The sequence below is a fragment of the Melozone crissalis genome, unplaced genomic scaffold, assembly GCF_028551555.1.
Source record: "Melozone crissalis strain CALT ecotype California unplaced genomic scaffold, PUWL_Pcris_2 ptg000016l_1, whole genome shotgun sequence".
NCBI lineage: Eukaryota > Metazoa > Chordata > Aves > Passeriformes > Passerellidae > Melozone > Melozone crissalis.
Window position 1 is genome coordinate 40,178,795 of NW_026535794.1, and position 288,358 is coordinate 40,467,152.

At 39.1% G+C, this 288,358-nt stretch overlaps 3 protein-coding genes across 3 annotated transcripts; all 3 read right to left on the minus strand.

Moving 5' to 3' along the window:
- Window positions 1-18,973: 18,973 nt before the first annotated feature.
- NEK10 (NIMA related kinase 10) lies at window positions 18,974-96,479 on the minus strand. The gene is given in 39 exon segments (XM_054274059.1): window positions 18,974-19,039; window positions 19,124-19,176; window positions 20,656-20,754; window positions 22,694-22,701; window positions 22,984-23,096; window positions 26,080-26,180; window positions 28,818-29,022; window positions 37,859-37,939; window positions 47,782-48,013; window positions 50,961-51,031; window positions 51,442-51,571; window positions 58,002-58,021; window positions 68,717-68,772; window positions 78,634-78,736; window positions 78,923-78,945; window positions 78,948-79,043; window positions 79,654-79,699; window positions 80,299-80,333; window positions 80,336-80,435; window positions 80,988-81,040; window positions 81,043-81,112; window positions 82,846-82,938; window positions 83,340-83,417; window positions 85,453-85,514; window positions 86,017-86,121; window positions 86,536-86,790; window positions 88,019-88,113; window positions 89,112-89,191; window positions 90,310-90,377; window positions 90,729-90,807; window positions 91,359-91,400; window positions 91,881-91,925; window positions 91,928-91,974; window positions 94,230-94,267; window positions 94,773-94,870; window positions 94,872-94,904; window positions 96,026-96,096; window positions 96,403-96,433; window positions 96,435-96,479. Coding segments are annotated over 39 exon segments (3,126 nt in total).
- A 5,777-nt stretch (window positions 96,480-102,256) lies between these two features.
- SLC4A7 (solute carrier family 4 member 7) lies at window positions 102,257-195,959 on the minus strand. The gene is made up of 26 exons (XM_054273362.1): window positions 195,812-195,959; window positions 160,155-160,236; window positions 148,885-149,022; window positions 146,538-146,673; window positions 145,298-145,458; window positions 142,905-143,093; window positions 139,845-140,207; window positions 134,399-134,514; window positions 132,832-132,989; window positions 130,793-130,880; window positions 129,100-129,246; window positions 127,622-127,725; window positions 125,954-126,128; window positions 123,394-123,527; window positions 122,593-122,838; window positions 120,177-120,282; window positions 118,184-118,345; window positions 117,137-117,250; window positions 116,528-116,689; window positions 116,038-116,289; window positions 113,783-113,851; window positions 113,165-113,338; window positions 112,676-112,807; window positions 111,778-111,869; window positions 109,918-110,025; window positions 102,257-106,709 (listed from the first exon to the last, which is right to left on the minus strand). Exons 1-26 carry the CDS (start codon window positions 195,857-195,859, stop codon window positions 106,628-106,630), a joined length of 3,738 nt encoding a protein of 1,245 aa, XP_054129337.1. The 5' UTR covers window positions 195,860-195,959; the 3' UTR covers window positions 102,257-106,627.
- Window positions 195,960-264,204: 68,245 nt separating this feature from the next.
- On the minus strand, window positions 264,205-267,911 carry EOMES (eomesodermin). Its single transcript, XM_054274186.1, has 6 exons — window positions 267,163-267,911; window positions 266,626-266,780; window positions 266,230-266,351; window positions 265,639-265,797; window positions 265,487-265,548; window positions 264,205-264,940 (listed from the first exon to the last, which is right to left on the minus strand). Exons 1-6 carry the CDS (start codon window positions 267,909-267,911, stop codon window positions 264,205-264,207), a joined length of 1,983 nt encoding a protein of 660 aa, XP_054130161.1.
- Window positions 267,912-288,358: the final 20,447 nt, after the last annotated feature.

The following is a 288,358-nucleotide window of genomic DNA, read 5'->3' on the forward strand; positions in this document are numbered from 1 at the left end:
TTCTCTTCACAGGCTCACAAAAACAAGCAGGAGTGCATGAAGAAATTGAAACAGAAGGTGATAAAAACTTAGGTTAAAAATATGAGCATAGCTTTGATTATGTGGGGATTATCGTTTTCCTGCTACTCATTCTAAGAAAACTCAGTTTGATTACATGCTATACATACTTTTCAGGCTTCCTGCAATTAGGGCACAGTCAACTTCCCAAAAGCCTCTACAGTGGCAACTTCATCAAAGTCTTCCCTGAGCACTCATCAGGATAGTATCAGTGTGGTGGGTGTTTGTTTGCTGTTATAGCTCTATATTTCAGCAATATTACCTGTTTTTCTATGTTATATTGGTAAGAAAAATCTGCAAGAATATCTCCCTTATAATACCTCCTGGGGATTCGCTGATCCCCAGGTTCTCTAGCAATATATCCTGATTCTCTGTGTGACCTCAGTGCTAGGTGCACCAATGCAAAGGTCACGTGGTTCAGAAAATGCATGGAGGAGGAGACTCATTCTGAGGAATACTAATAATACTTATTTTGTCAGTATGGAAAGTCTCATGTCTCAATAATGGAAGTTGCAGAGAAGCAGCCTGATCAGATATTCAAATACTCCACAATGTATAGTGATTTCAGCAGAATAGTGCTCAATTATTACCTTTTTTTGAATTTACTCAACCTTTTAAACAGTTGTTCCAAACTTTTGCTCTATCAAGTACACTCAGTTTCACCTAGTGAAATCTGAACACAAAGTGAGTTTCCTATTGGTAAAAAAAGGGATTTACCGCTGATTTTCACCAGAATGTCTCGCAGCAGTGACTTCTTACTGAGAACAGGAGTAGAAGTTAGTTCACTGTTGATTAACTGGAACACGATATTTTTCCTTGTCCATTACTCCTTCATGTCAGGAACATCTATTTCCATCCATTCTATAATTATTTTTCAATAAAATATCACTGTATTGCATCATCATTTAATCTTTCTGAAAGTCAGTGGGCAGGTCACTCAAGGCAAAGCTCTAATTGACTGCCAGGCTTTCTTATTCAGAGAGGGTACTCAAACTGTATGCAAAGGAGGACGGTAAATGTCTGTCTCGAAGAAGTGAAGATGACAAATAGGTCAACCTTAATTTAGGCCCCATTGAAGACATCTTTAAAAATAGCTGTCTGTAGTTACAGAGTGCTACACCTCACTCATTTATTTAATGCCTACTCTCTGCAATATAAAACTAATTGCAGAAATGATCCATACAGCACAACATAATTTAGGACTAACAGATTGCATTGTAGAGGTTTACAGAAGTCTCTGGGGTTTACTGTGCTCTCACTGGTTCCTACAGGTCTCCAGGAGATCATTCCTACCAACACTGCCAACAGGTGAAACATTGGTCTGTGTCTATTTTCACAGTCTATTTTCATTGCCTGCAACTGGATTACAAAGGATCACAACTGACAGTAGATCCACATCCCTTCAGGTATATGCTGTGTCATCAGCAGTGGGCCAGTGTCAGATCCACTACACCATACTGACATGTTCTGCTAACATAAACCATCCTGTATAATTCCACTGTATCATGACCCGCCTAACAAGAAGAATTAATCATCATGATCATGCTAAAGAAAGGCAAAACTTTGATTCCAAATACTGCTAATTAAAACAATTTTTTAAATCTTTCTAAATAATGTCAGTAAATATTGTTTCAATGGCTACTGTTTCAATTCTTTTATGCATGTATTTGTAGAATCTATACGTATTACACTGTGGCAGAAACTCAAGAAACTATTTTGTGGAACAATTCCATTCCTGTGCTGTCTGAGGACCAGGTAGAAGAAATAAGAAAGCTCTAAGCAAGCTCAGAGAGCAAATTGTCTGACATTCCACTCTCCAATAGCATACCCTCATAGTCATAATCTTTCCAGTGGCTACAATCAGTAATAATCAAACTATTCCTCATGGAGCCCTGCCATCAAGGATCCAAGATCCCCACAGACTGCTGGAACACCACAGAGCATGTTCTGCTCAATTTACAAAGTCACTGGTCTCTTCCCATCCACCAGCACTGCAGCGTAGGCTGCACCAGATGCACAGGCAGTGAGTCCTCTGCATTCAAACCACGCCTTTGGCAAAGAGACTCATTTTCTGTCTGGTGAGGTGCATCTCCTGTTTTCATCCATTCCTTTTTACCCTGCAGCAGCACTGCTTGCTGGTCCAAAGGGTGGCTCCAATGTTTGGCCACTCTTAGCCACACAGTCACACACTTGGCAACTGCAATTCACCATTTCGGCAAGCATGGGAACATTACTCCTCTTTAAATGATATTGCTGATCACACAACAGACAGATCACAGACACCAGACTTCAGTAACAAGGTCTTCCTTCTTTTCTGACACATGGGAATATTGCCATGGTGTTAATGACTTGTACCTTTTGAAGGCATTAAGAACAGTACATGGGGTACAGGAACAAGAGTCAGTGCATTTTTAAAAGCTTTTGAAGCTGCAGCCTTAGAGCTCTGCAACAAAGCAGTACCACTACCACCAACAGGCCATAAATGCTTAATTTGCAAGGCTTCACAAGTCCTGAGGCTTGTCAGCTGTGCTTTGTCTGAATATATCTTTGTTTCAATTGGAACAGCTGTGTTTGTGATTCCTCCAACTGACCAGTTCAATACCTCTAATTGTTTTACTTTTTTATTTCTCTTTGAACAAGGACAGTTTCATGCAGAGAGCTTTAAAAAGTGGTTACTCAATGTATACTGAGATACTTGCAAGACTAACATAAGATGTAGTATGAAGAGACATGGGCCAGGTCAGAGAGCAGGGTCCTTAAGAGGGCTGTGCCTTAAAACACAGGATGTGGTATAGAGGAATTCAGGTATGGGATGGTAAGGATGAGGCACAGGGTGGGCACTGGTAACTATAAACAACTTCAGCCATGATCAGCAACAAAATGCAGGCCTGGACAAAACTGGGGTTAGAGGTATCTAAGAGAACAGAGAAACAGTACCCAGTATGTGTAAAATGCACCATACATTATAAATCCAGATGTCTCATGGAGCTGCAAACCAACAAAGAAATGGTAAAGGAGTAAAAATGTGTTAGCAAATGTAGAAAAATTATCCTGAATGGGGGATCCTAGGGTGAGGAAGATGGAGCCATGAGTATGAACATCCTGTCCTTCTAGGACAGGACTACAACTGCTGACAACCCCACCAGAGCCAAACCACTGACCTTGGGACACTAAGGAGCACTGCAAGGGTGAGCATAACTACCCCAAATGGGGAGAAGCTAAAAAGTGTTTGTAAAACAATTCAACTGCATTATAATTCTTTCTTTCTTCTGCAAGAGATCTAGACTAATAATGATTCTTTAATTAGATTGCTAAGATTTCAACTATATTAACTTTAAAAAATTACATCTATATTTCTATAATTTATATATACACATATATATATATAAAGATGTGTGTGTCTTCATTGTCTATAAAGATTTGGACTGTAACTGACTACAGATTCTATTGCTAAGCAAACTCTCCACTAAAAATAATCTGTATTTGCTTACATTGCACCAATGGATATGGAGGCAGACAAAAGACAGTAATGAAGCTACACCAAGCCTAAATTTGGAGCAAAACTGAGTAAACCCAATTACAATTGAAGTCAGGGAACATGTCCTTACTGGTGGAAATTAGAAATAGGTCAAAATACAGCCAATGTATTTCACCAGTAGATAATGGGTTCAATTATGGACATAAAACTTTCGTAGAAATAAGTTTTAGTTTGGTCGGAAATCAAATGTTAAATATTTTTTTTTCTCATCACAGTTCTCACTGTCTCCTGTTGAGAACAGCTGAATACAGAGTATTCATACAATTCGGCTTCCTTCAAGTCACGAAACAAAATTAATTAGAAGACTTTTGTTTCCAGTTGCTGTTATCTGTCTAGACAAATTGAATGATGAAACCTTCAGCTGAGAAGTTTTTTAATTCAAGTGCATGGTGAATTCATACAGTCAAACCCAAATATTCTCAAGTGGCTTCCTCTTTTCACATCTCCTGAAATGCAGTCATTCAGAATTGCTTGGTTCTTCCCAAAAGTAGGGCAGAATTCATACATGCTAAAATTGTGTCTATTATTCAGTTTGGAGAAGTCACTGCTAGAAGCTTTCCTGTTTACAGCATGGAAATTTGTTGGCCTTTCTTCTTTAATGAATATAAATCAAAAAATTCCTTAATTAGTCAAATTTCTTGATGTGAAATACCAATAACCAGGCACTAATCCCACAAAGTTACAATGACAGTAAGAAAGAGTATTTAAACACATTATTTTGTGCCTGTAAACAGGAATATAACTCATGATTTGGTCCAATGTCAACATCTGATTATTCAGATGGATATGAAAGGAGACTGGGAAATGATTCAGACAGAGCACGACATATGTAAATCAGGCCACAGAATACAGACATGGTACATTCTCCTGAGAAAGTATTTGTAACCAGATAACTGTAGTAAGCGAGAGCATGAATAATAGAAGACAGAACACTACATAATCTCAGGTACTCCACTGCAGCCAAGCAAACTGAAAGGCTTGCATATGTCACAGTTTAGATTAACTCACAAATTATCTAAAGTTACCTCTAGTTCAATACAGTTCTTCAACATGATTACTACCACACTTTGCAGGATCTTTTTCAATTAGCTAAATAGTAAGTACAGCTATGACTGTTTCTCAGATTTTTGCACAGGTTACATTAAAGATGTCAAACATGAGGAAAAAAAGAGCTATGCACCATGAAGGATACAGTTATGAACTGGACTGGAACCCAGGAGATGTCAGTTCCATTCCCAACTTTGCTGATTATTTGCTGAATGATATTGAGCAACTTAGTTTTGGTTTCTGTGTTTCCCTAAATATGCTTTACCTGTGTTATCTATACAGAATTTAGCCATACAGAAATCATTCATGGCAGAACTGGCTCTTGTTCCCTTTCATACAATGGGAAACGCAGTGGAAGCTGGTATCAGTGGAGCCCATCTATGTACTCATGCCATAAACTATTTAACAGCTTAGATAATGGATCTTCTGTAGCCACTGGCTGCCCTACATGCAAAATGCATCAATCAGCTCCTTCCTACAACAGTCAGTTTGTCTGTTCTGTTGCAACCAGGGAGGGAAAAGCAATCCTATGGAACACTGGGAAAGAAACAGAAAAGACCATTGATTTCCTGCTTTAAATCAAAGCCTTGGTGGTTGCACATGCCACCAATCCACTTGGAGCTTTCCTGGAGTTACTGGAGAGAAGTCTGATGCTCTGCTGGCCACTACTTAGCATTCCACTTCTCACTGCCACAAAAACAAGCACAAAATTTGCTTCAAAGTTAAAAGCACAAAAAGTACATTAAAAAAAAAAAAATAAAACAGTAACATTAATTATGTTCTATTTCTCAATAAAAACAACACTATAAATTATAAATTAACATCATACAAACCCAGACAAAATATAAACAGTGATACTTCAAAACACACTTGAAATAAAGTCAAAAGTATTTCTAGGGTATTCAGTGCACACTGGCAGTTTAGAATTATAAAAATTTCTGAAAAAAATTATCTTTGAATAGGTTACTTTAAGTGTAGATTGTTACATGCTATTTCAGTGGAAAATTATTATTAGAATTCATATACAATTTGAGTAGAACATATCAAGGTTGAATTTAAATGAAGAATTTTGGATAAAATAACCATGTAATCCATTCCACTGGCAGTCATATACAATATGGATTTGCTTTATAATCCATCAGACTTAACCATACTGCATTCCCTTTCTTCATTCTAGCAAAGCAAAACTAACACTCTGAACTAGAGTAGAAATTGATTTTGAGTGGCACCATTGCAGGAAATGCATCATCTGTGGTGATTCATGGTGCAAACTGTAGCTACCTGTGAAATCCACAGTTCTCTGCTGGGGATACCTTAGCAATGATATGCCTTGACCCTTAGCAGACCTTTACCATCAATATTGCACCATTGTACAGATGCAAAGGCACTGCCTGATGACTTTCAACATAATATGTATGTGAAAAGTTGATCAGTTTAATTACTATTGTTTTGGAGTTTTTTGCATTGTCCACTGGGCCCCTTTTCACTGCTTCAAAATTCAGGGCATTGAAGTTACAAAGATAAAATTATACATTTAAATCGTTACAAAATGAATGCCAATTAGCTTTTTAAAGTTACAAACGAACCACTGGGGGAAAAATAAAGAAAAATGTACACAACATACATGCGTATCAAATTACTTACAAGTAATCGTGTGATTGCTATAAAGCTAACAATTTTCAACAACAATAATTACCAAGTGCATCCTGGTTATTTGAAACAGTTATGGTTGCCACAGTAGCAATTGCAGGGAAAAGCCTTTGCACTTAGTAAGAATTCCTCACTAAATTGTAGACAAAAACATAGCTTCTCTGCTACTGGAGTGAGACATTTTAATCTACATTTAACACAATGAATAAAAATTGAAATTCTAGAAGTGTCCTTAAGTACTTTTCATTAGCAGCAAAAAATGTATTTAATTTACTTAAACCTGTTACAGAGTAAAATGACTGTGTATATAAAATGTATAGAGATGTACACGATTCATTTTATGTACATAGATCTATATAATGTGTGGCTCCAGACATATAAAATGAAGACAGAAATAGCAGTAAAACCAGCTGGTTTTAAAATAACACTGTTTTCAGAAGCTGTGCCAGTTGCAAATAGTGACTATTAATGCGTCAAATCAGCATTAGAATTTGCTACTATCCAAACGTAAGAAGTGAAGTTTCTTCCAAATATTAAAACCATGCTGATGGTATTTAATCTGTTTCTAATTCTGGCACAGTGAATCGACATGTATTTTCTGTCTGGTCATATTACAAAGCTTTTTTTCTTTACACAGAAGGCATACATGAATATAAATAAGGCTACCAAACCATCATTCCAGAAAACCTGATGATGCAACAGCTTCAAAAAAAATTTCTAAAAATAGAAAATATGTACTATTAAGAATTGTGCTTTTTTTCTAATGTCTAAACCTAGAAGCATTTTTCACAATGCTTCTTGTAAAGTGCTTATGCTGTAAACAAATCTAAAGAGTAACATCTGGAAATGATACTTGCAGCTGTTCCACATTGGTATGCAATACAATGGGCAAAGCTTGACCCTTTGGTAATCAGCCTCTGCTGAAGTACAGAAAGGTTGATTTAATTAGGAACAATTCCATATCCTCTGTTTAGAACCACACATTCTCTTCTTTTGCTGAATAGTTCTTTGTTCCCTTCAGGACAGTAGAGATACCTGGAGGGAAAAAATTGGTAGGTAGTTGGAAGAATTTCCCACTATTCACACTCACCAGGCATGGGATCAATCTTTGTGCTACCAGCAGAAAGCTGATGTATGAGCATGATGGAGAAGCCAAGGAACCTCAAAAGTCTATCAAACGAAATGGTTTTAGTTCATAGTTTACAACAGTTTGATGCAGAAATCTCTGGGTGAAACTCTATCATTTATGCTACACACTGGGAATTACTTTGTCTAATGATCCTCTGACTCAAAATTTATGGACTAGTCTCCACAGCACACAAATAGAATTAGAACAGCATGGTGCAAAGGTCCCCCACAGATAATCAATGAAGCCTGAATGTAACATAATGTATTTATGGGACAGCTTTAACTTATGTTGCTGATGTAACATATCCAGAAACTTCAGCACTATGGAGAACAAGTGGAAAGCAAGTCTTTAACATCACTTCTTTCTCCTTTTCTAATTTCTCTTTAGCTTGCTACATGGAAAATTAGCACAGAAAGTGATGGAGCTGCATCAGTCAGCTTTATATTGGTGAAACTTGTCTCATAATCAAGATGCATTATATTGTTACAATTATTCTATGAAAATATGATGTAAAGATTTCTCATAATCAATGCTGTGAAAAAGGAAAACTGGTTGTTTTGGTTTAGTCAAAAACTCTATCAGTCTCCGACACAAGTGTAAGACCTCTTCTGAAATTTTCCCAGACTACTTGTATACAATTTGTATAACTCAGATACATAAAGGCCTTGCAAACGTTCCTCTGCTCATGTGATCCCTTGGGAAGCAGTGTTATTTTGATTACTGGAGTACTGAAGGATATCAAAGTATTCCAGGAATGAGGAAAGGAAAAATATGAAAAATAGTTTATAGCTTTGCACGCACACTTCAACAAAGGTAGATAGAATTCACTAAGCTGAAAGATTGTTATTAAAGTTGTAAAGTCAAGCGCACTTAAGGAAAAACAAAACACGTGGAGTAAAGGCTGACAGCAAACTTCCACTTAGCCTGCTATGTGGATAACATAGTCCTTGATGAGGCACCATATCTGTGCAAAAATTAGAATCACAGAATGGTTGTGACTCAAAAAGGCCTTTAAAGATCATGTAGGCCAATGCTCTTGCCATGGGCAGGAAAGACTATCATTAGAATCTCAAAACTCCATCCAACCTGAACTTGAACACTTCCAGGGATAGGGCATCCACAACTTCTCTGTTCCAGTGTCTCGCCATTGTCATCACAGACAATTTCTTCCTTACGTCCAATCTAAATCTACAGCTTTAAGTTTAAAACTGTTGCCCCTTATTGATTGCTACAGGCCCTGGTAAAAAAAAAAAAAAAAAACAAAAACAACAACAATTCTCTTCTAAGGCCCTTTTAATTATTGAAATGCTGTAATAATTTCTCCCTGGATTCCCTTTTGTCTGAGCTTTTGAGCCTGATTCCTGTTTTATGTGTCTACCATCTGCCCCAGCTGCAAACCCATCTCTCTTCTCTTAGTCAGTCCCAGCTACAGGTGGTTCTTCCTTCTGCCCATACCAATCTCCTTCTCAAAATTCCTGCATTCCATCTCCTGTTGTTCTTGGCTCTGCACTAGATGTATTCTCATTTCCTACCTTCTATCTCATCAGTTTTTCCTTATCAGTTCTTTGCCTAGGCATTACCTTACGATGATGAGACAACCTCACTTTCTGTTCTGATATCTAGACTTGACATGACACTATTTCAGATACTTCAGTACTCTATAAAGGCTACTGTTAAGCATACACCTACTACTGTGGGTTTTTTTGAAATTATGACACTGGCACAGATTTATTAAGTGAAGGATGAAATTCATACCTGTGAGCAAAAACAAAAACAAACAAAAAAGTACTTTTCTGGCTAATCCTTGCTGTAGCACACAAGTTAATCAAGAAAACAAGACTAGAATGTTTTTAACAAAAAAGTACTTTTCTGGCTAATCCATGCTGTAGCACACAAGTTAATCAAGAAAACAACGCTAGAATGTTTTTAACATGGGCAAGCAAGGTAGGGCAAATGCCTTCATTTATTGCTGTAAAGGCGAAAATGTTTCAGATCCTTCCACAGAACAGATTTCTAGAACTGTAGGACTCCATGAAAACATGGAAAGCTCAGAAGATTGAGAGGGTTTACAGATACAATGTCACAGTAAGAAAAACTGTTATTCCTTCTTTTTATATCATTTTCCCATGATTTGTCTTAGTAAAAGCTTTCAAATTAACTTTCAAAACTGGAGTTGATACTATGACAGGACCTAAAAACTATCTTTATGCAGTACCATGTCAGAAACATGAATATTTGACCTTCCCTTACCAGTAAATAGATGTTCTGCTAGTAAAAAGGCAGTACTCAAAAACAAGACACAACTACAGTACTTAGAGGAACATTGTGTCTGTTAGTACTATACTTACATCCTGGAATAGCTTTTGTTCTGTCTTGCAGCCTTATATCAAAACACCCACCTATGTAACTCTGCAATTCCTCCTCTACCCATAGTCATTAAGGAGATGTTGAAACAGGTAAAAAATAATTTATCTTTGTATGGCCCTGATTTCTGAACACTGAGGTCAATTTCATCTTCCATTTCTTCCCAAACTTTCAGATTGTCTTTTATTTAGTCTAAGAGTTCCCAAAATGCCTTTAAAAATCATCTTGCTATGACATGGAAGGATATTACATTCTTAGCAGCTAAACTGGCCAGCTGGACCAAACCATTAAAGCCTATAAAACCAAGCAAACCAAACCAAACCAACAACAACAAAAAAAACCCTACACTGCCCCAAAAAACACAAACCGACCAAAAAAAGAACAAACCCAAAAACCTTCCCCTTTACTTCAACTGAAAGTGTTCAGTTCACAGTAGCTGTATAAGAATGCTTACACAAGAATGATTTTAGACTATACTGAGCTTTCTGAACCAGCTTAAGTAGGGAGGTGCCTCCTTATTTTATGTTCTTTGAGTTTATTTATGCTCTATGCACAATTTCCACCATGCAGACATCTCTGATGCACAATAGTTGTTCTTAAATCTTTTCATTAAACTGGTAGAAAGACCTGCTTCAGAACTGTGAGAGCAAGCCCATTTTATCTCGGCCAAACAAGTCTGTGATGGCAGATGCTCCCACTCAAAGGTGGAGAGCTCATAGAAGAATGTCTGAGAACTCAGGGCATGTGATCTCTGCAAGGGACCAGAGCCATCTGCCTGCTGTTGAAAACAGTCATTCCCACAGTCCAAATGCTGAGAGACAGCTTCATAAACATGCAATTTTCTACAAGCACTGTGGACTTCAGGCATTCCTAGTGCCAGGAGACCGCTTAATTTTGTCTATACATCCCTGAACTGTATCAATGAATTGGTACCTACCAGTCAGCCTAAATTCAGGCCAGATGCTCTTTCATTTTTTACAACAAGAGGTGAAATGCACCTTTCCACAGATCTCATTGCTTAAGATAATCCTTAGTTTGAGTGAGGGAAGAGGTTTGCATCAATGACAATCCTACCACGTGATCAGATTATTCTGGTACTTGCACCAGATGGATTACTTTCTCTGTTCTACACCACACAATGTCATGAATAACAGCCAGGTTATCTATCTTTTATACCTAGCACTATGAATACGAGCCAAGTCTAGCAGTCTTGATGCTGACTAGTTGCTAAAAAGCAAGAAACAGTTTCTTCCACAGCCCTTTTCATTCTGACTCACAGGAAAAACAAGACTCAAATAAATTTAAAAAAAAAATTAAAACACTGACTTACTAACCAAAGTGGGAAAAATGTCTTGTTATGGCACTGCAATACCAGGAAAAAAAATTTAAATACTCTTTGTTATTAGCATACTGGTTACCCATGAAATAACCAGAACATTTCTGCATTTCTCTAAAAATAGAGTTAGCAATACATTTTTCACACCTGATCATTTGATTTTGACATGAGGAGTTGTAATACCCTAGAATCCAAAGCATACATTTTTCCTAGTTTATAAGTCATCATTTCTGCAAATTTCTACCATTACTATGAAGCCTGGACATATATCTTCTGAATGCAGCCTATATCTGTGCAGCTGGAACAATTTGGCTAAAATTATCTCTCCAGCAAGTGTGAAAAGGCATACTGTGACAATCACCATGTGCAGCAGTGAACCCTGTCCTGCAAGTGTCTTTTAATCCATTTCATGGCCAAATTTTTGCCATTGGAACTCTCTGTATTCCTCAATGTGACAAATATTAGTCACTGTCTAACCCCAGGAGTTGGATGAAATTAAAGCTAGGATCAATTGCTACACCTGGTTTTCATGTTGCTTTCAATTTCTGTAGGATCTGTGGCTTAGGAAAGGTAGGCCAATACTGCCTCTTAGTGGAACAACAGCTGACTCAAAGGTGAAGTGAATGCTGGTCTGCGGAAATGGGACTGGAAACTTCCAGTGCCACGCAGACCCTCAGCTGGCAGCCATCAGAACTGCAGGGGGCTAAATGAAACTCTTGCAGCCATGAATGCTTAGCAGTAATGATGAGAGTAATATAACAATAATAATAATAATAATAATAATAATAATAATAATAATAATAATAGTAGTAGTAGTAGTAGTAGTAAAAAGTACTTCTGTGCTTTGGCAAACTTTTTTACCTCCTTGGAGAGAAGGACAATTCAGCAGAATGCTGGTATGACCTGCTGGCCAAAACAACCTCTTTTATGTGTGAGAACTAGGAACCTACATGGAGAACTATTTGGAAGAAGAAAACAATTAACAGATACCTGGCAGCATTAATGGAAATGGTTCCAGGCGAGAATAAAAAGGACCAGAATGTCTTAAATCACCTAAGTATCACCAAGTGCTTTAGATTCCAGGAGTGTTGGAGCTGCGTACTGTCATCTATTCCCTAGCTCGGTATGTTCTAGAACATTAACAAAACATTAACTAAACGAAGTACAAATGGGAATCCGTTAGCCATCTAACAGAATTAAAGTGGTACATTATGTTGAAGAATACTTAATTAACAGGGTAAAAATTTGCAGGCAGCAAAAGCTCCACTACTGCATTTCTATTTTCAAATTATGAACAAATATAAATGAGAGCTGCCTCAAACAGACACAGTTCAGAATTTGCTGTCATTCCTGAGCTATATAATCCTTCTGGGGATAATACCTTGAGATATTCTTTGAGTAGTTAAAAATGTATAGCTATCATTAGAGCCAGACTTGACATGCTCTTCATGAAATAGCTCTTTCTAACAACAAAATTAGTTGCTTCTCTGTTTCTAAAATTTTAATAACAATGGAATAAATTTCACTGAAGAAAATTAAGAAATTATGTGACAACATATCAATATGCATTTGATTACGAAGCCTGTTTCCTTCTTGTCTTACTTGCACTGCAACCATTTTTCTTCCTACAAAACAAATGTGGAAGCATTCCTCATAAACAGACATGGCCATTTGAGTTTGTATGCTTTTGGCTGGGTTAGAGTTAAATTTCTTCACAGTAATTCGCATGCTGCTATGTTTCAGATTTGTGCTGAAAACGGCCTTGACAACATACCAGTGTGTTAGTTATTGCTGAACCACACTTATACAGTACCAGGGCCACTTTTGCATCCCTCACCACCTCAGCAGTGCTCAGGCTGGGAGTGCAGAAGAAGGTGGGAAGGAGCACAGCCAGAACAGCTGAGCCTAAGTGACCAAAGGGATGTTCCCTTTGACCCTAAGTGACCAAAGAGATGTTCCCTTTAACCCTAACTGACCAAAGGGATGTTCCCTTTAACCCTAACTGACCAAAGGGATGTTCCCCAGATCATGTGGCTTCATGCTCTGCAATAAAAGCTGGAGGAAAGAGGAAGGAAGGGCAGGGTGGTATATTTGGATTTATGGCACTTGTCTTCCTAAGTAATCATGAGACGTGATGGAGTCTTGCTTTTCTGGAAAAGGCTAAAAAACCTGCCTGCTGTTGGGAAGCAGAGAATGAATTCTTCCTTTTGCATTGCTTGCAGATGCAGATTCTGCTTTACCTAGTAAACTATCTTTATCTCAAGGCAAGAGCTTTTTCACTTTTATTCTTCCAATTCTCTCACCTGTCCTACTGCAGGGGAGTGCACGAGTGGTTGTGTGGTGCTGAGGCTGCCCATGGGAGTGAAACCACAACAGAGCTACAGCACTCAGCTGAACACATCTCCTCTCTCTGACCACTGCATTTTTTCTTATAACTGAGTTTGTGCTTGGATTAGGTCTCTTCAAGCAATTTATTAAAAAATAGATTTCTGCATGAATTTGGGTATTACATGTGTACTTTAATATAAAAAAGCAGCATGAAATTTTGAAACTGGTATTCACTGCCTTATTCATAAATAGCCTCACAAACAAGGAGCTTGCCTCTTGTGCAGTATAATATTAAATCAGAAGGTGGAAAAGAGAGAGTGGCACAATGAATGTGAGCAGAATAATTTGGAAACATTACAGGGTCTTTTTATGCATGTTTACCAAATTTCTGTATAAATAAGTGATACAATTGGAGTGCTGAGTAATTTCAGGAGATTAGTGATAAATGGGCACAAGTTGATTATTCAAGATAAAGCTGAGGGTCATTATCCTCAGCTGGTCATTAATCCCCATGAAATGACTGGTATTGAGATAGTAATTACTACTATAATGAAAATAGGGTAAAAAAAGCAGCATGACATTATTCTTATGAAGCTGTCAGTTTCTAAAGAATTCATGTTTCTCTCATCACCCAATCAAGTTGCTTGAATTATTTTTAACTCTTTACACAGTTCATTTGTCCTACTACAATTTTCATGTCATCACCTCACTTAAGGTTTAGTTTCCCATCTTCTTGGTATTTTAGAAGGCCACAGCCAGGGGCAACAGTGATGGGAGAAAAAGACAATGCATAGAAATTCTCCCAAACCAGAAAATAAATGCAACATATTTTCAGAATTTTCTCTATAAAGCGTGTTCCACAGTGAGGTAGAAGACTGCATTACTATGTTATCTAGCTAATTATTCTGCATTTAACCATGCTTTTAGCCATAGCACTCATCCCAATTCTTTGTTCTAAACCAAGATTCACCCTGTAACCTTACAATGTATGTAATGGATAATGTCAATGTCAACTTGGTCAGAAAATGTGAGGAAATTTGGCCTCACATTTAAACATTTTTAAGTTCTCAAATCAAATTTGTGGTATTTTGATGTACCTTTTAAGGACTTTTGAGCCCTTGAAGTTCTTTTCCTTCTCATTTCTACTAGACAAGCTAGAACCATATTATGAGCTGAAGGCAAGGCAATTTGTTTCCTGCTAGAAGCACTGTCATTCTGTTTCCACTGGGAAAGACCCACACATGCTGCATCATTACAACTTAGAAAATTTAAAACCCAGTCTAAACTAAAAACTTTTAACATAACATGAGTAAGTTTAAAAATAGTATTGCCCTATATGTTGCTAAAGCAAGTAAGATACAGATATTCATTACTCTAAGTACCTTTTTCTAAAGCTCCTCTGTGAACATTTTTCTAAGAAGGGGATTGCAGGAAAGCTACAGGATGGCTTGAGGTTCTGCTGGAAAATTTGCAGTTGCTTCTGAAATGTCTCAGTGTATGTAAAAGAGAGGAAGTAGAGCTCAAATCAGCTTTAGCCAAGAATGGCTGATGGGATGTTGCTGTGAGGGCTGCAAACCAATTACTGTGTGATGGAATAAAACCAGATAATGGTGGACACTGATAAGTGACTTGCAGTGCAGCTCAGGAAACCGATTTGTTCTTCTAGCTTGCTCATGGTGTTTGAAGAGTTTGAGGTGAAACCTAATGATTCTGTCTGCTAACCAAATGAATCATTCAATACTGGACAGCTATCAAAACTGGACTCTGGCTTTTTGGACAGAGTGTGAGCAGCAAAAAATAAAAATTGCTCAAGTTCTGAAGGCTCTGAATGGCACTGAGCAGAACACACTTCAGAAAATACAGCAAGTTCTCTGGAAATATAGACATGTTTTTGACAGCCAAGGTGAAAGCCTGGTCTGTCAGTTTTCAGGAGGAAAGAATATAAGTTATTTGGGAGTAGAGGCTTGTCTGGGAAACAATTAACATAATAGTGACAAGGGAACCAAACATAATTATGCATCACAGCAAATAATAGTATTCAAACTGGGTTTGCATGGACAGGTTTTGGTAGTGGAGAGCTACAGGAGCAGCTTCTGTGAGAAGCTGCCAGAAGCTTCCCCAGGTCTGACAGAGCCAATGCCCACTGGCTCCAGCAGTGCTGCTGGCCAAGGCTGAGCCCATCAGAGATGGTGATAATTCCTCTGTGATAACAGATTCAAAAGGAAATAAAGTTATTGTTCAGATTTAGTTGTGCTCAGAGAAGAGAAGGGTGAGAGGAATGTGAGAACAACAACTCTGCAGACACCAAGGTCAGTGGAGAAGGACGGGCAGGAGCTGCTCTACATCAGGGCTGAGATTCCCCTGCAGTCCATGGTAAGACAGCTGTGGAGGTCCATGGGAGGTACATGGAGAAGCCCATGGAGGTCCATGGGAGTGCAGAGATCCCCTGCAGCCCAGGCAGGAGACCCAGACTGGAGAGGTGAATGCCTGAGAGAAGGCTGTGAGCCCATTGAGGCCTGTGCTGTGACAGGCTCCTGGCAGGGATCTGCACACCCATGGAGAGAGAACCCACACTGAAGCGGGTTTCCTGGAAGGACTTGCGATGCTGTGGGGGACTCACACTGGAACAGGCTATTCTTGAAGGACTATGCCCCCTGGAAAAGTGACCCATGTTGGGGCAGTTCATGAAGAACTCATGGGAAGCACTTAGGCTGGAGGAGTTTGTGGAGAACTGTCTCCTGTGGGAGCAAGCCCACAGTGGAGAAGGGGAAGGACTCCTCTCCTTGGAACAACCTGTGATGAACAGACTGTAACCCCCATTCCCTGTCTCTCTGCACCCCTTTTGGGGAGCAGGTAAAGCCAGGAAGGAGAGAGGGGAGTGGGGAGATTTTTAAGATTTGTTTTGCTTCTCATTACCCTGCTCTGATTCTGATTGGTAATAAATTCAGCTAATATCCCCAAGTCGAGTCTGTTCTGCCTGTGACAGGAATTGGTGAGTGATGTCTCTCCCTGTCCTTATCTCAATTCATGAACCTTCTGTTATATTTTCTCTCCCCCAACCAGTTGTGGAGAGGAGTGACAGAGCAGCTGTGGTGGGTACCTGGCATTCAGCCACGGTCAATCTACCACAAAAAACATACTGAACAAACAAGTTGCTGGTGACAGACCAACAACAGGGTTGCAGTACAACTGTCTTGTACCTGCCAGCTAAAGCCAGGACATGCTGTAGTGACACACATGCAATGGAGTCAGGCAAAGTCTGCAATAGCAGTTTTGTGCATGCCATTAACAAATCTAAGCAATTAAAAAACCCCAACAAAATCTAGACAACATACATCTTCACCTCTAAGGAGATTCACACCTGTGAGATTTCACTGCATTCCTCCAAAATTCACTCCAAAATCAATTTTGTCTTTGCTACAAAACCCACGAAGAAAACACAGATCAGCACTGACTGTGGGTAACACACTCGAAGTGCTGCTAAAGAAATTGTGTGGTTCAGGGAAAACAAAATGTGCTTTCCAATTTTGCTGTGCTCCTGTGAAAATCAAAGACATAGCACATCAACCAATGTGATTAAGGATGAATATCCCTGGCCTTCTCCAGAGCTTACATATGTGTTGAAATGTACTGCTCACTCTTTCACCCATTTCCTGCTGCAGGATCAAGAATAATTCCTTATACTATACTGTCATCCCATGTAGCTATGAAGGACAACTTTTTATGCCTCCCTTAAAATAACATTTTTAAAGATTTAGAATCTTAAGTTAGTTTTCTGCAGAACAGCTACCCTCTAAGGAATACCAGCAGAGCAGAGAAAAAGTTCTGAATAAATCAGGAAAAAAAGACAGTTAATTATTTCACCACTGTTAATCCCATGTGCATTTCTGTGGCACTCATATGTTGAAAGTATCACCATAAGTGCCTGCAACCTTGAAGTGTGCTCTACATTTCAGCAGTTACATTCACAGTAATAGGACACAAGGGAATGAAATGAAGTTGTGCTAAGGGAAGTTCAGACTGGCCATGAGGAAAAGGTTCCTCACTGGAACTGTCTCCCCAGGCAAGTGATCACAGCACCAAGCCTGTTCGAGTTCAAGGAGTATCTGGATGAAGCTCTTGGTCATATGGCTTAGTGTCAGAAAGTCCTGTGAGGAGCAGGGAGTTGGACTCAATCCTTACATGTCCATTCAAAATGAGACACATTATCATTCTGATTTCCTTTAATAGACACCTTATCTCTCTAGTAGTTCTTGTTAAAAAAAAATACTGAAGTCCATATTCAGCATATTCACCACCTTTGTTACAGTTAATTAGACTTTTTACTAGTCTGTGAGATAAATGCCTATAAAACTACAACACATTTGTATATTTATAACAGGACTTGGCAGACCTTGATGTCTTTTTCTACTCTTTTTTTTTTCCATAAGTTGTGCAATGCTTTTTCTAAGCATCAAATTCTGGGAGATTTTCATGAGGACAAAAATTTTAAAATACTTGAAAACATTCATGAAGAAGTTTGTTAGACATCATGGGTGAAAAAATAATCTGTAAACATAATTCAAGCACACCCTGAAGGTTTAAAGATTGAACTGTTATTTTATTTTGGGAGTGTTGAATCATGATTTTCAATACTTTGAGCTGGGAGCTGAAATATCAGTTTAATGAGTAGCCTATAGACTACCATCAGAAATTTTTTGAGTTTGAATCATACCAAAAACCTTGCAAAGATAAAAAATAACTGAAAAGTACTGCTGAGGCACCAGGAACCATTCTTAAAATTTCTTAATACTTACAATAGGCAGGGCAAGGGGCTGGGAGGGTTTACGTTTGTTTATTTGTTTGTTTTAGAAAACCTAACTGCAGTGTCTCAGACTTTAAAAAGGTGATTAATGTAAAGACAAGAAAGACTTACTTAATTGAAGCAGTTAATGTTTCTTTTGCAGTAAAGAATATTTGAGATGAGAAATAATAGGATATCAGGTGAAAAACATGAAAAATTATATAGTTAATTTTCTCTCTTGTGTCAAAATTTTGTTGCAGGAAAAGATATACCATCTTGAGAACAAAGTATTTGCCTAGTTTCAAAGACCACCACATTTGTTTTCATCCCCTGCACTTTCGTGCTAGTAAACACTTATACTGGCTTTTGCACTGTACTCTAATATTTTGCTAAAGATATCAGCTTTGTTCTTTAAATCCTGTAATGGCAGTGCGTTAAAATAAAATATTCTTCTATGTAATTAACCTTTTGTTTAAATGTGAGTTTATGTGGGAAAAAATGTGAGGAAATTGCTGCCACACTTGTACGACTCTTTCACCTGAATGAAGAAAACAGATGTGGTCAAAAAAAGCTGCTTATATTAGCTAACGTATTCCAAACACATTTCTTCCAGTCCATGCATCCATGTATTATAATAAACCACATACTGCACCAAGTTTAAAGTGAATTGCAGTCACATAAACAGGAAGATGATACATTTGGGTTTAGCACTTCATAATTAACCTTTTCTTTTTAAATTGACTAGACTGACCCGTAAGAAGCGAAACTGTAATAACCACTTTCCTCTAGAACCTCTTCAATTAGAGTGTACAACACAAAAGAACTTAATTTCAATGAATTATACTCATTAAGAGTAATAAATGAATACATATAGGTAAATATACAGCTTACCTGCAACTGCTCATATGTCATCCCTTCTGCCATGCCAGAAGTGTCAAGAATGCCTTCAAGTAAAAGGCAAGTAATGTTATACTACTGAATTTGGAATCTGTGCTCCCTTATCAGTTTCTTAGCAATTCCACTTCAAACACAATGACAAGCCAGAAGCTTCATGATCAGTAACTCTCACTGAGCATAATGACCCCCTGAAAAGGTGGGGTCATTTTATGGCATGATATGAACATTTGGTGCACATGCACTATGGAAATATTCTAATCAATGAAAAATAATTTAAAGACTTAATGTAACAGAACTCAGAAATGCAACTTTCATATTTTTTCCCACTTACAGAGGAAATTTACAGTGGAAAGGGCACACAGCCAGCAGCAATTTGTGAGGACAAAAGTACTGTCTGCAGGTTAAGAGATTCAAAAATTACAGATAATGAGCATATCAACAAATTGCATTATCGTCTCCAGGAACAAAATAATGCTCATATTTAAAGAGATTGTTAGGAACTAATTTCCTACTCCAATGTCACCCTTGACACCTAGTATTAATTCTGGTTTTTGCAAAGGGCTGTGGAACAGATACACTATTTTCAACACAAAGACCATCAAAATTAAAGTTTTTCACTCTTCTTTCTGGTGCCACAGATTTTAATGTTACTGTATTTGCTAGTCCATGGATTGCAACAGTTTTTTCTGTATTTAAAAGAATGTAATTGGGACAATTACCAAAATACAGGCAGCACATTTCCCTTATGTCTACTGCACAAAAAAACCACATGATGTAAAACGTCTCTGAACCAGGAATTGTAGTTCCCCACCCTGGGTGACACCACAGCAGGCAGGTTTGATTTTACATGGTGTGTATGATTTGTCTAGCTGAGTATCACTAGTCAAAGTAGAATTGACACATATATAGATATATTTTCTAAAGTATATATACATATATATACATATATATATACACACACACATATATATATATGCATATATATATATATATGCATGTGTGCATTTTTCCCTCCTCAAGTTCGTATGGTTTGATCTATGTAATTAAATCAACCAATTACAACTGTTTCAAACATGACAAAAGAACAACATAAGGGTTTAAACATAGTTGATTTAAAAGTCATACACAAGGACAGGTAAGTCCTTAATATGATATTTTCAGTTACAAACATTTCTATTAACTTTCATGGATGAATCATGAACTATTTGTATCTGTGATATTTCTTTATAATTTCAAAGTGTACTCTCTTCAATCAGTAGAAAGTTCCAGCAGTGCTGAACTGTGTATCTTACCAGGAATTGAAGAAAACAAAACCCAACCAACCAAGAACTCCAAACCAAAAACCAATAACCCCCCCTAGAAAATCAGTATGGTCAACATAACTTTATTATCTTTAAAGGCTGATCTTAGAGTAGCAAGTCCTTCTGCTTTGATACCATACATTTTATTAGAAAAATATACATTGATACTATACCTTTTATTAGAAAAATATATGCCACTACCAAAGATTATGATGCTTCACTTACCTTTTCTATCATCTGGCAGCAGCATATTTCCACCTGAAGAAAGATGAACCCCATGCCAATCTGTTGTGAAGATATTGGGTTCAATCAATTCAGCAGCATCTAGGGAAAAAGAAAAGAGACCAAACAAATAAAGACACCTGAAAAGTTCCTCCTTCTCATTTGCCAAAACTTCAGACTTCTGGGAGGCAGTTTACACTTATGTTTCCCAGTGCAATCAGAAGTCAAAAGAAATTTCAGTACTTTTGAGATTAATGAAAAAGTGGTGAACATGATTACGAACATTCTACCTTTTTCTCTCCAGAAACACTGAACATTGCAAGCTGCACTTAGTATAAAACACTGGATTTTTCAGATTATCTGAAAAAATGTCACAAACTATACATCTGTGTGAAGATAAAAAGGAAAGTGTGTTCTCTTGAACCTATGAGAGAAGCAGCTTAGGACTCTGGTTTTTAAAATTGTGGCTTCAAGCGAAATTGTTAGCTGATATTCAAGTGGCATAATTCCCATTAGAGGAATTCCAGCACTTTTGAAATCTGAAAGTCAGTTCAGCTACTTGATTATATGAGCAATGATACTGACATTAAACTTAAAAGCATCTAGTTTTGAAAATATCTACAGGTAACAAGGTAACAACTCTAACAGGACCACTTTTGTGTATGGGAGAGAAATCTCAGTTATGCATTTCTGCAACATGATAACTTTTACAGTTACAGAAACAGAAGAATCTCTGTTGTTGGAAGACCTTTACCCCACCACAGATTTATGGAGGAATCTTTTTGTCTGTAATTCTTATTAGGTTTTCTAACTTGATGTAGTTAAAACCCCATTATTTTAAAATTTTATTTCCAGAAATTGTAAAACCTCATAACAACATTTGCTGTAAGAGTTCAACATCATTCCTTTCTCTATTTAGGTTCTTCCCATTACCTCCAAATGATCTTTCCTTCAAGGTAGAATGCCCAGAATTGTATTCAATGTTTCAAGCATTTTCAATTTACTACCATTTACTTTCTAAATAAAGTATTTATTCCCTTTTCTACAGGTTAAAGTCCAATAGTTTTGAAGCTAACACAATTTTACAGTTGATAACATTTACAAATAATTTTCTTTATTTCTGAACACCTGAAAATTAAGTTAATTTTATAATAAACACTTCCTTTTTCTTACCATATTTTTGGGCATTTGTTTCTGAAAACATCAACTCAATACACAATGAGCAGGTATTTCTTTGATTTAATGTTATGGCTGAAATTCTGGAATATTTAATACAAATTACAACTTAACAGGACAGCATGAAACTGATAGCTCAGAAAGAAGCATCCTTAGAAGCATCTAATGTACTACCAATGTGCCACCTTCCAGGAAGTTTTAGCACCTCAGGTTAATTATTACAAAAGCAAAGGAAGGATCCAGAATTTGGGATGAGTCTGTTTCACAGCAAACAATTACACAGAAGATTCCATAATTTAGTGGAAGTAGGTGATAATCAAATTAAGTTACAGAGGGAGAACTATGTGAATGATAATAAGTCACCTTAGTCATCAAATTTTAGGTACAATAATAAAACTAATAACTACTTTATCATCAAGTCATAAATGAAACATCTTAGCTTCAGTATCCCACAGTACACAGATGCCAAGGAAGTAAAGTTCAAATCCTTTGCTGATTGCAGTCCTCTCAGGAGATTGTGAAGGAACATTTAGAAATTCTGATATTAGTAATTAGATCTTTCTCTGTTGGAAAGCATCCAGCATGTCACTGGAAAACAAGCAAGAATGCTTTTTCATTCTTACAAATCTGCAGTACTTTTAAATTGATGACACTAAAATGTTGCTGACACACTGTGCAACAGCAGGACAAGGTATGTTATATTTAAGGTACTCTGGGACACTGTTCTCTTAAGATTAATGGTTTAAGTAGGAATACAGTCCAAAATAAGAAAAATATTAAGGAACTATTAACAAATCAAATCAAGCGGAGCTTGTATAACTTAAGAGCTTATATAATCTCTAGTTATGTTACCCTTCCTCTTGACTTTTTGAGCTCTGATGAGATGAAATCTGGGTTTGTGTCTTAGGAGTTAGCAGGTCCTTACCATTTACAGAAAGAGTTCTAATGACAAGATACAAACCTGAAACCATCCTGCAAAAATTTCTTACTTAAGGAGACTCCATATTTTCCAAATATAGGATAGCTGGAGAATATTTAAAATATTTCCTTTTGAAAATGGATTCTTACACTTACATTTTTCTGATACTGATATCAATAGCACAACTGAATGGAAAGAGAGACAAACTTGAACAAAAGTAGTAAATGGTGTACCACACCTTTTTGATTTCTGATTCCAGTTTACAAGGGTTGCTCTTCTGACTGCAAAGGGACTTCTTGAATCTCTCAACGATTCTCCTTTCCAAGTTGCATTGCAAAGCAGGAGGAAGCTACGTGAGACAAAGAAATGCACTTTCACCATTCAGTTACACCTGCCATGAAAAGGACCCATTCAGAAGTGCCATTACGGAGAAACATAGCTACCCTAAAAAACATGGATATCTAATGACATGGTGATAAACAACAGTGTAAGACTTGATTTAGTGACATATTAGAATAAGGCTCCTTTGTTTGCCCATTCTGTTAGGCTTAGCTTACCATGAACTCAGTTCCTCTAGTCTTGAAGGTAACCATCTTTATTAGCCTAACACTGGTAATACCAGATTTGCCTCCCTGATCAAAGTGCCAGTGTTTGGGACATTTTTGTACAGATGAAGCACATAGAACATTGCCTTAGATTTCATGTTGGCTATAATGAATCTCTTCATCTGAAATTAATGAAGAAATTTAGACCTTCCTTGAATGTGCATAGAACGGCTTCAATGGCCTCTTTTAATGTCCTCAAGGGTCTTCATACAATTCAGAACATCCCTTTTGCTCTAAGCTTCCTGAGGGGGGTAATTTACCTTTCACTTGTTTATGAAGCATAACTAGTTTTATATACTTTTTCTTCCTGTATCCTTTTGGTTGAAAAAGAACACATCTTTCACTTATATTTAGAAAAACAACAAAAACCCAAACAAAACCCCCACAAATAATGCACTTAAAGTCTTCAATAAAGACTTTAAAATATTTTTTCCTTTAAAATAATTTTTATGTTCCAACAGCAAATGTACAGTTTCAGCATTGGTAACTGCAATGACATCAACCCAGTCTGACAACAATTCTATGGTATGTTACTACCCTTTTGAATTTATCTTCTCTGTTGCTTCTGCATAGTTGAAAAACTATGATTTTCTCCCATTTCGTACACACTTTATAATAATTTCATTGATGTGAATTCATGAAGTACCACTCAACTGAATTCAGGAAGCTTTTTGACTACTTAGGGAGGGGTTGACCCCTAATGATTCACATTCAAACCCTGCCATAGGAGACATCATAGAGACATTTATCCCACTGGAACAAATTACTGCTCTTAGACAGCAATAAATCCAGAATGGTTTTATTGGCCTCACAGGAGTCCTGATTTGCTCTAACAAACCAGGGATCAATGTCACATGCTAAGCACAAAAGACTTCTCCAGACAGCTGTTGGCATGCAGAGATTTTTTTTTTTCTCACAGACAGATACTACTCTTTTCTCATAGAGATAAGGCCTTATACATTTGCTTTAAGTCAGAAGTTGAATGTTCCTTAGCCTATGAGAGAGTAAAAAAATGATGCCCTAGGAAAGGCTGACAACATATTCTATGGATTACATACCACTGCAGTGTGTAGTTAATGTACCATGGGGATACTGGGATTTTCTTTACCATTTCTGCTTCAGAATAAGTCCAGTGCTTGAGAAACTTGGAGTTGCCTCAGGCACTAGTGTTCAATTTTAGCTTTTGTTTTAATCAAATCAGTTGTCAGATCAGTAAAAAAAAAAAAAAAAAAAAAAAATAGAGCCAAGGATTTACATAATGCTTTTTAAAAAGCTTTCTCTTACATTGTTTTCCAGAGATCACTCTGATTCTTGTTCCCATGGAAACAGGGAAGGCTGCTGGCAGCCAAGAACTAACAGGCAAGAACTCCTCCTTGCAAACTTCAGTTTAGAACTGTCAACTGGAATATGTAACAGTTTGAGAAAACAGCTGTGTATTATAAAAAATACTCGACCTCAGATTTGTAAAAACATAAACAAGTGCAAGGGAGGCATGTGGAACATAGTAAACAAGTACAGGTATGGATTTTGGTTTCTCTGAAATCAGAGAAAAGCTGGTGCTACTGCTTCAGTGGTCAATTCTGAGCCAGTTTTTGAGCTGCTGTTAGTTCTCAGTTCTTGAGTATCCACATTACAATAACTCATACTAATTAGTAAGCCACTTGAGAAAACCTCCTTCAACAGAAAGGATAGGATAGAACTAATGAGCACCTTGGACATGCTCCTAAAATACCATGTAAAAACTGAACTGCCTCATTTCTCCTGATAGGAGAAGGATATAATTTCCAATTGTCTTAAATAATGTTTGTTTCTTTTGTCTCTGATAATTTAGTTCTTGTATTACCTGTTTTGATAAGCTTGACAATTAAAAGGAAAGAAAAAAGAAAACAAAAGGGAGACATGTAAAGCACACCCAAGTTCAGTTAAATTATTCTGTTCTAAACAAAACCAAACAAATTTGGTTGATAAATCTCAAAAGCCCTGAGGTGATAAACATCATGTCCCAAATGTAAACTTCATTTTGAAAAATAAAAATCTGTTTCTCTAATAATAGCAAATGTTTCAAATAGCTGCATGGTAGCCATCCTTCCGCAGAATAAAAAGGTTCCAATCACATTTTTATGTGAGAATTCAAGGCAGATTTTGTATCAGCTCTGCTCCATTTTTGTTTTGGAATCAAAATGAAATAACTTCAACTCTCAGTATGAAGTTGGACTTAATTTTAAAATAAGTCTTAAATTTGAAAAATATCCGACATTTCAAAAAGTTAACATGTTCAGGATTTCATCTATTGCACTAAAACTCCCAAGAGAGCATTGCTATGTACTGATAATTAAAATACAACTTAAAATTATCAAAACTATTACCACAGAAGAAAGCATTTCATTAACTCTCCATGTCAGTATATGATATTGTCACCTTAAGTAGTCATATTGCTGGTATGACAGAATGTTGTAAAAATACTTTACTGTACAATCCATTTTTCTGAGGTGAGCTACAGCTTTTTTTTTATATGACTCAATTATTGCCATCCTCCACATACTAATATTCAAAGTTAGTCTTTATTTTAATGATATATTTTTAAAGCATCCTGCCATCTGCAAAAATGTCAAGTTCTGTTGTTTTTAAAGAACAGTAACTAAATTAGCAGCACTTTGCAGTAACATCATTTTGACAACAGCAAATGACTAAAAAGTACAGAATGTCAAAAGCAACAGTAATGCATACTTTAGTGCTGAAGATAATTTTGTGCAGCTGAACAAGAATCTGCTGAACAGGGTCACTGATCCGATGCACCTTTCCTTGTGATACAGCAATTCTTGCCAATGCTGTAGATGGCAAGAGAAAAATCAGGAGGGAAGCTCATTTTGTTGCCTTAGCACATTAATAGCATAGAATGTTTAAAACTCGCAGCTGTAAATACCAAGTTGAAATGTTTGACTTGTTTTTCCAATAATTCTGGGAACAAAAAAAGGATAATCTAAAATGTTAAAAATTTAGACAATATAAGTGACAATGTGTTTCAAAAGAAAATCCCTTTCTCTGAATCACTAAATTACTCCATGACAGAAGCAGTATTAATGTACCTCAACAATTGTTAAAATTTTGTCATACTTATTCAAAAGGATAAATATATGAGAAACATAATTTTCTTAACTGATTTTTTTTACATAGACTAACAAAACATATTTTTTCATATATTTTGATGTTATTGAATTTATTTTCATTCTACCCTAAGCATTATAATAATATGTCTGATGTGGAATATTTCAATGAGGTAAATCTATTGTTTAGGATTTTTAATCTTGTATATTGAAGTCATACACATTGTCAGGCTCGGAGATTAAATAAAAGTTTATCAGCAGGCTTCCACTATAAAACACTTAGTGGATCACAGAAGAACATTAGTTCACAAAATAATCTTTCCACGTTGACCATTAGACCTGGGAGCTAAGCAAAGAGCTTTGGCCAAAGTATTGAACTTCAGCCAGCAGCCCTGTACCTCTCCTAAATACAATTTTCTCTAAACTACACTTCAGAGACTAATTTAGATATTCTAACATTTACTCTCACAGAAACACCCTGAGGATCATCAAGTCTGATGTATAAATTTACAACCACAGAAAATGTTCTTTTTTTTTTTCCCAATGTGATCTTATGTCAAGATTAAAATTCTACTGAGAGGGTGATGAAATCCAAATGCCAACATTAACTAGTCCACAAAAGAACTACTACTACTTTTTTACTGATGAATTTCTGTGCTGGCTACTTCAATAAGAAGAAAGATATTCACAAATATTAATGTCTAAAGACCATCCAGATCTGAACTATGCTCTCACAGAAATAAAGCAATACAGATAAACATCCTTCTCTACCACAGGGAGACACATTTCTAGTAGCCTCAGGAAGACAACATCATTGATATTTATGGGGTTTTTTGTTGCACTGAATTTTGGCAAATGTCTTGAGAAAGCCAAGTGAAGTTCAGTTTGACATATTTTCCCTAGGTCTTCTCTTAATAATCAGTAAGACAATAAAAAGCTTTGCGTTTCCTCTGAGTCATTTAAAGAAGAATGTAAGTGTGTTCTGCTCAAGGTGACAGTGGAAGCCATACTATAATAATCTAAAAATATATGCCACCCAAAGAACAATTCTGATTTAGTTTTTTTTGCCTAATTTTCACCTCTCTACCAACTGTTTCAATACTGTTATGATCAAGGCCCAAAAGAATCCAGTGTGGTCTTGCCATTATTGCCTTAAAATCTTCAGTTATGTTAAGGACACTCATAAAACCTTCACTTCTTTGACATGTTCCCTTTTTCACTGCTCCCTCTTCTGTGGTATTTGTCTCCTCTTTTCCTGTCAATGGCTTGTATTATAAACCAAAAGTAAATAAGTCAGGGCCTTTTCTTTTGTAGGTATTAAATTATTTTTTTCTGAATAGAAATATGTTTAGAATGATAACAGCAAACAGCAAAGACCAAGAAGGATATCATTTAGGTTTCTCTGTTATTCAGCTGAAGTAGCTCTTTCTCTTTTCTAGGATGACAGCAACAATTTGACTTAAAAATCTATGAGTACCAGATTTAATGTTTATTTGTAGTATCTAGGTGCTTCAAAGACTTTAGGAGTTCCCATGAAGTCCACACACTGAACCACTCCAAGTTCCTTGTTTGTTTGTTTTGTTTTTTGGGGTTTTTTTTAATACAGAAGCATTATTTGGAAGATGAGGGTACATGTGTGAATAGGCTGCTGAAGACTTGACGAAAGCTTTTAAGACTTTTATCCAAAAGGAAAACATCACTGACAAAAGATAATGGATTCACTCAATTTACTCACAGAACTGAAAATATCAACAAAGGCTAAAGTATTTTTCTGTAGATCATTATAGCACACAGACATTATGTTTAAACTGAATTGTTATTACAGAGCACCCTTTAGAAAACAGCACTGAAACTACAGAAGGTTGACATCAAATTTGGATTAGTACTGCATAATTAAAATTCTTAATACAGTTTTTACATTAAAAGCTGTAAAATAGAACTTAGTACAGACAACAAGCACTTTTTTGTGAAGATCAATATCCTAACTGATCAAAATAATTTTATTTCAAATATTATTTAACTCAGACAATATGCATTCTGAAATCACATCTTAGCAACTTACAGGGTGTGAAGCTTCTCGGTAAAAGTACTTCAAATGGAAAATTTGTTTCATCAATCATGATGCATAAATACATGATAATTTGCAAGAGCTGTATGAAATATTCATTTTACAGGAGAATTTCCCATTTCATTCTGCAGAAGTTTAGCTGGGATAATGACAAATAATATGAGATCTTACTGATTCACTGTTGGAATTCATACTCTTAAGAAGTACTTTAATGATACTTCAGATAAGATATTTGTATGTAAAATGTAATTATCTCTTTTTCTAACATTTAAAAATACAATTATAAATAAAACCATGATGATTCACATTGTAAAGAGCTACAACTGGTAGACTATGAAACTGCCATCTCATCACGAAGAAACACTTGATTTTCTTAGTGTGGGGCCTTTGGGTGAGTGAAGGTACTCTTAAAAGCAAATCAATAGGCAATAAAGAGGAAGAAATAAAAGAGGAAACATTCAATATGCAATGGGAGAATAATGTAATAATGTTCAAAAACTTGAAAATCATTAGATTTAATGTAAGTTAAAGTTTGAATTTTTTGTGAGCACAAGATTACCTGATCGCAGTCTTTATCCAGAACTGTCAACATAATCTATCATTTTTTAAAAAAAGAAACAAGTTTTAATTGTGTTTGGCATCAATGATTGTACAGAAAATAGCAGTATTCCTTGACTCCTTCTCATGTTTCACCTAAAGGAAATCTGTCCAAATTCACTAGTTTACAACTGTCCATTTCTAAAAACTGGTTTACTCTGCATGCCCAAAATAGAATGACTTCTACTAAATAAAAATTTCTTTCCTTGGTCAGTACTAGTAAAATGGGGAAAAAATTGGTATTCCATCACTAGGAAGGCAATATTTCAATGTCAGAAATACAGGTCTACATGTATCAATGCTATATCCTTCTCTAAACTCTAGACAAATACTTTCCCAGCCTGCAGATCTCACTATCTGAGATAAGCAATAACAAATGGGCACAGATATCAGGGAACTGAAAGAACAAACATGATGTCCTGATGGATGGCAGCCGCAATAGCCCAAATTTTTATCTATTTTTGTAGCAGTAGGGAAAACCACTGTTTCAAGGAGTAGTTACAAATCAAGACAAGGAAATAGTTTTGCAGATGATAATGTGAGGGGCAGAGATTTGTATAGTAATGAGTTTCTACAATGAGAAAGAAAATGCTTTCTTCAACGCTTAAGCATGGGGAGGCTGCAACAGGACTGAAGAACATGTAAGGTTAGGAAGGGATAAATAACAGACTGGATGGGTGTTATGCTAAGCAGCATTCTGAAGGCAAAAATAAAATATTGCACTTGACTCAAACAGGGTCTGTGGAGAAACACAGCAAAAGAATCAATGCAATCATTACAAATACTTACCTAGCTAAGTCAAAGATAAAATGAAAAAAATGTTTGGGAAACAGATGCTGCCAGGAGTGATTTTGAGAGTTTTTTCCCAGATATGGAAGAAAAGCAGAAATGAAGAAACAATTGACAGCATTTCTGCATAAGGGTGGTGCCAAAGTGATCAGAAAAATAATGGTCGGGAATGTGTTTGATATATTACTGATGACACAGAAGAAAAAGGAAGATCTTTAGAAGAAGGATGACATGACTTATTCTGCTTCTGTTTGTTTCCTTTTTGAAGAAATGAGGCCTCCAAAATGCAATAAATGGGTGTTTATGCTTATACAGAAAGTCCAGAGGATTTCAAAGAGACAAGGTACTACTCTAGACTACTACAGCATACTCTAAACTATCAAATACACAAGCACCATTTTCTATGGAAAATCATCTGCTTAAAAATATAAAACCAGAATTTGGCTAATAAACTGATGTCAGTTTAAGTTTCAGTAGCATGGTCCATTGTTAAAACTATTTATCATGTAAAGCTTTTGTGCGCATACACCCTCTAACATATCCTCAAGCAGAACTGGGGTCCTAGGCTGAGGTAAAATAAAGTCAAAGGTAACCAAGGACATGTTTCTTGGTTTCAAGGAACTTGAGGAACTGTTCCACTGTGAAACAACCAGCTGGAACTGATAGCAACAATGATCAATTATATTTAAATCATAAATTACACCTACCTTATCTGAGGCTGTCTTTCAGAAACACTGAAACTTTGTTTAATTATACTTGAAACAAACACATAAATATTATTTTCTGTTTAAAAGAAATGTACAACATGTATGTTAATATCTTCTATTCCCAGACATGTTGTCAAAACAACTTTTAAAAAACAGCATTAAACAAGCTCCAAACCTCCACCTATCAAGTTGCTGTTTGATGTATCAAAAAATTGCTTGCATCATAACAAAAATCTCAGCCTGACAAGTATTTTAATAAATTATATCAGAAAATTGTTACAGAAAGTAACAACACAGGCTGACTAGATGTTCACAGAATATGCATCCGGATTTGCATTAAATTGTTACAGGTACTGCTACCACTATAGCCACAACATTGTCTCTAGTCTGGACATGGAGATAGAATATTTGCCCATGTTCTTAGAGGTTGACCAGATATTTACTGCCACCATTCCATTTGGTGTCTATCTATATGCAATAACACATGCAATACCTTCCTGTTAAAATAATCCTACTGAAGTCAAGGCCTTGAAGACAGCAGTATGACCAGTTATTGGGCCAACATCTAATCAGCAATAAAACTGAATGTAAACATTGAAATCATTTATTGCATACTGCCAAAAAATGTGTAGAAGGAAAGCTAATGTTTGATGACATCTATTATTCATGCACTTGGAAAGCATTGCCTTAAAGCAAATATTAGTCTTAAGCATTTGTCTTAAATCATTCCTGTAAAACCACTCTTTTGATGGTAATTTGGATGGTAATTTGAGACCACCCTGGTATCTCATTTTGGTAGAGTGTATGTTTAATGAAAAGATAATTCTGCTAACTGAAAATCTGAATAGCAAGATTAGAATACTCTTACAATTTTCACATACAATTATTGTATTTTAATACAAGGCCTGCATCTTTGCCTACATGAGATTTTTCTCCCACACTAGTAACATCATAAACATTATCTCTAAACAAGAACAGAGGCATCTAATCACTCAAACAGCAGATAAGAAAAAAAAAAGATTTTATGTCAAACAAACTTGTTTTCCCATTGTTGGTCTTGTTACAGCAGTTATATTAGTTCTTGAGCAACTGCAGAGCAAACATATTTTTGAGTCTTAGATCTTTTCATGTTCAAACATACTTTTGTGTTGTACTCTGAAATATTTTTACTACTTTTCTGAAATCCTCTAAATTTTAAAAAAAATCTGAAGGAGGCTTTCATCTGTCAAACTGAATTCACTTTAAAACCAAAAGAAATTATACATCTTTAGGCCAAATCTGTCTCCCTGAAAAGGAGACACGGAAACAGAGAGAGAATGAAAGAGAAAGAAACAAGAAAGAAACAACATTTTAATCTTTGCTGATACTTTGCTTAGCAAAACAGACACCAAAATTCTGTGTTAGCTAGCACAAAAGACTATTTGATAAGAGCACCTAAATTACATAACAGCAAATAAACTAGGCCCTCATAGAAGCAAAAGTTCTTCAATTAACTTTGTTAATGAGACAGAAAAATAGAAAAAGAGAGTGCCCACAGCCTAGAAAGTGAAGGAAAAGAAAAATGTTATTGTGCCTATTCAAGGAACAGATATTTTACCTGCTTAGGACACAGACAAAATAACATAAATACAAAAGTAGAAACTCTGAGTGAATGTGAGTCATGTTGCTTGGGGTAAGGATTTTGAGTTGCAACCTCAGACTCTCTGTCATAACAAATACCATAATATATTATGTGAATGCATGCAAGAAAATCTGTAACTAAAACCACTTGGCTAGAAAGCTAAGAGTGAACACAGATGTTTGCTAGAATTTTATAAAAAACAACCCCCTTTTCACGTATCCATCTACAAAATTGGGTTTGAAATATTTCACCCTTTGGCTGTTTCAAATAAATGGTCTCTTATCAGTGAAGGGTTCATATCCAAATTTGTTTGATCAGTTTGATGACTCACCACATTTGACTTGCTAATCTGCCATCGTATGAGTGTATTTACAAGTGCATGATATTTCACACCAAAGAGTCTGTATCACCACTGACTGTACACAGCAGAGGTGCAATATTTTCTGATTCATAAGCTAAAGTTAGGAAAATACTTATTAATGCTAAAAAACAAAATGCCAAAGATGGTGAACATCACTAAACAATAGCAAACACCCTTCAGGCCTATATTTATTGCTTTTTATTATGCTAGAGACCCACTGAGCAGCTAGACCTGAGAGAGGAATCTCATTATGTTACTCACTATGAAAACAGGAAAATAATTTACTTAATGACTAAACACAAGGAGACTCAAACATGTAAAAATCATTGTGACAAACACACTCACATGTGTACCCAAGGTACACGTGTATTCAAGGAACACTAATGACTTTATTCATAATCCCTGGTCTTCTGTGTATGAGTTATGCTAATCATACAGAGCCAGTCAGGGAGTAAGAAACAGCACAGATGTGCAGCAAGGTGACTCATGTAAGTCATGGAGCACATAGTGTATCCTGGTGTTCAGCTCAGGGTTTCCTGGGCTATATTTCCTTTTACCATGGCTACTCCTTTGACATGGATAGAAAGAGCAAGGCAATATGTTCTGTTCAAATGCTTGCAAGAAGGTATTTTTCAGTTCAAGTCAATCTCAAGGAAAATGAAATACAAAGCTTCCATCTCTTTCCTGTTGTGTGCCCACTTTTGTTAGAATGTGAAAGACACAAAAAAGCCAAAGCTTTTAATTCTCATCAGCCTCCCTGTTCTGAATAGCTCTATGCAGATGCCTTGAGAACATTTTAAAAAGTATTAAATGAGGCATAAATAATTTCTCTGACTGCTACTTTGGTCTTTAGCAGCTGATGTAATTAGAGCAACTTCTAAGACTCTAACTTCTTAACATGCATCAACATCAGTAAAAATCATACAAATACATTTTAATATGAAGTTTAGTGTTCTGCTTTTGCAGGCACCTAAACAGGCAATTGCAAGGGAAGAGCTGGTTACATGATATGAGATCAGAAAAACCTGAGAAGAGAGTAAGTTTTGCTTTGGATTTAACTTTCATTTCAATGGTATCTAAAAACCAAAGCCTCTGAAAACCTCTCCAAGTTTGATCAGACTGGCAGGAAAATAGAAGTAAAATTTTGCATTAGCAGAGAACTTCAGTACATCTCCTTGAATGAAATGGAAGCAGAGTGGTTTTTTGAATGACAGCTCAATGATCTTTTCAGGAGTAAGGTGAAATTACCTTTATTTATTCAAAAATAGTAACTTAGTAAGCTGCCCTTCAAATCACTACACAGGAATGGACAATCCCAATCGGGTTAATTAAGCTGTTTTGCAGAGCAAACAACTACTTTTTTTCTTGCTCGCAGTGATTCCATGAGCAGCAACAGAAGTTGACATAAACATACTTCAAATTTAACTCAGGCATTATATAGGAAAACCAGGTCTTGGCTGATGACTTCAACAAAATCCCATTAGCCTGAGGTCTCAAGAGAAGTCTGAATCTTAGACAAATAATGAAAAGCAAGCCTACAGAACACTAAGGTCTCCCAAGTTCTTCACAGACAGTCCATTGCTCAAATGATAGATTTCTTGGTGCAATAATAATTTTCAAGAAATTCCCTAAGCTTTCTCCTCACAAACCAGAAAACCATATATAGCAGATGTCAGACAATCTTATTCCAAAAACATACCAAACTATCTAGTCATTTTAATAAAGAAGACATGTCTTCTCAAGTCGCCAAATCTATCAAATACAACTGGTCTAAATTTTAAAAAAAGGCTCATCTCTGTGACTACAGAACTTTCAAGATATAAGGTTGCTGTCTGCAATGTAGCCCAAATCACAGGCTCCAGAAAACAAATTACATTAGTGAATGGGGGTTTATTTCATAATGTGTTGTTGTTATCCTCGAAAGTAAATAGTTAAATTTAGAGTGAAGTGATGACCTAAATTCATGACCTAAGTGATGAGCCAAACCACTTGCTACATAAAACACACTGAGTTCCTATTTTGAAAGTATCCTAGTTCAAGAAATCCTCAATTATTCAACTGGATACGAGCACTACCTGTACAATACTCAAGTCCTGGCACTGTGTAAACCAGTTGCATTTCTCAAAGAAGGATATAGGAGACCCTTTAAGAGTTACATCACTAGAATATGGTTCAGGCATATCTGTGGTGTCTTCATTACATGGTAACTTTGAATACTCTTACAGGAAAGGAATCCTGAATATCAGTGTCTTTGCTTATTGGTCACAAGATATAAAAGTGCAGAGATTCCTCCAAATAGTGGAAGCATAAATGAAATTATGAGGTAAGAGAAAAACTTTTAAACAAGATCCAGTTGCACAGCAGGACTGTGTTTTGAGACTTACTATTCTCTTGAAAAGGCTGAGCAATTCGGAAAAGAATCTATTGCATGCTACCTCTATATTGCGAGGAAGGTTAGGAGTAATAAAGCCTTAGACCAGGGTTTTCTAATAGCAGGTTTTACAGAGAATTGTCCTTCAATGTCCTTCACTGTCCTGGTTGATGAAAATGAACACAATTAAGGGAAACAAAAAATATTGTCCAAAAGAGCATTCCCAGACAAAAAGTAAATTTTTCAACTTTCACCCAGCTGACACACTGGCTCTACTGGACTACTATGCATTAATACATATAACATATTTTCCTGCTATTTGGTTTTACCAACAGAAGTGAAGATATGGTTACGCTGTAAACCAAATAAAAGAAAAAATCCTTTAATATGACTAAGTTAAGGTAAAGTTGGGAACCTTGTAATTTTAAACCAAGAAAAAAAGTTCAACTAATAAACTGTTACCATCCCATCATTCTTCACAGTTTTTTGACTCAGTATGTCCCTATCCTCTGTCAATCTTCATAATTTGAAATTATAATTACTTCAGGAAAAGAAAAATGCATCTGTCACTGCTGCCTCTATGCTTCTGAAATGTGCAGAATTTTGTTCCTGTAGGATTAATCATTTCAAGTACCAGGAGCAACTGTTCCAGAATCTACACATCCTGAACTTGGCAATCTTGTTAAAGGAGTTGGTCATGTAGAAATACATTGTCCATACGTTCTGTACTAAGAAGAATAATTCTTTTTTTAAAGCATAATTGAAAAACACTGAGTATGCAAAGTCATTAAAAATATTATGACAATATGGGACTATAAAAAAGCTTCCCCCTATTACTGACAAATCCATATCAGTGTCTGTGCTACTGAACAGCTCAGCATATCACACCTTTTTGCAAAATACCACCCTAGTTTCAAATTAGAATGATCACGTTTTCTCTGAGAGTGATGTGATGACAGCACGATTAGACAAAACCTTTTACAATCCTCATCAATATACCTGAAACTAAAACTCTCATTTTAGAAATTTCCAATTTAGCTAGATCAAAGTTGGCCACATTTTCACCTGTAATGCTGACATGCTTGACAAAACCATGGCCGATAATTCAAACTCTGTTACCCTCTTATTATTAATGAATGGAACATTTCTCAAGCAATACCCAATTATCCTGAATTTATATTTTTTTAAGTTATCTTTTCTTTACCCCTGAAAAGTAGAAACATTTTCCAGCATTAATTACAACTGATCTATAACACTGACTTCAACATGAAGTAGAAACTACAGCTGATCTAAGAATGTAATACTGCAGTTATTTTCCTGAAAAAGCAATCCTGAAGTATCTATATAATAATTAGACTCTCTGCCAGGAGAAAAATGGATGACTTCTAGAAATGCTGATTAAAGCTCCTGGGACTGATAAGAACTGAGGGAATCTTTCCATTTAAAATATTTAAATAAAACCATGGCAATATGGCACGGAACATTCAAATATTAGGAAAAGCTGATATTTTGTTAAAGTCAAAATCTTAACAAAGAAAAATTATCTACAAGGAAATCATTACCACTAATGCTTTGGGTGTGGTGAGTTACAAACTACAGAAACGCTTCAAATTTCTGTGCACAATGCTGAACTAGCCCACAAAGAATTGCATTCCTGTGAGATACACAATGTGTAATTCTTCAGTGTGAACATAGCATACAACTTTGTCCCTGGAAGCTGCTTTTTCTCAAGGGCTTCATTTTATGCAGCCCCTTCCCACAGTTATTCAAGGCTTCCCTGTATCCTGCAATCTTCTCCTGTTACTCTCTTAGCACAAGAATGGGGCCACAAAAAAGTGCTTTCTAAAATTATTATTTTTACAGAAAATTTTGACAATAATCTCAGGGCTGGCTAGCCACAGGTCCTCCAGCCTTCAGAATGGCAGGCTATCCAGTTACAATTAGCAAATCATTTTAATGGATTTTAAATAGAATTACCACATCATTATTTGCCCTGCACTAATGGCTTCTGTAATAAGAGCTCATCCGAGCTCTTCAGTATCTGGACCAAAATATGAAATAAAACCTAGCTACCAAATAGGATTACAAACAAATAATGTTATTCTAGGTTTTTTGGAGCCTGGGACATTTGCAGCAATAATATTTTCTAATCTTCAGACAACTACATTCCCTTTACCTTTTAAAAGTACTTCTAAATCATCCCCATATTTTATTAATGGAAACCTTAAATTTTGCTTAACTCTAACACCCATCTCTTTTTTCTCTAGTATAAAATGGGTAGGTCATGGTAGCTCACAATCTAGCAAGTAAACTCATAGTGGTTAGTGCTACTGTTTTTTGAGTTGATTTTTTTTTAATTTTCAAATCGGAAATATAATCCCAAAAAACTGTTACTGCACACAACACAGCTGGTGTTTTCCAATTTGATTACCATAAATAACTATAAGCAGAATTAATGCTGTGTTTTGCCACATAATTCTGTCCTAATTAAATCTGCACATTCCTTCAGTTCCATTCAGTCAATTCTTCCAGACAGCTAAAGCTTGCCTCTTTCAACTTTCTTCTTCACACTCTTCCATCTGTTTCGTATCAATATTAGTCATCTTATGTTTAAATTGAAAACCATCTTCCTACTCAAGAAGCTCAGTAATATTCCAATTTTCATAGTTGCTACTGCAAAATATGGGGACAAGCTACACAAAGTCCTGGTGGTACCAAATGTATGAAACTGGACATGGCTGTCACAGAGGCACAGTGATTTTCTTCACTTAGGTAACAGCAGATTGTGAATTTGTGACAAATCATGAAATAGCCTCATATATTGGACTAAACAACTGCTTCACCGTTAGAAAGTTTTGTACATTTCATTCTTGAAGAATCTTACCAACAGCAGACTCTTCCAAATTACTTGAACTGGAGCTGCTTGAATTGTCCACTATGTCTATCTCATTGTCATTCAGAGAAAATACCTGCACATACAAATGAAAACTAAGAAAAGTTAGCAAAGAAAAGTTAGCAAAGGCTCCATGAGTGAGATAAGGACCGGGAGAAATATTTCAAGGGCAAATCAGGCGCAACTTCCGTAGCAAAATGAAGTTTATTACTAACAGGATCAGAGGAGGATAATGAGAGGTAAAATAAGTCCTTAAAACACAATTCCCTCCCCAGCCTCTCCCTCCTTCCCACTAACAGTGCAAGGAGACAAGGCATGAGGGTTTTGGTCATTTCATCACTGGGATTTTCTTCTGCTGCTCTGTGAGAGGAGTCCTTCCCCTGTGAGGTCATGGGGTCCCTCCCATGGGAGACAGTTCTCCATGAACTTCTCCATCGTGGGGCCACTCTCATGAGCAGCAGCCTTCTGCACCTGCTGCAAACATGAGTCCTTCCCATGGGCACACAGTCCTCCCAAAACTGCTGCAGCATGGGTCTCTCTTCATGGGGTGCAGTTCTCCAAGGACAGGCTGCTCCAGCCTGGAAGCCAGGGCCCTCTCTCTCCATCAGGTCTTCCACTGGATCACAGCCTCCTCCAGGCATCCACCCACTCCTCCACGGGCTGTGGGTGGATCTCTGCATCCCCTGTGGATCCCCATGGGCTGCAGAGGCACAGCTGCTTCACCATGGTCATCACCAGGGCCTGCAGAGGAATTTTGGCTCTGGCACCTGGAGCACCTCCTCCCCTCCCCTCCTTCTCCACTGACCTGGGTGTCCCCATGTTGTTTCCCTCGCATGTTCTCACCTCCTCCTCTTCTCTGACTAGAAACAAAACCTGTAACTTTATTTTGATTTTCTTTTTAAATATGTCATCACAGAGAAGTTACCAGCCTCTCTCACTGGCCCAGCTTGGGCCAGCATCATGTCCATCTTCACAGCCATCAGGATTTGCTCTGCTAAACATGGTGGAAGCTTCCAGCAGCTTCCCACAGGATCCATCTTTGTGACCCCCGCCGCTACCTAAAGCTAGGCTGCGCCAAAGCAATACAGATGTGATGCTAGAGAGACATAAAGGTTGAAATGACCAAACGCTGCTAGCATTATCAAAGCAGATCTAAGAAAACCAAAACACTGAATACAAATTATTTGCTTGTAACATTTAAGTGCTGCATCTTGTTTGCTATTTGATGCATATAAAATTCTGCCCCTGCGGTTGTCGATGTTTATCAGTTTTCTGTAATGAATAGAAATCCCCAGTCCCTGCTACTGCTTCTATTTTAATGCAACATATTTTGAAGGAAGACTTTTTATGATCTCCTATTGTTCCAAATCTTCACATATTATTTCTGTTATTTCTGTTGTGTGTAAATAAATTCATATTTTTTTTACTCCATCCTATCAAAGTAAAGCACGATAAAGGTGGACAAGAGATGAATTATATATTTATATCAGATTAAACAAATTAGTATATTTAATATTAAAGTCATTTCAGATGATAACACATTCCTAAAACTTATATTCTTACCAAATCTGCATAAGACAATTTGTCTTGTATCTAGGACAACAGTCATTCAAAGTTTTTCCCAAGAAGTATTTTGCCTTTATTAGGACACAGAGGAGTGAATGCACTAGAAAATTACTCCTCAGAAACTTCACTGTATCCCTGAGCATTGCTACATATACTACATATACTACACTGTCTACAAAATGATCTGCTTCAACTACCTCCCCATCCTTTGTTCAAGTCCCAAACCTATAACAAGCCAAGAGATGGCTTGTTAAGGTTTTCTCTTTAAATTCAGGTGGAAAAAGGTCATTTTATACTTCAGGGCTGGGCTGAGGTTATGTCCAAGATGCCACAATAGACTGCAGTGTAGCACAGCATGAAAACCACTAACGATGACTCTCAAGCTGACTTTAAGAGAGCACTCCAGTCCTGGCACACATGAACACACTTCTTGTGCCCTGAACAGTCAGTGCAAAGTTACTGAAGAGAAACAGTCCTCCTGCTCCATATCAAAGGAATCAAAGCAAAGACAGAGAAGGGTCAAACTGCATGGACATTTCAAACTCAAATCTCCTTTCAACATTTTCAGTATTGAACCTCATACTCAAAAGATTCATTGTTAACAATAACTTGTACATCAGGCGGAGTTGAGGGGGGGGAAAAAAGATCAAAAAGACATCTCATACCAACTGGTGCCAGATCCCACTGTCCCTTAAGAAAGGAAACCTGTTTGAGATGTCTGAATGGAATTCCATAGACCTCAGCCTGAAAATAATGGACAGACCTACTAGAGAAACTCTTAAAATATCAGCGGAACACATCCTAAAGTGTTAAAGCAGTTATGCAAACTGTAAAGCTATAACCTGTCCAGAAAAAAAAATCTGGCCCATTGACAAAGCACTTGAACACAGAAAACTATAGTATTTCATTACTAATCTGAGAATAATAAATAAATTTGCTGTGATATGTTTTACTCCACCTAGAAAATAGCTAATAATTTTTAAAAGGGATATTATGTACTGCTTTTTCTCTTTTTAGTAAGACACTGGCTGATTTAGAAGAACAAAAGCACCCTGGCTAGAAGAGGATGGAAGGCAAATTCAATGTCACTTTTGCTCACTATAGCAGAGGGACCAAAATGGCCTACATAAGGATACAAGGTTATAAATAACATAATTTTTTTGTAAGTTCATGGAGAAAAGTGTACTCCAACACATTGAAACAATCACTTTCATATGCCTTGAAGTCTCAGAGAGGCTTCTTTCAGATAAGGAGAAAGACAGATGCTTATCTGTCTATGAAACTGGAATATTCAAAATATCCCAAACATTGAAAAAGGAATTCAGTTGATACTTATTCATTTGAACTGTGCTCATACCTACACTTGATTCTAGAGTCCAGTATTTTACAAATTTCTCTGGAGGCTCCATCAGTTGATACAGTGTATTTTCACATTTTCCTTATAAACTAGTACCTCCGTTTCCCAATTCATCAGATAAATTGTTGAAACAAATTCTGCCTTCTTGTATAAAGAACACAGCTGAAAAGGAAAGCTAAGGAGAAAGTCGCCCACAAAAAAGTGTTCAAATTATGAACCAATTAAACATTTTTTTTCCAGCATTTATCTACCATTATTACTGAGCAAAAGCATCTCTGGAAATTTGTGTCCCAGCCATGAGGAAAACTTCTGTATTCATTCAGATCCTGTATACTTTCCCTATCTCTTCATTGGTAACCATCAACACTAAAATTGAGATATACTTTGATTTTGGAAAAGTGAAACCTGAATTGCTGCTTTTGACTTGCAACAAGAATCTAAAAGCTATTAGGAAAAGAAAGGAAAATGTAGGTTGAAATAAAATAAAGATACTGATCTTTTATTTAGCTCTGTTTTGTTATACTGCTGTCCAGAATAATTAACTTTTCTGTCTTCATGAAATATAGAGCTCTCTAGTGGCATTTGCAAAGAGCATTTAATTAATCTTCTTTATTAGAGACATTTACAATTACAGCATTATGCTAGTCAATTGAATTTCTATTAAAAAAAGAAAAACAAAAACAAGAACAAACTACAACCTATTTCCACTGGCAAACTACCAATAAAAAAAGTAATATATAACATGAAATTGACAGGGGAAAAACCAGGCTAAACCAATATATCTTTTTCAGTAAGATAGTAATAGCTCCTGTGCATTAGGAACAAGAAGTAGATGTTACATATGTGGGTTTTAGCACGGTTTTTGACAATGTTTTTCATAAGTTCCTAGAATAAAGCTAGGAAGTGTGAGCTAGACAAAATCACGACCAGTTGGCTGAATAATTGACCATAAAACTGTACTCAACCTGGTAACTGATTTGAGTGTTTGCTAAACTGAAAATGGGGAGTGAGCACAATTTATCAGGCTCCTTTTTGACCTTGTTCCAAAAGCACTGAATGTTGTCACTGAATTACAGTGACAATCTGCATAATGGATAGGCAGAGTGCCTATTAGAAGTACCCGGACTGTGATCCATTCATATTGTGTATCACACTGCAGCACATACATCACACACAGAGCTGTGCCAATCAAAGTGACAGCTAGTGTCAAAGGAAGTTTGAGAAACTGGACAAACTAAAAGAACTGATGTAGTTTAAGTAGGGAAAATGCAAAGTTCTGAGAGCAAGAAGAAACAACCATACAACTGCACAGACTAGAGAAGCTCTGCATTAAAAGACATGGGGAGTTCACTGGATCAGAAACTGATTATACTACAATACCATACTGTTCTGAAAAGGTAGACATCATACTGGGATATATAAAAAGAGACTAATTCTGAAAATTTTGTATTCTTTCTACTTTGTACCAAGAAGATTCTCAGTTGGAGTAATTAGGTCCAGTTTTGATCACTACACTTAAAATCATGTCAATCTTACTTCTTAAGTCATGTTCTGTAGACTTCTGATTATTCTCATTTCTTTCCTTCTCTTTCTCCACTTTTTTTATCATTCAGCTCAAATAAAATTAAAAAAAAAAATAAAAAAAAACCTGGGGGGGGATACAACATAAGAGAAAAACCATATATAACTTTTACATACTTCCACTGTGGGGAGGAAATTTTCAGTAATTAAGTGTTAAACTATTGCATCTATCTGGGATCCTGCAGAGAGAAATATGGGTTCATATTTCACTGTGTAACAGGTTTGAATGCACACAGCAAACAGCTTTTGGGGATATTCTGGACTCAGTGCTATCAGAGTCCTTATATGACACTTTAGATTGGGTCTGAAAATTCCAAGTGCCATATACATCCCACAGGTGCACAGGCATAAGTCAATCTAATGTCTCCTGGAAACGAGATGTACATGAAGTCTAAACCCTTTCAAGCAAAGGTCAAAATTTTCTGCAAGCAACAGACTAAATGCAGATTTTATCTTCATATGAAAAAAAAAATACTTAATCAGACATATGACTGTTGACTGTAAAGACAGTATTTGCATTTCTGCTGTTTCCAAACTGTTTCTATAACATGACATTTTTAAGACTGACTGGTCAAATACCTGTCAGGAGTGACAGGTAGCTCTAAAGCTTGGAAGTGAACAAGATAATCTTTAACAACTCTTCCTCCCTTACATTCTGCAATTCTATTAAAAAGCTTTGACGCACTAACAAATTAAACATTCAGCAATTATAAAAAAATTATACCTTCAAAACAGTTTTTGTATTGTCGCTTTATTCTCCAAAGTTAAATAGTATCAATTTTAAAAGGTTCCTTTTTTTTTAATCACACCAACATTTTTAAAATTTAGGCATAAGTACTAGTACCTGCTCCTTAATTAGCAGAACAGAATGGTGTTACAATGGAGTGAAAGGTGGAAGAATTAGAAAACAATTTGTGGAAGTCTTCATGACATTCCTGAGTCCTCGCTCATTTCCAAAGGTTTATGTATGCAGCAGAGCATGGTCATGATCATCCACGTTTTTATTTTATAAAAATTTAACAAGTTTCAGTGATAATTTTAGCAAAAATATTTTAATCTTCTATATTGACCGTATTTCTGAAAAATTAATAACCTGTTGCCTGTCAAGTGTTTTAAACTCAAGTATACTCATTGCTTTAACAAACACCAAAACAACTGCTGCACACACACACGGTTTTAAGAAAGAACTCTCTTATGCACTGAATGGCACAAAATCTATTTCTAAACACAAAGGAAATTAAAATGAACATTAATCCAATCTTTATGTCTTTTTCTGAGTTAACAAAAAAACTTGATTAATTCAAATTGAATTGCTAATTAAGTACTACTTTGTAATGCATGTGGTGGTGCTTAGAAACTGACACGATTATTAGCACAACAATTGCCAGCAGAGCAGAACTGAATTTAGACGTGGGGAAAAATGACTGGGTGAAAAAACAGTTAAATTATGTTGTGTTTCTTGGTCCTTCATATAGCTATGATCCTCAAAAATACAAAATACAATCAACTCATAATCATCTAGATGTGGAGTATGAAGGTTTATGTCAGAGATAAAGGTCAGGAAACTGCATCAGCCATTTCAAGTTCGGTCAGGTTCTTTAGTTTAAATTTAGTCATTTACATATAGTTTGAAAACAGCTACACTGCTTCATTTACTATTTTCAGCCAACAAAGAGTTGAGGAGCCTCTGCAGGAGAGATAGTCAGACTTCCTAGCATGGGCTGTAGCCAAGCTGCCTGCAGGAAGAATAATCAGAGTATGTTTTCTGTCAGCACCAACCTAGTCCAGTAGCATGGCAGCTTGATACCTACAGACCTAGCCTGGGAGGGCCAGTGCTGACCTGCAGCTAAAAATCCTATCTAGATGAAAGATGCCTCACTGTGGTCTATATACCAGATTGCTGGGTTAGGCAAAGACCAGTCCAAGTGTGAAAACAGGAAAATGCAGAGAGCAGCCTTGCTAATTGGCATTCTCATGCATTTGAACACTAGGACAAAGCACTCAGCTAAGGGCAACCTAAATGAACCTGCTCAAACCAAGCACAGTTAATGAATTCTGACTCCCTCTTAGCCCCAGCTAACATGGAATGGGGAGACACTCCATAGATCAGACTACACTCAGAAAAATATATTGGACCTATTTTTCCCATTATCTAAGTATCATCGTCCCCCATTACTCTAAGCAACTGGGAACTCATTCTGAATACACGGATTTGCATATATGAATTTAAAATGAAATGGGTATTCTAGCAACATTATTGATACAAAAATTAAAATAAGCCTAAATTCCCAAAGAATACAGAAAAGCATAGAGAAAGAATGTGACAGAATATATGAGCCTTATGCACAGATCAGAACTACAGAAACCAAGAAAAGGAAGCTGTTCTGACCATCCAGGTAGTCTACCATGTCTGCCCATTTTTAATATATTCTCAGAGTAGCAGACGGTATAAAAGGTTCATGTTTCTAGCTGATGGACTCCAATTATAAAACTTACCCTTTCCTCTACCACATTCAAAAGACAGGACTGAACAGAATATTCATCATTCTATATTGTTTTAGGTATATGTATATTTTACATTTAAAAATGTGACAATGAGAGAAAAGTTGAAAACCTGTTAGGATATATACAGTAAATGAAACAATAATGGATGATGCCCATGTAATGAAATGCATGTTTCCAAAGTAATAAAAATTACTTATTTTCACTGTTTTCTAAACAGACAAAACCAATTTTTCAAATCTTTATACTTCAAAAGGCAATCAAATCATTGTTTGGCTATACACTTATCTCTTCAAAGGAAAATATTAGAAAGACAATTCATTAGTTAGATCAACTACTGTTTTGAGACTTATCCTTGCCTTGGAACACAGAAAATTCAAATTTGCTACTGGTCTGTTTGGTGACCTTACACAAACTACCTTTTTCCTTTCCACCTCTTCCTGCCCAGAGCATGAAAATATAATATTGATCAACTTGAAATGAAAGTTGCAACATGAATTATTAATGTTAACGAGAAAGAATTATTGCCATTATTCTTACTTGTTTGGGTCTTCTGTACCATGTGTTATGTCAGCAACCTTAACCTTTCAGAACTGGACACACAAGCTCTATCAAACACCTGTCACCCCTATATCTGTTTCTGCTCTAACATAAACAGTTTCTGTGGAAAACTAGGAAATATAAGAATTTGTGCAGGGAGCTGATGACGATTCTTTTTATTGGGATTATTTTCAAGCATGGATTTTATGCTTTCCTTACCACACAAGGAAACTAACTGACTTAACTGCCTTTCAACTGCCTATTTTCCAGCTACCAAACTGTAGTTTTAAACTACTTATAAAACAAATTCCATTCTGGCTCCAAAATATCTCTGTTCTTCAGTTCCATATACAAGGACAGAGAGTACAGTCCTAATTTCAGAAACATTCACAATATAACAAAACTGGGATGAAAAAAGAGGCCAAAAGTACATTACAGTAGAGAAAGCATATAAGCTAGCTGGCTTCAACAAAACATTGAACTACATGGCAGAAACACCAAATTCTCTGACACCATGGAAAAATGACAAATTACTTGGGTGTGGACTCGCTGGGGCCTTGACTAAGATAAATTAGGCTGTCTACATCTCACAGAGCTTTTATTTCAGGAGCAGCTGCTTGAAATTCTTCCAAGCCCTTTTAGTCAGAACATTGCCTTTTTTTTTTTTTCAAAAGGCAAACTTTTCAGGAATAATTATTCTCTTTATTAGAAACCCTTCAACTTTATAAAGTTTTCCTAAATACCAGGAAGAAAGAAACGACATGGCTCCTTCTGTTTCTAAGCCCTGTAACATGCCTCTGAAATTTGAAAGATCCTAGCCTGATTTATTCTTATTTATAACAATTTGCAACATTGGGTCTCATTACTAAGCCATATTCCCCTCCATTTCTTCAGTGTTCTGGGTCTTTGTCAGAATCTCTTGTTCTTTTAATATGCATCAAAAAATATCAATTGGAACTAGAACTTCAATGTTTCCTCCTTGAGAAAACTAGCCATTATTGCCTAAAACACACAGGCAGTTTTGTAGATAGGTGTATTTTCCAAGTATTTATACAAAACACAAGTATTCTAACTTCTATGTAAAACTATCCATTCTACCATATCTCACAAATATCCAGAGAGGGAATTCATTTCTCAAAGACACAATAACTGCATCAAAATCCCAAATCTAGCATCTTTACATCTATAGCACATTTTTTTTGCAAATTTCATCACAGTTATGCAAGAGAATGACTATATCAAGGTACAAAAGATAATGGCATACAACAAGCTTCCAAATCTGTAGGTTAAGAAAAATTAAATGAAAAACACATGGGAAAAGTTGCTAACAGTATCTTAACTTACAAATCCTACTCTGTATCTTCCTTTCAAACCAATATCTCTTACATTTTAAAAGGCAGTGGTTTGTTACAGTTTGCTGGCAGGTTTTGGCATTCTTTTTTTTTGAAAAAAATGGTGTAATATAAATAATGATCTTAGACTGATAGGTCAAAAAACTCCTGAAAAAAATATTAACCATTGATACAAGTTACTTATTTTTGAAAGGTGAAAACTAGAATGTTTGGTACCAAGTGTTCTAGAAAACCATTTTCCTACACAGAGGTTCTTTGTACAAGCCACTGAGCCCTGACAAAAAGAATCTAAGAGATGTAATATTTCAACAGACAAGAGTGGCTGTGTAAATTATAACTTTATACTGGAATTATTATAACAATTTTCAAAGAGCAATTTTGCTACACAAAAATATTTTTCTTGTATTTTTTAAATTAATTCTCTGAGATTATATATGGTAGGTAAACTACAGATGTTTTTCATGAAGGATGCTTAAAACACAGCCTGAAGCAAATGGAAGAACTGTAAGTATTTCTACAGAACTGTATCAGACAGTTAGAAAACATGAACAAATACCTTATCAGCATCACTAGTCTGTATTTTGCAATCTGTAATTAAAAATTTTATTCTTGTAGGTTTCATTTTCTAGGTGTCATCGTTTATGAATCATACACAAGATTATCAACTTGTTCCACCCTAATCAAGCGTATATTCTCTTATTCACAAACCACTCACAAATGTGCCATAATAATTAAATGTTATCAGATATTATCAAAACTTGGAGGTGAGAACCTCCATAACAATGCCATTTTCCAACACAGAATGACATTGGGTTTTAAGATACTGTCATTTTTCCTGCATAAGAACATCCAAAAAAATTAATGAATACCTTGTTAAAAATAAATTAAAGAGCTTGCATGGAAAAATGATACAGAAGGATGTGTCTTTTAATTTTGATTCATTTTCGGCTTTGCTGCAACTTATTTTCTCAGATATGGCAAATAACAATAACAAAAAATAAAGCTAATACATGTACTTACTTGTGATAAAATGAGAAGTTGATGGTGATAAGTTACTGCATTTCAATTGGCCTCCATGAAGTACCACTGGGTTTGTCTCCTCTCCCAATGCAGTTTCTTCCCCAGCATGAGATGAGAGGTGGATAAAAATTCCAGATGTTTCATCATCACATCAGTCAACAGTGAGCTGACTTCTACCATGTCTGGACGTGCCTCTGCATCAGGAGTCAAGCAGCCACAGGAAGAACATTCTCTATTTATTTGTTTCTTTTCCACCACTGAATTTCTGCCCTGGTATTTATGGAGTAATGCCAGCCAGCACTGCTCCCTCATGCTGCCTGGGACAGTTTGAGGCTGGGCAGCTTTGGTGCTGCCACACCAGAGCACAGCCTCCAGCATCAGCTGGAACAATTATCCTTGACACTGACCCAACAGAACGGCTGCTGGGAACTGTGGCTGTGCACTCCCAGACACACTCAGGAGTGCCTGGGGCCTTCTCCTGGGATGGGGGAGATGGAGTCAACCTTGGGGGATTGGGTCAGTACTATTTAATGTCTTTATTAATGACCTAGATCATGGGAGAGAGTGCATTTTCCAGAGGTTTGTGAACAATGAATTGCAGGGATACATGGGCAGCTGTCAGAGGGACCTGGACCACCTGTTCTCAGATCTGATTGCAACCTGCATAATGGGAAGAAGGCCTGGCCAGATCCTTCTCAGGGATGCACAGTGTTAGAGCAAGAGGCAAGAGACCTAAGTTAAACCACAGGGAAGTCTGGATAGATCCAAAACTTGTTATTATTATTATTACTATTACTTTTAATCACAAAGGCAGACAAACACTACAGAGGAGCCCAGAGAAGTTGTGGAATCTCCATCCTTCAATACAAAACTGACACAGACAAAACCCTGAGCGGTGAGCAACCAGATCTAATTGTATCTCCATTGAGCAGGATGGACTACACTCTTCCAGGGGTCCCTTCCAATCTAAAATACTTTAACAGATCTATGTTAAAGGTACCCCCAGTAATGGTAATAATATATTATTAGGTCTATTTTTAAATCCCCAAAATATTTTCTGCAGTGTATGCAGTGTAGGACAGGAAAGCTGCTGGGGACAGTCGTGCATATACTAAAAAGTGTCTTAAATCTCTTAACTCCAATGAATCTGGTCATGTACTATGATTTCCTTGCATAGGACCATTAATCTGCTAACACAAACATATAACCCAACACTCTTCTTCAAAGAAAATGTCATAGAATGACTTATGATTTCTAAAGCAGTTCTTTCTAAGTAAAATACAACTGACATGCACAGTAGCACTTTTGAAAATGCTTCACAGTGCTTGAACTTCCTGATTTTAATATTTTTGTTTAAATTTTCTTAAATGTGTTGATTAATTTCACTAATTTTCATAATTTAAAAAATATTTTTATTTTAAGTTTTTTATTTCTTTGAAAGAGGTTCAAGTTTTCACCCTTAAAAAATACTTGGGGTTGGGGCTTCCTTTTGATTTTTTATTTTAATTCACTGAAACTGGGCAAAAGTTCCAAGACCAAAGGGAGCTAGAAGAGATTTTTAATAGGCCCTGCATCCATTTCCATGCATAGTAATTCCTGTAATTATTTACAGGAAAAATTATTTATTACTAAAAAATATTTATGACTAAACATCAAGTAGGTTGATGTTCAACTCTGAAGGAATTTGTTGGCTATGATTCCAGAACAGAATCCATATACTTTGGAATTTGATGGCTATGATTCCAGAGTAGAATCCACAGCCATACATTCTTTAGTAGCTTAAAGCAATAAAACTATTTTAATTGCCTGTTTTAATAACAATACTAAAGAATAGTAATGATAACACTAAATGAAAATTTACAGTTGCAACAAGAAGCTTTCAATATTTCTTCAAATCATTATCAAGAAATTATTTTTTTACTTCCAACATTCATCTTTGAAATGTGTTCTGTTTTAGTCATTTGAAAATAACATCTTTTCTGTTAATGTTTTCTCATCTATATAGCTAAAATCTCATTATTACTGCTTTTCTTTAATGTTTTCATTCTTTCTAAATAGCTCACAAAGCATAAGCAAAAACCTAAACATAACAAATGATTTAAGACTTAACCTATAGTAAGAGATATTATTTAAAAAATAGCCCCCCAAAAATTAACAATAACAAAAAAAAACCACTTAATGCCTCCCACTGTTAGTAAAATACGTAGAAAAATTCTTGTGTAAAGATTTTAATATTTTCATTAAAATTCATTTCAGAATCTCTTCAACTTAAATGTTAGTTCTATTAGCTCCTGTACTCTCCATTGTTGTCCTTTATCCACAAGGTCTTTAAGTAACAGAAACCTTTCTGTACACTAAAACATACTGTAAAAACCTTAGTTTATAACATACTATAAAAACCTTAGTTTATAACCTTACACAAACGTTCTTTGTAATGTGCTTTTTAGAGACAGAATTGAATATCTGAATGAAAAAGTATAAGCATTTTTGTACTAAGTAGGTTTTTTTTTTTTCTAAGATGGAAAAATCAAGGGAGCTAACTAAATCTCTAATTCACTCTATACTTTGTCTTACACATTACATTATCTCCAGGAAAATATAAACATAGCTAAGAAATTTGTGATGAGTGAGTGTAGCAAGTACAGGCTTATCTTTTCCTCCATTGCTTCATTACCTCTGCTGCTGTGCTAACAGAATTATAAGGTAATGAAAGACATATTTCTATCAGTCAAATAAACAGAAAAAATTATGAATATGGTCATACAGTGATCTGTAAATAACATATTCTGATGGGGTTATTTGCTTGACCACAACCTGCATTTGAAAATTACTCAGATTCTGGATTTTTATTGGGAAAAAAATCATGTGCAGAGAATTAAGTACAGCACTGATACCGTTAAATGTAAATTTCAGTACTGAATATAAAGCCTATACTGGCTAAATGAATGCCCTGATTATACTGGTATGAGTTTTCCAGTTGCATGTGTGCAGCGATATTTTATATGTTATTATTGGTCTAAGGAGATAGCTCTGTTTTTCTTTAAATCCAAAGATATTTCCTATTCAGAGACAAATACTGGCAGTTGCTTAAGTCTGCAAACTGTCACATTATCTCTGCTGGAAGCATACAAAACAAAAACATCTTTACAGCAGGATGTCGAAATAAAATGAGTAATTACCTCTTAATGGTAAATGAGACTTTTTCAGAGTACAGTCCTTCTGGCACAGGTTCATACACAGCCCCTACTATCTGAAAAATAAAAAAAAAAATCTACAGTTTGTTGAAGAAAAATACTCCAGTATTTATTTCAGCATCCAACATGATAAGTGTTGTCCCTTTAAACTACCTGATGAGCATTACATCACCAGCTCTAACTTGCAGAACAACTTAGATGCAGACTGTCTCTTTCAGTCAGGTATCCACATTAGTGTACTTACTGTAGGTTAAAGTGCTACAATATTGAACATTTATAAGCAATTTTTGCAATTAGAATGGTAAGATAGCAATTCATACAATGATAAACACTTGTGCTTGTTCACAAGCCACACACATTAGAGCTGAGAGCAGTTTATGTATCAATAATCTTAAATATAAATTCTCTTGGATCATGACAACACATGCAGAAATAACTGGGAGGTTGATCTGGAAAATGTGGATACCTCAGTTGCCAAGGAGGGCACATTGGTGCTGTAAACTGGTGGGCCCAGAATGGCCATCTGTTCAAGGATGCATCCTGCAGCCCAGACATCAGCCTTGTCTCCACACAGCTCACCCTTTACAACTTCAGGACTAGGGAGAAAGCAATGCAAGCCGCAAGTGTTTTATTAATTCCCCTAGAAGTGGGCTTATTTTCTTTTAAAAAGCAAAAACAACAACAAAATAAACACAACAAAAAAAACACCCAACTCACCCTATATTTAGTTACTCACTACAACATAATTACACACACAATTACATTCAAAAGGTTGCATATGCGTCATTTACCAGCCAAATTCTTTAAGGGGAAGTACAGTAAATAGATTTTCAAATTCTGCTGCACTTTTTCTCACAACACTGGGGGTTTACGTTTTGTTCACTTGTCCTTTCCACTCACACTGTCTTTGGACTTACCGGACATGAACTACAGCATTTAGAACAAGTTTACAATGATGATATTTCAGTAAAACAGACTAGAGAACAGATAAGTATGGCACCTCATCTCATAATCCAGATATCAGAAAGATTTGATACAACTCCTGTATTTAGAATGATAGTGGATACAGTTTTGCTATTAATGTAAGTAAATGAACTTGACTCATTGTATCATTTTCATCCTCTTAAAACAACTGTAATGCATTCCTTGTGAGGATGCAACATGCACACTCAGCAGGCAGCCAAATGATAATACAAAAAACATTGTAAAGACACATTTAAAGAAAATGGAAGAAGGCAGTAACTTCAATTTTGATGCAGTACAAAACAGCATTTACTTCCTTTGTTTAATTTCCTCAGTGCTTTTTATGAACCTGGATGATAACAATTTACACTAGTCAGTGTATTCTGATGTTGGAGTTCAAGTCTTAGCAGCAAGTAAAGATCATATCATAGAATGTGTTTGGCTTTTTTCATTCAGAGATATAGAAAAATACTCTAATCTGTAAAATCAACTTGAAAACCAACTTGTTTACTTTTTCCCTTCAGATTAGAATTTGGAGCCACTTTTTCTTCATAATTATAGTACTGATATCTTTGGTAAAATGTCTTATTTTAATGCTCAGAGGTACTGTGTAAATTCAATTAGTGATGCTAGAGAATATCCTGCTGCTATATACAAAATGCAGATTTTTAAAAATATATGGGATGAGGTCCCTAGACAAAAGATAAGATTAATTACGTGAACTTTAAAATAGAAAGTCAGAAGAGAGGTCACAGTGCAGGGAAGTGAGAGGGACTGACAGGGTCACACTCTTCTGATAAAATTATCAAGCAAGATACAGATTATTGGGTCAAATCTAATAAGCAATTTTCTTTGAATCTCGCTGCTGCTGTTACATAACTACAGAGTGGGTACTGAATATTGTTTTAGGACATATTAGTATTTCTGTGATCACACTGCCTGTGACACTAGTTCATTAGATGTCTTTGTGAAAATTTCCTTTCTGTGTATTAAAAGTGTCTACTAGCAAATATTAATACTGCAACTTATCATATAGATGGTGAGCTCAATAAGGCAAAGCACCTATCTTAGTCAAGTTCTAAGAATGCTCCTGATTAGAAAAAAATATCTGAATTGAATTTTAGTCTTTTGTTCTAAGGATAATTTTCATCCACAGAGAGATCAAGTTAAAAAATATTATTTTACATTACTAAATTATATTAAAATACCAAACTGAGATTATTCAAGCCAAATTTATGTAACAATGCAGAAAGCTGTGCAGCAGCCACAGAAAGAATAAGCTGAATACAATTGAGAGAGAAACAAAGACAACCATGACCTAGCCTACAGCATCTTGATTCCTGAAGATTTGTCCACGCAAAATTCTTGCCTGATGTCCAGAGCAAACAGCAGCCCACCAGCTGGTGACTTGGAAAAATCATACTGTGATTTGGAAATCATAGAAAGAATACAGTGCTGACAGGGTTATAGTTTTAGCATAGTTTCACACAAATGCACAGTAGCTGAAAGTTAATGAAGTCATTTGTTCTGTTTATTCATGCTGAAAGATTTCTTGTTCTAAATGCTCATCTAATTCCTCTTTTTTTTTTTTTTAATCAAAGGGACTTGTAGCAGAATAGTGTTTCTTTTCTTCCAGAACGAATGTCTTAGTCAGAAACCTCAGATATTGAGAACATTAGGATGACCAATACCTTAAAAAATACTGTCTCCTGCTTAAGAAGTACTTTAAATTACTGAAGCAATGTTTATTTAATGTGACCATGAAAGTTTTACAGAGAATATAAATCCCTTACTTATACGATGCTATGCTTTTGTAGCTCATTAGTTCTGTAATTTAGATTTTTAAATAGGATTTTCAAATATTATTTATTTACTTTTCTGGGGATGTAGTAAAACCCATCACCATGTTCTACAGGCTTAGCTCACCATCTGCTAGTTAGAAATGTGGGTGGGGTACAGTAGTTGTTGATTAGCAAAACAGTTCTGCAGCCAATTTGCATGTTTTGGATCCCCAGTGGCAGGGATGCCAAGCAGAGAAAGTACCCAGTTCTTGTTCCTGTACACTGCCACCCACCAACAGGAGCGTGGTGGGAGTACATATGGTTTGCCTAACTCAGATGACAAATGTGTATAAACTGTCACTGCCTGGTCAAGACCAGAACGGATATGTGGAACCAGTCTTACTCACAAACACTGAGAATTTAGGCATTAGTATGACTTTTTTATAATTATTATTTGTAAAGGCAGTACTCATCCTTTAACTTTTAGCTGAAGATAACTCAGTTGACTGAAATCAGACAGCAGTACTAATTAAATTTTTAGCAAACAGAAGCCTACATCATAAAATGCATTCAAAACAGAATACAGAAAGGGGAAGCCCCTAAGAGATTATAAAGATTTTAATTTCCATTGCTCCAGGGGCTGAGCTTACTGCCACTAAGCAGCAGAGCTGATGCTATTAGCCACAGCTACAAGAAGTGGCAGCATGTAATTCTTACAGCTAACGTATTCAAGATAACAGCTCTAAGATATTTTTCATCTAAGATATTTTTCATCTAATAGCTCAAGAAAATTTTCATCTAAGTTTGCAAATCACTGTTGATTTCCAACTTACATATTCAATCTGAAAAAGCTTACTCCAGCATCATTATATTAAATATAAGGGAGTCCTTCACTAAACAAATGTCCATTGCAAATGCAAGACTAAATTCTTTTAAATGAAAGACAGAATTATATCCCCAGAATAACCATGCAAATTCTCAGCATCCTTTAACAGACAATTTTATAATTTTTTCTCAGAAAGGTCAACATACTACCACTGCTTTCATTCTTAATAATAGAATCATCCATGACCATGGCTTCAAAAATGAGCCACTGCTTAATCCAAATAGTTGTTTTTCCTTCTGAACTTCTTTTTACAAAATTAAGAAGCTATTCTAAATACAGAAGAGGTTTCCCATACTATACCACATTTATAATTAGGAGATTTTTTAAAAAAGAAACAATAATAAACAAATCTTGTCAGTACAGTGCTACTTGTAAAACATCAAACACATCAGCACATTTAACCAAATAACCTCTACATGGCCTTGGAGATAGTTTTGCCATCAAGCTTTCATTTATAATTTTGCTTACTGATGTTATTTTACCATTATTTTTCTTTAATAACACTTTTAAGAGAGATTTAAACAGACTGTATCTGAGTCTGCTACATTTGCACTACCACACAGCTATATGAAAGATTACTATCCTCACTAGATTAGCTCGTGTCCACATTAGTTATTAGTGGACAGAAGTGCCAAAATTAAAAAAGAAGTCCTGAATTTGGAGAGGAAGGAAAAGAGGAGATGAGGGAATGATGTTTCCAAAACAGCATTAATTTTCTAGAGCCTTTGAAACTTCTAAAGAATGTTATTAATACTTTCAGGCTGACTTTACGTGGGACACAGCCAGTGAAGATTTCCCGAGCTGCACAGAACTTCAAAGAGCCACTCATGACTTATCTTAGTGCAGTGTTCACTGGTGCTTCCAACAGGTGTAGGAACACACTGGCATGTGGCATCCCGCAGTAGGAGGAGCACTTTTAAATGAGACTTGGTTTCAACTGGACAGTTAGGAATGAATGAAAACAGCAGTGATCCTTCAAGACTGACTCTCAGAGAAGGTGGTGGTTACAATGAAAGGCTAAACAAAGAATCATCTGCCAGTGCTGAGGATTTTAACAATGACAGTTATTGCTTTTAACATAACTCCAGTTCATTACTTAAACTTTGATGGAGAATTCCAGCAGTAGGTATTAGCTATACAAACACTCATGCCTAGAAACCCTATCTATTTCAGGAAATAATCTATGCTGAAAATAGCTGGAAATTTGCAATGAATCCAATATGCTTATCCCATTCTCCCTTACCTAAGGATATTGATTTTTTCCCACTGTTAGAGACAGGACAGTAGGAGAGACAGCAGGCAAGCTTGCCAAACTCTGATCAATGGGGTTTTTTTGCTTCCTTTGGTCCCAAATGCTGAAAGAGTCTCTGCAGCTTCTACTAAGTTCAGGTAAGTCGATATCCTTGTTAAAATACCTATATAATAATGCTCACTTGCAATGGATAGCCTTACTACTTACTGGCAGGACTCACCAAAGCAAAGCAGAGAAAAGGATTTTCACAATCTTCGTACCTATGACTGCAACAATTAAAATGAATACTATAAAAATGAAACCTGCTGCTCCCTGGCCCAGATAGATGGGGATTTATCCTGCAGTGCCTTGAAAATCTTCAGAGGTAAAGACTACACAACCTTTCATTTCCATATTTTACTGTTACAAGTAAGAAAAAGATATTTGCATATATCAAATTAGAATCTCTTTCAATTCATGTCTATTTTCTCAGAAAAGATCCAAGACCACGAATTGCAGTGCAATGAATGAGAAAATGTTTTGGTTTGGACATCATTTCTAGGTTTTTACAAACCCATCTTCATTTTGCCAAACTACTGCAGGATTATATGTGAGTATTTGGAGACCACTGCAAAAATACCCCTACATTTACTTTAGAATCAGTTCTCTGAGTCACAGAAAGAGAGAGGAATAAGGAAGAGGAAAAAAAAAAAAAAAAAAAACCCAAAAAAACAAAACAAAAAAAAAAAAAACCCAAACAAACAAAAAAAAAAAAAAAACAAACACCACCAGCACAATCCCAAAATGAAAAATAGAAAAGCAGTTGCTGCATGTCACAATTTTTCTCCGGATAGTTTGCTGCAAGCTACAGATACACATTCATTACCATAGCTCCATAGCTTCATAATTACCACTAAAACCAATGGAAGAAGAAACACAAGCCACAAAACTGACAGTTTGAATAAAGAGGTCCTGCGAATAATGCTGAAAGCTATTTGCATTTCTCACCCACATAAAGAATTCAACACAAGCCTTTTGAGGATATTCTGTCTATCCCTTGAGTGATGAAGCAGGAACAGGATTTTCAATCACTAGTTAAAATTTTACCTTCAAAGTTTTCTATTTTGAAATGGAAAAAGTATGGCCCAGGAAGTCTATAATAATTTATTATGTTGTTGTCTAACTTGCTACCATTTTTCTCCATACAAATTATGTTAAATATTTTTTGGGAAAAAAAATATACATATAATTTCTTATTCACAAAAGACATTTTTGCAGACATCCTAAACTTCTACTGACACTTAGAGAAAAATTCATCACTTATTCATCAGTTCCACCAAGTTTTAAAATGTACAGGGGTAGGGAAGAAATTTACTATCTTCAGATGGCAATTATACATTGTGAAAAATCCTTGCGCCACCAGGTGGGGAACGTAATTTTAAAATGGGAGAAGTCAGCTAAGAGAGGCCACTTTCATGTGCATAATTGCTCTCTCATCAGTGTAATCTCAACAGTTTCATTTCCTAGTCCAACCATTGCCTGCCTCTGCCCAGAAAGCTCTGCTACATTCATATAATTTCTTCTACAGAGAGGCAAAACCAATTCACAGCCAGTGACAGGCCACTAATAACTGTAGGATACAGCAGACTGCATAATGCCTGCCTTATATTTTTACTAATATCTTCCAAAAAATCACCTGGTTTGATGTGGAAGGATGCTTTTCACTGCAAATAGTTGTAAATTTGTGTAGTCTGTCTCAATCTCAAATGTTAATAAGCACTGAGAATTTGCAAAAACAAGATCCCAGTAATAAACCAGTGGAAATTTCAGTTACGCTGCTGTTGATCAACAATTTAGAAAAGTCACTAACTTACTGCTTCCTTTCAACACAATTCATTACCTCTGTGTTTGAAATAATCAAGAAGTTTCACAATTTACTTTCTTGGGTTTCTTATTCTATATTTTTGAAAATGAAGATATGGACATCCAGTTAACATTCAGCAACAGATTCATATTTCTTTGAATTTACAAACCTTCAAGCTTTTATGTGTGCCAACTTTATACAACATTGCTTAGCAATGCCAAACATACGAAATTTGGAAAATAACTTATGGTCCCTAGCACTGTAATAAGACATTGTTCCAGAATGCATGAAAAACTGCCACCAGCTCACTTCTAATTCACCCTTGCCACATATGAATATAAATCAAACAGCATTTTAAAGGTTTATTCTATTGTTGTTTACTCATATTGCATTGTTAAACAAAACCAACCAACCAAACACCTAAATCATTAAATACCCAAGGCAAAAGCATGTTCAGAGCACAAGGTCCTCTTCCCAATTCCTAAGTGCAAAAAGGCACTTGTAACTACTTTTTTCCCCCATCAAAAATTTAGACCAAATATGAAACTGTGAAGACCACAACAGCCTCATGTGGGGTAAGTTGTTTAAGCTGTATATTGAAAAGATACTGAAAGCCAAGATGGTGCCTTGCTTCTGCTGTACCCAGTCACTCTCTTCCACCAGGGTCTGCTCTCCTGCGCCAGCACAAGTAGTTCTGCAGCTGCTTTACACATCAAAGACCTAAAATATTTTTAAGCCAGCTCAGTTCTCTAATCTAGTTCATCATTATATGTTTACCTAAATGCTTGTGTTTGCCCTGGAGTATGGCTGGTTCAGGTTGGGTGGTGGTTGTCACAATTGGATTTTTTTGCCTTGAATCATTTCATTGACACAGTTTATATCACAGCCTCAGAAACAACTCGTACTGGCAGAAGTTTGTGAGGTTTTACCTGTGGAAGAGAGATACCAAAAAGAACTGCCAAGGAGTCAGCTTTAGAAATATAAAATCAGCTTTCACTGAAACACAGCTTTCAGTTTTACCCTTAGCTCATAATGCTGAACTAAAACTCTCTTTTACCTTTACCAGGAAAAATTAAGTCAATCAAAATATAACTATACAAGAAAATGGATAAAAAACTTCAGCATATCTATTAACAGTTCCTCTTTCTGGGCATAAAGCCTAGATAAAAAGCTGGCAAAAGGAACAGAAGACTATTATTGTCAGGACTTGTTTTCATACTCAGAAGACTAGCATGTTATATTCAACTACTACAAATTCTCCCATCTTTGAACTCTGTACCTTTTCTGCAAGACTGTACATCTCTGGCAGACAGACCTGGTTTTTTGTGGCAACTTTATACTTTCACTGTTTTTACACATATGAACTTCTAGTGCTAGAGAAAATAAATGCTAAATCTCAGCCCTTTCTGAATTTCATAGAGCAATGCAGCTCATAACACAAGTATCTTCGTAAAACTATCTTTAAAACTGAAGGATATATTTCACATATATTTCCTGATTATGCTTCCAAGGAACATCCATTTCTAAATGTTCCCATGTTTGAACACACAGAGAACAACACCCTCCAACAACTCCCAGGTATGGCAATTGTGTGCTTGCTAGGACACCACTTGCTAGGACACATTGGCTTAAGTATCAAGAGCAGGTAGAACAAACAAAGAATTCTCATTATGTAAAATATCATAGGTTGAAAGCATGAGAGACATCAATATGGCAACTTCCTGAATATGTGGCTATGCCAGGAAGAGTGTTGCTAATCCAATCTACGCTTAATTTGGCATTGTGGAACAACAAATTCAACAAAAAGCCCACAAAGAGAAAACAAACAAAGAAAAAAAAACCCACAACCCCCCCCCAAAAAAGCCAAACACAAAACCAAACATGATAGAATCTGTTTTACACTCTGTAAACTAAAGTCTCTACAACTGTGAACATTCTCATTGATTTTTACATGTAGGCGTGTGTATGTGCATGTCCTTGTGTGTCTCAGTATATATATGCATATATGTGTACACGCACATATGTGTGTATGCATATATACACGGTACTACTGCTCAAAGATGTATTTTGAATCTCTAGGATTTTCCAGAAAGAATGTTTTATTTCAGAAATGAAGAGGCTTGGGAGCAAGAGCTCTACTGTACTGCAGAGTACAGTACTATTGAGTTACATTGTCTATAAAAACTGGGAGAACTCTTAACAGAATCCAAAGGCCCATGTCTCAACATTTAGGTATCTATTACAAGTAGATCACAAATATCAGAGTTTCACGGGCTGTGATGTGCATTTACCCCCAACTGAAGCACTTCTATACACTTCTTAAAAAGTTACACAATGTGCTGGTTTGGGCTGATGTAGATTTAGCTTTCTTCACAGTGGCTGGTATGGGGCTGAACATCTCTCTATTTACCATGCTGAACACAGTCATGGTAAATAGAGAGATGTGTTTGTTACTGCTGAGCAGGGCTTACACAGAGCCAAGGCCTCTTCTGCTTTTTGTACTGCCATGCTGGAAAGGAAATTGGGAATGCATGGGAGGTTGAGAAGAGACAGAATGGAACAGGTGACCCAAAGCAACCACAGGGATATTCCAGACTATATGACATCATTCTTTGTATATACAGAAGGAGGAATGGGGGACATTTGGAATGATGACATTTGTCTGCCCAGGTAACTGTTACACATGATGGGGCCCTGCTCTCCTGGGCATGGCTGAACACCTGCCTGCCATGGGAAGCAGTGAAATCCTTGCTTTGCTTTGCTTGCATGCACAGCTTTTGCTTTCCCTATTAAACTGCCTTTATTTCAACCCGTGAGTTTTTCAGCTTCCACTCTCCTGATTCTCTCTCCAGTCCAACTCGTGGCTGCATGGGGCTTGCTTGATGGCTGGGGTTAAATATGACACAGATCTATTGGCAATGTGTTTTACCCTTCATCAGGGTAGGGTGTATAGGCATATTGGGAAAATGTACCATAAAGATACAATTCTGCTTGAATTTGGCCTTCTCCTCTATATACTGTATTTGTCGAACTACTGAAAAAACTTGCTGGGAGTCAGTGTGCAAAAATACTATTCTCTCTAGGCCTTAATTTAAAAAAAAAATTGTGTCAAGGACAATTTAAAAAGTCTTGCTGCCTCTGTTTGAAAAGTTCATGTGTACACCAAGCCAATTCTTTCTTCAGTTCTATTACTGTTACAAAGAATGTCACAAAGTACCACCTTTCACACTGGGATAAAAATACACTTACCTAATTAAACTCAAAATGTGCACAGCTGTTTCAACTTTTTTATACTTCTGAATTTTCAAGAGTATTACATGCATCTTTGAGTAAGTTATAAGAACAAATCACAGTACCATTCATTTGTAAGTTAGTGTTCCAGTAATGTTCACATTGTCCAGTAGTGTTCACATACAGAACTGCTGAGAGGCTTAAAACAGAAAAACACATTAAAGTTCTAATTTATATCTGTCATTCCTTCAGACACATCATGGAACAAGATGAAGTATAAAACAACACAAGGAAGTATAAGCTGCATTCTGAAACTTAAAAAACCCAACATTTCCTTTTGATATGATTTGTTATTTATATTATCAAAACCAAGCATCACTGCACGGGATGTTATACCATTTATACAAAAATACCTAGCAAATTGTCAAGCTGTCAGTTTTAACAAAAATGCTGTAGACCAATTGTAAGCTGTGGCAAATGTTATCCATACACGTAAAAACCTGAACCACTCATATACTAAAAAGGTACTCCTAACATGTATCTGGCAGATTCTTCTAAGAAGAGTTTCCTTCCAACTAGAGATGTTTTTCAGTGAATTCATATCCCAATTTCCTGTAAAATATTTCAAGAATTGCCTTAAGTCTGTAACTGTACAAACAGCTCAAGAAAATATTTTTTTCCTTTTATCTATGGAACAGAAATCTGAACAGTTAAAAATGGTAAAGGATTTTGCATACTGAGACACATGCCTTTTGGAATAAACTTTATTCAACACCTTTATCAGGCTTAAAAGCTGGATAACCAAGCTTATCAAGAAATTACATGAATATTTACATTTTTGAGGGAGACATGGAAAAGTAAGTATCTGCAAAAAGATGACACAAGCAATAGCAAATCCTACTCTACAACAACTCTAAAATAAACCGAGATCTTTGATAACTGATTTCAAAGGTGTCAATTTCACCTAACTTTAAACTCCTCTAAGAGATTTATGCTAAGATCCCTCTGTAGCAAATGAAAGATATACACATCAGGTGGTTGATTCATCTCATCAACTAAACATAACTGTTTAAGGTAGATGGGATGAAATTCATTATCAGAATGCCCATTTTTTTCCATTACTTTCAGTAATCTAGCTGCTTGTTTGAGTAAGATGCCCAGTTTTTAAATTGCTGCATATAAGCAATTTAAAAATTGCTGCATAAGATGAATCCCAGCCACACAGAGACTTGTTTCTGACAGTAACTTGTGTCTCACAGTAAGGTATGAATTAGATGACTTTGCAAGTATTTGGATTTGCTGGAAAATAATACACAATATAATTAACTAATAACAACTCTTCTGTCTAGCAATCACATTCAGTATGGCTTAAATGGAAAAATAAAAACAACCAGGAAAAAAAGCAGACATGAAAATTTTACCTAATAAGATGGGGACTTCATTGTTTTCTTTTGCATAGAATTTAAAATTCTCCAATCTAAATAAAATCTGGATCTGTTTATCCAGATGCCCCCAACAACCATGATGAAAGTCAATAGATTAAATAAACACACAGGCTTATAACACAATAATCTATACATATTTTATTGTATTTTTATTGAAATGTATTGCTTCCTACCTCACTTACTGAAAAAGTAAGGTTACACCAACTGAAAAAGTAAGGTTACATGGGAAACTGAGCAAAGACTAAAGAGAAGGAAGGAAGAGATTTGAGATACCACCTCATTCTGTTCAGCTCACTATCAAACCCCAGCAATGGGCATCCTTGAGAAATAGACCAGAAGCAAAATAAGACAAGACATCCAAATTGAACTGTCACATGATCCTCCAATGAGAAAAATATTTAAATCCACAGCTTTCTTCACCAAATTCTCTCTAAAAATCCTTTTCAGGATAAACTAAAGCTTTTATAAATTCTCCTTGAGATGGGAAGTAGAAAGAGAATCAAAATACACATGAATTTGTAAATAATAATCAACAAAACCTACCCACAAATTACATTTACATATCCTCTTCTCCCAATTTAATAACTTGGCACATTGCTCTCCATAAAAATACACAGACTAGTTGTCTGAAAGTGGTATCACATAGTTAGTAACACTGTACTATCTCTCTAGTCAGGGGTAAAAATCATTTACCCCTGCTGTGTAGATTAAATTGTGGAGAACCTAGAGAGATACTGGGCAGTTACCCAGGACAACAACTTTCTTCAGCAGAATAAATAGCAAATGCAGACATATGAATCTGTCTGAAACCACAGGGTGTTTAAATTCGAACTCTTTCAGCTGGAATAGATACAACAGACCAAGGAAAGACTAAGTTTAAACAATCCTTGATAGAGCTTTGAAATCTGGCTTCTATGAGAAAGCAAGCAACTGAACCAAGGCCACACAAGAAACTAAACCCCAAGACCCAAATGAAAAGAGCAAACAGCTTTAAATGACCATCAAAGAACTGGTAAAATAGCAAAGAGGGTCTTTAGGAAATATCCAAGACAGAAAGATGTCACATAGTGGCACAAGAAATTCACACAGCACACTATATACTGAGCAGCAAAGTAAAGAAGAACAAGAAATAGTAAGATTTAGAAATAGTAAGGATTTGCTAAGGTACTAATACAGCTAGCATCTTGCATATAGAATAGAATGGAAAAGGCAGAAATAAACTCACCAAAACTATTCTAAGTCCTGCAGTTCAGATGTCATAAGAACATAGTTTAGCTTAATGTAACTCATTTAACATTACTTAAAACAAAAACGAAAGAAGAATTCCAGCAAACAAATGCCAGTAACATTGTACTAAAAGACATTTAGAAGATGATAAATTAGTCTGATTAAATGACTAATCTTATTCTATTGAAAGTATTTGTTCATTATCATTATTATCTCTTCCAAAGAGATAATAATATAATGATTATTATAGATGAAAATAATTGCTGTACAACTTGTATAAGTTTTACAGAAATAACTATTTCTGAGAAGTACATTGTTGATTTATAACTTACTATGGTAGTAAAACAGTACTATTTTTTTCCCTCAAGGTAGCAGTCTAAAGTCACCATGGAACCTATAAAATTATTAGATGCTACATCCCACCCCTCAGCATTAAAATAACTCTTTAGAAGCTGGATCAGCACCATACACTTGATAGAAAAGAAGTACAGAAAACTGTTTTCACATTCCCTTTCATGTAAACAACTTGTGCTATGACTTTAAGCTACTTACAAGCCCTTGTGAGTACAACTCTACTCAGGTTAGGAAAAATTCATAATATGGACTAGTTCATGTTACTTATAAAGTGGCTGGTTTTCTTTTAGTCCAAGATTTTTTTTTCCTCCTCCTCTCCTGTCTAGTATTAAGTTATCTCTTATGGTGAGAATTGTATAATTGCCACTGGAACATTTTTCTGGAGATAAATACAGATATCTTCATGCTTTCTTACTTTGTTTCACATAATTTCCAGTTTTACCCCCAAGTATAATGCTATCTCACACACAACATGGTATTAAGTATATTTCAAATGTCAGGTGACAGTAAACTAGACAAACTTCTTATTTAATAAAACCTATAAAAATTAAATCATTTGAACATCTTTTTGTAAGGCAGTTTCTGTCAAGTATTTATAATGTTCTTCCTTGAGGTTTATCCAGGTATCTTTTTAGTCACCAGGTGCTCACAATGAAACACAATTTCTAAACAGAGCTGTCCTGTGGGTTACACACAGGGACAGTGCTGCCTGCCTGTCCAACCTATATTCTCCCTGTGGATTCCATCTCTAATTGGACTGGACTTTTTGCTGATACACAATATAATAAACTTATGTCTACACTACAACCAAATTTTCACAATTGTATTTCATTGCTATCTTTCACTCTCAGAGTGAACACTTGTATTAAACAACTTTCAGAAGATCCTCTGGTTAAAATATCAGTATTGATGTACTGAAAGGATTATTTAACTTTTGTTACCTTTCTATTCAAATCAGCAAATCCCCTCCAGGAGCCATCTGTTCCATGAATGGTAAAACTAGCACAAGATCAGTTTTCCATTATTTTTCTGTTTCCCCTCACCATTACACAGTACCTTCAGTTTCCTATTCTCTGGGTTATCTAAACACACCAAACTGCTGTCACACAACAGCATATACTGCAGCTTATTTTGGAAATTTGGAAAAATTCAGCTGAATTTAAAAACTTTTCCCACCAAGACTGAATTATTTTGCTACTTGATATCCATCACCAAATTTTCACAAACATTGAAAGAAGCTAAACTCTCAAACATGCTTGAAATTGGTGAAATGTTTCAGATTCTATTTTTGGAGGAATAAAGTACTGCTGGGAAATCTCATAATCAGTTTGACCATATAGCATCATAATGGCTAAAAAGAAAGTATTTCTGAAAATACAACACACTCCCTCATCTTAATTTACCTTTCCCAAAACAAAAATGTTTTAAGTAAGTGAAAATATTATGTCTCCATAATAGGCAATGCAGCTACTGCAGGTCTCTACATGAGAAATCATACCAGACTATTGATTTATGCAATGCTCTCACAAGATATGGTTATAAAGAGAAGCAGTGACCAGTTCTAGACAAGAAATCTGGTTAGCATAACACTGTACACAGACGCAGTGTGTAGTCCATAAACATAAATGAAGATCAACGAATATTTTCTCCTCCACAGCAGAGAAGATGAGGGAGTAAAATAAGATGTCCAATTGCCACGGAAATGGGAGTTTCTTCAAAACACCGCAGCAAGAAAAGTCCTCAACACTGGCACAAAAAGCTAAATAAACAAAATTGTTCTGTGCATCAGTTTTCTAACATTTGAAAAAAATTTTGTTTCAGAAAGATCAAGTTAGCTCACCAACTAAGGTAGAACTTTCTTGCCTGCTTCTTAATGACACCTGAGGGATCTACTCATAGTTTCTCAAGAGCTTTTAAAGATCAGTCAAGTTCTCAAGCAATTATGATGGGACTGTCAATTCCATCCAATCTCAAAATTAAGTTAATTTCCCAGAGTTCATCTAAATTGTCTCTATACATATACAGTTATATACATCTCTTGATCTGCTGGCAATATATCCTTTTTTTCCTAAATCACAATCCCTTTTTTGAAACAAAGAAATGGAAGGTATAATTGAAAGGAAACATCATTCTCTATAACAATGGACAATTGCTGTGTCTCTTCTGGGAAGGCCTTTGAGATAGCACAATAATAAAGACTGTCACCACTAACTTGGAGCAGATTGTTTCTAGTGACTTATGAGCTGGGAAAAGACTTCAGGATTCATTACCAATTCCCTAAAGCAGTCTTTTCCTCAACTTTTAATGTATTAAGTGTAAACACATCTGTTTAATACATTTGGTATTCTAAACACACACATTGCTGGATTTTTTAGTTCAGGGAGATAACCAATTAAAAGGAATTTAATTAGTGTGATAGTAGAATGCAACCTAGTATGAAGTAAAATTAAAAACCATCACAATTACAAAACATAATTATATAAGCCCCTCTCTAAACAAAAAGCAGTGTCTACAGTTATTTTATGATGACACAAGGTTCAAAAAATGGCATTAGCAAATTGATTCAGCCAAGCCCAAATACAAACATTTTGGTACATACAGTGGTGTGTTTTTATCTGAACCATTTTGCATAATATTGCTTAGTCAAATTTAAACTATAAGCATCAAATGCTATTTTTGATATTTATTGTCTTGTTTCTGCACTGTATTTTCTGCTCAAAGAAGGGTGGGTTGCATCTCAAACTACTCAAAACTATTACCTGTCAATTCAGAAGAAAGCTATTTCTGCCATTCTAAGATGAAAACAATCTCTCACTTCTCTTTCTCTTTTTGGTTTGGGGGGGTTTTTTGTGCATTGATAGGTAGGCAGTTTTTTTGGTTTTTAATAGCCTTTAACATCTACTTAAATCATACAAAAAAGCACCATTAAAAAGTCTAGTCCAAGCACTGCTTAAGTCTACAGGGTCTGATTTCTCCTTCAAGACTTGTCCTAAAATACTCTGTCAGTTCATCTTATTCCTTGTGAACAGGCTTCCTTTCAAAAAGCCCACTGTCACACCCAGAACTAACCAAGCACCTTGAAGGTGGCCTCCAGTGCATGGTGCTGTTTGCAAAGCCTCTTTAGCATTCTTAAATTATTATGACATTGGAAGGACTAATATCTTAGCCTGTCATTTTAAATATTACTCAAGCATATATTTTAAATACAAAGACATCTGCACTCTATCCTTGTTCTCTTTTCTGACTGCAGACAGACAAGGATCACTGCTTCCATGATTTTGCCTGTGGAGTAGAACTGACAAGTAATGTCCCAAAAGACCACTTACTTGAGAGACTGCAACCTGTAAGGGACATTTTATCCTCAATCCTGCATCCAAATAACTGGATAAAGAGGTAGAAAAAGATCTGCCAAAGTTCCAGCTCTGATATGAACTTCTATGTACAAAGACAGGGTATAAGAATAATAATAAATATAGTATAAGCAAAAATTATATTTTAAAAAGTATTTAAATATACAGAACACTACTCTCAAACAAAAAATTTCCTGCAAAATGTTAAAAACCCAAAAGATATCAGTGAAAACAAAATAGGCATCTAACAGAGGAAAAAGAAGAAATAAATGTAGATGGGATAAGAAAAATTACAATTCAGTGTGCCTGAGGGCCATGGCAGCATGGTTTTGACACCTCTGACACCTCTATTTTTAAACTGATGTTTAAAAGAGCAGAATAAATTCTCATCAACAGCTTCTCTTCCCAGCTGTAAGTGAACAAAACAAATTGATTATTTCAGAGAAGCTGAAAAAAAGATGGCACATAACTAGTTACACCAAACTCTTACTACACTTTATATACCCCAGCTATCACTCACAGATCCAATGTCACTCAGAAATTGTGCAATGCTTCAGCAATATTTGGATAAGGAATTAAGGCAGCCTTGCAATCCTCTTACCTTTGCTCACTAAGAGCTATAAGCATGTCTTCCAAGGTATGTGACTTGAATATTTAACATATTACAAGGTCTCACTCTTGAAGCCATTTTAGGATTTAGCGATTTCTAGGGAATAAGTATCAATCATTATCATTCTGGCACTAGGAATTCACAAGCAACAATTTCAAAAATGGCAAAATTAATTATGTTCAACTGCCAAATGCCTGAGTTCTTGACTCTTAATTCAGAGGAACAACCAGCAGCTCCCCTCATGGCTTGGACCTTTTAATTAGTTATCACAGCCTGCAGGCAAAATATTCTCACAGGTGTAAAGCCTTCACATGTGGTGGTGGTAATTGATACTGTTTACATACACCTTTCTAAAAATTTAAACATACATTTCCTTATCTATAAGGATATTCTACATATAGATGAATAAGTTACTACATTACTGCAGCTAGTTTATTTTTGCACCAACTTAACCCACAGTAACCACCATGTGTTGAGAACAGGCAACATCAAAATAGGGAGGCAACCAACTACTGCAGAGTAGCTCGTGACTTACACCTTGTTCCTTACTTCATTGCAACTTCCCTGTCTGCTCCAAGAGTAACCATGAAGAAGGAAGTCACTGGACTAAAAGTTACATGCAGGAGTACTTACCACAAATATAGGATTACCTATTATTATAGGATAATAGGATTACCTATAGGTAATATATAAACACCTAGATAGATAGATAGATAGATACACCTATATATATATATATATATTTATATATATTTATATGTACATAAATACCTATAGGATTACCTATATTACAGGATACCACTACTTATACAAGTTTGCAGATTTCTTGACTTCACTTTGCAAGACCAAAGTCAGCTACAATAATAAAAAAAAGGGGCAAAGATTAACATCTCAATAGCCACCACCTCCACTGATTGATGACAATCAGTGCTCAATCACAACAGCTGAAAAGCTGGGGAGGGTGGAAGGGAGGTTTGGGATTTTTTATCTTTTACATTTCACAGAACTGGACTATAATATCTTTTTATCTCTACATTCATCAGCAACTTACACTTGAATTAAGCCTATCTGCTTTAAAAATACCATAAGCACACTTCTGATGGTTTCAGAGTAAACTATATGACCAGTTTCAGGTTTATATTAATATATTTCAACAAACTGTATGACAATGCTATGTATCTAATAAGCAGTGACCTCATACTAATCTCTAATAATCTAAATCTATGGTAATTAGTTTTCTTTCCTTGAAATTATGACAATTGGGAAGGGTGGATTTGCAAGAAATTTAATTTCAAAGGAGCATGGGGATGGGGGAGTCTAATAGCTTGGTAGTTCATGTTCAAAAATGAAATTTGGTAAGAAATAACGGTGAATCTTAGCCTTAGCTTGTGAAAAAAGCTGTAGATTTAGATGGTCATGTAATTATGTTAATAAAGTGCCTTGTGTAATTATCAGGTAGTCGTTGACAAAATGGCACACACAGTCTTTAGAGATTATATTTTTAATCAAAGTTCCATGCAAACAGTTCAAGTTTGTTTTTTCCAATTCAATATTCTACTGCTGCCTCCACACAGCAATGCAGTTAAGATGCATCACACTTCATTAAGTCCAAGCACAAAGAGCAGAAAACATTATTGTACTTCATAAATCCTGTTAATAATTTTTGTATTGCAATGCAACTTCAGAAGATGATTTTTGTTGTAAGTAACAAATCACAATGTTTAAAATATTCTAAGAACTTCTGTTCTACTTGGACAGAGCCCATAGCATGCCTATTCTAATTGCTTTCACTCTGACACAGTTCATAAAAATTTTATTTCAAAATGTTACTACCCATCAAAAGAAGCTGGAGATGAGAAGAAATACAGGTAAGAAAAATTAGTTTCTGTTGGCTCTTGCTCAGTGCGAGCCTTCAGGGTCTGAAAAGTTCTTGAATTCAGAAAGGGCCTTTGATAAGAAAGCCAAATCTAGACGCTCAAGCCACAGATCATTTTTCTTTGAACAAAATGTCCAAAGAAGGACTAGCTCTGCAGTGCTTGGCAAATGTAAGTAGAAAGAATGCTAAATTACAGGATAACCAAGAAAACCAACTTTTCCCTTGAGTTAAGGCAGTCCTCAGGCAGCTCACCACAAGAAATATTAATCCCCAAAGGACCAGAGGTTTTTGCAGTGTTGATACTTCCCTGTATTAATTGGGCTGAATCATTCTAAATTCCTTCCTTTAGAATTCTTCAAATAATATTTGATGAAGGAAGAGTATTGAGACATTACAACAAGTCATAAATTCAGTTCTTGTTGAGAGATTTAGTAAAGGAAAGAAGGCAGCTGAACATCTCAGTTCTGGAAATAGAAGTTGATTGTAATACAACATGAGTGATTATGGAGAAAAGAAAGAAAGCGAGGGAAAAATCAGCCAGATGGAGTAAATATATTCTCTTCATTTTAAGCTTAAGTCCTCAGAAATGGAGGGATAAAACCCTTTCGGTGGCAATTATTTTTTCCAAATTTGGCTAAACTTTGTTGACACCAGCAAGAAACTCCTACATACAACTGGTGCTGCCAGAGCTAAGGAATGTAAAGCCCGGGACAATCTGCTTTACATTAAGCATAAATTTTTTTTCTTAGCTTTTTCAAGCCTATAATAGAGATTCAAATGAAAAAGAACTGCCAACTGTTGAACTACATCAAACTAGGGACATTGCTTCTTTTAATTTATTTAAGCATTTGTCTTAATAAATAAATAAATTGGTCTAAAAATTTTAATATTCCATGATTATTTGGTATGTGATGCCAAAAGTTGCTACAATGACTAACAAACAAATGAAATTAACTTCTGAGATCTGTGACAGGCCTGTCTCATTTATCATTAAATGAAGATATGACCAAATAGGAAGGTGACCCCTATTAATTAGTTTTATTTTAATTTTTTAAAAATTGTTAAAAGTTAGTCAGACAAGTATACAAGACAATCCTCATACAGGAAGAAAAATTAAAATAATATGATGTAGTCATAATCCTTTAGATTCTGATCACCCTCCTTCACTTTTTTCACTTGTTTACACTATGTTTAGAGTTGCAGAATAAGTGATAATGAAGCAAGGTGGTTTCAAAAAAGATTAAAAATGTGTGGAAGAGGGTATGAAGGAAAGACAGAACTATGAAAATAGGACTAGGCTTACTTAGCTAGTATCTTAACCTCCTATTAATAGTCTCCTCAGCTTTCATGATGGCCAAATTACAGAAGCTTTCCAAATCTTAGCAGTCTCTTCCAACCAGCATTTCTGATACCTGCAATGGTTTTCTTATTACTCTTTTTATTAAGAGAATCTGGATTTGCATTTGCTGTTTCATTTCCCAAAATTCTGATCTAAATTTATCTTCTGCAATATAAACAACACAAAAATTATCCATATACAACTTAACAACACTGATTCCATATCTGCAAGTTTCTTGCCTTAATTTATATCTGAACTCCATTTGAAAATGCCATTAATTTCTCCTAAAATCAAATACAAAATTGATTTGATGTTCTTTTCTGTTCTCCAAAAGCAGCGCAAAAAAGAACAGCAAATCCACCCCATCTATGGACTTCAGACCTGCTCACATCAGATTTTCACTGTGTATCAGCTGAACATTTTCTTCTTCTACCCTGAAGGGTAGAGAGGGATGGGAGAAAAACCCTTAGCTTCTCTTCAGCAAGTTTGCAATTTTTATCAAGCAGATTTGTAAGCAGCTAACTGAGGTACAATGATTTCGAGTATAAAATTACAACTTCATTTTCTATAAAAACACATGCTAAAATCAAGATAATTTGCAATTTAATCAACAACAGTACATATTTATTCTACTTTTACCCATCAATAGAATGTGAACAGAATTAACTTCTCATTCCCAAATAAATCTTTTAGCTATTCTATCATTCTCCTTTCTGTGTGCTTTTATTAATGCTTTGTAAACAATCTACTGCTAGATTTGTGAAGCTTGTAACTTCTGCACTAGGAACCTAAGCCCTGATCCACATGTAGAACTGAGATTTGTGGAGAGATGTGATCATGGTATTAATCCACCAATGATTTCCAGAATGTTTGAATTACAACTTGAATATAAAAAAGGAGAAGATTCCACTCAGCCTATTATGAAAATAACTTTAAAAATGAAGTACTACAAGGACTTCCTTGAACCTCAGTGTGAAGGGTAGCAATGCTGATTATGAATATTAGATAAATGAGCCATGTAATCTGCTAAAAAAATAGCACTGACTGATTCAAAAGAATCTGAGCAGTGACTAACATACAACAGACACTGGTTATGTCCACTTTATCTCATGGCCACTGCTTCTCTGGGCATGGAACAGAATCCAGAGCCAGTAAGTGTTTTATACAACGCACTCAAGCAAATATTCTGAATTATAAAACTAACAGAGAACTTTCTTCCAGCACCCAGCAACTCTTTGAACTTTCCAAGTCACATTCATTTAACCATTCTAACACTCCATGGCTGCCTGCTATGATTAGAAGTTTATCCAACAGGTGAGTAGTCTCAAAACAAGCATTCTGCTGCTATATAATCCTAGGTTCAGACCCATACAGATCTTTCCAGCTGCTATTTTATCATGTGAACTAAACATTAAACAGAACATGCTTCCTAAAACAGAGTAGGGTACCCTTCACAATTCTCCTTGATATCAGCTCTGAAAGGTGTCTGAAAGTGATTCCGCACAGCCCTCTGACCATTAAGGTGTAAACCTTTCTGCAGTTAAACGACACTGAGGAAAAGTGATGATCTACAGAGTCTTCTGTTTTGTCATACAAACAGATGCAGTTATGGAGCTCTAGACAGAAATACACTGTGCTAGAACCAAAACACAGCTGCAGTAAAATATAGCTGCAATAAAAGCAGATACACATTTTCAATTTAGAACTGTAACTTCTCAATGTCTTATATAAAAAGGCTGGGCAGATGAAAAGGAAAGCCACTGATAATATTGGTTCAATCAATCTCAAAAACCCTATAACAAAACAACTTTCAACCTGGCTGCACTTAAAATTCCACCTCTTTTGTGTGTGTCTGACACAATACATGAGACTTTCAGTCTGACCAGAGATGTACAGTTTTGGTTGTACTTTTCTATCAATTTAGACTGAGATGTCTTACAAAATTGCAGGTAGGCATGATTTAATGTTTATATGTTCATAGCATTGGTAGTTCAATCAATTATGATTAAATGCTGTACCAGCATAAGAGATGGTAGTAATGGACCCCTTCCTATGGAATTTATGTCAAAAATTAAACAGAAAATGAGTAGGGTGGGCACTTCTAGAGACTACAAAACAACAACATGCTTAAAGTTCTCTACAGTCAGAAATAGCTGACTGGGATCAGATTGTAAATGTCTGTTTACATGTGCAACAACACACAACTTTATAGAGCCTGAAAAAGATTAGGATAATTCAAGTTTAATTGATATGTGTAAAAGATATCCTGGGAAATACAAAAAAGCTATACAATTTTCACATTAGAATGAAGCACCTCCTGGGCTTAGAACTTTCATTTCTGTCTTGCATAAGTTCAAAAACAAAACAATAAAGAAAGATCTGAATAAAGAAAGTATCTAACCGCACACATTGCTTAAGAAAAAGAAAACACAGTGTGACTATAAATATTCAAAAATTCCTCCGAATATTATTGTAGAATGGCTTGGGTAGGAAGGGATGTTAAGATTATCTAGTTCCAAGCTCCATGGGCTAAGACATCTTTCACTACACCAGGCTGCTCAGAGACCCATCTAACTTGACCTTGAATACTTCTAGGGACAAGGCATCCAGAACTTCTCTGATTCCAGAGCCCCACCACCCCCCTGCCCGCATAAATAATTTCTTCCTCATATTTAATCTAAGTCTACTCTCTTTCAGTTTGAAGCCATACCCCCTTGTCCTGCAACTACAGCCCCTCGTAAAAAGTCCTTCTCCAGCTCTCTTATAGTCCCCTTTATGTTCAGAAAGGTGCACTAAGGTCTCCCCAGAGCTTTTTCTTCTCCAGGTTGAACAATCCCAACGCTTCCAACCTTTCCTCATAGGGGAGGTGGTCCACTCCTCTAATCTGTGCAGTGGTTTTGGTTCATCAGTTTCAGATCTCCCATGCAAAACCACCACAACCCTCTTCATAACCTTCCTCAGGATTGACTCCAACAGGTCCATGACCTTCTTGTGCTCAGGACCCAAGAGCTGGACACAGTACTTCAGGTAAGGTCTTATCAGAGAGTGAGGTATTATCTCAGGTATTTCTTTTTCAATAAGACCTATACACATGATATTCAGAGACCATCCCAAGAAGAGGTCCCTCAAATTTAATCTTGCATTGTGCCAGGCCAGCTGCAGATTTCTTTGTATGAATTCTTGTTTTCTTTCACCCTAAGTCCCTGCCTACCAAGTTCTGCTGGAATTGTTCTACAAGTGCCACCTGTAGAACATTTCTCCATGAATTCAGGACAAATGAGCATAATTATTTAGCAGGTTTATTGTTTTCCACTCTGACAGCAAGGTGGGAGTGTCTCCCACTCTATGCATTTCTATCCTTTTCAACCAACATAAAGGAAGAAACTGTGTAAGAGATCTTCAAGGGATTTGGAATATGAGTGGTCCCATTCTCATACAGAAGGTACAAAATGCCTATCTGTGAATACAAGAATTTTCTTAAAGCAGTTCATTGGTGTGGTTGTTGCAGAATTAAAGTCTGAATCTCTAAAAGGTCTTTCTCCATTATATTGCTCACTTCACTAGTTTTTTTTAATCAAAATACACCATAAGAGTCTGAAACAAAGGCACTTCTCTAAAGACAATATTTTTTAAGAACATTAGTTACAGACAAGTGATCTGCCTTTATTATACTGTTAGCCTGCAGATTCTCATAGCAAGAGATTAACAAGAGTTACTATTTCCAGAAGGACTGATTGAGGAAAAGAAAACAGAGCAGTATTATAAGATTCTTTTACAAAGCAAAATAATTTCAGCCATATCCCACTTACAGTCACACAACACTTCTTCACAGGCAGTTTACTACTCTAGTAAGATCAAGGTAAGTTTGGGTCAGTTTTCAGATTTGAGAGACTCCAGAAAATTGAATTCTCTCTATTTTGGATGAGCATGCAGCTTGTAAACACAGAAGCAACGTTCTTAGTAAATCTTAGAGCAGACCTTCTCTTTTTAAAAAGCTGACAGGAAAAATTAATTTCAGAGATTTCTCAGCATTTTAGCATATGCTTCACATTCATCTGACATTTTGTTGTAACTTTGTCATGGTTTAGCCCCAGCCAACAACCAAGTACCACACATTCAATTTCTCACCTTCCCCACTGGGAACAAGAATGACAAAAAAAGGAAATAAAACTCATGGGTCAATGTAAAAACAGTCTGACGACTGAAACAAAATAAAATATTATATTATTTCAGTATTATAGTATTATAATTTATATAATATAAAATTATATACATATAGTTGCTATTATTAGTAGCAATTGTAATTAAAAGAATGTGGGGCAGAATAAAACTCAAGAAAAACAAATGATGCTCACTGCAGTTGCTTATCACCTGCTGAAAGATGCCCAGCCAGTCCACGAGTGGCCATTGGCACCTCCTGGCCAAATTACCCCAATGGTATGGAATATCCCTTGGGCTAGTTCCAGGCAGCCATTCTGTATGTACTCTACGGCCCCAGCTCGTTGTGCAGCTCCTCGCTGGCAGAGCATGGAAAACTGAAAAGTTCTTGATTTAGAGTATACACTCCTCAGCAATAACTAAATCCTTAGCGTGTTATCAACATTTCTGTCATCCTAAATTCAAAACACAGCACTGTACCAGCTACGAGAAAGAGAATTAACTCTATCCCAAACAAAATCAGGACAAACTTTCACCAAGAGCACTTGAAATGTACAAAATGGACAGTACCTTTATCCTCAGCTATGGCGAGATATAATCATTAAGATCACAAATGCTCCAGTCTTTGGCATACACAGACTGTATGCCAAAGTACACAGAGTTACAAGAAGACCACAGCATGCATTTACACAGTACATATTAACCATCATCAGAGAGAAAGTAAATTAATCTTAATTTCATTAAGGTTGTTAAAAAGCAAGGCATAATAAAATTCAGAAACAGTAGATAAAAGTTCTTCAGCTCTCCCTAAAAATTCACTAGGTACTACACTTGTAGTAGCTGTAGGACTAAATAGAGTGAGTGTGTTTGTTTAAATACTGGCATAGTTTTGAACTAATTGCTGTAGAAATGATGCAAATAAGTTTCTGTTCTTCCAATTTTCCTGAACTCCTGTAAATCTTTGACAGAAATATAAATGCTTTTCAAGGGCAATTTTGAGCTTATACTTGAAAGTACATTTAGACTTCTCCACATTTAGAACGGACTAAGGATAAGGAAAGGTTGTTGAGACAAGAGTGCCCCTCAGTGGCAGCAGTTAATATAAAATACAATTATACGATACTTTAAAATAATATCTGGAATATTTATATTCATCACTCAAGGACAATTGCACCATTAAATCACATTGTTTCAATACTGCATCATTACAAAGACTCTGAAGGGGTTTAGCACACACAATTTCATAATGAATAAATTTAAATATGTAGATCACGAGGTAAAAATATTTACTATGAAACAACAGTTGCTAACTATTTATAGCTGAGTGTTTTGTGGATGGGTGTGCGTGTATTTTTTAACTTTAAATATAACAGTTTACTGTTATATTTAAAGAAGAAAGATGGAATTTTGCATAAAGACTTCTCACAACAATTCTGCAGCATTCAAATTGTTTGTTTTCTTCAGTGTCATGAGCAGTAAAAAAACATGCAGTAGTTCTTTGAGAACTTCAAAAACTACAGGATCTGAATTTCCTGGAAGGCTTGCTCTGTGTACCAGGTTGTGTTAATTTGCTCAAAGACTAAAACTATGTCATGCTTTGTACTGCAGACACACATATTGCTTTCAAAGTCTGTCTTGGAACCTGTCTAGGTTCCTTCATCCACCCTGTGATGATTACAGATTCATGGCAGAATTGGAATGGAGCTGTTATACTTTATATGTTCATTAGCACTTGTTCTCTAATCTAGTTATTTCAATATTCTTGTTAATTTAAATAAAAACAGGCCTTGAAGCATAACTATAGTTTAAATATTTTAAGGCTAAATCATCTCCATTATATTTACCATCGATAGCTGCAAAAAATATAGCCATGGTTGATGACGCAATATTTGCATCAGCAATTATTTTACTTCTGTGCTTGGGAAGGTCATGGAACAGATCCTCCTAGAAGCTATGGCAAGGCTCATGTAGGAGAGGGAGGTGATTTTGAGATGGCCAGCATGGCTTCAACAAGGACAAGTCCTTCCTGACCATAGTGACCTTCTATGAAGGACTGACTACATCAGCAGACAATGGAAGGACGACAAATGTCATTCATCAAGAGTTCTGGAAAGCCTTTGGCATGGTTCCCCAAAACAGTAATTAATGAGTGGACTGCTAGATGGATAGGAAGTTGATTGGATGGTTGCATCCAGAGGGTAGTGATCAATGGCTCAAAGTCCCGATGGACACCAGCGACAAATAGTGTCCCTCAGGGATCCATACTGAGACCAGTGTTATTTAATATATACATTAATGACATTAATGGAGGGATCAGTCTAAATAAATTGCAGATGACACCAAGCTGAGGGATGCAGTTGGCACACCTGGAAGATGAGATGCCATCCAGAGAGACCTGTACAAGCTCAAGAAATGGGCCCATGGGAATCTCACTCAGTTTAACAAGACCAAGAGCAAGGTGCTGCACCTGGGTCAGGGAACCCCTGGTATCAACAGAGGCTGGGAATGAACAGATGGAGAGCAGCCCTGGAGAGAAGGACTCAGAGGTGCGGGTGGGTGAGAGGATGTGATCCAGCCATGGGCACCCACAGCACAGAAACCCAAATGGCTCCTGGGCTCCAAAGCAGCGTGGGCAGCAGGGCAAGGGAGGGGATTCTGCCCCTCTGCTTCCCTCTGATGAGACCCCACCTGGAACCCTGCATCCAGCTCTAGAGTCCCACCACAGGAAGGCCATCAACCTGTTGGACTGAGTCCAGAGGATTACCAACAAGATGATCAGAGGGATGGAGCACCTCTCCTGTTAGGGGAGGCTGAGAGAATTTGGTTTATTCAGCCTGGAGAAGAGAAGGCTCTAGAGTGACCTAATAGTGGCTTTCCAGTACCTGAAGGGAGCCCCTGAGCAAGATGGAGAAGAACTTTCAACAACAGCACATAGTGACTGGACAAGGGGGAATGGTTTGAAACTGGAAAAGGTAGGTTTAGATAAGACATTGGGAAAAAAATCTTTACTGTGAGGGTGGTGAGGTACTGGAACAGGTCATCCATCCCTGGGAGTGTTTAAGGTCAAGATGGATGAGACTGTGAGCAACTAGGTCTAGAGAAAGGCCCCCCTGTGGGGGACGGGGGGGGGTGTTGAAAATAGATTATATTTAAGATCCCTTTCAATCCAGTCCATTCTGTGATTCAATGATTTCACACAACAGTATAATAATGCAATAATTTACTACCTTCTAAGAATGATAACCAACACGCAGGAATCTGAAACCATCTCAGAGTTTCACTAAAGAAATGCTTCTCAGGTACATCTTGAGAAATTATCTCCAAGCAAAGTAGTTCTACTTAATAATTGTAGCTTTGTCTTTATCCTCCAACATGATATTGTTCACAGTGAGATCTCAATGAACAATCCTTTTCTCTTTATGCAAATAACGAAGAGCTAGACAAAGCTAAAAACCAAACAGAAAGAGCCTCACAAAGATTCTTAACTACAACCTAAATTAAGACATATTAAATTCACAGCTATGTATTAGTGATTGATATAATAAACATTACTTCATCATTTATTAGCTTAAAAACATGGTGCTACTAATTACAGGTAGGAAAATCCTGGCAAAAATAATGGAGGCACTTACTCAGATAAATATATGCCATATTCCTCTTCTGTAAACTGTTGTTGCTTTTCCTTGAAATAGTGAAACTGGTCTCCCAATGGCACCCCCTCCATGAGATCCATCACTATATACAACCTGTCATCTCATAAAAGAAATTAATAGAATACTGTATTTATATAGAAACAATTTTTAAATAGAGTATTTGAGCTTAAAATGTATTTTAAAAGCTGTTATTTTTTAGTCTTTAAAAATTGTATTTGTACAGATAGATACACCTTAATCTCATTCCATTCTTTTTTGTTTTCCTTTTTCCTCAGTTTATGTCAGGAACTATAAGGAAACCACTGCCTGATAATCACTGAGCAGGCAGGTGTATGTAGGTAACTCTTTATTGAAAAGCAAATTAAAACAATATGGCTGGCAATCTGTATCATTCACTCTACTACTCACCATAGTTTTTCTCCCTATTTAGTATTTCAATTGTACACTTTGGATCTTTAGAGGAGAATAATGATGCTTGCTACATATTTACATTGCATCTAGTTTTACTAATAGATAAACAAATACAAACACTATTTCTCATTATTTTTTTCAATTTTAAAGGAATATAAGCCTGTTTGAACTTCTACCAGCTCTGGAAGAAAGATTATTGCTCAAATTTGACATGCTCCTGCCAACCTGTAAATGGTTTTATTATATATTTCTATTTCTTCATTATGCATAATGTGATAATTCTGTGCATTTATACTCACTTTCCAAGAAGGTTCTGTAATACCATACAACATTTGGATGATAAAGCTACAATGAGGAAAGAAATGCAGATGCTTAGAATAGTTTAACTGATGGCACAGTATTTAAAATATTTAGCTACACGTAGGAAGGAAGGATATTACAAAGATTCCACAAACTTATCTAGGAAGTCCAGTGCACCTTCCTTCACTGTTACCCCAAATGCAGAGAAATGTTGCACATTACCAGAGTAATCAGCAGGAAAAGAGGGTAGTATTCCTGGCTAAACACCCCCAGCTCCCTCAACCACTGCTCACAGGACTTGTGCTCCAGACCCTCCACCAGCTCCACTCCCCTTCTCTGGACCAGCTCAAAAACCTCATTGTCCCTCTTGTAGAGAGAGGCTCAGAACTAAAGACAAGATTTAAGGTGCTGCCTCAGCAGTGCCAAGCACAGGGTGACAATCACTGCCCTGGTCCTGCTGGCCACACTGTGCTGATACAGGCCAGGATGTCTTTGGCCTTCTTAGGCACACTGCCGGCTCATGTTCAGGCAGCTGCCAACCAGCATCCCCAGGTCTCCTTTTCCACCAGGCAGCTTCCTACATGAGAACTCACAGTCAGTAATTCAGAATGCCAGCATATCATACTAGAGTTCATGAGAAACACCTGCCCTTTGATGATGGCTAATTCAGAGACAATAATTTTACACTGCTATCTCTGTCATTTTTGTCCTTTCCAAATGCTGGATTGTGTAAATTGACTTCTTTCATTGCCAGGAGATGTTGTCCATAATGCTTTCTAACCTATAACCAAGGTAAAACCTTTGAACAATAAATATAGGATGGGGACAGGAAGAATGGTATTATGGCTACCAGATTAGTTATCAGAGTCCAAAATTTTCTCACAGAATATGTAATCATTGCTTTTTTTTGTGTATGATGTGATTAGTAGAAGAACTACAATCCAACAGTACAGGTTAGCAGTACACTTCTGAACTTGCATGCTATTTGAAGCAATATTATCTGTGCTCAGTGTTGCCTTTCAGATGAAACATGCTTGAATTTTTGTGGTTTTACACAGATTGATTAGCCTTTGCAATAGACAAATGCTGTTAGTGGAAAGGAATTAAGAGAAAATAAGGTAGGAAACCTAAAAGATACACTGGTCAATCATAAAATACAACATGGAACAAACAAAATCACAGCAAACATAACAAGCTCAGATTCTCAAAGGCATTTTTGCACCTACATTTCCCAACTGAAATTCAAAGGACAGTTGTGCCTAGAAGAGATATTAGACCCTCTTCATGAAGCTTCTCCTCAAATCTGTAAAATAATAGCAAAAGAAAATTTTACCTTATATACACTTCCAAAAGCTCCACTGCCAAGGTGCTCTAAAATTGTATAACTCCTATATGATTTCTGGGTGCCTTATTCTGATTCATGTTCTCAGTACTTTCAGCGATTTGCTTCAATACATCCTCCTAGTCATAAATTAAATGACAAATTTAAAATATTTTATGCCTTTCTTGTACTAAGAATGTGCAAGAATACAACTTTTTAAAACTGTGAAGATTTAAGGTTTTTACTTACCTTTAAAACAGATACTGACAGGTGGCTAATATGTATGCTTTGATGCAACTCATCTTTAGCTCTATTTGTCAAGACTCAATGATGTGGCAGATTTATAGCTGAGCAAACAAAGACTGTCATGAATTAAGATCACTAAAGTAGCATGGCAGAAGGAAGATGAAAATTACATCATTGAAAACACACACAGTGGGGCAGCAGAGAAACCACACAAGCACTGCAAATATTCTAAAAAAAAAATCTGTGAAACTCAAAAAGGATATTCCAATATCTGCAACTCTATTTCATCCCAGTAACATTTTCAAAGGCAATGCAGGTAGTAGTATGAGAAGCTGAACAAGGTTTCATAAACTTCTTGTCCAAAACAGACTTAGTTTTCATATGTGATCATTAAGCCCATTATTAATTCATATGGCTTCATGTTCAACCCAACTACAGCTGCTTGGTAGCTCTTGTGAGTTATTTCCTACACATTCTGCTGGAATCTAAAAACCTCAATGGGCAATAAATTAAGCTCCTTACAGTTGTGTGAGGCAACTATACTGAGCATATGCTCCAGTTTGTTAGACTACATGTCAGTTCCATATACCTACCCACCAGGAAGGTTTGTATTTATCTCATCCTTAAGATGAAGGGCACTTTAAAATCTCCTTGCAGTAGAAAGGCACCTACTGTACTGAATCTGCTCTCCAATTCTAATCTAGAAGAACTGTGCTGAGAAAGATGACAGTAGAATGATTTTTTTTTTTGGTGGAAATGCCTTTCTTTGCTATCCAAGCACACCCACCTGATTAGATAGTGGAGTAGCTATATACACATTTTAGGGGCTATGTCAGAACAAAGGCCATGTGAGAGGCAGGATCATTAATGCATTCAGCTGTGCTAAGGCCTTTGCCAACTAGTGCAGCAGCAGCTGTGCTCAGCCTTTGTTGGAATCCTGGATGCAGAGAATTCTAAACTTTCTGTGCTGAAAGGCACAGACTTGCAAGAGATCACTGCATTTGACCTGAGGCTGTGGAGAAGACTTCTAAATTTGATTAACAGCACTGGGATTACAGGTATGTAGTTGGTTAGAAGCATACAGTATCACAGGGTGGAAAACTTAAAGTTAGAGGTTTTAGAATATAGAAATAAATATGAAGCAAGATGGAGATTTTAGGGTGGAGGCAGGTTGTTCTTCTCCCCTTCTTCTTCCTGGGTTTGGGTGGTATTTTGTAATTGGACAGAAAAGTCGACATTGCGGGCTTTGAGGGATCAGTTATTGGGTTAAAAGGGAAAATAATCTAGGTGTCATTTCTTAATTGGATAGTTTAGTCTTAAAAGACATTGGAAGAAGAGATGGTTAGCCATTTTGTGCCTTGCTAATGAATGGCTGCAGGACTCATGGTTCTGAGGCTGTTACTGATAAGAAATAATAAATACCTGAGTCTGAACATGAAATACTGTCTCAAGTGCTTTCAACACTGACCTTGACAGAGGTGGAAAATACAGAGAATCCACAATCCCTGAACCCCTGAGCACTACATTCCCATATCTTAGAGCGACACTCACCACTGTACAGTGCCTGAGAAAAGCTACCAGGTAACTAATTAATTACTACTGAAGACCTTTAGCCTAAGTTGACTCTAACCAGTACATTTATGGGGGTAATGACATGCAAAACCAAGAGGCATTCGATGCTTATTTGGCCTATATTTATTCTACACTTAAATTTTCTCTATTTTATACATTGCCTTCATGTATATTATTTAACATTCACAGAAAAATGCTCCAGAAATAAACAGATATTAGTAGAGTGTCAAGTCTAGGGCAAGTTTCAATGAACATCAAGGCTCTATAAAGGTCTGATGCTAGACAGCGTGAAAACGTAGAGGAAAGATTATCACAAGAAAAATATTAACTTTCCTTTACACTATATGAGGTGCCAGAAACAAAGTAAATCAGAACAGAAATTAAGTCTCTATTTAACTTTCAGTTCCTGGGCTATTGTTTTGGTGTAGGGGTTTTCCCTTTAAATATGATTTTTTTTTCTACTGTACTTCAAAATAAACTTTAATTCATAAAAATTCTCAGGGACTGTTGGGGCTTTCATTGTGCAATGATAATAAAGGGAGTTACCTGTAATAAACTGGCTTTTTCAGCATTCCTTTCTTTGTTTGATAAAATTAGCTTTGCTATTGTATATATTGCATTTGCCTGGAAACAGAAAAAGGTCAGCATTAATAATGCCCCTTTGCATGCAAACCACAAATGAAAATTAATGTTCCGATAAATCAGAAGTTAATAGCAACAGACATGTTCTCAACATCCTATTGCACACCTAGAATATAAGCTTAAACACGTATAAGAATTAAATCATTCTTACATTGATACCACAAAAAGAGCCTGTGAAGATAAAGAAACGCTTCTATCTCTGTAGGTGAAGGAAATTGCAGCAATAGATCTCCTGTCACCATGTGGCACCATATTTTGAATTGTCAAAACAAAATTCAAGTCTTAATAAAAATAAATTGGAGAAACACCAAAAGTGATAACCTGAGAAGTCTGTCCATGCCTCCAGAATTTTGTGAAAACCATACTGAATTCAGCTTCCGATTTCATGCAATCATGTATCCTTCACTATTCTATCCACTTGGTAGGTCTGATAGATGGGCACTGGTAGATTTAGTTGGAGTACTGTTCCCAGTTACTTGACAAGGTCTCTGATGGACACTAGTCTCTTTAGCAGACTTGTGTCAGCTCTGCAGAGGCCCTTCTGCAGTTCCTGATGTTTTCTTCCACTGTTCAGGAAGGTAGAATTAAGCTTAGACCACGGTTAAGCTTAGGTTTTGGGCTGTGCAGTAGAGCCTTTGATCAAACACATTCTGTCTGCTGCCAGAATTACTGCAGACTGTTGTCAAGGCTGTGACAAGGACAGAGGACAGACAGACAGGTAGAGAGCAGTTACAGCAGAAGCAAAATTTCCCAAGAGCCCTTTGACAGCAATGCTATAAACCTTTACAGGTTACTCAGACTGACCTCCTTGGCACATAACTGAAAAAGCTGCACACCTTTCCCTCTGTTTTAACCCAAGTGAATTGCTTCATCTTGCTCACTATGCAACTCTTGAAGTTATACTAGCAAAAAGAAAGAGGTAGGTTTTAAAATTACTACAGTGGTACTGGAGGCTGGAACTCCAGTTGAAAAGAACATGCTTGAGGCTATGTCCTGATTTGAAAGGGGGATGTTGGCTGGTGTTTAAACAAATGGAGAAGTCTGTGTCTTTTGACATAATGAGCAGAAGAAGTTAAGTTTGAAACACCTTTTCCAGCTCTGCACACTGTACCATCAATTTTTAAGTGATTTACTGACAGAACAGTCACCATGCATGTCTGGGGCAATGCAGAAAACCTCTCTGTTAAATCCATTTAATTTAAACAAGTGATATTTTATTTTACTGAAATCAGTCTCAGCCTAAAATATTTCATTGTATTGTTTAGATAAAAGTTGTCTAAATCAGTACAGTTTATTGACAATTCTAGTGTGCAAAAATAATTTTTTGTTTTCTAGACTTACTTTCATTTATTTTCTCTCAACCAATAGTTTGGAGATATTCACAAACTTCCTTCCTGGTCATATTTAAGATTCTTGTTCTCTCGGTTCCTCCAGGAATACCTCTAGTTGGGTTTTAAGCTAACTTGAAGGCTTTGATTTAACATTTAGAGTTTAACAGCTGGCTATAGCTTTTAGCTGATATTAATGCCCTTAAAATTTATATCTTTGACCAGGTCTGGAATACAGCCAGGGATTTTAAGAATGGCTTATCCTTGGAGATAGAATGGTAGTTCTCCCAGAAATACCATACCCTTATGAAAAGAGAAATAGTTTGTGAAACAGCGACATGTCAATTTTTAGCTGTATAGCTTTCTGTAATAAACATCAAGAAATTCAGAATTTGCATTTCTCAGTTTATTCTGTGATTACTTTTATTTACTATCCTATTTTGAATATGACAAAAGCATGGTAAGAGATGCTAAAATGAACCTTATCTGAATAAAGCTGTTTATTCTTCCAGACACCTATGTTGATAACCTTTGTGTCTGTGTCTCTGTGTGGAAAACGATAAAGAAACAGAAAAACTAAAATTATAGACAGGCATATTTCCAATCTCTTAAATTATGATAACAAAGAACAACAATTACGTAAAATTATAAACTATAATGCCTTACTTTACTGAATAAAATCTTCCTACCTGAACAACCTGGTAAGCATTAGCCTCATTGAGCACTAGTTCAGTAATTGCAGCACAACTAGCTAGAATAAAAGTCCAGAAGTAACATTTAGGGCCATTTGACTCTATTGAGAAATCTCCTCCAAAAGGAATTTGCTCCATAACTACATGAATCCTCACCTAAATACAAGTCATTAAAATACCACTTTGAAATCATATGATTCATATTGATATTTCATAGAAAATATAAGTAGTGAAGAAAAATATGATCAAATAATGTCATACTAAACACAAAACTAACTAACTAACTAAATAAATATATAAATGACTCTTTTGTCACTGTTTTTACAGGTGAAGAAATACATATGATTCCCAGATTCTTAATACTTTACGTTTTGCTTCCTTCTAACAAAAGTATACTTTTTGAAAATAAGTGCTGGTATCACTCATTTGAAAAGAAACAAATCCAATTTGATGCTCCTACTCCCTAAAGCAGGTGTAATTATTTACAAATTTGTAATATTTTAATCCTTTTGCACAAGTGTATGTAAAGACATAACAGAGTACTAGACCTTATAAACCTACCTGCTTGAAGTGAGAAAGTATTTTCTTGTATCTCATCAGGACTCAGTTCATCTGACAAATGAAGATACTGGATTCTCCCTGCTGCAGTTGCAGTGTTAAAAATGGCTTAATATGTGTTTGTTAACCATTCATGAAGTTCTGAAAATGTGTTTGTTTTCATTAAATTAGCTAACACTTTGAAAAAGAAAAGAAGCCTTTAAACAGAAAATTCCTTTACCATGTTCATCAATTATATTCACAATTCTAGCTCACTAAATAGGTGTCTGATTAATAGAACTAAACAGACAGAAATGCCGTATTTATGACTTATTCATTATTTTGTTTATACATTAAAAATATGAAAAACACCTTAGGATAACAATGAAATACAAAAGGCTGGAAAAAATATTGCTTATTCATTATGTTCTAAATAGTCTTTTAAATTTTGCTGGTATTACATACAGCTGAACAAGCCAAAGATGTTCCTTGATAAATCAGGGCTTGGTCAAATATATCTTAAAAGAACAAACAGTCTTGTACAATTGCCACAATGTTGAGGGCTGAAAACCTACTCCTGTAAAATATGAAGGAACTGCTTGATTCTACCCCAGATCCTAATTTCCACACTAGTCTCAGGATCTTCACAAATCTGTACCAGAATCCAAACTATACTCCATAGAAGTTTGATGTGATCAGAAAGAAGCAAACTGAGAAAGACTGGAATTCCTTCATACATTTTTATTTGCTCTTTGACTCGTGAAAAATCAGCAAGAAATTTCAACAATAACTCCATCACTACTTTGTATTGTCAGTTAAAAAAGGGGAAAAAAACACAGGAAGTTTAAAAAAGAACAGAGATCTCCTATTAAAAAAAAAAAAAACAAACAAAAAAACAGGCATACCCAGCCAGGATGGGAGGTGGCCAGGTGGGCTGCAGTTATCTGTGCTACCATCTTCCTATTAATGGCATTAGTAGTAAAAGTAGCACTGACTGCATGGACTTGTGAAGTCCATCTGTGGAACTCAAATAGCCTAGTTCCACAGATAACACAAAAATGCATCATTCTTCTCTAGTATAGTTTGAATTTTATATTTAGAAAGTGATTGGATATATACCTTAAAAGGTTTATATAAGACTTTCATTAACTGTAATGAAGGTGGACTTCCCATAGAAAATATGGTTAAGGATATCCATTTCCACTTTAAGCAAAAAGCTCCATGTGTGTTTAATGAAACATGTGAATTCAGATTCATATCTGAATTTAAAATTATTCTTAACTGGTACGGAACTTCATCATCTTCCTGTCTACATTCAAATTCTAAGTCTTACATCTAACTTTTGATTTACATGTGACCCAGAATTTTCTGACACAGAAACTAAATAAAACCTTTTCATATATTAATTTTGTCTATTCTTAGTCACATATAAGGTCACTTATATGTGTGAAATAGTTAAGCATGAAATTTTTAAAACCTCTTCAGAATTTTAAAGGTGATAAGTGATGTATTATCACATTTGATAGTCTTTCTGTTTCTCACTAAAATTCAGTAATGCTTTGCTAGCAGTCTTAGCTGAGATGATTAAACAATTAACTGAAGGGACATTGATGATTTTCTGATGAAGAGGATGTGGAATCTGACTCAGCCTCTGGCATAAACTACAGCAGCTCTAGGTCTTGCAATTTTACTCATTTATATTGGGCATCCCAGGAACTGTCAGGGCCCAGCATGCTTTCCCATCTAACCACTCAAGTCTGCCAGGAGCAAGGAAGAGATGGACCAAGAAAAGTGATTGCAATCACTTTATGATAACACTGTAACTCATTTGCAACTGGAAGCCAACAGTGGAGAGAGAGTAGATGAAACTGCTGGAAAAGATTTTGCTATATCAGTATGTGACTGAAAATACTCAGGTTTCAGAATTTGACTTTGGGTATATTCAAGTGCCACATTTTCTAATTCCTCTAAATACATGCATCCTTAAATAAAAAAGTCAAAATTTATTTTAACATAATTAATGCACACAAAAAGTCTCACCTGTTAGAGAGACAATCATATTCATGTAATATCACCAGCAAGTTCTCAACAATCTCACTTATCTCCTCTCTACATTCTGGACTACAAATTGATTATTCCTGACATTTATATCAAATGAAATTATATGAAAAACACATATTGCTGTTTAGACTCCTTCTTTGTGCATTTGATGAATAATTTTCCCCCCAAGTCTTAAGTAATAATATCAACTTGTGCACACAAGCACTTAAAGCCACAAATACATGCGGGGTCAAGAGTAACAGTGCAACAATTTTCCAGTTTTCCTAGTACAAAAAACAGTAAATGTGAATGCATAAAAGTAAAGAAAACTATATTTTGTGTCTTACTGATAATAAAGCAAACGGAGTGCATTTAAAAAAAAAACCACACAATTTCTATGAAGATTTGTAATATAGCTCAAACTCTTTCTTGCCCAGTCCAGATGTAACACAAAATCCTACATTCCATTCAGCGAAGAAAGTTAAATGGAAGTTGAAAATGTATGCATAACATTTAAATTAACACAGATATTAAAAACAAATTAAACTGAATCAGAGTTTTGGGAAGTCTGGGAGACAGCAGATCAATAACAGCAGTTTTCCTTCTATAATACCATTATAGATGAAAGTTGCTCTGCCCCTCTTTTTGCTCCTTTTTTCTCTTTTAATCTTTATTTACCACTAATTAATGAGAAGAGGGCACATATACATGGATTTGACTGTATGAGTTTATTATTTTCTACACTGAACAATATTCTACCTGAATATTGTGAGGCACTCTTATATTAAGCTGAGGACATAAGATTTTTATATGCAGGAAGTCAATAGGAATTCCAGAATCCTGCATGAGGATTGAAAAAACAGAATCTGTGATTCCAGTATTGCAGAGCCATCCATATGAACAAGAAGTCTGCTGCAAGGACCAAAGTTTCTATTTAGATTCTATTGCTTCAATATAAAATTAAGAACATTTACATTTTCCTCATAAAGAGCAGTTTTAATATTCTGTCAAGAGAAAACATTAAAAAGCTTTTGTTAATTATGGCACATTAAGTTGAACTTACCATTCTACTAACCTACCATTCTACTAAGCTAGTCAGAGCAAGGAGGGCACCAAAAAACACATAACTGTCTCTGGCAGATAATAAATTTACTAAGGTCTGGAAAAAAAATGAAAAAAAAAGGTAAGTAAATGTTTGATTCTGTGTAAATATAAAGTATATTACTTTCTTTTACAACTCAGAAACATGTAGAAATATTTAATGAAAAGTAAAAATTAAGGTACCAAGTCCTTACACAATATGTTAAAAGTCTTAGGTACATTTAAAGTACACTTAAACATACACCTAAAAACTTAGAATACACCCAGTAGGACAAGCAAAGGTGTTTCTTCTCAAACTATAATTAGTATCTCTTAGACTGCTAAAATCTATTAAACCATTGTAAACCATTAAACCATTGTAAAAATTTGGTTTTGTGTAACACTTCAGAACACTCAGGCCTCCTGAAGTAAAAAGTTAATATTCAGCTTATATTTAAACAGCACAGTAATTTAAGGCCCTGTCTGTATTTCTGTTCATGATTAATATCTAAGTAAACTCTGTATTTGTCTAGATTCTCTAAAAATAGGTTGTCTGCTACTATATGATCACAACTGCCAGTGTTTTTCTGCAGCATGATAGAATCATGAAACCCTAGTTATACTGATTTTGATCTCAACTGTATCTCAGTTTAGCCACAAACCAGCAATAGTTAATTACAGATTCTTAGACTGATGGTAATGTATAGTAATGGATGTCTGGGTTGACACAGAATATTTAGACACAGAATACTTTACAAGTGAAAAACCACAGCAGAAATTTATGCAAAAAAATTTTAAAATATATTTACATTTTAAAAATATATTAAACTATTTGAATCACAGTAAGTTGTAGCTCAGGACAGTGTATACAGAAGCACCACTTTTTATAGAACAAATATTTAGTCCAAATGTTTACAACCTGTTTATCTCAAACAGCTAATAATCATACATCAGATTCTTTTTATGATACTATTAATATATATAACTATATTTAATATATAGTAAATTATATATTAAATATATAATAACTATACTTTTTATGATACTATTAATACATCTGTAAAACACAGAGATTATCTTACCTTACAAGACTGACAAGGTAAGGAATTTATTCCCACCTAGGTCAAATCTGTAAAGCATGCGTTATTCTATTAACTAGATAATTAAATAAAATTAACAATTTTATAAAGCACTTACTTTATGTGCTCCACTTGCTATAACTCATTCTCTTTGATTTCTAACAGCAGCAAGCTTTTGGAAAATATCTATGGAACAAAGGAAGACACACAAATTGACTCTTTCTCACTAATATTTTTATTTTACCATTCAGGTAACAGAGAAAAATACTGTATAACTTCTTTGAACCATAACTAGCACAATTTACTCTTTTATTTCAATGCATAAACAGATAGTGATTTCTTAAAGAAATATTACGTATGTAGAAAAACAAGCTGCTCCCTTCTACAGGAATTTTAGCTTTTACTCATGTGATGATGCCTACAGTAAATATACTACTGTCTTACTTAATGACAACCTGAAGTACTTTAAACATTTTAAGCCTCACAGAAAAAGTTGTGGGTAGCCTTATGATTTTTGTTATCAGCTACTGCACCTGCATGTCATGTTGACCAACTTGTCTACATTGTGCTGCTCTTCCCTGTAATTAAGATAACAATTTGCTACTGTTTCCATATACTACAAGAAGGGGAGGAAAAATAAAGGATACCATTAAGACAAAAAAGTTTGCAGACTTCATAAACCTAGACTGTTCTTCACAGGTAGAGCCTGTAGGTGGTGCATCTGTTTCACGAAAAAAATCCTGTAATGCAATAGTGGTGTAGCCACAAGGTTTAAACCTGTTTCAACATTTAAAAAATAAATTATCAGAATGCTTCTCCCTTTGAAAAGTCATTTGCTACAGTGCAGGATGACTTTGCTCATCTCCCTTCAAGTCTAGAGTTTCTTTTGACTGAACCAATTGCGTTGACTTTTCTAATTCTTCTCCCACTTCAGGAGGCATTTCTGAAGTCTCCTAACTGGAAATCCTAGATGAATGCAGCTAGATTATAGGACAATTGTCTTGAAAACTAGTGAAAAAACCCACACCTACTTCTCATGTGAAAACAGAGAAACAGACTCACTTCTTTCCATAAACCAAGAATATCTGTACACTGCTTTTTACAGTATTTTAATCATAATAAACTGACAGGCAACATAATGGACAAAGGTACTATGAGGAATCCTACCTGACTTAGATTTTCAATTCCTCCCAGGCTGTGGAGCATTTCCTACAGGAAAATGATAAAAAAAAAAAAAAAACCTTCAGAATTACTTATAATAAGTAGATAAATAAAAACACAAAGGTGGAATGTTAAAGGTTCTTAAACTGGAGCTTTCGGTTTCCTTCAGTAACTACATTATGGGAGTTTTACATATCTTTGTGATAAAGTCAAATACCTAGTCTAGGGCTCAGAGCAATGACCGAGCCATCTGTTATGGAGATTTACAGTTTCCTTGTTAGGGTCAGCAACAACAGACATGACATAAAGAACAACAGAAATTGAGCAAGTTATACAGCAATGGTTTAAAACCACCCTTGAAATCAGTTTGTTTGCAATTCCCATCCTCACATATAGAAATATAGATACATACATGCACGTGTGCATTCATAAGAAGAAATGTTTTTATACACAAGCACCAATACAACTGTACACGTGACACTTACAAGCATCCCCTGATCCAAGCAAGAAACATTTTGACATACTGACCTGGTAGCATGGATCTCTTATTAATAATCTCAGGCAGATTAATAAGATCCAAGAAAGTGCATGCACAGAGCTTGAATAACCCATTGCCTGTAAATTAAATATTCAAAACATAAACCAAATGCGATTCAAAAAGTGTTTAAATATTTAAATAAAACAGTTTGATTCAGGATCAATTGACTAGATGATTAGTGAGCTACAACTGTTCTATACCATAGAACTTTTAATACCATTTATACTGAAACACAGTGGCAGCTATAAATAAATTTATTACATTATATGAGTATTACCAGCCATCAGTTATTATTATTGGACTGATGAGGGAAAGTACATGCTCATCTGTAAGAACAAACTAACTGTGCTTTGATATAAACTTTTAGTGGTTGAATTGAGGCCCAAAAGAGCAAAGTAAATGAGAAACCACAGAGCAAACTTCAGTGCACAAAATACACTTATGCAAAAATATGGGTGCTACAGAAGTAAAAATAGCTACATTTAAAATATTCTTTTGAATTATCATAATCTATCCTGGCTTTTAAAAACTCTAGTTGTATTATGCTAGAAATAAATTGTTATTTAGTTCAAATGTTCTTGAAATAGGATTGTATTTTGATATACAACTTCCTCCTTCATATTTCTCCATATGATTCACAGCATAAGACATGGCAGAAAATACAAATCACATTTGCAGAAAGTGTCCAGGGGCAGTAATCCTGCACAAAATGCCAGTAAAGGAATCACTATTTCCACTGCCTGTTGAAAGTATATATCTCCATTTTCCTATTTAAAATAAACCCAAAATTAGACATCTTTGCCATGTGTTTTTTGTTCCTGTTTTAACTGAGAGGACAAAATTTGTTTGGATAGGTTTCTTGGAAACAGAAAAAGTGTATGGGTCATGGCAGTTCTCTTCCCATTTCATCATTTGCAGTTGGGAATGACACCAACAGCTAAAAATAATTCCATAAAAATAAATGTTTTACAAATAGATACTAACAAACTCTGAGCCCTTTTATGCCAATATTCTGCCCTAGTAATACCATTTATCATTATGATTCCATAATTGGCTACTTCAGAACAGCACAAAACTTTCATGGAAAGAAAACAGCATGCAAAATTTGTAGGTCAGATTTTAAAGTGGCCTGAAGATATTACCATGGTCAACAGTCACTCCCTGAGCCTGATTAACATTTGAGAGCCCCTTCTACTACAGTTACATTTACAACACACATTACTAGACACACCAGGGTACATCCAGCTTATCTACATATCTCTAATTTATGCTTGTTTCACCAACCTTGCCCGGGTGCCTTCATTCTTAATACAAGAGGCTTGTTTTGTAATATCACTATCACAAAGAACACCAAAGAAAACCAAAATATAAGCCAAGTATGTCACAATGTATAAACAGATCTTGGGAAATCACAGTGTAAGCTATTCTTGGATTTCTGGCAAATGAAGCTGCGCCACTGACCTTCCACTGGTGAATACTGAGTTCACATGTAAAAAAGAGGTACCAGATTTAAAAACCACTTAAATAATCTGTTTTAAACTCACTGTCATTTAGATAATCAAAGAAGACACCCCTAGTTCCCCAGTTGGTTGTGAATAAAGGTATAAGCAAACCATGTGATGTTTTTAAATTCCTCTAGTAGTAGCATATTAATACCTTTAAGTGCTCTAGGATTCCATCTTTAAACTTCTGTACCACTTAAGGGTTTTTTAGAAAATGTATTCGGGCTTTAAAAAGGAAAATACAATACACTGCAAAGGAGAATAGTAAAAAAAAATCTAGAAAATACACCTTTTTTCCCCTGAAAATATCTTTCTCTGCCCCCTCTATTTTTGTAAGGTCCTGTGCTTTTTCCTCACACAAATGAGAACAGCATAAGAAAAGGTATCCCCCTTTCCAATCCTGTCATACACAGAAATACAAATAAACACAAACAAGTGGCATCAACTCATCTGAATTTTATGGAAACCACAGGCCTTTCACTATAGAGGCAGCAGTGCATAAAATACAAATAGAATCAGGACAATAAATTAGAAAAGCAAATAATACATTACAGACACCATGTACAGATGAATGATCAAGAAAACATAGCAGTTAGGATTTTGGTCATTCAAGGTTTGTCATACACCCAGTCCTGTGTTCTTCTGCCCCACTAACCTGGGCACTGCTCCTCAAAGCCAATACAAAAGTGGTTAATTAAAACAACCACAAGTGCTGCTGGTAATATCCACAGAAATGTGTGTTGTTATAACAATATGGGATATTATCCACACATCTTGCTTCCTCGTGGAACGCAATAAAGTAGCCTGCCTATTTGGTTATGAATGTGCTTCATATACTGATCTTGCTAAAATTTCTCTCATTCTTGTAGGTCACACTAAAAAGAAAGAAAAAAAGAAAAATGGTGAATTACAAATTAACTTGCCACAAGACAGTTTTGCTCTGCTACAACTTAACATTAGCAACAAAAACTAAGAAATGTCATACCAGCAGTTACCACAGAACAACACAATTTCAGATTGCCTGAAATTGTGTTATTTCAGTCTGTCTCATGCATAATTTGGGACTACCAGAATGGTATAACTTTTCCAAATAAAGAAATTATGATATTTTAAATGAGTTTATTCACTCTCACTAGTATATACTCTGCTGAGTGGGAAAGGTTGAAACTTACAAAGGCAGGAACATAAACAGGTTTAAAAATTAGAAGTACGTAATTCTCATCTCAAATACTGGATTAACATGAAAAGTACAAGTAAATAGTACATATGTAAAAATACAAATGCCTTCAACACCTCAACAAGGTGATACCCTTAGATACATAAAGGTATCTCTCGTTCAGGGATATGAGAATGTCATCATAAGCTTTAAATTATTTTTACCTAAATTTCTCAAGCTCAACAACTTCTGTTGATTCTTGGCATTGACCATTGGACTGCTGTTCATCGCTTTTGACATTTTGCCAAGTTCTTGTCACACTTAGTTTGACCACTTTCAATATATCTAGCTGGAAGCTAAAGAGTCATAGTAGGCATGAGGCAAATGCTGCAATTTAAGTTTTCTGAGAATATTATCATGCCAAAGTATGTTTTCTCGAGTTCTGATTTGAATTTTGGACCTAAAACTTGTTATTCTAGAAAACACACACCTCCTCTGGAAAACAACAGTGACGTGGTAGAAAACGGATGCAAAGCAAGATTGAAAAACAAGTACTGAGAGGTAAGTAAAAGGTGAAGAATGATGTCTTTTTAAATTTATGATAGCAAAGCTTGACAAAATCTGCAACACATCCTCGTTATCTGTATTTCTGACCTGTCCCAACTCCACAACTGCACAGCCTTCACATTCTTTTTAGGTTGTACAACTCACATGTTTCAGCTTTCTGCTCAGAAGCAATTCCAGGCCTCTAACCAGATAGAAAGTGCATAACTCCTACCTCACATGGATGAATCCTTTAGTCATTTTGTCATATCTTTTTACAGAATTGAAAGGGAGAAAATGTTCTGCGATTCCAAAGACTCACGCCCACAATCATGTGTTGGTTTTCTTTGCTTCAAATGGCAAATACAAGCTTCACTAAGTGAGCTGAGGTGAAGGAGATTTGACTTTCTCCTGTAAGTTGGTATTTAAGCCCTGGATATTTTTAGCTGAGGTGTTATTCTTCAAAGACAAATTGTTTATGGTTAAAATGCTGATCTTATTTTATATTCTGTACCACTGACCCCCATGCTGTTACTCACACATCTTTAAGCCTACCTTCGTGTGACATTGTGAAAGGGCACAGAGGAAAAAAAATCTGCTATGCTACTTTAATATATGCAACAATAACTGGATAAAACCTGCTCAAGATACAAAATAAAGCAATTTTTTTTTCTGTTAAAATAAAAAATATGGTGTAGTAGAATGGGAAATAGATCCGTTTCGTTCTTTTACCCATTCTAAATGTGATTTGTGCCACACAGAAGGTCTAATGCTGCCAAGAAAAAAAAGACAAGATGAAAGACATCTTCTATTCAAGATTTTGCTAACATGTTTTAGTCACTACAGTACATAATGTTCTAAGCATATGCCAGAAACCATAATCACCATTAATTATAATTCTAAAGCACATTTAATAACAGTTATTGAAAAATACCTGTTGGTTCCTTGACTGAACACTTCAGAGAGACTGAAGCCTTTTTAGATCAGAATAATCCATAGGAAAAACTCACACCAGTGTGTGTTAATAGTTACATAAAAGTATTTCCATACGTGCAAAAAAGGTCAACAAGCAACAATGCTACTGACAGAAAATAAAGTTTTCTAGCGTTGCCTGGTGTCCACTTTTGCATACAGCAGAATTCACAGCTTCTCCAGAATGCCTTAAGTCAACATAGGTGTAAATAAACTTTGTGACCAAAGTAACAGTTGTCATGTTTATACTGCACTTCAAATTGAAGCATTCTGCTTTGGCAGCCAGTGTAAATTCCACACGAGTCCCGCTGAAGTTCAAAGTAAAACGTCAGATACTACACCTCATAGAGATCCCAGAAGGCTTTTGTTTTTATTGCTTTTGCTGTGCTCTTCAACTTTTTGTCCTGATCAGGCATTGTGCATCATTATTATCATGATGGGGTTAAAAACTCTTTTCCTTAAAAGCAAAGTAGATACAGAGAATTATATCACTGCAGCAAAAGGAGCACATGTTTACTTCCAGAATCAACCGATACTGGTTTTAGAAAAAAAAAAACAAAACAACTTTGCCATTTTCTCAGCATGAAGCCTTGGGCATTATATCAGGATACCCTTTGAAATTCCAGATATTAATAAGAAAGCTTTTAACCTAACATACAGAAACCTTGGTTTTCCAACACATGCATAGACAATACTGTCTTGCTCTTTCATGTATTTTTTTATTATGACTTTTCCTTTTATTTCATCTTCTTGCCATTATTTCTCTCTGTGAATTGGCTGCTTATGTTACAGCAATGCTTACAAACTAACATCAAGGTTGTCAACAACAAGCTGTTGTCCAGACAACAGAGAATTTAATAGTTATATTATCCAAATAAACAAGTCAAATGAAGGGTAGAAAAAGGAGGTATCTGACAAAAAAATGAGATGCATACAGTGAGTTGAGAGATGAGATTCTCTCCCTCTACTTGGCTCTCCTGAGACCCCACCTGGACTACTGCATGCAGCTCTGGGGCTCCCATCAGCACAACAGGGACCTGCTGGAGTGAGTCCAGACGGCTATAAACAGGATCAGAGGGCTGGAGCACCTCCCCTGTGCTGAGAGAAGCTGGGGGGGGCGGGGGGGTTGTTTGGTCTGGAGAAAAGAAGGCTCCAAGGGAGATATCCAGCAGCAGCCCACTGCCTAAAGGGGTCTACAGAAGAGTTGGAAAGGGACTTTTAACTTGGGTATGTGGTCTTAGGACAAGGGGATGATGACTTTACACCAAAAAAAGTCAGGTTTAGATTATATATCAGGAGGAAATTCTTTACTGTGAGGGTGATGAGGTACCAGAACAGGTTGCCCAGAGAAGTTGTGGACATCCCTGGAAGTGTCCAAGGTCAAGCTGGATGGGGCTGTGATCAATCTGCTGTATGGTGACAGGTGCCTCTGCCATGGCAGAGACTTGGAACTCAATGATCTTAAGGTGTCTTCCAACCTCAACCATTCTGTGAATCTATGACCACACAGTCAGTCAAAGAATAACAGAAATTTTCAGCAGTTTAGAATCTAGGTCTTCTCAATGTTTTATACCAAACCTACCTGCTTTCCTGGCAGTGGGACACACAGCTTCTTTCCACAGATGAGCAGATCTGTAGGGCATGGCCTCATCAGGGCCATTAGCACACATTAAATCCCTGCATAAAAACATTCAATCTGTAGGTCTGACTTCCCACAAAAGCCCTGACCTACTCACTTTCACAGTACACAACACCTGTTCACTGAAAATCTTCTAAAGCCCTAGAAAAATACAGAAAGACGTGGAAAGAGGATACTCAAGAGGAATCTCTTGCTGCAACAAAAGCAACTATATTGATACAGATCCTTCTCTGAGTGAAAAAAAAAAAAAAAAGAATGGTCAGGCACAGGCTGGGGCTTTAGAATTACCCTGGAGAATTACATACAGCAGTAGCATGGTAGAGCACTTTCAATTTAAAAACCATAGATATAATACCACTGTCTGATCCTTTCCACCTATTTTACTGTTCACTAAACATGGACTGTTTGGATGTTCGCTTTGGTGTGTCCTTAAGAGGATTTTCTGTATCAAACCTGATGGCCTCCTTTTCTTGCTGTGCAATGTAGAATTCCTCTGCTACTGGTTTTTACTTCTCCTCCTCATAAAGGCAAAGAAGAAGAAGAAAACTGGTCATGAAACAAAAGCATTGTAAACTACCAGAAGCTACTCCTTCCCAAATGAACATCAGAGTAATTTTTCCAGTTATACAATCTCACATCACAGAGCTACCCAAAATGCAACTATTGACAGTATGAACTCGTGCCCTGTATTAAATCCCTCTCGGAAGTGGCCTGTAAGCCCAGTTCATCCATGTCTAGTCTTTTAAACAAGCCTTTATCCTACTACAGGGAATCATTGATCTGGATCCACAAGAAACTTCTCTCCTCTCTTCCATGTATCTGCTCAAGAAGGTTATTAAAAAACATCCCAGAATGTTTCTGTGGCACCAGTTATTACCAGGGAAGGAATATAAACAGGATTTGTTCCACTACTCAGCAGACAAAACTACTGAGTTCAGACTAAACTGAATGCATTTTGCTCAAAGCATTTACTTCCTTTGCTTCAAGAGCATTAAAAGTTAAGAGAAGACATGCACATTGCTAAGCACATTAAGAATCTTCAGGAGTAAGAATTTCCATGTATTATTTCAGTGCCATTCTTATATCATCTCCCCAGTACCCTGTCCATTTGGAATATTACTGAGGCATGACACAATGCAATAAGCACCTCACATTTGCACAGTGGGAAATACTGTGAAACTCACAAATTGTCTACTTGACCATGAGTATCTGTGCACAAAGAACAGATTTCAACCAATTAAAGAACAACCAAACCACACACAAATAACTTGTTCATAAGCAAACAGAGTTAAATCTTAAAATTTTTAGCATCCTGTGAAATCCTTGGGTTAACTCTCCAAACCACAAAGAGCAGGATTCCCACTATGGCTAAAATTTAATCCAGAACTGTTAGGTTTTAGTGATTATTTAGAACATTTTACAACTGTCAACCAAACTTACTTTAGGGCTGTCATTCCAATTCTAGTGCTACCTTGGTAAAGATGAAACAGAATAACAGAGGACAAATATTTTAAAGGTTTGTTGCCATTACAGATCTAAAAGTCCCTGTGCAGAATTTAACCTGATAAACATCAAGCCACATTCCCTTCACTGCTGCTGAGAATGAAGGGACACTGGTCACTCAAGGATACAGCACTCACCCAGCTCTGAGGACTCACCCTGAGGTTACCTCTCTGTTTCCTAGAGGCCAACAAGTCAGCACAGGTCAGGAAGCCCTTCAGGAAAGAGGCCAGCTCTGGCCACAAACTGACCCTGCAGTGACCTCTTTAGTCTGTCAGCCCAGCATTATCTCAGATGCACTGGACTGGGAAACCTGATTCAGGTTACAAATAATCTCTCCTACTTTAGCCCTACTGTACAAGGGCAGGGACAACATGCAGAAAGGAGGATTTATCCATGCAGCTTAGAATGTTATGCCCTTCACTTTACTACAGAGATTAGACTAATTAATTAACAGCCAGCTGCCAGTGAAAATGGCTTTCCCCATTCCTTCCCTTCCACCAGCAATTCTTCTCTACTTCTTCAGCTGACCTGACCCAAACCTGAGCCAGTTTAGAGAGCTAAACACACAGAAAACAATATACTTCCATTTATATTGTTACTTTCCTACCAGTTTAGCTCACTGGCACAGGTGAGTGGCCCTGCTGACAGGGCAGGAATGCACAGGTGTAAATCAAGGGAGAAGAGCAGAAAGCCCCTTCCATCAGCCGCCAGTCATTAAACCAGGTAGGTATATTAGCACCATGAGTGAGGGTGCTAATATAAACAGACAGAAACAACTAAACAAACAGAAACAACTCCATTTTCCTTCTATCAGCCAGAAACCTGAGAGAAAACAGATATTAATATTTCCTTACCTATTCTCACAGTTATCTGACTTTCTTGAAGTCACCAAATAAGTTCCCACCCCATGTTTCTTCTTTACTCGTGCCAGCAGAAATGTCCATGGATTCCATGGAGCCAGGCTATTCACTGTCCTCATAACTATCCCCCTGCTATGACACCAGCCATGAGGAATGTGTAAGAAACACACCAAACATCTCTCACTAGTTGTGCCAAATAAAAACTGAAATCAGACAACTCTTTTGAAGAACAGAGACACATTAGGAGAAAAATGCCTTTACAGCACAGTCTCATTTAATTCCATTTAAGACAATGGAATTAGAGCAATAGTAATGCATTCATTTTAACTGGGGATAATTACATTTAATTACTTATGCTGATTCAATTACACAGGAAGAGAGATGCATTCTGACAGCACTGGAATGCAGGACAGGACAAGAAATGCTCCAAGAACCCCATCAGAAATGAAAGAATCCACATGATGAGAAACAGGAGACAAAGGAATTACCCCAGACTTGATCTGCGGCCCAGTCTAGTATCTGTCCCAGATGACATAAGCACATAAGATTCAGAAGGTAAAAACAAGCCCCAAAACAGACAAAACCAAAGAAGTGTTGGAGGATGAATCTACCCCCACTGACTACAGTGCAATGGTCTCTTCAACAAGAAGATGTCTCACATTCTTTAAAATCTTTACTAGCAATAACTAGTGGATATGGATAATTTGTAAGCCAACTAGTTTCTAGATTTTTCCCTTGAACTCCTTTCTTAATCACTGCAGTGGCTGAATTCCACTGTCTAATCATACACAGGATAACAGGCTTAGGGTGGATAAAGAAGCAGTAGATATGGTGGCTTTAATAAGACTTTTGATGCTGTTGCTGGATAGGAATGTATCTAATACCCCATCTAATACCATAACCAGGGTCAGATGAAGGTCAGGTGAAAATTCACTTCCTAAAAGAGAAATTAGATATATATTATTATTGAAACAGAAATTTATTTCAAACATGGCCAAAATAATGGCAAAGGAAGCATCAAAGGTGATGAAAAATTCCCAAAAGGTACTTTTCCTTATCTAGTCTGGTGGGGAAAAAAGGGACTTCTGGCTGGCTTCCCCTCTTGTTCTCAAAGAGCATGGCAGTCATAACAGATCCCCACCAGTGATAGCCTATGTCTAGGAAATTGTATTGAAGAACCCACATAGACAATGTCTGAAGAATATTTCTTTCATTTCATTAACTGAATCAATATGGAAATCCATGTGTTTCTTACACACAAAAACTTCCACACACATATATATGCCTCAATTTTTCTTTAATTAATTCTTTGGAGATTCTCTAAAGGTTAACAAGAGTAAGGTCCTTCCTTGTTTTCCTGACAAATGAAAACTTAATTTAAGCTACTGCTGGTTTAGGATTGTTTGTCTTTTGCTCTTTTCTGTTTTGTTTTCCCTCTGTACCACCTCACTCATTCCATAAATGGCCAGGCCTATTCTCAGATTGCTGGGTCCACCAAATGTCAGTTTCTTGGTTAATTTCCAGAGTGTAACTTTCCTCTAAAGAGGAAAGTCTGCCTAAATCTCGGCATAAACAGCAGATCACATATATAAGAGAAAAAAAGAAAAAAAAAAAGAAGTAAATAAAAAGAGAGAGAAAACAAGAGGGGATTTCTGAGGTGTAATGAGCAGCTCAGGTCAGTATCAACTCGAGAGCAACATGCAGCTCTTTGAAGTTCACCCTCTCCGCTCCCACTACCAAGGAGACCTTTATAGGGAATTGTACCGCCATTCCTCAGAGCCTCTGGGAACCACGAGGGTGTTCAATGCCTACCCAGAGCTGGTGAAGGAGCAGGGCTGTGGAGCACGCCATTAAGCGGAACGGGAGGAGGATGGGGACATTGCAACGCCTTCCCTGCCCTGGACTCTCCCGTCCCAGCCCCGCCTCTCCCCGTGTTCCCGTCCCTCCGTCCCGCTCCCCGCGCTCCCTCAGCGGCTGCGCTCCCCCCACCCCGCTCCGCGGCCCGGCCACGGCGACGCTCGCTCCGCCGGGACGGGACCCCTCAGCCAATCGCCTCCCCTCTTCTTGGCCCGCCGACCAATCGCGAGCCGCCGTACTGCGCGGCCCGGCGCCGTTGCCATGGGCACGGGGAAGCCCTGGCCGGGCCCGCCCCCAGCGCCCCCCGGACAATGAAAACAGAAGCGGCCCCAGAGGAGTCCAGGAGATTGTTTATTGCTTTTACCAACTTTCTGAAACGTTACAAAAGATAATTTTATTCTAGCAGTAATTAAAACAACACAAAGGCTGAATCACATTAAAAACAAGTCTGAGAGTTGTGTTTTCTGTATAAACTGAATATTGATTCTACAGTTGGAATAATGTTTTCATTTGCTTTGGATTTGTTTATAAAGTAAGAAAACGTCACTGTAATTAGAAAAGCAGTCATAAAAAATTCGAACCATACAGTATGCAATCACATTTCAAATAAAGAATATTAAAATCAAAACAGCAGTTCAGCTGCAAAAGCTGAACCTGGAAGACACCTTTGCACAGGAGCATCAGCAACAACAGAAAAGAAAATACAAGAAGTAATGTGTCTTTCCAATAAAATCATTTAGAAAAGTATCGATTTTCAAACTCATTCATTATTCCAAATAAATGTCAACAGATACTAAATTCAGTATGAAAGTGTCTTTAGGCAAAGTTCAATGCCAACTACAAAGTCCTAGAAGTTTTCACTAAAAACATTATAAAATAAAATTGACAAACTTACTGAGCAATTTGCTTTATTTATAGCACTACACTTATGCTGACTCAAAGCCGTGTGCATCTACAGTCTTGAAATTTGCCATAAAATAAATTACTGTTGGTATAAACCAAGTATTTCCCACGTTTTACCGTACTTGATAATTTTGTCCTAGATGAGTAATTAAAACATTACTAATCATAAGAAAGCAAAAAGACAACTAAGCTCGCCGTGGCGCTTGCCTGGCAGATTTCATTTGTGAACTGAGAGTCCTGAACCATTCACTTTCTGATTTCCAGAACCTTTGTACAAGACAAACCCTTTAGAGCAGCGCAGGCTCTGCCACGTGACACCCATTTGGTACAGAAATATTTCACAGCCTGTCAAACCTGCCTTTGCAAAGGGCACGAATTAGGAAGTGACCGCATAAAGACAAGAGATGCAGGTGAAGCAAATGATAACTTACAGGAGAACTTGCATTAAATGAAGAAAAAATGGCCAAGATACTTGGTTGAAAAAGATCCCAAAGCCATTAGGGCACCAAGTTCTACCCTGACAGGTTTTATGACGACAAACTTGGCAATTTGGAATATTTCACGGAACAATTATATAAAATATGATGTTATAGCTGCAAAGTTCATCTAGGAGGAAATTGTTGTTAACTTGGGCATATGTAAACAGAATGAAAAACGTGTCACTGTAATACATACGAAAATGAGTTTTCTAGAATATAATTTAAACACAAAACTGCATTTTAAGTGATACCTTTTAGATGATAATTTAAATGGAGTGGCCAAAATTAAGACCTAGATTTCATGTAAACATTAATATTTATAAATAAATTAGAAAAAAAAAAAAAAGAAAAAAGGAAAAATAAGGAAAAAAAAAAAAAAAGAGGGACTTCCTGAGGTGGCTCTGCAGCCAGGTACACAGTAGCACTAAGCTCCATTCCAGGAAACCAAGGCATCTATAAAAAGTGCAGGGTTGGTTATTTTCCTCTAGCTATTGGAATGGAAATCCATTGGCGTAGTTTTTACAGGGCTTAAGCCCTATGAAAGAAAAAAAAAAAAAATCAGTGCACAGCAATTGTCACTGCTCTTTTGCATCCATTAAGGCAAAACATCTACATAAAATAAACTACATCCTTAGCTGTCTTATTCTAATACTATGTGTGACTTTAAAGCAGAGAAGGTGTAAAATGACCACTGAATCACTTAACCATACATTAGCAACAAGGATTTATGTACTTAATACCAGAACTTCTCCTGTTCATATGGGAAGAAAGTGCAAGTATAACTATTGCCCAAGAACACTGAAACTAAAGGTCACTGTAAACTGGCTTGCCAAGTCATGGTATTTCTGGTACTGATTAAAATATCTACACAATTAAATAAATACTGTGATTAGACTTGTGGGGCTTTGGTTTTGTTTCCTTTCAATGTTACTCAAAATATATCCACCTCCTGTAATAATGACCAAAACTTCTGAAATAGAAGCCAAATACAAGGTGTGCAGCACCATGGAACCCTGATTTCCAGCATTAAAGAGTTAGAAATCCAAGAGGCTTCTAGTAATTTTTTGGGTCTTTGGAAACTGTTGTAGGACTATGAACAGGAAGCAAAAAATACTACTGAGGACAGAAGTACTGTACTGTGGATGATGCTACATAAAATCCTCAAAATATCTCTTCCCTCCTTGATTCAGAGCAAGAGGTACTTAGCTGTCAACTACTGACATGCAGATGGATGTTGTTAGGGTTTTTTTTAAATAATGTATGAAGTTTTGAGAAACCATCTGCTGTAGTTTCATTGTTATCTCAGTTTGATCAGAGGGAAACCATGGGCTACTTTCTGAAAGAGCATGAAGTCAAACTAAGGCACAAGCTACACTACTATCTAAGAATGCAGGTCATTACACAGTATTGCTCAAACTGGTAATGCAGACCTCTCTTGCTTTGCCACTGACCTGAGCCTGTTATGACAGTTTGGATACCATTATTCATATTGCTGTACACTACGATTTCCTTTCTTTAAACTGCCTTCTCAGAATTCAGTTAAATTAAAAAAAGGAAAGAAAAAAAAATGTTAAATAATTGCATTACATTTAAAGGGAACAGTAACAGTCCATGTAATGTAAATACTATTTAAAAATGTTTCTATTTATTCCCACTGATTGCCTTATTTTTGTAATATACAGTTACCTTCTCTACAGGTGACACTTGGCTGAAGAGCACCAAAATTCCACCTCAAGTGGGATTTTCAGATAAAGTCTGCCCTCCTCCAGAATCAGCTCCTTTTGCAATCGTTGAGAATTTTATCACTTGGTCCATGGTAAAACTCCCAACTCTACCAAAAGCAGCATTAAGCAAACAGCATCTTCTAGTATTAAATGAGCACAGATTCTAATTAAAGCCATTGTAATGCATCCAGAAAGGGCTAGTGGCAATTCAGAATGTAAAGAGATACTGTTGGAAATTAAAGCCAAAAAAACTAAGGCATAAGGCAAAAGAAATATTAAGAATGGAAACTGCGCAGGTAAGTCATCAAGATTTTCATTTATATATAAAATTCTCATTATTTCAAATATTATAATGCTAAACACTAGAACTTGAAAATGTAAGTACAATAAATGCACTGACTGCATCTTTATCAGTGGAGTCCCCAAAAAATCCCATTTACTTTAATAAATGAATATTTATTTTTTCAATTCATCTTACATGATAGAAATTTATACTAATTAAAATAAATAATGTGTTTAAAAATAAGTTGGTGTGCTACCATATATGCCCTTTACAATGGAGAGGATCAGAACTGTACATACAAATACCACAAGCAATTAGTAATCCATAAAATAATACTGATCATAAACCTATTCCAGAATTGAGCTACAACTAATTTAATCAAATACACAGTAAATTAAAAAATTTATTAACCAAGAAATATATTTGATGAAGATATGAAATACTCCAAAATCTTAAAGCTGAGCAAATCAGACACTGAAAATCTATGGGAAAAAATGTAAGCAAAAACAGGAAGAAAAGAATTCAAGAGTACTGACGTGGTAAGTACTTATAATTTCCTATAGACCAATTGCTGCCTGTAAATCCAATTTATATTGTGTAAACATGGAGTGTCCAGAATGGCAAATACTGATTTGGGACTGTAACTGCCATTTCTGCACTCATACTGCTACTGGACAATAATGAAAACCCAAGAGAATTCAGAAAACCAAAGAAAGTAGCACACCAGGGTATTTAGATACATTTTAAGGCTTAACTAACCACCTGACTTAGGGCTCTAGGCCACTCCTGTAGAGTAAGAGAGACAGAATCCAGAAAACACTAGCATGGAGTGGAGACATAAAACACAGTAGTTCTTGTCAACAGCACATTAACATTTGTTCTATGAAACCACAAAAAAAGTATACCCTGCAAAAACAAGCACTAATTGCCTGCATGGAAAACAAAACTTCTGTGGCGCACATTATAAACAGAGGTATTGCAAAATTTTAAGCAATGTGGACCAGGAATCATCAGCAAAAGCTGATGTAACTTTTATGCACATATTGATTATGGAAAATAATAAGCATTCATTACAGTCTTCCTATTTAAAAATGAAAATAAAATTTCCAATAAAATAAATAGCTGAAGTGTGATTACCACTCATCTTATTTGCTGGGAAAATCTTTGCATTATGCAAGCATATCTACAGTGCCCAAAAAAATGGCAGAAATTAAATATATGTTGCTCCTTAAACTGGAAATCACACTTCCATGGTAAAATATTCTACAGTGATATATATATACACACAAATACAAGCAATTCCCATTGGTTCCGTTCTATAAAGATGTTTCAGCATCCACGTATCTCACAACAGGTGACTTTTCCACTTCTATTTTCACACTTTCTGGTTTTTCAGGGCTGTTTGAAAACAAAGAAGAAAATGTGAAGTCTGGCCCACTTTAGGAAAGGTTAAATTTCAAATGTTTTATACTTCAAAATGAACCCTGAAAGTATTTACATAAGGATGCTTTTATGATAAGGCACTTCTATTACATTTTAGTAATTGTTAAATAAAATTCACAGGAACAGTGACTTAACTTAAAAGAGAGAAAACACCAATATGACCTTCATAAATACCATATCCAATTCCACTGCTTTTATTGATTTGAAACTGTTCATGCAAAACTTCTTTAAAAACAAACAAACAAATCCCCAATACAGCCTGCAAAACTGTCTAGGTAAAAATACTCAAAAATACATAACAAGCAATATTACTAATACATCTTTATTTATGGGCAGGAAACTATCTGTTCACAAGCATGAGAGGACATTTCAGTCTGTTCACTTCCAACAACAGCAGAGGACAGTAAGAAACCTGTGTAACCTGAAACTTCCATTCAAGTGAAGCAGAAGACCCAAAAGACAAGTGGCACCTGAACAACTGACACTCTTAGGGACACAGACACTGAACAGTGCCTGACTGAAGGACAATAAGGAATGTCACAAGGTAGTTGGAAGTCAGTAAAAGATGAAATGGAACAGCCTAAGAGGGAGGATGAATTTCAAAAGAGATGACACATCTGTAGAGTTGCTCTTTAAGGAAAAAAATATATTAGAAATTCATGCAGAGAAAAATTCTGGGTCTCCTTAGAAGATACAAGTGTGCTGGGACCGCACAGTCTGTAAACTACAATAGATGGCTGAGGAAAAAAGAAAAAGCAATCTGAATCAATTCAGAAAAAGAAAATAAAAAAATAAAAAATTGATCTTCTTAAAAATACATGGTTTTTAATAAATCATGCCAAGCCACACAACATGTCATCTGGAATTATAAAAAACATGCCTCTTTTGAACTGCATTAGTATTTGAATATAAATCTGAAAACAGCAGTGCTTACAGAACCATTTTTACCACAGCATCAAATGTCTGTCTGTACCACCAGATGAAGACAGTTAAGCAGAAAAACCTTAGCAGAACTAAAATCAGTAATTTACTGGAAATTACTTTTGAATGACCAGTAGTGACATCTCTGAATCTCAACAGGATGCAAAGAAAGCATAGCAAACACCTCAAAACAGCAACCAATCGAGTTAAGGCTCAAGAAGTCTGCCTTTCAACATTTTCAAGATTAATGCACTATGAGACTGCCTGTTAAAAGCCCAGTTCTGGCACCAGTGGTTCTTATTTTCCATTTGCAGTTTTAGCAAGTTCCCTACTAAGATGGATTTTTTACTGTACTAAGCTCAAGGAGAGTATGTTATAGAATCAAAGGGAAGTGTCTTATAGCAAAATATAATCAATAGATGGAATGATGAATGCAAGGCTAAGCACAATAAAAAACACTGCAAACTGATCAGAAGCCTGATTCGCTAGTATTGCATAAAATTCCATACTAACTTAACCTACTCAGGAAACAGGAAAGAGAGAGATGAAATTGTACTAAATTAGAACTGCCTGAAAACCAAATCTAAACATTTTCATTCTTCTGGAAAAAGAAATGCAGGCCTGTATCTCTTCAAGCCCTATATGCCCAATGACTATCAGATAATTCACTAGAATCATCCATAAATTCTGTAATGGGCTGCTTCTAAGAATTTAGCAAGGAAGAAAACACCTATTAAATAAGGGGGCTGTACTTACACACATACTCTCTTATCTCTTCAATTTGTCTTCTTGATGGTCTCACTCATGTGGTACTCAAGATTTTTAAATATTTTAATTAATTAATTTAATTAATATTAAATTAAATATTAATTGAAATATTTTATTTAATTAAATATGTGTTTAACATTTTAAAAATGTTTAAACAATTCAGCCTAGACATTCATGGAAAGGGTGCCTGCACTAATGAGTCTCTTAAGCTTTTCCTCTTACAAAACACCTCAAAGTTCTTTCTCTGTCTCCTTTACCCTTGGTTGACCTGCTGTCTGGCCAAAACTGTACTTCCATGCCTTGTTTGGAGCAATGTGTGCGGTGAATAGACAGATGGTATACAAGTGCTAGGTCACTACTGGTGCTTCCAGCAGGACCTGAGATGGCTTGGACAGAGCCATGAACAGAGTATGCTCTCTATGGAATGCTCCAGCCTTGCACAGACCATGAACACTCCCTCCTCACGATGAATACTTTCACTGAGATGTAATTTTATACAAAACCTGACAATTTTGTATCTCTCAAATATGTCTTCCTCAGACAGAATTGGCTGAAAAGGATCAACCAATAGAAGATGCATACAATAGACAACAGGACTGCTTAGGTTTAGTTTTCTGAGGCAAAAATGCCCATTCTCCCCATTCCTACATAAAAACTGCTAAGCAATAGCGGCATGGATGATGAGCAGTCCCCAGATAAAAGTTCCTATAAATCACAAGCCTTTCAGGAATTTATACTGCACAAATACTCACGTCTTGGCTTGTTTCCCTAGACAGATTCAGCTAGACAGGGAATAAATCAGGATAAAATAGCAGAATGATACATCACTCTCAGACTTTGTTCTTTGAGGGGAGCTCACAGAGAAGAAAGGCTACTGGCCAGCATAGAAGGTAAGTGTCAGCTTACAGGGAAAGTTCAGAGCACTGAGGGCTCATGATCTGTCCTTGTACTTCACTGAAGTATATTTCAGTGAAGATAGGGTCTGAGACAGGTTCAATTTTCAGATATTTAAAATGAGTTGAGGAAAAGCAATCCAAGCAACACACTCCCCCACAAAAACAGAACCTAGGGCAGTACAAAGCAACAATGAAAGTGCTGGACTTACCTTGTATTCTCAGTGGAATTTGTATTATTGAGCATCAAACCACTCTCATGCTTATGTACATACTAGTACTTAGAAACCCTAAGCTCATCAGAGTAATAAACACTTGTATTAAGTAAATAAATAGTAATTTTAAAATTACTAATTAAAACAATGCATTAATAAAATAGCGAGAAAATAATTCCTTATAGAAACTGATAAAATCAGAGTAAAGAGGAAAAATTAGGCTCAAATTCAAATTCTTCTAAAGTAAGAAGTCAGTAACTCAGATTCATTGATCACATTTTTTTTTAAGATATAGTTCAATAAATACAAGTATGGTTGATAAACACAAGACAATTAGTTAGAAAAGGTGTGAGTAATTATAGCTACCTCAGGTTAGCTCTGGTTACTTTGGCATTCTCAGTACTCATGGCAAGAGCCTTCCACTGTGCAGTTTTGGCCATTTCGTCTGATATGTTTACAACTGAGGGATCAGTGCTAAAGAACAAACATACTTTCAGGTTAGTATTCAATTCCTTGCAACACTATTATACTTACTGTCACTCATCATTTACATCAGTTGTGCCTTCTTTCAATATTTACACAGCCACAAGTTGAGTTCACCTCTTAAAAGTATACTTCAACAAAAAACTGAAAATTTAACTAACCAGCACTACCATAACGACATAGCATCTCAAAACAGTTTTTCACATAGATACCAGTAAGATATTGAGAAAACTTGAGAGGTAACCCATACCTAGGTTCAGAAAATTATTTTGCATGCCAAGAAATAATGAATTGAATCACACTGTTGTGCTAAACTTTCATGGATCAATTACTTTAAGTGGCTTCTAGGAAATAATCAAGGGCAAAAGAGCAAAGGTTAATAAAATTTCAAAAATTTAAGTGAGATTTGAAACTATTAAAAATCTAGAAATTCCAATTATCTTGACAGATAAGTTTTGCTTTTTTTTCTCAAAAGCCTTATTAGATATTTTGCAAGGTTATTTTGTCAGACCACCCCCCTCCCAAGTGTTGCAGAAGATAAGTTTACCCTCACAGATGTAAAGATTTTAAAGCCTATTTCCACTTTTGTCCTCCACACAGTTCTATGTGAAGCAGACTCAGGTGCTGCCTGTACGTCTGCTTTCTGTTCTGTTCCACATTTAAGCTCCAGAATCTATCCCAGGTCATCTCTAAGTTTTTCAAATGGCAGAAAGAACTTTCAAAGCCATTCTTCCCAGGGATCCCACAAGACATATAAGGCATCAGAATACATACAAAACATACATACGCACACAGGTGATGAAGTCACAGCTCTACTGTGAGAGAAATTAGCAACTCAAATGTTTTTTAAAAAGCTTTAGCATTTTCATTTGAGTTGCTTAAGTCTGATTAAGCCTGCTCTCTGAACAGACAACAGCACTCAGCAGAAATATCTGTCTAATCCAAATTTCTGTCTGTTCCCAACTCTCATCAGGGCATACCTGGTACTACCCTAGATCCACAGGAAGGCAGATTTTTAACCTAGGAACCCTTAGTATTAGAGACAAAAAGAAAACCTGTAAGCATCTGTCACATCTTAAACTCGTGTTGGAACAGTTGAGAACACCTGACCACTCAGCTAAATACAACCCCAGTAAGGGAGACACCAACTGAGGCAAAATGCCTATCAAAGGTGAAAGAATTTCCATGACTGAAATTCCAGTGCCTCCTTTTCTGGAAGAGAATCTATTTGTATATTTATGTTCAGAAAATAACATTTTAAAGTAAAAAAGGTTGCCTGTACAACGGGTTTTTTGTACCACAGAGATTACGACTTTAGCTTTTGCTTAGGTAAACCAAATAATTACACACTTAGATTTCTTCTGCAAAACCCAAGTGGCTGGCAAACACATGGCTCAACTGATGCTATTAGTTGCTTAATGCTCAGTATTTCATGCACAGTAGCACACAAATATTCCATCAAAACTGACCAAGGATGCTTCTTCACCTTTAGTACAGCTGGTCAAAATTGAGTCATCTGATCTGTTCAAGATGGTCACGTAAATTTATAATTAAGATGCAGTTTTAAAGAACAATGCAGTATAAAAATACTAATGTAGCACCACGAGATATATATTCCTATTTCCTAATCATGGCTAAGTTACCAGCTTGGGGAAAAATTATTTCAACTCATACACAACCAACTTAATACAAAGCAAATTTTGGGCTCTGATAAAAGAATTTTTAAACAGACACATTTTATACCTGTATTTCAGGGTTTTTACAGGAAAATCTATATTTGCTTCTCCATATGCAAGGTGTACACTGTCATGGTCTGAAAACATTCTCTCTGCTTCCTGTAAATTCCAAGTAAGAAGTTTGTAAAATTACTCACATAGCAGAAACCACAGTAGTATCTCAACTTATTCAGTTATCATCTCAACTTATTCAAGTTATATGACAGGTATATATGACAGGTATAGGGTAAAAGGCACTTCTGTGTAGATACCACAGTTGAATGCAGGAGACAGAGATTATGACCTTTCCTCCTTGAAGTGTCTTATTAAGGGAGGGGACATGGGAGACTGGGGAAGGAGGGTGTTACATACAAGCTTTGCAAGGAATTCATCTAGGTGGTGCACAGAAAGGCAGGACTTTCATGGATAAGTTCCAGAAGCTATATTACTGTATTTTTGGTAACTAGTAGTTGCACTAAATGACAGCTCCACAAACACACATGAGCAAAATGTCCCTGATATTATGAACACTTTTGTGACTAATTTAAGCAGAATAAAGAAATCCTACTTCACCACTTCCCTCTCCCTCTCCTTTCTCTCCATTTTCTTTCCTTCTAATCTCATGAAAGACCAAAAAACCCAACATTTTTGTGCTAACAACTGCTTCTTTCCACTTTGCTTGAAAATTTTGATCACAAATAAAAATCATAGTTTGTAATAGCATAATTGAAACAGAGACTTAATTCCTTAACCAGCAGCAACTATTCCTCTAGTAAAGAATTTAATTTCTTAAGTAAGTGAAGAATTTCAAAATATGTATCTGGTATATAAGGTCATATGCTCAGGTCACATAGTATTATTTTAAATTGCATTAGGTATTTCCTAGAAATTTACAACATGCTCAGTTTGATTGTTTTCACACTTACTTCTTTCTCTTTTATCTTTTCATCATCTTCTGTCTTCTTTTTACTTTCTGGCATAAGATCATCAAGCCAGCTAAGATCTTTTTTGGTGAAACACAAATCCATGAGCTTGCGAACGAACACTAATGCTAGAACCTAAAGGGAACCACGGAAAAAATACTTTATATATTAAACTATTCAAATGAACAAAAAGGAGCACACACACTTTCAGAACACTCAGAATCTGTAACTGAAGCCCTTTTTTCTAGTACCAGATTTCACCTTACCCCAAAGGTAAATAATTTCCACTTTCAGTAGCTATTCACAACTGAATTGCTTTTCAGGAAATGCGAAGTCTCTGTGTTTCAAAAGCGAACAGCTTGTACTACAGGGGCTTTTTGTTTCTTTCCCACTTCCTTCTTTCTTAAAGGCAGCAAGCATCTTCTGAAGAGACTCTGAATAATACATGTAGTCTTGTATAAAAATTATTAACTGGCAAACCAGAAAACTTACCATCATAGGGAAAACAACAGCAGCTGCAGAGGCTTTGATCACCCACAAGAGAACTAGACAAGTGAGCTGAACAACTGTAAAGATATGGACCTTCCACAGTGGCACATAACGTAGATAAATCAGGTCAGGTTGATGTTTGGCAGGCATTCCAAACAGTTTTATACGGTCAAAAAACTGCATGGGAAAATAAAAGCATTCTTCAGTTAATTATTTTTTGCCTCTCCAGAAGAAAATTAATGTTTTTAGGAGACTACAGAAATGTAATATAATCCCAAATTAAATACTAATGAAAGGCAGTGAACATTCAAGGGGGTGGAACTGTGGGCTGTTTTGCAGGGGTTGGCAATGCCCCTCCCCCCCCCCATCAAAAATTCCAGAATATTTCAGAAAATTTGTTTCTTAGCTACGCTATTGAAAGAATAAATAAAAAAGAACTGACAAGTGAAGACATAATATTGTAAGAACAAATAGTTGAACATGACACTCAGGAAATTATCCTATATGCTATTCAGAAAATATGGAACAACTTTATTGTGGCTCACATAATGCAGGGTGTTACAGCTTCCTTTTCATTCAGTGTTAAACAAAAGTGAACTGCTTGTTAAAATCAGACTTTACCTGAATCCCTTTTAATGAAGATACTCCCATGTAAAGAAAGACACCATACAAAACTGGCATTGGAATAAACTAGGGGGGAAAAAACACCCACAGTTAAAAGTGGAATCAACATGACATAAGAGAGCAGTCCATATGAGTGAAAGGCACAGACCAAATTATTTTTTACTTTATATTTTACTTAAGTGAAATCTGAAGACCTTTATTTAAAAGAATACATATGTATCATTGAGCAGCAAAAAAAAATCTAGAACTAACAAGGTTATCATCAGGATAAAAAAGCAGTTCTGCCTTGACTGCTCACTCACTCAGTTTTCTAGGTTGCAAGAAAAATTTCTATTCATGCTAAATATACTGCTTTATGCTGCTGTTTGACAGGAACTGTATCAAGACTACTGTATTCTGTACAACTTCATTAAATTGCCACATTAAGTTTTACTTCTGAACACCTGGAACAGACAACACAAAAACCTCACCATACCTACTGAGCTATGAAAATCTGCTAATTATTCAGAACTAAGTTTTGCTTCAGTAAGAAGACCAATTTAAAGCTTATTAAAATAATATTTCTAATAATTTAAATTGTAATATATAATAGCTTATATTATTTTATACAGTGTGATTTTCTATTTTGATATAACTTAAAGCTTACTAAGATAACAAAGTTGTCCACTGATTTCAGTGGCACTTGCATCAACCCTCTGCAGTGAAGCCTTCTTTGCTCCTGAATTCATTAAGCTTCCAAGTAAAGGACAGCCACGATACAACATGAAATTTTAATAAAAACTGCTGCTATCAAGACTGAACAAAACCCTTTATTTAAACAGTGTGAAATAAAACTATGTCTTAGGGGTTCATGATGTATGTGTGTGTGTGGCTAGTGTCTTCACTGTAAGTTGTGTAATTTGATATAGTGTCTTCTATTGCATTAAATCAGTATAAATCCACACATAGAACAAAAGCACAACAACTGTCAGATGCAAGGCTTTGTTCTCCTTACTTCTTTTGAACAATAACAGTCATTCACACTGAAAAAGAAAAACATTTCTTAAAAGCAAAGAGTTATAATTTCATTCCTATTACCCTGGGTCCATAAACCCAAAAGTATTCATTTCTATGAATAAAAAGTTAAAATATGGGATTTAAAACACTTTACTTTAGCAACCACCACTTTTAGTTTTTGCTTTTGAGCAACAATAAAACTATTTCAGTGTTTCTGCTTTTGATTCTGATTATTCACATTATACAGCTGAGCTCTTGGTAACTTTAATGAGAAACTGTCAAATCTGATTTTTTTTTTTAGTAACTGCAATGGTCTTATTTTTTACGGACCTTTACACTCTTTAATAGATATACAAATGGTCAACTATTTAAAATTTATAATACATAACTACTCATTAAACTATAGCTGCATGTTTACAGGATTATTCTTTCCCATTATCTAAATTTGAGAAGCTGCATTTCTTACGAAATTACTTGAGATCTTTCTTTGTTTATACAGACTTTTACAAAGCTCTTTAGAAATACCAGCAGTTACACAGTTATCTTCATTTCTGACAACAAAAAAGATAATTGTTTCATTTCTCCTTTTAACTACTGGATTTGAAACAACAAAGTAGAAGTTGAACAGATTTTAGTAAATCTGAGCAAAATCCAACTGAATTTTCTTCCAATAGTCATTGAAAGGTCACTAGGGATATAAATTAGGAGATGAAGTGTAATCTGATGCTACAACACAACTGCAAAATCATCATTATAGTGTGATCATGTATAAAATAATCTTGACACTCTAAGAATCAAATTAAGTTTAGTAAGCTGAAGAACAAGAAGTAAAAAATGGAATTTCTCCCTTTTAAAGCAATGTTTCTGCTCCTTCTGCTACACTATATTACTTCTGCTCAAGTAGCTTTACTTCTTTATCACACTCCTTTTCTCTCTCCATTTAAGCACTTACATAAAAACTGCAGGTTTTAGGTAACATGAACTGGAAAAACAAAAAAATGTTGGCAAGAAAAATCAAGCAACACAGGAAAAGGTTGCTTTCTTCACTACTCCCTACATTCCTAGCTTTCTCAGATTTCATTTTCTTGCATCTTTCCATAGTGTTTCTATTCAACTAACATCTGTTGCTAAAAAAGCAATTTGAGAATGAGTCCAGGCATATCTTACTTAAAATAAAAGAACTTTCTCACATTATGAAATGCTAAATCACAACATCAATAGCACAAAGAAAATATTTTGGAAAAACTCTCTTTTACCTTTAACACAGAGGTCATGGACACTGACGTCCCCATCAGCACAAAAATCATCAATCCTGTCACTCGCTGCTCCCGGATTCCCAAAAACTTTGGTCGTTCTCCTGGTGCTGAGCATTGAGATTCAACTTTCAGGCTGTTAACATGACTTATAGACAGGACAGTTGCAGCAACAAACCACGGTAAGCCCATGATAGAACATATTCCCAACATAATACCAACCATGAGCAGATCAAGATGATAACCACAGCCTTTCTGTAAAATTAAGCAAACAAATAACTTGAAAAACTTCCTATTTATATGATCATACTTCTAACTCAGCAGGTGAATACAACTGCAAAAGTCAGATACTTTGAGAGTATCCACAAAATTATATTTGTTCTTGATTAGTCAATTTATATTTAGCAGCTGATGATAATTTCACAAATTTGCAGAATGAATCTGATTTTAAGTAACTTACACAACATTAGACTTCCATAAAAAGGACTTTTACCTTCAGTTTATGCTCTTTCCTGTTTATAATAACAGCTGTTATTTGTTGATCCATGAAAATGAGAATGGTACAGAGTAAAGCAGGAAGAGCAGCAACCAAGAGTGTCCACCAAGGATTGTGTCCAAGAGGATCTATGAACCATCCTCGATCTTTTCGGGTGGGCTGAAAAAAGGACACCAACCCGTCAACAAGGAGAATTAAATGACTAAAATAGAATGCAGATTTAATCATTACAAACAGTTTCAATGAACAACAGATCAGTCCTTTAAGTATATGTTTAGGTTGTCTTCCAATGGCTTTGACCAAAAGACTGATTTAGTTGTTACAGGTGAACATGGCATTTATATGGGAAAAATCAAAACAAATCCATTTGATTCCTTCATTTTGTACATTTACACAAAAGAATTCTTTCCTTTCAGTAATAATATAAAACATAAATTTTTCTGTCAGATGAGACATATGTCCAAAACAGAAAAGAGAAACTACTTGATCAACCACATTGTAATCAAAAAAGAGAAACTTCTGTTTCTGTACGATTTGATTGTTCTACTGTTCATAAAACTTCAATCATTTTAAAAGTTATGTTTTTCAAAAGGTTTTGTTTCTTACCTCAAACTTCTCTGGAACGAGAAGCTTAGGAGAAGGTACTCCTACAAGATAGTCAATCAAAACCATGGTTACTATGGTCAGAAATACTGCAAAGTCGCTGATGGTGGAACGCACCTATAAAGAAAAGACTTGTGTTAAGTCTTGCTTTTTCAACATTATAATTTCCATGTGTAGAAAGATGATTTTCTCCTTTACAAAACGTGAGGTTTATTTATATTATACTACCACTGAACATTATCTACTTTTTCTTGTTACTTTCAAATTTAAGCTGCCTGCCAGCACAGTATGAAGTTGCAGAAGACAAGTATTCCATACAGCTGTTCACTCATTTGAAAGTGGACTACTGCAAGAGGCAAATTAAACAACTCCACAATCTTCCTTCTCCTCTCAATCCCATTAGGAGGCTCAGCCATCACAGCTAGTTCCTGGTACCTTAGGTCAGTAACATTCATACTTTCATGTTTTAATCAATAGGAGGCGGATAATTTGCAATACATTCATATTATCAAAGATAACTTTATTAAACATTAGGAAGACATTACAGGAATGAGTTGAGGTTTATAGCAGATCTAAACACTTCATTTTGCCTAGCAGAAGTTACATAAATCAATCTCAAAAGAAGCATCACGTTAACATCTATTAGAAATAGCAATCCCCTGAGGAACCACTCTAAACCCAATAGACATCAGTGGTTTGGGAAAAGTAATTAATTGCTTTGTATGGCTACGTGAGGAAAAGAGCCGCAGTATTGTCTCTACTAATGATGCCTGGCAATACTGATTATTGTGAGGAGATGGACTGCTTAGATCTTTCAAAGTTTAGAATATCTTGTTGTAATTCTACAAAAATACAGAATAAACACCAAATTTTTGCAGATTATTTCTTTCCTCAAATGTCCTAAACTTTGTAATTATTAGCTGAATTTTGGGTTTTCATTTCCTTTCCTGAATTAAAAGAAATTTCTCAAGACAGAATTCAACTCCATTAAATTACATCAAGGTGTATATATTACAAGGTAACAATAGTCTAGTCTCTAATCAGAATTACCTTAGTCGGGAAATAGCGTTTGGTCTTGAATTTCTTAAGGAAAGAGGAGAGGAAAAATGTTGCAAAAAATAGTATGACAGACCAGAAAAGAACATCTGGAATATATGGTCCGTGATGGCCACAAGCTGATCCACGAAACACACCATGATATTCTAAACATTCCTGCAAAGAGAAAAACTCTTCATAAGTCTGTTTTATTAATTCAGTGCATTCAACTAAGCTTCCAACTTTTCTATATGAAACACATTTGAGAAAGTCCGTAATTCCAACAGAGGGCTCTTTCCTTCATTACTACCCCACCCTGGAAAAGCCAGACGTGTGCTGTCTGTTCCAGAAAAGCCACAGTAGCCACCACTGATTATTTCAGGATGCCAAAAATGCTGGGAGATGCCCAAGAAGAAACAATTTCTTAACAGTCACATTACTTCTATTCTGTTTTTCAATGCAGGAAAAGCAGAATATCCAACATCAACTTTAGCTAACAAACATAAAAAAGGATCTCCTCAGTTTCTCCTATCTCTTTGACTTTGTTTTGCTCAGTTACGGGAAAAAACACAGTCTTATAAACTAAGATTACCCAAACCATAAGAAAACATTTCTAGCAAAGTAGGAAAGCATCGTAAATAATGGATTTAAATAAAAAAGAAAACAAAGTCAGATGACAGCTATCCAAAAGACTTACTAAAATGCAAAGCAAAAAGTTCAAGTAGACACATGGAATACAAGGAAAACACAAGCCAATAATTCAAGTAGCTGGAAGCAGCACTGCACTAGCCTAATTTATCAGTTAATTCATTGAAAATTTATCTTATGGCACAAGTTCTCCCTTTTTGCAATCTACCTTGCTTATATGATAACACCAAATCCCAGGTCAGTTCTGTCTCTCGGGTAAGACTAAAGATGGTTTAGAGGTAAAGGCATATAGATGAAAAGGCATATAAAATAAGTAATAAATATAAAGGAAATATAAAAACTAAGCTCAAAAGAAACTGTCATCCTAAGTGACTATGCTAAACTAGGAGCCATAGGTAGCACACAGAAAAAAGTCCTGCTACAAGTCAAGTAAAGCACTGAGGTTTTACATGGTATTTCTGCAGTGCAAAAGAGGTGCTTCAGTGTGAATGTCTGTGCTCAGACACAAGGGGAGCCCATACACAGATATCCACTGCTGTTCTAGACAGCCTCAGGTGGCCAACCTAACAAGTGTAACAAAACCAGTAACAAATCCAAATCATTCAAGAGCAGGTAGGAATCAGATGCCAGTGTAAGCAAAGTGGCTGCACACAGCTGCATTTATTCCACTGCACACTGCCCAAAAAACTACTTATCAGCAAAAGTGTTTCTTTCTAAAAGCTTTCCAGAGCACTTGCACATGGTAACTTTCCTCCTCTTCACCTACACACAAAATTAGATATTGGTATAAAATATCCAATTCGTAAGTTAATACCTTGGAGCCCATTGTAAATAATTGTTTTTCATTTTAAACAATTATTTCTTCCAATCAATATTTCCAATCTAAGGTATTTCCTTAGATTCCTTAGATTGTTGGGAGTTTTGTACCAATGTCTAATAACTAATGACATGTGTTTACTGCCACACTTCAAATACAAATTCCATCATCATGTCATATTAAAAATATTTATTTCAGGAACTGGAAGAAAGCAAACTCCTGCTTATTCACCTCATCATGTTCCCCTACAGGAAGATTACTGTGGTGCCTAAAAGCATTAAGGTGGATACCTCAAGTAGACTTATATTAGCATTTACTTCTCTGGACTCACTCATCTAGTCCTCTACACTGACTCTGTAAAGCCTTATGGAAGAAATTAAGAGAGTTGAAAAATACAGTTTTAAGGAAAACAGTCCGGGTTCAGTTAAAAAAAGAAATCAGATGAAAAAATGTAATAAACACTAGTACTGTGAAGGTGTTTATTTTTTATTCATATGCACATATACACACACAGATACATACATATAGCTTCCAGATACTCACAGAAACTGTAAGATTATTCCATGCTATGTCTTCACGAGACTTATTGATAGTCCTCCACATACGCAATGTGTCATTGCTTGGTTTCTCAGGCTCAGAACACACACATCTGAAGGGAAGAAGAAAAGTTTACATGCTTTTAAGCTGTATGTGCCAAAACGCAGCAATTTGAAGTAAATTCAAAAATCCTGAACAGTTTAAACCAGAGTTTATCCCAAACTTCTATGGAAGGAGCAGAGTACAAGGCTTTTCCTTACCTGATCCAGAACTATTGAGAGGGTGGGGGAAATGAAGAATCAGGTCACCCTCAAGAAAGACACCATATTTGAGTATGTTGTCAGCTAACTGAAGATATAAATGCTTACAGTGCTCAGCTTTAAAGCAACTGTATACATAATTTTTAGCAACATTTTTGTAGAAGTAAAAATCCCCCTCCCTATTGCAGCATTCTGCAAACTCACACTGCAGAATCCTTTCTGTCAGACAGGTTGACAGAAGTACACATCATATTAAAAAAAAACAAAACACAATGGACTGAATATGGATTTAATGGGATGTTTTCAAATAAAGCTATTCAAGTACACCAACTGGCAAGCTTAACACATAAAAATTTATGTAGAAGAGGGGAAAGAGTCAGTAAGCAAGAAATAAGTCTCCTTTTTCTATGAGATTCACTAAACACACTAAAAAAAAACCCCCAATGAACCATGGAAGGGAAAATCTGCATCCTGGTGGTGTGAGGGTAAAGAAAGAAGAGACATTATATGTGCATGGGCAAAAAGAACAGAGATTTGCATAGCACAATGTTTGGGGAATTTCGAAAATACTGAGTAAACAAATTATCTTTTGTTAACTGAATTCTAAACTAACAGAAACAGGAAATAGGAAAGGAGTGGAAAGCAGTAGCTCCTACAAAGCAGTTGCCAACACAGAATCATCAATAGAGAAAGGAATTGCAACAATAAGCATGATGAGACAAATCATAATTAGTTGTTGGTCAAAGCAGCAACATAAAAAAGCATGCTGAAGGAAGACTTGACAAATTTCTCAACAAAGACAATGAAGATAAAGTATGCCACCAAGTAGATGAGTAGAAATGCAGGAAAAGAAAGGAAAAACCCACACCCAGAAAAATGTAAGAGTATTTGAGATTGTTTTGTGGCTCAATTAATTGAACATGCTTGTTCTGCACCCTTTTCCCCACTGGGGGTTACAGAGTGGGGAGAAAAGGAAAGGGAAAGGAGGAAGAAAGCAATTGTGAACAGCTGGATCTCCTACAGCTTTGTAAGAGAAAAAATGCAGGGCAAACCCATGCTGAACACTGTGGCATGTCCCAAAAACCATAGAGCTAAAGCAAATTAAAATCCCACCTTCCCATCTCCACCTTCATGGCCTGCCTGTGGCAAAACACAGTCAGGTGGCAAGTGCACAAAGCCCTACAGACAGTTTCTGCCAGCTCAGCGGATTGAACATGCCCACACAGAAGTCCAGTGAGGACCCAGAGCCACTGAAACAGAAAGATGAGCAGCCAGTAGGAAGGGAAAAATAAATGAGTGTCCTCCCACAGCCCCCTCCTGGCAATGTGGCCTGGTCTTAACAGCGGCTCAGACAGGAAAGTGAGTGTAAATGTCAAGTGTGAACGGAACACAAGAAGCAGCCTGGCAGGGTGTTTGCCCTTTCCCCCTGGAAGAAAGTCCTGAAGAAGCACTGAATGATTGCAAAAGTGAGCAGAGATCTTGGAGGGGAAACACAGTAGCCCAAACCAGTTTTGACACTGCTAGAAGTCACCCTGTGTGCAAAGGGATCACTGCCCTGGCCAAGCAGAGCAGCAGCCCAGCAGGACAGAGAGTATTCTGCTCTCCAACTAGAGAATGATTGCCCCAGTGCAACAAGCAGGGACCTCACCCCACGTGCATGGACGTGACCTTGTTAGGGGTCCCTCACCCACACTGTGACCACACAGGTACAACTGAAGTTGGAAGATGCACATCTCCAACAGGAGGGGAGCACTAACATTTAAATTATTTCATTTAAACTATGAGAAATGAGCAGTTTTCTCTGAGCAACAGTAAGCAGTATCTTCATCTGGCATGTGTGAGCTGCTAACCCAAGTCATCCTATTTCATGAAACTATAATTCCTAGAAGTAGCAAGCAGAAGTCCTGTTCTGACCTTTAAGAAAGCTGTATTAAAGCAGGCTTTGTCACAACCCCTTATCCCTTTCAACCACCCATAGGTAACACAGAAAATTCAATTTCACAGCATCCTGAATAGAATTGTTTTGATGTTTTTCATGCCCACACCAACCCTAGCATTCCTCCTACCCTTCCTGGAAGTGGCACCCACTGCCATTTAGTAAAAAATATGTCCCTCTATATGTCCCTATTTATTTCACTAACAGATAGTAACTCGGTACTTACGAATATGAAGTCAGTTTATTCAAATCATTGTGCATATTGAAGGGATACACTTCTCCCAAATGGACAAGCTTTTCCAATGCCTCATAAATAAATATGATACATATGAGTGCTGCAAAAGCTTCCTCAGTAAATCGAGTGATGTAGCACACGAGGCTGCTGGCATCTGTGGCTACAAGCACGATGCACAGAAATGCAGTCCACAGACCAATGCTAGCTCGCAGGGAGAGGTAGGAAAGACCATAATCCCTGTGTGAAGAAAGAAATAAAAAGCATTAACTGAGTCAAAACTCACCTGTATTACATTCTACTTGAAAAGACACTGAGGCCAAGCTTTATAGGCTTTCAGCACTTTTCTCATGCTTGATATTAGCTCTGAAGGAAGCAAAAATTTTTTTGTCTCATCTCCCACCAAAGCAAAGCAACACTGCAAGATGTTTCTAGGACTGACAGTGCAACTACCTAGCTTGGGAAGCATCATGGGGATGGGTCTCTCCAGAGCTACCCAGATGGTTTCTCCTAGAGGGTAGATCCGTCTCTGCTTACCCCTGCAGAAGCAAAGCCAACAACTTCACACAGTCAGAATATAACTTTCGAGTCCTTGCCACTTCTTATCACTGATTTTCTCATTCAGGTTAGCCAGTGCCTCACAGCTTTACCAAATAATATCAATTTCTCGGTCTCTTGCCACTGTATTTACCTTCATGGACATACACATTTACTGCACATCTGCTTTCAATCACTGCTATTGTAACAGGCTAGAATGTTAAAAAAGTGCATCAAGTCAATAGAAACATCACTTACCTGCAAAATTTAAATAATATTTTTTCAAATACTAGAACTGGTCCTGTGCTTCCCAAGATAGTAAGAGGTTGCCCAGCAAAGAGAGAATAGGCAATCCCAGTTAATGAGGCTCCAAAGAGAGACTCTATTGCACTCTGTTTGGGGGAAAAAAAAATGCTGTAACTTTGCTGTCCTTCAGGTTAGCATTTAGCATCATATCTTCATAAATACAGCTTTAAGATGCACTAACTTAGAAACAAGACAAGATGCAAACACATTGCAACCAATATCCATGTTTGAGACAAGAATAACTTAACACTGTTTTGCAGTAACAATACCATGGATAAGATTTTGAAAACTTCACCCTTGAGAAACATAAAGCCATCCAAAACCATGAGAACAAGTTACTAGTCCTGCCAGCTCTGAAGGAAAAGCATACCAACAATTATACAAATTTACAAAAAAAAAAAAAAAAAAAAGAAAAACTAATCTGAAACAAAAAAACCCCAAACAAACAAAAAAAGAAAATAGTTACTCAACATGTTGATTACAGAAAGAATTAATGGTCTCTGTAAAGAAAACAGATATCTGTATTGCACCATACCTACAGTGTGCTGTATCAAACCTGCATCAACCAAGCATTACAAAAGAAAAAAAAAAAGAAAAAAAAAAAAAGAAAAACAAGCTGACAGGCAAAGGTGCGGGGGAAATTACTGAAGAATATTGCTTTATGTATACATGACACCAAAAATAGATGAGCAGTAAACCAAACCAATGTCCCCCCTGGTAATGCATTTCTTTTGAAGGAATTAAGGTGTCTACTTCAGTTCTTGAATTACGTGTTTCCCTGCAATATTTTCTGCCAAAAATACCCAGTTACAATGTACCTCTAAAGAGAGAGGTCAGAATTTTAAATACTAGTATTATATTAAATTTACTTGAAAACTGTTAATTACACCACCTACCACTATGAGAGGTCATGGATTACAGATTCCTGTAATGGAATTACAGCGTTCCTAGTGGAACTTTAAAGCATTTGCTATTTTGAAATTATGCAAACCTAAGAAAACAGAATTCTTCAAACTTGAGCTCCAATTCAGGAAATCATCTGAAAATGGTCAAAAGGATTTGCTGAACTGGGCTATTAAAAATGAAAATGAGTCCTTTGTTCATAACATCAAGAAAAAAATATAATTCCAGTCTCTCGTTCTATTACCTTCAAATTAGTGTTTTTGGTTAGTCAATGCATTAACCTTGGGGCTCTCAGTCAGGGTGGCAGGGACAGGAGCACTGTGGAGGTGATGGCCTCTGAGAATGCGAGGGAAGGTTTCAAAGACAAACTGTGTACCTTACAATGTCAGCTACTGTGCTTGAACATGTGTGTGCAGTAACTAAATGTTTTATTCAATGATGCACACCAAGTATCTGAAGGCAGGAACAAACCCGCAAACAATTCCAGATAGCTAAAAGAAAGAAGGTGTTTGAGAATCAAGCTTTGAAAGGAGGGTAGTTTCATTATTATACATGTTGTACATTCAAAAGTTACACTGTCATTTTAGTAATCATTCCTACATTTACAGTGGGAAAACCAGCACACAGAAAAGACATAATTGATTTCTGTATTTTCTACCAGCTTGAAGTGCTACATCAATAAACAAATATCTGAGTCAATAGCAGTAACTGAAAGAAATAAAACAGTTAACTAAATTTTAATACAGTACAAGCTTAAAAATTTCATTAAGTATCAAGAACTTTGTAACATAAGTTTCATCAGCATCTTAGCACTTGTAAAAGACATGTCTGAATATATCCTTCCCTCCCATAAAAGGACAGAGCCTTGTTTCTTTGTGATAGATTTAAAAACAGAAAATACACTTCAAACTAGTTTCCTCACAAGCCAATTGACACTAAGTTACTAACACTGCTGATATTCAGTAATTCTTCCCTGCTTCAAAAACTGCTGGTGAAAAGGTGCTGGTATTATCCACTGCCCAACATAACACTACCAAAATTTTGTATGCATATGGTTTACATTTGAATAATTTACAATGAAGAGTATTTTCTGCTGATAAACCTCAAACACTGTATTCTATTGTGAACAACATATGTATTAGTGCAAGCATAAACACATCCTGTCAGTTTCATAAATGGACTGCTGGCCACACACCGCAGGCATTATCATCCTCATAGGTCTACTCAAGGCCAGTACATATTCTTGGCTATCCACCTTGAGCCTGTGACTTTGCCTAAAGCAGGCCCAGTGGGATGGGCTTTACTGCTATTTATTGCTCTTAAGCAGCCAAAAGGAAGGCAATACAAGCCTTTTCTCAAGTCATGAAGCCATTCATCCAATAAGGTAGGATAAACATTTTTTACCTCCCCTGTGCATCTTCTCCTGTTCACATAGGTTCCCCACATTTTCCATAGCAATTACCTTTTGGGGAAGATCTGCTTTGGGGCAGGCTAATCAAGTGCTGTGGGTACATTCTTCAAATACAAGTATAAATAAATGAGACAAATGCACACAGTGACTTGCCTCTGAAGGTCTAAAAGCCTGGCCGCTACCATTCTTTGTACTCACTATTCTGCCTTCTGTAGCTTCTCCCAGGAGCCCTCCAAAAGTGATTACAGGAGACATACAGGCACAGTATAGGAAAAGAATCGAGGCCAGGCACTGCAGGCTTAATGCATCCTTGAAGTCACTCAAGAAAAAAGGTGCTTTCCTTTTGATGTCAAGTATCAAACCACCAAAAAGCCTAAATAGGTGAGATGAAACTCATCAAACTGTACACTAAAGGATTCTAGCTAGTTTAAAACTATGGGCTACACATGACTGCCAGTGCCTATTGCTGGCACAAATTAGCTATTTCATAATCTAGATTAAACCATAACAATTAAAAATGTCAATGAGAATCTTATCTACTCCAATTCAGCAGTATTCCAAACATAATCAAGCAGGTTTCCCACATTTTTAAAAGCTGACTACATTTTTTTAATATATGGGCTAGATACTGAAAAAATAACTTTGCAAACAATTTCACCTAAATGATGCTTAAAGTCAAATCTGTCTTATGATATTCAAAACAATGGAACAGAGAAATATGCTAAACCTCAACCAAGATCACTGCATTATCGCATTTCAATACTTCCACTCCAACATACAGTTGTAGCTTTTTATTTAAATTCACTACATACATATGATGACGTCAATAAATGAATTTAGGGCTATCATTTTTAACAGTGTTCCTATCAGGAGAACACAGATATTCCACTTAGTTCAACTGAGTAAGTTATTACCAAGAATTTAAAAATCAATTTTAAAAAATCTTAAAGACTCCAAAATAATAGACAGTAATTTGCATTTAGAAAAATTTATTTTATTTTTAATTATTAAGAAAACACTCCTAAGAAAAAGAAAAGTCTTATCTACAGATAATTTTGTGAGCAGAAATGAACTTTTTAGCTCCACATACTGTCTACAAAAACAGTAAAAGGTAATTATAACAAAGACACAATGGTAAAAATCAACACAAATGCTGTAAAGTCTTTCTTGCAAATGTATGAAAAAGATGCATTTGATTTAGAAGTTTATTATTCTAGGGATAACAACACTGTACATATACTCCAAAATTTTTCAGTTGATTTAATCTCTACTCTCATTTCAGATATTAAAGTTTACTCATAACCAGGTATTTCCAATGTTGGAGACTTCTTTAGCAAATATTTTAGAATTAAGAGAAAACAACAGTAACTGAAAGAAATTCCTTCAGTTTTATTTTATCTCTATAAAAAACCTGACCAAAACTCAAAGCTAACCAATACCAAACTACTTTGTGCCACTTTTCATTTCTTATTGTTCCATTTCATACACGCTTAATAAAACAGATTTGCATTAATGGGATTTTTTAGTACCTAGCCAAACACTGAAAATTGCATATTCCTGCTGTAATTATGATAATTGCAAGCTCCTGAAGATTAAAACTTAAAACCCAACTTTTAAAAGTCAGTTAGTTAAATTAGGCAGCATCTTATGTGAAATCCTTTGCAAATGTGTTGAGAAACATTGCCAGAGGCTTGAAAATACTTTAAGCAGATTGGCACTTACAGGCAAGAATCCAACACTTGAAAAGGACAAAGGATGCGCTCTGACACTTGTACCGTAATTTAATGTTTAAATGTCAATCATTAAGATGAAGATTTATCACTTTTATTTCTTTATGGAAGCTAGCATTTAGGGAAGTGAACACACCTTCCAGTTCTCTGAAGTTCAGGTCCGGCATGATGGCCTTCTTCTTTATGACCGTTTCCTGTAGGAGTAGATCCATTTGGAAAGTTAGGTGCCTTCCTTTTCTCCTACAGAAGAGACGCGGGGGAAAAAAAGGAAAAAGGAAAAAAAATACTTGGAGACTGTTTTTACACTAAAAAAGTGTAATTAAAAGAGAGTGTGCACAAATCCTATGCCTTCCACACCCTTTTTCATATTCTCAGCTCATCAGCAGTTCTCCATTTTCCAAACCAATCTTTTGTTGAGTACAGATGACTAGAACTGTACAACACCACCCAGAAGACCTTATTAGTACCTTGCACAACAGTATTCATCTTCCCTGTATCTACAAGAAATAGGTTCCTTAAACACAATGAAACAAAACCTAGATTTTCAACACACAGTAGAGGCTCAACCATGAGACAGGAATCTTTAGATACTTTTTTTCTTCAACCATTTACAGAGCAGAAACATTTAACATGTATCAGAAACTGACGTCTTTTTATGATACACACAGTATTTAGTTGAAATATAAATGAGAAGTAATTCCCCTGCTGAGCAAGCTGCTTACCAGCTCCTCATAAATTTTTCAGCTGAGCCTGCCTTCCAAAAAACCCTGAGCCCAGCTTATTTTGGAAACAAGTTACATGGTAACCTCAGGCTACTCATGAATAGACTGCACTGCTGTTATGCCATTCTATTCCACCCACTCTGCCAAACCACCACAGGACTCGACACCAATGTCAACCTTCTGAACAAAAAGCTCTAGTCTCTCCCCTGCTTTTGATCCTGCAGGCCCAAATTCCTTTAAGTTGTAAAGAGGGAGGAGAGGAAGAAAATCTCTCCAAGGACCCATTTTCCTCAGCTCTCATTGTAAGCCTGCATCATCACAACTGAGCAGTATGACCAATTTGTATCTATTTCATAAACATTTTGTTATCAGTATATGCTACACAAAACACATTGAACACTGTAATGAATGCTGCATGCAAACAGAAGTTCTTACAATAATTTAAATATTCTTGCTGACCACTGCTAGACTACTCACAGAATTTGGTAACATGAACTCAAGCACAATTTCTCACCAATTCTTCCAGTTCCCACATGAACTCATTTCAGTATTTCAAAAGGAAAGATTGTAAATAAAATTAACAGCATAGCAGAAAACTGATTAATGCCTTTTCCCCCTTCTTAATTTTTTTTTTTGTAACTTAAATGAACAATCAACTTTTTCTTGCAAAATGCATGTGGGGACTTTCCTGATGCTTTACAGCCATCTGGATAGGAGCCAGCAGTGTGGCCAGGTGGCCAGAAAGGCTAATGAGATCTTGGCACGTGTCAAGTAGAGTGCGGCCAGCAGGACAAGGGCAGTGATTGTCCCTCTGTACTCAGCAGCTCAAATCCTATGTTCAGTTTAGGTCCCCTCACTCCAAGACAGACTGGACCTTTTTTTTTCCTTTTACCTGGGAAGGAATATTTTGTGGTGGCTCAATTCGTATAGTTGGATCCCACTCTCCCGGAGGCAGGACTGTCACTTGGTCTAAAAACTCATCAATTCCTGACAACAAATCATTTCGGTCTTTTGCTTTATAGGCAACATCATGGAAAACCTACAAGAAGAAAGTACTCAACACTTATTTTTATTTTATTTTTTTCTGAAAGAGGAACTGATTATCATTATATAATGATTAAACTTGATTAAAAGGTATGGAACATATTTTGTAGGTTCTCAAAAGTTTGGCTCTTACTTTACTTACACACTTTTAAATTAAAAGCTACTGGTATGCACATTCCTATGGACCACAAGACATAGAAGTTTTATCTTCAAACTCAAAACTAATACTGAGGTAATTTTTAAAGTTAAATGAAAGTTAATCTTCAATTTTCAGGACATCAAGTTCATGTACTATTGTCTGACTAACTCTGCCTTATAGCCATTGTACCACTATGACAAAAAATACTTCAAATAAGCTTCAAACCAAACCACAAGCTCTTATTAAGAATAAGAATGCATTTTTATACATTTACCTTAATTAAGTTTAGAAGACTGCCTAAAAAGCATATGAAAGCAATCCTACTAAAAAATCCTATACCATTTTATAGACTACTACAACATCAACTCCAAGATATATTTTATACACACAGAGGGGAAAAAATGCTATTTTACTGTAAAACTGCATGTAGAAGATGATTCTGAATTGTTCTGTACATTTTAAACCTGAACTGGTTTTCTCCACATACCATTAAATCTGATCATTAAATCTTCTAATCTTAAAATAGATCTCTGAAGTCTACTCAGGTCTTTTTAGACCATCAAATAATAGATTTTCTTTTCTATTTCAGTGATCTGGAGTATTCCTAAAAATCAGATCAGCCTATCTAAAAAAGTTTAGAAGCTGCAACTAAAGCTTTTAAAATTCAATTCTCACATTGAACAAAAACTGTATTCACAGACTTGTTAACAATTGTAAAATGACAAATTTCTAGTTTACATTACCAAACTTCAAATTGTTCTAGAGTAAAAAGTACTTGCATTTCTGCTAGATAACCTTAAAAATTATCAGCAATTCAGTAGGTGGCGCTCAATGTGAAGTCAAATTAAAAGACCCTAATTTTGCTCAGTAAGATGGCATCACTCTCAAATTAAAAGTACTGGTTCCCTCCTGTGGTCTTTAAAACCAAAGGGCTCTAAGCACATGACTTCAAAAGGCTATTAAAATTCCTATTTTATTTCTTTGATCTGGCTTAGATTTAAAAAAAAAAAAAAACTATGATGACTCAATTGCACGCGTTTTTAAAACTTTGTTTCCTGAGCACTTGGGCAGCTGCTTCTGTCCTTTCTGACACACAGTGACTCATACCAAATGCAGTTCTATTTAATAGTTCTAATAATGAATTTAACATAAAAATGAAATCTGTACATTAAAGTCAATTTTTTTTTCAGAAATGCATTTAGGATTTCAAGACAGACAAGGAGGGAAGTTAATTTACCATTATCGACTTCACTAATACAAAAAATAATTAAGTTTACAGTTCTTCATTTAAATAGTCTGAGGTTTTTTTCTTTAACCTACTACTCCAAATCATTTACTGAAATCAATTGGTAAATACCTCATTCTAGACTTCAACTACAAGCATTTAAAACAGATCACTCACGTCATCTGTCATAAGTGTTGCTATTGATCGTCCAATTTCATGGTACTGTGGGCTTTTTCCTACTGGTCCCAACAACAAAAACAAAAACCTGTGGAGAAAGTAATACAGGTGAGTATGGCTGACTCATCTGCATATATTCAAAAGGGGTTTTTTCAAATTAATATTTAAAAGAAAATTTAGTGGTGAAGTAAAAATCCCATTTTTACTGCTTACGATCTTAAAAGACTCCTGCAACACTGTGAAAAGATTCAGTTTAAAGTCATTATTGTAAGGAACTCAAATCCTGACCCAAAATTACTCAGATATCTTCTTAATTAAGCCTAATTTTTCAACTTCTTGTAATGCCTTCAAGACTGTAGGAATCCACAGACTAGAGCTCAATGAATATTTCCCCTGGATTCTAAGCCTTTCTGACATTCCCAGTAGCCAAGATCCATTAAAGTGGCAGCCTAGGAGCTCTATGACCTGTCCTACATTCCCTTTTCATGGGAGTTCAGCCCCCTCACCTCCTGAGAGTGGCCATGGCACACAGAGGATGCACCTACTGGTACCTCCTGCAGTACACTTGGGCATACTCTATAGTCTATCCTAGTCTTGTGTCAGTGGAAAGGAAGGGAACTTGGGTATTTGAACACCCATTGAAGTAAGTGACATTCTGGGAAGCTGATCCAATCTGGGGGTTGAGTCACAGCATATAGTAGCAGATCCTTGTGCAGTAACAGTGCCTAACATAAAACTCACCAAAACCTTGAACAGGAATAACATTTTATAAATTCAAAAGGATACAAACCAAAGAGTGAACCTCAATAATTTGTTTCAGAACCTTCTTCTATATTTCATGAAAATGACATTCCTAAGCACAACACATCTGAAAAAAGTAGCACTTTCTTCACTTTCTTTCAACTCATTGTACAAATAGGTCACTTCCATCTCCTTTGCAAGTTTACTACCCTAACTGAAAACAAGAGTGCATCCTAAGAATCCCAGTATGCTATTTCAGATCTGCAAGTCTGCACCATTCTGAAAAACTTAGGACAGAATAGATTCAGCTACAGTAATCAGTATGCAGAAATTTTGGAATTTCCCAAAAAAAATTGAGTACTCCTGTCAACTACTCTCCAAAAATTCTCACATATATGTATTTTTGCCCTTCAATAGAGTGTATAAGCTGAAAATCGTGAAGATAAACAAACACTTTGATAATTTTAAAACATTAAAAATCCAACAAAAAACATAAATACAAATGTATGGGCAAACACCACGGAACAGTCCAATACATCAATGTGCACAGAAAATGAAGTGTCATCCATGATGATTGATGAAATTATCTTCTAACCTTCATCATGAGACCTGTATTTTGATATTTTGAACATCTGTGGTAAACATACCCACAAGTATAGTAATGAGATCATTGGGACTGGGGGAGCAGGGGTGACTGCACCAGGCTGGATAGCATACTGCAGACTGAAAACTACTTCTCTATGTATTAGCTGAAGATTGACTACTCCAATGTCAATCATGTGAAATTGGGCATATAATAAAAAATTGTTTTTTAACCACCTAAGTCATTCATATGCAGAGCATTTGTATAAGAACAGATGTTCAGATTAGACAGACCTTCAGACTTAGTGCGCTACTCCCCACTGACAAGCTGTGTCACACCGAAGGGAACTATATCTTCATGCCCATCTTCAAAATGTCAACACAAACTTGGAAGACTCATTGCTTTTACTGCAAATTAACTTTCAGTTTCAAATCCTGCACTTGCTTAAGACAGCATCTTCACATGTATATAGATGTATATATGTATGTGTGTGTGTATACAGAGATATATATAAAGATATATAATGCATTCAGAGAATTTTGTGGCAGATCTCATTACTTCAACTTTTGCAGCAAATGACTGACATAATGTTAAACAAAACTCTACATTTTTTTGAGCTTAATACAGTGTTTATAAAAATTTACAGCTATTTGAGATCTTAAATATTATTATCTTATTGCATAAGTAAAGCCAGAATTTCCAGGCATTTATTTACCGTGTAGGAACCGGAACCTCTGTGAGACCCGAGAGAAGCACAGCAGGGGAGAGCCTCACAAAAGCAATAATAGGTCTTTCTAAAAAATCTACTTCTCCCACTAACACATTTGATGCTTCTGCTCCTGAAGGAATTTTCTTCATGAAGTTCATATCAACCTATTCATACAAAGGTGAAACAAGTGTTTAATCCCTTACATTTCTTAGCAGAAATTCCTTAACACAATTATGTTTATCAGAATTTACAAGACATTTATGCTACAAAGAAAAATTAAAAAGCAAATTAAATATCCCACAATACAGAAAAGACAAACACATTTAGAAAATGTCAGCCAGCCAAATAATAATAAACTATTTTCTATAAGTTAGAATTACTAACACCTAGTATACTCTAGAAGACTCCAAACTGCATAATCACCTTTCTAATATTATCATGACAAACATTCCGTGATAGGACATAAATTAACAAAATCTATGCACAATTAAGTAAGGAGAGTTCATGTAATTACACATGGTTTCTAGAATGCAGTAAGTTATTTCACAGCCATGTATTTCAAGTATGTCATAATTTTGAAAAATAATTTGTATGTTCATACAAATCATAAAGAATATGATGGCTGAAAATCTTCACCTTCATTTCTGTACATAATTACAGAAGTGCATTAGAAAATGGTACAGCACATGAACTCTGTGTTCACATACACACACACACAAGCACCAGTGACACTGCTAGCTAGAGAACTTACAGATGGCCTCTTGAGTCCCACACCAAGTGTGCCACAACTACAGTGCCAGGAGGCTGACTCCTGTCCAACAGGAGACAAGGCAGGTGTACACAAGGACAGGCCAAGCAAAAATATATAAACTGTGACAGAGGAGCAGGAATATATGGCACCTGCCATGATCAGATCAGAACTACAGTGTAAGCTAGCTTTCCTTAAGCAAAATTATTTAACTTGGCAAAACAATTTTCTTACAGTATTTCAAAATATAGATGACACTTCTGACTGGACTTTATAGTAACAGCCACGATGGAACTTGCCCAGCAAATTTAGATTATGAAAGAAATATATGAGATTTACAGCAGATTTTTTACAGCATTTCTTTTAGAATATGGTATTACATGTTACTAATGACTAAGATGTATGACAACTTTTGTAGAGGAAACTCATTATACATATAAAGCAAATTCTTCTTAAAAGCCCTCTTCACAAAAAAAAAGGAACCAACAAAAAGTTCTAGAAAAATAAGTTACAACACAATGTACAAAACTGCTTTCAGAAGAGCCTTAATAGCAGATGTGTAAATATCTCCATCTGCATGAGAAAGTACAGCAGCTGCACTCATATGTTACCAAAATACTGAGAAGCATTCTGCTGCGAAGAATTTTAAAACATGTGACACATGTAGGCTAGATCATATTGTGACACAAGTTATCTCTCTGTACCTATTTCATGTGTACACTGGTACACATGTCTTAGTTGTAACTAAGGGGGAAGTTACAACCTGCACAGTTTTTGCTACATAGTTAATTGATGCTAAACACTAAGGTGTTTAATGTTACTTACCTTACTAAAATCAACAGTGCTGTTTTCTCTGCTTCCTCCTGACCCAGTAGCTTTAACCTCTCCACTTTTCCCAGTGTCCAAACTTCCAGGTGCTGACTGTGGAGATGCCAACAGCCCTAAATTTAAAAAAAAGGAGATAAGTTCAAAATGGTGCAGGAAACAAACTGAGTGTGAAACACTACCAAAACTCAATGTGGCAGCTTGCTTAATGCAAAAGTGCACGTTATTCAGTAAGTGCCCTACATTAGTATCATAAATGCAACATTAACAAGTCACTGTGTTGTCAAAAAAATGACATAATTAAAAAAAATTAGGTATTGCCCCAAATGATGGCCATTTGCAAAACAGTCACCAGAAAACATCAGCTACTTTAATTGCAGAAAAGATAACTTCTGGCATTTTAATCATAACTGATTCAGTAGCTAGGATATAGCATCTTCACCGTACTAAGAAGTCCTTGGACACCAAATGCAAGCACCTCTAGTCTGCTGTGTAGCAGTTACTGTAATTGTAAAAAGTGTCAGCAAGCCTCAGGCTACAACTACAGGGGATGTAGTCAACTAAGTTAACTAAGCTGTAAAAGTAAGTAGTGTATTACATGAAGGACAGCTTGCAAACTGTGCTTTCAATCAGCAGACCTAAGCTCCCACTGTTCATCCAACCACATGTTGCTATGTGGAATATACTCTTGAGCTGAAGAATACACACAAAGTTTTTCAAGTTCAGTATACAGCTTCCCTATAACACTTGCACCAAAACAAAACTGTGTTATGAATCCTGCTACATTGCCAGCAGCATCGAACTGCAGGTTCAGTAAAGGGTGCAAAAGGCAAGTAACCCAAGCATTCAAACACACTGAATTCCATGATGCATCATGGTTCTCTCTACCCAATTAACATTTAAAAGCTGGTCTAGGCATGCATAACCAAGCCCAAATCCCACCCTTTGAATTACAGAGCTTTTGCTTGTTCAGTTTAACATGCACTAGAAATGCATTTGGCCTTCTTGCTTGTCTACACTAGACCTTCCAGCTGTGGTGACAGAACATGCTTTCACATGCCTTCAAAACCACATCTAGATAAAGACTGAAGCCTAAACATTGTATTACATGGAGAAAGTTTGTACTTAGGTCAAGCATCTCTCCAGTCAAGATATAAATGAAACCCTCTCTGGCTATCTTCAGGCTACTACTCTATTGTAACTACTGGCACATAACTACTTGCATACCCCCATGTCTATTATTTCTCCATTTTGAAATTTTTTTTAGCATTTCAAATGATGACTGAATTCACTTTACTTCATCCTCATCTTTGTTTTCAAAAAGCTCTTCCAAAAAGTCATCATACAAAAACACGCAGGTCCAAGCCTTTACCACTAATTTTCATTCTTACAGTTCATAAGGGATGTAAGTGGTGCAGGTGTTTTGTCCTGAAGCAAAAACCAAATCCAAGTTAATAGGCTGTCATTCCTTCGTAAATCCTAAAACGCACAATGAGCCAACACAACAAGAAGAAAACCCCCAACAACAAAAAACACATTCTACTCTTCTGCTCCAAGATTTTTATGTTATTCACAAGAATCATACCATCAACCACCTATGAAATCAGCTGATTTAAGTATTTAACTGCTTAAGAGTTGACGTTTGTAGAACTAGAAAGAAATATTAAACAGTTGTTGCAGAAGAGCAGCCTAATACAAAAGTTTAGACATATAAACTTCTTCATTTTTCCCCTTCTCTGTAGCAATACAGGAAACTTAGAATGTTTTTAACTGATGAAAGATGAGCCATAATGCATTGCTTTGCATTTTCTGGAAAAGCACTGTGAGCAAGAGCAAGCAGAGACTAGAACAAAAACAGAGAGACAATCAAGGAGAAGGACAGAGAATAAGGATTCCCCATATTAGCAGAAATATTTATTATTTCAGTGCTAAAGTGACACTGATTCTTCTAAAAGGTTTGCCTTCAAAATTTCACTGATCAGTCACAGTCAAGGCTCACAAGTTTTGGCACTGACACAGAAATATATGTGTGATCCTAAATCATGTGTGAATAGTTTTCCTTTCCATCGGCCGCGCAGTTGGACAGACTGCTGCTCTCACAAGACAATACTGTTCACAGGTTTTCAGATCTGAGCAAGCATTTCCATATGAGACTGCCTTCATTACACATATCCATCAATCTGCTATTTATAGGGAAACTCTGAACCAAAGAATTAATCTTCTTTAATAGTGAAACACTTCTATTCCAATCTCACATCAATAAAATAACTTATTTCCCTCTCTTCTCCAGTTTAGTAGATGCAAACTCAAGGACAACTACCTAGAAGTACTTTTCAGATTGTAAGACAGAGAAATTCATTGTTATGAAGCTACTGAGGGGATCCTTAAAAACACAGCGCTCTTCCTGATGTTAGTTAGGCAGATGGATCACTTGTTTCCTCTGAAAGACTACAGTGAAGTGAGTCTGGAGTCATTTGGAATAAAACCTCATAAATTCAAGTTAAGGTATTTATAACTACACCATCACTAAAAATCATGTGCTTTTTCTAGCCAACTACACTTAATATTGTGATCACAAAAATCTAATCAACATTATGTACAGAAAAAAGAAAGCAAGAAGATTACATACAGTTGTATCACATCTGTTTCATATGAAAAAGATGAGTAATATATGAGTTCAACATCTAAGCATGACTATTTCAAAATAACTGTCTTTAGAAAAGCAAAAATTATATAATACAAATCTTCTAAATATGAAGTCAACCATATTTTTACTTGAGGAAATTAAAATCAATTTTTAAAACTAAAGTCCAATGCAGCTCTAATGCAAAAAAAAAGTTCAAATTACTACTAGAGGGCAAATATGCAAACTTCTCTGAATCAATATTTTCAGGAAGCAATTACTGTAAGAGGAAAGCCGTTGTAAATGTTATTTTGCTCACTTTCAAAGTACTTTTCTCAGTGGACCAAAAGACCTTTTAAAACAGACTTTTTTGCTGTTGTTCACAGACATTATGAAACCTCAGTGATGCTGGTGAACTAACTGTTAATTTTTAGCTGTGACACAGCTCACTTCCCAGCTCTTCCTATGGAATTCATTATTCAACAGTTCAAAGATGGGAAAACAAACACTGATCTTCAACTGATGACAAAATTAAAAAAACATTATTAAGAGAAGCCTTTGTCTAGTTGACTTACTAGGAACTGATGACTGGCTGATTAAAATTAAGTGGTAGACCAAAGGTGTGTCTCTTTTCCCTCCTTTTACAGTAATTCACATTAAGTTCAGTAACCTTCCAGCTATTTATGAAAACTAAAAAATAAAAGTCTGAATAACACAAGGCAAATGACAGAGGAATGTATACAGAAAAAACCACCTATTAGAAAATTAACACAGCTCCTCACACTCACACGAGGCAAACCAAACTCAATCATACAGATGTGTAAAATGTATTCAGACTGCAATATTCTGAATTACTAGAGAGGTGATACAGACCATAACCTATAGTGGAATGGACCAGGAAGATTTGTTTGGGTTTTTTTCTTAATTAATACCAGGAAGTTGACTGCCTTGTCAAGATTTTCTTTGACTCTTGCCTCCCAAGACAGAAATTGGTCCAGTTGCAGCCCTGAAGTCATAGTCTAAGAATGTCCTCAAAAGCAAATCTAAGAAAAAAAACGTGTCTTTCTGTGGTCAGATGATTTCTTGAACTAAAAAAGCAGAGGAAATCCCAGAAAACAAAAATATCTTCATTGTTGGTGTTTATCATTATCTTGAAAGACTTATGGATTAACTGGGAAATCTTGCCTTTCACATTTTTTTCTTTATGAGAAATATCTGCATGAGGAACAAAACTGATTTGAACATGACTTGGAGATTCTAGTAGAAAGCCTTACTAGTGATGATAGTAATAGCATCATGTACTTGAGCTTCATTTATTTGCCTTCTTCTGGATTATAAAGATCTTGTGTCTGGCATGCTGTCATTCCTGCCAGAGAAATGAGAACTGGAAAAACAATTACAGCTATTATTTTACTTCTGATTTCAAAGCACATTTGGAAGATGACCTGTGACAGAATTATCGTCACATGAATTCTCTTAATTTCCCATAAGGAAGTCAGAAAAAGAGATTTGTGTTTGCTTTTCTAAATTTAAGTAATGATGAGGCCTCTATACTTAAACTAAAGATAAAAAACTATGACATAGTTTCTTTCCTGTTCAGTGAACTACTTGGCTGCTAATGTGAAAAGGCAGATAACCACAGCCTCTTTCTTCTCTGTCATCATATTTCCACTGTTAAATGTAACAGTGTGCTCTTATTTATTAAACAAGTGAGGAAGAAAACAAGCAAAGCCTCAACTGATGGAAGAACCAAGGGAGATCAGTCCCCCTGCTCCCAACATACACAGGCCTAAAGCAGTCAAAGCTACAAGCTGGATTTTGGCAAGACAAATTTCTAGGAAGGGAAGGAAGAGCCTGAGGACCAAAAAAGAAAGATGATTCCACCTTAAAAACACAATCTGCCAGGTAGAATTGTGAAGCTTCTAAATAGCTGGTAATTTTGCAAAAGTAAAGCTAGTATGACCGCACGTACGCAGAATGCAAATGTTATGAAACTTCTACTAAAAATATTTCAAGAAAGGATGCAAAGTTCTAACAGTTTCTTTCAACTTATCTATACACCTACATACCGTTTTTGCATATAAAGAAGAAAGGCTTTGCAGATAACAAAATAATAAATTGCTGAGCTCTGGCCTACGATTACAAACTCCTAACTACTGTCTCCAATTTTGCCTATCAAACACAGCAAAACGCTTATGTAGTGTCTGATGCTGAAGCAGTGCAGTGATGGAGAACTATCCAGAAACAGCTGCAGGTGAACTGAACCTGATCATTTAATCAGTTAACTACTGCTGGTTTTAACAGTCATGGTTTTAAAAAGCACAAAAGCAAAAATAAAACTGCTTGAAAGCTTCATGATACAACTAAACTATGAATGCCACTGACAATTGTATCCTTCCTAATTCTTTTCATATTCACCTCTAACACTCTACCATGGTTTCAGCTGTACCTATCTCAGGATATCCAACACTGGTTTAAGACATTACCTCAACCACTGACAAAACCAAAGCAAAACCTGCTATGGACTGTAGGTGAGTGAAAGGAAAAGGCCACCATTTTTGACATTTTGCTTATATATTAGATTTTAAAACCATATTCCTTTTTAATTACACAAATGAATGTTAATTAAAGAATTTTTTGCTTGCTTTAGTTAAAAGCTAAAAAGTTAAAAATGTCAAACAAGAAGACAGTCACAACTGAGAATAGATAAACATGCAGGCAGAGGTAACAGTTATCATATTTCTTTGTGCCAAAAACATCGCAGTGCAAGTGATCCAGATGCAGAGAGCATCACACATGGACAGCTTAAATTTCAATAGTTGCCTGGTGTTTTGCCAATATTTTCCTCTGTCTTCTTTTCCTGGCTTTCCTGCACTTCTAAGTCCTCCTCAGGTGGGTGGATTACTACTGAAGGAATATCATCACTGGCAGGTGACACCAGCAATTCCTTGCCCTGAAGCGGGCTTGGCTGGGCACTTGTGCTTGGGCTGCAGGTAGGGCTGGAGGGTGGAGTGTTTTGAGGGGTGGTTACAGGGGTTGTACACCTTGAGGCTGCCGGGCTCCCAGCTCTTGAAGAAGGAAGAAGGTAACTGAGAAGAACCGACAAACGGCTGTCTGCTCTCAGGGAAAGATTGGAGGCAGAGAGACCTGTTCGCAAAGAGTGCCGGGAGGCTGAAAGGCCTTCCCCTGAGATAAAACAAATGGAACACCATGAGGCTTACAAAAGGGATAGATTATACTAAATTCAAACAAACCAAACCAAACCCACACAGATACAAATATGAATTAACAATTTACATAGTAAATTGCAAGCTTTATGGGACAAAGTGTCATACTCATGCAAGTAAGAGAAGAGGTAAAAGCAGATCTGATACCAGACATTAGGAAAGTCAGAAATCGCTGAGGAGTACTAATTAGAATGCCAAAGATCTGAGGGAGAAGATATTATCTTAAGTCACAGTAAGATTTGTTAACAAAAAAAAAAATTATCTCTTGACACTGACTCTTCAATTTTCCCATAATTCCTTATTCCTAATTGCACAGTAGCTAATCCATCCAAAAAATAAACTAAAAAATCAAAATATTACAAGACTTGTGTTAACTCTATCCGTTATGTACAATGAATTTTTAATTTTTAAAAAGTGATAGTGATCAAACTTATCTAAATGTGTTAAATGCAGCTGTCTTCCAATAAGAGTCTTGTTTTATTGAGAATTTTCCCAGGCAGCTGTAGTCTAATATATATTTTTGAAGAGGGCACAAAAATGAGATACACAGCCACTTCTCCATATCCTCTTGCTGTGACTTACCAATAGCCCCACATGGCTAAAACCAAACATTTCTCCAAAATCCCTTGTTACTTTTGTTGCTCTAGTTTCCATGTTCTACTAATTTCTTATGAAGAGAACACAGTCTTGTGATGGTTCCTTCAGACTGGAGTTTGTAATGGATTTTTCAGTTCTTCCTTAAGCAGGAAGAGAGACTGTTTATGCTCATATTAGTACTTCCATTAAAAGGTTTAGTGATACCATTTCTCCCATTTGCCACAAACACTTTTCCTGGGATGACCAGTCTCCTTGAAAACATTACTGATGACTTCTCCTACAATCCCTGAAATCCAAAACATGCTGGTTTCATGTACCATGCCATCAAACAAACAAACAGCAAACTATACACATTTACTTTCACATTTATACCAAGCACTACAGAGACCAGTAAGTTGAACAACCCCAGAAAAATTAACAAGAAGGAGGTGCAGAAAGCATGCCTAGGTAAAGGTCACATATATTCCCCTCCCCCCAAACAAAGAGTGGATCCTACAGATACAAACCTGCTTTAAGAACAAAAGCCTCAAAACTCAACTATTAAAATATCAAAACTGCAGAGCAGTAAAGAAAATAGGACCAATAGAGCAGATTTGGTTGCCTATAATAATCACTACAGTAATAACTAAATTCCATAAGTATACCTGATAAATTACAAACATGTCCTAACACACACAACCCCCTAAGGAGCCTAAGAACTAATATGTAAATATGCATGTTTGGCTTACCAGCTTATTAGAGGGTTACCAAAGTATAATAAAAAGAAAAGTAAATTTGTACATGCTCATCATATTATACTGGTTTCTTGTTTCAGCATATATCCCATAATCTCTTGTAAAAAGAGTATTAAGAATAAAATGCCCTAAAAAATGGAAGTGATACATGTAAGGTAAGTGTCAAGAAAGATTATACCTGGGGATACAGGTGTTCAAGGATGGGCAAAACCAAGGCTGTGTGTGAAATTTTCATGTTTGCTGAATAAAACATGTAAGTCAGGAGTTACAGGAGACATTATGCTCTTAGATCAATTAGCTGCATTTTCATTCTTGTAAAAATAAATCTGAAACTATGAGAGAAATATTTAAGCATATATCATATATGCACTGGCTAACAAAAAAACCTATCAGCAAGCTCAGGCACTCACTGGGGAATACTCCAGCATATGTAGCCCCTAACAAGCACTTAACTAAGTGAAACATACTCTAAGCAATGAGGCATCCTTCAAGACAGAAAAGGAAGTTCACTTCAATGATTGATTCATGAAATCAGAACTCAGTTTTCATCAGGGTAAAAAATTTCAATTTTTCAGAATAAAAAAAGTCCATGTGTCTTACTTAATGCAAGGCAAAATGAAACAAAGAACAGAGATGAAAATAGAGGTCCCATAAAAACACAAGAATACAAGTAAGCTGCTCTGTAGTACATACTGCTATTTGGAATTTGGGACTGGATGTCTAGAATAATTTTTCAGGAACTGGTTCAAAAAAGGTGTCTAAGAACATTCCTAATACCTTTCTTGGGTTTGAGATTTTTGTTCCCATTAGAACCTTCTCTATAAAACAACATAAAAATAAACAGCTAACAGTACTAGCTTCACCATTGACATAGCAAACTTGTCAAATGAACTTAACACTGGTTTAAAACACAGTAACTGTCAGCATCACTGAACTCATGATCACTAAATCTCTTATGCAAAGACTATAAAAGCAAGTAGGATCCATCTGACACATGTATAAGTTATGCCACAATGCTGAAATTCCTCAAGCATTGCACATTTTATTTAAGCATATACCAAAAAAAACCATTAGGATCAATTTATGTCTACTACTATGCTTCAAAATAATAATGCATGCTATGGTATACAGGCAGGAGTAGAAGATTTGAGTAAATTCAAAAATATCATCCATAGCTACACATCACACACACACTCTTATTGTTAGTTCTTTGCTCATCAAGAAGGAAACACTTATCTGTTATTACCAGCTGACCTTTCCTTCATCTCCCAGTGAGAGCATCATTTACCAGGTTAGTACGAACTGGAGGCTACAACTTATCTCACCATTTCGTTCAAGCAAGTGAGGGTCAGAATGTTTCTTGCCTATATCTGCGAAAGACCGAACTAGAGGAATCCGACTGCTCAGCTTCTTCTCGTTCTGATGATGGTGCCTCTTTAGAAGAGCCTCTCTCACTTTCTCTCTTATGGATTCATCCAGCTGGCCAGAGGCAATCATGTTGTCCAAAACCATATCTACATAATAATAACAAAAGAAGAAAATTATATAGGTAGCTATCACATCTCTCTTTCGCCTCACTCAAGCACTGTAGTCATATCAAATAATAAAAGAAAATCAAAATCTATTTAAAAGAAAAGTCTTCTCTTTAGCAAAACCATCTTCAAGAATCCACAGGAAATTTTCAGATGTCACTAAACAAGTAAATGTGAGAATAAGAAAAGCACAACATGCAGATCCAAGCGAGGGTATTTATTAGTAGCATCATTTCAAGAAATGTAAGATACTAAGCACCTTGTAATTTGAGCCATTTAATTCAAATTTCAATGGAAACTCACTTTCAAAAAATGTATTTATTGTATTCAACAAACCTACACTAGGCGTGAATTCACGAAGACAAACACAATGGAAAACAGACTTATGACAGTCTTACCCTGGTGTTCCCTTCTTTCAGAAGTATATACAACTACATAAAAGTGAAAGTTGCTATGGAATGAGAGGAATTACACAACTCCTGTCATCTTCAGATGCTCTACTGAGACTCTTTATGGAACTTCATGTGATTCACGTGCTTTAAAAGAGGAATTATGAAACAAAGTCTAGGTATATAATCTAAAACTAACTACTCATCTGTCAAACAATATCAAGTTTCAAAAGGGCATCTCACCAGTATTCTCACATCAGGAAAGAAAGCCTACATATCAGGGAAAATACCTACTGTGATTCTTAGAGGTCCATTTTTGAAAAATAATAAAAAATATAAAACAAATTCATAAAAGACCTCAACCTGCACAAAGAAACACAAACCTATGTGACAAATTTTTAAATATATTTTCCCAGGCTTAACTAATGTATCGAGATTTAACTGCATTGTTAAACTGAAATTGCATAGAACTTCTCACAATGAAAAATGTTAGGGGTCAGGGTAGGGCTCTGTCCTGACTAACAGAACAACATGCAGTAAAGTGTCTGTCAGTACAGTGCAGCTTCTTTCTGAGATCACTGGTAACACACAGCCACTTGTTACAGGTTCTCAGAAGGAAACCAGCCACCCTCCCTCTCCTGTTATGAGTAACAAACAGTATAACCTACTGGGTATTGCTGGCTCCTGGAAACAAGACAGCACACTTGTATACCAAGCACTGCTAAGCCACATGCTTCAAAATGGCACCTAAAATTAACTTGAAACAAGTTCACACAATCTCTTAAGGCATCCTAGTTGCAACTTAAGTGCCCACTACCCAGAGTGCTGGTTACGTAGAACTAAGCAATTACTTTGGTTATGTATTAAGATTATCACTAAATTCGATTACCAAAAATAAAATTATAAATCAAAACATTACATTTACAAGGATGTACTGAATACACTTGCTCAGTAAGTCAGAACAATAGGAAGGGAATACCAATTTCCTGAGCGAATTTCAAGGATTTCAAAACAAGAAAACTTTTCAAGTGCTGCCAAAGTTTTTAAGGCCAAAACACCTTGTCCTACACACATATGTTGGTCAACCCTAAGTCTAATATGATTCCTGAGAAGGCATTCCACTGTGTGGTAGCTGTAGCAAGAGATAACATTAGAGAAATTAGAGAGGAAAATAGAGAGAGGAAAATTATGTAGAACTAATTCTAAAGTCATTTAGGAGCAAGTAGACATATATCATGTATATATATGTGCATGTATCTATATATTTATATGTATCTATAGGTATGAAAGTATCCAAAATGACCATGTGATTAGTGAGGACACTCAGCACAGTAGGTCAAACAACATGTACAGCATTTATTTCTGCTCACCTCTTATAAAGGTGAAAGAATTACCAGATGTGCAACAACGAACTGCACTACTGGCATCAAGTTAATGTCAGTCAAAATATGATTAATAATTATGGTACTAAAGTGCACAAATAACTCCTAAAATGTTCTGGCAGATTTACAATTCATCTGTAGAAACAAAGACAGAGAACACATTAAGGGATTAGAACATAAAGGCTAGTTCTGGGCCTCAGCCTAAAGTACAAACTAAGGAGCTCCTACTCATCCACTTTTGTAAGTGACATTTGTAGGACCAGCTCCTCTCAACCAGACCAAGAGAAGTGCAGCAAGCATGCACATACCTGTTTCTTCAACACAGTATTTTCAAGAACATAGACATCACCAAAACCACCTCAAGTTATAGATCAGAATTTGGGAATAAAGTATTTTTAAAAATTTTTGCTGCAACCTGCTATCTCATCAAGTGTGTCTGCTCTCATGTCCAACATGACCGTGCCATTAAGAATACAGCTCCGCAGTTCAAAGAGACTGTGCAGAGACAGAGTCGCTACGTAAGGCTTGCTCCATCGATCACCGCCATCTTCAACATCCTCTTCAAACTTCAGCCACCTGAAATGAATTCACATGTACACATTTATACTTCTCCTGGGAAGAAAATCTGGCAAGTAATCCCACTCTTCCATGTCCATGGCTTAGGCATGACATAGAACAGAAAATCCCATGAAATCATACCCGCTTTCATTTTCTCAGGCAGCCCAACTGATTAATGTTTTTATCAGGCCTTAATAACCACACTCAATTGTTTCAGTTTTTACCATATTGTTTCTCTGGGCTTAACCAATACCTGTCTATTCACATGTTCTCATGAAGAATATGGCTGTCTGCCCTATTACCTGATTTGCACATCTTGATTTAATTAGTATTTTGAGATTAGAAAGCTGTCTGAAACATACCATACAGCATGTTCAAGTCTCCTAAGGCTGCTAAGTCAGACATTTAAGAGCCAGGCAATATTAACATGTGAAACTATAAATTGATCTTATTCCTACTCACAGGCATTATGCAAATTGAGTTTCTACAAAAGTTAACATGCAACTAGGTAGCTGGAAGTACTGAATGCAGAAGAATTCATCACAATGCATGGGTAGAAGGAAGCAACTAAATTAGTAAGGGTCAAAACCAATCAAGGCATCCTGTAACATTCAGGCATACAATTTGCCAAAAATTAATCAAATATTACCCAAGAAAAATAATAATTCCCTTTTTTTATGTTTAAGAAAAAAATTATACTAATATATTGGCTATGATATACTAAAGACATTTCTGAGATTGCAAATACCACACTAGGTGGACGAAACCCCATATTTATAACTTGGCTTACTCCTCCCTTTCAAAATGTTTGGCATGATCAGTTTTAGGGAAGAGAACACAGCACCAGAAAGACTGAGGGTCTCTTGAAAACAATATTGATTCTTTCAGAGTTTGAAAAGAAGAACTAAAGTTTTGGGTTGCAGTGCATGAATTGAGCAAACAACTCCTACAGATGGTGATGATTCTAAACCAAACCTGGTTTGAATTGAGTAGACAACTCCTACAGATAGTGATGATTCTAAGCCAAACCTGGTTTGCAATTCTTTGAAATAAAGTTACTATAAGATACACCTTGAAACAATCTACTCTAAACATACCTAGCAGTTTCTCTCCATTCATATTCCTCTCCATCCCTGAAGCAAAGTTCATCCATTTCAGTGAAGAGATCATGAGGAATGTGTTCATCATCATCTTCAGTACCCAAGATAAACTGCACGCGTTGGGATGGTGTGTCTTGAAGAAAAGGAGAAACTAAATAATTAGAAGAATTCATACTTCTATGAAATAAGAAACATTACATAACAGTAAAGTCTCCTGCCCTCAGCTAGAAATATGCAGGACAACATCCTCTTTAAGAGGGAAGAGGAACAAAAGAAACATATACATGTCTTTAAAAGAAGGCTCTCTGAAAACTTCAACTGTTTCTGAAAACAAAACGTCTGGAAATCCATGTTTATGAAAATTAATCAATTGGTATTGGCTCTCCTACAGATTGCCAATATGAAAATTAACATCACGAGCAAATGTGGTTTAAAAAAACTAGAAATTAATATACCAAAACACTAGAAACTTTGTTTTCATTTTGAGAACAAAATAATTAATACCATCATGACACAAGACACTGAAGAAGCTAAAACAAAACAGGCTGATGGAAACAAACAGCCTTACTTACAGATTAGCTGCCCAAGCAATAGTTCAAGATGGCCATCAGTGAGTAGCCAGGCACTGACTGTTAGAGCAGCAGATTTTTCTGTGGTCTGTTGATATTTATGTAGGATAAAATTTTTCATTGCATGGTTGGAGCAGTATGTATAAATTAGCATAGGAAAGTAGAAAACTATGTAGCTGAAGTATCCAGAAAATATTTTAACTTCTCATAGTATAATGCCTAGTGGAACAGGCTCAATAACTAGCTAGAAAACTCAACTATCCTTATTGATCAAATAAGTACTAGATTTCAATTAATATGAAAAAAACTTTTAAAAAATACCAATTAAACCACATGATTCTAGAGATACTTTTATACATATACTTATACAAGGATTTTGTTTCAATTCAAGTGAATTTTCATATTACAAGGGTTCAAAAAATGTACTAATTGCAATGCTATCTCAAGGAAGGCCAGAAATAGAAAATCCAGGTAAATCTCAATTTCAATTTTTTTTTTAATTTTCTCAAATTTTAAAAAATCTTAACTTTGTTCACTGAAACATCACTCTTACAGCTGTTATACATGAATATACAACTGTAAGCTTCTACTGTAGAAGGAAGATGGCCTTTTAGATTTAAAGGTTAAGATCTGAATTACTAACAAAGTTAATTCCACACGGAGATTTACTTTAGCATTTTTGTTCTGGTATATACCACCATCTAGTAGCATCATTCTGAAATGTGCTCTTGAATGCAAACAACATTCATTATTAGTTAAGGTCTATAGCAGATTGTTTCCATCCCAAAACCAACACACCCCAGAATCTGGCCAAACCCTGTGCTTCTGTGCATACAGAAGCAACCAGAACAGAGAAAGTGAATTTCTGTCAACTTAATATCACTTATTTCTTCAAAACCTGTATAGCAAGACTCTACAAACATGATATCCATTATAATAATTTGTATTTGGGAGAGGAGGCCTTGAAGATGGTTGAAACCAAGAACCATAGGAGAATGGTAAAAGATTTGTCAGAGCTTTTCCATTTGAAAAATCCTTTGTTTCAGGTACTGGCCCATGCAGAACATGCTGCCAGTCATTGAAAGGTAATAGTGAACAGCATGGTGTCCACACTTAAATTCAAACATTGCATCATAATCTGCTCGTTCATGGCACTTTAGGAATTAAAATGGACTTAGAATGTTGAAGAAAAACTGTTAAGCATACTGCCAAATATTTTCATTTCAGAGAATGATATGACAAAATTGTCCTCTCTTGAGGATAATAGGTATGGGGTGGGGGGGGGGGGGGGCAGTTCGTGATCCAAACCAAAAATTTATGAGGCAGTGCAATTCCTTTACTAACAGACAGCAAGAAGGCTGAAGTAAATATTTAAATAAGATCATTGATCAAATTACCATGGCAAATGCTGCTTTTCACAGCTACATGCTTAGTTTCAAAAATCAGAGGAAGAAGCATACACGACTACACAATCTGAAAAAGGTGTCTAATTTAAATAACACAGATTTTCATGCTACAGGAGAGCATTACAAAGCTCTAGTCTAACCTATTCAGTGCAGGCTGCTGAACATTCATGCAGGCAGCTGGACCAAGTCCAACAGCTTCTGACTTAGATAAAACACAACCACAAAATCCTTGTCTGATTGTACAAAAAAAGACATTAATTACAGCGAGAATAAAAGAAATAGCACAAAACAAACAACATTTAAGCACAGAGTAGCTACTACAAGTTTATTTTCAGGAGACATGAAGAACATGCACAACAAACTTCTTACCATATGATGGAGATTCTCGGCCATCCTCTCTGTCATCTTTGTCTCTTTTTCTTCTGTGCCTGTGCCCACGATGCCTATGCCTTCGACGGCCTGGCTTGCCAAGTGGGACGTGAACTCCGATATACACAGCTCTGTGGCCTTTTCAAGGAAGTTTTAAAGGACACAAATAAACAAAAAATTACCTACTACCCAAATTTAGTATCTAAAGACAAGGGGTTTAAGAAATAGCAATCCAAAAGCACTTGACAAAAATTACCTTTAGTGAACTAACATGACCATTTCTGTCCTCCCAGACTGTCAAGGAACTAGCGCTAGACTCATTTCTCTGATAAATTAGGTCATATTTTTATTCAGTTTAAGAATTCAGTTGTGAAACAAATAATTCAGAAGTACAAGCTTGACCTGTAACACTGAAAGAAGCTACTTTATAAACACGAGGCCAAAGCAGAGAAATTACATTTTAGTCCTCTTTTTTTGCAGGGATTCATATGAGGACAGTTGTAAGAATGGCAAAATAATCTCTTGGTTCAGCTTATTAACTTCATCAAGAAATTACCCTTCATTCAGAGTCTGCAAGTAGTTTTCTGTCCTTGAAAGAGCTGCCAGTATTTTCTCAAATAGCACATAACACCTCAATGTGAAACTGATGTTGAATCACACCATTAACTTAGTATCAAGAGGATAAAAGGAACTTCTATTCTGAAATGTATGTCAACACTTCAAATAACTTCCAGAGATGTTGGGATGGGTTTTTCCTATTCTAGAATGTTTTAATAAATTTAGAAGCACATCCTCAAATTAATGAACACTGCTCTTGAAGACGTACTTTCAACATCTTGCTTTTCCTTTGACATTAAGACAATACTAGCACAAACATCTTAGCAAAAGATATCAATCAAGTGACTGTTATGAACATATTACTACCATGTCTCCTGTAATGCAGATAGCATATACAATAGGCTTTTCATTGCTATTTAAACAAACAATTGCAGGAAGAGACAAATTAACTACAACACTAAATACTCTGCTTCTTGGTGTTGAAGAGCTATTACAGAAGACTGACATTAACCAAAGGAAAAGGAAGTGGTCTTCCAGCTCTTAGACATATGGAAATTCAGCAAATTTACATTATGAAGGCAAGCCCTAGAAATTGTGACTGCATGTACACACATATATATGTATGTGCCTAGCACACATAAAGATGTTTAAGATTCCTGCTGATTATAGAGCTTTAAAGAAACAAAAAGTGCTAAGATGTCAAGCTTATTTCCCAAAAAAAAGAATCCCTAAGCCCAAAAAGATACTACTTTATAGAAGTTTTGTGTATTTTTACAGTGCTACCTGACTAAAAACACAAGCAGAAACCATTATTCACACAAGTAAGTTCACCATTTAATTAATTGGTCAAAGATTCCTTTTCACATAACAGGATCCAATTCTTGACACACTTCCAACACAAGTTTAATTAGAGCTGACTGACTGGCACTATGACCAAATCTGAAATTAAGCATATTAAAAGCTATTTGTTTCCATGTAAGAGTGGAAAAGAGATTAATTTCTCAAAGCACTAATTATTCCTATTTATAGAGAGAGACTTGGTTTTTTGTGAGTTTCTTCCAACAATACCCAGGCCCCTGCCCAGCAGCCTGACCTCTGTCCTCCATGACTGCTATGCACATGCAATTCCCAGAGAAATTAATGCCAATGTGACACCTATAAATCACTGCACTTGGTGTATATACATGTAATATGATCGGGGGCACCATTAACAATGGTCATGTCGCTGACACCATCGTGATACAATAATCTGATGCATAGGGAAAGCAAAAGTACGAGGTTTAAAAATAACTGCATTACTCACCACATTCCACTCAAAGCTGCAACTGAGTGAGCCACACTCACTGCAAGTGCTGTTACTGTGCCTGTTAGGGTTTCTGTTTTATTTTATATATTCAATTAGCAGGTATCAAGCTACAGTTTATATATACACTCCAACTGTTCTATTTGTTGCCAAAGTGCTGGATTTTTTTGCAGGAACTGTTTCTTCCTAAGAGAAACTCTAGCACACTTCTAGTAATTAAGCATTTTATAAAAATGCTTGCTTTAATATTGTTAATAAGATTCTTTTAAGCATGTGTTTTGATCACTGCACTAAAGAAAACAAAAAAAAAAAAACCCACACAAAACCAAAAACACAACCTTGAAGGAGTCTGACACTGTTCAGGATTTTACTCCCTGAGAACTAAGGACTTCCACATTTTGGTTTTTCACCATTCCTACAAATAAGAGACAAAAATCCCTCACAGATTTTCCAAGGATCTCCATCTTAAAAAATGTACCTTGCTATTGCAAAAACTGGCATTTGTAATAGTGTGACCATTTCCATGGTCAAAGACCATGTTGCTGCATGAAGGAGAGGTGGAAATAAGTCTATCGCCTTTTACCTAATTACACTGAGACAGAACTTGTTTTTTCCAGTAGAAAAGTTTGGAGGAGACCAGATATGCTGCAAAGACACAGCTAAAAGCTATGGAAACTGAGCTGAAATAAGCAACAAACAGAAGGTGTTTTAAAACAACCTGGGTCCACAGCAAATGGCTTTTACTATCACAGAAATCACAGAATCGTGTCCAGGTGCCTCACAGCTGCCTCAAGCAGGCACTGCCAAGTTAGTAACCTGGATGGTCAGTGACTGGATGGTCAATCCACAACCTACAACATTTGATATTGCTGTTCCACTTTAAAAGGAAGAATTAAAGGAAGCACTTTCTTGCCTCCTGAACAAACGAGGGTTTCATAGAGAAAGGGAACAGTCTAGCCGTGGGTTATGATCCTGCCCTTCAGCCCCACTGCCCAGAAGTGACTACAGTGAAACTATTTCCTCACGTAGACATGGTCTTGCAGGCAAATGTACACCAATCCTACCTTCCCCAAAGCACTTCTGTATATGCAAAATGTTCAGACATCTGCAATGGTATTCTGGGACTAATATGAAATGCCAATGAGCAAATGATTGTCAGCATTTATAAAGTAAAATGGACCACAATGCAATGTAATTCCATCAGAGTAACTTTAAAAAAAAAACTGATGTTGACAAAAAGTCTCTGAAATATTTTTCAGAGCAAGCAGTGAAAGTGGCAGTACAACAGACCAACCGAGAAAAATTTACCTGCAGCAAACGGAAGCTTATGAGTGCACCTGACTGTTCCTTAGGAAGAGGGACCTTCATTCTGCTATCACAGTCATAAATAAAGATATTTCAACTACTGTCTAGCAAATCTGAAACTACTGCTGTTGAATATACTGTCAGGATTACCCAAAAACTGCTTACAGATATAGTCAACTCCAAAAGTGGGACAAAACTACATAAGAAAAATCGGACAAGCTTAACTTTGATTCTAACTCAACAAAGCAAAGCATTGAGAAGCCTTCTAAAAATAAGATAGCTGCACTGAGTAGGCCTGTGTTTCATTATTCAGATAGAAGTAATAATGTTTGCAGATAGACAGATAGAGATTTACTTATAAATATAATTTACAAGGAAAAGCAAAGTAAAACAAAGCCATAGCCATTTTCTTCCTTCATTCCCAGTGAATTGGACTCAACAAGTTATTTTTCAGATTTCATATTTTTCAGCAAATTTTGGTTTTGCCAAAAAACCAAACCTTAACAAAATAAACAACCAGACCTCCAAGAAAGGCAATTAATATAAAATTCATATATCATCTGTGAAAGCACTGGAAATACATTTAACTCTAAAAAGGTTGGGGTTCAAGTTTCTAGCATGGGGGTGTTATTTTTACAAGGGACACAACCTTTACTTGAATATTGTGTTTAGAAGTTCAAAAGGTACATCATGTGACCTTAAAAGCTTCATTCACGTAAATGTCTGTAGCATTGTACCACTTTCAAACAAAGCTTCTTACAGAATTACTATAAACCAATAATCAATAGAATTAGTAGACTGCCCAGTACTAAATTTAGTAATACAAAGCTCAAGAGATGATTGCTCATTTTAATCCAACATGACTTTATCCAAGCTCAGCTGTTGAAATCCACTGAGAGTATTTACTACTTAAGGCCCTTATCAATATGAAACAAACTTAAGTGTTAGGATCTTGAAACGTGTCTCCATCACATGGTAGGTCTCACTCCAAAAGTCACTTTGGGTGAAGTCCTATAATATTTACAGAAAAGAAAATGCTCTGATTTCTCTCCAGAGCTCCTATGAAAGTGGTAGATTTTCAAAATAGAAGATTTCTGAAGCCTGAGAGAGCTGAACAAAAATGCCCTGGTATCACTAGGTCTTCTCTTTTCACACAGAACCTTCTCTTTTCTTTGGCTAGATGCCTTTAAAGCTTCACAGAAAGAAGGACATTGCTCTCCATCTTAACAAGGAAAAGCAAAGGGAATCAAGTTTGTGTCTATGTGGATTCTGAAACCCTGTAGCTTAGAAATTTGAACTAAGAGCGATCATATATTAACGATGGATGTAAGGACCATCGGCAGGTGAGCTCCCTGGTCCAACCTTGCTCAAAGTACAGCCAACTTCAAAGCTGGAGCCATGGTTTTGATCAGTTTAGTTAGGATGACAGCCACACTTTTAGTAATTTTAAGGATACATGTTCTACAGCCTATCTAGGCAACCTATACCAACCTACAGCAACACACTACCTGAAAAAAAAATCCTAATATCCAACTGTCACTTCCAATACAGCATCTTATGCATGATCCCCCTCACCCTTTCACAACGTACCATTGTGACCCCATCTTCCCAACCAAAGACTAAAGCTTTGTGACAAGAATTACTGTTTTTACGGAAAATTTTCAAATAATAATCTGAAGATGGAAAATTTACTTTATACAGAAGCCTTTTTTAATCAAATAATGTCATAATCTATCTCATTCTAGCATGGCGCATTCCAGTATGGAAAAACTGGAGTATCTGCAAGAGAGACCCTAATCCATTCCTTAAGATCATAAAACAGGGAAGAAATCCAGCTGTTTGATGTCTTAAATCCATTACCTTAGTAGGAAAGATCTGGAACACAGCATCTCATTCCTTGGTATTAATTTCCCTTACATCACAGAGAGTACTTGTATGCACAAAAATAAGCTCAATGCAATCTACGAGCACAACTTCTTGTGATCTTTTCTGTTACAAGACTGCTCTGAAGGTAGTAGCACAAAAATGGGAAAAAGGAGAGGGATGGAAGAAGTAAGAGTAAGAACAAAAGTGTCTTTTCTTGCCCTTAAAAATTTCAGAGCCCATAGGACTTCTCCAAATATTCTTGGTTCTGGTAAAACTTAAGGAACAAGAACAATGCCTCCACACACACACATATACACACACACCCTTTTTATTTATAATGAAAAATAAGTCACAAAAAATACTTCCACTATGGTAATTTTCTAATTAAAAATAATGTCCTATTTCTGAAGGATGCAATTAAATGCAGAAATTAGTATTGATAGTAAAGTCCCTGTCATAAGAAAGAAACTAAATATTTCAGAACAAACAGCATTTTTCACTTATTTTATAAACTTCTCATGCACATTCCCAAGAAAGAGTCAAATTATTTTCTACATAATTAAATGTATCAAAATTGAATATAAAATAATTTAACATAATCTTGGTCTTCCACACATCAACTGACTACCAAGAAATCCTTTAATTACCTAGGATTCTTCTTGTTAAAGGAACTATTTAACTAAAGCTATCTCTTGCTCTCAGAATTAAACATTTGAGATAAAATTTTCTAACCAAACCTGTAGAAAGAAGTAAAGAAATTCTTTCACGGGATAACTGCATGCCATGACTGTATCCCAAAGGTTCTCCACAGTACAGCATACTTTAGAATCCAGTACACAACCTGGGCTGGGCTCTGAAATCTCCTGCTGCTCCTAGGAATTCAGTCTCTCTGAGAATACACTCCTTATACTTGAACTGATAAAACTGAGAATCACAATCCCAAACCATAGCTAGCACAGCACAGGATAAAGCATTCAGGAAGAGTGTTCTCTCACTATGTGACAAAGATTGGCATATTATGCTGACAAAACCAGTAAATGCCAGATTTCTCATTACACACAAAAGTGATTTTTTTCTCTGACTTAAAATCAAATGAGTTTGTAGGGGCAGTCATAGAGAAAAATTCACTGCATACTTCTATTTAGACACAATCAACAATATTTAGGAAGGGTTTATATTAAACAGGCAGGCAGAAACAGTAATAGGAAAAGCTTAGTGCTGGGTGGCAGTGCCACACAGGGATTCTGGCACAGACCTGTGGCTCCCTGCCAGCAGCCATGTCCCTTGCCAGGGCAAGGAGCCAGCCCTTGGTGCTGATGGGAGGGAGGACAAGCCGTCCCTGCTCTGCACAGCCAAGCCAGAGCAGGGCTGGGCCCCACGCTTTATCCCAGCTGAGGATCCTCGGTGCAGCCTGCCTCTGCAGCAGAGCTCAGGAAAATGGATACACATATAGGGTAATTTCAAACAGGTGTTTCTGTTGGAGGAGAGAAAACCTAGAAATAAGCAATTCAAGTGCAAGTTCCATTAACATTCAAGACTAGCCCTTTGTCCACTAAGCACAACATAAAACCACAGAATGGTTTGGGTGGCAATGGATCTTGAAGATCATCAGTTCCCATCCCCCTGGTAAAAACATAAGGCTTCCACATTCTAACACTGTTTTTGGAAAGTATTTCATAAGAAACTTCTGAAATGAAAATTTTCTGACTTCATCAAGAGGTCACAAATACATTACCATAACAAATTTGATCACACCCCTCTTTTTACAAGTGTGTAAATGGATTGGTTTGCCAAATGCATCTACTGGTATTTACAGAAGGAATCTTGCTTCACAGAAGGGTTACTCATTCCTGAGAAAACCTCAAACCCTCTCCTTTTTTTATTTATTTTGTAAATTAGAAATTAGAAAAGGTAAATTTAAAAGCTTAAATTTCAGTGACTGCAATTTAAAAGCTTAAAATTCAGTGACTAACTTTCAGTGAACTGCAAATAAAGAAATCATCCATTCAGAAATAGTTCTAATATCCAACAAGGCACAAGTTTAGTCAATTTTTGGAACAACTGGTTTTTAAGGGATTGAAAAAAAGTACAGGTTATGAAAAGTCATCAAGAAGTAATAGGTTGTAGAATCAAGCAGTCTCTTCTGCCTCCTCTCAAAAATTTTATATTTGAGTGATCTGGAGCTATTGAGTTTACTGCAAGTTTTAAGTTTTGGTTCATACTGTTTGGTAGAACTTCAGTTTTATGACCAGATTACTTAAATAATAATTTTATGTGTGTTTCAGATTATAAAACTATTATAGTTTGCAGTTAGCTGTCTTTTTATAAAATTTCTAATGCAATCAGAACAAAAACATTACATATTGTTCTCTTAAATAAAATTAGTTAGAGAAGAAGTCATTAGGACACAGTTGATGTCAAACAATTTTAAAAAGCTTCAAATTGTGAAACACTTGTACAGCAAGTCTTCTACTTAGATACACAATATTCACTTACGGGGAGAAAAAATACAGGATTATTCGATTGCTTGTCCTTGTCAACTAAGATTAAGTGAAAACCACGGTTCTTTTCTTAAATAAAAATTAAGGCTCATCAAGGTATAAGAGATAATAGGGTCACTTAAAATGTAAACATTACTTACACCTGCCACAGGATAATGTGAGAGTAGATAGCTATTAAACCATCTTAACTCTTGAAAGCTGGTGCTTGGATTTATGCCACAGAAAACTAGTCTACCAAGACACACATTCCTGACCTCAAGATTGTTTCTGGAATGAAACCTCTGTAATGTGTAAACTGCTTATCTCTGCTATGCCCGCTAAGAGTAACAGAATGTATCCCTTCTTCCCTTACACTGTATCTAGTAAATGTATCTTCAAATCAAGGTTGAAAAGTAGCTACACAGTTTAAAAGATGCATCCTTGTAGTATCAAGCCGGCCCAAGTGAAGAAAGTTTTCCTTAAACATCATTTAACAGAAAATACATTTTACAAGACCACATTAAATACCTCTGCCATTAATATTCATGCCTTTACTTCCAACTCCTGGGTGACTTTGTTATTACTCTCATTCACTGCAGCTCAAAGAGCCTGGCATCAAGTTAAGAACATTAGGTGCTCTTAAAAAAGGTTATTTTAAGATGTTATTCCCTTTTCTAGCTCTTCTGTAAACTGACATTTGTTAATTCAAAATAAGGCCCTACAGCTTCAGTAAAGTGCAGTACCTTTATTTAGTACACACACAGTCTGCCCACAATTGCAGTTTACCATCTCTAACCATTCCTCTTTTATGGGAAGAGCGTTACGAAACCAGCAGCCTGTGCCTAACCTTCCTAACCTAAACACTGTCACTCCAGACAGGTACCACACTCTGCCAGCCACCATAAATAGAATGCAGGGCTTGAGAAGCTCCAAGTTCAAGATCTATTTTCTCATTTAGCATTTGTTTCTCTTTCCATTAACATTTCATCACAAAATTTCCAGAACATACAAGAGAAACTGACAACACTAAGACACCTTTCCTTTAGTATTAAGAGCAAAATTATGCCCTTAGCTGTATCAAACCTATCAAAATTAGTTTGTACATGCTTTAAGAAGGTTAAGTATCATCTGTCCAAATGGGCTCTAAAAAATATTGTGTTTCACACCAGAGCTGAACTCAATGAACTGCTTGCTGATTCTCCTTGAAAATACATCGATGCATACTTGTGTAAAGGTTCAAAATTCCCAGTACTCCTTTTCAAGTCACCAGAAACACATATGGAAAGACTAGACTGAAATAGGTTAAAGTCTTAAAACACTTCCAATGCCCCATGCTTTAGTAGAGGGCTTCCCAAGCTTACAAGAAAATATTTGTGTCAGAAATGAAAAATAATGCTAGTTGGAATTGTTTTACTGCTTGCAGCCAACAATCCCATTTCTCTCCTTGTAGGATTTTGATACCAGAATTAAAAACAAAACCTAAAAATTCCACATACCTACTTTTATCATAATAGCTTATAAATAATGAACTCTTAAACAGAGCTTTAAGTTCACATAAATTTATCCTCTAGAATACCTTGATTTGAAGAATCTCTGAGAAGGTGACTATATGAGTAGAACAATCACACTTACATAACTTTTTCTCTTTCATAAAGGAAAGAAAAAAACATTTTGTTCTTACTTTGGAATAGTTTTCACTTTGATAAAAGTCAAACTATATGGTGCCCCTCCCTTGTTCCATTTTATCAAAAAAAAAATTAATTCTCACAAACATACAAGATACCAAAAAATACATGTGAACACCAAGAATAATTCCTATTTATGTGAGAAAATGCATACCTATATACAGCTTCACAGATGTGATAATACTACTGGAAAACTTTTTTTTTTTGGTCGGATACTTATTATTAGTTATTTGTTAAACCTCTGTATAACCAGCCCCCTCTTGCATTGAGATACCAACACTGGCCATTCCAAAATGGGGGAGGGAGTGAAAGAAAAGATGAGGTGCATGGATAAGAGCAAGGTGAGGAGAGTGAGATCTCAACTCCTCCTTTCAAAAGCACTTACGTTGACTCAATTGTTCATTGGACAGCAGTCCACATTTCACCTTAATTTAATCTTTGGCTACGGGTAAAACAGGGGTATTTTCCATAGCAGTCATCCAAGTGCTTAAATTGCCTCAGGCAGCTGAGCCTCTGCCTTCCCACCCAGTATCTTGGTTAACTGCAGTGCTGTACGAGCTGAAGCACTCCTACAAGAATGTGCTCTGAAAGAGACTGGGGAAGAGATCTGGCTGCACATTCCCATGTCATTCCTTGGGGTCGAGGTATTACAGCTGCTAAAGCTGCTGCCTCCAACACTACTCCAGCTGGATGCCTGCTTTCCCTTAAGCCCTGCCTCGCTGCAAAGCATACACATACACTTTTTCTGGGTCATCTCCTGAGAAAAGCAAGAGAAAGAAATTTAGGAGGAATCAGCTTAAATCTCCACTGAAGATTCAACTGCAGAAACAGCCAAGGCAGTGGTTTCCCTACAGCAGAACCCCATCTAAACCAGCATTGTCACAGCCTCCACTGTTGCATCTCTCAGCCCCATATCCACACTTCCTTCCTCTGCTCAGCTCCTGCACACATTCATCAGTGTGGCATTTTGAGCCCAACAGCTGAGATCTTGACCATCTTCTTTTGTCAGACTGGTAAATTTTCCAATCGCTTAACAGACCTAGCTGGGATTGTGGTTTGGTCAGGCCAACAGAAATGTTAGCACAAGACAGAAAACAGTAACAGAATGAAGCATACAGATCAAGAGTATGCTGCAGCAGCAAACAACTTCAATCACTTTAAACTGTCTCCTCTTATACCACAGTGTGAGAAAAATGTCACAGCAACCTAAGATCAACCTTTCTTAGCCAGAAACTGCTGCCATTATGGTTTTCCAGTGTGCTGAAGCAGTGTAAGAGTCAGTACAACTCAGTGAATCTACTGCCTTCTAGCATTCTGCAAATGTTAATTAAGCTTCAGAGTATTCCATGTGAAAGGCAAATAACGAAGACTTAACACTGGATCTCCCTAGTCTTTTCCTTGTTCATTAAGAACCATCCAAATGAATCCTCGTCCCAAACTAATTTGTTTTCAAGTAAGAAGAAAAGTCATGTCTTAGATGAAATACCTAATTTTACATTCTGTTACATGAAACTAAATCATTGCTGTTTTATTGCTAAATGTGGGATCCTGAGTCAAATAATGAAGACTACCATAATGCTTTACTGAGAGCAGACTGTGGAACATACAGTTTACTATGGAACCAGAAGGACAGTTACATGTCTGTTGAGACTCTCAGTATTTGAAGTGCATAACCACAATCACAAGGACACTTAACTTTCAGAAAAGAAAACAAACATCTCCCTCATGACCCCTGTTTCCTGACTTTTAATTCTGAAGAACGTGACATCATTCATGCTGGAAAATTACTTACCAACAGGAATTATTTTTTAAAACCTAAGTCTAAGAAGCAAGCTTTCCTTGGAAAGCTTCAGTCATTTTGGGTTTTTTTTTTTTGGTGACAGATTAGAACAGTGGGTATTTACCAGCATGCACAGAGACAAAACAGGGAACGTCACCTCTGCCTTTCACTGGTTTTACCCCAGAATTTCATGATAGCCATAAAATTTTGATTCCTTTTAGAAAGGAAAATTCATCTTTTATCCCTAGGCAAAAAATACATGTTAATCAAACACAAAACCACCACAAACTTACTCTCTAGTTCTTCCTTCTCAAAATTTGTATTGATAGTAGAGCTGATTTTGCCCATATCCACAACAGCTTCTTCATCGTGACCCTGAAGAAACAAGACACAAGTTTAAGTTACAACTAAATGGAACTACTTTTTTCCTAAATTCCTAAATATGTTCTGAGACAGCATGTCATCACTGAAAACCTATCTATCCAATTTTTCAAGAAAACATTACCCTGCATTGAAGGAAAAGACAGTAAATCAACAGACAGGCTAAATACCATAAAATTTCTTTCTGCAATGCTCTGGGATTTCATTGCAATCAGGACACATGTTTCAAAAGTACAGTATTCTTTTAGCTTTTTATTCAACAGCAATCAATCTACTTCCATGAAATAACTGATAAATTTATAAAAAGATACAGAAGTAAATACTGAGAGACCTCAAGCACTTCTCTTTGGGGGGCAATTCCTGTGTGAGATTTTCCAGCACAAATAAGAAGCTTTTTTGAACAAAGGGGTAGCAAAAAAACCTAAGGTATTTCCTAGACCCACAGCTCTGGAAATATCAAAATAACTGCTTCATTCAGGTTTCAACAGCCAGCTTGTTAACCTATCACTTTTTTTTTTTACACATGAAGTTAAAAAGCAGCAGTTTCCAGCAGACCTTTTGGGGTTCCATTACTACTGAAACCACACCACTCATAACATGAAATATTTGAAATAGATAAAGGCTTATCTCTGAACACATCCTCTAATCACAGTTAGCACATCACTAAAGCAGACCTTTAAACTGTCTTTTGCTCAGTCTTGACAAAAATAAAGAAACTGAATAGTAGAAATCTCAAGTCCATCTCAAACTTGACATCAAAACAACATTAGAGTTGTCTTTCTCCACACGTTTGCATTCCTTAGAATAAAGTCCACTTTTCACAGCTCACACATTACAGCCTCCTGACAGAGCTGGTTCTCCAGAAGAACAACTACTTAAGGGCAGTTTTACATCCAAATATAAGGGCAAGGCTAGCTGCTAAAGGTTACTGTGTCCCTGATCTTTCTGCTCCCTTGGGCACACACTTCTTCCTTAAGTCAGACCTAACCATCACGAAATCAGATTAAAAGCGCTTAAGAAACAGTGTGGTTTCTTTGTTTTTTGGGTTTTTTTGCTTTTTTATAATAGCTTGATTAGTTTTCCATTGGATCAGCTCACCAAAGTGACTTCTCTTGTGGCCATATGACAGCCAGATCCACCACAAGTTTATCTGTTTGATCACTGCTTCTAGCAGCAGTTACACTGATCTGATGCTTTACATTTCAGTCCACAGAGGATCTGTGATAATGGGTTCATGAGGGAAAAACAGAAGCCTAAATCAGGAGTCTCACAGGAACTGGGAACCCTAACAGTGTTGACATTCAACTAAACTTTGGTCTTAGAATTATGCAATTACTTTATATATAGAACAAGTTTGTCACCTCACAGGAAAAGTGGCAAGGATGAAAAACAACATACCTGTGTGTAACAGGTACAAGCTAATAAACACTGTATCAACTCCCACTCACAAAAAAAATTTTTCTTGAACACAGAACTCCTTGATCTTAAAAAAAATATCTTTATTATAATATATTGTGTGCATATACACAAAACAAATTTAAGTAGTTAACTACTGAGGGAAGAAGATGAAAGAATATGAAGAGGACAAGCACCACATGCTGGGAAAAACATTCTGATGAGGTTCAAAAAAAGGTTAGATGCAGCTAGATCACAAAAAACTAAAAGCAGCTGGCACTATGTAAATAAGTAAAAACATAAGAGGAAAGAGTAGCACATGGCAGAATGAACCTCTGAAAACTAAATACAAGTCAATTCTGAGCTGTGTCCCTGAAAATAGGGTTTTCAAGAGAGGCATTACACAGTAACCTAACTTTGTCACTACTACTGCATTGTAGTGACAGTAGAGTTTTGAAAGCAGGGTAGAAAAAACCTTGTACACTCCACAGAGCTACAATTTAAAAAGAATTGAGGCAATGTCTGTTGGAGAAAGACCATGAAAATGTTCCAGGGACCTGTTAATAAAAAAGTGGTAGAAATTTTTCAAGTGTCATGGTAATAAGGTGGGAGGGGAGTATGGGGGGAAATAGTATATTCCTGTCTCCTACACACCAAAATCCAGAGTACTGTAGTACACTCCTGTTCACAGAAACAGATACACACAGTATCCACAGTACCACAAAACTCCAAGCAGAGATGGAAGCAGATGGAAGAATTACAAATTCTCTGAACTACCTTAGGTGGTTTTTTATATCTGAGTAGAAAAAAAAACCCCTAGCAATAGGAAAACCACTATCAAAATCTGTTCCACAATTAGCTTCATGGTTACAGCCACAGACTCCTGAAAACTCCTGTACCTAAATACACCCATCCCCAGCAGCCCTTTTAGGACACTTGAAATCTTGCCAAATACACAGTTTTTTGAGCAACAAAGGAAGAAAAAGTTTTTTCTCCAGATGATACAAACAACTGCATATCAGTAGAAAACTGTATACACACTGTGAAAAATATACACATAAGAAGAATTTTTCATCTCCCAATAACATTTTGAAAGTGGATTTGCTGTGTGTCCTACATCACATTATTAATTTTTATCACCCTTTCCTTCAGTAAAAGAGATTCTCTGCCAAACTCATACGTACAGAAGCAGTCTTCAAAAACCACATCACGTGAAAGTAACATGTCTTTTAAGATTAGATTACAGGAAGGCATGTGTGCCCTTGCAAACCGTTCTATCGCTATCTCAAAGTACTCAACATATGCAAAGACTCTTCCAAGAATAAACCATTAACAACCACAATATCATACATGGAGGAAGCATATCATTTACAGCCTTTGTTCAGAAAAACACAAAGCATCATTTTAACATATCTGTTTTGTGATGCCAAGAGGAAATCCCAGGATGAGATATTTTTGCTTTAGGTCAGGTAAAAAATCAAAAATATTCAAATACATTATAGAGTAATTCCAAACTACAACCTTTTCCTGGTTAAAAATAAAGTCTGTAGGGCATAGTTTTCCAGTAATTATAGATGATCTATCATGTCAGTTAAAGGCACTGAAGGGAGGGAAAATTTTACAGCTGCCGTTTCAGTTCTCTTGTCTACTTTCTGAACTTTTTACATAAACAAAGAACAGCAGGATTGTGGAAAATTTGTCAACTTCCCTGTTTTAGGCAGAGAATGACTTGGAGCTTAAAGCAAATATTCCAGGGCACTTTACCATTCACTGCATGTGAAACTTTACATAGGACAATCCCACAGATGCCCAAACACAGCTGATGTAGACAAGCCAAAGTAAAATTCAAGACTAATTTAGAATGTATGTAACTTTCATTTTCAGTCAAAAGACAGAACAATTGAGAAGGGGGGAAAAAACCAACATTAGCAGCAACCAAGGTGCCCTAGGGAGAGATTAAGCTTTCACCTTTGGTTTGCACTTTTTTTTTTTTAAAGGAGAAGGTAATTATAAAAACAGAACAAATCCTGAGTACTTCAAGGGAAAAAAAATAAAAAGGCTAGCACATTGTATTAAGATACACTGCACTGTATTATGATGCACTAAGTGTACTTTTTCCTAACAGATTTCTGGATACTCATAAACATACTGCAGAAACAACCTCCAGTAACACCTTCATATTCAGCTAGAGGTGCCTGCATACATTAGAATCTGCCTTCTCAGCCTTCTAACTCTCCTCAGCATGAAAATGAAATCCCTTTTCAACTGCTATAGATCAGAAAAGACTTTCAAATACTCAGTGCTCCAGCAGGCTCCAGAAGGATTCCTCTTGCCACCTCTGGTTTTCAAATGTCTTTTCTGTCTGTGAGAAAAGAGTAATTCCCCCTTGCAGAAAACCAAGCACCAGAAATTTTTAACACTACTAATTTACCTTCTCAAACATTTATTGTCATTTACTACAGTACACTTTTGGTATCTAGCATATTAATGCTACATGTTTTTAAAACTAGTACTGAAAAAAGAGTCAATCCTGAATTGCACGAATTTTTATGGAAAGCCCTGAGCTGGGAAGAGCTGACAACCTCCAGCAGTATGTGGTAGCCACAGTCTCAAGGACTAGCACGAATATGACGCATGGAGTATTAAATCCAAAGGCAAGTTTCCACTGTCATCTCTGCAAGCACTTCTCACCATGCAACTCACTTAACCTTGTGCAGTCACACACATAACAGATTTCAGACAGGCACGCTGCCAAAGTGCATTACTGAATAACCACTTCCAAGACAGACAACTTGCTAGAAGCACATTTTTAAGGTACTTGAAATACAGTCTAATCAAATCATTCTGGTGATAGACAGTGATCATAAATAGCTGATACAGCTAACTGTAAACCTTTAAAATCTATAAGCAATACAGTAACCATGTTAAGAATAATTTGAGATCAACATTTAAGACCATTACTTAGCTAAGTCAATGTTTATGTGCTCCATTTACATTTCCTCAGACCAAAGTTCTTTGCCAGCAGACTTAGAGTGACTTGCAGCACCAGAAGGGACTGTATTAGTGCTCATGGAAATAAGTAAGTAGGGCTTGAGAGGGCATAAGCAAACAAAAAAACCTCCACAAACACCATCATCCTTCCCCCCCCCCAAAAATTTACATTACAACTTTCATGCTACAAAGAAGGTTCACTGCAGCATTTATTGAAGTAGATGCAAATAAAAAAGAAAAAACAAAACCAAAACCACAATACAAAATGCAACCAACAAAAACTAACCCCAACTCAGGATGGGGAGGAAGGAGCAAACTCATATCAACGTTTTTCCTTTATATATCTGTCCCTGGCCAACAGTTTAACACTTCTTATTTTAACAGTATTCCAATATAACTGCCTATATCGGTCCCAGTGATCCTACATACTGCTTTGTGACTGTAACTGTATCCCAATCTCTCTGGCTTGAAGATAAAGCAGTTTCCTCCTCCTTCCCACAAGAACTCAGGGATACATCTCTACTTCTGTAAGCACAAGAGATCTGGCAGACAGGATTTTCCTCTTAGGCTGGAATGTGGCACCAACAAATCATTCCTCTCAACACAGGAGCAAACCTTGCTTACAGATCCCACTGGAAAACCTTTGTAGCACACTGCTGCAGATTTACCAAGATCAGCAGCATATGAGCAATTGAGAACAGTGCATTTTGCCTGTCAGGCTCAGCTCTTCCTCCTTTCACCACCAGTAAGCACAGAGGAGCAGTTCAGCTGGACCAAATCCTCCATCAAGGGGCTGTCTGCAAAAGGACACAACAGGAGAGGCTCTGTGCAAACTGAATCAGAGTCAACAGTGGCTTGGCCTTAGGAAGTATAGCCAAAGCAGGACTCTTGTTCTATTATCAGCCCTCCTTTGTGGGATCTACACTCAGGAGATGGATATGACAGCCATCAAAAAAGCTCCAGTGACAAAAATAAATAAAAAATTAATTAAGATAAGATTGTTGATATTGCCCTGCTTCAAAAATTAAGGTTTGGCTATGAAAAGGAATTCAAACCTTCATTTTGACCATATATCTCAAAGACAACCAAAGAGAACTACAAAACCTCACTTTGCAAATGTATCCAGGTATGTGTGTGTACATCTATAAAATATTTTAAAACTGATCTTTATAAAAAATAGATAAACAAACTCAGTTGTTTTGTTACGTAGGTACTGAAATATATTGTTCAGGGTAATTTAGAACCCATAGGGTAATTCATCATTGTCACAGCCACATTTCCCAAGTGGTCTGTTTCAGAAGTCTGCATTTCTGCTCCAGGCACACATAATGCTCCATGTAGTCAGGAAATAAAATACATCTCCAATTTACAGAATGTGTGTACAACCTCCTCTCTATCCATTCAACCTCCCACAGCTGCACGTTAATAAGAACTAATACTTCAGGGAGTAAAAAACAGACAAGACCAGTGTTGTAGACCCACAAAATTAGGAGATTAAGTCTACCAGGGACAGCAGCTCTGGAAAGGAAAAGAAAAGAAACCAGAAAAACAGTGTATTTGTTACTGTCATCTCTGGATGCTGTATGCAGAGCTGAATGCCAATCACTCTACTTCAGGCAAGCATCAGATCTATCCCAGAGGTCTCCTCCTCCCACTGCTACCCACACACAGCACCAAGCAGCCTTAGTTAAAAGTGAGTAAATAGGAAGGGCTTGTAGACGTGGTTTACCTGCAGGATCAACTAACAGCAGCACTTGCTGTTAGTCCTAAATATATTGTTTTACTTCTCTTCCAGACTGATTCTGCTTTTAAACCAGAGGTAAGATGAGCCCACAGTAGGCAGGAGGGCAGGCATCTGTAGTTGCTGCCTCCTTGAAGGACAAGCGGAGTACAAAAAAAATTAAAGTTCTTTCTAAATAATAGTAAGTGAAGGTATTAGGCAGTCTATCAAACTGTTCAACTTTAGTTGAACTGCACAAGTGATCCTATAGATGCATCTGAAGTAAGTTCTTTGGGCACAATCTCTACACAGCAATACTGTATCATCAGAAGTTGCCAGAGTGATGAAACACTACCAGTTCTAAATCAAGCACATCAACCTAAGAGCCAAGGAAAAACGCATCACATATAAATGAGCCCTGTCTCATTTTGTCATCGTACAATTTTTAGCTGGCCTTCCCCTCTAAATATATACAGATGAGAGCACAATTAATAATAATTCACAAACAGAACACTTGCCAGGTTTAAAATAGGAAGCATACTGTTGATGGGTTCCCCCTTAGTTGTAATTTCTATGGTCTCCAACAGCTGCTTTCCAGAGATTTTTTTCCCCCTACTATCTTAGCAGAGGGTATTGCTCAAGCACTACAGGAATGACTCTAATTCAACTCAATGGCTTTGGTGTCACCACACATCCCCTCTTTTCCTGTGAATTTTACCTGTGCATGTACAACTCCTATCTTACTCAACAATCCTCAGAGGTAAACGACAGCCCCTCCTCATCAAAGCTACACTCAGAGCCTTGCAGGGAGCTGTGACACTTAGATTTATTTCAGTAAGACCATAACCATCACGGAAGAGGTTAGGGATACTTAGACATTTTTTTAGCCTACTAATCCTCTAAATAACTGTTCAGCTTACCTTACTAAATACATCTGACCAATCTGCTTCTAGAAGACTTACAATAAACAAAGCAGCTCTACAAACCTTGTTTGGACAAGTATGTCCAAAGGATATCAACAGACTTCAGTCGGACTCCCCGGAAGTTTCACTGTACTTTGAATTTTCTGAAACTGTATGTGGAGGGCACTAAAGATGTGCATGTGTGCTACTTAAACACCACAAAACCCAATCACTTTCAGGAAAAAGGCAGTTCTAAACACACTGATGTTTTGCTTCTATTGAAATCTAATGTTTATAAGTAGTTTTATCTCAGTTCTAGCAGGCGTTAATCCAGCCAGGGTCACACTGAGCACCACAATGTCCAAGAGAAGCCATGTCTCATTCCAGAAAAACTAAACATGTCTTTGGACAATAAACCGAGTTTGCATTAATCACAAGAGAAAATTAAATTGAAGAGAAAAAGTCAGAAAGAAAAGGAAACACACTACCAACAAGAAAGAGACTGGTCATGACTGTGAATGGCTTTCAACCATGGCACACCACAGCAATTCATCAAAAAAACTGAATTAGAACAAGCACAAGAAAAAGAGATGGCTTGATTCCTAGCAAGATGCAAGTGAACATTTGATTTACAAGTCCATTTGAATTCAGCCTGAGTATTCTGCAAGCCAGAAAATTCACCACCATGTATAAACTTAGCAAATACTGTCAGCAATCCAACACAAGATATCAAATTGCATATCTAATATTATAGTAGCTATTTCACGAAGTTGCATTTTATCGCTGCCTCACAGTACTAAATTTCATTCAAAAAAACCCAACATATCTCCATTCACCTAAATGTAATTAAGTGAATTCCTGAAATTACAGGTAAAAAAAAGAAGTACTGTAATGTTTACAACTAGTGACCTCAAATCTGTGCCTAGTCTTCTATGCATGCTTGATACAGTTCTGTGCCCAGAGCTGAAAGTAGCACCACAATGAAAACAAAAAATCGAGCACTGCACTACAGAGACCTTGACAAACAAAGGCCACTACAATCTGATGCACTCTAATATATCTAAATCAAATTCTTTCTTATGCTCACACAACGGAATAGAAAATTTAGCTGTCATACATAAAATAATTCAGGGATCTTCAGAGTTTTACACCTTAGAAAAATTCCCTCCCCTAGATTTTAGTTTCCAGGAAACTTTTAAAGTAGTAATCCCTGTTACACGCTGCATTGCAGTTACATGGTAATGGTAATGACAAGTCATACAATGGCTAAGAAATAGCTTGTAACACTAATATTAGAATTCACTGTATAAATCTCCACAAGTGGAGTTTTTTGTCTGTGCCACTGAGGTCTGAAGAAAATGTTATCTCTGCAAACACTTCACCTCAGTTACAGAGCTCATTAAGTTCACTTGCCTTTTATTTTTTGTCAAAAAGGAAGAGTTAGCTGGCTATTTTAAGACTCTCTACTAGAAACATCCTGGCTATACTTGCACAGAATCAAGCAAAGTCACAGTTGATAACCTTCAAATTAAGAAAGGCTACTCAAAATAGTGCAAAAGAAAAAATAACCCAATCCAAAATACTCAACCAATCTCAAAGGCTGACAGTATACTGGCACAACTATAAGAGCACATTTTCTTTCTGAATTAAGCTGGTTACTATGATTAAGCAATTCTAACAACACAGCAAATATCTTCCCTAATACAGAAATCTCTACTCAAACTACTACTTCTATCACCAGATCTTTCAAAAATTTCTTCCACAACTACTGAGTCTAAGGTAGCACACAATTCTGAGCCACAGCTGCTAAATATCACTTGCATCAAATCCCATTCAAGCCATTATTACGTTACACAGCTGCTATTTACATACAGGTTGCATTTTCTTCCCTTGACGAGCTTCCTCCATGCTGATGTGCAGAAGCAGAGAATGCCCTTGTAGGAGACCCTGTAATGAACCTCCCCAGAGATCAGAGCCTGCGCATACATGACTGCTTTAGCTGCCTGTGCCTGACACAGATGTACTCCGGGAAACTGCTCCCCAGCCAATCGCTCCCGCTCTGCACGCTCATCTCCCAGGCCACTGATTACGGCTACCGCAGGGTCACACAGCAGCAGAATGGGCAAGATGGCATGCCTTCAATTCCAGCCCAGGGAATACCAAAAAAGGAGCTGAAACTGAGTTCCACACTTCATATTTTCTGCATCAACAGCTGCTGAGAACAGCTCCAAGGTAATATTTTTGCTCTGATCCAAGACTTCATTAGCACTACAAAATGCATTTGTACCATGGGTCCCAGAACAGAACAACCCAGAAGTTAAACATCTGCTAAGTGTGTTTATAGCTGTATTCTCAACCTTTCACTGAATACTCATTCCAATGCAGGTATTGGGTTGTTTTTGGTTTTTTTTTTAACATAAGCTATATATTCTTGTTCTGCAAAATAAACCAAAGCTTCCTAAAAAGATTTTTTTCCCCTCTCCTGTTGAAAAGGTAAAAAAGCACTGATGTTAGCTGCAATTAATCTCATGTGTCCTCCCAGAGTAAGCTGTCTCTGTTTCAGGTAATACTGGTGAGTATTACTATTCAGGTGAGTATCTGTATTTTTTCCTTCTGAAAGTCACCCTTTGAAAAATGCAACCTCTGCTTGAGCAGATCAAATTCAGTGCTTCATCTTACTCTTTCCCTCTTCATCACTAACATACCCTAATCTCCTTGCCCCATTACCAAATGCATGGGTAAACTGGCTCTTTAAGGAGTTATCTATAACTTAACCTTTAAGACATGCCACTGCCTTGCTTGTTCCTTTTTCTTCTTTTACTCCTACGTCTTGTTTGATGAGAACTCTAGCAGTGAAGCTGGACTGATGCCACTGCAACCAACAAACAAGAACAAGTAACATACTGCCCATGAACTTGGTGCAAATACACTGTTGCAACTATGAAGATGGTATTTATCACCTAGCTGTAGAGAAATCAGAAGGCCACATTCAGTTCCTCTCGCTGCCTCAGTCCAGAAAATTCTCTAACCATGGGCTAATGAAAGTATTCTCAGATAGTGCTGACAAGAGAGTTTAAAAGTAGTTTGTTTCCACTCTGTAAATAGAAGTTCACTCTAAGACACGTACGCATCTTTTAACTTCCAAGCTATTGAAGGCCTCTCTGCTGCCATGTGTAAATGGTTATAAACTAAATGATTCATAAAGGAAGCACAGAGTTAAACATAAATATCAGATATCCTAGTTCTTAGTGATCTCTTCTAAACTGGGCATCCCAAATCACACCAATTCTTTCCCTAAAACAGAGCACAGATTCACACAGCTCTTCAGCTGCTCAGATGAACACTGAAACAGCTATGCTGAACTGTGTCCTGGTGGCTCTCCCATATTTCAATGAACTGTTCCTTAGCATAAATCCATACTAGAAGTAATTCAATTGCTACAAGTAAAAAATGTTTGTTTAGGTTGGGAGTGGGTGTGTGAAGGGAAAAGAGGCTGTCTGTTCCTTAGGGATAGAATAGGAGGGGTGGGAATCACTTTTTTTTTTTTTTAATAAGTTTGGGAAAAAGTACTTGCTTGGTTTGAATACTTAAAGAAAAAAAAACCTTTTCTGAAGCAGCTTATTGAAATTTCTTTATAGTCTGTAGTCAGCCAATTCCTTGTTAACAGTCACTCAGTCTTGGAACAAAACAAAACAAAAAAAACCACTAAGAAGCAAGAGAAGCACGGGGTTTTTTTTCAAACAGATGGAAGTTTTTGTCTTTCAAGTCCCATACCAAAACACTTTGTGGATAAACGTCTGCTCTTCCCTTAGAGTAAATACCAGGAAAAAGCTTCCCATCAAATGGAGAACAGCAGATCAACTTCAAACTGCAATTGTCTCAGCATGTTTTACTACAGAAATATTCTAAAACAAACTGTAGGCAAATATATTCAAAATTATCACATCCTTGAACATGTTCAGTGACAACATTGTGAGAACTCAGAGCAGAACTATTTGTGCTGGAGCAATATTTTAACCATACGTTTGATGCTGCAAAAATATCTCTATGAAGTGTACGAGGACATTTATTTTAATAAAAGAAACAGAAGTACCTATCATGAAACATACACTTTTTCCTTCAATCTTTCCTTCTTCATTTTCACTTTTACACCCCTTCAAATTCCACTTATTTGACCTTATCTCAGTCTGTAAAAACATATTTTTGAAAGACGGGTCCAAAAGAATATGTACCATTTATCTAGACAAAAAAAAAATCATCTGAGCTCTTATTTCTTTGAAAAACTTTTCATTTTTTCCCAAGTGACACACAATTCTGATCCCAGTCCATTACAAAGTGGCAGTGAACTGCCTTACTGCAGGGTCTGCAGAGCGTCTAGCAGGCAGAGCTGTGCTTAATCTGCCACTCTGAAATGGCAGGACATTTAAAGTAGCTGCAGTAAGCAGGACTGAGCTCTCAGCAGGATTTACCACATGAGCTCCAGCCCAGCTGCTATCTGACACAGTCAGATATGGGCACAAGAAAACCAAGTGCTTGCTTGCAGAGCAAGCAAACTGACCCACCCACACATGCAGCCCTGAAACTCTGTACCTATTGATACTTTAAAATCCTGGTTTGGGGGGGTAGGGAGGTGGGGTGCTAAGAGTTGCATCCACAGTTCGAAATCAATCCTTCCTTTTATGAGCAAATTAAATCAGGGAGTTAGAGTTGATAATCCCTATGTTTCCATTCCAACTCAAATCAGTCTATGATACTATAACTATCTTGTCTAACACTGTAGCCCCAAAAAACCAACCCAGTGCCACCCTTCTTCATGCAGCTGAAAGGACAGCACCTACTGAGCTCAAAGTGTCTCTCTTTAGGAAATAAAAAAAGGCAAGAAATAATTATGAGACAGCATGAAAATACTGCTAAATGAGGCTTTATTTTGGAGAGGGTGAGGGTGGCCCAGGCCATGGGGGGATTCAGGAGAGAGGCAAGGTGATAGGGGATTAAGATGATGGAGGGGGCAAGTTGTACAACACAGTCTAAAGTTCATATGTCAAACACCTCTACAGATGGCTTTGTTCAGCTTCTTATCAAAGGGGAACCTACTAAATGATATTTATAAAACTTCATAGGAGTTTCTTTTTATAAAAAATTTAAATATAGGGTATTCCTCCTAAGAAACATTACTGCCTTAGCAAGGGAACACAGAAACCTTTGCCAGCAATGCCTCATCATTTAATTAATTAAAGCTAACCATGAAATCCCAAAGTCTTACTGCCTACAAGTATTTTTCAGAAAACAATTTTTATGTAACACCTAGTTCCCAAGCCATACACCTGCACAGCACGCTTCAGCTTGCATCGGCACATACACATGGAACTGGGTTTTTCCAAAAAAAGAAAGGAAGAATAAAGATAGATGTATTCTGTACAGATATTCTCTGGTGTATTGCCCCAGTAGTGGAGTCTTGGGTATCTCAACACATTGCAGGACAGCTGTCAGAAGCCACCAGGATGCAGAGAGCAAACATGAGGCAGATCAGTAGTTTAAGCCCTCCTGACATTACACAACTGCACATCATTTGGACAGCTGAATACTTAGTCTCTAGAGATCCCACCGAAATTTATAACCTGAACCCTCATTAACAGCAAGATTACTATGTTCTCTAGTGTACTATGTACTACTTGATTAATCACACCACATTCTGATCTAAATACACTGATGATGTAGAAAAACAAAAGATGTGTGTAAAGTTTTCCAGGACATGTTCCAGGACTCAAAACCGTCCCTCAGTATAGATGGATGAAATTCACCATGTTCAAACAGAACCCCACCAAGATCTTACAGCAGCATGTATGAGCATGTGGTCAGCATGCGAATGCCACTGAGCTAGGCTAGGGAGGGTTGGGTGATTTGATTTGTTGGGGTTTTCAGGAGGTTGGGTTTTTAAACTCTGGGGATGTTTTTGGTCTTCGGTTGTTTGGTTTGTTTTTTTTCCTGGGGGGAGGGGAAGAAGGGATGGTAGGGAGACACAGGAATTCAAAGCTGATTACTTTACAACTGTAACATACTGCCTTTAGCTAAATTCATCTCCAGGCATTTTGGCAGCATTTTTGAGAGATATTCTAGTTTTTCTTTATCTCAAAATAGTCTTAGATTGCTGTGACAGTTCACAAGAACTATAAACCAGGGCTGTTTCAACACTATTAAGGCTGCCTAAGCAAAACCATCTGTCTAATTGTTCTACAACCATTCATACAAGTATTCTAAATTATGGAGTGGTTTGGGCTGCCACTTGGAGGACCATGAAGATCACCAAGTTCCAATCTCCCTGCCATGGGCAGGAACACCTACCTCAGAGTTCCTACCTGGCCTTGAACACTTCCAGGAACGGTCCATCCACAACTTCTCTGTTGCAGTGCCTCAGCACTCTCAGAGTAAACAGTTCTCTCTCACACCTAATTTAAACCTACTACTCTCTTTCCATTTGATCCTATTCCTCCTTGCCCTGTCACTACATCCTCTCTTAAATAGTCTTGTCGCATCTTTCCTGTAGGCTCCTTTCCACAGTTAGATTAGTCCAAAGCCTTCATTTTTCCAGGCTGAACAATCCAAAGTGTCTCAGCCTTTCCTCATACATATGCTCCATCCCTCTGATCAACTTGGTGGCCTTCCTCTGGGTTCACTCCAACAGGTCAATGTCCAAATATTAAACACTTATCCTCTAGATTAATTCCCTAGAATAGATGGCATCATTGTGAACAGCTGATGAGCCCAGATATGAAGCAGCATAATAAGAGACAGATAAAATTATCTTGTTTTTATTGACATTATTTAAAGTGCTTGCACAAGATGATCTGCTTTCCCTGACAGCAGATCTTCAAGAGGTAAACAGCGAAAGAAAAAACAAAAAATAAATTTAAAAAAAGTCACCCCATCCAATTACTGAGTTAGGACAAATGGTTCAAATACAACCTAACCAAATTACCCAAACAGAATATCTCCTTGAAAAGACCATCAATCAACAGCAGCTAATAAATAAAAGATGTCTTTCCATGATGATGTCATTTTTGAATGATTATTCACTTATATAGTCATTCCACAAAAAAGCAAAAGACTGAATCTCACCAATTCACATGAATTCAAGGCTTAATTCTTCACCTTCAGCTTTCCCAGTGTCTCAAATTCTCTATTTATATAACTGCATCCCACTCAAATCAAGTGTCTGTATAATAACTAACAAACAACACATGTTCAGTCTTACAGTGAACAAAAATTACTCCTTACAAATCAAAACTCAGTAAGTTATAGTGGGAGGGTAATGCAATGTTTCCAGTATCTATAGGTAACTGCAGAAGGAGGAATCAGCACTTTGCTGGCCCATAACATTTCTTTTTAATAAGAAGGCAGGTAGGATGGAAATACAGTCTGCTCATGCAATCTGAACTACAGCAGCATTTCATCATAAATTTTTTATCTAACTGCTGTAACATACAGGATTCAGGTGCTGTCATCTGCAGATTATTTTAATTAAATAATTTTTAAAAACCAAATGAAAACCACCAAAAACCCCAAAAATAAAACAAAAGCCAACAAAATAAAAAGTCCACAAGTCACATCCCAAAAGTTACACTGAGGAACTTTAAGGTATTTGAAATCCTTGTAGCATGAATGCCAGTCAGATTACTACCACTGTTACACATATGCTGAGTATCAACCAGTCACTAGTGTACTAGCAAGCCTCTACCCCAACAAATTCACAGCTACCAAAAAACAAGTTTTAGCAATTCACACATATTTTATTAGTAAGGCAGACAGTACCAGAATGCTGCAATTCCTGTTTTGTGCTGGCCATAATGAGAACCTGCCACACACCAGATCAGGGAACTGAGCCAGCAGTAAAGTTGCACTGATGGTATTTTGCCACTTCAATTCAGATGTCACTCAGTAGCAGTGAGGTGCAGAGGGGACACTGCTGAGCCCAGGGGAGGTAGAGCAGGACCATGTTCCAGCAGAGTCTGACTCAAACTGTAATGGAGCCACCCACTTCCACTGCTGTAGTTTCACATCTCAGCTTGGAGAAATGGCAAGGTAGCAGTCACATCACCTTCCACTCTTCTCATAATATTTTGACAATGCAACATCTTTGCCTTATATTGGATCTGGTGCTTTCCCACTTCTGCCCCCTTTGCCCTTCCTCACTCTCACAGGCACCAAGCTCTCTCCCTGCCCTTGCACACACTGACAAGATGCCTTCCAGACTAAGGGACACCCAGAAGCTGAGAGGGCACATCAGCCACAGCCACATGCACACACAGGAAACACCCCAGAGGACATGGTAATGCTAGTGGTACTCAACATCACAGGATGAACTTTGGCAAGCATCACGCTGGTTACTTCAGAAAAGTAGGCATGACACACTGTCATTTGACAAGAAACGAAATATTCTGTGCTACTGTCAACTTGGAAACTGTGAACACCTGTAAGTGAATAGAAAATGTTCAATTACATGAAAAATGAGGCCAGACTGGCTGCAGTCACTGATATTACGCACTCAGGCTACTACAAAGTGCTGGGCAAGGGGAAGCTGCACAAGCAACTCCCAATTGCGAAAGCAAATTTTTCAGAGGAAGCGTAGAGGGGAAAAATCAAAGAAGTTGGTGGCCCCTGTGTGTCTGTGGAATAGAAGTTTTTGTTGTATTTAATTTTTTTTTTAATAAAGACAATGTGTAAAATGAGTCAGGGAAAAAAAAATAATCACCAGCATTGGTAGTTCAGTGGTAGAATTCTCGCCTGCCACGCAGGAGGCCAGGGTTCGATTCCCGACCAAAGCAGTTGGTACTTTTAGGGAGGTGATTCCATGACTCCACTCCACTGAGAACCCACCTGGTTCCCAGCACAGGAAAGACATGGACTTGCTGGACAGGGTCCAGAGGACACCTACCAAGATAATTAGAAGGATGGAGCACTTTTCCCTGGAGGAAAGGCTGAGAGAAAGTCTCTTGCATTTCAAATGGAAAGAGAGTAGACTCACATTAGATTTCAGGAAGAAATTCCCCCTGTCAGGTGGTTGAGGCACTGGAGCAAGTTGCCCAGAGAAGTTGTGGCTGCCCACCCCTGGAAGTGTTTAAGGCCAGGTAGGATGGAGCCCTGAGAGCATGATCTAAGTGAAGGTGTGTCTTTCCACACTAGGGATGCTGGAACTAGAAGACTGTGCCCTCCAACACAGACCATTTTTTGATTCAGTGATTCTGATTACAGAATGAACACATAACTCATTTAACATTCACTTCAGGAAACTAACACTGAACTAGTCTTTTTTTGAGCTTGTAGAGTGGTTTTTAAAGTTTTGTTTGAGTTTCTCAATGGCTTCAGAAGTTGAATCAGCTTATGGGAAAGGAGAAAGGATGTAGTAGAAATGACATTTTTCCCTTTCAGAAATCAGGAACTAGTTAGTTCCAGCTCACCCTTACCATGAAGCTGTATTTTAAGACATATACTTTCTTGCCAAAATTTCTTCCATTTTCCTCTTGCATTTCCAAAGCACAACAATCTTAAAAGTCTGAAAAGCCTGAAAGAAAGAAATAATAAAGCCTGAGATAAAAACTCTCAGAACTTGAAATTTCTAGGAGTCAGTCCAAGGTCCTTCAGAAGGGCCACTGACAGGACATTTAAAAGGAGATCCACTTCTGTTTCTTATTTGTCTTGCCTAATATCTTGTAAAACTATACAAACAAGCTCTTTCTGTTTTAAAAAAGCAAGCAGTTGATTTTCTGATGTATTAAGGGTAATGCTTTCACTATGTCCTACTAGCAGGTTTTGTGAGAAGTCAGTTTAAAAGTAAGGTGTTGATTCTGGCACAACTGACTCATACATGCCACTGTACATGGTGCTTTTTTTACAGGAAAGTTCAGCTGACAAAATGCAAAGGGAAACTGAGGTAGAGATCTAAACTTAGCCAAAAAAAAAAAACAAACCAAAAAAAACCAAGCCTACCTCTTTTGTAGCCATTTCATTTATTGTCTCAAGAACTACAACTACTGACACAGGTTTTATGATTTTATTAGTTTTTGTTTTGTGAATAAACATGTAAAAGACAACACAGTACTTCTAAGAAAGACACATAATTCTCTTGCAAAGAGAAAAAAAATGCTGTCAGACTCCTATTGTAAATTTATGACTTGAGGGGCTACTTAGTAAGAAAAGTTGACAGCCTCCAACACCTGGCAGGCAGATCAGATGCTCTTCATTTGCTTAACACTTAGAATTCTCTACTTCAGAGAGCATTAGCATGGTTTGCATGGGAGGTCTAACCAGCCAAGAACTATTAAAAAGGGTGCTCTCTGAAAAGGCATTTTTCATTATTTTAAAATGAACAACAGAAGTTACCCATCTTTCTAATAAAGCTATAGACCACACTTACATGCACCTTAATCTGTACACTACCATCCAGTAGCACAAATACATGTTCAAGGAAAGACAATTTATTTGAGACAATTTTAAGCAAAATTGGAGCACGTACAACAAAGAACTTAGGCTTTTGGCTTTCACATTGACTTCTGGAAGACAGACGATTATCTAGCCTTGCATAAAGTCTACCCATAAAAATTCTGCTGCCATGATTTTATTGTAAGGCAAATTTGAACATGCAGAGTTAACCTACACCAGCCATGCTTCCTGTGATGCAACCACAGCAGTTCTGACCAGCCCTAGAACTCTAAAGCTGGCATCAATAAATCAAAGTCATTGCCCTAGACACAAAGTCTCCTCCTGAACTCTCTGCCTGAACTTGAAACAGCTTTAAGATGTCCTTACAAACATAATTGATACCATTAACAGATAAAAATAAAATGTCAAGCCAAATGCACAGTGAACCAAACACTAAGACAAATACATAAAATATATCATCCAGACTGGAGATCTAAGCAAAAGACTTTCCAGCAATATGAATCAAATATGCTATACCCAGTGGCTACAAGAACTTTATCTTAACATTTTTAATTCAGGATTTCACAGCTAGCAGGGAATTTTTAAATGCTGAAAAGAATGCAAGAGTTATTCTAGTCAATGGAAATTGTATCTGGCAACCAAGTTAATTTTCTACACATATGAGATAAGGAGAAAAAAGAGAAAGTAAAGAAAATTGCATTATGTTTCTCATTATTTAGAAACCAAGCCTCCAGAACAAGTATTTCTTTCCAATACTATCAAATTTGTAGAGAAACCACCTACACAGAATCCAATACTTCCTTTTACTGCAGCATAAAAAATATGAACAACACAGCTAACAGCCCTGGGGATGTGTTATGATATCAAATAAATTTCTGCAATCAGATATCTTAATTATATATGTATTTATACAACTTTAAATGTTCAGCTGGGTTTTTCCTGGGAAGGAAGAACATCTTTACATGGTGGCTTTTGGCAATCAAACACAGCTTTCATCCAAACACAGCTTTCATCATTCCATAATTCCAAAGGACTGTTCCACCTCAAACTGATAAAGAGACTTTTTAAAAATAAATATGAGATACAAGAGAAACAACAGTTAAGAGCAGCTTTATTAGAATTGTCCCACCTACTCCCAAATGCAACATGTAAAGAAATATTTAAATAGGAAAAATTTGAACATGTCCTCTAGGAACTGCCCATGTTTCTAATTATAAAGTTCCTTTTTCCAGTGTTACTTCACTTAAGTCTGGGCACACACAAAGAAATCAACCTATCCACCAAATCATTTGTATTTATTCTCACATTTTTTCACAGAACTGACTCCACAGAAGAAAATCAACTGCCTTTAGAGCAGGGTGGAAAAGTATCACCAACAGCAAGTTGTAAAAATTTCCCCTGTAGAAAACAAAGAGAATCAAACTGGCTTCTACTGCACTTTAACCTTAATCAAATGAGATTGTATCTCAATGACAATAAGACATCCAACTTTGGCAGAAAATGGTGCCTCTTAATTGACATTTGAATACACTTTGATATTTGGGGCAGCACAACACCATAGCTTTTGGTTATCTTAACATCAATTTCAGAGCTTTTGTCTGAGATGCAATTTATTTAAATAGAAGTAATAATTTCATATCTGATTTAAACAATGTTTTACACCCTTAAAAACTGAGGTTTCCAAAAGGACCTGACTCTTCAATTTGCAACACTTTCATCGTGGTTTATCAGAATCAACACTATAGCAGAAGCATTGTTTTGTGGGGTTTTGGTGTTTTTTTAAAGCATATAAAGCAGAATTATTCAAGCACAATGAGACAAAAAATTGCTATTTTAAAATACTTATGACCAGGCCAACTGCCCATTAAAGGCTTTTTATGCTGTCCGAGGGCCCTGTGCATTGACAGGAACTCAAAGAAAGCGTAAGATGCCCTTTTCTCACAGGAACAGAACAACTGTGCCAAGAGGAAGCTCTTCCACTAAAGAAAAACGGAACTGTAGCTCACTTTAGAATAACAACATCCATACCAGGACACTAGGGGGAACCTGAAAGCAGTTCACTTCAAAAATCTCCTGCACACTCTGATCCTGCCATTGACTCCAAATTTTCATCCATGAACAAGTGATTTAGATATACAAGGGAAGAGAAGCTTTTGCAGACAACTGAGGTCATAATGCTTAAACATTTGAAATGTAGTCATACATTGGGAAAAAAACATGGCATTCTGACAGCCTCAGACAGGAAGCTATTGTACAGTAGTACAGAGACCATCCTTCATTCTCTCCATTCTTGCAGTTCTTCCAGTCTTTTTTACTGAAGAAAATTGTGAAGCTGCATACTCAAATACCAAGAAAATTATGTTAAACAAAAGGCAGTTGAAAAGGCTGCAATGCTTCTTTACCCTTACTGTTTAGGAAGTGAAACAAAGTAGCCTGAAGAAAAGTTTGCTCTACATATTTGAAGCTTGTTTCTACTTTTGACTCATTCCATAATGGATGCAACTTTTGGATTTTCAGTAACACATGATAAAATGTTATTAGCAACTTACATTCAAAAACATGCCTGCTCTCCTAAACAGAAGCACCCTGGGCACACTGCACAGCAGGGAACTACACCACAATTCAGACTTTTGGAAGCACTGTGTCAGCAGGTTTCACTTCTGCTCTGGGTGTCAATTTGAATATGCAAGATAACCCCACATTTCTACAAATCCTTTTGGAAGTACTAGGAGACAAAGACAGGCATGCAGTTGTGAGAGATGTCATTAGCCACATTCACAGGCTAACACTTCATAAGGAGGAGGGAGGAAGAGGGTGATAGAAGAGCGTTCACTAAGGATTTCCTAAAATTATCCATTTTCTTTTTTTTTAAATTTTTTTTTACCTCTATGTACTTATTGATACTTTAAAGCAATATTACATTCCATAACTAAGCTTTTCCAAAAACTCCCATATTCTTTCAGTTAACCATTCATGTATTTCCTAGGTCTTACAAACATTTTCTACTTATGTTACCAATAGAACTGGAAACATAATGCATATTAATAAAGCACAAACATTTACAGTTGCACTCAAAAGACCTTAAAGGTCTTTTCCAACCTAAATGAGTCTACAATTTCTATTATTCCAAAGGAGAGACATCGGTGCTTACACTATTGAAGTGGAACATCCTGAATATTTTGTATTAATTCTGAAGTATCAACTGAAACACAATCTTTCTAACACTAACCTCTTCAACAAGATATTATGAACAAACAGCAATAAAGTCACGACACAAAAAATCCTCTGCTTAAGATGCTTTTACAGAAAATTTATGACACCGCAAAGGAAAATCGGAACTTTTGTAAATTAGGAAGCCACTGAAGGGGCCACTTACAAAAGGATATTACTAATACATGATCTAAGAAGGCATGAAGGTAACTCACCCACACTATACTGTCTTGACAATCAGGCACCACTTTGCAAAGTGAGCAGGCCTTGAATTACAGACATTCTCTATTACAATAAGAGAGATGCACACAAAAAAATTCAGTAAGTATTTAAAACCAGAAACCTCACTTAGTCCTCAGCTGCCAAGGAAGACAAATTGCTCAATCCTCAGCTTCTCTGTTGTGCTGTAGGTGTATGCCATAGCACTTTCTAGGATGTAAAGAAGACTTGATTGCTCTCAGATGAGGGTCTCAGAATACCATAGCAGGATTGCATCCAATTATCTAGTTTAAACCAGGTAATTCCAGCTGTTTCATTACATCTGGTCTCTGAACAACTTTGATATAAACCACTGTTCTTATTAATAAGACTTCTGTCAAACTACCTGCTACAAGTAAGTTTAACACATTAAATTACATAATTAGTAGAGTTCACTTAAAGATCAACTTCCTCATCACTCATCAACTGCAACAAGAGCTCTGCTTCTTTTACATGGGCTCACTTAGAGTCTTGTTGCTTCACTTCTAACCAACAGTTTTCAGGTTTGGATTTTCTATGATTTGGATTGATATAGGATTATTGACCTTTTTGTCATATAGAATTTAAAACATGTAACTTGTTTTGAAACTTTGTCCCCACCGGTGGTGTAAAATTAGGAGATCACTGCTCATGCCTGTCCCAGAGCACGATCACTATGTAAAAAAAGGGTTATATTTATAGGTTCTTCAATTTCTGCCTTCTCAGAGCCTAGGGGGTTTAGAAGCACTTTCTTCAGTAATATGAACATCACATGGCAGTGAGAACCAACAAAAGAATATAGTCACATACAGGGCACATTTACATTTCAGCTTTTATTACATTACTATCTGCCTAGAATTAATACACTGGAAAGCTGCTGTGAGTCTCTGCCTAGAACACACTTCACTTGGAGCTTAGCAACTCATGCCAAAGTTGAGAGATAGTAGCACAGTAACAGGAGGAAGGGCAATGTTACAACTTAAAAGGAAGTCAGTTGCCAGTTATACATGAAGCAGTATATGAAACAGAAAGGCTGCTGAGCTGCAAATGCCTCCTTCCCACTTTAACCGAGAAGCACAGGGCTACAGCCACCAAGAAAACTTCTCTCTATGCTGCAGTATAAGTCACTATCAATCCTGCAGGTATGTGGAGTAAGCACATCAATTTTTCAGTCACAAAGCCCATTTTTTTACAGAAAACATCCTGTGGGAATCCTTCAACATCAGAGACTCACTGCTCACGCAGAACAAGAGGCTCAGACACAATCCAGCTCCTTTGAGGCTGTCTGTCAATACAGAATCAATTAAGTTGGAAAAAGCCTCCAAGATGATAGAGACCAACCTTTGACCAATCATAAACAGGTGAGGTTAAGGATAGAAGCTAGGCAACCATCACTCTAACAATGAAAAGCATTGGATACCAAATAATAAACCACAATAAAGGGGGAAAGGCAGAACTGCAGCCTTATCAGAAACACCTCAAATGTGTCTCTCCTGCTTGCTGTTACACATTAATTTTCAATGGAACTCTCAAGAATTACCGTGACCACAGAACCTACAGAAGGACACCACCAAGCTCTGCTCTGCCCCATTTCACCTCTCACAATAAGCCACTTTCTTGACCATTACCTTATCTTAATGATACCTATGCAAGCAAGAAGACATTTAAAGCAGTTCCCAGATTACTTTCCTCTTTTCTATCCGATACTTGACTTCAGGATCATCACTGGACTTAAAAATGTTTATTAAGGATTTGTTAGTGACATGCTAGATTTGTACTAAAGTATTTTGATGTAGAGCTCTACAGGAGGCAAGTTCTCCAAATTAAGGTCATGTCCATTCTTTTCTCTAACAATACATAACTTCTTCCATTTAAATTTAGTATATCTTAAAGATAAATATATACACATACAATCTGTTCACCACCAAAGAGCCATTGTTCAGCTTTCATTAAATTGTACAGCATATTGTACACATTCATGGTACTTGGATTTTTTTAGCAGCCCTCAAGACAGGAAGGAAATTTTTTTCTATCTTCACCCGAGAGCCTGTTTTATACCATACCCAAGTGAAGCTGGAAACAGGTTCTCCATATCATAAAGTGGCCATAATGCATAAATCTGTTTACAGTCTTGCTTGCAATTGATCCTCTGAGCTTGACTGCAGCAGTAACACAAGCCCCAAGACAGAAGTGAACATGCCATCTTGGAGGATGTATTTCTTTACTCTTCACTAGAAATTCAAGCATGTTGTCCACTTGTACTTTATTTCCAGAAACAAGCATGCATACAAATACAATTCCCCTTCTGTCAGTTGCAGAAGTACTCAGCTCTCCAGCCACAGCCCCCCTGGGCTCTTAACACCTTCCACAGCACCTGACGCCTGTACTGCCACTGCCCATGCCCATCCCCAGCCCTTGCCACCTCTGCAGCCTCTAAAACAAACCTTTGTTTGAAAATATTGCCACCATTCTCTAGAAGCCATTTCTGAAAACAGATACACATCTTCCTGGGCCCCCCGGTGCTCTCAGTGCCAACAAATCTGTCATCTGTCTACAACCTCCCCCAGCACCTGGAAGGGGACACTTGTGACATTACTAAGTACATGCACCAGTGGCAATTTCAAGTCAAGAGTATTCTGCTGCAACCTCTCAGGGTGACAAGACTACAACTTTAGCTGTTTGAAAAGTTATTACCTAAGCAATGGTCATCCAGCATTACACATTTCTTCCAAGAACAGCCAAAGACAAAATATGCCTTTATTCAGAAAGCTGAAGGTAATTATTAGTTAATACATCAACCTCCAACACGGTTTTCAAAGTGAGACCTACTCTTCCACCCTCCCCCAGAGAAACCCAGTTATAGAGTTGACATATGTGGACTAGGAAGTAGACCTGGTTTGAGAACTACTGTTTTCACATGCAAATGCTCACCTTTACATTGCCTCCAGGATCCAGAAGTTTATAATCATCAGCCTGGGCTACCATAAATGCAAATACAGTAAATACCCAGTCATACACCAAATCTCTGAATGTGACAGGAAGAAATTCATAATCTTATTTAACAAAGCAGCGTATTTCAAGTTATTTCTGTGTTAGGACTAGCTAAAAATCACATATACCAAATGGATTACAGTAAGTTGTCTCCATCACCAATTAGAAAAGCACACTGAACTTTCTTGTCTGCCTGGCTTTTCAAAACCTTCTGTCAATGCAAAGCACAGAATACAAGTAGTAGGTATATTCTTTGACCTTAAGCGTATCAAATTTCTTCAGATCCCTATTTATATTTTGACCTTCATTTCTATCTTTATAGCAAAGGCAACTTACTCATGCTCAAGAATTAAAGCCTCACACTAACATTATTTGGCTTCACTCAACAGAATAACACCATCTTCTCCCTCAACTATAAGCCAACAGGCTACCTACCAAGCCCATCTGCACTACGCAAAAGTTTTAAAGAATTGGAATTTATTTGTGTCCATAAGTGGACTGACTTCACTACATTTAATCACATCAAACAAAACGTTGTTTGACAAATAAGGTTCCCTATCATGTCAAAATAATTTGGTGGACAGCTGTTTCATTAAAAAATTTAGCATTGTACTCCTATCTATTTTTTTCTCTATCCTGGTGATAAGATTTTTTAACATTTTTTTCTGTGTCCTGCTCTAAAGTCTCAAATCTATCATTTCACTTAGCCTAAACATGAATCTTCATTCAATTGACTTTCAGGAAAAATACTCTCAACTTCTCAATAAACTGATCTTCTCCAGCTGAAGCTCTACCTAAAGCATCCGTGTATAAAAAAAGGCCCAAAAATGTTTATTCTTACAACACACAGAACCATGTACATTTACATATTTCAGTAAAAACCATCAAAGTTGGTCTAGCAAAATATACTGCACATTATGCTGAAAAAAGCCCTCTGGTTATGTTTCTAAAAACATGTAAAGCAATTGCAAGCATTTCATATAGCAACAGCAGTTAAGGCAGGTAATGGATGGCAACACTGATGCCAACAAGCAAAAGAAAAGGTTGGTTTTTTTCTGACATATATCAGCAGTTTGAAAAACTCAAGAATTTCCACAAAAGCTTTAATTACAACAGCCTGTACAGCTTGTACAATACAGTTACAATAGTTTTAACCAAATTGCTTGTAATTGCAATCTAAAATTCAAGCTGGTTTTGTAAACTTAATTCGTAAGTATGAATCATTATGTATCTGCAATTCAAATTCAAATATTAATTGTAGGTATCTGCTTTATTAATTTCCTTTTTGATATCTCTCAATTGCACACAAGCACAGTAAAGTTAATTTAAAAAAAAAAAAAGCTGAGAAAGGAAAGGATCCCTGCTACTCTTGGGTTTTATCACTTCCTTAAATGAGTCATAACAATCATCAGATGCTATCTGTTTGTTTTTATATAAACAGTTTTAAAATTCATGGCTGGTAGGGTGTAGCCATTTGACAAAAAAAAAGAAGAATTTACCACTAACAGGAACACCAACTGTGGCTATTCAGTAAGAAGTTCTCATTTCCTTTTTTGTACACAAAGTCTGTTTGGAAATATGTTTGACCTGTTAAAGAAATGCATGTGCCTACATAATAGTATAACTTCACAATAGTTCTGTACAAGTCAAAGGAAAAAAATTCCAAAAATCAGTAGCCTAAAACAAGCAGTAAGGTTAAATACAATCTTTCCAATAGCTTCTTTTTTTCTTTAATAGAAACAAAGAAGCAATAAATCTGGCAGTAGTCTGAAGAGTCCTACCTTGTTGCTTAGAATGTTAAAGAGTTTGCAATCAGTCCTTTGACTTCACGATTTTAGTAAGAGAACCCACAGCACACCTTATTTTAAACATTCTGGTGAGCAACTAGGAAAGAAGATCCTCTAGTTTTGTACTCACCCTCGTTAGCACCAGTAGCATTACTCAGTTAAAATCCCTCTATAAAAGAGACAGAGATTAAGAAATTCCTAGAACATAGACTGAAACCACAGTGTTTCCACCTATAACAAACTAAGTTTACAGATATGAAAACAAAAAGGAAAAAAAAATAAGTTTTTCAAAAAACTGAAGCATCTCCAGTATGGTAGAACTGTCTCTGCTCTACATAATGAGGTATTTATTAAATGTTGTTAAATATTTCCAGGTAAGGGAAAGAGATACCTATTATTACAGACACATGATCTGGCAAAACATGAATATGAAAATCTGTTGTGTTTGGTCCCTCCAAGCTGAGAAGCCAAGAAGTTATGCAACATCAGCCAATGCAACAGCACCAGCCAACTAAAAACTCTAATGATTACTGTTACTGAATATTTGCCTTGGAGAAATAGCAGTCATTACAAGTTTACAGCACGGAAGTTGTTAAAGTAATATTGACATGACATGCCCATCAAAAACCAGCTGCAGGTAGACCAAAGCATTCACATCAACATATGTCTTTTAAATCTATATTGTGAACAGAACTGGATGGTAGTGCAATACTTTCACAATATAAACCTAAACCTGGGTGCAGCACATCGATCTACCAGGGCTCAGGCAACAGATGCACAGCAGCTCACAGCCTAAGTTACAAAAGGCCCAAAATACCTTCCAAGTTTGTGCAATGTTACAAGGAGAAGTCTCACATCAGCCAAATGAACAGGTACATCAGAGATCCCAGTTCCAAGAACTGCACAGGGAGGATGTCACCATCCTGATGCTGGCCTGCAGGAAGCCTGTGCTGCTCCTCCCTGGCTCACTGCTGTGAATCACAGTGGCCTCCCTCACCCTATGGGAGCTGTGCTACCTTTGAGCTGCTGAGCAGGCCAGGTGAAAGAGCTGCAGGAGATCAACACATGGCACAACAGGGAAGATAAGATAAGCAGGAGGTCCTGGGAGGTCTGCTGCTTGCCAAACAATGAATAAATCAGGCTCGTCCAATCCTCAAACTACTGGACTTTCCTGCTTATCCATATGGACACCAGTGACACCTCCAAAATGCAACTACAGAGCAAATCAAGAGTGACTACTGAGCGCTGTGGGCAAGGAAGCCCATGCAGTGTTTCTCAGTCTCTCCACTGAGAAGCAAAAGGCTTAGAGCAGATTAGATGCTTCTAGAGGGTCAGTGCATGGCTGCAGCAGAGCTTTTATGCTATGACCACAGAAACATCTTCCAGGAAGAAGGATCCATCTGACAAAGTGTGGCAGGAGTGTATTTGTCACCAGGCACAATAAGTCTGTGAGTATAGCTTTAAACTAGGCATGGTGGAGAAAGGCTGTCACTCTGAGGAGAAGTCAAGATGTGGGAACAGAAGTCTGGAGGCTCACACACTTCTCTCATGGAAGTGGCCTGTCTGTGAGTCCATCTCAAGTGCTTCTACTCACCATGGGAAGTAACAGGATTCAGTCCATGCACCATTGCAGAGCTATAACCTCATGGGAATTAGAGTGATGGTGAGACAGCTCACATGGTTGAGGTACTACAACAGAAGGTCAGAGATGATTTACGAAAAACAGCCTGGAAGGTAAGGAACATGGGTTTCAATCTATGCAAAGGGATTCCTGCTTTGCTTGGAATGAGTGACAAGGCATCAAAGACCGCATAGGTAAGGATCAGAGAACAGTCCAACATGGGCAACTTTGTATTAGGTGCCTACTACAGACATCCTGCTAAGAAGGGGCTGTAGCAAAAGCCTTCATTTGAAAGCTTAAGGAAACTTCATGATTGCCGGTAGAGTATAGGCAAACACAAGCACTCCAGGAATTTTCTTGAATTTGTTGAAAATTACTTCTTGGCACAAGTCATCAATGACCCAACTAGTGAATATGCTCTGCTGGACCAGCTGCTCACAAACAAGGAAGAAGCAGACAGATGTGAAAGCCAAGAGCAGCCTTGGCTGTAGCAATCATGAAATCGTGGAGTTTGAAGTCCTGAGAGAGGGAGAACAGACAAATACTACAGCACACAGGGCACAACCCAGCACACAGTTACAACATGGCAGCTCAGAGTTACTTCATGGCTCTTCACTTTCACCTGGTCCAGGGCTCTGCATGCAGAATCTCCCAGGAGACCATAACGGAGGAGGGTGAAGGCAAAGCCTGTGAGTACTGGCTGACCTTTAAGGACAACATCCTCAAAGAACAACATGCAGGAGTTCAAGCAGGCCTGACAATGGACCACTGTGAAAGAAAAGGGAACCTGTGGCTGAGCTCAAATGCAAAACAGAATACATGAAAGGCGGAAGCAGGAGTGGGAGGAATATACAGACATTATCTAATTGTGCAGGGGTGGAGTTAGATAAACTAGAGCTCTGCAGTGGTTGAAAATAATAATGGAGACAAAAGGCACTATGAAAGGGAGAAAACACACTTCTAATTTTTTCATCCAAAAGTGAAGTTATACAGCAGAAACAGAAAATAAATCTTTGTACAACAAGGTATTATTCACACCAGCATCTGCTAGCTTAAAAGGAGAAAATCTGAAGAATTAGGGCTTCTAAATGCAAACTGGAAATCTCATCAGTTAGCAATAAATGTGATTTACAGTAAGCTGTATTAGCTTACTCATAACCCTATCTAAAAGAAAAGAAAGAAATCACACATGCTTCCACTTAGCATGATTTCTGAGATCCAGGAAACAGCAGCCTGAATCTCTTGACACAGCAACACAATTTTTGCACTGAGAAGCAGTCACAGTTGAGAAATGGACACCAAATAAGGTTCTATTACAACAGCTCTGCGAACAGATTTGCTTTAACCTCTTTCTGTTCTTTGGTAACAAAGACATACATGCAAAGCAGGCTGATTAGAGATTCTCTAGTCTTCTGATTATAATATGCCAGTGAAACCATCAGTGTGTTCAGGATGTTCAGCAGCAGCATTTTTTGTGGGAGCAAATTCTTAACTTCTTCTAGTAAGGAATTACTGGCATCACTACCCCTGCCATAACCTAGGTATTCACAATAACTTGGCTGCCTTTTTCTTCATCCCAAAATAGATCCCAGTCAAGACACAGCCAGCATATATTTAGTAGACATTAGTCATGGAAAATGAAAAAGAATCAGCCTAGTCCAAAAATGAGTAAGGGAAAAAAGAAATCTTCACTTTACATTTCAGGAAAGCACAGTTTTTTAAGGCAGCATTTCTACATACACACTCTAAATACATGCCCCCATAGTAAAAACACAGTAACTGAAAAGAACAGACAGGTTTTCATATAAGTCCTCAGTTCACCTCACCTGCAAGCAGATCTCAGCTACCAGATCCTCAGAACTATAGCTGCACTGTAAAACCAACAGTAGCAGAGGGCAGAGTAGGTCAAACAGCACAATTCCAACACACAGGGGATGCTTCTCTGTAATTCCCACTTCCTCTCCACAGTTTCCACCCACATGCCTCATTCACAGGAAGCTCCAGTTTGTTTGGAGGCAGACTCCAGACATTCTGTTAAACTGGGGCAACAGTGTGACAACAGGTGCCCAATCTGGAAGCATCTATTTAAGTTTAAAAAAACCTTCAAGTCTGTTTTCAAGTTTAAAAATATTCTGATATTTCAGGATACTATCTTAGCACTACTGCCAAGAACGTAAGTCTAGATGCCTTACAGCATATGAAAAACATCAGTACTCATTCTGTAAAAACTGTTGAAATTTACACTTCCAATTAGTTTGAATAAGAAAAAAAATCCAACCAACAACTACAAAAACCCTGAGCCACAAGAAATCTCAAAATCTCTCACAGCAGGATTCTGGGAAAGAAGATGACTCACCTATAGTTCACAAAGTATCATATAGTGAGAATTCAAATGAAGACTTGAATAAGGGTCTACTCTCCAAGTTGGCAAAGTGTTAATCTAAACTCATCTTCAAAGCTGAAGACAGAAGAGAGGGGGAAAGGGAAGGTCTAGGTGGGACATTACTAAGGATGTAATGCAGGGACAGAATCACACTCAGAAAAAGCTTTTAGAAAAGAGAATCTTATATCTTCTGAAGGAAGATGAAACACAATGAGTAGAGCACTGGGAATGCTTCTGCTAAAATGGGACTTGCTAGAATTAATAAGCCTGGGGTATTTCAAGGTTATGAAGCACTCCAGCATTGCTGAAACAAGACAACTGACGCCAGTATATCCAAACAGAACAAACATTTCATTACATGGGTTTGAGTCATTTTAGTTTAAGGTACTGGAGAAGGAAAAACAAAAGCTCAAAAAGCTAAAAAAACTTTGAGCTAGCAGCCTTTCCTGGGCAGAAGTCACAAGAGCATCCAGACTGTCAGATATCTAACACCACTATGGATCAATATTCCAAAAAGCTACTTCAGGCAACACAAGGTGTACAAAGCTACAAAGCTCTACTCATGTGACACTGGACAACTGTAATTCCCACAAAGAACAAGCATTCACTTTTTTCCTCCACATTTATGAAAATGTAATAGCCTTCCTGCTGTACAGTCCTGGCACTGTTACTTGAAGAATAATACAGTCTTCTCTGTAGGTAAAGAAATGAATAAAAAATTATAAGCCATCTTCTAAAGACAAAATGACCGAAAGCACTTTATGAAACAAAGTTTTCCAAACTTAGGTAAATAGACAGGCTGATACATAACTAAAATGGCTCCATCTACTGGTTAAAATGTACATTTTATAAGTTATGACACTCTAGTTAGAGAATGTAATTCCCACTGAAACTAGGAACTCTGAGGGTGCCATACACAAACACGAGACTCTTAGACAGATAATCCCTTCTAACAACTGCTGAGATATGCCAGCAAGGTAGATTTGAGCCATTTCAAATACATGTTGGTCTTTTTTAAAAATAATGTAATACTTTAATCTATGGATAATTTTGCAAATGTAAATTTAGAAATGCAAATATTTAGGAATATTGCAAGATCATCTGTAAAATAATCAAAATTCTCATTTAACCATTCAGACATTTTCTGATCTACACAGCTAAGTAATAGTTGGTGCTCATCTCTATGTCCTTACTTACAAAACACTCAGTTGAATTTCACTATTCATTGAACTATTTCAAAACATTACCTGGACATCTATCTTCATTTTAGCAAAAAAAAATCTGACGTATCCCTAAACTTTATCATTCCAGGATGTGCTACACCAAAAACATTCATGACAGACCTCCTGTAGCTAAGTTCGAGTATACTCAAAGTATACTTATACTCTATTTTTTTATCTAACACTAGTTATAGAGCAGTTCTCTTTACTAAGTATTACTACTGCTTCAGGGCCACGAAAGGACCTGTGCAACAGATACCCTCCTGTAATGGGAATCAATATTCAAAGGCCCACAACAAATTTGGTGACATGTCAAAAGTCACCTGCAGAGGCAGATAAATTACATTGATATAAACCAACAGCTACTCAACTTGGTACTCCCCCAGCTTATTCTGGACAGAAAATAGAACTACTACAATGAAGCATAATGAAAGTTCTCAAATAACACAACAAGTTTTTGACAGCCATGGTAACTTTTCAAGAACTCAGAAAGCCTGCCAGACATCCACTTAAAAGCTTACAGAGGCCCACAACACAGTCCAAGCTGTACGAGGTACGCACCGTACCCAAACAGCACACCAGAGAAAAGCAGCTTGTCTCTCAAAGTAATGGCTTCAAGTCTGCAAGGCTGGCAAGCCACTGCAATTCTCTCTGATCAGGGCTATTTAGCTATGGCACTGCCACACAGCTATAACTGTAGTGCTTGAACTTGTGCAGAGCATTTGTTCAGCCAGATGCCACAAACTTGTGGGGGAGGAGAGTTTCCTGCACAGTCCTCAATTATGCAGTACAAACATACCCTCAGTTACCCTTGCCCAGCCATAAAGGCAAAGCACCAGTCTGAGCTCACTGTGTTAGTAGGAAAAATAAATTGTATGCAGAGACCTGTTGACTTCACATCACAGAAGCCCCATGTTGAATAAGATGACAGCAGAGGACAGTGACTGCAAGCCACTTGATAACATGCAAGCACATCTGTTAAAAGAATTTTAAAAAGCTGTAGCCAACCACACAGCCACTTCAGAAAAAGCACTGTGACACTAATGCCCTCTTCAGTGAGATAAGGCAGACCACAGTACTTTTCTGGTTTGATTAGGAAAGCCAGAAGGAGATTCCTGGAAACATGCCCTTCTCCAACAGAGCCACTTTCAGTTCTATCATCATCTACAGTAGAATTAATGATAAAACCAGATGTGTTTCATTGAAAGAAGACACAAACAAACCCATTATTTAACTATACTGCATGGTCTACAATCTTATACATTAAGAAGTTTCAAATACTAACAGAAAAAAGTTTCCATCTACTTTAGGAAAACAAAGTATTTTGAAAATATTACCTGCAAAACATCTAGAGACAAAACTGCACTACACATTCCTTTAAATGCTACTTACAGCTGTTGCAAAGAAGCCCACCAAACATTACAGTAACGAACACCATAATGACAAAAGCTAGAAGACAGAACTAAGATCACTCATATGCAGTATCAAGTATTTTTAATACCATAACTGTAACTGTCAAACTCATCACTGTATAGAAAACAAACTACCACGTCCCACCCCTATTTTGAAAAACCCAACAAGAATTACCATAAGTAGCTGTTGAGGGAAGAGGAAAAACAAGACAAGCACACAACTCCTCCTCCTTACATTCACAACCTCCAGCTGTTTTCAAGTCAGATTTCCTGGGGCTGTTCCTCATTCATTTACTAACCTCAATGTATCTCTCTTCCAATGTTTGTCCAAACTCCCCCAAAGTTCACACTGTATACATTGTATAGCAAATATACCTGTGAATCCCTACACTAAGTTTCTTTGGCTTGTTTGGAACTGAGCACCTAAATCTGATTTGACTGTGTGCCTCCTCTTCCATGCTCACCTACTTTCTCCACAGGAGTTATAGAGCCTCACCAAATCACTGTTCCATCATCTCTACTAGGCTGACAAGTTCTAGACTGCTGAATCCTTTATCATCTTTGAACTGAATTAATATCCTCTTGTTATTCCATGAACATTTTCCAATAATAATGCATCTTTCCTAAGATGGGGGGGCAGAACATCTAAGAGCATGTAAGGTATGAAAGAACTGTGGATTTATACAGTTATGTATCTTTTTCCTATTGTATTTTCTAGTCATCCCAGATGCTCTGTTCATCAGTTGCTCTCTGGTTGTAATAACTATCAGGCATTTGTTTCACCTCGCCCTTCCAACTTTCAATTGCCACCAATCAGGTTCTTCAAAACACCAAAGTTCCAAACACTTATTCATTCTCTTCTGTACAACTGGACCTAAAGTATAAAACAAGCAAGGTTAAAGGATTTTTTTGTATTTTTGATTAACTAAATGGGAGGGGGAGGAGGCAGCATGTGACTGATAGAAGTGCTCCTCCATAAGAGAGCCACCAATCTTAACTCATTATGTATCTAATATTGTATGAACACAGAAACAACACAGGAGGAAGAAAAGGAATTTTTAGGAACTCCTCTGTTTGATTACACTTCTGTATTTTTAAGCCACAGCAATGAAGCTATCAGATTTGATCTACGCTTTTTTACTAAGTCTTTCCATCTTAGTGAGAGGCTTATTTCTCAAAAAGTTATGCACATGTAAGCAGTTTCAGCAAGCTTTGCTACCAGGAAGGTAGCCTGTACTGTCAAGAAACACAGGATTAGAAAAATTACATCAAACTCCATTGTCAAAAACACTCATCTTTTGGATTAAGTAGCTCTCTTGTATAAAAAATTACACCTCTTGCATATGAAACCCACAACAAATCCAATACTGCTATACTATGCAATTGCCCAAAGATCAGCATGTCCTTTCCTTCTGTAAGCCATTTAATTCATGTGTTTTCTCCAGAAATTCTTTTTTTCCAGTTCCTACCAAGTCTTCTGCCCTCTCACTTTTCTAACCTGCCCTCTCACTTTTCTAACCGTTTCATCTCAGCTGGAATTACCTCCTAGATACACTCTGGCACCAAGGTCAGGTATTGCTGTTCCAAGGAAACCAATGTGGACCACTCCACTGAGTATCTCTGTTCATTACAGCTGCATCAAAAATGACCATGCAACAATATAGGAGGAGTTCATCCTAAAAAATTTCATTTCTGCTACAACAGAACCTAAATGACTGCTGCCAGATCTGACAAACATGACCAGAGCACACTGACTTTCACGACATCTGCAATAGTCTTTTCATTTGGATTCACCTGAGGAATGACCTGAGATGGTAACCATTACCATCTTCCACTGCAACCCCACACTTGAACCTCAAAGTTTTTCAACTCCCTGCACACAGTTTAGCATCTTTTTGTTATATATAGGAAGTATTCTCCTATACAGAGGGAATATTCTCCTGCCAGCTAAGAACAGATACCGCATACAGAGGAGCAAGGTAGTTTTAACAAGAATTAAACCTATTAAGCAGTCTGCTCTTACACAGAATCTACCTTGAAGAAGTTAACATGAATTGGGAATATACCTTTTTTGCAGCAGTGACAAGACAGAGAAATGGTCTAGAACACATCTGCAAAACCTTTCAATGTGAGCACAAGCATTAACATACAAAGGCAACATACAAAGATTGTAACATTTGCAAAATTCATGGCCCTTTGAACCACTAAGTTATCAACCCTCCTGTTATAACAAAGGAAAAACACACTGAACATACTGATGTCACAGGAAGCGAGCACTTCATTAGACTGCCAATTTTATCAAATGTGACTCAAGTCTCTCCTTGAAGAGTAACGGAAAGATGATGAAAACTCATGTGTTTTCAGTGTTATTTCTCTGTCCATCACAGCATTCTTTGTGTTTCAAACTACACATCCCTCCTCTTCAGGCACTGAAGACAAATCCCTGCGCGACACCTTTTTGGAAAAGGCCCTGAAGGAGAACATCAGAGTAAGAGCTCACAGGCTCGTTAACAAAATCCAGACCTTGAGTCATCTGAAGGGAGGGGAAATTACAAGCGTGGAACCACATGTATTTTTCAGCAGCACAGGAAGGCAACACATGCCTGCTTCACTGAGCCACCCGGCCCGAGAAGGAAATGAGCCCAAGCTCCGTAGTTCTGCCCATCTCCCGCTCACCAACACTTGCACTCCCCAGGAGCAGAAACCCGCGGGGGAAGCGTGCCCGGCACCCGAGCCGACCCCGCCGCCGTGCGACACGAGGACAAGGGGAAGCTCGCCGCTTGCCATGTGTGCGCACTTCTCCCTCGCCCAGGAACTCGTCAGCCGGCGGGGCAGGCAGAAAGGCGAGGCCAGGGGCGGCCGCGCCGCCCACCGCCGCCGGCACAAGCCCTGCGGGGCTCTCACAAAGGAACGGGGGGGTGGACGGGGCAGCCGCGGCCGCCGAGCACACGGAGCCCGCGGCCGAACAAAAGGCTCCGGCCCCGCCGCCGCCCCCCGGGGATGGCGAGGGGCGGGAGGGGGGGGGGGGAGACACGGCCGCGCGCACGCGGCCGGCACGCGGGGACACCGGGCGAGAGGGGCCGGGAGCCGCGGCCGAGGGTCCCGCCGCCGAGGGCTGGGCGGCCACGGCAGGGGGGCAGCCCCGCCGCGTCCCCCGTGCCCCGGGGGGAGGGCAGCGGCACGACCCCCGGGCGGGACGCGGGGCAGCGCTGCCCCGTGGCGGCCCCTTTGTGCGCCCCCCGCCGCACCGCACCCCCCGTTACCGTGGTGAGCAACGGTCTCATCTGCTCGCCCGCCCGCTCCTCTTCCATCGCGGCCCCGCCGAGATCGCCCGGGAGACAGAGCGAGAGAAAAGGGCGCGGAGCGGCAGGCGAACGGCGAGCTGGAACCGGACGCGGGGGCTGCGCTGCCTGGCGGAGGCGGGCGGCGCCGGTGCCCTCAGGACGGGGCGGCCGCGACTGCTCCGCCGCACCGGGGGCTGAGCCCGGACCGCCTCGGCGGCGCGCCCGCTGCCCCCGCCCCGCGCCGCCCGCCGGGCCAATGGCAGCAGCGCAGCGCGGCCGCGGCCCCGCCCCCGCCACCCGCCGGGGCTGGAGCAGCGCGGGGCGCGGGGGCGGCGCGCTCGGTCCCACGCGGAGCCGCGTGGCGGGCCCGGCTCCCGCGCCGCCGCCCGGGCCGGGAGCAGCGCCGGACACCGGGGATCGCATCCCGGCGGGACCGGGACACGGGGGGGCAGCGAGCAGCTCCCAGCGCTGCCGGTGACTACGCCTCCTTAATGCTTGCCTTTCGTTAATTTTTTTTTTTGACACTCTTCGCACTTCCCGGTAACTTCTGCCAGCCAGCCTTTTACCACGCAAGCTGAAATTTTCCATGCCAGGTGTCTGCCTCGGGCTGATTTTTTTTTTCTTTTGGAAAAAAAAGTAATGAAAATAATTCAGTCATTTCCAAAAATAATGTTATTTGCCCTTGCATAAGTAGTCCAACAATCCTTTATTCAAAAGGCTGGGGGGCTGGGAGGGAGCAGTATCAAGGTTGTACTTCTGGCTGCCCCTGTAAAGCTTTGCTCCAGTGAAAGTTTTTAGAAACAGCTGTTAACACTTGTCTAGTAAAGATAACTTTGCCTTGTCTGCCTCCGTGAAAATTACACCCTCCTTAGGCACATTCAGTTGTGAAACACCTTGTGCTGATGGGGCTGAAGATCCACATACAGCAGGTGAACCGTCCCCCCGTGCTTCCTGTTCTTGACTACATACTCACATTGCCCTGGAGCTCCTCCTTACACCTACTCCCACTACACTTTAGGGGGATTGCATACTGTGGCTCCTTTTTCCACCCTGACACTCTGCAGAGTCTGTATTTGCCCACAGCTTCTGGGCTGAGCTGTCACTGAAGCTCTGACATTAACACAGGGACGCAGAGAGGCCACAAAGCTCCACATCATGTGCAATGCAGCCAGTTCCCTGTATCACTTTTGGGATGCTCTGGGCTTAGCATTTGTTACATGCAGTGTCGGAACTCTGAATGGCTGGGAAGCGTCAGGAAGAAAACAGCAGTGACTCCACTGCAACAGGGCCAGTCCCAGCTTGACTTCTGAAAGAAGCAAAAATTCTAGAGTTACTTGATGAGAGGCACAGAGGTTTCGGGATCAGGCAGGGTTCACAGGAGGTGCAGTGTGAAAGTGAAGGCAGGCAGGCTGAGGCAGATACGGCACGGTCGAGACAATGCAAGGCGAGGGGATCTCAGCTGGACTGGGTCTCAAACAAACCCTCTCAAATGGAGACAGAAGAGCTTCTGGTCTTATCAGCCGTTTTGGAAGCAGCAAATGAAAGGAATGCGTGCATCAACAAATACCGTGCTGAACTAAGAACACTATAAAAGGAGGCTCTGCAGAGCCTGTGGACAAAAATATAAACCTGGCTGTGGAGGCAAAGCAGGCCTCTGGCACTGCCTACCAGCAGGAGGCTTAGCACAGCCTCAGACACCGGCTTGCTCTGGAGGCTGGCCACAGGAGAAGGAAAGGCTCCTGACGTTTGCCTGATCCTGGGGAAGAAGAGCTGATTGGTGACCAGTAACCCTCTGTATGCTTTTCAGGAAAGGTGCTGGCAGAGCCAGATCAGTCTGCAAACAAAATCAGTTCACCATTTCTCTGAACAGAAGCAAATGCCCTGGAGGGAAGAGCAGGTGCACACACCGTTGGATGGCACTGGGCACAGATGCAATCCTTGCAATCCTAGCCAGAGCTCCTGACCCATACAACCTGGAGGGAGGTTTTAAATTAAAGATTTGGCATGCACCTACACCAGGTCACTAAAACCTGCACTTTGAGAAATGCATCATTAGTGTAAACTACACCTGCCTAGTTGTACTGAGGAGATGAAGTAAGACAAGGTGTGCAGAACTGATTGAATAGGGAGCAGTCTTAACACATTCTTCAATCAAAGATTATGACCTGGAGTTTTAATGGATAATAAAGCACTGAGCACAACCACCACAAAAAGAATAACCTTGATATTAAGGGCCTTGATACACCTGCAGTATAACTGTGACCGATTCCGTCCTTTCCTTTTCCAGGAACAGTACTGGCAGAGTTTCAGCCCAGTTAAACCATTGAAAATGGTCTTGTACAAAACAGCATGGCTATAAAAAGGGATGGATTGCACCTTCATGTCCCACGTAATTGATGCTAAATATGTCTTGGGAGGCAGATTGCAGTGGTCCTCCATTGATATTGGGATGAACACAACCTATTTTCACAAGCACTGAATTTATCCATTCTCTGGGGATTCAGCCCAGAGAACAGTAATAGCTAAAACAGAACTTCCCATAATGTGCAGTGAACTAAAGTATTTAGACAGGTTTCTCAGGGGACAGCAGATGAAGGGTTAGAATGAGAAAAATATTTGGTCCTTCAAAAAGGAGTGTACTGACATGAATGCCAGTTAGGTTTGGCATAAAAGGATGTTCCTTTCCCCTTGATCTCTGAGAAGGGATCTCTGACAAGACGCTCTAGCACTTTTTTCACTGCCATCAGAGAATGCCCACTGGACAAATCAAGGTTCAGTAGGGCAGTAGGGCCCAGCATTCATCCACCTTACTTCCTTTGGCACTCTGCGGAGAACAACATCTCCAGGTGAACACACAGTCATTTGCTGAGCTGAAAAACTTGTTTGCTCATTGCATTCCATCTAGTCACCATATGTATAACTATAGCAGAAAAGGCCAACCTAGCTTCTACATGCCATGCTGCCTGAGTGAAAAGAAACTGATGCCACTGTTTACAACAAGCTGACCAGACCTTCAAAACACTCAAAACTTACCAAACCTCCCAGAAGTCATTATCAAAATAGAAGCGGACCGTTTTTTGTATATGAATATGAGTGCAACTGTCCCTGACACACCAGGTGATGTATGGAAGGAGGGGGGTAGCATATGTGTAGCACTGAAGAGTTGGTCCATCAGTATCTTTGATTAGATACTGTACCTGGTCCACTAAGAGTGGCCTGATGGTGGTTTTCCTCCACTCCTCTTCCTCCCTTTCCTTCCCCACCCCCTCCCCAAACACATTCTTGGACATAGATGGAAGCGGCAGAATTTGCTGGATAAGCCAGACCTCTGATGAGGAAATTGCCTGTCTCCTGTCTCCTAGGGCAGTGCCATAAGAGTCAGCTTTGCATTTTATTCTCCTGCTGTTTAATTTCTTGCCAACTGCCAAAGGACTCAAAGAAAGGAAGTCAGAGGCTGATAAAAGCACCTTCCACCCAGCCTGACAGCATCAGATCCACTCCAGTCATCAGCTGCTCTGGCAAGTAGGACCTCTGACAGGAAGATACCACAGACTTCACAAACAGGATGGAAAGATGATGTTTGAGGGGATAACTGGAACAGCCATTACTTTTACCAAAGTAGATTCTTTCTCAAGGATTTATCTATTAATACTGGCTGTTCTTACAGGCTGACACAATATTGCTAACAAAAACATTGCCAACTTTAATGGAGCTGAGTACCTGGTACAGGTAATCACAACAGGTCATTTTAGCAGTGGTAGCACCCCTAAGAATGGGAAAGGAGGAAAATGCCAGGAGTCAGTATTCCATGGTCCTTGTAAACTTTTCTTTCAAGACAAAGCAGACATAATTTCCATGGCTAGGACAGAGTTTCATACTGAGGAGCCAGCAATACAAAAATAAAAGAAGGAGCTGAGGGGAGAAGATAAGGGACCTGCCCCCTCTTTCTCATTAGAGCATCTGATGCTGGAAGAAGCAAACAATATTAAAGAAACAGTGTGAGGGGAGAGGGAACCAGTATGAAAACAACCATTTCCTATAGCTACACCAGGACAAAGAACATTCAAATAGGAGGAACAAAAGTCAAACAAAAGGAGTAAGGGCAAAAAGACACAAATACTAGTGCAAATAATCACATGTACAGAAGGAAACAGGCAAGAGAAACACCTGGATAGGTTGAGAAGGCTGGCTCCAAGCAAAGAAGTGTAAAGTAAAAGAAGGAGTAAAGTAAACCAGGGGAGAAAGTAAAACTGATTTCTCAGGGATCAGAAAGGTAAGCATCAGATGTTAAGTGGGGTGTGAGAGAAAGAAGGGGTGAGGAAACAAACACACAAACTAGAGCTGCAAAAGGAGAAAGAGGCGCTCTGACCTAATGCTCTTAAAGAAAAGGGTCTAGGAAAGGAAGATTCTCTGCTAGGAGGAGTACAGGAGAAAACTGAAGGGTCTCAGGACCCCTGCCAATGTAATTTCTATATCAAATTTTAAAAATTAAACCCTTTCCCATGTGCTCAACTAAATGGTGCATTCTTTATACTCCAAGTTCCTGTTTGCCAGATTTAGACTGAAAAAAAAAACCAAGGACATTTGCAAAGAAATCAAGATGATATTGCATTTTGAGGACAAGTGTCATACAATACTTAGCACATAAAAAAATTACCAGTTCAGGTATCTAAAATTGAATACTGAGGATCAGTTGAAACTTGACATTGTTTGGCTAGCTATCTGCAAAAAAAGATAAATCCCCTTTCCCATGCTTGTGAAATCTACCATGAAAGTCAGTGCTTATGAAAGAAAGAGATATATAAACTTGAATGTTAGTAAAAAGCAAAAAAGAGAAACAATAGCATCACTCCAGTGGAGTAAATAATAAATACATTCTTAGTCTGCACAATTAAAATAAAACACCTAGAAGCTGTTCATTAAATGCTGTCATTTTTCTGTGATGAAGGCAGTATGAGTGATCTTGTAAAACAAATAATAAAACTCAAAAAACCTGAAGCAATTGGGTAAATGAAAACCAGCTTACAAGGCACATGAACAACAGGGTCAAATCAAAACTAAGAACAACCTGCATATTCTAGCAGATCCTTAATTAAGATTTACAAATGTTGAGTGCTCATCTCTGCACAGTTTGTGGGTGTAATATAAAATGCAAAATTGTGACTAAATATTTATTGTAAATTCATATGGTCAAGGATCAAAGTTATTTGTGTTTCTTTCCAGGAGATTTAGTATACTATGTGGTTTATAAATGCTTATGAAGAAATAATCAAAGGCCTGATGAGTTCACAATCTAAAGCTAAGAAAAGCAGACTTGAGGACAAGTGCAGCATGTTTGAGGTATACCAAAATTACCAAATTCCATAGTTGAGGAGTAATCAATCTCCTAAAACTATCTCTTTTGTGATTGTTCTCAAAAGAGGTTTCAGTATAAACAAAACGATGATGTCACCATCATTACAGTCACTAGCTTCAACAAGTACAGGTTCAGATGAGTAAAGTAGATTTGAAAGGCATATAGCAAGTCAAGGCAGGCTACTTAATGAATAAAATCACTTCCACTTCATTTTCTCTCCTCAATTCTCCTTTTAAAAGATCAATTGTCCTGTTGTTTCTTTTTTCCTTGCATGCAAAGAGAAAGAATACATTTTTTAAATCAGATGTGTGTTTGAGGTGTTACACAGTTCAAAAAGAAGTTTTAGTCTAGGGAAATTTATCTCACCTTGTCTTTAAAAAAAAAAAAAAAGAAAAGAAAAATCCGCTGCTTCATAATTTTCTGGTACAGACCTCTGACAGAAGGAAAATATTTATTAACTTGTATAGAACTTGGCCATTTTAGAAGGCATGGTGAGATAGTATGAAAGGACTCTACAGTAACAAGTGTCTTGACCGTGTGTTCATCTATTGCTGTTTATCCCTCCTGTAATCATACATGATCCCCACCTTGTCCAACTACACTAACAGAAATAACAACTTTGACCATCAACAATAGCAGTAGCAGACAAAGAAATTTTCAGTTAAATTTCCATACAAGTCACAATTATATGCAGCTGATTTTTAACACAAATTTATATTTCTTACCCCATCCAGCTTGTGTGCAATGTCTAAAATGTACCCTTGTATAGAATGTATAGAAAAGCAGTGAAATCCATCCTCAGACTTGACTATATGTTTAATGCTCACTGCATTTCAGTGCTCACTTAGCATCACCATGGCCAGCTTAGTAGAAGACAACACCTTCCTGACATTTTACCTTCACATGATTTAGCCCTATGGTAGCCATGATATTTACTTTTTCCCCCAGGACAAAGAAAAGAAGAGTTGTTTAACATAAAAGACAACACTGGCACAATTTAGGTTGAAAAAGGTTCTTAGATATCAGAAGAATGAAATCTTGGGAACCCTTTCAGGAGGTTTAGGGCAGCCTTGAGAAAGCTATAAACTACTTAGTTTAAGATAGACCTTGAAGTAGTAATTAAGGACTTCAGCATGTAAATGCCTGCAGTAGGAGAAGACTCTTCCAAGAAAAGATTCCAAGAAGTTCTTTCCAATCATGTGGTCTCACACATTTCACGGCTGCACTTGTTCCTTGTTTTCCATACAGGCTCTCAGTGTAATATTTTAACCTCACCCAAGCAGGTCTTCACATCACCAAAACAATCAGCACCCTTTATTATAGCCCTGCTTAGCCTAAAGTCATGAGTTTAACCTTCAACCTGCTCCTCAGCCAAGGAAGAATATTAAAGATTAGTCAACTTGTGCAAAATTTTTTCACATGCACAGAAGGAATACAGTAAATAAACACCAAAGATGTTAATATATCCAGGGTTCCAGGTAGCTGAGGTAAATTGTGCAATATGGGACACCAAATCTGTTTTCCCATAAGGCTCTCCAGATGATCATATTCTTCCCACACAATTTCTCTTCCATCACTCCAGGGAGTTTAATCATACCTGTTGTGGTGAAAAGCCAAGTTCTAAATGTGTTTGGACATTCTCTGGACTCAGTTCCAAAATGCCCAATACACTACATGCTAATTATCTACACATAAAATGCCTTCAGAGTAGGCATTTCTGTTTCAGAATGACATACCACAAGGTCTTCACACAGGATCTGGTGACTGTACCTTTATAAACAGTTGTCACATTATCTGCATTAACATGATTTTTCTTTTTTTTCAATAATCAGTTGGGATTAAAAAAAAAAAAAAAAAGCAAAAACAAAAATAGACAATAAATTTCTGCAATTGTCGCCTTTCCAAATAAAGTATCTTTATAACAAAAAAGTTTTCAATTTGCTGTTGTGGTCTTTGTTTTCTGGCCAAGAACATAGCCAAAAAGCATGCCTAACTTCAGATGCTTTTCTTCCATATTTAAGAAGTTTCAGCTCTTGAGAAGTAAGATACTTAGAGACAAAAAACAGAGGCATAACAAAGTCATAGTCTTATAATGTTTAAATAAACAGATTTAATAAATTAAAATACAATAATATTTAATTACAGATTGTAATGTGCTTTACTGAATATTATCAAATTTATTAAACATTGCCTTTTTTCTCTTACATTAAAGAGTAACCCTATATATTTCTGTTTTCTCCACAAGAGACAGGAAACCTTTACTTTAAAAAGGGAATTAAGCAAGAAGGTACCAGTGAAACAGGAAGATAATTTCACTCCTGCCCTTCTGGGAGAGAATAGATTTGAATATTGTTCCTAACAGAGCATGGTCAGTATAGTGAGAAATGTGTTTGTGGATGAAGGACACAACTGATGCAAATGAGGTTACACGTCCCACTAGGCACAGCTTTGTGATGTTTTGGGGGAGGAAGTGGTGGCCTACTTTGTTTACCCCCTCACTTAAAGTGAAATACTGCATAGTTCATCATCCTCACTATCTCTGGTTTTCTGGCACTCTTAGAGGAGCATGGATATAGGGAACATTTATTTACAAGTCAAATGCATGTCCCACATTTAGTTATGTGCTAATTAAGATGACAGTGCTACTAATGAGCTGTATGTATTCCCTAATGCAAATCAGATTAGGAACTACAGAGATTATAACCTCCCATGAGGGAACTGCTGTCCAAATCCCTTGTGTAAATGTAACTCCTAGAAAGTCCAGATCTCCTATCTGAGACTTCTAGAGAACAATTACCATTACAACATATTACATTAAAGAGTTTCAACTGAAAGAAAGAATCATCAATGGCAAATGTAGGTGCATTATTCACGAAAGTCATTACAGCATAACTTCAGAGATAACTGTCCCTCAGAATATTCTTCTTAGCAGAAACAATTCATCACCAATAGATAACATGAAACAAAATAATACTTTCCAGGTCCTTATAATCTAATCTATTCTTATATCTTTTTCCTAACGAAGAGGTTTTCACCATATTGTATTAAGAGGAAGGATGTCCACAAAAAAGTCTAGAAATAAAACAGATCAGACTTGAAAATTTTCCTGAGCCATTATCAAAGTGCATTCTGATTCTTGCCATTCAGGACTCTTCTACACATGTACTTTCAATTCTAATGACTAACTCTACTTCCAGTCTGGAAATTGCCACGGCACAAGTCCCACCCAATAGCCAATTTTGGGCAGAGAAGCTGTGAGGCTTAGAGCAGAAGAAAGCAATCAAAAAATGAGAATGGCCAGCTAAGGAAAACAAGGTACAGCATGACCTGTCTCAATTCCTAAACAGCCTGTACTCCAGTCTGGAAGATTTGCTGAGTGAGCTGGCAGTGAGCTTAGAAGGGATGGCCCGAGGCCTTCACAGGGCAATGGAAACTGCTACCTGCACTCTCTGCGCTGTACCAGTTCTTAGAATATTTATGAAAGTACCAAATTGTAATTAAATGTTACCCAGGACAATTGTTCTGTCAACAAATGGAACACATGTTTCTGCAGCACTCTGGTAACTGAGCAGGAGTCAGATTACATCCCATCAGCCAGCTGGGGAGCTTCGTTTTCCCTTGTGATTGCGAACCACCACGTTGTTTTTGGCAAGATACAAGTAGCTGTGGCCGTGACAGACATCTAGTCACTGAATTTCCAATTATGGAGAAGTTGCACTTAAGAGTTTCAGAGCTGAAAAATGGACTTCACCTTAATTCCACAGCTAAAACAATTTGCCTATGAAGCTGCAGGCCAATCTGGGCAAAAAAAGCCATGGAAGTTCGGGAAAAGTTTGCTAATCCACCTTGACTTGTCTAGAAAAGTGCCTAAAATGTCTAAATTGCCAACAACCAGGGCATACGGATTTCCAGTTTTAGTAAAATGCAATTATTTTATCTCAAAATAGGCTTTTTTCAACTGATTGGTATTACTGGATGATGAGTAAGAAAGCAAGTTAAAGTCTGTTGATACCAAAATTTAGACAGAAAAGAGCTTCTTGGGTATTCTTCCTTTGAATCTGCAACATTAAAATTTTATCCTGTTTTCCTGTCTTCAAAAATCATCTGTCTATACTGACACAGTCAGCTTCCACTCAGGTGCCTTCAAAATTCCTTTGTACTAGGAGTTCATTTTTTGTCTATTTCTCATTGTAAAAAAAGGTTTTCTGTACAGGTGTCCAAGTAGATGGGATAGGCACTACTTTCTTTGTGCTGCCAAAGTGCTCCTTATATTCTTCACAATGCCAGTTCTTTAGTATGGTCTATTTTAAAGGTGCAACATAGTTGGACAATCTCAAATTCTTATCTGATAATAGAAAAGTCCAATTTCTTGATAGGAAAAACTTTTCTTTTTGTGATCATGCAGGTCACCTAGCATAGCAGAAAGTTTCATACACAGTATTTGCTTAGAAATTCATACAAAGGACTTCAGAAAAATCAAGTATTAGATCATATATTAAATATATTAAAGAGGAAGCCATATCTAAATAAATTAATTTTAAATAAATAACAAGGAAAGGGAAAACTTGTGGAAACAGAATATGGAAGTCAATATTGGGGAAAAATTTTTACAAGACACAATTATTTGAATCTTTCAAACTGGGCTACTTATCATGTAATGCTTTATGTCTGTAACCAGATGTCTTTATTACTGACTAGATTGCCACCATGCACCAAATGGGTGACAGCAGATACTCCAACATTTGAGAAAATCTAGGTTCCTTACTTAGTGTGTTTGTAGCAACTTAAATTTCAGATAGCCAAACCTGGAACAAAACCCCAAGAAAATAGGCATAAATCTTGAACCTAACTCATAACTCTCATTTCACGTCATCTCCCAGTTACAAAACTCTTGCTTACTTTGGTGACTTGCTAAAGTATTCTCAGTCTGAAGTAAAAACAAAACAACTATCCCTGTGTTACTTCTTCAGGTGTGGTATCACAGAATCATGGAACAGTTTGGGTTGGAGGGAACCTTTAAAAGTCATCTCCTCCATGCCCCTGCAATGGGAGCAACATCAGCCCATGGGGTAGCTCAGAGTCCTGTCCAATTCTATGATCTGAGATTCTTGAAAGTGACATGAGAATTAATTCCATGGCAGGAATATCAACTGAAAGCAGTGGCTCTGAGTCACATCAGCAGATTCAGGAGTGCTTTGTACAGAGTTGCACAGAATTTCTATTCATAACTAATTCTGATAGAACCTGAAGATCTGTCTCTTCTGAAAAAAAGAAAAAAAATTTAAAAAACATAATATTCACTATCTTGATTTAAGGATTTTATCAATGTATGTAAGAGGATTTTTGGAAACAAATCTTATCACCATCTCCAGGACAGTGGAACTTCCTGTGGCACCAAAGGAAGAATGCTGCCACAAGTACAAGATATCATATGACAACAGCAGTATTACATAAAACAACCTAGGCTAAGCCGAATTTTAAGATGTTGTCTTTGACAATACCTGTGAGTGACCTAAAGGCATGTTTGCACTTTAAATTAATATAATAATATATTAATATATACCCAGTTTCAAGATCTCATTTATAGCACATAGCTCTCCTGAAGCCTATCTGTTTTACTTCACCTTAGGATTTTTTTTTCTTCCATATTTGTAGTTCTAATACTCCAAAAATATTTGGTTATAAAGACCAGTACTAACTGGTTCTAGCAGAAAATCATCTTGACCTGGATATAGAAGGGGTAGAAAAAGCCAAATACAGTCTCTGTTGTTTCATTCTTTGCTGAAAAGACATACTCTGAGCAAGACTCTTCCTTACTAAAGATTTGCAGCTTGTGTAACTCATCTTGGCTACCCTGGCTTGATGGCATCTGTGTCAAGCAGTCCACGCACAGGCTAAGCAGCAGCAGTACATCATCTCAGAAGAGTGCAGGGAGAGATGGAAGGAAAGGAGCTGACCAGGCATGAGACTATTCTGAACTGAGAACCAAGCTGGCACATTAGCATGGGACTCTGCTGGGGCTGACCCCTCTGGTGAGAAAGTGTCCATAGAGATCCATCCCCAGATAGCTGCTGACATTTTATGACTCTCCTTTGCCTTTTATGGGAGCTGCCATTTATAGCCAAGAGATGGTTCTTGTTTTATTCCTTCCCAGTTCCTGGATCTAAACCAGTACTAGAAGTCTGCTCAACAAACCCACATGAGACTTCCCAGTTTAAAGCTGCCCCCACCAGGCTCCTGAAGTTTGGACATAACATGCACTGTGGTTTGGCTTTCCACCTTATCTTCCCGTCAGCATTTGTCTTAAGCTTTTATTTATATTGTTCTGTCACAAGGAAAAACATACAGAGACAACTCTTTTATCTTCAGCTCTGTGGTGTGGTTTGGAGTGATTTTGGCAGTGTCATTTACAATCAGACCTGCTTAAGCTGTGAGTAAAACATTCATTTACACCAGCAGATACAGAAATCATGTTTACACATTCAGTTCTGACTTAGTACAACCAATAATTGTAACATGCTTTTTGATCCCTAATTGCAAGGTACAATAAGAGCACACAGTCTTGCAATCATACACACTTTTTTTTTCTATTTAATAAAAAAGTTACTAAGACAGCTACAGAGAAATATATCCCAGAAATTTAGCACACCAAAATTGTCTATTGAAATAAAGTTCCTAGGATTTTGTTTCTAAAAGAAAATGCACATTATAATGACAATGTGAGGGTCACAAATTTGGTCTCTATTCTCAGATCACCAAAGATATTTAAGTGTTACTGTTGTATTGAATTTCAATAAGAAATTTGCTCTCCACCCTCTTCTCTATTACAGTTCCATTTGAAAGAAAAACAAAACACTACTGAAAATAGTTGTTAATTCAACATTAACATAAGTTCAGCAAAGCTCTGCACAAATCCTCCAGTACAGAATATGGCTTTCTTTGTTTAAGCTTCTAAATTACATTATATAAAAGCCTATTAGAATTTATATCACCCACCCAGAACCCTGTATAAACCCTAAGCTCTGCAAAGTGTAATACAAGCCAAAGATAGAAGATTGTAAAGGGAAATAAAATGCCAAACATAAGCTTCAGAATTTGCCAAGAATACTGTAGATAAAAATAAAGCTTGGAGTTTAACTCCAATACTTGGCTGCAGGAAAGCTTACTTTGCTGAGGACTGGAGTTTAGAATAATTCCCCGAAGAACTCTGGCACTAGGAGACTGCAAGGACTTGTCTTATTTAGAAAACACTTTCTTCTACACTCAGAATGATTAGCTTTCAAGAGCATATCTGGCTTTCCTTCTTCTTAGTTTTTAGTTAATATAAAATCCTTTTGACACTAGTCTTTTTGGAGAAGACCCAGAGTGGGGAAAAATGGTTCCATTAAAATAGGACAGCTTTGCAACAGAGATGATAAATTCCACTATGTCTTGGAGCAGAAGCAACAGTAATCAGATATTTTTGGCTACTTTATTTTCTCAATGGCTACAGAGGAAAGGATTTTCCCCTGTGAGTGGCTACACCCCAAGTAACTCAAGTATATCTCTGTTCTCTCAAGATGTCTAGGCCAGACACAAGTTACAATGCTAGAGCTTATTGCTACTACCAAGTTTTGAGTATTGCACATTGTTCCATGTGAGGGAGTATATACCACTGTGTATTTCCACCTCTGCTCAAATCTAGTCCCCGAGAGCAAGACTATATCAGCTCTTTACAGCGCTCATGGCAGTGAACAAAAATCAGCTCCTAACCTGTGAGACTGCTTCCCTTGCAGCTATTATATCTGACTCAGAGTCAGAAGGTGGTGTGTGATCCCAAAGCTATGTGGTCTGATCTGCACCTGGGCTGCTGCAGTCTTGCTCTCCTCTGCATGCTGCATTTATCTCTCCTGTGCTAGCACTGCTGCTTCTGCAATTGTTTGGTGAGGTGGGCCTGCTGAAAACCAGCCCTAAAAAAAAAGGGATTAATTTTTGTCTGGCTCAGCCCTCAAAGGAGAGAGGACCATGGCAGCCCCCAGTAGTTCAGCTACAATGGCTGCAAACACTGCACCTTTATTCACATCTCCAGCTTGCCCATCACATCAGACTCTTCTGTTTCCTCGACTAGATTTTCTAACTGGAGCCCTGTGCTTTCCTCTTGCAGATTCTCAGTTTGCTGAAGCTCCTCATAAGCATCCCCTGAGCTATCTCATTCTTCCACTTCCAATCCCCTGCACTGAACATCAGTGAAAATGCTGGCATGCAGTGACAACTTGTTATAAACAGAGATCAAAAATATCCCCCTTGTTTACTTAGCCTGCCTATTTGCAAGACTTGTTTATGTGACAGTCTTTGAAGTACTGGCTACGTCTGCGCTATATGATGCTCAAACACAGAACAAAAATTTCAGCTGAAGACACAAGGCAATAGAAGTTCCATGTCCTAGATCCAATAGAGCAGCTGCTCAAGGAATATGTGATGTGTGTATCAGTACCAGGACTTGTAGTGCTGCTACCTGTTGCCATTGCTGTTACTATCACTGATACATAGGGAAAAAAATAAATTAATAGATTTTTACAAAAGAGTTGTGAGGTAAGGAGCATTTGTGTCACTTGGGCTGCACACTACTAAATTAGCTGCCCATTATACATGCTCACTGTGCCTGCACTTGTGAGCTCAGCAGAGAGAAACAGGGTTCTGTGAAAAGCCCCTCCCCGGTTGCAGCTGCTTTTGGGAGCAGCAGAGCAGCCCAAGCCAACAGGACTCACTACAGAAGAGAGGAAGGATTGTGTTTAACCCACCATACTGACTAAACCCCACAGACAGCAGCTCTTCCATTCTGTCCTCACACCTGTGCGAACCCTGAGCACATTTTCAGCCCAGTTGTAGCAAAGTTATTTGGCTTTGGTGAAAGAGCCCTGAATGTCACCTGCACACTGCTGACATAGGTTGCCTCACTGCTTTGCATGCTTTCTGGAATGCAGAGATTCCTCACAAACACCAAGCCTGTGGGATGAAAACGTCACTCAGCACTACCAGCATGTTTTTTTCCAGCAAGAAGGTAGGGACAAACCAAAGGCCACTCCTTCTATCCTTGCTACAGTCTTCAAGCAAGCTGCACACTATAAATCTGGGGCACCTCAAAGTACCTTTATTAACAGAGCCAAATGTGATTCCTGGCAGCAAAGTCCAGATTGTGTTACTAAAATAAGATGACAGAAATTAAGTACTCTTTGGACATATTTTGCCAGTATATTGCCAGAATAGGTTCTATATGACTTTTATGATAAGAGCAATCCTCCAGCAACTACTCCACTGCGTCTTTATTCTTCAGGTAGTATAAATTGTAGTTGCTTTTTAGCACTCCTCCACCCAGGAACCCAGACACCATCACTCTTTTCTGAAAAGCTCACTTCCTAGCCCACCTTGCCAGACAAAATCTCCATCTCAAAACTGTACTGCTGCCTGGAAAAGGGTTCTTGGGTCCCTTAGGCCTGCAGGTTTGCAGTGCCTCTTGGATCTCACTGCAGGACACATTTACATGGGTGCTGATGCCTGGGAAGCAAAAGTGGGCTCTGCTAGAAACACATTAGGTAAAGGCACAGCAAGATCCTTACTGAGAAGTGAAGAAAACATACAATCCAGGCTGCTCTCCTCCAGAATAGGCAGATTCTTGATAAACCTGGCAATGATGCCACTCCACTGTTGTCACTCGTGTTGTCACTTGGCACTTGTATCTCCTAAAGCTCAGAAGAAGAACAGCTGCCAGTGCCCACTGAGAATGGATCTGAGGTATTAGCTCTGATAGCAGACAGGAGGAGTATATGGACTTCATTTACAGCAGGAATAGCTCTGTCCTAAGTCAGGTTAAACCTACACTTTGAAAGACACACAGTAAGAGCAAGGGGAGGCAGTTCAAATTACACTGGCACACATTTTTCTCACTCAGGAAGTCTGTAATCTACATTCCCCCTTCCTTGCAAGGTATGAGATGTACGCAGGTGGTTAGAGAATAAAAAATTTGAATTTTTAAGACTGACATATTCCAGGGGTGTGTCCTAAGGAAGCAGACTGAAGGAAAGGACTGAGAATTTCCACTGAGGAGCACACCAGGAGAGCACTGAAAGTGGTCCTGATGGTGCTGACTCTGGAAAGTATCACATGAGAGCCCAGTGGCCCTCAGTGTAATGCAGCTGTGTGCATCACCACTGCACTAGAGTGAGCAGGTTAAACTGACACTCTTTGCCTCACAGCTGTGGCAAGCAGAGGCCATGTGTGTGGCCAGGTCCCACAGTGCAGCTGACAGGCACACACTAACACAGCTCTGCAAGTGCCCACACCCAAATACATCTGCCAGTCAAGGAATTTTGATACGATACCCACGGGATGGCATTCACACATCTTGCAAACTAAAAGATTAGATTTTCCATGGACATAGAGCGCAGCAAAGATCCTACACAACAGGACTTTGGATGCTGGTAGGATGCTGTTCACAGTGTTTGTGCATTTATCATCCTTAGCCACTCATAATGACAGCATATCACAAAGGTCCTGAGCACAAAAATAACAGCCAAGCAGTCAAAGGCCATTATCCACTCTAGCTTTTAGTGTCAGATCTGGCTTTAGTCACATTGGCCAAAGCTAGTGACAGGCATAAAGAAATTGAACAGTTGGCCCCAGTTCATCTATATGGAATTAGCCTAAGCACTCTTTAGCTAGCAGAGATTGATCTGCATCCAGTGTTCTATATTGTACCAAAGGACATGGCTTCATGCTGGCAGCCTGAGCCTGTGTCACACAAACCACTGCTGCTAGTTTGAAACCAACCTTCTGCATATTGACTACTGTGCCAATAATGTTTGCTTCTTACGTTATCTTATTGGAACAGCTTCGCAGAAACAGAAGTCGTTTAATAACTCCTTATCCAAGCTTCAAGCTGGGTTTTATCTTTCCACTCTTCTTGCAAAGGATATTGTTTGGGAAAAATAATCTGATTGACCGTGGACTTCATTCTGTTTGTTTCTATGCCCATGAAAGCACTTACACTTAATTTCTTTTCCTATATGTAGTCAGACAGGTTTAACCATTTTCTAACTTGGCCAGTGATATGTTTGCACATGGATATGCATCCTATCTCATGGTTAAATGTCAGTTTCATTGTTTTTAATGCAATGTATGACTTTTGTGGCATCTTCACACACTAAGTGCTATACATGTTGGATATGCTAGGTATATATTTTGGATCTCATAAGTGCAAGTGACTACAACAGTCTTTATAAGCTCAACACTCTTGAAGAACCAGTATTAGATACACATTACACTGTTGTAATGAAGGAGAAGTCCAAGATATTTTTTGGACTTTAAGAAATATATTTTTTCCTAGAAATGTGTATTTGACAGTTTGGTGATGCTCTTTCATCTGAAGGTAACTAAAGATTCACAATAAAAAATTAATAAAATCTATTAAACAGAGAAAGGGAGAGGGGCTGCAAGCCAGAAAAGAGAATGATGGCTTTCCATAAAATGTTTCGATTCTTGCTTTGATTTCCTTTAGCTTTGTGTTTTGCTGTTGCCTAAGGAAAACTCTGATGGAACAGATCACATCTAATGTCAGACAGAGTTAATCTAATCCTATTCTTTGGAATACTGTTAGTTTACCAAAACGATGCATCAAATCCCTAACTAGTTCAAAGGCTGTATGCGCAAGTTATTATTTCCCTAGAGATAGGACAATCCAAATAAAACATTGTTTCTGCTCCTTGGACCAGAAACAGAAAAGGCTAGTTTTGCAGTAACAGGCACTCCTAACATTAGGCCTATTTTGTCTGACAGAAATGACTTGAAAGATTATCAGCTTTATGCCTCTATTGAGGACTGTAAAAAGATCACAGAACATCACCCAGACACCAATGAAGGAAATTATTTTTTTAATATACAAGTGAATTTCCTGTATCTCTAAGTTTTCTGAGTTCCACTAAGAGGAAATGTGATTTCTTTTCAGTGTTGCTGTAGAAAATTCCATTCATGAGAATTGGATTGACAGTCTCTGTATCTCACACTATCCAAAAAGAATCTCCCATACACATATTAGCTCATTTAGTGTTATGAATGGTAACTGCTTACAGCAGCACAAACAGCTCTGGGGACCATTTGATGTAAATTCTGCAATCGCCTAATTCCGTGCAGCTCCAATGACTTCAGAGCAAATATCTTAGATTTAAATAAGCACAAATAAGCAAAATTAGAGCTTGGAACCACACTTAGCAAAGTTTTCTCACAGTCAGTCCTACTAGCAAAAATAATTATTTGGTGTTTCCATTTAAACATATTTGATAAGCCTTAAAAAACCCCTTCTTTCCTACAACACACACACACACACAGAGATGCTGTCACAATGTTACATCCCACTTAAAGTGTCTTCTTTGAGAAGGAAAAAAAGATGCAATTCCATATTAAAATTGTAGCACAGAGTGTAATTTTTGGCATAAACAGAACTACCTCAGATGGGCTTAATTTAAGCTGTATCTCTCGGCAGACAGCTGCATTCAGAGCAGACCTTGCAGATTTATCATACTTTCACCATGTCATGTATTTATAATCCCACTGGAAAGTAAAACTAAAGAAAAAGAAAAAAAAAGTGCTGAGTCCAGTTACACCTTTGAAATGAGAGCAGGTACAAACATGCTCTGCTTAGAGCTGAGCCAAGAACAGCTCATTCAAATACATGCACAAAACACATTCACTCCTATTCCAGCCTCCCAGTGAACTTTCACCAGCATCCCTATCAGCCACCAGAACAGCCCAGAAAATCACTTAACAGTACTTGTCAATAGGATTTTACCCCTCTCTATTTTCAGGTGCAAAATTCCTAATCTGAGGAATTTGGGCAGTTGTGTGTCTTTGAGAATCCAAATCTAAACTTCAAGTAATTCAACCTGAATCATTAAACACATACTTGAAAAAGCCTACCCTGCTGGGAACCCATCCTTACCCAAATCCCTATGCCATATTTGGATTATTCACTTTGCTCTCTGCAATCCACATCCCACAATTCCCTGCAGCAAATAACTAAAATGCTTACACTTCCAAAAAGCTGGCACTTCTCACTGCCTGTGGAAATTCATACCTGAAGTGCTCCTTACTGGACAGGAGGAAAACTGGTGAGAAATGTCTGTCACTTCACTGAGTGTGAGGTCTTTCCTCTGAGGAGGAAATGTTTTGCCCATTACTATTTTTTACCCTCTCAAGTGTTCCCAAGCACTGGCACAGGCTGCCCAGGGTGGTGGTGGAGTCACCATCCCTGCAAGAACTTAGAAAACTTAGAACATGTGTAGATTTGGTGGTAACAGTGGACTTAGCTGTTAGGTTTATGGTTGGACTTGGTGATCATAAGGGTCTTTTCCAAACTAAATGACTCTTAAGATTGTTTGATAGAATCTTAGATTGATTCTTAGATGCATGGTTGCATCTAAAGAACTTATAAAATAGGAGAGAAGAGAAGAATTATTAGACTTACTATAGCTCATCAAGGCAGCATCTTGGACACTGAGCACTCTGTATCAGCTACTATTGATGGAATTTAAATCTTTTATTCCTTCTAGATTAAATAAAATCAATTTGAAAGCTTCATGGATTAGTCTAACATACAAGATCTACCACAGGGAGAAGACAGAGAGTATTTCTCTACAAAGTCAGGAATGCTGATTTCAGAGAATACTCTAAATCAGGCAAACCATCACTGGTCACCAGAAAATGTCTGTAACAGTTTTATGGTGTAAATGTCACTATTCTTCGATACATTTGGATCTAAAATTTTAAAAGGTAGTAAACACATCATACATAGGTTACATATTTTGCATCAGTCCATTATCTAGCATGTATGTTTCTTTTCCTGTGATTGTTTTCAGGTTCCACACCTTTGTCTGCCGAAGCCAAACAAAAGGAGATGAGATATGTCATCTAACAGATTTCACAAACAAAAGCACTCAAGTTATGAGCTCAGGCCTCAGGAAACAAGTTCAGACACCATTAAGTTCAACTGGCAATTTTCTTGCCTGAAAGAGACTTGTTAGTGGAGGAGGAAGACTCAAACCAGTTAGTGATGAAGAATGTGGGCATCACCTTTCACAACACTCACATGCATAAGATTAGCTGACTCCAGCCCATCCTCTTACTCCTTCCTTGAAGTAGGATCAAAGTGCCCCAACATGTTTCAGCAGGAGTCCTAAAAATATACTGATCTGACAAATAGCAATTCAGATGCTTTGTTTGTTTGCTGGTTGCTGTTTGGGGGTTCTCCCCCCAGGTTTCAAGGAGATTCTTGTAAGATGGCTATTCCCTCATGTACAAGTACATGATCCAGCCTCACTACGTGTATTCCTGAGACTCAAGATGACCAGACAAGTCTTTACCACCTAACTAGGAGATTCCCTAGACACGTAGGCTTTGCTCAGAGACACAGCAGGCTGCTGCCTTTCAGCAAGCCCTTGTTGTTTTCAGAGCCTGAAGGAGCTCTGCTTTGGGCCCCATTTAAGGGAAATCACAGAACCAGAAGAAACCTCATAGAGAAGTCTCTCTCCCAGCTCTGAGACTGAATCATCAGCATCTCCATGATTCTCCATGCAGTGATGGTGCAGTTTTTCCCCCTAAAGGCTGCAGAAAGGATAACTACCTCAAATATTAAACGAGGCCTTGCCTGCATCCGGCCCAAACATCACTTGCTGCAACTCAAGTTCCATGCACAGATAACACAGGGCATCATTCATTCCTTTCTGTTTTGTGGTTATCTTGTCTATATTTGATGTCTTTTTTATCTTTCTTCTGACTGCTCTTTCCTAGACTAGGGACTGACATTTTTTTCTGTCTTGTAGATCTTAACTGTTAGCTGGAGATACCAGCAGGAGGACAGCACTGCATTTCACTGATTGCCATAGTGACAACTTATTTGTATGCCTGAAGATCTTTATTGTTTAAAAATCTAGGATTTCAAAAGTCATTATGACATATAGCAATAGACATTTTGTCTCTTCACTGGTAAATGAAATAATTTCATTTACCACTGAATTATATTATTTTGCTCTGCCATGAAAAAAAATGATTTGTAAGTGCACAGAACTTCTATTGAATTCTGCAGCTCATCTGACTACAGCAAACTACTGGGTACCATAAGTTTTTTCTATAATACATAAGAATATGCTATTCCTCTAGTCAGCTACACTTGCACCTGCTGACAACAGCCATAGTCAAGATAATTTGACTAGCAGCAAAATGAAGAAATAGAAGATTATTTCCCCTCCCTTTTCACAAACGCATTATTCAATTTTTCCAGTATCTGGTGCTTATCAGGTTTTTTTATTAGATAGTTTACCTATATGTTTTCTCCATACCAACAACTGATAAACGACCACAATCAAAATGGAAAACCACATCTGTTCAGGAAGTGTGCACAGACAAGAAAATTACTTCAATCATTATCTCTGTGTCTCCACAAGCCAGAAAGTAATTTCTGACTTTTCAATAGGAAAAATGAGGATATATCTCTTTTGCAAAGTACTTACCACCTGTAATGTTTAGACTTTGGTATCCTTTAGTAAAAAGTTACATGTGGAATACTTCAGGAGTCCATAGTTAAAAATCACCACTACAATGTAGCCTGCATGGACAATTAATAACGAAATAAATCAGGATGAATTACACACTGACAGTATAAAGCAATGCTGGAACAAAGCAAGTGGAAAAAAAAAACCCACAAAGCTCTTTGTTTAGCAGATGAATCAGTTTCATCATCCTTGGTAACAAGATCAAGCACTGTAATTAACTGTTAGAAAGCTAGTAGTGTAATTCATCCAAGTTAACTGAAACCAGGGTGTGATGTCTGAGTGTGTTTTTGTGGAAGGCTGTTGGCTTTCCAACCCCTCTTCACAAGAACAGAAAACAGGATAAATATTCTTTTTAGTGAGTTGATTTTATCACGCTGTAACTAAAAGTCTTCAGAAACAAAGAGCAAAAGGAAGAGAAAACCACCATGCTCAAGTATTATCTTAACAAAGAGAAAAAAAAAAAATGAGGCTTCATATAACTCAGTGGTTTCTGTAATTAACTAAAGTGTTCAAGAGCAAGTGGTCTCAAGTTGGAAACCTGATCTGTCAAAACTCCGTCTCTAAATGATTCCCACTAAGGTAAGAACATTCATAAGAAGAGATATTGCACTTACCTTTATGCTTCTCTCCACAGAAAGTAAAGGACAGAGGATGAAACAGTTCCAAATATAATTTTATATACTGTCATCTAGTATTCCCTTTTATATTTGTCTCTTTCTATTTCCACTCTGAGTAAGAGTCAGTACATTTCAACAAAAATATATTAAAATTTCAGCATAGCCAGAGTTTAACTACTTTCAAAATACCTGAGCTGGTCAGAGCTAACTCTTTCATCATATGAAGCAGAGATGTGGCTGCTCTGTCGCTTGTGAACAGGCTCCAGCATCTCAAACCCACTACAGGCATAAGTGACCCGGACTTCTCTACAGAGCGTTGGATCCAAGCTACACTGAAGTCTTCAGTTTTTTTCCAAAAAAACAAACGAAAAGAACTCTTTAAAACACCACTGCATTCAGAGACATTGATGTTTAACCATGCACTACTACAGACTCTGTAATCTTCCATTCTGTGGTCTTCAGGGCTGTAGATAAATTCCACTGTCAGAATAACCTTGGCAAAACCCTTCCTTCACACCATCCCCAACCTTTGAATTCTTCCAGTGTCACTTTTCTACCCAGCACTCTGCTCTGGCTTCTAAGATCTCCAAAATCTCTTGGCTTCTCTATTAGTTCACTAAGTTGACTTACTACCTATACTCAGCAACAACATAAACCCTTTACAGCGACACTACAGGCCACTAATCTGTTTAGCAGACACTTTTAATCATTTGGGATTAGACAGAATATAACTAACAAAGCAGGCATTATTCAAGAAAGGAAGGAAAGAGAACAGACTCGGGGTTTGACTTGAGCCTGGTGAAGTTTGACCCAAAATATTTTTAGGAACTGCCTGAAGCTATTTCAGAACCATCAGTGATTATCATTGAGAACTTGTGGGAAAGGATGAGGCTTTTGACAAAGGGTGAATGCAGTTCTTATCTGTAAAAATAGAGAGATAGGAGGACCCTAGAAATGACAGAGCACTAGAGCACTTAGCTTAACACTTAATTTCTTGGAAAGACATCAGAACAAACCATTCAGCTTCTATGTAAGCACCTCATAGATAAGGACATATCAACAGGGATTTGTCAGCAGCAAATCACTTCAGTCCAAGTTAATTTTCTTTAAGGTAGACAGCAAGGCCAAAATGCAGTGGAGATATGAGCCACTGTTGGATTATTGCCTTGTTAAGGCTTTCATGCTCCATCACATAACAGTCTCACAGGCAAGCTACGTCAACATCTTAAGACAGGTACAAAATATGGAAAAAATATTCAGAATTATGAGTTATCAACAAGAAATTGTCCAAATGGAAAATATACCAACCTGTGTTATGCAGAACACTGTTCTTGAGCCTCAGCTAGTCAATATATGTATCTGTAATCTGAAAACAGGTAGGGATTTACTACAGCTGCAAACATTGTCAAACTGGAGGGAGCTGTGAGTACTCTGGAAGACGACAACTGAAAGGAATTGGGACAGCAATGAGTAACTGGGTCTCTGGACCTGTTTTCTATGATTGTATTTTCCTTCATATCTAACCTTATGCAAAACACAAGCTTTAATCCCCTAATTTGACATGTGCTAAGGCTTCCCCTTACCCATTTTGTGCTTTCATTCAATACTTTTTTGGCCAAATCCAGACAATTTTGTGTCTCCTCTCAGGCTGTCACAACTCGATGCTTGACTGCAAGTTCCTGTTGAGCAGAGCTGCTTTTCACTGTATTTGCACATCCCAAGACTTTGCTATGGTTTCTAGCAGCTTACACATTACAAACCAGTTGAAAGAAAAGAAAAATCCAACATAAACTAGACAGACCTCTTTTTTGCCAAAAGTGATAATTGTTGTTTCAGCATTGAAGTATTCTAAATGTTTTGCACAGGACATCACACTGGACAGGAAGCGAATTTGAATTTCCATGCACTTTTAATTTGCTTTTTTTTCATATAATATCTAAGGAAGCGGTATTTGCCTCTGGTATGTACTAATAGTGCAGAGGGCTGATGTAGAAAACAAAGTGAAGTCTATATAAAATTAAATCATTCCAAACAAGGACACAAAGCCTGAGGGATGGAATTGCCAGCCCTAAATGGCACAGCAGCCAGCTTCTGCAGTGTCTGGTCTTGCAAACATTGAACACACATGCTCAGCTTGACTATGAATAACCCTATGGAGTTAAATGGAATTACTTACAGTAGTGAAGTCCATGCACAAGCACTCACAGATTTGGGATTTAGCACAGGCCATTAGAAAAACAAAAGGAAGAAACCGGCCGTGTGCCGTGTGCTGCAGGGAGGTTTCAGACCAGCAGATCTGCTCAGACCCTGGTCCAGAAAGGCTGGAACTTTCTGTAAATACCTACTGTGGAGTGTTCCAAGCAAGCAGATGGGGTGGAGCTCCCATGTACCAGAGGCACTGTGGTACCTACCCAAACATCTCCACAGTGCCCGTGGTGCTTCTGGCTCTAAGGTGGCAATAAAAGGCACTCTCAAACTGGGCACCTGTGGCCTTTTCACTCCGTTCAGAGAAACCAAATCACATACTGTATGTTCATTCACAGTGAAATACAAGCCAAGAATAAAACCACACAGGCTTTTACACACTGCCCTCAGCCCACCACACTGCTATTTTCCAAACTCCCAGGCAAATGAATACACATGTCCACAGCCTTTGAAGGGCCAGCCTCCATACTGGAGTGCATCCCCTCTTTACTATCTCTGTCTCATCATTTAGATCTGACTTTGGCTTCCTTAATAGTTTTAAATGGTTTTATTTTTTTAATTTAGGGAGTAAATCAATTCACTAGGTCCTGAAAGGTACTTAAGTCACAACACAAAAATAAATTATCTGTGGAGCATTTAAAATAGGCCTGTACTCCCTATTCTGTAATGCTTTATGATTTAGTCACTGGAATGGAGAAGGGATGATGCCACAGCCAAAGCATAGGATTGACACTTAAGAGACAGGGGCTTTACCAACAACTGTTAGACATATCCTCTGTGATTATAAGCACATTATCCAAATTCTTTGGATGAGTTTCCATCAGCGATCCATCATATACAACCAGAATCTCCGGGCTGGATACTTAGGTACCTTACACTCTTCATTCTGGAAATCTAGAAGGTTTCCATTTCAATACTTCATATGCTGCTTACCGCATAACTGATGTTTTCAAAGGAAGTGAGAGTGAGGTGGGGGACATCAGTTCAGAAATCAGAGCATTCAAGTTGTAAACTGGGGTTGGATTTCAAATCCTAAGGCTTAATTTATTAATGAAAACATCTGAACAGGAAAGTGTTCTGGACACAATGTGTTATTTCTTACATTTTTCTCTCTCAAGTTTGCTTGCTCCAAAAACCACGCTCACATACCAGTCCCTGTAAGGTCAACCTGACGGTGTTGTAGTTATGGCAGCATTAGAACTGAAATAGCCCCACCAGGAAAGTGCTTTACAGCAGACTACCTTTGACTTCAGCATGGGAAAATAATACCAACAACCCTTTTAGGCTGACACTTCTGCCTGGTGTAACAGGAAGTGGTGTGCACAGCGCTCACAGAATTCACCTATCTGAAGCAGAGCACAAAGCAGGAGCCAAAGAGCTTTTACCCAGGTTCACTGCCCACCCTGCTCTGCAAGGCAGCAGGACACAAGAGCAGGGCTGAGATGGTGGCAGCAGGGCCCCATCTCCTCCTTTGAAAGGCACCGATGCAGAAGTGACCGCAAGGCAGTGGTGCAGCAGAGGAGGAACCACGACCTTGTGCTTGCAGTGACAGTGAGTCCCTCCCGGCACAGCCAGATGCTGCTCACACTCCAGTGGCAGAAGTTCAGTGTTGCATCTAGAGCTCGTTTTGCTGAGGTGGGCTAGAATAAGCTGTACAAGCTGAAACACAGCTTTGCTGTCCTAAACTGTGGCCACAACAGGGAACTGGTCTGAACTTTAATGGCACAGAGAACTGAGTAGCACCTCCTCCAGAGAGACAGAAACTGTGTGCAGAGGTTGTTGTTAGGCTATCTGATTCTCATTTCCTTCTGCTTTCTCCACTTGAACAAAATCAGAGGTGTTAGTCAGCAGACATGGTGAATTAGTCTCAACAGTGATTTTGTCAGTAATAACTCCTGATGCCTTCAAATTTAATTTTCCTTTTTTTTTTACTCAGATAAAAATATTAGAAAGTCGTCACTGTTTGTATTTTACTTCAAAGTTGTCTGAAAATGTATTTTTGAGAGGGGATTATCAGTAAATACTCATTCATCAGGATTATTCTGAACTAAAAAATGGGTTTAAATTTGATCACTCTCCTTTCATAATAAAAAAAAAATTATAAAAAAGTCCTTGTGGGAACAGACATGTACACATCCTTACAGTATTCTGTCAGTGCTCTGTTTCATAAGATTATACTGTCATATGACAACAGGCCCATTTGTATCACAGGCTTCCTTTGAACAGAGAATGTGTTTCTGTGTTTCAGCAGTTTGGATTTCTGTCTCATGGGTGGGCGTTTGCCAGAGAAAAGATACAGATGGGCCTGTTAAGGCAAGTGGACAGACAGAAGTCATGGAATACAGCTTCAGGGTTCTGACAGGTGTGAAACACCCCTGAGCTAACTCTGAACGGGACACCAAGTGCAAAATAGCAGGGACTGCAAAGCCAAGAAAGCTCAGGGTAACACACAGGAACCCCAGAATGCTTGCTTTAGGCTGTCCAAATTCTGGAGCTGTTGAGAAGTCTGTGCTCTCAGGACAGAGCAGAGCTGCCACATAAGCAAGAATCAGAGTTAACCTTGCAATAAAGAGATGTCATCCTGGTATTTAATATTTGTGTAGAATACCTATGTTTTGTTCACTGCCATGTCACCTGCTAGTTCTATGGTTTCAGCCACAATAGTTTCATACAGCTGAAATGTTTTTCCTGGCCACAAAAGTTTTGCCTTGCCCAGATAGAAATCCTCTCAAATGTTTATCTTGGTCTCTTAGAATCCTGGCCCAAGAAGCAGAAATAAAAAAGTACAGCTAATGGAGCAAACGAGTGGAGAGGACTGAAAAGGGAAACTGGAAAACAAAGATCTAAAGAGCAGAACAGTGAGCTACCTTCAAAGATATCAGAAGAATAGTTCCAGCTGCGGAACTAAAAAGGTGTAGTATGTGACTGTTTCCTTTTGTATATATTAACAGAGGAGCGCCAGAGCAATTCAACAAAAGGCATTATTGCTTCTTGTGTGTAATGACAGCACGTCTGAAACTACCAGTGAAGAGTTTTAACTGTGCTAGGCCCAGTTCTTACCTGAAGAATTGTCCTTATCCATCCCCTTGAGTTCCCTTTGCTAGCACTCAGCAGACTGGCATTTTAGCACCTCTCACATTCCTTTGACAGCATATTCATGACTCCACAATGTGTGTGGAGAGAAAAGTCAAGCTCATTGTTTTTAAATGCACTAAAACAAAAGCCAGAAAAGTCAACCGTAGGGTATTTACATGCTTATTACAAAAAGCAAGGATTGGGAATTGGACAGCTAAGATCTATTTAGTCACTGTCTTAGCCAGCATGATTTCTTTGAAATTTGGACAGATGCATGACAGAGTTATTGCAGCTCAACAAACAGCTGGCAGTTACTTTAAATGCAGCAAAGCATCCACTCTGTGTCAAGAGATCCCAGATGACAGAGGAATCCAGACCGATGGGGCCCACAGGCTTCCAGCTGTGGCACAAGATCAGGAAAACTGATCATTGTGCCTGACTGTAAGGACTAAAGACATTTAATAGTCTGCTCAGACTTCATGTAGATACTTCAGTCTGTAATTCTACTGCCACAGAGGAACTGAGCACCAGCCTTGCCAGAGCTAGGCTTCCACATCTTCCTCGTTTCCCAGATTTTGGTTAGACAGGATCTTGGCTCCCTTGTTAGAGTAGATTTTAAAGAAAGGTGAATTGGGTAAGGTGATATAAGTAGGTAAAATGTTGGCTGATTTAAAAAAAAAAAACAAAAAAGGTAAAGTAGACATTTCTGTTACCTCACCGCAAAAGAGCCAAGAAAATACTGGAGCAAACAGCGAGATGATAAATTCAGAGCTGATAAGAAAGTTGTTATACATATATATGTAGTATAAGAATTTCAGCCAAACCCTACAGTCAGACAGTGTCACTGAAGCTACAAGTTAGGCAAGACGCTCGCATGGTTTACACATTTATAAAACAGAGTTATGGTAACCATTTTTTCAAAGGCTAATTAATTTCACTAATTACAACAATTACATGCTCCCAGGCTCAGTATTTAGAGATTGCATTGCAGCAAGGAAGAGGCTCCTTTGAGGACCAGAACCTCACACATGCTAACTAAAAGCATGCTGTGCCTTGCCCTAGAGCATCCTATACTGACCACTGCTGGAGACAAACTCTGCAGCAGCATCACTGGGGCAGGGCTGGGCTGAAATGAGAGCCATGGACAGGGTGAGGGAAATCCCTTAGGGAAGCTGGGCAAGGCCATTAGTGCCCTCAATGCCATAGCAACTTATAAAAAAAAAAAATTAATTACTCCCAGTTGCTAAATAGTTTTTCTCTGATCAACTCAAATGCGGCTTCCCAAGTTACACTGAAAAAATAAATATTCATCAACTTTCATGAATAATATCTCTGTCTTTCAAAGGGTGGAGGCATTGGAGTGGGAAAAGCAGTCCCAAATTCTACTCTTGGCCCTGCTAATAACCTGCAGAGAGGAGGTCACTTGCCCTCAGTTTTACCATTTTAGAATACGCGACAATGAAACAGTCCACAGCTACAAGCAATAAGCTTCACACATGGCCACAAGAAATGGGATCATTTGCATCAAGCCATTTTGGAAACTTTGGAAACTTTCAGAATTGAGGTTGAGATACTTGTTTTGTTTGCTAATATATGCTGTATCTTGGGGTTATTTTCTAGCTAATTCATACCCACACTCTGTTAGTTGCCAAGACTCCAAACAATACAATTCTGGGAAAGAGAGAACTATCTCCTCAATGCATTTAATGTAGTTTAAGACTTTGTAGAACAGTTTATCTGTATCTAGATGACATTGTTAAGGCCAAATGACAAGCCTATCTAGAACTGGATCTGTGCAAGCAGTATCCCTAACAGAGAAAGATCAAAGGTGAAAGTATGGTCAAAGTACTCAAAGTACAGGGTAGATTGTTTTGGTTTGTTTTTATTCAGGTAACTCCACAATTCAGCACAATTATGTCCTTCCACATACCGAGTGCTGTTATCTCAGGAGTCAAGCAGTAATCCAAGAAAATCTCTGCTCTGCTGATTTCAGAGTTGTTGCTTTTTCAGATACATTATTTAAAGACTATCATAAGTTTTACATTGGCCATAAGAACAGAAGTTGTCATTGTTCCAAGAATCTTATAAACACACCTAGCCATCAAAAACAACCAAAGCAGAAAAAAGAATCTTGAAGCACTGCTTACATCTGTAGCTCATGAGATAATTATAGCTTTACTGAATAAACAACCTAAAACTGCAAAATAATTTTACAAGTGAAATCAGATAAAAAGACGAAGTGCCATCAGATAAAAAGACATCAGTGTTCCTCACAGAAATATGGCATATAAGGAAAAATATTTAGATTTTAAAAATGGAAAGGATATAGTCCAGTTTCACTGGTGTTAGAAGTGTCATTCCATTGACTCCACAGGGATGTGGCCAAAGACAGCAGTTAGCAAGAAGGCCCGAAAAATGTAAGCACTGGATAAAGGAAGGATATGAAGGATAAGAGCAGATTTGGCTTGAATTATAATGAAGTAGGATAAGGTTGGACTTTCACAAATAAAGAATGGAACTGATTTCAGAGAGGGTCTCTTATATTTCACAGCCATTTTGGGGGATTTGCAACAGTATTGACTATTAACCTCTTAGAAATGTGTAAACTCCAATTGTCCCAAGTACCTTCACTACTTATTGGCCTGGAATTTTATCATAAATACTAGAAGCAATAATCCCTATTGAAACTGTGTTATCAGGATATCAAGAGGTTGGCTTGCATCTGTATTTGGTCACTGTCTGCCAGGGAGGTAGTCAGAAACTAATTAAAGCTGTCTGGCTGTGCTGACATTTTACTCAGTGTTCACCAAGTCCTTAATTTCTGTAAGTCTACATTAAAATTTGAGCTGCTGAGAGTGAAGGGAGGAAATAAAGTTCAGTCCCTGTAGTCTCTTCTGCATCAGGTTGAAATTTTTATTTAAAATCAAGTCTGATCAGTTCCCTAACATGGATAAAAGTCCTGTATAAGAGGCCATGTCAGTCTCCATTCCAATGGCCAGAAGCCATCGTTTCCACAAGAAACAAAAGCCACTAAAAGCTTTAAATCCTATCCCATTGTAGGAACACAATTGAATTCTCCTGCCAACATGAGGACAGAGTATACATAGTCACTGCATAGGACTGACAGTCTGTGTGGGAATTACTGAAGTCTAGCTGCAAGATTCCCATATACAGACATTTCCTGCCACTAGAACATTACAGTACTAAGTCAGCATCCAAAGTAATCTAAAGAACAAAAGGAAAGTCTCTAAAAGACGGAGAAGGAAAAAAAAATTATACACAAAGATCACTTCACATATTTAATACAGGCATTTAAAGTGGAGGATATCAAGGTCATACTGTGCAGCCTTTTTTCAGGCACATCAACAGGAGTGTGTTTTTAAAGTAAAGCCTGAGGCAGTATCTGACCTTTTTCAATTTTATTTTCTTTTTCCTTTGGATAAGATGGTTGTGAGATGCTGCCCAAGAACAGAACTAGAGGGCATACCAAACTCAGACACACACTTGAAACTGAGCATTATCTGTTTCAAAGTATGGTCTCAAAGGAACTCTATGAGTATCAGTAAAAGAGATGAAAGATTCTTGAGTCCATAAAGATTCTTGAGTCCATATTCTGACAGTATAAAAATAATCTATTCTTGCTATGAACAAAGCACAGAGAGTTTAATTAATCAGCCATTACATCAGTCATGTTTTAAGTGAATACAGCAATCCTCATATAGGTTTGATAGGCTTCCAAACTGTTAAATTAATTTTGTGGTGACAAGTGAACTAATGCAGATAATGCTCTGAAGCAACTCTGTCCACCTACCTCCTAAGAAATCTTGTTTAGTATAGAGAAGAGATGTGTAGGCTGTGACTGTATCAGCTCCAAAATCCAGCTCATCCTTGTGACCTTGAATCCTGTTGCTCAACACATGGAGGAAAACAAGATTTCCCCAGAATTGTCATGATGCATCTCCTTTTAAACAAACAGTTTAGGCTAAATACTTTTGTGTCTCTATATACACAGACATCTGAGAAGTAAGCAGCCATCATCCATGTCAACTCCCCTTCTATGTTGCTTCAGATCAATCCCACCATAAAGACATGAACTATTGAGTCTGCAGTGATTTCCACTGTTCTTTCCCTTTCCTCTTCCCATGTCTCATGACCTACAACTACATTGCATATAACAATAATTTAAAAAAAAAAACAAAACCAACCAACCAAACAAAAACGTACTAAACTACACTAAAGCATTTGTTTTTTTATGTACACAGGTGGTACACCTGTGCAGGGAAGCAGACTGTCCCAAACCTAGCTCTGACACTATTACACAGCATTAATATAACACTTCCATAGACATCCTGTATCTCACTGCTACTATTATTCATCATTACTTTGTAGTATTAATTACAGTGTTATCAGAACAGCTCTTAAAAGTGATGTAACAGGTACCTGAAAATATTTGTGTGCCATTGCAAATGGTGTGCATTAATACCTATTTTGCCTGAGCACTTATGTGCTTGAATAAATGAATAAACTCTTGCTTTCTTACAATGTGCTCTTAGAACAACTTGATTTTTACTGAATTTTCTGTTTTCAGCTTCAGAAGGAAACAGCTTTGAAAAAAGCTGCCCAAAAAAACCAATCACATCATGCAAGGAAATAGGAACCCCTTTATCTGTGAGTGCTGGGCTGGGCTTGGTGCCCTCCTCTGAGGGACACGGCTGTCTGCTGCAGAGGGTGTGATTTACACGCGTGTAGCATCTCCCTCTACTGGCTAAAACCCGAGCAATACTTCAATTTCCAAGCAGAAAGGTTTTATGTGCAATGAGAATCCCCACATCAGGTCACCTCCTGTCCTCTAGTTTTCACACACTTTTAATCTCTCTCTGTAACCCTAAAGCAGACAAGGTTTGTGTGATGGTTCAGGTGATGATGAACCATCACAGCACAGTTCAGTGAAACCCTAAATCCTTGATGCTAAATGCCTTAGTGAGATGCCAAAGACCTCAGTGAAATGCTCTGAAGACAAGCAGACTTGAGCAAGGTCAGTAGGGCCTTTCTTGGGAGCTCAGGACTAGAGAGGACTTTTCAACTACAGTTGCTCTGCAGAAGCTTTCATTTTGGACTCTGAACAATGTCTGATTTAGCAATACTGATTATTAAATCATTTTGAAAACTCTGATCTTAATGGTGAACTCAAGTCTCTTAAGTAAAAACCAGAGCCCATTAAATATGGATGCTTTACCAAACCTCAGTTCCTCACTCTTTGATGACCTCTGAAGCCATAACTCAGTGTTACTGTGTGCCCCACACCAACAGCATTTTTGTGTCTGTGTTCTCTTTAAATGCTCAACAGCTCACAGAGCTGATGAAAAATTATCTTGATACATTCTGAGAACAAGAAAGGCTCACCCATGAACACACTCCAGATGGAAAGGCATGGCAAGAGATTCCCTGTGAGGAGAATTTCACCACACAGCACCTACACACACACATTCCATTTCCAGCAGTGCATTACATGCTTCCTCCCACTCTGGAGAACTAATAGTTAACAGAGCCTTTGGGCTACAACTAGTAGTCTATAGCCAGGATTTGTAAGGCGCAATTAATTCCTATATACTCCAACACCAAATGGCATTAAGCTGAGATAAACACATCCTAAAGTTACCCTTCTTTTTTTTAAGTTGCTATCAGAGTTGCCCATGTAGATCTCCTGTAGTCAAGAAAAACTGAAAATATGATCCATCCATTAAAAATGGAGAATTCACTTAATACCAACCCTTCTAAAATGTGGCCTACACTATAGAGTCTTGATGTATAGGCTACAGACACTAATATTGTTCCTGCTACAAGATTGTAAAGTTCAAAAAGTAATTAAAAAACTATTTCTATTATAATTCACACAATTATAAATAAGGTAAATAAAAGAAAAACTATGTTATTCATAGCAAGGAAGGATTATAGTCTTTTCTTTCTTCTCCATCTTTTAAAAGGCTTTTTAATTCACGATTTCTTCCCTTTTATTTCCCTTTTATTTCCCTTCTTCTTTTGTTTGATAAGCTTTTTTTAAATTTCCCTTCCCTGCATCCTGCATGCAGGGCAAAACCATTCATGCAGAATTCATCACAGGAAAACAAACATAATATCTCGCTCCCATATTCCCAAGAGGGAATTAACTGAAATTACCAGTTCTTGGGAAATCAGCGTAGAAAAAAAGCAGGAGAAATTACTATAGCCAAGTTGTCAGGGAAACTGTTAACACACTGGCAGCTCAGGAAAATGGGCTATTTGAAACACTTTCTACTAAGTACCCAAGTAAACTATGGGGTCGTTTGTGGGATTGGAGGCACACAAAGCCTGAAAGCATTATTGCCTTTGAAAGGCTCAGTAACTCCTGGCTATTGTGGGGGAGCCCCTGCAGAATGGACGCTTGCTACCTTTTCAGCACAGACACTGAGTTCTATGAATAGCACTTGGCTAATTCCCCCTTTGTGGAAGTCTTTAGGAAGCTTTTCATTGTATAGCTCATTCTATAGAACTCCTAAAGCCAAAAGATAAGGGTTTTCTAAGGAAATTGTCCAATTCTAAGTGGGCTTTTTAAAAATCATTTGTGCCCAGCCCTGTTACATTTCCTTTGCTACCCCAGGGGCAGCAATTATCCCAGCGAGCAGCAGCCAGACTTTTGTGACAGAGCTTCATTGCTTTTGGTCCTGGATCAGTTCATGAAAGGACAGCACTCTGCCAATTCCAGATTCGGTAAGCTGCACCTACGTCCCAGAGCAAACACAGTGCAACACAAGGCTGTGATGATCAGTGCAACACTGCCCTGAGCTCGGTGTTAGGGAAGGCTGCAGACTGTGACACACCTGAGCTTAGGGCACCTGCTGCTGGGGTGAGGGACTGGCTCCAAGAGCCCTCCCTCCACAGATGCACTCAAACCCAGATGGTGTCTTGTTCTGCTGTGCTGCAAACACATGCAACTACAACTATGGCTGGGAGAGCAGAAGATGAGAGCTGGAGCAGGGGGTTTTGTGGTGTAACTGCACCTGAAGCAGTATTTTTGTGAGGAGAGTGATGCAGGTAAAAAGAGAAAAAGCACCACGCCTATGCCAACCAAATTTTCAAAGTGACCGTGTTACAAACAACTGACCAGTCAGAGCAAGTACATCAACTCTGGGCCAGGGTACATGGTGGAAAGAGGAACAAGAAATCCTAGGCTTTAACCTGACCCAGGACTGCAGTGAAAATGTAACAAATAAAGAAATAAATGTGTTTTTTATCATATGAAGAGATGTCTTAATCAATTGATGGTTAAAGGTGTGGAGGTCTCGCATCCCCAACATCATATTCCAGAAGCTTGAACAGCCAGCAGCAGATTTCACATTATCATTGCATTCACATGGATCAGACAGAGAAACCTGTGATCAAAATTACTCGAGGCAGTCTGGGTTATTCCAAACATAATCCATGCAAGGGTGGAGGAGGGGGGGAACACCAAGAGATAAAAAACTTGCTGATGACAATAATAGGTTAACATCAGAGTAAAAACTGAGATTTTTGTGGGCCATCCCAAGGTTTTTCTCCCAACTTCCCCTCTTTCCGGAATACTGTCTATGCTATACCGTGCTTAACTATATCAAAAGCTACTTGATTACAAATGTTGAGACCTGCTAAAGACAAAATTTTGTGACCTGATTTTACCTTCTGTTTCACAGGCTGTGGAAAGTTTCCTGCACAGCTTACTCATAGAGCCTTAAAGTATTCCTCTTTCTCACATTACTTGATTTGTCTGCATGAACTGCAGACCTACCAGCCCTGGAAATCCATCTAACTTGTACCTACTTATCCTCCCTAAAAGTGTTTGGCATCTCTGGCTCCCTTTCACCTTAGAGCGTGAGGATGTGCACGCACATATCCAAGGTGTGTTAAGAGGTTAAAAGGGTGCTGGGAGCATCACGTAGATGATTGGAGGCTCAGCTTGGCACAAGAAAAAAGGCCAAGGCATGCCAGAATTTGCAGAGGCATATTCCTCAAGTTGCTTGAACTTTACTTGGCTTTCAGACTCCTAGCAAAGACCACAAGACTGAAGGTCACCATGTTCATACAGGGAACTGCGAAGCGTGTGAGTGCACACACCACTGATTCTGTGCACATCTGAGGCCCTGCCATCAGGGGCATTTTGCCACATGCATTCCTCCCTATACAGGGCTTTCCCTTCCCCTGGCAAGGAGCAGCCAGTACATTCAGATCATTCATTTCACTGCTATAAACTTCCAGAGCAGCCTAGCCTGCAGTTTTGCCTTTCTCTGCTCTGAGGAAAAACATTCATTGTAGTTCTCCAGGTTACCAAGCACATATTGGAAAACTACTGGGGCTGAAGAGGCATGGGAAAAAGAGTGAAATCCAAGTCTGCAGCCCCAAGGGCAAGAAGGGATTGCACAGCACTGTCTGGACAGCCTGCCCACAACATTTGGCTCTTCCCAGCAGTGCTCACACTCACCTTCTTTATAAATTAACCTGCTTAAGCCACCTATGCCAAACCTTGAAAGAAGAGCCAGAAGACACCTGCAGCAAAGTCCCACTTCTATGAAAATTGCCCTGCTGCAAACAATTGGGAAGGATACTTTTGCAGAGACTGGGACTCTGGTTCAACTCAGTTCACAACTCAGCAATCAATTTCCATTTCAAGACAGAGAAAGGCAACCTGTGCCTCAACAAGTAATGTATAACAGGGAAACAGTGCAGCCTTTCTCCCAAAGACACCTTTTACTGCTTTGCAGAGCTTGGCCCTGAGGTTACTGATACACAGTACAATCTAGAAGGACTTGGAAATATCTGAACTAGCTCTTGAGATTAACTTTAAGAGTGGAATACAGTCACATTAATAGTACCTTTGGTCAGTTAGCCCCCACAAAAAGGAGGATCTGTCCTATAGGATGCCACCTTTTTTCTCTTTACCACTAATCTCAAGATCCTTGAGAGGAGAAAGAAGTTGGCAAATGTTCCTGGCACAGGGTGACAAGGCACAATGCCGATGGTCCACAAATCTCTTGGTGAATAATCCCTCTCGCAAATATAACTCCCTTTCTCTCAGAGAAAACACAGCAACTCTGTTCTGGGACTTCTCTAGAGAAAGATAAAAGTATTGCCATGTGGAGTTGAGGAGAGGGTGAAGAAAAAGAGGACTGTGGCATCCTTGGAGAACAGAGGTTGTGCAAATAACACAAGTCATGGCTGAGAAGAGAAACATGGCAGGTGAGGTAAGAAAGGAGGAGTACAGCATTTCAAAAGGATCAGGATAACAGAGAAACATGTTAACATTGGTATATAATAACAGCTAACATGACATGTATTTGGCATTGCAAAACCCCTACACCATCACAAACAGCATCACAGGATAGCATCAGGCCATGAGCACACACTAACCTGTAGGCATGTCATTCCCATCAGCTTTAGTAGGAATCATGCATCTGACTAGGGTTTGGTAACATTTTACCTCCATGCATGCCCCAGGAGCCTGCACTGAATTAATTTACAGATTAATTGAGACAGTGTCTGCCCAGAGGATGCTAGGTGTTGGGAAAAAAGAGCATCACTACATCTGGGAGCTGTTAGCTCCAAACTCGTGCTGTGTCTTAAACACACAACAGCTTTCAAAGTTGCTTTTTTCTTCTCTGCAGGCCTAGTCCCTAATGGTATCACCAACTGCATGTTCTAGCTTGCATTTAGCAGCACCCTATTCACAAGAAGTAATTTTGCAAGAAATTGAGGTGGTTTCAGCATATTTCTAGGTATTAAAAACGGTTTAGCAAGTATCAAACTCTGAAGTAAAGTAGATAATAGGCATTAATCACCAAAGTAAATCCATTAGTCAGTTGCACAGCATTCATGGCTGTTCCTGTACCTACAGTATCGATGAAGTCAGGATGAAACATCAGCCTTCTCCAACTTGCTATAGCAAATCCATGTTACTTGAGCAAAATAAAAAATTCCAGCCCCGTGATCTCCTCCTTCACTTTTGCTAATTACTTTGGTAGAGATTTCAAAACCATTTTTATGCCACAATAAAAACTTAATGGCTCATCTAGCCTGCAGAGGCATAATTACTACAAATATATTTGCAATGCAGATAATGATTCTGAATAGCATGTTTCCACAGGCAAAAGCTAAAAGGAGAAAGCAGACTGATGACTGTCACCTGACCACCAGTCTTCTAAAACAATGCTCCCTCCAAGAAGATCAGCAGTGTTGCCTAAAAGCTAATGTGCCTAAAAGTATGTGTCTCAGGCATCACTTAATATTTGATCCTTTGTCATATTATTGGTCAAAGTTGTGTATTTTCAGAGGGTTGGGGGTTTTTTTTCTTATCTTGTAAATTTTGCTGTAAGCAAGAGCATTAGATAAAGGATCACTAAATAAATATATTTCACTCTGGAAAGTCAAATTTCAGTCAGCTGTTCACCACTATGGAAACAGCTGTTCAACACTTTTGCATATTTAATGCATAGCATATCTAGATTGATAGCTAGACATCTCCACAAAATGAGGTGTGGCTTTATATGTTTGCAATTAATTTACATATACAATTGGATTTATCAATACCATTCCATGCTACTGAAGGCAATCTCCTTAGCTTCCTAAAATGACAAAGAAGGGTCCATACATGGAAAGTAGATCCGTGTTCTTAAAATTCCCTATTTAAACTATCACCATTCATAAAATGAGGTAAAGTTGAGGAAGAAGGGAAGACCAAATTAAAACAAAAAATATTGGTTTTCCTTTTTTAAGTTATGGGAGGAAAAAAAAAACCTGCAAAATAGAACTAATCTTAGTGAAGAAAGTGTTCTGGAACTTTAAAGTTCTACTCATAATTAAAATGTAAAGGATGGAGGGATTCTGAGGAGCCCAGACAGCTATTTCTGCCAAGCCAGTTATGACTGCTTGCATTTCTCCTAGTCACAGTGTCCAGGAAGATTTTACCCTGAACAGAAGGCAGCAAACATCTGGAGAACAGCAGCCTGTCTCTGCTGCACAGTTACCAGCAGGACTGCATGTGTTCACCCCAGTGCATGCCAATTCAGAAGGCAAACGTTGCCTTTCCTGCTCCAAATGGTCAAAGGTAACAACATCAGAAAAGCGAACTCTCCTGTGATACCTTTGCCCTTGCTGGGCAGCTGGCAGTCTGAGGCACTTGCAGAGCTCCCTCCTCCTGTGAGGTGAAATCAGAGCTGAGGAGAGAGGGCACCGATTGTGTCCGAGCCCACCTCCTGACACTGCACACACAGAGGCCACCTGCTGCAACAGCCCTGTGCCAACCTCCTAGCTTGGAGCCATGGCCTCTCAGGATCTTTTTCTGGTCACTGTGACCCCAAGAGATGTCAAAAGTCTCTTTTCCCAGCCCGAGCGCTTGAAGAATGAGTCGGAGCTCTTCAGTTCTCGGTCTCAAGGTTGTTTATTGCATTTTATCTATAAAAAATTTTCTCCTGCCCTGCCGAGGTCCATCCAGCAGGACAGTTCCAGGCACACTGCCTGCCTCCAGGGTGCTGTTATGTCTTTATACTAAAAACTATGTGTACAATGTTTACAATTACTTTCCAATACCTACCACCTATGTTAGACAGTGAGCTTCTACTCTAAACCAATCTGAGTGCCAACATCACAGCAGAAGATGGAGGCCAAGAAGAAGAAGGAGAAAGGCTGGACATGCCTTTCATCCCTCCATCTTGCCTCCTGAACACCCATTCTAGAAACCGCAAATCTACTTTTCCACTCTGTGATAACTTCACTATTATTCTACTTAAACTGTTGTGGGTTGCTGATCTTCATGTAAGGTTGGTAATTTGTTCCACGGGTCATAATCAAAACCACAGGCATTGTGGGCTCCATGCCAGGGCTTCTGAGCCCTCTGGCAGGGGTCTTGGCTATCCTGGGTAGCCAGAGGGATGTTCTGGGTTCCCACAATGGCCTTGGGGGCACAGGAGTTGGGGAGCAGCCTTTGCATTGCTTCCACGTGGCCCCTGTCTGCTCCCAGCTGATCCTGCACCACCCCTCAGCAGCGCTGGCCAACTGCACCCAGGGCTGCACTGGGAACCACACCAGGGCCTGACCCAAGTTACCCATAACCATCTGCTGCCAGCTTATCCTCCAGACAGATCAGTCTTCTGATCCTACCCACAACTCCATCCCACATACTGCTGTAGCAGCACCACTTCTAGGGGCACGTGGGGAGGGTAGAAAAAAGAACAAACACATGAAAATGCCTGAAAACAGGAGGTACATATGGCATCCCCATAGCCAAAATAAATAACTTAGTAAGTAATTAGTTTAAAGCCCGTTCTCGAAGACTTAACGTGTCTGAATTGCTGAATTCTGAGCCTTACTCCTTTCTCCTTCATCAATCCCTCTTTCCAAGAAATCCATGAGTCTAAGCTTACTAAGCATATTTGGAAAACTGTTCTCTCACTTACAGTGAGGGTTAAGTAACCACCCTCACATCATCTCTCTCTCAAGCACACAAAGCCATCCCCAGTACCATGCTAGGTGGGTTAAGTTGTTGTGGGGAATAATTAATGCTTGAAATAATTGATCTTGCCAGATTCTTTTGGTCTGTCCCAAGCAAGAACTCAGAAACTGTTGAAAACACGCAGAGAGATGGACAGCAAGCAGAGAAGAGAACAGAAAGGAAAAAGAGAATGGACAAACAATAAACATTTTTGAGTCTGAAATTAAAATGGGTTGGTTTCCAGGTCTTGTCTAGCTTTAATCCTGGATGATGTGTTTGCCTGAACCAATCTGTCAGCAAGCAAATGGCAGTCAGCAAACACTTCAATAGTCTTCTCTTGAGTTATTTTTTATGTTCCAGCTTCCTAACTGCCAAGTGTTCAAACCTATTTGCAATGATTTGATTTTCTTTCTAGCTTGAAGAATGTGATGACAGTCAGTGCAAGAAAGCTGTACAATAGTTAATATTGTGCAAGCACTAGAATGAGAACACTGTTGTCAGTAAACATGGTCATTTCTCCCTAAAATGCATTTATCCAGTTATTAGGCTGGCTTAGTCCATACTCGTGTGGACTACTGGAATTACAGAATACTAAATATTCAAAATGTTCATTTAATTCTATTGACAAAAGAGAAAAAATGAAGCTGAACACCTCAGGATCAGATGGGCAGTCTTGTAGGAAGAGCACATTCCTTGGAGAGCAAATGGAAGGTCTTAGCTACCACAGACAGCTTCCTAAGCTATTAAGGACACAGAACATTGTCTGTTCACAATTAAGTCAACAGCAAAACCTCACTGGCATAAGAATCAGCACCAACAGGAGAGCTGATCTGAAACACATGTCCAGGCCCTAGCAAGCTACCTTGACACAATGGCTCATCCTTTACTTCACTAGCAGCACTTCCCCCCTGAAAAACAAAGGCAAATTTTAGTAATATACTTGCAAGGAAGGAAGTTCAGAAATTCTACTTCATAAAAGCTCTCCTTCCTTCCCACCCACTTGGAGCGGATTTTTTCCGCCTCTTGTCTCTCTCATTTCTAAGTCAAACTCCTAGCAGCTGCTTATTGAAGACCTAAGTGGTGATTCTGGCTGGCTGGTGGCAGCTTTTTCTTTCAAAATAACAGACAAAGAAGGATACACAATAAGAAAGATTTCTTCACAGTTTCCAACACAGTGGATGAGTAATTCCAAAGGTATCAAGAATTTCTTCCATTTGCAGTATTGCTCTCTTCTGCTTTATTTAGAGGATATGACAAAGAACTAACTTAAGAGATATCAACAATGCTGTACCACACAGAACGATCTCCTTTGCAAGGGGGAAGGATGTCATTAACAGCTGCCACATATAAAAGTTCATTGCACATTATTACATTATTCTTTTGCAATGGAGATTTCTGAATCCATTTCAATAGTTTATCAAGATAAAACAATGTCAACAAAACAAGATACAACCCAAACAACTCCCCTTGTAATTTATTCAAATGCTTAAACACTCTTTAAAAGATAACTTAGTTTGCTGCTGAGTGACAAGCAGGTGGTATATAATAACCATACACACATGCTTTTCTCACTCTTACGCTTCGATTTAAAACTCAGAGAGTTTTAATTTAGGAGAGAGTTTAAGATTCCAGAACAAACAGCAAACTGCAACTTGCCACAAGTAGGCTGCACTCTTGCAAGCACACTGCATTCACCACAGCAATGGTGAGATCAGAGAGGGTTCATGTGAATCTCTGTACTACATGAAAATGCAGTCTATGTAAAGCTTATATCCCAGAAACCTGAACTCAGTTTTGATGTGCTGTTGATTTTGCTCACTTTTGCAACATTTGATAGAACTGCTGTTATTTATTTAATCACTACTGCAGACCCAATACCAGCTGCAGATAAATCAACAAGAACATTCTTGTTATTCTGGCATGCCTTCTGTAAGCTCTTATAAAAGAGATTTCCATTCTTGCATGCCTAGGAATAAAAGTTCCATCAATCAGAATCATTCATCAGTTTTGTAATGCCCCTCTGCCTGACCTTCATTGCCTCATGCAACAAGCAACCTGCTGAGTCTTCTTCTGTAAAGAAGAAGCTTATTCATCTAATCCATCAAACAGAAAAGGAATAGTCATTTTGGTCAAATTCATGGAAAAGGCATGCTGGGGTGGCTAACTGAACCCTAGGATCCACATCAACCTAAAACTCTTACCTTCCAGTACCCAACAGGGGCAATATTGCACTAATCAGACAAGTAGGCAGCTGACACCTGCATTTAAACAGATAATCTTAAGGCCAATGTTGTAATGAGAGGACTACGAGCAAGAATTATTTTAAAATTACATCCCTTAGATGCTGCTTATGATACAGCTTTTCAAGAACATTTACAGTAATATTCTCCTTCAGGATAGGCAGCAAAAGTTGTATTTTTCATTAGCTTACAGCATCAGAAAATTTCAGTTGGGTACGACATAAAAGAAGAATTAAAATGGATTGGATGATTTTGAATATGCCTTTGGTGATTTAGTCATATTCAAAAGTACTGCTGAGAGAAGGCTGATTCTTTGTGGCCCTAGTACAGAGACCACTCTGATCTGAGCTTTAATCATACATAAACAGTATCTGAAAGAGATTCTCTGTTGGAACTAATCCTTTCACACCTTGACTCACATTTTTCCTCAACCAACAGGAGATATCTAATAGATTAAACTATTAAATATTATTCTGGTCCAGACGTGGATCATAAATCCTCAAGAGAACATTTTCAATTAAAACAGCCTGAAATGACCTGGTTTTCAATGCTCATCATCTGACACATCTATTTGGTTTAACTTATTATTCTAGTCATGGAACTTGTTAAAGTTAGGTGCCATTGCAGCATCTTAATGATAGATTAGGACAAACCCTGGAATTACACAGCTTTGTCTTTCTTCCAATCCTCTTGACCTTATTTTCCTAAATCCAGCTTGACCAAGGATCTCTCTAAATTGTTAACATTTTCCAGATTTTTCTGGCATGAAACTGCTGAAAAATATATCATGAGAAAAGCAGAGGCATCACAGTTGGGAAATAGTGGCAAGAGCTGGAAATATGAACTGGAAAGGAACTGGAGTTTTTACACTGATAAAAAGGGTTCACCCTTTCAGTATTCATTCTGAAGAAGTCCTGATTGCTTTGTATTTGAGGAGGAATATTAATTTCCTCATTTCCCATCCCAAATTAATTTACACCACACATCTTTCCCCTTGCCAAAACTTGCAATTACAGCAAGGAGGAATAGCACGAGAGCAGACTTTATTTTACGGCATATGACTCTACAGTAATATATACACACCAGTTTGTCTTAATTGCTTCAAATATTCACTGACACCTCTTCAGAGCTGACCATCTAGCACCCAATATCACAGAAAACTATCTCATGTTTCATTCTTTTAGAAACTTCCATGAATGTTGCTCTTCTTTGTTAATTTTGCATCCTTTTTTCCACTCTTCCAGATCCTTCAGAGATACTAATATGCTAAAATATGGCTTAACCTCAGATAGACTCCCAGGCACTGCACCAAGAACCGTTAGCTTTAACAAAATATAATCTCATTCTGCTTTTTTTCTTACTGCTTAGCCAGTTCCTCATCTCATACTCTGCCTCTCTCTCCCAGTTAAATGAAAAACAACACCCGGTCTGGAGCTTTGTCAAAGGCTTTTTGAAACACGATCTCTCCATAAAAGTTGCTGCAAAGATGTGGACTACACTAAACAGAGAAGGGATCAGAAGGCCAACTGCCTGGGCATGACTCATTTTCTGCCACACATGTAAGCTGTGCCTCGAGAAAGGCTCACAGACAGAAATCAAAATGCCTGTGATAAAATGGGGTCTGCAGTTTAATGATTGGCTCCTGGTAAGCTCCAAGCTTCACCACTCTGAAAAGGAATTGTTTGTGCAAATGGTTATGCTGGCTCCCAGCAGACCCTCCTTGTCTCTAAGTCATTAAGACTCTCCCTCTTACCACTATTAGTCATGCTGAGTACTAATATTATTCATTATTACTCACAGTTTACTCTTTGAATAACCTCATTAATTTCAGTGAGAAATTTGCAGTAGGATGTATTAGATAATCTATGCATTTATATATGCATGTACGTCTAATTAAAGGGTATCAAATGAGATGACAGAGTTTCTATTGCTGACGAAGCTGATCCTTGAAACTCTGGGCCCAGAAGTGAAAGTGTTTGTGGCTGATGCCAAAGACATGCTAAGTCAAGCTTTCTACAGTACCTGTGGCAAAATCAGTCTTTACAGCAATTTTCATGAGGCTACTGCAAAGTTACAGCAGCCTTTCACCTCTGGGCTCTACTGTACAAAAGAGCCTTGGAAAGGGGCAGTGGCCTGTCCCTCAGTACTCCACAGTAACATATTAGTAACAAAATTGGGAAGCAGGCTTAGAAGAAAACACACACAGGTTTGTACCTCACAGACCACTCTTCCTGTTCTTTTTGTGGATGCCACTGACATTGAAAAACTTTCTGCAGATCTTCCTCCTTCCAAAGCTAGGGAGAAGAGGAAGTCAGTTAACCATTCATTATGAGATCAAACTGTACTTTATGTCCCTCTGAAGGCATCCTGTGTTGGGATCATCTGGGAGCAAAGGGCAGACTCTACTTAAAGAAGTGAAGAACCCATGAGAGCATCTCGAATCATCCAGGCTGTAGACTGCATGAGCGTTGCTGCTTTTTATTTTTTAAAAAGGAAAGTTAATTTTCTCAGTGATTTCAGCACATTGCAAAACTTCATGTATTACAACATTAATTCTTTAATTATATTTTTGAAGAGAGAAATTCTTGTGATAACTTTTTACAGAAATAAATCGGGACAGCAGTGCTACAGGCAGGAGGAGACTGGATGGGGGGATGCTGTCTGAAAACAGGACAATGAGTCAGAAAAGCATGACTGGTGTCTGCTCCCTGATAATTTCCTTCAAATGTTAAAGGAGCTCCTTCTATGGGAGACTTCTAACTTTTTCCTCTGTCCCCCTGTCTTCCCCTCAGTCCCCTCCCCCAAGGAAAGTTTACCAGCACAGCTACACAGTCATCACCCATCCTGTTTTGTCACCACTGCCCACCTCATCCCTATGAAAACCAGCTGGATCAGGCAATGCCTGTGAAGCCAGGCTCCTAATCCCATCAGGGGAGGGTGATAGCAATCTGAAAGTGGCAAGGCGGGACACTTTCTAAACACTACCACCCACAGGAAAAATTGTACTCAGCTGCCTACAGACTATGCAAATCTGCTTGTTCTCCTGGCCTGGAAAAGGAGCAGGAAAACAAGGGCAGGATCAGTCTGTGCTGTTCACTGACAAGGCCTTGGAGAAGCAGACACAGTGTGTGCCCAGCTCTGTGGAGCACACCTTGAGTGTCAGCCCTGTAGACTGACTTTGTCTCACGTGCTAGACATGGCTCATGAGTGGTTCTCACTTCATCTTTGTCTGGAGCCAGGGCTAAACTTCATGTTCAAGGCAGAGCCACAGGCTGCTGAGGTGAGCTCAGTGGATCACAAAGAGGGGACAGCTCTTTTGCCACTAGATCCCCCTTACTGTGTTTCCATGTTCAACAAAGTCTTTCTGTAAGGATGCACCTGCTCTACAAGGGCCCCTCTGCCCCCCTCACCATGCTCTGCACCAAAACCCTTCCTCTGTCACCAGCCTGGCTGCAGCACGTCTGAGAGGCAATCAGGACAGGGCACCCTGGATGGTACAATGCTGCCTGCTTCCCCAGATTGTAAACATGACCCCTCCCTTGCAGCTGGGGACAATTTTAGTCACCACAAGCTCTTGAAAACAACTGGTGTTGTGTTTTTCTCTGATACACATACTGAGACTGGGGAAGGAAACATTTATCACCTCATCCATGGTGGGGCCAGACTACATACAGGCAGGCACCAGTTATCCAAAGTAATTAATTAAATGATCCTGCCACTGACTGAGCTCTCAAACAGCTCCTTTCTGTCAGATAGGCTTCTTCACACTTGATGAGTGGAGTTCTTCTCAGACTTATCACCAGAGGTACATTAAACTTACTGGTTGCTAAGGTGTGTTTCTAGACCAAGGGCAATGCCAACATGGGCAACTGCTGCATTCAAACTGTTCACCACTTCCTTTAAGAGCTCAGTCATAATTCAGGATCTCAGAGGGATGGACCAAAGCTGACATACTTTAGCCTAAAAAAAAAAAATCACCTTCAAGGCTTCCAATTCCACTAGCATAAAAACAGGAATCTTTCAGGCAAAACTAGCACCTTCCACACCTGCAAAATTCAGGCCATATTATGAAGAATTCTGTAATTTCAGTTCTATCATTCCAGCCATATCATGCAGAAAAGTCTGAATTAATATATTTCTTTGTTGGAGAAATAGAGAAAACAGTCATTTACCTATCACATAAGAATACAGTGAAGAAATATTGGGTAACATCTCTCTCCCAGATCATAAATCATCACACAGGTACCTAGGAGTGTTAGGACTTGAACTTTTTTTAAAATAAAAAAACCTCATCGTATAATCTGTCTTCTATATATACAGTAATGGCAATTCCCATGGATATGATAAAATTATATGTTACAATCTTTTAAGAAACACGTTTCATCTGGGGTCCAACGAACAAATACTTTTTAAGGAAAAAAGAAAACAAAATGCCAAACCCACTTTAAAGCCATTTCAGTTTTGATCATGAGGAATGCTGGGTCAGTCCAGTGCCCAGATACTGGTAAGCAAATGGCAAATTGACTCCATTGACTTCAATGGGAGAACAATAGCCCCTCGAGGCAATGTATTTTAAGTTCCTGATATTCACAGGAATTTCCCTGCAAGCACAAATGTCATACAGTAACCACTGGGCAAGAATAGAATAGTGACATTATTACTAGTGCAGAATAATGGTTCGTGACCCTTGCACTGTGCCCTATAGTGCAAATATCACTACATTATTAAGCTATTTCTTTTCCTTTGTGTCTGAGGGTATGGATCACAGCAGGCAATATTTTTATTTCTACAATGACCTTTGCAAAGCTCGCACAGCTAGATTATGCTATGGTAATGGTACAACCCAAAGGTCATGGAACATTATTCTGCCCTAGTAACTGTTAGGGATGTGATGGGAGTTAGAGGAGGTGTCTGTCCCTTGGGCCAGTTTTCCACCTCTGGAGACCTGGGTTCAATGTTGGCCTCAGCAGTGACACACTGGAGGCTGAGTGTCCTCACTAACATTTCACCAGTGAGCTGAGGGCTGTGCTTTCTGACTTGGTGAGGTTCACTCTCTCTTTAGTTCCTGCTGAATTATACAGATAATAATGTTAATATCAGAGGGAGTGAGAGCCAATTTCCAAACACAGAGGAAAATGCTGCCACCCTCTAATAAGCAGACAACATGAAGCTACAAAACCAGCTTGAAGGTGAGCAGATGGCATTGTCCTGGAGAACACTGACAAAACAAGCTTCTAACTCAGCAGTGCATAGCTTGCTGGCAGCAGGCTACACTTGTGCTGTGATTGTCAAAACATTAGATTATGATGACAACATATTGTGCCAGTCCATACTTTTCAAAATGACACAAATCTAGGACAGTGGATGAAAAGCACAGCAAAAAAGAAAAGAAAGTTTTAAGCACATTTTATGTGAATTTGTATAGCAGATAGGAAAGTGAACAGCAACACTGGCTAATGGGTACAAATGCCTGCAAAGTATGTGTATTTTCATCAAAATGTCGTTTAGGGACACAGCATACAAAGTGACAATGGAAAAAAAGGTAAAATCCAAGGCTCAAAATCACATGGAAGACAAAAAAAGCAGTAATGAGACACTAAGGAAGCAGAAGCTGTTGCATCCACTGGTGGGTTCAAACTATCCTGTTGATTCACACACAAGCAACACAAGGTGAAGCAGTTGCAGCAGAAAGAACAAGATTCCTAGGGATGACACACGAATTAGAAAACCATTCACCTCCGTTGTTTCAGAACACCCTGTTCTGGCACTGCCACAACATGTCACTTTGAAACCAAAATGGCATTGAGAGGAATTACACAAACATGGGCATGTGGTTCACCCTGCTGGGGCTTGTTGCTTGTGATGTAACCACCTGATTTTTTCCCTCGGTGTTTTGCATGCCAGGATTATACAATTTATTTTTTTTTTCTACAATTTTTAGCCTCCAGACCTTAATTATATTTGTGTTTTGCTGGCACAACAGCATTTTATGCTGTGCAACTGTAACAGAACACCACCGTGTCATGTCTGTGCAACAGTAAGTGCATTGCATGTTTCTCCTCACACGAAGCTGAAAACATCTTAAATATTCCTACTGTGATAGAAACGGGGAACAATTGCACGGAGAGAAATGAAACACTGGCAATTTCACAACAGTTTTAGAAAACAAGAGGAATGTGTTTGGGGATGAGAGTTTCAGCACACTTACTAGTAGAATTCCATCTAGTTTTTTTTCATTTTGTTCTTATAAAAACCCCCAAAACCAAACCAAACAGAAAAAACTGACATAATTTTCAGGGGAAATTACCACAGAATAAGATTTTGGTTTTTTCCCTGACAAGGATTGGACACGGCTGGTGAACGTCACGTCAGATTCTCTAGTGTGAGCAAACAGGTTTTGTGGCACAAACCTGCCCTCTGCTGGAAGTACAAGAAAATGGGAAATACAAAAGAGAGTCCCAATACATTTCCAGACGGATGCTTTTTGTATTTTTTGTACACAAACAGCACTTCTTCACGTTACATGTTATCGTTCTTGGAGTGAAAATTAACTGATTTTTCGAACCCTTAATAATCCCCTTTATTCAATGCTACAGAACAACACTTCATGTATCAAGAGAATATTACTGATCCTGCATAAACCTAGGTCTATGAAGGAAGGCAAATGCTGGTACAGTGAAGAGGAAGCACTGACATGCTAACAATATGTATGTCTTCCTTTCCTCGTGAAACTCACCACTAAAAGGCACATCTGAATTTCACTTCTGGAATATTAAATCTTCTTCTAATAGTGTCACTCTATAAACTCTGAAAATCACATCTGTCATTGCTGTCTTGTCCCAGTCCTGTATATTACCAATTATTTTTTGCCATAAAAAAACCCCAAAAACCTGCTTCAACAACTCCAGCATATATTCTGTATTCCCATAAACAAAGATCAGTGCATATCAAACAGACTCTTAAGTCCCTTCAGCCTGTACAAACACATTACTTTTGATTTAAAGAGAATAACCTTGTTAAAACTCAGTCTCCTTGCAAATGAAGGGCCAGCCAGGCCAAATGAATGAGAGTGGCCAGTCTTTCCTCCCTGCAAAGCTGCAGGAGTAGAATATTTGTAAATACATGGTTTGTAGGTACCATTCACTTATTGCAAAAGCAAAGCCCTGTCTCTTTCACTCTTGACTGAAAGCTAACTCGTGCCTCACTCTTAAATCCCCCAGTTCATTGCCCCTGGGTATTGCAGGTTATCCAACCTGGGCACACTGCCAAAAAGAAACTATTAATGGCCAGACCTCAAAAAGCCACTTGAGCCAAGAGATGAACTTCAGGACCACTTACATTTTTTGTGGACTTCATGCCAGTAAATAACTGTGCAAAGGGGCTCCTGCACAAACACAGGGTTACTTGAAAGCCACTGTCACTGCACATGTCCCAAGACCTGCAAAACTGTTCATCCCTACTTGAAGATGACTTTCCTGTAGATGTGATCCCTCATCTTGGTACTCCAATGGGGCAGGTGGGGCTTGAAACATCAGTGGATTTAAGATGATCAAACACACTTTTAAGCACTTAGCCAGTTTCACAGTGTGCCTGTATTCAGATTATGCAACTTTCTGGGGATTGATAGCTCACCTCTCTGAGCAGTACCTACTGCTGTGCCATTATCCAGCCATGCTTTTAGAAACATCACCTGGCAGAAGTCCAGGTGTCCAAAGGTGTCCACTGCTAGGACAGGGCTGCTCCAGAGCTGACTAGGAGCTGTGCTCACACAGACCTGCAAAATACTCAGGGACACAGCTTAGTCCAGGCATCCCTGGCAGAGAAGGAAAAGTATGGAGTCATTGTCTGGATGGGAACAACAGATTCTGTGTGGTTTTTATTCCTGTGTAGGACAGGAGCTCTGGGATTCTGCTGTGCTCCTTCCTGTTCCAGCTGTAGCCAGCATCCATCCTGAAGCACAAAATGGACAGCCTGGCTGATCACTTGGTTTCTGTGAAAGGCAAAGGCTGCTGCACTGAACTGTGCTCTGATTTCAACCAGAAATCCATATGTGCATGTAGGCACTGATGATCCTGCATTTGAAACCTGAAAATTTCTCAGCAACAATAAAGTTGACCTGCCAAGTGGCAAATACCACAGACATGCTGAAACTTCTGGAAAACCCTTATAAGTAAGCTTATAGCCACATTCTTGGAAGAAAAAACTGCAGCTGGAAATATGTGAAAATACCTTATTCACTTGCCAAAAAAAAAGAAAAAGAAAGTATGTATGTATTTCAGAAATTTCAGAATTAAATCTCCTGGTTATGCACTCTGTAGTTTCAGTCTAAGCAGTATCCCAGGAGAATCAGAGCTCAAGTCACCCCTTGCACCTTTGCACTGTACAAATAAGTCTGGTGTTCAGGATAACCCTCAGCAGGCAGAGGCTTTGCCAGTATCTTGTGTCTATATGGTCAGGGTACTTAAGGTGGAAAAATACAATCCAATGAGTATGGAACATAACAAATACATTCTTGCATTTTCATGTTGCTGAGCAGTACTGGTATCTAATTAATAGGATCCCAGGTTGAAGGTAATTTTGTGGTATTTAAGATAATTATTAACTGAGTTAATGTCTTGCATTTGAGTAATAAACAAAGCCTATCATTATTAAACCAAAGTAAAGCAGTGAATTAACTGGCTTTATGGCATACTCACTTCCTTTCTGTGACAGACTCCGAACCTACAAGAATTTTATGTGCTTCAGTGGGTGAGAAGACATGGCATTCCCAGCCCAGTCTCACATTACCCACCTTAAGGGCTGCTGGTGGTACCTGCAGGTGCAATCACAGTGCCCAGGGAGGGCAGACTGGAGAGCACAATGGGATGTGCCAGTAGGACTGGGAGACAGGATTGCAGCATTTTAGTGACGGAATTCTGCTCCCAGTTATTTTTATACAGATGTGCTGGTGCTCTGTATCTGTTTTCTAGTCAGGATAACATCCTTCCCCTCTTTCCCATTTCTCTGTTGCTTTCTGTGCAACTCAGCTCTGTTTGCATTTCAACCTGTTCCAAGTCCTTTTTTTTTTTTTTATCCCTAGATTTGTGCAATCCAAAGGCCTCTATTGAGGAACTAGGTTTGACTTTTTCATTTTTTGATGTTAGCATTCTTGCTTACACAATTCAGGTCATGGTACTACAATGACAATTTCCTTCCTTAGCTGTCACTTACACTCCTTACAGTTTTGCCATGTACCCTCCAAAAGGGTAGCTATATTTTTAGAATGATCAAAAGGCATTTTATCAAATGAGTGGGACACATCCCTAAATTTTCTGTGTCAGAGTTGAACTTATTTGCGTAGGCAGGTATTTTTCTTGCCTTGTAATCTTGAAATACTGTGGTCACAGCAGATTTTTGCTTTGCCATTTTCAAATGATAATGTGTCAAAACCCTCCTGGGTCTGTCCTGCTCACTTAGTTCTGATCACTGTGCCCTTTCTTCCCTTGAAGTTTTCTTTTCCAATCACAATACGTTAATTCAATCTCCCTAATTTCAGAGGCAGATGAAGTGCAGCTGACAATTCTGAGGCAGAGAAAGGAGGAAACCAGGTTTGGTCACTTATTTTTTGCTATGAAGCACTTCAAAGGCCTGGCCTATGAACGTGGAGACAGCATCTAGCACACCTGGGAGCCCCTCTCCATCACAGGTCCTGTGGGCATCACCTCAACAGAAACAGTAAAAGTTCATTTTCCAACTGATGCCAAAATCCTAGCAGAACACAAAGCACATTTTAAGCTGTAAAAGCCCAAGGGCCGTCCTTATATTTGCGTTGTACCGCATAACCAGATAACCTACTGGCCAAAACACAGCTCCCAAAGGCCGGAAGAGGATTTTGTGCTCGGTTTCCCTCCCTCCCCGGCATCCAGGTGTTGTGCAGAGAGCTCTGGGATCGGCCGCGGCTCCAGCCCCGCTCGCTCGCTCGCACCAGAGGGCACTGCAGGCTCACACATCGGGCACGCACCGGGCACACGCACCGGGCACACACACATCGGGCACGCACCGGGCACACACCGGGCACACACACATCGGGCACGCACCGGGCACACACCGGGCACACATTGGGCACACGCACCGGGCACGCGCACCGGGCACGCGCACCGGGCACACATCGGGCACACGCACTGGGCACACACACATCGGGCACGCACCGGGCACACGCACCGGGCACACATCGGGCACACGCACCGGGCACGCGCACCGGGCACGCACCGGGCACGGATCCCCACGTGCACCGCGCTCACCCGGGCACAGCCCGGCTCTGAACCGCTCTGCTCTCAGTGAGGAGCCCACTCTCCCCTCACCCAGGCTGGCACCGTGTGGCACTGGTACGCCTTGCACACATAGCAGAATGTATCACTCTGGGCTAAAATATACCCAACTTTGAATCAAATTTTACAGTCATGGTTTACCTGCATCCCCAGGGATTTGAAGTCAGGGAAAATATCAAAAGCGTACTTAAAAAGAATTTTAAATCCCGGTTTATGCTACTGAAGAAAACAATCTTCTGTGCTTGATATAATGTGAATAGTTAGATTATACTGGCAAACAGAAACTTAGATATTCATTCATGGGACAACCTAGAAAGAGCTCATGGCAGATTCGGGTGAAGGGTAGTAAAAGCTTATTAGTGTGTCTGCACATTTGTAAATAAATAAATAATGTTCTGTCCCCAGGATTAGGGTGTTCAGAGTTTCCACTAATTCAGATACAAACAATAAGCACGATAAACCCCAAAATATCAGCCTGCCACTAACACAACATATACCTGTCAGAGTTAGGTAAGTTTAGGCTCCCCACTTAATATATTCAGTTACATTTATAATGAATACCGTACAGCAAAAAGGTGAAATACTTATGTCCTGTCTCAGCACCTCAAAGTACCCAATGTTTGTAGCTCTCAAAACAAAGTAAGAGAAGTCTGTCACATGGAATTGTATTTAGATTCTGATTTGACTCAAGTACTGGGTGGAAATGTAGGCTATTTAGAAAAAAAAAAGTTCAGGATGGAAAAAATTAGCAGATTAAAATCATATCTAAAATCAAAGAGTGGCCATTCCTGGTAAATCAAAGAGTAAGAGCATAAGCAAACCCCACTTAGGCTTTTAGAGTGCTTTTCATTTGGCACTGATGATTAACAGAAGTGGTTTGAAAAGAACAAATCTCAGTAACATGGGTTGAGATTTCCAGTGGGGAAATCTGCAACCAAATTTTTGCAATGAAAGGCTGTAGAATTTAAGGGGTTCCTATGGGGAATCAGGATTAAACCACATCAAGGAAGTGTTAAGCATGATAGTCCAGAAAGAGCTCAGGAAATCCTTCAAGCTGGTGGCTGGAAGCTCTCAGGTGAGCTATCAATCCCAAATGTGTCTTACTCTGTATTAGCTGCTCCAGGGACAATCTGCTGCTCAAGGCAGACTCTTGGTTAATGCCACATGACCTCTGTGTTCCTGTGCCCCCCTTGGCACACAGGAACCCCTGACCACACTGATCCTGAGAGATGACACATCAGGCCTTCAGCCTGGGTCGCTTCACCTTCCTCTAAATGCTAACATTCAAAGCACAAAACTTCCAAGTACTTTCCTGCTCTTAACACCTTTCTTGTATCTCCTTTTATTTCTCAGCCTCACTTTTACTAACTCTACATTACTGAAAAATCCCACAGCTCACCAGCCTTAGTTATGGCTTCTTTATGCTGTCTTATCCTAGCAGACTCAGATTAAAAAGGCAGCTAAAAGTCTATGACTTTAGCAGCTGATATCAATTAAAATTTGCCAGGTCTCAGGACATCTAATAAATTCTGAACTTATTAGCAAGATAATTAGAAAGCCACCTAGTCACAGCGTCTCTCTTTCCTGTTCTTTCTTCTTTTGTCTTTGTTCTTCTTCTTTTACACTTTTGTCTTCTGCTGTTGCTGTGAAGCAGAGCTGGACAACAGAAAGCACAGCAAGTGCTCAGCAGACTTCGCCTAATAACAGGACGTGATACCATCCTTATGCCATATAAAAATCAACCAAAAACCTCAACCACAAAACTGTCTTTGAAATAGAATTGCAGATTTTTTTTAGTTTAAATCCTCTCTGGATCTAATAAAAGGGAAGTAGGGGATATTGGTACAAACTTTCTTGACACTACAAACATTTACGTGCCTCCATATCTTCAGAAGATTCAACGTGCTCATTTTTTGGCACAGTATTTCATAGACCAGTGTCTCTGTTCCCAAAATGTCAGTGAATGGTTGCTTCTGTATGGTGACAGTGCCACAGAGACATCATGAGCTCTGAGTCCTTTATTCCAATAAAAAAATAACACAGCACATGACATGGAATCAAATAAAAATTCTTTAAATTCTCAGCAAAGGCACAGCCTAAACCCACATCTGGTGATCCACCTCTAGATTTCCTAGGATTTATCTCCCATCTTTCTTGTGCCCAGACACAGCCATAAATTTCTCCTACTTCCAAAAAGATCACCTTTTGTGGATGGAAAAGTACTTTTCTGCACTCAGTGCTAGCATTATAGAACAGAAGACTTGCCTATCTCTGAACCACTGCAAACAACACATGTGAGGTTTGAAAAGCTGCTGGTGTACAGCCAGTTCTAACATTTGCTATTTACAAAGACAAAACAACTAGAGTAAATTAATTCTACCAAGATCCTTTGCACTAACCACGGGAGCACTACAGGTGCATTTGTAAAGCCAAAGGGCATAGCACTAAAACAGAATAATCCCTCGTGACATACAAAAGCAGTGTCTGATTTGCTTCTGTCATCCAAAGACATTTGCTTGTAGCCCTCTGCTACCTAAATCTAAGGTGTTAATGTACTAGCCTGACTTCAGAAATCTCAGGAGCTGCTCACCCCAGGCAAAAGATATGCATCTTTTTGGGGGCCTACTATGGAATATAACACATGAAAGCTCTATTTCTAAGAGGAATAAGGCAGCACCTTACATAACATCTAAAGGAATAGATTTTTTTTTCTCCTTTTCTAGGCTAATTCTTCTCTTATTAGATTTGTAGGAAAAATGATCATGTTGTTCTTCCACCAACCATCCCCCACACCTACAGAAAACCTGCCAGAACAAAAATCCCAAATCCCCTCAAACCAACAACTCTCAGAGCCAATGCAGCACTGGACCATCTCTGTTCAGATCCATTTTAAAGAGCTACAATTTTGTGTTACTAACCTAGGGCCAAATTCAGCATGTTCTACTCCTATTAACTTCAACAGTGATGCACAAATAAACAGCATTCAGTGAGACATGTAAGCACCACCTATCAATGTGCAGACTGCCCTATCCAGGCCTTTGTGACCCTGTCTCTCACAGCTAGTCTGAGGGCACCCTACCTTCAGAAAGTCTCTGATTCCAGCCAACCATTTCAGAAACATTGCCACTTCTTTGGGAAAAGTTTTCCTACTTGTATCCTACTTTATCTTTCTCCTAACCACACTCCTTTGCCTTTTCCAAGCTGCATGTGAAAGACAGCATGCTAGATCATTATGCATGTACACACCTTTCTGCATATTTAGGAGCATGCTAGAGGGTCCATAACCACAAAAACATACCCTGTTTGCTGTGACAGGTGTTACATTTGCAATCAGAAATGCTGGAGAGCTGCAAGCCCAGAAAACAGGTCTGTAAGCCTTGTATGAATTACTGCATGGAAGCTGACACTATTAAATTTATGGAAGTCAGGTATATCCCTCAATGCTGACACCTGGAACCCTCCTCTACCCTGGGAAGGCTTTCTCCTAGGGCTGTCCTTTTAACTGCCATGGTAATTCTGACCATTTAGCTCCACAATTTGGAGGTTGCTACAATGCACTACAGAGTAGAACTTAAACCAAGTTAGAACACCTCCAGAAGTGAGAAACACCATGCACAGATGCAGGGGCTCCTGATGGGTCTGAAGTGTGCTGATGGGTCCAACTCAGGTGCTGAAAGGAAGTCAGCTTCAGAGCAGACATGCACAAATGAGATGTCGTGAGAATCCATGTGCAACTCCTTCCCACCTCTTCCTGATGTGACTCTGTGCTGCAGAACTGGACTTCATTTTGTGGAAATAAACAAGAAGCTCCAATTTGGCTTTTAAAAGCTGCAGCTCAAGGGCCTGTCCCTGGGAAGTGCTGACCACTTGATTTTTGCTGCAGTCAGTTCTTTTTTTCAATGCCCAGCAGCCTACAACCTCTGTAGATCCACACTCTTCCTTAGGGATTTATGTCCAACTTTTCATCAGGAGCTCAGGCAGGGAAGATACCTGACTTACTCAGAAACAACTCTGAGAACTGCATGAATATCAGTGTTCAGCTGCTCAATGATTTTGTGTGACCCACAGAAAAAAGCAGCAGACTGCCAGGACTGTACAAGAAACAAACAGGGAATTTCTCATTTGAAATGGAAGTGGTCAAGTATGCCAGAATATTACATGGAAAGCAGACACAGGAGCCAAGGAGCCAGCTCCTACTGATCCATTTCAGTGAAAGTTTTGCTCTCATATAATGCTGTTCTTAATAAACAGCAGTGAACCCAAGATACTATTTGCCCCTGAGTGCTGTCAGAAGGCAGCTAGCTAAATACACTTTTACAGTTGTAGGCTGAGGCCATAAAGCAAGACTCTGCCTCAAAAAATCTATAGTGGTAGAAAACATTCAAAATTATTTGATCTGAAGCATTTTGGACAGTTGGAAAAAATTATGAGCGAAAACCTTCTGTTTAAATTCAGCCTAATTCCATTAGAAAGGTTATTGTATCCCAACATGGTAGCAGAATATTTCCATCTAAAAGACAGCAGAACTCCTGCCTTATTCATTACATTGCATGGAATTTTGGACCAACTGCTGCAGCAGGCTACTGCATAGAAACTTCAATGGTATTTTCAGAACAAGTAATATAATAAACACCTTTATTTACCTGACAGATTGGCACCTCTCTTTAGAATTTTGACTCTTTTCAGCAATTTAAAACATTGGTCCAAGAAGAGATTTTCTTGATACTAATTTCCTGATACTATATCATTATACAACTGATGATGAGGCTGTAATAATTTATGGCACTCTATGAGCTTCTCACACAGTTGCAAAATAGAAACTGAAGGTGCATTTTGCTTATTAATAATAATAGTAGCATCCAAAATTCAAACTGCATCAAACACAGTGACAGTGATAATTCTGTGACTGAGGGTTAAGCATGACTTCCTAGCAGTTACCAACACTTCTTTAAAACTGAAATACAGTGTTTATCAACACAATACCATAAAATGCTAACTCTGGTTGTAGGGCAGTTAACATCAGATTTAAAAAGGTGAGAGAATTACATAACACAAATCACTATGTTTCCATGAAATAAATTTTCTTGATGAAAACTCTTCAGCTAAGTCTTGAAAGGTACATAAGAATCCTGGAAGGCACCTGGAAAAAGCCTCTAAGATCATGAAGTCCAAGCCATTTACCATGCACCACTGTCATGTCCACCTCTAAATAATACCCCCAAGTGCCATGTCTAAGCTTTTGGTGAACAACTTCAGGGACAGTGATTCCACCACTATCCTGGGCAGCCTGTTCCAATGCCTGAGCACACAGCAAAAACATTCTTCCTAATATCCAATCTAAACTTCCTCTGGTGCAACTTGAAGCAGTTTCCCTTTGTCCTATTGCCCATTATGTGGGACGAGACTGACCTCCCACCTGCCTACAATCTCCTTTTGGGCAGTTGTAGGGAACAATGAGTTTTCCCTGAGCCTCCTTTTCTTGAGGCTAAACAGCCCCACCTCTCTCAGCTGCCCCTCAAACACTTGTGCTCCAGGCCCTTCACCAGCTTTGTTGTCCTACTTTGGACAGGCTCCAGCTCCATTCTTCCAGCAGGATTTGTTTGATAGTTATCACATCTTCACCCTGGCTCTGCAACTGACCTTCCTCAGATCTCCATTCTGTACCTCCCTCTTCTCCACTCCCTGTCACAGACATCTTTTGTGAAAAATCCTTTCTTTGGGATTTCTCCTTCTTCTGGAAAGAATGTAAACACTGGTTATTGCTGCTGTGGAATGCAACAGGTGCACCTGTGATTGGTCTTCTGTGAGTGTTTGGATTTACTGACCACTCACAGGAGAGTTGTTCTTGCTTTCTGCCTGGACACAGAACTTTGTTGATTGATTCCTATTCTATTCTTAGCATAGCAGCTTCTGAACTTTTCTCTCTATTCCTTTTAGTATAGTCATAATGTATTATATATCATAAATTAATAAATCCAACCTTCTGATCATGGAGTCAAGATTCTCGTCTATCTCTTCACCCCTGAAGACCCTTGCAAAGCCTTGTAACACACTCCCAATGCTCCACAGTGCATGCCTGGCATGCCCTTTTCTCTTTCCCTTTTACACCCCTCAGAGCCAGGCCTCCCTTTTTCTGCTACTGAGCCACCCCACCAACCTCCAGCCTGCTGATCCAGGCTCCATCCTTGTGCAGGCTGCTGCTGAGCAGACAGAACTGGGTCCCCACACCAGTCAGCAGAACACCCTAACACCAGCTCACCAACCCAGAGAGCATCCATGCAGGACCTACTGCCACTGCCAGGCCCTGAGAGGACTCACTCCATCCACCACTGCCTCCAGAAAGGAAACTTCCCAGCAGGAACTCAAGGTGATGCAGGACTAAGGCTCAACACCCCAGACAAGCTTCCCTCATGGCTCAGAGCAGTAACAAGCTCAAGGGCTGCTGGAGCATCCAGCTCCTGCACTGCCACCAAACCAGTGCAGAGAGAAACTAAAATGCTTTCAGTACTCCCATTTACTTGATGAAAAGAGACAAGAACAAGGCACTGCTGAAAGAGGGGTGGGCACACAGGGAGAGACAGAAGGAGTAAGAAAAGGGCAGCTCCAAAAAGCAGCACTCACCCCTGAGGATCTGAAATGCCAGGGACTCTGGCAAAAAATCCCAGAGGCACCTATAGAAAGCACCTGCAGGCTGAAAACAGATGTAAAAAGGAGATTGCTTGGTTACCCCCCTCACAGGGGTTATAGGATCACAGTGGGACAGCTCACACAGCTGGACTGCTGCCAAGGATGAATCCAAGCTCCCAAGAACAAACACACTGGGAAGGTGAGGAATATGGATGACTTAGAGTCCATGCAAGGGTCTGGCTGCAAGACACACTGCTCTGCTTTGAACAAGTGACAAGTGAGACCAGACATGGGTGAGGATCAGAGGGAGAGGTCCAACCTGATGGGCTTTGTACCAGGGGCCTGCTTCCAACCTCCTGGGAGAAGCCTTTGTTTGAAAGCTGAAGGAAGCCCCATGAGCTGGAACTCCAGAGCTCTGGTCCCCACGAGTACTGAGGATGAGAACGACCCTGATATCTGCATTTGGGCAGGCACAACCCTCATGTCCAGTCTGTGTTGATGGTAATTTCTTCGTGCATGTGACTGATGAGTCTTCTGGACTTCTTACAATGGGATGCAAAGGCCAGCGGTAAGATTGGGATTAAAGCTCTGAGAAGTGAGAAAGACAATACAGTTACAAAATGACACTTCAGGGCAGATCAGCTTAGTTCAGAGTTGTTCTTGGTTAGGATCCCATGGAAGACTGCTGAGGAAAGGAGAAGGAGAAGGAGAAGGAGAAGGAGAAGGAGAAGGAGAAGGAGAAGGAGAAGGAGAAGGAGAAGGAGAAGGAGAAGGAAGCTTGTGAGATCTGGTTGGTCTTCAGGAACCACCTCAAAGCATGAGAAGCCCATTCCTGAATGCAGGAAGTCAAACAGGAATGGTGGAAGGCCAAAGGGATGAACAGAGAGCACCTTACTGCTGAGTTCAAACACAAGAATGAAGTCTGTGTGTCATTCCTGAATCAACAGTCCTGCAACACCAAGTCAAGAACCAAGGATCTTTACTGCTTTTTGGTGGGTTTTTTTAAGACTGAAGAATTACAGCCCCCTGTTTCTGAATGCACGCATCAGCTTTTTAAAATGAGACAAAGATTTGTGTAAGCCACTCAAACTAGCTGTGCCTGACAATGCCCACCACACAATTGTGCACTCTTCCTTCTCCCCTCAGGTGCTGGTGGCTGGAATTTCCAAGTGTCCTGTGAGATGACAGCAAACATGACATTGCCTGTGCAGCACACATGGACCATGTCTTAATCAGCCACTCCATAATAATGAACTTCTGGTTTTTCAAATTAGCACAGCCTGCTACTACTTATACACTGGATTTTAGCTTTCTCCAATTGTAGCTTCCTCACAAAGATAAAGGGAACATTTTCCACTCCCAGAGCCTGATGCAGAAGTTGTGAACTTGGTGCATATCTCCCTGTTCACAAATTAGTCCCAGGAAACCTATCCCAAAAAGGATGTAATTAATTGCAGTTAAATTTGGGGGATATTGCAGGGTCACCAGCCTGCACAAGGAAAAGTCACACACTCCAGCAATACGTGCATTACTGTGTTCCCTGACATGTCTTCCTATCTGACCCCCACATTTCCTACAGCCATGGCACAGTGACTTTCCCAGGGACTTTGGCCTTTCTGGACACTCAAAAGGAACAGAAAGACATGAAACATTTATCCCAACAGCCTGGGAAAACACCGTTTGAGCTGAAGGAGAGAATTTTGTCTTTCTGAATGATAAAGCTGCAATTTTGCATCACAAATTGAATCAACATGAGACTACACCAAAACCAGATCCTGCCCTCTCCTTGCACTGCCTGTGCTCTGGCTGGGCCTTAGCTGAGCTGACCCAACTCTAGAACCCAACAGAATGCAGCTGTCCTTTTCTCCTGGATGTGTTTTCTGCCAAATCTGTACAATGAACCGACTCTCAGAGAAACCTGGATGAGCCCCACAGCTGGTGCAAGGTAAGAAATGGACCTGCAAGCCAAGTTTAAAAAGGAAAGAGATGGGTTCATATCTCTTTCTCACAGTAAGTGGAACCATGAATGAGCCCAATCCCCCTCCCACAGATTCACTCTTCAGTAAAGACAGCATAAGAGAGCTTTTAGTTTTAATGCCATACTTGAGAGCTTTGGCCTATTAACCTCTGTAGCTTTTATAACAGAGAACGTTGAAAGACAAAAGGGACTTAATCTACCTGCTGCCCACCAGGATTTTTTCTAGGCGTGGTTATGGTCAATCTTTAAACTTTTCTATAGAGAGTTTTTCACTCTATATGTCGGTGATCTTCAAAGACGATGGGCAGCCATTAGCACCTCTCAGCAGAACAATATGAAATATCAGCGTGGAGAAGGACGCAGATCAAGCGTGATGGATGTGAACAGGGTGGAGGAGCACAATTTGTCTGCTTCCTGCTGCTTTTGCTCTCCCTGTAACTCCTGGCTTGGAGAACATCCCACCAACAAGAAAATGGATCTGTGGGTTTGGGTTTCTTTAAATGTCCAGTCCTGGAATTTTTTTTTTTTTTTTCAAATCTCCAGTCCCAGGCTAGGTTGAGAAAACATTAGAAGGGCATTGTTTCTCATTTTCTAGCTTTGATGCTTCTCTACAGAGACTAAATACAATTCAGAGCAGAGAGAGACACCTTAACCACTTACCAAAAACACCCACAATCCAGTCTAGCAAAGTCAGTCATCACCCCAGAGTTCAGAACTATCCTATCAATAGCTGTGGGATCTATTTTTTTATCTCTGTGGTGAAATATTGCACTATTTTTTGCTTGTCAATTTCTTGTGTAGTGTACTAGAGCCAAACACAGCCCTTGTTCCAAGCCAAATGTAAAATGAGAAGCAGCCTGCCATAGAGCATCCTTCCTGCAGCTCCAGGAGACACTGCCCTAAAATTTCCTAAACTCCTAAAACCTCAGCCCATTTCCAGGGGAATGGATGGCACCTCCTCTAAGGTTGCTCAGTCAGTGAGAATGTCAGAAACAAGAACTTGACCCACATGTTAATCACAGTTTTTGGGAGCAGAACCACAGTTGCACATGTTCCATTATACTGTGCAACGATGAAGCTTTTTGTGGTACAGCAAAATCAGGGAGCTCCTGTTTGCTGATACCTATGGGAAAGGCTCTCTCTTCCCATGCTTGGAGAAAGGAAATTGCTAGAAAGACCCAACCACAGTCAAGGAACCACAAAGTAAATGGTAGAACAAGTGCATGCCCATGGACAACTGTTTTGGGGTATGAGAGGTGCTCTAAACCTACATTTCACCATATGCCCACAGACAGCTAAATGCTGTGATTGTACCACTGTGGCATCTCCATCCTATCCAAAACTCCTCTCACCATTTTCCAGACAAGAGTGTTTATACCAGCCTGTTTAAATACTTTTGAAGTTCATTCAGTACCTAAACTGGCCAGGTCAGCATCCAGACATTCACTGTCATGTGCTGTAATTGAGTGCTGAGGGGTGGTATGGAAGGGGAAAAGGTAAACAATCACAAATACTGCTGCTTAAACTGCTGGAAGCAGTCACCAGCACCCCTGGCAGGAATAGACAAGTTTTTCATTCTTACATTCTGCTCCATTTCTCCTCTCTGCTCAGTGCCAGCATGAGCATTTCTGCTGCTGCACAGTGAACTGAAGTAGAGAATTGATGTGACTGAAAAAAACCCCTCGTTGTTCTCTCCCCTATGCTGAGGGAGACATTTCCAAAGCATTCTTATGCACACATAATTTAAGCAGATGAAGTAGAGAAATATATTGCATATTTGAAAGAGAGATGTACAATGCAGATTTATCTGCTGTTCAGGATCATTACTGGCACAAACTTTAAAAATAAAATTTTTCCTCTGAGCAAAAGTAAGACCACTCAAATTTTGCCAAAATCTTTTTTTCTGGATCAAAGATATTTCCCCTCAAAACAAGAAATTTACCTGATAGTTCCTTTCAAATAATGCTGCAAAGGAGCTGAAAGACAAAGGCAGCAGAGCTGAATTCTGCCTTCACTGAAAGAACTAACAGAAGAGTTGGGTTAACCATAATCTTGCAATATACAACACAAAGTTAATGGAAAATGAGCTAATCAAGGTATCAGAGGAAACCAGGCTACACAGGTGAGGCTTTGTCTGTCCTATCTGGAGCAAGAGATGGGATAAAATTCACATGCTCTTGTGAATAGCTCCTGAAAAGAGATCTTTGCACTGACATGCTCTCTGCAGTGTCAATTTAACAGGTCTGCTTGCTCAACTCATACCTTCATCAGGGCAGGAATATCATCTTATAGTGTTTGGAATGAGAAGTGAGGAGAAAAAAGCAATAAAATTTCTGTTATTGAGAGCTCACCACTAAAAACAAGCATGCTCTAATATATTACCAAACTATTTTGTTTCCTAATAAAGGTTGTTTTCTTCCTCAAAGGAAGTTTGAAACTATGCCAAGCAATTTGCAAAAACTACATTACTTTGTGGACAAATGGAATTATAACTGCTCCGTGAAGTTTAGTGATCAGTGCCCTATGCACACCACAGAAACCTCACCCTGCTCCAAGAAACCCAAGGATCACTACAGAGCAGGGCCCTTTGCTCTCCTACTGTGTCCTGCCACATAAAACCACAGTGCAGAGGAACCTTAACACAAAGTTTCATTTTCAAACCTGCTAAAATGACACTACTTCATGGGGTACACACTTTAGCAGTGCCTACTTCATCCACAGGAGTCCTCCTATAAACCAGCAAAACTGCAGAGCTCATGCTGCAGCAGAAGAGAACATGGACACACATGGAGCTCCTAATACAGATTTGTTAATGGATGTCCCACTCCACACATCCTTTCCTTATTTACAGACATCACACCCCACTGATGAGAAAGAGAATTGATATTTTTTCTGGGGGGTCTTTCTTTCTCTGTAGAACACTCCAGGAAGAAGGAAATCACTTTGCTTTTTGCCTAAGCTTGATGATAAAAGACAAGTGACTTTGGAAAAAGTTCTAAAAACACCTGATCAGATTTGGGTCTCAGACAATCAAAGAAGTCTGACAGTGAGCAGATGAAGAATACAGGCTCCTTTTCAAGCTGCAATCATCATCATTTTATGAATTTAGATATTCATTACTTTAATTCATTTTAGCGGTGTGAACCAAAAAGTGGCACGTGCTAGGGAAACCCACGTGCTCAATGCTTACCCAAAAAAGCAAGAGGGATGAAGAGCAGTCAGCCAGGGTTTAGTGCTGTTACAGGAACCACATCATCTGAAGCCCTGTCCCATCCATCTTCTCAGACCATCTTTTGAGGGGCACTGGTCAAAACAGGTTGGAAATTAACCGCTCTGCTAATAAACACCAGCAAGAAAACAGTTCCCTGCTGCAGATGGAAACTGAACTGCACACAGCAGACAGAAAAATCAATTTTGCTCTGCAGTCTGGTACTGAGCTAACAGTGAAAGCCTGGGCAGGAGAAGCACTGTCCCTCCTGAAACAGAGAGTTCCTGCACCTGATTAACATCACTCACAGGTGGAAGCTCTCTGCAGGCAGATAGCTTCCCCTGTGACTAAAGTTAGGCCTTTATTTTTACTCACCAGGATCAGAACTGCAGAATTACCCCCTTTCCTCCCAGCACTCCCTGTGTTTATGCAGTCCACACAGCATTCCATCATCTCTCCTGTATTTCCCCCTTCCTCTCCTGCATTTTATCTGACTCTGAAATGAAGAAGGGGGAGAGGGTGGCAGGTTAGAGAAAAGCCTGCACAGGATTCCTCCTCCCCAGATTAGGATTTAATTGTATTCCTAGTGAGTCCCTTCTGGTTGCGCTCGGTCTCTCAGATGAATGTTTCATCAATATGATTAGGATCACATCCCTCAGTCTCCTCCAGCTACACAATCGGTTCTGACAGCTCAGAGTATAGTACTCCCTAAAGGAAATATTAGATACCACCCTATCTTTTTATTCAAATCATATTTTGCACTCCACACTTTCAGGCTAATGTCATTCTCCCCTGGATTACATATCTGTGATACCCAGAAAGCACTAAAATCCTTCCAATAAGGATTAGATTAATATTTATATTAGCCATACCCGCATCATTATGATCACGGCTATGAAGATCTGGGGAAAAGGATGAGTGGGCTACAGAGCTCAGGGGGCTGGGGAATTGGGCTTGAATGTATAATGTAGGATGATAATAATGACAATAATGACAATAATGACAATAATGATAATAATGATGATTATGATGATGATGATGATAATAATAATAATAATAATAATAATAATAATAATAATAAATAAAAGTTACAATTTCATGAGGTGGACGGGCATGAGGAAAGTGTCAGCAGCCCCCGTCTTCCTCCTCACCTCATTCCCTCCCGCCTCGACTTTCGACCCAGAGCCGGGACACCACAGCGGACACCTCCGGCTCTGCTGGCCGATATTCCCGTCGGGAAGGGGAATATCTGAAAGGCAACGGTACCGCAGGAGCCATCGGGGCCCTGTTCCACCGCCTCAGAGGCAGCCCTGGGCGGGGGCTGTAAAAAAAATTCACCTTTCCGGGGAAAGCCCCCCTCCATGAAGGCCACGCTCCCCTCAGGGAGGAGGAGCTGGGAACACGCGAGCAGGTGTTAACGAGGCGGCGGCGTTGAGGAAGGTGGGAGCGGAAATTCAGACCGAAAGTAAAACCCCATCCCATTGCTCGAAGAGAAAACATACCGAAAAATATCTGTCCCCTCCTCCCCGGAGCGCGGAGGCGGCGGCCCTGAGGAGAGGGAGCCCCTTCTCCCGGGAGGGTCGGGGCGCTGCCGTCGGAAGAAAGAGCTGCGGGGTCGTTTCGTTTTCCGCCCCGGGTGCGAAGCCGCGGCCATAGGGTTTGGGGCGAGCAGCGAGGGATGAAGTTTCGTTGGAAAAAAATTACCAGAGGGCTGTTCTCGACGTGCCAGGTCTGCTTTAACGAAAGTAACACCAAAAACCAGAGTCTTCGCCGAGGAATGGCCCCAATCCATGGGACGAACCCGTCTCCGCTGCCTCTGTTGCCCCGTGGGGCGCTTATGCTATTTAAAAATCAGGGCTGCGCACCCAGAGCACCGACCCGCTCCCTCGGTTCCGGGAGGGAATATCCCAGAGAATTGCTAACTCGGGGAAATGGCCCCAGGGTGCGCAGCCCCTTCTCGGGGCTGGTGGGGGAAGAGCCGAGCCCCGAGTCGGGCAGAGCGTTTGCCCCGCCGGCACCGCCGAGGTTCGCGTTCTCCCTGACCTAGAACGGAGCTTCCCCTCTCCATCGGGCAGGGCTCGCCCTCCACCTCCCGCCGCACAGCGATGTAAACAACCATTATTTATTTCTTTATTTCGCTCTGGACCCGCCGTGCCCGTCCAGCTCGCGTCTCAAACTCGCACGCAGTTTTTTTTTCATGCGAGAGCGTCGGAAGTGGCGGGGCCGGGGCCGTTCCCCCGCTCGCTGCCAGGCCGAGGGAGTGCCGCGTTTCCCGGCACACGCCCGGGGCCGTGGGGCTGCGGAGGAAGGGGCGCTCACCCTCGGGGTGTCCCCTCCCGCCAAAACCGCCAGAAAAAGCCCGGCGGGGCGAGGCGAGGCAGAGCTCTCCGCCCGCAGCCCGTTGTTTGTGGCAGTAAATCACATTACGAAGCAAAGTGCAAGGGTAGTTAACTTTATCTTTTGTTAATGTAAACAAATAAAAAGCATTCAGTTCCTTGATCTTTATTTAAACCTGGCGTTGTTTATCGGTGTCATCCTATGAAGATTAATTAGATACCTTTATTCACAATTTGGCGTCTGACACCCCATTTTAGGAATGCATTATAATCACAAGGTGTTAATTGGGGCCAGCCAGGCACTTACGTTTCTATTAAACAGTGTGAGGACTTTTAACAAGTATTAAGTTATTTTTTCACCGCGCGGTGCAAAAACATACAGCTTTTATTAAGAGAGCGCGGCGGAATCGTGCTGTGTAATCGGCGTTTGCAGGGCGGGTGGGGACGGCCGCATGCCGCCGCACCCCCGCCGGGGACAGGGACAGCCCTTCCCGGGGCTTTTCCGAGAGGGGATGGCCCCAGTGGGAAAATAAAAAAAAAATTTAAAAAGGAAAAACATGCTCGGTCTTTAGTCTCTTAAAAATTGCTCCCATCCCGTTCCAGATGGGGCAGAGGAAGAGCTGACAGGACAGCTTGGCACCGCGCAGAGCGGGCGCGGCGAGGCGCTGATCGAAATCTCCGCGGACACCCGCCGTGTCCCGCTCCGGAGGAGGGGGAGCCCCTGCCGGTACCCCCCGACAGCGTCACCTCCACCGGGGACAGCCCCGGCCTGAGCCCCGCGTTTATTTGGTTTGCAGCCGGGAATCGTTAACAGCTTAATCCCATTACTGCCTGCATATCCTCAGGAAAGGTCCCGCTGCCGCGGGAGCTGGGATTCAATCGCTCTGCCAGCAGCTTCCCCCTCAGATAAGCGGGCAGGGGAATTTCGTGCCTTGTTCCGGGAAGCAGAGCGGGTGAGAAGGGGGTGGCGGGAGGAGGCAGGCTGCGTTCACAATTCGCTGTCCGAAGAGGGGGTGGAAGGGGACAGGAGGCCGTCGTATTTTGGAGCGACCCGGGGACTCCCAGCTCGTGCAGAAGATGCACACGAAAATGCAAAGCAAAGAGACTTAAAAAAATTAAAGGGAAAAAAAACCCCACACAGCGAGTACAACAGATAAAGCATCAGCACCGCAAGGGATGGTTAGATATAAAGGCCCATTCCCTAGGATCGCACTCCCTCCTCCCCTTTCAGGACACCCAGCAGAGGCAAAGATGAGGCAGAGCCATATCGTGTTATGCCTGGCACCACCACATTTATTAAAAATTATTACTATCTACATAGAAAAAACAGAAACAACTTTATTGGAAGAGGAAAAACTTTGTGGGCCAGTTACTCTGGGGCAGTTTAAAATGGCTGAAAGTATAGGCAAGAATGGGTAAAGTTACATCACTTCCAGTTTCATACAGGGCAGCTGTAAAAGTCACTTGACATACACATAAATAGAAATCTCCTTTTGCAATGTGTCATAAGCTAAGTTTGATTAATCAAAAAAATGCCTTTTGAACTTCGACACACCACCGGATGTCCTTCCAACTGAACAGCTATAGGTCAACTATTTATACATTATTCCACAATATTCTACAGTGTACCTAGACAAAACACCAAATGTACACTTGGTTTTTGGCCACCTTAATAAAGGTTAGGCTTTTGGGATGGAGACAGGGTTTTTTAATGCAAGTTCTAAGCTAAGAAAAGTCAGATTTGTCATTGTAATCCCGTTGGCAACAAAACCTTCAAGTCAAAATCCTGCCTGGCAAGCAGGCGTTATTTTGGCATTTCTGCCAAAAGAAAAAGCTGTAGCTGAGCAATATCCAACTCAGCCAACTGTGTTGTGGATGGGTTGAAAAAACAGCTCAGTCTAAAGCAGAACATAGCATTTGTGCATTTCCCTGCAACCCAGTTCCCTTTTATTAAGCAGGGAAGGAAATTAAATTTGGGATCCCACCCCCTCTTTCCTTGCTCAGGAGTGCATAGATTTAATCAGGCTTCTGAGCCAACCCAAACTGTATACTTTAGTGTCTCCAATAAATATGCCACATATTTAGACACTAGAGTATACTCCTTACAGCTTCTGCATATGGTTCCTTCTAAAAGAAGGGGAAGAAATCTCCCATGGTTTGCTCTTTCCCTACTTTGTTACCTGCAACAGTCAAAAAGCTTTGGCACCTTCTTTAGAATTGCACACAACAACTCAAGGTGGAAGGCAAGAGTCTTTTTAGCAATTGTAAGCAAAAAAAACCCAAGGCCACCCTGAAAAAAAAAATAAAAACCACCAAAAAACCAAAACAGCCAATTGGAATAAAAAAGATGCTCTAAGAACTGGCATAGAAGGCGTAGTAGCCCATGCCTTTTGAAGTGTCTTTGCTATAGTCCTCAGCATTAATGTCCTCACATTTCATTGTCGGGGAATTTTCGTTGCTGGAAGTGCTAGGGGAAAGCCGCCTTCTCTTACAAGCGCCTGTGTAGACCCCAGAATCATTTGAATCTAGAGACTTTATAGAGGGTGGAGTCTCTATCCATGACGAGCCAATTTCTTCTTTCACCTTGTCCTTGGAAAGCTGGTCTTCAGTGAATCCCGGGGGACTCGTTCTGGAGGGCCAAGTTAGTCCTGTCGTCATTTTCCGCTGGTAAGAGCCCCTGTTCCCCCAGCCCGCCATGGACGGGAACGCCGGGTCGGGGTAGTATCCCAGAGCGTGGGACGTCTGCAGCGGGAGGGATTTGATGCCATAGGGGAGCAAGGTGCTGTGAGAATACTCTGTCTCGTAGGAGTTCATGTCCAGTTTGTTGGCGCTGGGCTGCTGCACGGGCGTCACGAACCAGCGCTGGGGAGAGCTGGCCACCTCCTCGTTCTGCTGTGGGGACAGCAGGCCATTGCTCTGAGGGACAGTTCTCTCACCGTTGTAAAACCTGGCCGGGGGCAGGTTGTTGACAAACTGTTCCTGGAAGAATGGCTGCACGCTGTATCGGGCACCAGGGACGATCTGGTGGGATCTAGGAGAATCCGTGGGAGATGGAGTTAATCTGTCATTTTCGGAAGCTGTGTACATGCTACAACATAAAAGAGGAACACTGAGTGTTTTTCTTTACAATTCCACTATGACAGTAACACAACACAAAAACACAAACACAAATAAACTAGGTATTTCTTAATTAGAATCATAACTACATTTAATTGGATAGTGATAATCTGATTTAGCAGGCGCTTTTCCTAGGCCACTGTAAATTTTCTGCTACTGCTACAAGCAATAGCACAAGTGAAGGTAGAAAATTATTAGGCAAGAATTCTGCTGACAATTTAAAGACCCTCTCTGTTCTGTGGAGAATCCCAACATACTGCTGCCAGTAAAAACTGCAGGCCAGCTGGGTTCTGCCAACACAAGTTTCCTACCAAAATTCAGAAGCCAGCAGAAAGACAGATCATCTAGACAATACACTATTCAGACATTTTAACATAAGCAAAATCACCAGTAGAAGCAGTGCTGGCACGGAATAACTGAATTTAAGTCTAAAGAAAAACCCTTCCACAGACATTTCAGGCCAGAATCATGCCTCCTAGACTGACACATCTGCAAAAGAAAATAGAGGTATACTTACGAGTCATAGTTGTCTCTGAAGCCTTTTGCAAAAGGATTATGGTCAATTTTGAGCTGTGTAATCTAAAAGTGAAAGCAGAATATATTAACATGAGATGCTGAACCCACAAGTCAATTTTGTTCTTAATTGCAATTTTATACATCGATACTTACATCAGTGTTTTGATATGCTGTAACTGCTATGAACTGCGTTTCAGGAAAAATAAACGTTTGAGTCTTTGAGGAATCATTCAGATCTTCAACACCATCTTCGGTCACTTCCACAATGTGAAGTCGGGGCTGGTACTTGTGTAGGGACTGAAGTACTATCATCTAAAAGAAACCGTGAAAGAAACAACATCGTTAGACAAACAGCATCTAACATTAAAAGACTTATTTTGCAGCATGACATTTTTTCCCTGTAAATTGTAATCTTTTGGTTTAGAAACGGAGCAGTTTTAACTGTTATCAGGAGCTGAGTCACAGCTGGCAGCCCTGCTTTACTAAGAGCTATCAGCTATCCTCCCACTTTTTGACCAACTCCAGGGGATCAATATAGCAACTAAGACAAAAGTAATTCGCACATTGTAATCGAATATTTTCAACTATTCATACAGCAAAACAAAGAAAACCATCTCTATGACCCAGTTCAAGAAGGGAACGAGTCACAAGCACAGTGATGTAGCGCCTCCATGAAATGTCGTAAAAGCCCCAAAACCCTGCTGAGCCACCAAGAGCCCCCCAGGCCACTCTCTCCCTCCTTACCTGTGCGTTGTTGTTGTTAGCACCTTTATTGTTCGTTAGCTTCAGCTTTCCGAAGGAAATCTCCTGCCTCATCCAGTGCGCCCCAGTGTTGGGCGACTCGGGGTGCACGTAGACCTTGTTGCCTGGGGAGGACAAGGCAGTGAGAGGCGGCCCTGCCGCGGGGCTTTGTTCCCCGCCCGCGCAGCCCCTCGGCCCCGATGGCCACCCCCACACAGCCCCACACACCAACAGCGCTGCGCAGAAAGAGCCGCAAGACGATCTTAAGAGAGGAGCTCGACCCTCAGCAGGATGCCGGGTGTGGGGAAGACCCTGGGGGAGGGGGCAAACTGGGAACCCTTCCCGAGAAACCGACCCGCGGGGAAAGGGGGCGAGGAGACCCCCGGATCCTGCACCTACCTTGCATGTTGTTGTCGGCTTTGCCGCAGGTCACCCACTTGCCCCCCTGGAAACGCCAGTGGTTGGGGTCCGCCAACACCACCTCCACGAAGACGTTGTAGTGGGCCGTGGGGTTGAGACCGGTGATGTTGAAGCTCAGGAAGGGAAACATTCTCCTGGGGAAAGGAGGAAAACCACAAGGCATGGTGAGGCGGGCGGGGGGAGGGGGCGCGGGCTCCGGCGGATGCTGTAGGCGGCCGTGGAGTGCCCCGTCCGTCCCAGCACCAAAGAGACTAAGGAAGCGGCGAGCTCCAGCCGACCCCCCCCTTATCTCCGGGCCGCCGTGTGTGGGGAAACTGGGGAACAGTTTCTCGGGGAACACATCCCGGGGCACCACCGACGGACAGAGCATGCACCCCCCCACCCGGGGGAGCGGGCAAGAGCCGCCCGACGCGAAGTGTGCCCGGGGGTGCCACCTCCGCCCCCCCCCCCCCCCCCCCCCATTCCCGACCACCACACCACTTCCCTCAGTTTCCACCACCCCCCGCGCCCACTTACCGGCCCTGCTTGGTGATGATCATCTCCGTCTGATGCCGGTGGAACTTGAGCCAGAGGGGCCGGTTGCAGAGGAAGACCTGCGCTCGCATCCCCGGGCCGGCGGCTGGCACCCCCAGAGCCCCGAGCCCGCCGCAGGAGCCCGACGCCGGCGGGTAAGGGCCGTAGAGAGATCCGCCGCCCGTCGCCTGCCCGTACTGGTACCCGCCGCCGCCTCCGAACTGCGTCCGGCCGCCGGGCGGGCACACGGCGCCCGCGAAGCCGCCCGGGGACAGCACGGAGCCGTAGGGGTAGCGGGGCCCGCCGGGCGGCTGGTAGACGGCGCCGTGCTGCGCCGCGGGCGGGTACGGGAACAGGGAGCAGGGCCCCCCCAGGTCGGCGGCGGGCGGCCCGGGGGACTGCAGGTAGTAGCGCTCGGGGCTCAGGCTGTCCATGGAGTAGCGGGCGGCGGCGGCCGGGGGCAGCTCCTCGTCCCCGCATGGGGTGGCCTTGCGACCGTCCGGCTTGGGAGCGGCGAAGGGCGGCTCGACGGCCTCCGTCTCGCTCAGGATGGCGGGGGCCGCTCCAAACTTCTTGGGCATCTTGTCCAGGTCGAGGCGAGGTGGCGATCCCGAACCGGGCGGCCCGCGGGAGCCTCCAGCAGCGCCTGTTCCAGCTCCAGCGGCTCCGGTGCGTCCGCCGCCCTCCAGCGGGTAGAAGGGGGCGCCCGGCAGTGCCCCCGCCGCCGTCAGCAGCGGCTCACCCAGCTGCATCCTCGATGGGCGGTGCGTTCGAGCTCCCACTCTATCCTGTGCCGACCCCGACCTGTGGCCGCGCCGTGCTACGCTCCGGCACGGCTCGGCCGAGGCAATTTATACCGCACTCGTCGGGCTGCCGGGGAGGGGCTTGCGCCGGGCTGCCTCGCGTCGCCCTCCACCCCCGCCGGCCCATTGGCTGTGCCGCGTGACACTAATTTAATTAGACAGCTACTAATTGGAACAAGTCACCTGTGACTTTGGTGCGCGCCCCGTCCCCTTCCATGCCCCCTCCCCCTTCCCGCAGCCGGCTACCCGAGGGGCTCTTGCCCGCTCCCTGCGCCCACGTCGCTCGGACTGAGGGGAGCTCCGCATTACCCCTCAGTGGGGGTGCATCACGGTGGCTGCAGTGGAGGGCCCGGCTCCCCCTCTTCCAAAATAATAATAATAAAAAAAAAAACAAACAAAAAAGGCCTTTTGCTGAGGTGGCACCGTCCTACCGCTCGGGCGCGTAAGGAAGAATCCGCCGCGCTGAACGAGAGATGGGGACGAAATGGAAAGGTTTGGGTGGGAAAACCGGCACCCGCCAGGTGGGGAGGGCGGCGATCAACCGGGCCGCTGAGACGGGGCGGGGGACGCCGGCCTCCCGCAACCTCCCCGCCGGCCGCCTCGCCGCTCAGACGATTCGGCTTGTGTCTCTGCTGCGTCCAAGAGCCTCCTTCCCCCCGCTCCGCTCCCCGAGCAGCATCCTTATCATGGGGTTAACACGTTTCACCTTATCTGTGGGAAGTGGCGGGTTCGGTTCGCAATTCCAGTTTTCAGGAACTCTGCAGTCGGTTTCTCACAAGCCGCGTTCCCCTTCAGCATCTCCCACCGGGAAGGCAGATTTTTAATTGAGGCGGGTGCCAGATCTGTTTGGCGCTTTCTCTCAGTGCAAATCCCCGAGCCTTTAGCCTCAGGAGGGTAGGGAACAGCCCTTGGGAAGGGGCAGATGCCCGTGTGATTTTGTGGAGCGGGCAGAGCCGCCGTGAATGATTTGCAGCTACAAATCCGCAGCCCCTCGCCCTCTGCTCGCCACCGGCCATCTCGCAGGGAGCGCTGCAAACACCTGCCTCCACCTCACGGCTGAATTTTGAACCAGACCCGCTGAGCGGCCAGGATTTCGTTGGCTGACAGAAGGATCCGGCCGGGCTGGAGCAGCCCAGCTCTGCCGCCCTCCGCGCCGCCTCGGCCCGCTAGCCCCGCGCTCCCGCCGGGCCGCGCCGCATCGGGCAGCCGAGATAAATGGGGAAGAGCTGACCGGGGCCGCCGAGAGCCGGGGCCGGGCGCTGCCGGAGCCCCGCCGGGATGCGCGTCCTGCGCAAGCCGGGCACCGGCAGGTGCGGGTGGAGGGGCACTCCCGGTGGTGACCGCCGGGGACGGGCAGGACTCATCCCCCATCCCTGGTGAGACGGGGAAGCGGCCCCTGCTGTGCCCACCTCGGGCTGCGGCCACACAGCCGGCAATGAAATACCAGCCCCAGCCCTAACCACACGTTCTCTCCGGAATAATGTTTGCCTCAGTTTTTGCGCGGATCTCGTTCGACCGAATAAAACAACAAAAATGCGTCGGAAAAGTCCGACGCTCCGGCACGAAGCGGACCAGGCGCTGGAGCCGCGGGGTGCGAAGCGGAGCAGAGCTCGGCCGAGCTGCCCTGCTTTGAAAGCGAAGCAAGGCGAGGAGCGTCCTGCCGAGCGCTGCCGAGGCCGAGCCGCTGCGCCCCTTGCCGCGGCCGGAGAGCCCGGTGCGGCTCCTCCCGGCGGGGCTGGCTCCGGCAGCCCGCACCCTCGGGCTCTGCCTCTCCCCGGCCAGGGCAGGCACGGAAGGAGATTTTAGAAAACCACTATGTAGGTTTTAAGGGAGTTCATTTTGCGGTCTTACACACTGAAAGAGTCACATTATTTCAAACATTCCTTCGGGTGCCGCGTAGTTCAAGGCTATTGCGAGTTTTTCCCCCCAAAACTCGGGTGGTCTCGCGTTCATCTGGGCAAGGTAGTAAAGCTTTCGATGTTGCTTAGGTTTCTTGCGGATTGCACCGAGAGGAGGGCATAAAACCTGTGGCTGTCCCGGGAAAGGAAGACCCTTCCGTTTTGGTTCGAAATATGCCCGGGATGAAGCTCTCCCTAACGAACGAAGAATTGATGAATCCTTCTCAAACTTGGGGTTATTTTCAGCTCAGCTCGGGAGAACAGCAGCCTGGCTTCCATCCCTGCCTCGTAGTCCGCATCTCCCGCCGAGCCGAGGCTCTGGCGGCGGTGGCGGGGGAGGCTGGGGTCGGGGCTGCGGCCCCGGGAGTCCGTCGAACCAAACTGCCCGGAGACCTTCAGCGGGAGGGAGCCCCGGTAACGCGGGGGCTTCTTCATTCACTCTGCACGCTGAGGGAAGAGCTGTAATTCACCCCCTCCAGAGTCCCGCAAATTAAATGAACAGTCACGTTACCCAGTTCTTGGTACCCAGTATTTGTCATTCCTATCGCTGCCAATCTACCGTCCCTGGGAACCAAGGGGGCAACCAGGCGAATGCCCCCAAGCACCCTACAAGCCATCTCCGTCCTTTCTCCCTGCCCCCTCTGCCCAGGAACTCCGCCGCAAGAACTTGCGGGATGTTTCAGTCCTGTGGGACTGGAGACTTCTAAATGGGTCCCGCAGCCCTTAGCTCTTATCTTTAAAATAACACTGCAGAAATATCAGTCTGGTGAAGCAGAAAGGAGCATGTTAGATTTGTAAATCTACCTGAATAACCTCTAAACCACACACAAACCCCAACAACAACAACAAAAAAGTTTTTGAAAGAAGACGTAGGTCTTTGAAGGGTTACACATTATCTTGTTTCGTTGGGCTTTATTCAAATATATTCACGGGGTTTATTCAAGTAAGGAGCATCTCTGGCTCTAAAAAAGCTGTTCTTCTCCAAAAGAATAGCTTTTTTTTTTTTTTTTTCTGCAGCCCAAGTTACAGCAGTGGCACACTGGACTGAAATATTTAATATTTTGCTTTTCGGCTGAGATTGAGACCTTTCCTTTTTCATCAGAGTATTGAAAAACAGCCTCTGCTTCAACAAATTGCTCGGACTCTTGTGACTGAAACTGTACAACCTGAGCACCCTGCTCAGGAGGGCCTAAGAGGAGAAATTGGGAACAATGGGATCTATCAGGCTGTTACACACTTACATATGTGTGTATGTACATATGGAAATCCACATATCACCATTTATAGCCATATATGACCTTTATCCTTATAAATATGGATCTGGATACATACACATACTCCATTGGATCTATATGGACACTTTAAAAAGGCTGCTTATTAGAATGACATGTCACACTATTCCATTGCTGTATTCTTTTCCTGATGTTCTGCTGCCACCATGGCAGGATTCACAGGTATTTTCTGAATGCTACATCTGCTTAGTTTAAGTGAGGTAATTTTTTCTTTGTTTGATTTTGGTTTAAAAGTAGCTGTAAGTTTCTGGATATCCTCTTCAATTTGCTAGCATCTGGTTCCCAAACGGCTTTAATACTTTCACCTTTATGTCCAGCTTGTGCAGAGATTTTGCAGATTTTCTTTCTACTTTTCCAGTAATTCATTCTGTTGGGTTTTTTCCCCCCCTTCAACTTACACACAGAGTATCACACTGGGCAAATGAAGGAAGACACTTTTCACTTCCACTCTTTCACCACATTTCAATGGCATTTTAAAAATCACTAAAGCTGGGATTTTTCAGACATGGCCAGAAAAATATTAATGCTTCCTTTTAAAATTCTTTATACCTTTCTTTTCACAGCCACTGAGTCCTTACAGCACTCAGAATAAAATCAAGGAGGTATTACTATGGCTGTGCAAGGCTTGGCATTTCAGCTTGTCGCTGAACTTCAGGGGCTGTTTTTATGAGGAAGCGAGCTACACCCTTTCAGTGCCCAGGGACCTCCTTCTGTCACATGCAGTCAATGTCTGTCTCTTTTATGGGAACGTTAGGAGACTGAATTAACTGAAAATGCTCTTTATTTTCTCATGAAAACAAGTCCTGCTATAGCTGCAAAAACCATCAAGCCATTTTATTTATGCCAAGTGGGATTTTCAGTGTGCAGACATACACAGTCCTGAAGAAACAAGTGTAGTTTAAAATCTACTACGAAGCTGAGAAAACTTGAACCCAAAAGGGTTAAAAAGTAGAATCAAGTCTTGTTGAAACACATGTATATGGACTTTAAATAGTGGAGATCAATAGTCCTACAAAGCCAAATAAATCTTATCTTTAATGTTGACCAGGAAAGGTGTCACATTAACAGCAATTTTATCCTTTGGTAATGATTCAATTTAGCTGCCACTTTCTTTTAAAAGGCAGTATACAGACATACATACTTTTAAAAATGGCCATATGTGGACATAAACCCCATAATAAAGGCAGGGCTAATTTATAACAATCAGAGAGTATAGAATAGCCCTTTCCACAGAATAGCCCTTTCCACCCCAGGTATACAAAACAGAAAGGGCAGACAGAAGTCAATGAAAAAGGACCTGGAAGAAGCAATTCAGGATTTGAAAATAAAGTGGTATTCAAAGCAACTTCATTGGTCACTTCCTTTCTCCCGCTTCAAATAAAATAGCACCTAAAAATCTTTAGTTGTAATTTTAAATTAAATGGAAATGCAATGGTTAGTAAAAAATATTTAAAGTCTGATCCTAATCAGTAAAATATGAACAGACAAGGGAAAACATATTCAATGCTTGAAGTGAATTTTTTGCAATGACTAATTTTGCTTGGTAAGACCATACACCAACTTTCTCTTCTTGGGCCTATGATACCCTTATTGGCTAAAGAAGGAAAAAGAAAGTGTTTAAGAAAGTGTAGGTCTGTCTAAGGTGAATGCCTTTGTTGCTTTAACAAATATTTGGGAAACGTATAGTAAGGGAGATGGGAAAAGTATTAAATTGTCATTAGCTTCCAGATGACTTTCCTTGCTCCAAATGGAATTGTAGAAACAAACAGCCTGAAATTAGGATCACAAACACAACCATAGCCATGACCAGCATTTAATATTTTTGAAATGGCTCATGGCTTGGGCAGGTGGACACTCTGCTGGGTGAAAAAACATCTGGATGGCCAGAGAGTGGTGGTGGTCTGAGTTACATCCAGCTGGCAGCTGGTAACAAGTGATGTTCCCCAGGGATCAGTGCTGGGCCCAGTCCTGTTTAACACCTGTATTGATGATCTGGATGAGGGGATGAATGCACACTCAGCCAGTTCATGGATGACACCAAATTGGGCAGGAGTGTTGATCTCCTGGAGGGCATGAAGGCTCTGTAGAGGGATCTGGACAGGCTGGATCAGTGGTCCAAGGCAAACTGTATAAGGTTCAACGAGGTAAAGTGTCAGGTCCTGCAGCTGGGTCATGAGAACCCCACTGGACACTGCAGGTTGGGGAAGAGCAGCTGGAGAGAAGGAAAGCAGCCCAGTGGAAAAGGACCTGGAGATGGCTGGACACGAGCCAGAATGTGCCCGGGTGGCCAATGGCATCCTGGCCTGTATCAGCAGGAGTGTGGACAGCAGGACCAGGACAGTGATTGTCACCCTGTGCTCAGCACTGGTGTGGCCACACATCAAATCCTGAGTTCAGTTTTGGGCCCCTCACTGCCAAAAAGACATTGAGGTGCTGGAGCCAGTCCAGAGAAAGGCAACAGAGCTGGTGAAGGGTCTGGAGCAAAATTTATGCAGAGCAGATGAGGTAGCTGGGGTCATTAACCTGGAGAAAAGGAGACTCAAAGGGGACCATTCTGCTCTCTACAGCTGCCTGAAAGGAGATTGTATCAAGGTGGGGGTCAGGTTTTTCTCTCAGGTAACAAGCAATAGGATGAGAGGAAATGGTCTCAAGTTGTGCCAGAGGATGTTTAGTTTGGATGTTAGGAATAATTTCTTCTCTGGAAAGGTTGTCAAGCATTGGAACAGGCTGCCTAGGGAAGTGGTTGAGTCCTCACCCCTGGAGGGGCTCAAACAACTTATAGGTGTGGCAGCTGGGAACACAGTTTAGTGATGGACTTGGCAGTGCTGGCAGCTGGACTACATTATTTTAGAGAGAGGTCTTTTCCAACCTAAACGATTCTATGATTATTTATGCATAGGGATCTCCAAACAGCTCTTTGTAAATGCTTGCTTTTTCACCCTTCAATAAATTTAGTGAGGGATGCCTAGCACCTTTTCCCTGGTTTTAAAGCAACATTGCCTAATCACATATAGATTTGTGCCCATAACCATCCTGACAGTCACACAATAGAGACGTGAGAACATAACAAGATCCATATCATGGGTGTGACAGCCACACATCTGGGCAGTTTGATCCTATTTGTATTTACAGATCTGTTACAGACAGTTTTAAAGAGCTAATTTTGGCTTGCTTCTCCTATGTTGTATGAGAAATGACTATTAAAAAGCCTGGATTCAGCAATCACAGTAATTAAAATTAGCAGCTCAAATCCAGTAGAAAGATGTTTTGCTTTTTTATTTTCTCACTTTAAAAAGTACAATTTCATCATGTGAAGGCCCCGATAAACTTCATGCTGCTCAGGGCTTATGATGTCAGAGCTATGAAATATTTCCTGCTGGTAACATAATAGCTGAGAAATATGAGTTTTGGAAGGTTTGGGGTTTTGTTTGCTCTCTGTGCATTTGGTATGAGGCATACAGTGGGAAAACAATTAACTCTAGGGGCTGAAAAAGCGAATAGCAGTGGGCTACAGTGTAATTGCAGAAACAATGAGGAATTTCACCTGGTATTATTTGTGACAGCAATCAAATAGCAAGGCCTAGCAGGGAACCACATATTAAATAACTGCCGTGACGGGCGAGTCCGCTATAAAGATAAGCAGAAAGCAGAACGGGGACGACATATGTACTCTCTGGGAAGGTGAGAAGATAGCTGTAGGGTTCCCCTCCCAGGGTGGGCTTGCTAGCTGCCCGCCCCGGTTCCCATCAGCATCCCACTGCTACCGGGGGCGGGATGGAGCTGGCATCTTCCCTTCCAGCCGCTCCGCACCTTTTCTCGGGATAACCGGGGCGGGAGGGGAGCCCAGCGGAGGAGGGACCGCCGGGGGACCGTACTGCGAAGGCGCCCCCGCAAGCGGGCCGGGGTCCGTGGCGGGGCCTGCGGGGCAGCTCCAGCCCCGCTGTCCCCGGGCGCTCCCCGGTGCGAGGGCCCGCGGCAGCCGCCGGGATGGGACGGGACGGGACGGGACGGGCCGTGGGTGGCGGGGAGCGATCCCGGCCGGCAGCTCTGCCCAAGGCCAGCTCCTCACACGCTGCCCCGCAGGCAGTTTCAGGCTGGGGGTGGTGGAGGAGGGGGACGAGGGGACATGCTGGCCTCCGCCTCTGTCCCCGCTCTTTTAACCAGTTTCCAAACAACGCTGCCAAACCTTCCGGCCTGCGGAACGCCTGGGCACACGTCGCCCCCCGCAGCTGCCGCGGGGAATCCCGGCAGAACCCGCTGCGGCCCCGCGAGTGAGCCCTGGCGGGCAGGCGGACATGGCATCCCCATCCCCATCCTCATCCCCATCCTCATCCCCATCGCTTAGCGCGAGATCCGGCGGGCGATCCGGCCGGATTAACGCCGGGCGCTTTGAAATCGGGTGCCGCAGTGATCCCGGGCCGGGGTGCTTAGGGCTCCCCTTTCAGTTGTTAATTACCACTAAGCGTTTGTAAGTACCTGCGCTCACAGACCTCAGCGCCTTCAAAACAAGGGCATGCACGCAAATAGCTCCAAAATTACCCATCTGGGTACCGGCAAGACCAAAGGCACAAGGGAGCGGAGTCGTTAGAAAATAATTGAAGCAAATGGGCACTTTCTTTGCCACGTGAATTTCAGCTGGGAATCCCGTTGGCAGGAGCGGCGGTTTCAAAGGTGTCCGCACCTGCGGAGCCTGCGCCCGCGGGAGCGCCGAGCCCGGGGGGTCGCCGGGCGGGGTGACCCTCCCCCCCCCGCTCTGTTTAAATGGCCTGGAAAAAAAAAAAGGCAAAAAACCAAAACAACTTCCATCAGAAAAAACATTAGCTAAGAAGGAAACGGCTGTGGACACCCCGGTGGGATATCTCCTGACTCCGGACAGGAGGGTTCCTGCCATTGGTACCAGTCCTGCGGAATTGCCCTCCTCGGTTTTGTTTGTTTAGCAGCTGAGATTTAGAATATACACAGCAGAAGGAATTATCTTCCATTACGAAGAAACAAAAAAGATGTGACCTACATCTTCACCCCCGAGCCCAGCAAAATCCCGCCCCCCACACACACACAAACCATCACAATTTACTTTTCGGTGACACAAGGACAATGTGAAGTGAGTGATCCTTGCACCACTTTTCTCCAAATAAGTTCAGTGTGAAGTATAAGCACTGTGTTTTCTATCACTGATGACTGTGTTGATTCCTAACACATTAGTGAAGGAAAATTTTAGCCAGAAGAATTTGAATTTTACAGATGAGTACAGACAAATGAGCAAATGTCACAGAAGACCGTTAAGCCATATCACAAATGCATATTCTTTTCATATTGCTTTTTCATTGTCTGTTTTTCTGGGGTTTGTTTGTTTATTTTTACCATTTTTTCCTTTTCCCGCTATTCACATCTCAGGCAGTTACTGGCTCTCCTGTTGCTCATGGGTATGAATTGAAGGGTAGAAAATGATGTAACAAATAGGAAAAGGATTTAAATTAAAACACAGCGCTCTTAAGGGACGACCCATTAGAAAGTAGCAAGGAACTTGGCCTGAGCAGTCAGACCTTGATGTCCTCATAGTGGTGAGGCCCTGGTAAACATAATGTTATCACGGCAACATTTCTGCCTATTTTATACGTTATTCAGCTCTACTCAGGCTAAAATCCCACCCTACAGTTTCTCTTATATATAGCCTAAGGCGTGGGGTTTGACAGCTGGGGAACAACAGGGCAGGTAAAACGCAGAACCTCGGTATGGTGATGGGAAACAGGGGCCGTATCCTTCCATCCTGCAGATGTCTTCCTAAGGCCGTGTTCCTGCTGCCTGCAGGATGGATGTCCTTGGTTCCTGAGAGGAATGCCTGCCTCTGCTGCTCCTCCGGATCTCTTCCCAGCCTCTTTTCCTAAATGACACGTGAGAATGAGTCAGAGATAAGCAGTCGGCCGGGAGGTATCACAACAAAGCTAAGGACACGCTTTTCCTTCGGCCCGGGAAGCCACGGGAGCAGGGGCTGTTTACCCGCGGGGCAGATGGAGGCCACAGCCGGGCAGAGCACGGGATCTCCTCCTCCGGTCACCCACCCTCGGCAAAAGGAGCGGGACCCACAGGGTCTGTGCTGCGGTACCAGCAGCGGTGCGGACAGCGAGCAGCGATTAGCAAGTGGCAGAGCCGGACCCAGAGGAACTCTGGCGAGCAGGTTAAGCTGAGTTGTGTTTGCGTTTGAGCCATTGGCTGGGTTGGGATCCTGGCGTGCTCCAGCCAGGCAAGTGCTCCTAGTATGCAGCCTTCACCATTGATTTCATCACTTCTCCTCATGGAGTGTAGTAGGTGGGAGGTTCTAAAGGGGTGGGTTTTTAGTGCATTGGCTGTCTCTGAATGCTAACTCTGGGGACTATTTGATGAAAAGTGGATATTGGCAGACCCTGAGTAGAATAAATGCTGTTTAAAAATCCACATTTGAAAAAAAATCCTGCTGAAAAAGTGGAAAACCATCCCATCAGGCAGCCATTACACAAGTTTCAGGAAACAAACAAACAAACACCAGAGCGATGCAAGCCTGTGTTTCTATCTGGTAGCAGAACAGCTCTGGAAGTAATTGTCCATTTTGTTTCACCTTTCTCCTCCTGAGGTTGTGGGTCTTGCCACGTTTCACCATCGAGGAGGCCTCAGTGAGGAGCTGTGGGGTGGGTGGTGCCTGTAGGGAGGGCAGGACCCACGTGGGGAGCAGCAGCAGCACCCGCTGGGGGACACCAGTGGGCACCAGTGTGAGCCGCTGTCCCGGTTCGCTGAGCACTCCGCCGGTCCCTGGGGCTCCCCGATTCCGGAGAAAGTGGCCAATTATTTTTCTGTCTGAAAGAGTCTGTGATGTGGCAGAGAATGACAGCTCCAAGGGAGAAAACACCTCTTCATTAAAAAGCGCTGCTAAGCACACTGAATATCCAGATCCCGGCACCCAGTTGCACAAAGGTTAGGATGACAGCCAAGAAATTACGCATTTTCACAGATATTTTTGTACACACATACATATATATGTGTGTACAATGTACATGCAGACACAAATACACACACACAAATATCTACAGGCTCAGGGTAGATAGATAGATTTCAGTAGAGGGTAGCCAAAATCCTTTAAGTTCCTATTGAGACAAAAACTCCTGCAGAGGTCAAGTTTTGCTATCAGTTTTGATGTGCTAGGAAAAAAACTCAATTAAATTGGTTAGAAGAGAGTCAGCTTCATGGAAGTAAATGATTAGACATTTGTTGAGGAAAATATTAAACAGAAAAGAGAAAGCAATAATCTCTGTTTTGCACACCTCTCTTTGAGAGACTACTGGAAGAGAGGGCCAGGCTGCTACATTTTGTAGGTTCCATTTTATTTAATTTCATTTTGGTGATTTAATGATTGCAGAAATTAATTTCAATGAATGAGAAAATATTTCTAAAAACAGATACAAAACACATATGAATAATGCAACAATGAAGAATTGGGTTTACTGGTGAGGCACATGGTATTGTAGAAGAGAACTACTGATACCAAAGTAAGATCAAAATGGAAGCTGCATTTTAACAGCCCTCTTTTTCTTTTCTTTCAGAAATTCTGGAAGGCTGAGAAGAAGGCATTTTAAGGCAAAGGTGGGAGAAAAACTGTGACATCCAAGGCTACCGCAAGCAAGCAAGGTAGAAGTAATGGTTTCCACAATGGCTCTGTGGGAGAGTTCAGGCTCCAAGATGAACAGAAGCAGCCCTCAGCCTTAACCTGACTCCTCATGGCCCAGCAGCTTTCCTCAGCCCAGGTCCCTGGCTGCCTGCACTCATGCCCTGAGCTGCCTGGGCTCAGCAGGCTGCTGCCTCTCTCCCTGGTTACCAGCTTGACTCTCCCTTAGCCTACCCCAGGAGGGTGGCCCAAATGGGATGCTCAGAGCATCACACCGAGGTTGCTTTGCAGATGAGCCCACTCCCTCTTGCTCACATGTTTCAGTGAAGCAGGAAACAGACAGAGGGCATGGCAGCAGTCAACCCTCTGGTTATTGCTATCCACTTTTTATAGGGGGACATACTGAGATAAACCACCACCAGTTCCATCACATCTGGGGGAATATTCCAGTTGAACTGTAATCCAGGGGCACAGTGATGAATAAGGAAGGAGATAGATTCCCATATTTGTTTTTCAGAGATGGGCACTGAGAGATGTGAAAACCCTATGCTGAAAAAAGAGTTAAACCCCTGTGACTTTGAATATGCTGCTATTACTGACTTGTCAGAATCACTAAACAACATTTTTCTAACCATTCCTGCAGTTTTATTTTAAAATTTCCACCTCCCTGTGTCCTCTCACCTGACCAGATAACACAATGCCTTCTTCAGCATCCTAAAGAAGGAATCTAATCTGCAGCAGGGCAGAAGTACTTGAAATAGAACAAATATGTTCTTCTCATAAACAATTTACAGAACATAACCATTTGTTCTCAATAAAGATTTTAAGCCAAAATCACTATTCTCAGTAGAACTTTAAATTCTACAACAGTGTATCTTTGTTCCCCTGTTGCAATGCAGAATTGCTGGGGTTGATTCTGTGATATTCATATTTGATTGTTTTCTGTTTTAAATGTGTGCAAACATAACCACAACATGATAGTGCTTTTCCATGCTTAGCATATTCATCACCTTATCTTCCTCTCAACTTCTTGATTTGCATGCAAGAAATCTGTTGTTAGAGAGAATGCAATCTGCAAGGCAACAAAATCCTGTCCCATGGGGGGAAGGAGTCAAAGTGGTACATGTATATCAGATGAAGAGTATGAAGTATGTACAATAACCTGATCCTGCATCATATGAAAGGCCCACAGTCCAAGTGCAGTGTGCCAGGGAGAGAATAACTATTGCAAGAAACAGTGAGAAGACTCTGGTTGAAGTTCTACCAGGTATTGGCTTTATTGACAGGAGCAGACCATGAAGTCTCTAGTTCCCTGGTGGCTGCCTGCCTAATCCTGTGGCTCAGGTCTCTGCCCCTCAATCTGTATGAACATTTGGAAGGCTGTGCTGTAAATCAAACTTTGAGGGTAGTTCTACTTAATAATTACCTCCTCCCAAAAGAGTGTGATTTTAACCTTGATTTTTTCATTTGGTCATCAGTGCAATCTTACCAACAGCTGCATCAGCACAATGAAGACAACAAGCAGCATTCCAGGAACAAAACAAAAAAAAACTGTAGGGCAGGAATTTCTTCCATTGGTTTTGCAGGCATCCTGTTGAACCTTCCCTCGCAGATGAGCAGGGGCAAGCTAGCCAGGTTGTTGCTGGTTGACTGCCTTCAGCACCCAGGGCCAGGGCTCTGTGCTCAGCAGAGCTGGATCTGTGCACTGCCTAAGAACCCATGGTGCTCCTCTGGCCCAGTTTAGGCTCAGGCATGTGGCCACATTTCTGTCAAATTAGTCCACACACCCATTAGAGGTTTAGCCCTCTGCAGGTGAAGGGGCTGCACCCAGCTCAGGGCAAAGGCTGCTGGTGCAGAGTCAACCTGTTGCCATGTTTTGAAGAAATCAGAGCCCAGGCAAGAGTTTACTGACCAATGACCTGAGGCCCACAGTGCTTCTGATTTAGTACTAAGAACCTTAAAACCAGATTTGTGGAACCATGGTCTGGTGGGCTTGCAGCTCCTGACCCACTGTAGTATCTTAAGGCATATGAAGATAAATGATAATTTGCTTGTAAATGTTGCACCCTTGACTCTGGCTGTCTGGCAGGTGGTCTGGCCACAGCACAGCTGTATTTATAGCAGGGGCTGGAGCAGTAACACTGTCAGGCCTTCTATCTCCAAGCAGAGCAGCAACTAGAGAGTTAAATCAGTCAGCACTGGTTTTTCTCCCCAGTTTTGATCTCAAACACCCAGGACAGAGGCAATTACACCTCTCTGAAACAGCTCTCCACTGCCTGCCTTCCTCTGTATTCACTTGCATAAAACCCAGAGTCAAAAATTTGCCAGTCCAGAATAGTAATAGGCAGTGGCAGATCACGCCTAGTTGCACTTTCTGTCTCTCTCACCAAAGTGTAATCCAGTGGTATCTGATATGGCTAAGAGCTAGAACGATGATTTACTATGCTTGGTTAGCATAAAACAGCTCAGGCTGCTGCAGGTTCACAGCATTTTACTTTGGGGCATGCCCTTTTCATCACTCCTATTCTCACCTATGGCCTGGTCAGGTAGGCTGGTCCAGCCATTGGTGGGATCTCCTTGTCAGCCAGAAACCTAAATTAGTGCTTAAAATTCATGCTTATATTCCAATCCCCATGTGGTTGTGCTAGGAGTCATATGCTATGCTGCAGGAGCCAAAACCCATTGCAGAGGGGCGAGGTGACCCCAGGAACCCCTATGACCACTAAAGCATGCTGAAATCACAGCCTTGCAAACTTCTGTAGCTGCACTTTGTGCCCATTACCTGAGCAAAGGCTTTGCCAAACTTGACTTTGAATTTGCTCCCCATTATCCAACCTCTCCTTCCAAATAACTATGGGTCTGCCAGAGACTTCTTATTTCTCTGCAAGGAGGAGAGAAATTAAGCATAGTCTATACAGTGCTACTCAGATGAAATTTGCCTCAGTCTCTTTATTCAGCTAGTCACAGGTCTGTGTGAAACTCTTTAACCTACTGCAGAGCCTATCTCACTAAGCATCAATAGTTTTCAACAGATACATCTAAAGCACCCCCAAAAGCTGACTGAGAAAAGTATGTTCAGCCATATATTCTGTAAAACTGCAAGAGTTTCAGAAACATATACTATTTTTTAAAGAATATGTTGCAGTTTCCATAGAAAATATTCAAAGGTCTGTGAATTAGAAGATGTGCTCAACTCTGCTGTAGTGAATCCCTGAAAGGCACAGGTGAACAGCCTCCAAAGGAAAGAGGACCACAGTGACATTTATTAAATCCTGATTGAATACTTGATTTGCCATAGCTTGCTGATTTTGGAAATTCTGACTTAATAGAAGTTGCAAGGAGTTATAAAAAACAAGAAGTGGAAATGATGTATGTAAAAAGAAACACTAAAAATTGCTTAGCATAATACCACTACAAAAATGTAGTTAAACAAAAATATTATATAAAAGGTGTAGCCAAAGTCCTGTTAAGGCAATCTGCTCTAAAGCATACATGCAGGGGCATTTGAACTGTGACAGCTGAAAAAAATTTCACAATTACATCAACTTTTCAGGCTGAACTGTTACTATCATTCACAGGAAAACAAACCAGTGGGTAAATGAAAAAAAAAAAAAATTACAAGGTTCCCTCCATCATATTTCTCAACAGCAATGAGAAGAACTCTCCCTGGCTGCAACTCACATGAACATGTCTGAGATTTACTGGGGTTGAAATATCTCCGCTCAGTTTAGCTACTGTGTTTTTCCACGCAGCCCCATCCCAAACCCCTCTCCCCTGCAGCCTCAGCAGGTTCTATCCCCAGCACTCCAGCTTCACCTTTCCTACTTCTGCTTTTTCAGTATGGGCAAGTCTGTGGTGCAAGCATCCTTACTACTGACTCTCCTGGTCTTGCACCAGCACAGGTCTGTCCCAGTGCCCAGGCTCAAACCTACTTCCCACCTTCCCAGGAGCACTCTGAATCTGTGTCCTGCTGTCCTGTGAGCTGAACTGTCTGTGTGTCCCGCTGGGGGTGACCAGGGTGGCTGCATGCTGAGACAGGCCCTAATGTCATCCCACAGCTGCTGGTACCCATGCACTGCCCCAGCAGCCTCTCAGCCCATCACATCCAGGGAGCTGGCTTATCCATATCCAGCTGGGTTTCCTGTAGCCAGCACTGAGGTACTCCAGGGTATACAAGAAGCTTTTTCTGGTCTCAACACTTTAAACTTCTGCTGGAGGAAAAAGCAGAGCAGATGGCGCCTGGACTGGGAGCAACTCACCTTTGACGTCTTCTGAAAGCACAGCCTGGCCAAAGGCCACTAGCAGTTCTGAATAACCTGAGCACCTCATCTCTGTCCTTTCCTGCTCTTACTCTGGCTCTTGTTGCACCAGCCATATGAGAGGGGCTCAGACCCCAGTGCTGACGCTCTGAAATTGAAAATGCCTAATGTTAGAAATTGATTATGCTACATTCCAGTGGACAGGTGTAGAAATATTTATAGGTTGAGCTTGGCTACCTTACCTGTCTTGGCTACAAAATAATTTGTCTTTCTTTACACTGAAATAGAGACAAATCTTACTAAACAATCTCTTATAGTTAAATATGTTTTTGGGAATAGTGATGGCAGTTGAAATACAGCATTAAAAACCCCCAAACTCTTGGTCATGTCATTTATTTAGAAGAAAAAAAAAGTACAGTTTTATTTTCCTACCTTCTCCTTAACCCCTACAGACTGTGATATCACATGTGTAAATTCAAATTAACACTTCTCCCATCTGGATTTCTGTATATTTAAATAGGAGTCTTGGAATAACATTTTTCTCTTTATATAAATGCTTGTGAGTAACTATCATGTTTGAAGAGCAATGGGTTGGGTTGCTGACCAGTCCTAGTGCCCAGCTAGGAAAACCAGAGCCAACTCTGAAATTACTTTGTCAAGTTTTTTTTCATGTTTAGCCTTCACAGCCTGAGGAGACATTGGTGTCTTTGAAGGCAGGACACATTAGCTGATAAATGCTATTCTGCAACGCTGTTAAGCCTTTATTTTTACCATAGGCATGACCTACTACCTCTACCTTTTTTTCCCTCAGTCCCCTATGCACCTGGGCACTGCCAGCAGCATCAACCCCTACCTCTGGGGCACCCTGTCCCATGGGGGACCATGGCAGCTGCTCCACTCACTCGTCACTCAAATCTCCTCTGTGAGACAGGAGGGTAGGTGTGAGTATAAAGGGATGAGTATAAAGGGATGGGTATAAATGCTCCTTCAACTGATGGGAAACCCAAAACCCCAAGAAGAAACTTCCCAAGACACCCATTGCATCAGTAATTGGGGCAGAGCAGAGCATCACCAGAGCCAGACTGCACTGCCCTGCTTGACACCCTTATTGAGAGAGTCAGCACCTCTACTTGCCCCCTTCCCCCTGGCAGATGGGCTGAGCCTGAGTGAGAGCTTATGATTTGGCTGCACATGCTCCACTCAGCTGTAGAAAGGTGTTAAAGTCCTCAAAACCAAAAGCATCAGTGGGCAGCTCCATCCTCTCTCTCTGCCACACTTTTGCTTGCAGCTTCCCCCAGCTCATCCTTCCCTCACAGCAGGGCAGGAATCAGAGAGGAAACTTTGCTTTGCAATTCCCAAACATGCTCTGCCAGAAACCCACCAATGAACAGAAACAGCTGCTCCTCAGCTTCCTCCTTGCTCTCATGGGTGTGTGAAGAGTCTTCTCCATGTGGAGAAACAGGGAGGAAGCATTCCCATCCGTCTCCTCCCTGGTGCCAGCACAAGAGGCAGGAAGCAGCAATAGCTCAGCAGATTTGCCTCAGCTTGTTTTGGCTGGCTCAGGGGAGGAAAAGCCTCAGAAGTCAATTGGCACAGCTTGAAAGGAAATCCCAGCACCCCCCACTCCCGTCCTGCCTGGTCCAGACTCCAATGCCTATTCCCAAACCCAACAAGCAGTATTAAGCTGAGATGCTTCACTTGACTTCAGCTGCTGTGGATCCCCACTCTGCCCACAAAAGGGTGAGGGGAGAGCTGGACTTCCTGGGACTGTCCTGAAGCACAGATGTGAGCAGCTGGAGGAATGCTGCTGCTAGTGCCGGGTGGTCAGCATGGGGTGTGCCACAATTTCAGCAGGAGGCTGGGGGGAAGTGATGGGCTGTTTGCTGACATGATCACAGCTTTTTAAAACAAGCTTATGCTGCAAAAGCCAGGACATCTCAGATGATGCTTTTCAGCATGCTGCTGGCTGGTGTGGCGGCTCCCAACAAGTGCAATTCAGAACGGCTCCAGGTGAAGCCACACACGCACCAGAGAGCAGCCAGAAACCTGGAGCAGGATGCTGCAGCCCTTGGGCCAGAGGGGAAGCTGTGGGTGATGGGCCAGGCAGAAAGATAAACCTATGGGCTTTCAAGGACTCTCCCTTCCTCCATTTCCACCTGCAGCAGCCACACACATTTCACTCTGCATGCTGCAGTGTCATTTCGTGCTCTCAAGTAAAGTTTTTATGTGACTGGAACTGGTGCCAGGTCCTCCCCAGCCTGAGCTGGTGCCATCAGGCCAGTGGGAATCCAGTCTCATCTCTTCAATGCAGAATGAATCATGGATGGCTGGTGCTCCCATCACTCCCAATGCATCTGGAAATGCTCCTTCAGCTCACCAGGTGGTCATGCACCAGTGTCACAAAGCCCTCATGTCCCCATATGCCATGGGACAGGCACAGTGCAGAACACTGCAGTGTCACTGTGGGCACAGCAAAGACTCCAGCAGCTCTCACCCATGCTGGGTCTGAGCCAACAGCTGCACACTTGCAGTGCACAGAGCCCAAGTCTTGCTTACTTTCATTCAATCAGGAAACAGGACTATGGATATCATGGACAGTGGGAGAGGATGTAGCCTTTTCATAGTGGTATCACTACCTCTAGAACATATAAGTTGAGCATGTTTCTGTACATTATGCAAGTAGCCTTTTGTCCCCAAAAATGAAGCCCCAAAAGAGCTTAAGTTGATGAATTTCTGCCTCAAGTGGCGACCTCATTCCTCTTACACTCCATTTCTCCATTTCCCTGTTTTTGTCTCAAAGACTCCTTCCCACACTGAACTCCCGGTTGTTCGTGTGGCCCTTCAATTCACTCAGCTGATGAAGAATCCTCAATATGATTTTCCTGTGGCCATTCACATGAAAATCATGATTTACTCTGTGTTAACATTTTGCTGAGTTGAGTCGCAGCAGGGTCTGAGGAGCAGACTGGGCAGGTGGAGGAGAGAAGGGATGAGCAGAAGGAAACAGGACATCTTCCTGTTGATGGCAGAGACCAGCACAGTTGCATCACCTCAACTCCTCTGATTAAACATATTTTAGAGAAGCAGCTTTGTTGATTTAACAAAAATACTTATTTTAACATTAGAAGATCAGCTTACCAGGCACTTTGTCACTCTTCCTCCAGATCTGATGTTTAACTTTAGAAAATGCTCTTCCTCAAGCAGAAAGACTGTGCTTTATGCAGGACTGACTAACAAATCCTACAGCTTGTGTTGCAGAGAAGGGCCCTTAGAGGCACTCCGAGATGATTACCAGTTTAGCCAGCCAAAGGCACCAGGTAAGGGTACAATTCTACTGCAGGTACTCAGTGCTTTGCCAAAGCCAGACCTCGGTGTCCTGCTCACACTTCACTGCACACTCTTACTGCCAAAAGCAGTAATTGCTGGTTTTCTTGAACTCAGATAAGCCTTTCTGTAGTTAATCAGTAATATCTTACACTTCTTGAAAGATGTGTTATTATCAGCACTCCGGCCCATCCAACAGTGTTTCCAGTTCCTGCCTCTGATGTTCTTCATTTTTGTCAGGGGGATCTGAGACAATAAATGTTAAGTACCGCAATTATTGTGGGTTGTTACTTATCATGGGTGGTTACTGTGCATTGTACTTGGAGAAGCCTGAAACCCCAGGGTTGGAGGCACCTTTAAAAACCCAAAACAATTAAGCCCATCAACGATTTATCTGTATGTTTGTTAATACAATGGAACTTATCCAAAATAGCATACAATGAAAAGACCATATGTCTTCAAAAGAATTTCCTTTGACCACACACATAAATGTCAAATTATTTGATTAAAGGAGCTGAGATTCTGCAGTTAATTTATTCCTGGCCTACTGCATGTTTCATCACATGCAAATGTTAATTTTTTTTTTTCTGGGGACAAAGGAAAAGATTTTTGAAAGTGATGTTCTATCCACTATCTCCTTAAGCAAGTTGAAAAATCATTTTGACTTTGCTGGGATTTTGAATCAAGTTACACAAATCTGCTGATTTTATTAGGCAGTTTGGGTCTGACAACAATTTAAATCACCTAACAAGGTTGCCACCATTGCATGCAGTTCATCTGGTACATTTGGCATATCCAGTGCTCAGGTGATGACATAGTGGGCTGTAGGTCCAGCATTGTTTGCTGGCTCTTACCCCAGCTCTGGGGTAGAGCTGCAGTGCATTCAGGAGCAGGGAACCCACGGCAGAGCTAGCTGAAAAACAAGCAGAGTGGTGGGAAGGATCAAGTTCATGGCATAAGCAAATACTCTACAAATCATCAAGAGACTAACTGGATGGCCACAAAGAGATTTTTGTCAAGGGTTTTATGCAGCTAAAATCAATTCATTCACTTCATCAGTTTTGAACATACTGGAGATGCAGCTAAAGATGTCACAAATGGTTAGAGTTGCCTGGAAACCTTCAAGGTGTCAATTGACCATATTTTTAGGTGCAGGAATGTTACATGGACACACCACAATTTCACCAGTGATTTGTTTAAAAAACGAATGGAGTCAGAAACCTACAAGGGAATAAAAATATCAGGAGAGTGAAGCTGAGTTGAAGCAGGGTAACTCAAAATCAATATTTTGCTTTTAAACTCTTAAGGGGAGGCCCAGGAGGGCTGCACTCATTTTGTCCTCCTTCCTTATTGTCCTCGGAGGATTGGCTGAGAAGTGACAAGGCTGCTCCGTTCTTACTGCAGGACATTCCTCACTAACAAGCCACTTGTTAGAGTATTCGCTTCCCTGCCCAGGACCCGGCTTTCATCACACAATGGTCAAGCCAAATTTGAAACTAGAGATGGTAAAAGGGCTCCTCTCCTTTTGCCATAGGAATATGTTGAATGTCCCTCTGTCCACAAACTCGGATCTGTACACGAAAACGGGTCACTGCATCTCCAGCATCCTCAGCACAACCCCGAGGGTTTGCATTCAGGGAGTAAATTCAATCTGAGATTGCTCCACAGACTAAGCTTGTGATGAAGGGAAGAAGTGGCCACATAAGTGTACCCTGCCCCTTTTGCTCGTGGTTACTCATCTGTGGCTTTGTCTGATACGACTGGGAGGAAAGGAGGCAAAAAGTTTGTAGATGTTTTTCTAAGTAGAGGTGGACAAAAGGCCATGAAACTTCTGGGGTGCCATTTTCTCTAGCTCTTCCCGTGTAAAAAGAAATGTCTACAAATTATTATGAGGTCCTTAGATGCTTGACTCCCAGACTGGCTCCTTGGGACCACACATACCCAGACAAAGCACAGCCACACTGAGGGATGGGTCTCAGGATGATGGGCT

What these genes read in the sequence shown, in the direction of transcription:
- EOMES (XM_054274186.1), bottom strand. Translation starts at nt 267,911, where the DNA reads ATGCAGCTGGGTGAGCCGCTGCTGACGGCGGCGGGGGCACTGCCGGGC. An exon ending in ATCATCACCAAGCAGGGCCG is followed by an intron (nt 266,781 to 267,162) that starts GTAAGTGGGCGC and finishes TCCTTTCCCCAG; the next exon opens with GAGAATGTTTCCCTTCCTGA. An exon ending in CAGCATATCAAAACACTGAT is followed by an intron (nt 265,549 to 265,638) that starts GTAAGTATCGAT and finishes TTTCACTTTTAG; the next exon opens with ATTACACAGCTCAAAATTGA.
- SLC4A7 (XM_054273362.1), bottom strand. Translation starts at nt 195,859, where the DNA reads ATGGAAGAGGAGCGGGCGGGCGAGCAGATGAGACCGTTGCTCACCACG. An exon ending in AAGCTACAGAAGGCAGAATA is followed by an intron (nt 123,528 to 125,953) that starts GTGAGTACAAAG and finishes TCCCCCAAACAG; the next exon opens with AGTGCAATAGAGTCTCTCTT. An exon ending in CTTCATTAAAAGGGATTCAG is followed by an intron (nt 113,339 to 113,782) that starts GTAAAGTCTGAT and finishes TTTCCCATGCAG; the next exon opens with TTTTTTGACCGTATAAAACT.